Genomic DNA, 288,358 nt, shown 5'->3' on the forward strand with positions numbered 1-288,358 from the left:
TGAAAGACACAGCAACTATGCAGTGCTAGAAAGTGCATAGGGGGAGAGCAGTTACCGAAGGATCACCTTGTCCACGCCAGGAAACTCTCTAAAATGTGCAGGTACTGACCACAGTGTAACTAAGTTACTAAGAGTCTAAGTATTCCCCTGTGCATCACAAAACAACCAGAAAGTCTTGGAAGTCTGCTTAGCCCAGATAATTAGGCCTGGAGCACATACTACCCTGACAGGATGAGTAGCTCACAACTGTAGGGCAGAAGGTGGGAAGACACAGTCAAAAACGTGAATACGAGTGTTCTCTCTATACCCTCTCCAACTCAAACTGTTCCAGGCAGAGTACATGTCTAATCGGACAAGGCCATTTAGGTGCCCTCTCTCCTCTACACTCTTTTCTGAAAAACTTTCTCTAACAAGCACCTTGTCTCTATCTCAACCCCAAGCACATGAGCAACATGAGTCCTGTATTGCACTGAACTGTATTGTTGCCAAGCACAAGATTTTGCTGGTAAACTGTTCCATTTATCAAATATTGAACTCTATTCTTGGCTATTATTGACTATTCTTGCGCACCCGCACCTATACACATTTAGGGCCCTATTACGCCAACAGATTATTCAACAGATTTTTTTTAAGGCAAAGCCGGGAATGGATTTAAAAAGAGGAGAAATATCATTCTTTTCTTTATGACCTGTACTCTGTTTATAGTCTGTTCCTGGCTTTGGCTCAAAAAAATCTGTCAGATATGGGCCCTTACAATTGGATTAAACCTTTTGTGCAGGCGGGGCACCAAACTGTCCAGGGTGGGTCAGATACCACTCCAAGCTACAGTGACAAGTGTCAGTTACCACACCATCATACCAGCTGACTCAGCAGTGAAAATAACACCACTGGTGCCCCATCACAGTGATAGTAGTAATATCTACCATTTCAGGTGAGTTATTAAAATAGGTATTTCAGCTCTTAAAGTGATGACCTGCTGCAAGATTGGCAGAGGTCTGATCTTTGAGACCCATATTAAGACAAAAATGGCCTTTTAACAGTCTTTTCCTGCACCAGGCTACCACAGGACAGTTCCATTCAAGTGAATGGGGCTGGCTGCAACTTCCTATGAAAATAGGTAGCTGTCAATGTTACTGTCAAAGTTAAAAGAGTGAAGGGGCTACAGTGCTGAATTTTTCTATCAGAATGCTAGAGGCCGAATCACTATTGATGAAAAAATTGTGGCATATTCCTGCCATATACCATTCCTCTAGAGTGTCCCCCTTTATGTTTTCACTTGATGAGTAGCAACAAGATCAGCTCAAGGAGGAGTGGAAACTAGCTGTTATGATGTCTACACCGAAAAGACGACATTCCTGTCTTCCTATATTTCTTTTTCATACAGCTCAGAGGACATAATACAGCATGTATGAGATCCCGGGGGGAAGGGGGGGGGGGGGGAGGCACATGTTGGACCCCACCACTTTGGATTACAAAGCTATCTCCTATTATATCATCTATCAATTTTTAGAGGATAGGCACAATCAATTGTTCTGGACACAGAAATGGCATAACTGGAGTATATAGAAGAGCCTCTGTTATACCATGTAAACCTACCATGGTTATCGCCAAAGCAATAATAGGAAGGAGGGAGCACAGAGCAGACAACCAAATAATTATTACTCAGTGTATATGTCCTTTCTTTAAATGGTAGAGAACTGTAGACATTCATTGCCATGTGGTTTTGTCCAGAGTACATAAAAACTGCAGACAGTACCATTCACATTGTGCATGAACATACAGACTGTTGATAACCTCAGTGAGTATGTGGATTTATATTTAGGAAATACTAAACATATTTGCACCATAAACTAGAACCATTTGGATATGTGGGGTTTGGGTTTACTTAGAGTCCGTTCTGTCCTGACTTTTCTCTGCCTGTAATTCTTGAAATACTTAATATTTATTACACATGCAGAATCCAAACACAAGGTGGGAGTATATTCCTGAGCAATCTCTGCTGTTCGTAGAAAGTAAAGTTACCTACCACCACCAGTCCAAAGGCACAGACCTACAGTGGGAGTTTTTTTTTCCTTGTTTTTTACCATCTTTTTCAATTTAAAATGTTTCACATAAAATGTTATTCTTTAAATAATAATTATTATTATTTTTTTACATGGGGCAATGGAAACTGACGAGGATTATAATTCTTCTTCTTTAAATCAGTGTACCCCACCCTCCATTACTTTTGTATGTATGAATTTTATCATATACCTCTGTTTAGAAAGCTTCCACCATAGTCTTGGCATGTGTTTTATGCAAGTATTACAATAAAGAAGAGTTATATACTGTAAAGTATACAATAATGCAATACAGAATACTGAAGACTTTGAACATAATGTTTGTATCCAGTGTTGCAGTGTTGTTTCCATTGCTAAGCTGCTCTAAATCACTGAGAATAAACGCATACTAAACCAATCTAACAGATCATATAGTTCTATTATGTAACAAGAGGTTAAAAGCCATCTTTGCCAAAATACTATAACTTATACGTGTCAAGAAATGTTTCTCTTTTCTTAGACCACACATTATTTACTTTGTTATAATAGAAGTTTGTGCTTCAGAGCATTCTTCTACAGACACAAAGCAACAAGATAAGACGATAGAAGCAACCAATACCAGCATGTCTCCAAGCTCTTGTCCCTCAATGAAAAATCTGTAACCAGGCCATCGACTAACATGTGTTTTTTTTAATAATTTGCTGGACACCCTAAGGCAACACAATGGGGTAACATTTTTTAGCCCCTACTATTGATAAAAGGCATGGTTATATCCGTAATATTAATCCTATAATAAACAAAATGAAGCTCCATGCACCACTGATTTACACCACTGCTTGCATATGGATTTACAACTTAGAAAATGTTAAAAAGACACAATGACACAAAGCTATGTCAAAACGAAGCTTGGAGCAGGCTGCTTAGGAACAACAACAATAATAATAATAATAATAATAATAATATTTATTTGTATAGCACCAACAGATTCCGCAGGAACAAGTCAATTAATAGCATTTTAGATCCTGCTTTCTTGGCACTTGTCATTTAAGGAGCTAAAAAAACACTTTTGTTGTTGCTTGTTTGGGACTTTTTTGCCCATGTAAACGCAAGCTTAAGCTATATTCACACTACATATAAGTACGGCCGTTGTTGCCATCGGCAACAACGGCCGTACTTTATGCGCCTGTGAACACTGCCTATTGATCTATGGGATCCCGTCTGGAGCGTATAGACATCGTATATGCTGTGGCCGGGATCCAATATGCTGGTCGTTTGCCATACCTATAATGAAATTGGTTGGAGCTTTTTAGAATTGTGATGTCATCTCTGATGGCTTTCTGGATCAGTCACTAGTATAACTTTCTAGACTTTTATACATTTTGTGTTGGTTAAAATGCAGGAAACACCCTCTAAGTGCTGGACGTTCAGCTGCTTGTAACAGTTTTTTATTGGTTGTGGTTTTTAGAAGTATAAAACAAGTTTACAGCTTAGAGACAAATCATCACATCAGCTCTAGGTTGTCAAAGGCTACAGAAGTAGTGATAGTTAGTATTTATTACCAGCCAATAGCATTGTGGTAGGTAATTTTATTTGGGCTTTTATAATATAGTTATCATTCTATGTTCCTACTACAGGAAAGTGCCGTCATTTAGAGGGGAAAGATGGATGTCTATTGATAATGATGGGAGTAGTGGATTATAATAGGTCAGTTTCGGGCGGTAGCCCAGGGCCCTGAGCTCCTGGGGGGCCCATGGCCATACAAAAAGTCTGATACTTTTAGTGGTGAAATGTCTCCTGGATACAGTTCTGCAATGATTTGCAAAAATTTGTGGCTTTTCTGCAGCAATTTTGCACAATTCAGGGCATCATGACATTATCTATCCTGTACTATGAACACCACACTGGTGCTGCTATAGTTACAGTGGGGTGGTGGTGGTGGTGGGGGCAGGCTTGGTGAACAGCCCGGGGCTTATGGTAACGTTAATCTACCCCTGAATGATGGCCACAAATAATGATCATGATTTGCAACCAAGATGGCCGCCTTTCCCCGCTAAATGATAGCACATTGCTGTAGTGGGAACATAGCCTAACTATGTCTTCAATCAGGTATATCTACACTAATGAATCTGTCTTCTTAATTATAATACTAACACCTCCATCCATTTATAAAGCTATATATTCAGGACAGTCATTAATACTATGGTCAGGTCTGTTTTATTTGAAGCCTACTCTTTATGGACCATAATACTAGATTATTGAGAGTGATGAGCGCACACACTCATGTAGTGTTATAAATAGCAGCTAAAACCTCCAACTCTGGAGCTTGCTTAAAGCAACATTCCCTGCTGCTGCTTTTATATTTTATAATAAATCACAACAAATCTGTCTGTTCACAAGGCACTGTTCCTTCTTATCTCAATCCCTTAACTGTTAGAGTTATAATTCATGGCACTTATGGGACTCAGAAAATAGACAGTGGAGAAAAGTTCTTACAATCTTATTACTGATGCATATGGACGGCATTTTTGGATGCCTGTGCCCATATCCATAAAATCCATGGTCATTTGTGTTTGAAAGAGAAGTCCCATGAAAGTAAGAAAGGCATATTTCTCTCTCAATCACTAGATGTTTCTCCTCTCCGCTTTCCTAATCTTTCCTTTCCCACAATATCTTCTCAGTAGTCTGTAGTACACAACAGCAGCTTGTTTTCTCTCTCTCTCTCTCTCTCTCTCTCTCTCTCTCTCTCTCTCTCTCTCTCTCTCTCTCTCTCTCTCTCTCTCTCTCTCTCTCTCTCTCTCTCTCTCTCTCTCTCTCTCTCTCTCTCTCTCTCTCTCTCTCTCTCTCTCTCTCTCTCTCTCTCTCCACACTGCGTGGTGCAGTCATGTGACCGCTCCTTTTAAAGCAATACCGACGTCACACAGGGGGTGGGCTATTACAAGATCCCTGCTGATTGGATGTGTTCCAGGCATCATGGGAAAGCGCTTTTCCCGCCCCGAACACTTCCTGCTTTCTAAAATGACGGCTGCCATTTTAGAAAGCAAGAAAAAAAAAAAATCGGAGGGGATTTCTAAAAATCCAAATCTGATCGGACTCGGATTTTTGGAAAAATCCAAACCAGATCCCATACCGGCCGAACCGATTCGCTCATCTCTAGTAGCCCCCCCCAATATTGACCCATATAGTAGCCAACCCAACTAAAATTGCCCAAATAGTAGTCAGCCCCCCAAGTGTCCCATATATTAGCCAGCCCTCCTAAATAGTCTCCTATAGTAGCCATCTCTCCCCAATAGTCTCATACAGTAGCCAGCATTTCCCAATAGTCTCATACAGTAGCCAGCCCTCCCCTGTGGACTCATATAGTAGCCAGCCCTCCCGCATAGTCTCTTATATAGTTTCCAGCCCTCCCCATAGTCTCCTATATAGTAGCCAGCCTTCCCCCATAGTCTCTTATATATTAGCCAGCCCTCCCCCATAGTATCTTATATAGTAGCCAGCCCTCCCCAGTAGTCTCATATAGTAGCAAGCCCTCTCCAATAGTCTCCTATAATAGCCAACCCTCCCCAATAGTCTCCTATAGTAGCCAGCCCTCCCCAATAGTCTTTTATATAGTAACCAGCCCTCCCCAGTAGTCTCCTATAATAGCCAACCCTCCCCAATAGTCTCATACAGTAGCCAGCCCTCCCCAATAGTCTTATACAGTAGCCAGCCCTTCCCTATAGTTTCATACAGTAGCCAGCCCTCCCCCATAGTCTCATACAGTAGCCAGCCCTCCCCCTTAGTCTCATACAGTAGCCAGCCCTTCCCCATAGTCTCATACAGTAGCCAGCCCTCCCCAAATAATCTCATATAGTATCCAGCCCTCCCTATAGTCTTTTATATAGTAGCCATGGTGGGCCAGATGTAATTCAAACATGCCAGAGTTTGGCATGACTGCTCTAGGAGATGCTTACCTACTACGGTATTTATTTTCCTCTGCTATATCTGCTTTGATGCTTTTGAAGGTTAGATGCATTAGGCATCAGCTTAACTACAGTGCCAATAGGCAGGGCTAGCTTCTAAATATACAAAACAATAAATATATAACAACAAAATATAAATAAGTATTTAAAACAAATATATCATCTAATTTCTAGATGACACACAGTATAGGTTTTAACATTTTCATTTGAAGTGCAGTCCTGGATTATTCAGAGAAGATCATTAATGCACAAAACCAAGTGGTAGACTACGAGTAGCCTTGGGTGGCAGGGTACAATCTCAGAGGTAGCAGTAGCATCGGGTGGCAAACTAGTAAGAGCACCTGGTTGGCAGGCTAGTAGCACTTCCACTGCTGGGTGGACTACAATAGTAGGGAGGAGAGTCAGGAGGTTGCCGTACACTTTAGACGGTTCAGCAGAATATATAGCTATTGTATAACATTATATCAGGAGCAAATAACAGCACCATACAGCATACCTATATACTGCTACTGAACAAAACACTCTACATGCAAAAAAGTATTAGCAATACTACCCCTACATAAGGCGTAAGTAATACCTCCATGCGATGACCACTATCATTGGAGACTGTACAGTATGGCAAGTTCAGCGGACGTGAGCCCATCACATATCCGTCTATCCCTAATGGCGCTATCTTAGCATATCCTCCATTCTTCACAAGATTCTCCAGATGGTGGAGATAGACTTTCCCAGAGGATACATGAGGTCGCTAACTCTTAAGACAAACAGAACACAAGTAGTTTGTAGAAGAACTCACAAGTTACCATCTTAACCTGGGAATTCCTTGGCCTGAGAATAGCTCCAGCCCCTATAGATGAGACTTCCACCTCTACAGAGAACTGCCGAGAGACATCCCGGTGATGTAATACCAGAGCAGCGGCGAAGACCTCCTTCAAAGTGGCTCCTTCATGGAAGATGTACTTGTAATTACCGTGCAGGTGTTTAACACCATCTTCCATTTTCCCTCTTGCTGAAGTCAGATCAATTTGTAGGCCCCAGGTAGGTCCAACTTGATAAGGATCTTAGCTCACATAAAGCTCAGGAATGAACGCCAGTGGTTTATTCTTGCCTGTGATTTCATTCAGGCCTGGATAATCTATGCAGACATGCAGCGTCCCATCCTTCTTCTTGACAAAAAGAACTGATGTATGGAAAGTTTCCTATGGCTATTATGACTGTATATGACCTACGTTTATTTATGTATGACAGCAGAACAGGCAAGTACATTATTTATAGTAGACATTTCTGATCTATGCATAAGTGTGACTGAGCCATCATTATGACATACCGTTTTTTTTATGGATGACACAGGAAGAAAGGGTCACAGATTAGAACATTTCATGGTTAGATTTATTGGAACATTTACTTACAGAGCACTTTAAAAAGCAAACAATTTATTTTGGAAATGTAGATTAGAGAAGCTGAATTATTTTTTGGTGCATAAATCAATTTTGGACTGCCACAGATAAAATACAGACTGCACTTTTGATGCATTTGTTGTTTTCCATAAGGTTAACATACAGACCAAACACATAAAACATGTGGAGTGTATGTGTAATACATTTAAAGACATAATCTTCCCAGTTCATGTATGCTTTAAATCAGGCATTCAATGACATCATGGGGGGTTAAGAGTGGTAACACCCACCCCTGGACACACGGCAACCAGACCTTGGTTAGGACAGATATGAGGTGCAGAGTCCCACTTTAAACAAAGTCCAACTTTACTTAGCTAAAATATATTTAGAGCAGTAACAGTGCTTGTACTTAGTGCAAAAATCTACGGTAGAATTAGGTATAGGAGAATAGGTGAGTTGATGGAAGTTAACAGTAGAAGGTGTCGGGGACCGGATAGAAGGGCCCCTTGCCTAATTAGTGAGTACTCTGCCGGGATGTGGTGAGGTGTTTTTATAGTGTTCTGTAGTAATCCATGTAATCACATATATATATATATATATATATATATATATATATATATATATATATATATATATATGTTCTCTGCATATATGACCACCTTCTGCCCCTCAGTGTCGGGTTTCCATCCTAATGGGGTAGTACGAGTCCTATGTCTCCTGTCACTGGGTGGAGCTAGCTAGTAGTATCCTTCCTACTCCTTTCTTTAGGTGGCTGACTGACCTGAAACTAGAAACATCCACGGCGTAGGCAAAGGGTAAGGCTCCTTTGTCTTTCCTGGGGTTGGTCTAGCAACCCATTGAGGTTGGGTAACTAGCTGTCTGAAACAAGTATAGCATGTCCTCTCTCCACTCCTGTGTGGAGTTCTGTCTGGAGGACAGGTATAGCATTTCCTGCCTGGCCTGAAGCCAGGCACTAACTAAACGGTGCACACAGCTCTCCAGGCAAGCCCCACCCCCGACCCTAATCTGAACGTTTAGTTTTAGTGTTGGAGGTCGGCTTAGAGTTACTACCAACATATTACTTAACTATACCCTGCTCACACAACAACCCTTACGCTAACCCTTGGGGTTGGTGCTAATCAGGAAGGTTAGGGTTAAGGTTGGGGCTGTGGGTAGGGTTAGAACATGACAAATCCCCAACCCTAACCCTAAAACTAAAGGGCATTATTAATGTGAAGAGGGCACTTAGGAAGCACTGTTAATGTGAAGAGGGCACCAAGAGTAAGTTTTTTCTGTTTAAGGGCCCGTTCATGTCAATGTCAATTCTTTTTGCATAGAGCAGAAGCCGCACAAGGCATCCCATTCAATATATAGGACAGGCAGAACTTTCCATTTCTGCCAGGCAGCCCATTTTCTTCAAGTGCCTGCTTATTGTGCATCTTGTAACAGCCACACCGCTATTTTCCAAAGAGTCCTGTATTTCAGCTGGATTTTTCATTGCATCCAGAACAATTTTCCTGGCAGTTGTGGCCGAAAGCCCCTGATTTTCGATTTTTGAACAGTTTGAACACTGCTGACTGGTATTACCCATTCTATGGATATCTTTTTGTCCTGGGTCATGTGGATGCAAGTTCTGTGAATAGCTCGGGGCCCATAGTACAGTGACTTCACCACTAAAATCCATGTGCCCATGATGCTGGATGCTTCCTGCCATAGAGGAGCCAGCATACTAGGACACAGCACAGCCATCCCCATAGAATGGCGATACATGTGTCATGGGCAGTGCGAGCAACAATGAGTTTCCTCCTTAAATTTTCCTATCATATACCTGCACTGTACCATCCTATCCTATACTTGTCATGTCATAGAAATTTATGATACAGTTTATCATAGTGCACAGCAGCAAGAGATGCATACCACTTTGACTGTGCAAGCAACAGGGCACGCCACTCCAACAGTGCCAGGAATGCTGCAAGCAATTTTTTCACTTTGGTCCACTGTGCACTTGAGTTTGACATCCTTGCTGTAAATGATGTTTGCATGATATATTAAACGTCTGTGTAAATCCCAGTAATGTAATAAAAAAGGCCGCCCCCTCCCCCCAAACACACTTTTTTATTGTTGTTTAATGAAGGCAAAATAAGGCAACTTTGTAAATTTTCTCATTAAAAATTCTCTACCCTTATAATGCTGCTCAGAAAAAGATAAGTCCTGGGTAAGTCCTTCAGCCATACGCTTCTCCCAGCTCCTTCAGATCGGCAGGGGTCTGAATTAGGGATGAGCGGACCATCGGACTTTCGGTCCGACGGCATCGGCGCTCTATTATCATACCTTTGATCCCGGCCGCATATGTCAGTAACTTACCTGACCGCGCTCCAGCGTCATCTGGCCTGGCTGGAGCGCAGCGCCGTCCTCCTCGGCAGGGCCGGGTGACGTCACGGAGACCCGACGGCGTCCCTAGTAACCAGGGGAGCCGCGGGTCTCGCGTCAATGAGCGTCGCCAGGCCGAGCAGCTGAGTGCTGTTGTACTCAGGCTGAGTGACGGATCTCTCTGCCACTCAGCCTGCAGTGCACCAGCTGCTATGTGTCTGGATTCAGGAGGCCGGACCAATCAGCCTTTGGTCCGGGCTCCTGATCCAGTATAAAGTGTTGTCAGTGCCAGCTTCAAGTCGCTGGCTATTAGTTTATCTGATCCCAGCTCCCCCTTGTCCTTTTCCTGCATTTCCCGTCCTAACTCGTTCTGCCTGACTTATCGTGTTCTGACCTTCGCCTGACCTCCGACTTTCCCTTGTGTTGCCCGACTTTGTACTGCGTTGCCTGTGTGGTTTGACCCGGCTTGTTTCACTATTCTCTATTGTGTTTTGTATGTCCGTGCTGTTCTGTGTTTCACTTACGTAGCGTAGGGAACGCCTTTGTGGTTGTCCGCGACCGTTTAGGGTCGACCGAGGCAATTAGGCAGGGTCAGTGGGGGGTTCAGATTCAGGGCCCACTGTCTCTGTCCTGTCTGTTCTTGCCGGTCCCTAACAGAATAGCCAGCCACTTTAACAGGTTAGTTACGTGTGCCAAGGATTGTTTATTATGGATCCTATGAAAACATTAGTGGAACAAATGCAGAACCTGAACACCCTGGTACAGAATCTCGCTGAACGGGTTCAGGAGCAGGAGGCTGCTCCCCGACAAGTTACCATGACCACCCCTTCTCCCCCTGAACCACCTGTACAACTTCCAGAAAAATTCAAGGGAGATAGAAAGAATTTTCGAACCTTCAGAGAGGGGTGCCGATTGTTCTTTCGACTACGTCCCCGCTCCTCAGGGGACGAGTCTCAAAGAGTGGGGATTATCATGTCCCTGTTGCAGGGTCCACCACAGGAGTGGGCATTCTCTCTCCCTCCCAATGCCATAGAATTAACCTTGGTTGATTATTTCTTTTCGGCTTTGGGATTATTGTATGACGACCCTGACCGGACTGCTGTAGCCGAGCGACAATTGACGTCCTTAAAACAAGGAAAAAGGCCAGTTGAGGACTACTGCACAGAGTTCCGCCAGTGGTGTATCCCATCCGGTTGGAACGACTACTGCGCTATCAGTTTCGGGTGGGCTTATCTGAGCAGCTAAAGGACTTGTTGGTAGCCTATCCTCCCCCTGAAACGTTAGAAAAGACCATGACGTAAGCCATCAGGGTGGATCGTCGTATGCGGGACAGACGTAGGGAGAAAGGAACCGCTGAACTCTGTAAAACCCCTACCTCTTTTCTGTCTCCTTCTAAACCTCCTCCTTCCCTGTTACCATCGCCGGAGGAACCCATGCAGATCGGAGCTACCGATGCGGGAACTAGACGAGCCCATCGTATGCAACATAAACTTTGTCTGTACTGTGGCAAAGCTGGACACCGTGTTCGGGAATGTACCTCCAGGCCTGGATCATCGCCGGAAAACTCCAGCGCCTGAGTGACTATCGAGGGGGTCACTCAGGCGCACAGGTACCACTCGATAAGAATAAGTTAATAGTCCCCATCTCACTATGTTTGGGTGAGAAATGTATTTCGGGGTTTGCCCATGTTAATTCAGGGGCATCAGCTAATTTTATTAATTCCGGGTTTTGGTCCAGTCTGGGGGTATGTCCACTTCAGCTTAAATGCCCGCTGAGTATTACTGGGGCGGACTTTACCCCATTAGCTCAAGGTAGAGTAAAATATATCACTCCTCCTCTTGAAGTGAAAGTGGGGTCGATCCATTCGGAGTGTCTTGATTTTTTGATTATGGACAATTTGTCTTCCAATGTTATTTTAGGTTTGCCCTGGTTAACCCAGCATAATCCGGTATTTGATTGGGCAAGCAGAGAACTCGTTCAATGGGGGCCAGAGTGTGCTGCTCACTGTATTTCTTTAAATTTAACAGGATGTTCTTCGTTAGAAGGAGAGATCCCCGAGTTTTTATCTCATTTTCTTGATGTTTTTGATGAAAAATCGGTGGACGAGCTACCCCCTCATCGTCCATACGATTGTGCTATTGATTTGGTTCCTGAATCTAAATACCCGAAAGGGCGAATCTTTAATTTGTCTAGACCAGAAAGGGAAGCTATGCGGGATTATGTTAAGGAAAGCTTACATAAGGGTCACATCCGTCCCTCCTGTTCTCCTCTTGGGGCGGGATTTTTCTTTGTGGGTAAAAAAGATGGTGGATTACGCCCCTGTATTGATTATCGGGAGCTAAATAAAATCACCATTAAAAATCAACACCCGCTCCCTTTGATTCCTGATTTGTTTGATCAGATTGTAGGGGCCTGGTGGTTTTCTAAAATCGACCTCCGGGGGGCCTATAATTTGGTTCGAATAAAGGAGGGTGATGAGTGGAAAACTGCATTCAATACCCCCGAGGGACACTTTGAATACCTGGTCATGCCCTTCGGGTTGTGTAATGCGCCTGCAGTTTTCCAACGTTTTGTCAATGATGTGTTTCGTGAGTACCTGGGTCATTTTGTAGTGGTGTACTTGGACGATATATTGATTTTCTCTCTAGATTGGTCTTCACATGTCGATCATGTCCACAGGGTTATGGAACTCCTAAGACAAAATCAGTTATTTGCCTAGCTGTCGAAGTGCCAGTTTGGTGTTCAGGAGGTCTCTTTTCTGGGATATAAGATCACCCCTAATTCTTTTGGTATGAATCCCCTTAAAGTGGCAGCCATTGAAAAGTGGGAGCGCCCAAGGAATCTGAAAGCTCTTCAGAGATTTCTGGGATTCGCCAATTACTACAGAAAATTTATTAAGGGGTTCTCAGTGATTGCTAAACCCTTAACTGATCTTACCAGAAAAGGAGCTGATATGGCTAACTGGACTCCTGAAGCCATTCTGGCCTTCGACAAACTCAAAACATGTTTTTCTGTAGCCCCGGTGTTAATTCAACCTGACTTTGAACAGCCTTTTATTGTCGAGGTAGATGCATCAGAGGTGGGAGTAGGGGCTGTCCTGTCACAAGGTCCAGAAACACTCACTAATCTCAGACCCATAGCCTACTTCTCTAGAAAATTCTCCAAAGCTGAATGCAACTACGATATAGGCAATAGAGAACTCCTTGCCATTAAGTGGGCATTTGATGAGTGGAGACATTTTCTAGAGGGGGGCTAAACACAAAATTAAGGTTTTAACCGATCATAAAAACCTCGTTTATTTAGATAAAGCCAAGCGCCTTACTCCACGGCAAGCCGGATGGGCATTATTTTTTACACGGTTTAATTGTGAAATCACCTTCAGACCGGGTTCCAAAAATGTAAGGGCAGATGCTTTGTCTCGTAGTTTTAATATTAACGAAGTCCCCGTAAAAGAATCCGAAACCATTTTATCTCCTGGGGTGGTGGTGGCTATACTGCAGCCCGATCTGGCTGCTCAGGTGGTTCAGTCTCAGTCTATGGAGCCTAGAAACACCCCAGAGAACAAGTTATTTGTTCCCCCAAATCTTCGGTTTAAAGTGTTGGAAGAAACACATTGTTCAGTACTGGCAGGTCATCCAGGTATTGCTGGTACAAAATATCTACTGTCTCGCCATTATTGGTGGCCATCCTGGGCTACAGATACTAAGCTGTTTGTAGAGGCTTGTGAGATTTGCGCCAGGTCCAAGGTTCCTCGCAGGTTACCGGAGGGACTTCTTCAACCCCTGCCTCTGCCTGCTAGACCTTGGACCCACATTTCCATGGATTTCATAACTGATTTACCACCCTCTAAGGGTAAAACGGTAATTTGGGTGGTTGTTGACAGATTCTCGAAGATGTGTCATTTAACTCCTCTCAGCAAGCTTCCTAATGCTCGTACCTTAGCCTCTCTGTTTATCAGTCATATCTTAAGTTTGCATGGGGTACCAGAGAATATTGTTTCGGACAGGGGAGTACAGTTTATAACTAAATTCTGGAGAGAGTTTTGTGGTCGCTTAGGTATATCTTTGTCCTTTTCTTCAGCCTTTCATCCACAGTCCAATGGACAAACGGAGAGGGTAAATCAGTCACTGGAGCAATTCTTAAGATGTTTTGTTGCAGGTTCACAGGAGAAATGGAGAGAATACTTACCATTGGCTGAATTTGCCCTAAACAATCGTGAAAGTCAGTCTCTCAAAATGTCGCCGTTCTTTTGTAATTTTGGGTTTAATCCTCGTTGTTCTTCTGTACATGCGTCCGAATCTATTAATCCATCCGCCGAAAGAATCTATAGAAAACTGTGCACAGTTTGGGCCCAGGCTCTGCAGAACCTGGTTAAAGCCCAAGAAAATTGTAAAAAAACAATCTAATAAAAGACGCATATCTGGCCCTGAGTACAGGGTAGGTGACAAGGTATGGCTCTCTACTAGAAATTTGAAATTAAAGACACCATCTGGTAAACTGTCTCCTAAATACATTGGTCCTTATCCTATAGTAGAGATCATAAATCCAGTATCATTTAAATTGCTTTTGCCTAGGAGTCTAAGAATTCACAATGTTTTCCATAAATCTCTGGTGAAAAAATATGTTAATCCTGTGTTACCGTCTGCTCCTCCCGCTCCGTTGGTTATTCAGGGTGAACTAGAGTATGAGGTGGAGAGAATTCTGGATTCTCATCGAGTTCAGAACTCTTTGCAATATTTAGTTCATTGGAAAGGATTTGGGCCAGAGGAGCGCACTTGGGTAGCAAGTAGGGATATGCATGCGTCACGTCTAGTTAGACAATTTCATCTGCATAATCCATCTAAGCCTGGTCCTTTTAGGTAGAGGTCCAGAGGCCCCTCCTGAAGGGGGGGGTAATGTCAGTAACTTACCTGACCGTGCTCCAGCGTCGTCCTCCTCGGCAGGGCCGGGTGACGTCACGGAGACCCGACGGCGTCCCTAGTAACCAGGGGAGCCGCGGGTCTTGCGTCAATGAGCGTCGCCCGGCCGAGCAGCCGAGTGCTGTTGTACTCAGGCTAAGTGACGGATCACTCTGCCACTCAGCCTGCAGTGCACCAGCTGCTATGTGTCTGGATTCAGGAGGCCGGACCAATCAGCCTTTGGTCCGGGCTCCTGATCCAGTATGAAGTTTTGTCAGTGCCAGCTTCAAGTCGCTGGCTATTAGTTTATCTGATCCCAGCTCCCCCTTGTCCTTTTCCTGCATTTCCCGTCCTAACTCCTTCTGCCTGACTTATCGTGTTCTGACCTTCGTCTGACCTCCGACTTTCCCTTGTGTTGCCCGACTTTGTACTGCGTTGCCTGTGTGGTTTGACCCGGCTTGTTTCACTATTCTCTATTGTGTTTTGTGTGTCCGTGCTGTTCTGTGTTTCACTTACGTAGCGTAGGGAACGCCTTTGTGGTTGTCTGCGACCGTTTAGGGTCGACCGAGGCAATTAGGCAGGGTCAGTGGGGGGTTCAGATTCAAGGCCCACTGTCTCTGTCCTGTCTGTTCTTGCCGGTCCCTAACAGCATAGTTGCGATCTTGCGAATATGTGGCCAGGATATTCCAGGGAATTCAACAGCGATTCCCTGGAATATCCTGGCTGCATATTCCCGGGATCGCAACTATGCGGCCGGGATCAAAGGCATGATGAGAGAGCAAACTGCTTTCGGACCAAAAGTCCAAGCAGTTTTCTCGTCTCTAGTTTGAATAACCAGGTCCTCAATGGATCAGAAATTTCAACACATTGCATGGCTAATGACAGGGACACTTTGAGGCTATGTTCACACTACGTAAAAGTACGGCCTTTGTTGCCATCGGTAACAACGGCCGTACTTAATGCAGTATGGAACATTTTCTCTTGTTCTATGGGATCCCGGCCGGAACATATACACATCATATACGCTCCGGCCGGGATCCCATGCCGGGCTGCAAAGAACTGATATGTCAGTTTTCTGGAAACCCTGTCAGTTCACACAATGAAGCGAGCGAGCAGCAATGAAGTGTGCGCTATGGGGAGTTCTGATGTGAGCACGCGCTGATGCGCCCGCATCAGAACACTGTGGCCATAAAGATCACCTGGCCGGAACTGCAGTACCGGCCGGTATGATCTTGGCAGAGACCAGCCGTTCCGTGACCCGACCGGGTCACGTAACGGCCGGTACAATACGATGTGGAAACATAGCCTAAATGTTATAGAATACATAGCAAATACATAGAAAATACATGTCCTAGTGATGTGATGTAAATAATTCCACAATGTATGCCTCAGATGCCATTACCTTGTGTCATGATTTATTCATGCTTCCCGAAGCCTACACATGGGTTAATCCTACATAGTGCAAGTCACTGTAAATTCCTTTAGACAGAAAATATAAACTGCAGGTGCATTGTTCCCAACATGGAACAATCATTGGTCATAACCTTCATTTGCATAAATATTCCCTGTTCATTCTGCTTTCAACCAGAGGTCAGAGAATTCTTGTTGTCTGGAATATAAAATAGTCTGAATTAAGTGGACCCCGGACAGACATCAAACCAGCTGAAGGCTGGGGGAGCCTGGAGGTGCAGAGCAGGGCACTGCTTATTTATTACTTTGCAGCTGTAATCACAAAATCTCTATTCATTTTCCAAATTCTCTTCTCGCCTTCCTAGGGAAAGCTATGCAAAGTAGCCGCTCTGCAGGTGATCCCTCCCGCAGTTAGTCTATAGCTATAACAAAAGTATCAAAAAGCAGAGCAGTGAAATCATTATTGTTTATCTAAAACGTGCAGGCCACATGAATAGATTGGTCTCTGAGGTTGACTGTTTGTACTTTTTGTTTAAATAATGCCCTCCATTGTCATCCAATAGTTCCAATTACATATAAGCTCATACGCAGGAATGTAAGAAATTTTCGTCATCAGTCCTGGAAGCTGACTGGCAATCGACAGGGATAGGGCTGAGGGTTGAAGTATTCCAGCCTTTGGCACTTTAGCACAGCACACCTTAAGGGGTTGTCCGGTGAGCAGAAGATGGCTTTTTCTTCCTGGCCCTGAAACGTTTTCTCCTGCCCTCTCTCTGAGATGTGTTTGAGGGGCTAAGTCATGATCATCACATGCGGGTGAAACACGGTTGCACACAACGTTCAATAGCTGCACAGTGTCTTTGCATTTTGTAAACACTCTGCACTGTGTTGGCGTAGTTTCGCCTGCACATGATAATAGTCTTGCCCCTGCATGTATATAAAAAACAGTATAAAATTTAAAGTTAAGAAACTTTGCAATTGTCTCTATTTAGCTTCTTATCTTGGTCTTCCTGATTGGCACTCTGAGCTGTCTGTCATGTTTACATCTACTGTCTAGGTTCACCACCACCTTTCTTTGTGATCAGCTGTGGTTAAACTGATAAATTACTTCCCACTGCTCTGAAGGGACCGTGTTCTGGATCTCGGTGCATGCATCAGTAAAGAGATGTTTACTGGCTCCCCTGACCGGCCGCCTTATCTGCAGGAATCTTTACACTGACAGCTCTTAGCCCTGTGGAGCTAATAGTCCTCAGGGCCTGGAATAGCAGAGCCCAATACAGCACAGCAGAGTGCAGAGCAGAGGAGCACAGTGCTGCTGGCCATAGCAGCCAAAGACTGTGGAGGTGCTCGCCCTCCACCCAAAGCAGGAAGTGAAAGCAGGATGGGAGCATAAAGAAGGGTAAGTCTGGAGGCTTAGAATAACCCTTTAAGCCATGTTTTTGGTTGCATTTATACTGGTGGATGTAAAAGGGAACCCATAAGCTTTAATTCATGTTCTAAACTGCTAACACTAATAGATAGTTGTTAGGTCAAGAAGACACATGGTGTCTCCTCTTTCTCTTCTTGAGTCTTGAGCAATTTTTCAGCAATTTTGAATGTGAATTTTAGCTGACAGATTCCCTTAAACCCCATTCATGGGGGCTACTGGATGCAGTTTCTACATCAGGAAATACCAAGATACTGCAATATCTGTTTTAAATCTGTCTAATTCTTGGACATTATAAACTTAGAGCAAGGATGGGGAACCTTTGGCCATCCAGTTGTTTCAAATCTATGATTCCATTAAGCCAGGATAGCCAAAGCCAAAGGATTGGCTGTCCAGGCAGGGTGGGAATTGTAGTTTTGCAACAGCTGGAGGGCCAAAAGTTCCCCATCCCTGACTTTAAGAGACAGTCTTCAAATGCTCTAGATTTATGACAGTGGCTCTAGCACATCTGTAGGTAAGAGTTTAGACCACCTATTAGTTTACCACCTATTTGGCTAACAATGCTCCATTGGTTGTTGTATTATGAAGGCATTCCCTCCTAGAAGTCTATATTGCATGTAAATACCATGGCTACAGTGATTGTGTCCTGTGTCCTGGTGTCTGAGGCTCTCGTCACCATAAATTAAAGTGACTGTACCACCAGGCCCAGGCTGAAGCATCGGAGGCGGGCCAACCCACCCTTAGTGGGAGGAAACCCTAGCCCCTCTATGATAGGGTTCCATTGATCCTAATGGAGTCACGTCATGGAGGGGTTGGAATTTCTTCCCACTAAGGGTGGGTCGGCCCACCTCCAGTGCTTCAGCCTGGGCCTGGTGGTACAGTCACTTTAATACCTCAATCCCAGAGTCCCAGAGCAGGTGTGCCTCTACTATTTGAGCACACCTGTAGTCAGGTATTCTATGTGTTTCTATGCTCTGGGCTGGAGGTCTGCACTTTGCTACTTTGCCACTGGATGTCTCTCTGTTCTTACAGAGCTGAATGTACTGTATGTGTTAATATTGCACTTGTTTTATGCCACTGCTTGTCCAAGTACTTCATTGGTATTCGCTCAATCATCCAGTGTAATTTTGAGTGGCTAGCTACACCTGGTTGTGCAAGCGCAGGGCCCGTGCTATCAGATCAGACACAGTGATCTCTCTGGCAAAAGGTTGTATTCTCCAAACCGTGAGTACAGGTTATTCTCTTATCAAGTATTTGCAACGTCCGCACGGACGTTGCATATTCACCAGTCAATATATAGTTTATGCTATGTCTGCACTCAAAGTAGGGAGTGCCATTTGAAGTAATTTTCATAAATACAGGAATATCAACTGCACACCAATTGCCATCAATTTTTATGTCTATATTTTATGCACTTAAAAGATTTTTTACAGTTTCCAACACAGGTAGCGGTAGAGGATTTAACATAATTTTTGGTGTACCATATCAATAGACGTTTCGGTCATTTACTACCTTTGTCAACATGGTATACTGTGCTCAAGAGTTATAGTAGACACTGTGTGTGGGAACTGCATAGGAGTACGTGATGGCGACCGGAGTGTTCTTCAGTCAAGTCACCCTGACAGAATTCCGCCACTTCCTTGGTAAGGTCCCCTTGGTAGCCCCCTAGACTATTCCTACAAGTCCAACTCAACATAACCTACTACAAATGCAAGAGTATACTTACACTATTCACTAAAGTACCCGTGTACCTGTGTTATTTACTTTGTGGGAGATTACTTTTGTGTATTGCACCTTATTGCCAAGCACTATTTTTTGTATTGCACTGAATCCTTCAGTAAACTGTTCATTTGGTTAAGTAGGACTGGACTCTGTGGTTACTTGGCTGTTGCACCTACACCTGTTCTACCTCAAAGTTGTGAGTCAGTGTATCCCGGGTGGGCAATACCACTCCTGGCCACCATGACAAGTGCCTAGTTGGTACACTCTCATCTCGCCCCAGCTAACCCAACACCTAGTGCCCCTGGTTCACTGCATTGGGAACCTACAATATATGACAGGTCTTTAGTTTGACTCTCTTGCACATGTAATACCTATGGCTCAGCAGCACAGGTTTGCCACAAGCATCAAGACTGTTCAGATTTTAAGACTGCTGTGAAGTCTATAATTTCAGCCTTACACATTGGTTTTATATGCAACATAAAATATGAACACGATTACACAATTTATAATTTGTTCATCATTGTGGGAAGGTGAAGAATTCCAGTCTGAACTGAGAACATCAGTCAGAGAAAGATCACGTCTGTTGACCAATTCTTAATGGTTGCTATAACAACCCTGTCTTCGGGACAATTGTTTGGCCGTTGCTCATTCCATGTGTACCAGCTTACCATATGCTGCATTTGTCAGATCTGCCTTAAATGGCTAGTGTGATTTCTCTAACCTCACTATACTTTGTAACTTTTTTATTGTTGGGTTTTCACATTGTTTCCAATGTCTAGGACTAGAGATTTAGCTGCATTACGTAAATGTGCTTTGGCTGTTCTAGAAATAGATTCTGTTCCTCAGAGCAGCAATACAGACTGACCCAGGATTCTTGGGGCAAGCTTTACGAATCAGCAGGACCAAGATTCAAAACAAAAAAGTTTGGCCATAATCCTTGGAATGTAACAAAAGATCATGGCTGCTTGTATGGACCAAGATCAAATAACATCTGTCTCGCAAGCAAATCATATTCACACCCCGGATACGGACACATAGGCTGGGTTTTTTCAGTCAGTATTGTGGTCCTCATATTGCAACCAAAACCAGGAGTGGATTGAAAACACAGAAAGGCTCTGTTCACACAATGTTGAAATTGAGTGGATGGCCGCCATATAGCGGTAAATATTTGCTGTTATTTTAAAACAACGGCTGTTGTATTGAAATAATGGCAGTTATTTACCGTTAGGCTATGTTCACACTACGTAAAAAACGGCTGTTGTTATGAAATACGGCCGTGTTTTTTACGTAGTGTGAGCATAGCCTTATATGGCGGCCATCCACTCAATTTCAAGATGATTGTGTGAACAGAGCCGTTCTGTGATTTCAATCCACTCCTGGTTGAGGTTGCGAAATACTGACCAAATACTGACTGAAATATACTGTGTGTGAACCCAGCCATATATTGTAGTGAAGTGTTATCTTTTTTAAAGAGACTGGTAAAAGTAAACAGTAAGAGCAACTAATAGGATATTATGATATACAGCTAATGTAAAGGTGGTCATTACAGATGAATGAACCTCACTTCGCGAATCAAGAATCGTTACGAAAAGGGTATGCTCACCAGTGTACGCACCCTGTTGTCCTTCTACAGGTCTCTGCTTTCCCTCGCTGATCATAGTCGCCTCCAGACGCTCAGTCAATCACTGACTGAGTCGGGATAGCACAGCAGGCTGAGTTTGGCTCAGTGGGCTGTCATTCTCGTGTCAGTCAGGAAGTGGAGGCGGCTGCGATCAGCGGGGGACACCAGGAGTATGGACGCATAAGTATTGATGAGAACATTTGCTGAACCCTACTAAAAAGGCTAAACGTCTGCAATCGTTTCGCTATTTTACTGTGGTAATGTAAGATTTGGTTTGGACAAACATGAATTTTGCTTCAAAGTTTGGTGAACCTGACAGACTGAACTTTTAAAAAGTTTGCTTATCTATACTAAAGTCGGCTGAATATGCCACTGATGGTGAGTTCAGCCAACTATTTAAAGCGACTCTGTACCCACAATATGACCCCCCCCCCATCCCATCCCAACCCAAACCACTTGTACCTTCAGATAGCTGCTTTTTATCCAAGATCTGTCCTGCGGTCCGTTCGGCAGGTGATGCAGTTTCTGCCCTTAAAAGCAACTTTTAAACATACAGCCCCATGCCCAACGGGAGTATTTGTGCCATAACTTTGCACCACAAGCCAAAAAGACACCCCTCCGTTCCTCCTCCCCACCCTCTTCATCATTAGGAATGCCACTGGAACATTTTCTCCTGTCTGAACATTGCACAGGTGCCTTAACAATCCAGCCCATGTGCCGGGCTGACACAGGTGGGGAATAGGAGACAATCTGCATGGAGCATTCCAAATGATGAGGAGGGCGGGGAGGCGGGACAGAGAGGTTGTGCCAGCCTAATGCATACACAATTTAGGCCACGCCCGTTGGGCACAGGGCTACCAAGCTTTTTTTTTTAGGACAATAACTGCATCACCTGCCAAGCGAACCCCAGGACAGATCTTGGATTAAAAGCGGCTACAAGTGGTACAAGCGTTTGGGGGTACAGAGTCGCTTTAAGATGTATGGCAACCCTCCAACAGATGATGTTACTGGAAAGAAAGTGTAAGTGTTTTTTGCTGCCTGATCCTTAGAGGGATAAGCACCTACAAGAGTGGTTTACCCCTCGCCTCCCCAATGAGGGGTAATATACAAGATAGAGGGTTTTGTTAGACTGGTGTAGAAGAATTTTGGTGGACTAGGCTTTAAGCCCTCAATGACTAAAGACACATATGTACATTACCAGTGTAAAGTAGTCATGACCAAAGACACACCTGTACATTACCAGTGTAAAGTAGTTCCTGCAGAATGTTGTACATTTAGATAATCGTGATCACAGTGACACAAGAGCTGTGCCCATGTGATTACACTGAGGATCAAGCTGTGACTGACAGCAAGGCTTCTGCTGTAATAGTAGAGATCAGGAATAACTATGATCCCACCTGTTTTACTGCCTTTGCTGCAGCAATCAATAGCAACCACAGTGCTATTGGATAGTTAGCCGATGGGGCACGCTCTGTCAGCCATCGGTGGCCTGTGAATACATGCACGATGCAGTGCTTGGTTGCCATTGGAGCTTACCTGGTGGTCTAATGTGTGGTGCAAAAAGAACATCCTACTGGGGACCACCTTGATGACTTGTGGTTCAGGCATCATTACAGCGATGACAGGGTCCCTTTTAAGTATTCTAGAATTTCATCATAAAGAAAACCTGTTGCATGAATATACTTCCCTATGTATCCTACTTCAGGTATCTTCTCCTATGAGCTGAAATGGCACAACAAATGTTTGGTTAATAGGCACAGTCATCCTGAATGATAGTTGTGAGACATAATAGAGGGGAGCCCTCCACAACCCAATCTTCTCTCTAGTGACTTACAGGCTGCTACTGTGCATAAATGCACCAATACAATGGGCAGAGAGGGGCGAGGGGAAACTCCCTGCACTTTATTACTGGCACCATTAATACAAATTGTGAGAACACTTTCAGAGAGCCCAGATAGCTGTGTGTGTTTAGGTTATTGCACAAGTGATTAATGCGATTCCAAGTACTGCATCTCAGTAAGTACGTGACCCGAAGGGTGTTGTTCTTTTAGATTTTATGCTACTACAGCGGCTGTGCCATCTGGATGTGCACATGAACAAGGTGGCCATGGTGAAAAGCATTGTCTTACTATATATAACATACTATGTACAAGCAAAGTTGGACTGCGATTTCATTCGTTTTAGTTCACTAGAGAAAGAATCTGTCTTCAGCTATCTTCTCGAGAGCAGTAAGTGAAATATTTTGTTCTTGGTTCACAGCTATCTGTCCGTTCTTTGGTTCTATCTCTCACCTGACACAGCTGTGGTCCTTTGCCCCCCCCCCTTATTTTAGCACAGCTGTTCCCCCTCTCTCTCATGTGCTGTGTTTCAGCATTAGGAATTCTGTGTCCAGGGAATTTGAGCTGGGAGCCAACAGCAATATGTGTCTTGGCCAGTGCGCGTGTCTCTGCAGCCAGGTGAGGCACTGATCCAGTCCCAGCTGCCAGGAGAAGCCTGAAAGTGCAGCCTTTGGTATAAATATCAGCAGAAAATAAACAGGATGGCTGGAGTTACAGACGGACCCTGCCTGCCAGGGATATAGGACAATCACTTCGCTTGGTCATCTTGATTGATGTGGGCCCCCTGAACTGATGAATTGTGTTCTTGTACTGTGGGTGAATTAGGCCAGGTAGTTTCATTACTGTGGTTTGTATGGAGCATCTTGCCAGATACTTGTAGAATTAAAGTTCTTTTACCTTGTTATTATAGAAATAAACTGCAGTTCCCATCATTCTCTATTTGGTAATTACTAAAAATGTGTCAATGTGATTAAAATTATGAATACACACATTCATATAAGAGTTACATAATGTGTACTTGGCTTATAAACCTGCAATATGCCTTACATAAGATACAGAGACTAGAGATGGTGCAGAGGTAGAAACTGTAACCAAGCTCCGGTGCCTAAGGAGATCCAGAAGACACCAGTAATACATGGTAGGGTCATGCTGTAGATCTTGTGTTGGAACCCAGAAGCATCCAGTTAAACATCTGTTGAGAGGTACATAAAGAGTTTCTACAAGCCAGTGGCTATTGGCGAAGAAACAGGTCTATCAAATATAGTCTAACTTAAAGTGTAACTGTCGTTTAAATGTCATGCAAACCAGTTGTTTGAGTAAAGAAAGTTGCTTAATAAAACCTATTACAGAGTTTCTTAAAATCGCTTGTACTATTAATTTCTGCTATACTTAGTAACTTAACTTTATAACTAATGCTGGGTTTACACGGAACGATTATTGTTTGAATTTTTGCTATAACGATCGCATTTGAGTGACAATCGTTCCGTGTAAACACAGCAAACGATCAAGCGACGAGCGCAAAATCATTTTTTTGAACATATTCTCAAATCGTCGTTCGCTAAATATTTGCAGATCGCTTTGTGTAAAGATTCACCCTATGTGAAAGATGGGCTTAAACGATCTTAAAAACGATTGCAATAACTATTTTTCTTACAAATCTTCTAACGATTTTTCTCAGTCGAAACGCGGATCTTTATAAAAACCAAATTGTTGCTTCAAAATCATTAATCGTTCGATTGGGCGAATTATGGTTCTGTGTAGACCCAGCATAAGTGAAGAATATAAATATTACTTATTTCTGCTCTTAAACAAAGGTGCCCTTTTCGTGAGATATTTAATACTGTTTATTGCAGGGTAGGTACTGTAGTTTCAAAGCATTAAGCTGTTTCCATACATGCACTTGGAAGGCAATTTGAACATGATGGAAACTATGCAATAATGCTGGGAATATCAGCAACATTGTGCGGCTATTGGGAGCAAATTTACTCCGATTGCGGCTAAGGCCTCGTTCACACAATGTATGTTTTGATTAAACAATGGCCCGATTGCACCCTGTATACACTCCGGCTGGGATTCCATGCGGCTGCACAGAAAACTGCCATTTTTTTTTTTGTACAGCCGCTATTCATTGAATAGCAGCTGCATGAAACAGACTGTGCAGACAATGTAAAGTACGGAAAAAATGAAAAAATGAAAAAATTGGCAGCACATCTATGACTCTGTTTACACTACAGGTTGCACGCTGCTTGTGACTTAAGTACAGACAAAAAAACAGGTGCAACAGCAACCGACAGGTGCAAGGGCTCACCGTATATACTCCTCCCAGCGTACACACGTTAAACACCTGCTCTGTAGATATTAAAAAGTGAGGATGTTAGCAAACTATTTGATCAAACAGAGTGTACCATGTCGCCAACGTTAAGGCGTCCTCGAGACATGGTCCCTACTCTAGCATTTTCACACTAGCAATAGCCTCTCCTGGGCTGAATAAGCCTACAACTGGGCAGATAGGAGCCAAATTATCTCTTTTTATAGCAACCTTGGGACATGGGTGGAGTGCAGGCCAACAGGAGGTAGCCACACCCCACACATTTAACTGAAAAAAAGAAAAAATTGGCAGCACATCTATAACTCACATTGCAGGTTGCACGCTGTGAAAATGCTAGAGTAGGGACCATGTCTCAAGGACTCCTTAATGTAGCGACATGGTACACTTTGTTTGATCAAATAGTTTTTTAAGATCCTCACTTTTTAATATCTACAGAGCAGGTGTTTACCGTGTGTACGCTGGGAGGAGTATATACGGTGAGCCCCTGCACCTGTCGGTTGCTGTTGCACCTTCTGTTTTTTTTTTTAATGTAAAGTACGGCTATGGTTAAGTGGAGTGCGGGCAAACTGGAATGTGCCTGTATTCCAATTAAATAGAAGGGATGTTAACCCAGCCGGTACTGCAGTAGCTGCCTGGTTGAACATCTCAGACAGCAGCCGTTCTGTGATACAGCCATTTCACTGAATGGCCGCTGTCTTGCCTTGTGTGAACATGGCCTAAAAGTGTAACTATCATTGAAACATACCTCTGACATGTCATAGTGGCATGTCTGAAGCTTGTATCGGTTGGGATCTGGGTGCTGAGACCCCAGCTGATCGTTAGAACAGAGGGGCAGACGCGGTCAGCAGCAGGCGCTCTGCTCCTTCATCTCTGCGCAAGCCCTCCCACAGAGATGTGGTCTGACTCTGAAGCAGGCAGAGTGCCGCGGCAGAGAGTTTCACTGCAGAATTTTGTCCCATTTGCTCAGTGTGACCATACTCTAAAGGGGAACTATCAGCAGGTTAGACGCATCTAACCCTATAGAGCCAGGGACGATGAAGAGGAAAGTATGGGTCTTACCTTCCTCCTCAGCGCCAGTCCCACACTGTTAGTCAGGGTCCACCTCTTCTAATGATAATCAATGGAGGAGGCAGGCTGGATGACGCGGAAGTGCTCCTAACAGTGCCCTGGAGTGGAGTTTACCCAAACTAACGGCGCAGGATCGGCAAATACCTTCCTCTTTAGTGTCCCCGGTGCTAGATTCGTCTAACCTGCTAAAAGTTTCCCTTTAAGAAACATCAAGAATGAAGATGTCACCCTGGTCACAACAGTAATATAAGGATAGGCATTGGGGCACTGTTACATCCCAGTTTCCCATCCTACATCTGGAATTTACCTCAGGATAATGAAACATTATGCCACAGTATAACCACACTTTCTTCATGACTCTACTTACAGAAGCAGAGTGATCTCCATGGGCAAAACTAAATATAAGTTTGGGCGACTTCCCAATAATTCAGAATGGAGCTGTTTGGAGATGGCTTGGCATGACATTTTCTACTTGTACGGCTGCTACTTTTTTCTTAGAAAAAAAAGTAACCATTTTCTGTTTGAGTTGGTTGTTTGTAAGTTGAGCACTAAGAAATCTCCGGTCCCAGTGATGTCACTGTGTGTCTCAAAGCTCAGAGAACTAATATAGTCTGCTTGCTCCAGTAGAGATGGCTGAAAACTAGAGATGAGCGAACCTGGAGCATGCTCGAGTCGATCCGAACCCGAACTTTTGGCATTTGATTAGCGGTGGCTGCTGAACTTGGATAAAGCCCTAAGGCTATGTGGAAAACATGGATACAGTCATTGGCTGTATCCATGTTCTCCAGACAACCTTAGAGCTTTATCCAAGTTCAGCAGCCCCAGCTAATCAAATACCGAACGTTCTGGTTCGGATCGACCCGAACCCGGTTTGCTCATCTCTACTGAAAACCCATTGGTGTCATGATAGCTTCGTGTTTACCACTAGGGACCAGTGACAATATACAGTATGGACTGTATCAGATTGTCATGAATAACCAGTAATAAATGAACAGGACTTTATCAGTACAGAACTTGGTATAGTTTCTGCGATTTAGTTCTCTTGCCTCTCAGAACAGATGTGTCTGATTTTTATTTAAAAAGATAAATAATCAATGGCTAGACAGATGTATAATATCTAGATACATTACAGTACATTGTTTAAAACATACAAGCTAAATTTAATAACTAGCAAGGATGAATTCCAATAGGCGGCCACTTTGACCACATATTTTTATGATTTTAAGGGTCCCCAAGAACTTTACAGCTTATTCTGCATGACATCAATATTTTTAATTGGTGTCCAAGTCACAAGGCAATGTTACATTTATATGTCCCATCTCATGAAAAATCAGACCGGCGTGTCCTTGGTGGTAATTCAAAATATAACGTCAATTGATGAGGAGTAATTGTTTATCCCCATATTCTCCATACTTTGTGCAAGTTCAGAGTATCTACATGCATCATATTAAATATGTGCAGTACCTCTATGTAGGGTTTGGCTCTTAAATCCAGCTGGCTATAATCCAGATTATTCAGCTTCCAGATTTTGGAACTGGAAATAGCTGCCTTAAATATTATAGGGCTAACTTTTATGTCACCCAGTTACCCAGCTATTGATAAATGTTGTACTGGGCTAAGGGAATGTACACTATGAAAGTTATACATTACTTTACCTTGTCATAGACTTCAGTTGTGACTCCTATGCTGCATTTACACATCCCGTAAAATTGTTCGTGGTCGTGGATCCCCGACCATGGACAATTTTAGGGACCATTAAAATGAATGAAGCCATTCACATGATCCGTGCTATGATCTGCACCGCAAAAAACTAGGTCATGTCCTAGTGTGGATAGGTCATGTCCTAGAGATGACAGGAGAGTATGTTGTGCGCTCCTGTCATCGCATCTACTATTTACCTACTGCCGCAGACAGGCCGGCTTAATGTTCACCAGAAGTGGCCTGGACTACGCTGCCTTATTCTCCTGGCAGTGTAGTCCAGGCCACTTCCGTGAGCATTTGTAGCCTGTCAGCACGGGGGAATAGGTGAGTAGTAGATGTAATAACAGGAGCATATGATGTGCGCTCCTTTCATCGCATCTACTACTCACCTATTCTGTGTTATCTCTGCTGCTGGGGTGCGGGTGGGGGGTATCAGTGCTGGGTGGCGCGGGGGCTCTGGCTAGGACATCCACACAGCTATCCTTCTCCGGATCATGGCACGGATTGTGTCACATGTTCTGGCTGGTGAATCCCAAGTAAAAGAAAAAAACAATATTAAGAATCTTTGAATTGTTTTTTTCTCAACTTCTTAGCTCTTCCTGACAATTAGTGACAATGAGATAACACACAGTCCTTCCCATTGAGCTTTTTTTTTTTTTTTTAAATATCCAGTAGACCATTAGTCGTGTCCTCGTTCCTTCTATTACTGCTCCTGGCTCAGAATGTGTACTGCCCACTCTAATACTGTGGCCCCCATCTGGTGCCAGCACGTTCCCCTACTCCTCCCTGTGCCCTATGCGGGTGCATACTTCTTCATCTATTAAGAGACAGTGCACACATTGCTGGTTCTTTCCTCACCTATCCTAGCTTGCAATTGTCTACATTAGAGGGGTCCAGGGAATACCTAATGCCTGAGTGTTATTGGTTCCTCATCTTCCTAGCAGAAGGGTACAATCCTGTATCTTTTATCCTATGATACTGACCTGAGATGGTTTCTTGTACTATGATGATCTGCCTGATCCTTTCTATACTGTACTGCCTCTCCTGTTGCCAACCTGAAGTGCTGACCTCAACCTACTGTATGTTGCCTGCTTTGACCAGCTGCCTGTAATGGACAATGCCTCGGCCTCATCCTTGGGTACTGTTCTGACTCTCCAGTGTATGACTCAGATTTCTTACTACTCTACCTGCCTGATCCCCTGGTTCCATGTGCTTGTGCCATATAGTCTGCTGGGCCAACCACAATCCAGATTACACATCTGCATCCTGGAGTGGAATAAGAAGGCCAGTTTGGCAGCACAGCGGGTCCACATATGCTCCCTGTTACAAATGTTCATCTGAGCCTTTGGATAGCTATATAGCGCAGCATATGACTTTTTCACCAAAGTCAAAAGTATTGCCCATAGGATGGGCCACTCCTCTCTGTCAATGGGCACACAAAAGGCAAAAGAGCTTGGTGCATTCTCTCCCTTCTTAGGTATTAATGTTATAGTAGCACGAAGGGCAGTAAATCTGCCTCTATGGAAACATCCAGAATGTTCCCAGGCAATAAAATATTCTAAAACTTACAATAAATCTCAAACAGCAACCCATCAGGCCCTTATAATTTATGTGTAGCTGATGTTTTTAAATCTGACGTTATTGAGACTGGTGCATCCAAAATTAGCACAAAATAAGTATAAGCAGCACCAGTTACAGGGAAAACTTTAGAGAGGTAATGCATGTCTCACCAGATTCCAGGCAGAATCCAAAAACAACATGGAGACAGCACTTTAAGGTGAAGAAACGGTGACTTTATTTACACCTTTTTGCATGATGAAGCTAAAGTAAGCATCATGCAAGAAAGTGTGAATAAGTCACTGGGGGAGATTTATCAAAGGGTGTAAAATTTAGACTGGTACAAACTGCCCCCAGCAACCAATCACAGCTCAGCTTCCAGCTCTGGTGAAAGGAAAGTGGAGCTGTGATTGGTTGCTGTGGCAGTTTGCACCAGTCTAAATTTTACACCCTTTGATAAATCTCCCCCACTGTTTCTTCTCGTTGAAGTGCTGTCTCCATGTTGTTGTTTTTTTTTGGTGCATCCAAATGTCTCTTTGGTATGGGCTAATGCTTAAGAAATTATTGCTTTAATTTAAGACACTCTTCATACTCACTAAACTATGCCCTAGCTGTTAAACCTGAATATATTCTCTGCCAATGTATTTTGTTTTCCATACTGGACTATAACCAGGTTGGCAAAGTATCTACCCTGCCTTCCAGATTCAGCATACTTCACCTGACCGACACAACGTAAAGAATTTTTTGCTTTATTAGCCTCAAATTGATCATAAGCCGCTTGGGCAATAATCCATCCTTAATTTGAAGTTGGAGACCTTTTAAGAGCCAAGGCTAGACTCATGTTCTGTCTCTTCTTTACACCTAACAATATGTTTAGGAAACAAAGCTTGGATAAAAGCTGTAGGGCGTGTTCACACAGCTTTTTTTTTTTTTCATATGGATTGGATTGGAATGTGGATTGGAATATGTGGCATATAAAACTGCAAGTTTGCTGCAAAAATCTAAAGGTCTGATTTTTCTATCGGATTCCTTAGTGGGATCCCTGGCCATTTGTGGGGATGATGGACATGCCTTTACATATCTGGGAAAACATATGATATTAATTAAAGTAATTGAATTGTATTTGTTTGAGAAATGTTTCATGAACCCAGAAAGTTCAGCTTTTTATCTTTAGTGGCATATCTATAATATGTGGGGGTTTTTTTGTTTTTGTTTTTTGCTACAAGTAAATTTTTGCAATCAGTAATGTTTATAGGAGAACTGATATTATAAAGCATGCAAGTATTAAAAATACAGATGAGAGTAACCCGAACATGCTCAAGTCCGATTGTTCGGCAATTGAATTCTGGTGGCTAAAGTGGTTGAATGAAGCCCTAAGGAGGCCGGGAAAACATATATACAGCTTGTGGCTCCATAGAGCTGCGTATTACTTCTCCAGCCACTAGTATTCAAATGTCAAATGATCAGACTCGAGAATTTTCGTGTTGCTCCTATCTTAAATTATGAACAGTTCTCAACTCCTAATCTGAGATCTCCTTTTCTCTATCTGGGTTTCAAAGTCTTAAATTTCTGCCTATTCTTCTGTGTAAAGTCTGGTAATTTTCTATACTTCTATAAATCAAGTTCTTTAGTTGTCAATATTTTATTCTTTTTTGTGAAATTTTAAAGGGGTATTCCTCTCAAACATAACTTTTGATATATGCTGCCCATGGGGAGAGTTACAATTCCTTCCATACTTTTTATTATCTATTCAGTCTCCTTCCCCCAGTTCTCAGCTGCTGCTTTTTGCTGAAAATGCAAAAATCTGTGTGTGAGCTTTTTTTCTCTGTCTCCCCCTCCTCCCCCTCCCTTCTGAGACAGTAGATGTAAACAAGTACCTGGCAGGCTTTAACTGCAACTTAGTAGCTTCTTTGTAATGCTGGAAGGGGTATTCTGAGGTCAGTTGCTAATGAACTAACTGTGATTAATCCTTCCATTACTAAGAAGCTACAATGTTGAAGACAAAGCCAGTCAGAGAATTGTTTACATTAGCTGTCTCAGAAAGGAGGGGAGGGGAGGAGGGGGAGTTGGAGAGGAAAGCTTACACACAGATTTTTGTGTCTTCAGCAGAAAGCGGCAGTTGAGAACTGTTAGGAGACTAAATAGATAACAAATATGGAAAGAATTGTTAGTTTCATAATTGGCAGTAACATATGAAAAGTTATGTTTGAGTGAAATACCCCTTTAAGCTTCTTAGTTGTAGTTGACAGCAGTATTTTAGAGAATTGCCTTTTCCAGGGTCTGTGGACTCCCATTCTCTGTCATGCCGGAGCGTGCTGTTTTGGGAAGATTGCATTCAATAGTGACTGCCATGGTTTTTCTTGTGAACTTTACAGCAGAAATTTTTTGTCTTCAGTGAAGGAAAACTTAGCTACATTGCAACACATACTTCTACAGACATATAATTTAGTTTTATTTGTGGAATAAAACATGTAAAAATGCAAATAAAAATTCCTGTGGTAATTTTATTACACCGGGTCCTTTGAATCTTTAAGAAATTGTATAGCATATTAGTAACAGTACTTGGTTGCAATGCACAGTAGTTGCTAAGAAGTATGATTACAGAGAGAGAGATTTTCTTCAGTTTCTGTACATGATTATGTGTCGGCCATCTTGCCTGAGCTGTTTTTATTGTCATTTGTAGATATACTTCACACCAGCCAAAGAGACCATAGGAACATTCAGTTTTACTTCTGTTAGACTGACTTCTGTGGAAGAGTTTTTTAAATGTATTATTATTATTATTGTTATTTTTACATATCAGGGTATATGTTGCACTGGAAAGATATAGCAGAGAGAAAGGGAAGTAGGGTAGCCATTTATGTTAACGATAGTCTAAGACCAACAGTAATCTGATATACAGATAAAGAACTGAACACTCTCTGGGTTTGCATGTGACTGCTATGGGGCCCCTAGACCTGAGCCTTTGAGTCTTCATAACCATTGGGGACACCAACTCCACTATCTACTGGGGGGTTTAGTAGGACAGATACCCAACATAGGGTGGCTATCTACTGGGGTGGGGGTAGAGGGGGTACTAGGCGAGAAACATGGGGAAAGCTATCTACTGGGGGAGATAGTAGGATGCTTGACATGAAGGATGTTATCTACTGGTGGTGGGGGAATACTGGAGATGCCTAACATGGGAAAAGCTGTCTTCTGGGGGTAGGGGGAGGGGGGCAGTGGTGGAGATGATTAACATGGAGACAAGAAAGATCCAGCCGTTCCAATAAAAGGTATCACCCCTAGTATCCATCCCCCCCACAGTACCCCCCCCCCCCCCCCGAAAGAAAGCTTTTCCCATGTAAGGCATCTCCACTATTCCCCACCACCACCAGTAGATGACATCCCCCATGTCAAGCATCCTACTATCTCCCCCAGTAGATAGCTTTCCCCATGTTTCTCGCCTAGTACTCCCTCCACCCCCACCCCAGTAGATAGCCACCCTATGTTGGGTTTCTGCCCTACTACCCCCCCCCAGTAGATAGTGTAGTTTGTGTCCCCAATGGTTATCAAGGCTCAGATGGTCAGGTCTAGGGGCCCCATAGCAGTGGCATGGTCTACCTTTCCCTGCAACAGATTAGAGCACATAGGTGTCTGGCTGAAGCGGCGAGCTGAGATTGTTTTCATTTTGGAGTGGACTGTTTGGTTCTATGGGCTTGGGGCATCACTTGATGTGAATGCTGAATGCAGGTGATACCTATCATTATAATCATTATAATCCTGCTTTTGATTATATTGAAATGACTGTTAGGAATTGATCTCCAGAAAAAAAAAAATCATCATTTTTTTTAAAATAGTATGTGGAAAATAAAAAAAAATGCACAAAAATTCTCAGAAAATATTTTTAATAAACTAGCTTGATTCAATCAATGGGTCATTTTCTGACATTCACATTCCTTTTATGTACTTCGTAAGCAATACATAAGGGATGCAGAAAATTATTAGCGTCTGACATTAGCTCCTAAAGTTAGTGTTGTGGTCTCACACTGTTACACATTAAACAGCTATGATTGGCTAAATTCCAGCAATAGTTATATTTAATGTATGTGTGGATATTTTTGTACTTCTGCCAAAATAAAGAAAAGTCCACAACTATACTGTCTACGCGGAGTTTAAAATTCTTTCAAATCACCATTGTAACAACTTAAAAGAAATCTTGCATGCTTCTTTAGATAATGTAAATAGTTTACCCATGCTTATAAATGAAGCTTTTCAGAACAAATTTGAAAAAGCTAAATAGAGTAAGCAGATCTTTAGATATCGTATATATTTGGAGCTATAACCTTGCCCTATTATTACTTCAATGTCTAATTTGAAATTTAAAATTATGAATATGTAAACTAAGGAACCAATCATAATCATATATTTGAACTGATAAGTAAGACTGTTCCCATAATACTATGCTCCTATTTCCCTATAACAATAAAGGAATCATTTTGTAAGGCCCCCTTCACACGTCCGGAAAAACCATCCGGATTTCCTATCAGGAAATCCGGACGGATTTCCGGACCTATAGACTTTAATTGGTCACGGACACCCTTCCGGATTTTTCCGAAAGGGTGTCCGTTCCGGAAAATAGATCCGGAAAAAATAGGACATGTCCTATTTTTGTCCGTAATTCCGGCCCGGACGCCCCCATAGAAGTCTATGGGAGCGCCCGAGCCCCGGACGCTTTCCTGATGCGCATCAGGAAAGCGTCCGGACCTCCGGATGGCCTGTGGCTTGGGAGAGCGCAATCACCCCGAAACTTAACGGACCAGTCCTCCTGCACATCGGCCGCCGGGACTCCACAGCCGCCCTGATGATGCCTGATGCCGCCTGCTGACAGGACTCCTCACCCGGTTCCACCCCCCGACTCCCCCGGGGCCGGCCTGGTGATGCCGCCCGACAGGTCTCCTCAGCGGCCCGCTGTACCCCCGCAACCGCAGCAGGTTCCCCCCCGGCCCCCCGGTACTCACCACCTGCTGCTGCCGCTTCCCCGCCGCCACCAGACTGCTGGGCAACCCTCCTCTCTACTACCCAGGATGGGCACTGGACGCCGGGACAGGTGAGATGACCCCCCCTCCCTCTCCCCAAACTAAAACTCCCATCATGTACGGCTAACAGGTCGTGATGGGAGTTGTAGTTCTGCAACCTGTGGCCATCCAGGTTGAAGAACTACTACTCCCATCATGCCCTGCTGACAGGTCTTGATGGGGGTTGTAGTTGTGGCCATCCAGGTTGCAGAACTACAACTCCCATCAAGACCTGTCAGAGGGGCATGATGGGAGTTGTATTTGTACAACCTGGATTGTCGCAGATGGCAAAACTGCAACTCCCATCATACCATGCTGACAGGTCTTGATGGGAGTTGTAGTTCTACAACCCGTGGCCATCCAGGTTGCAGAACTACATCTCCAATCATTACCTGTCGGCAGGGAATGATGGGTGTTGTAGTTTTGCCATCTGTAACAATCCAGATTGCAGAAATACAACTCCCATTATGTCCTACTGACAGTTGTAGTTCTGCAACTGATTAGAGGATGACATATGGCATGAGGGGGACAGGGTGGCACGGCACATGAGGGAGACACGGTGGCATGGTACATGAGGGAGACACGGTGGCATGGTACATGAGGGAGACACGGTGGCATGGTACATGAGGGAGACACGGTGGCATGGTACATGAGGGGAACACGGTGGCACGGTAAATGAGGGGGACACGGTGGCACGGTACATGAGGGGGACACGGTGGCACAGTACACTAGGGGCTGTGTGGGTACCTATGATGTATGTTGGCATACTAGACCATATTGAAATCACTTCTACTTTTTTTTTCTCATCAGGAAATCCTGAAGGTTTTTCCTGATGGTTTCCTGATGGTTTCCTGAGGGTAAAAACGGATTACTGTCAGGAAATCCTGATACTTTCCTGATGACATTTAAGGTCTCCTGATCAGGATTTCCTGACAGTAAAAACTGACATGGACGTGTGAATGGGGCCTAAAACTTACTCCGATTAGTCATTGGTTTTCATATTTTTTCCTCTTACCTCAAATTGGCCATGTTTAGGAATGAACACTTCATACTCCTATTACAAACACAAAATAAGTGCATTTTCATGTTTGTTTGCCGACTTTACAAAAATAAAAGCACTAAATATTTTGAGAAAGTACTTGGGTCATCTCCAAAAACCCTTTCTTTGTATGGATTAAATCCAGACCAGATGGCTTAAAACATACAGAGTCTAATACAATAGGGGCAATTTGAAGCATTAAGCGGAGATCTAAAACCTATCATAAGTGGTAGATGTTTGATTGTAATTCACATAATCCTTTGATTTTCCAATGCCACATGCCTTTAAGTCACAGTACAAAACACTGATGATGAAATTCAAAGTAGAGGAAAGGTCTAGGACGAGACTGTGCTGTGCCAAGTGAATGAAGATGCGAAGGATGCTTGAATTAAATGCATAAAGTACATGTTATGGAAGGTGGTTCAGTGGTGTTATGGAAGGAAGCCTGCTTGGTTCCTAGTAGGGATGGTACGAACCCACCGAGGTTCGGGTTGGGCTTAACCCGAACGCTCGGCATCGGATTACCGCTGTCTGCCCGCTCCGTGCAGCGGGCGGATACAGCAGGAGGACCGCCTGGAAAACTGGCATACAGCCTATGGCTATGGCTGTATCCCAGTTTTCCAGGCGTTCCTCCCGCTGGATCCGCCCACTGCATGGAGCGGGCAGACAGCGGTAATCATTGCGGATGGTTTGGGTTCGTACAAACTCCGTACGAACTCGGTTCGGACCATCCCTAGTTCCTAGTTTAGAGCTGTGAGGGCCTATCTTCTCTTCTCACAGGATTAGCTTCTTCTTACTCCTCTTCCCCCTGTACCTAGGTTCTATCTGCTCTTTAAAGCATGGGCTTCCAAACTGTGGCCCTCCAGCTGTGGCAATACTACATTTCCCATCATGCCCGGGCAGCCAAATCCAAAGCCTTAGCTGTCAGGGCATGATGGGAATTGTAGTTTTCGGACAGCTGGAGGGCCTCAGTTTGGAGACCCATGCTTTAGATTGTACTGAACTTACCTGCACTGACTGTAGTAGACCCTGTGGAATACTAGACATGTGCATCATCTTATTAGATGTATCATATGTTCCCTTTTGCTCATCAATAATGTTTCTTTTGTCCACATCAATTTTCAGCATTTTTTCAGCATCTGTATTTCATCCATATTTTATGAATTTGCACAAAGGAGCTCTCCCGGGGGCTGCCTGATAATAAAAGGAGCCTAACTAGATTTACTTGGACATAAATATATACATAGGCACTTGCACTTACTAGGCATTGCTCCCACTAGCCAGAATCCTACTCCACACTGATGAGGGGCAAATACTCCAAAACAGATGTCTGTGTATCTATACCTTGCTTGGGTGGTTTCCTTGTCTGGAGACATTCCTTGGCTTGGTTGTTCCTTCCCGGAGGAAGGTCTGGCTAGCTCACTGATGCGTAGTGATGTGATGGTGTCTCTGCAGTGTTTTTTGCATAAATATACGTAGGACCCAAACACCAGAAAAGGGTATTTACTTTTAAGGAAAAGAAAATTAGTTAACGGAGTTTGACATTCTAGTAATTTATTCTGGTGCTTGGGTTCCTTTGTTGGTTAATAAAACATCTTTGTATAATAAAAAAATTAGGGAAAACCACTTCAATATTGTTACAGTATCCATGTTCTCCAGGCATTTTCCAGGTGGCCCGCGGGTGATATCCAGCCTGAGGGATACGAGCACAGATCAGTTTTGCTTTAACACGAAGCAAACGAATTTGGTTCGCTTATCTTTACAAGCAACTATTGATGGAAGAACACAAAACCATGGACACTACACCATGAAGCTCATGTAAAATACATAAAATCTTTTGGAAGAGGCTCCTCTGATTAACTTCCATGGCTGGGAGCTAGTCAGACTCCTGAATAAAGCAATATGAATAGCATGTAGATCCTGGTGACGTACCATTCTCCGGAGGGAGACCAAATAGTTGGACATTAAAAAAACACAATTATTTATTGGACATCTAAATAAAACATGTTTTCAGAACTATAAGATCTCTTTTTAAAGTTCAAGAGATGACATACCAACTCTTTTTAAATGCTGCAAACTTTGCCAGGGGCAGGTCTGTTTAACCCATTCAAGATTCAAAAAGACTGACCAAGTCAAAGTTGGTGGAGCATGTCTTAAACTTGGAAAGATCATCTTATAGGTCTTGAAATGCTATTTTTGGGATTTTGGGATCTCCAAAACATAGTTGTGTTTTGTTAACATGTCTAACTCTTTTTGAATTACTCCATGCACTATTTGGTCTCCCTCTGGAGGATGGTACATCATCATGGCAGGAGCTGTCTTGGCATTTGTGGGGCCCCAAGCGAAGTTATGTCCGGGCCCCCCTCCCTCGACATGCACTTCCTCTCCCCCCCAGTAGTCCTCTTATAACCCTCCTACCACCATACAGAGATTACATATTGCCTCAAAACTGCTCTGAACAAACAGAAAGATATTACCAATGATGCCATTACATAATACTGCCACACCATGACCCCTATCACTACAAGCCTATAACAGAGTGCAGATACATCCAGTGACTCACAGGGGGGCGTCTTCTCTGATCAGAGTCTTTTAATTCTTTTTTTCTCTCTCCATCCAGCGTGGGCCACCTTGATGTCTTCTCCCGGCTATAAATGCTCTCTCCAGAATCTGTCAGAGAAATATTTTAGGCTCCAACACATACAGTAGTTAGGTCCTCTGTGCCCCCTGCAGTTTTAAGGTGTCCCTGTGCCCCCACTTAATAATTAGGTATGCTCTGTGCCCCAGTATAGTAGTAAGGTATATAGGCACCTCTGTGCAGTCCCAATGTAATATAGACCTCTGTGTGCTGCCCTCAGTAGAATATACCCCTTGTGTGCTGCCGCCAGTAGTATATCCTGCTTGTGTGCTGCCCCCAGTATTATATACTCCTTGTGTGCTGCCCCTGGTAGTATACAGACCCCTGTGTGCTCCCACAGTTATATATAGACCCCTGTGTGTTGCCCCAGTAGTATATACCCCTTGTGTGCTGTCCCCAGTAGTATTTAGACCCCCTGTACGCTCCCACAGTTATATATAGACCTCTGTGTGCTGCCCCCAGTTATATATAGACCCCCTCTGTGCTCCCCCAGTTATATATAGACCCCTGTGTGCTGCCCCCAGTAGTATATACCCCTTGCGTGCTGCACCCAGTAGTAGATAGACCCCCTGTGTGCTCCCCCAGTTATATATAGATCTCTGTGTGCTCCCCCAGCTATATATATAGACCCCCTGTGTGTTGCTCCAGTTATACATAGCCCCCCTGTGTGCCCCCCAGTATACTTTATAGACCCCCCTGTGTGCTGCCCCCAATTGTATATACCCCCTGTGTGCTCCCCCAGTATACTTTATAGCCCCCTGTGTGCTCCCCCACTAGTATATAGCTCCCTGTGTGCTCCCCCATTTGTATATAGCCCCCTGTGTGCTCCCCCACTTGTATATAGCCCCCCTGTGCGTTCCCCTCAGTAGTCTATAGCCCCCCTATGTGCTACCCCCGTTTATATAGACCCCCTGTGCGCTCCCCTCTCCATTTATATAGTCCCTGTGTGCTCCTCCCATTTATATAGACCCCCTTTGCGCTCCCCCCCCCATTTATATAGACCCCCTGTATGCTCCCTCCGTTATACAGCCCCCCTGAGTGCTCCCCCCATTTATATAGCCCCCCTGTGCGCTCCCCCCTCTGTTTATATAGACCCCCCGCTGTGTGCTCCCCCACGTTTATATAGACCCCCGCTATGTGCTCCCGCTCCCATATAGCATATCACACAGAAAAAAAAAACTCTCTGGGCGTCTCTTCTTATCTTCACTCTTGTGGCCGCGGGAAGTGTTTTCCCTGCGGTCACAAGAGGCCGCTCTCCCGTTGTCATGGCACCAGCGCTCCAGTGACGCCTCGAGCGCCGGCACCAGGTACACAGAGCGGCCTCTTTTGACCGCAGGGAAAACACTTCCTGCGGTCACAAGAGTGACTGACAGGGAGGGAGCCAATGGCTCTCACCCTGTCAGTGCCGCTGCTGCCTTTAACTATGTGCGCTCGTTATGAGTGCACATAGTTACAGTTAAGATCGCAGCAGCAGGGCAGCGGTCTTCTGCACCAGATTGCTTGGTGCCCAAGACCGCTACTGATCATGGGCATCCACACGATATTGATATGATTTTTGGTGGGGGAGTATTTTACTTGATCACTATTATTTGTAAATGCCTCATATATGCTATATTTGGGTTATCCAGGATTAAAAAACAAAACACAACAAAAACAAAGCAAACTTTCTTGCATAAACAGCACCACCTTGTCCTCAGATTGGCTGTGGCATTACAATTTAGCTTTATTCACTTAATTGGAACTAAGCTAAAAAAACACACCTAAACTGAGGACAAGAATGGCACTGTTTCTGGAAGAAAGCAGCCATGTTTTTCTTAGCTTGGACAATGCCCTTAAAGACAAGCCAATATATACCTTAAGGTATACATGTACAGGATCCGAAGCAGATCTGCAGCAGATTTGATGCTGCGTTCAGTTACTTAGATCGAATCTGCTGTGGATCCGCTGCGGATCCACAGCATAAAATCCGCTGCAATATGGTGTGAGTAAGGCTACCCTAAAGGTAAATATTCCTTTACATTCCCTCTTTACTCAGGCACTTGCAAGTACCTACGGTAAGCCCTTGCACCTGTGAGTTGCTGTTGCGCCTTCTGTTTTTTTTTTAACATAATACACATCCTCACTGTGTGCACCTTGGGGTCCTCACTTCTTTATAGTTCACTTGGCTGCTATGTATAATCTGTTATGGAATATGCCCCTACTGGGCTTTAAGTTTTTTTGATTTTTATCTGTAACCTTTACAATGTATGTTGTTATTTTGTATTCAATAAAACATAAAAAGAAACATGATCATGTCATCTGCTCACAGGTAACTATGTCCCAGATGATGCTTTTTATTGACTTTGTGTTGATTTCTTGTGTTAATAACAAATAAGGGCTTTTTATTTCTACATTCAGGACAAGCTGTCCACCCAGAGTTATTAATGTTAATTTTTACCCTCAAGGAACATAATGATGTAGAAACTTCTTTCAAAACTTTTAAGTTCGGAAAACGTATGGACATAAAGCTTTCTTCAGTCACATAACAATTTACGAAACCAATAACATGGGTATATTACCTAAAATGTAGGCCAACTTCCAAAATGTTATAAAATGGATGTACTGTAATACACTTCCTCATGAGAACACTTTAGCAGTACTTTATGTATAGAAAATCTGATGTTCCCCTGTTGTTACAAAAAGCCTTTGACTTGTTGCAGAGACATGTCAAACTCAGTGTTTAGACGTGACCACCACTGATCTCTAGATGTAGCTAGAAGAAGTGTGCGCCTAGGTATTTCCATCTATGGCACCCTGTGATCTCCATCTTCCTTCATGAAACACGTTCTAAAGACTTAGGCCTCATTCACGCATTCAGGGATTTTTCTGGGCCATAAAAACCTCCACAATTTTTTCTCTGCAATCTGTTGAAAATTATCTGTAACAACAATTTGATTTGTTGTGGTTTTAACTAGAGATAAGTGAATCGCTGGTGTAAATTAAACAAAGCACTTAGTTTGATCTGCGCTCCGCTTATCAAGCTGCCTGCCTGTCAGCTCCACTCCGCTCACTGCTGCTCCACCTCGCGGGTGCTAGGGAAAAGCTGAATTCAATCCTGGAAATAGGGGAGATCTTTCCCAGGATTGAATCCAGCTTTTCCCGGCATCCTTGGAGGAGTGGCAGGGAGTGGAGCTTGATGAACGGAGCACAGATTAAACGAAGTGCTTTGCTTAATTTACACCTTCTATTCACTCATGTCTTGTAACTCTTTCGTTTTTCAGTTCTGCCACAACTATGGTCTTCATCTATTACCCCATAGTGGAAGCCAGCTCCTGCCAAGCAAAAAACACATAAAAGTTCCCATAGCATGGCAATATAACCTCTTTACAATTTCTCGTTTGTAGTTACTTTACTCCATACCTTCATGTTCTATCATTATATCATTATAAAAGATAAGAAATTTCTTCTAAACTAGGTAAAACCCGAACAGATACTATGAGTTCAGTTTAAAAACCTAGAATAAAAACATTCAGGATATGGTAAGAACACAAATATTTTACTACTTCGCTCAGGCTGTGTAATGAAGCTTACACAACATCAAGTCTATGCCAAGAACTAAACTATTTCTGCATTTTGGGGCATCCACTTTAAATTCTGACCTTAGACTTACCCACTAACCCTCACCTATCTAAATAATCCTTAATCAGTGATGCAATGTGAACAAGGGATCCCAAGGGTGAAAAGACACGCGAATGCTAGAAGGATTAAGTGCCACAGCCTACAGTAAAGGGCTCTTTGGAATAACACAAACTGTGTGACTGGCTGTGAATAGCTTTGCCTTGACATAATGTTGAGTTACAGGTCCCAAGTGAAAACTGTTGGCTCGGCATTAAAAAAGACTAATCCCGCACATCTTGATATAGAACAGAATGTATAGGCTTGTCTGTCTGAGCTAGGAAAACGTAAAAGCTCATTGTCAAGAGGGTCTACAATTATACTCTCAACAGGTTCCCAGCCATTAGTGCAAACGCCAATATGGATCTTACAAACTGCTTTCTGTAAGCCTTTAAGTAGATCAGCTATGATCTCTTAGTAAGCAGCATGGTATGCTGGGAACTATTTTGCAATTGATGGAATACATCACTGGAGAACTTTTACAGCCTTTTTTTTATATGTGCATGTAGACTAATGTGACTGCACAACTTTCCCAAATTATACTTAAAAATCTTTATGATAAGCTTCTATTCACTTCTATCAATTTGTAAAGGTTGTCATGTTTAGCATAGTATGAGTACATAGGTGATAAGTGACTGCTAGGGTCTCAAGATAAGAGGTGGCCAAAAGTATTTAAAAAGGCTACCAAAATCTAACACCAATCTGGCTGGCAGATATTCCTTAGGTGTTTGCTGGAGCCTGGAACCTTCTCATCTTTTACAAGTCATCACTGGAGGTGAGCAAAGCGAATCTGGTGCTGTCAATTCACAGGGATGCATTAAGAAATTTGCAAAAACCATGGCTGTTGCACATGTTAGATATCTGGAGCATCACAGGGTGGGAGTTAGGGGGTTAACCATAATTACTCATCAAATCAGCTGCAGGCCTCTCTGTGATGTCAGCACCTCCCCTCTATATAAGGCAGTTTGTTTATGGAGGTGGCCAGTCGGCTTTGTGTGGAGGAGACAGCAGGATGGCAGCAGGCAGTTACAGCAGAGCAGGGAGAGACTAACAGAGCAATATAGGGATAGAGAGGAGAGGATAGAAGGGATGATTGTGGGGAATTGTTTGTTGTAGCTGCCAACCAAGTGTCCAGTTAACCAAGTAACTGGGTGCCTATAGGAATTCACTGGGACCAGTGAAGACACAGTCCATAATATTCGCTCACTGGGCACTTTAAATTTCTGTAAACTATTAAATTATACCTATGTATTGGGATCAGTGAATTGAGCATACGCCTTACATAATCTCCGCTCACACTCCACTTTTATTATATTACAATATTCACTGCTGTCCTGGGAGAAAATAGATGTTAGGCCGCTGTTGTACGAATGTCCACCGCTGTCCATGACGGAAATTGGATGACTGACTGGCTGATTTTTTTTTTAAATTGTGATTTAAAAATTTTCCACTTCATCCTTCTTCAATAGGCCCAGTACTGTAGCTACTATAGTTTGGCTGTTTAATGAAATTCGTTAAGATTCGACTCTCCAATATTAACAAATTTGAGCCAAAATTTGTGAATCTTGGGAGACGAATTTCTGTCTGCTTCGCTCATCTCTAATCGCCACCTTACTCCCCAAGCGATGGGAAGTGAGATGATCAACCATAAAACATAGGGTCACTGCTGGTATATATTTATGTGTGCTCTAAATACACTGCTGGTAAATATTCACAGTATTCATATGGCATATTCACTGGTGGTTTATACATATATGTGTTTGCTACTGTATATTCACTGCTGGTACTAGTGTAAAGCTGGCGGACTTCCACAGTGTAACTCTCCACCGTGGAATCCCACCAGCCTCAGTTTTAAACAGCCTCCACACCTCTCCGCTTAAAGAATTGACATTTCAATTCTTTGAGCGCAGAGCGGAGGCGTGCAAGCCCTCCCATAGACAGGCTGTTTGACACAGAGGCTGGCGGGATTCTGCAGCGGAGAGTTCTGCCACGGAATTCTGCCAGTTTTACTCTGTGTGAACTGCCTTTTACTGCTGGTACATATGTATGTGTGTGGTATATATGCTAATGGTATATATTTATATGTGCAACATATTTACAATTTGTATATATGTATGTGTGTGATATATTCACTGCTGGTATATGATTAGAAATGTGGCATATTCATTTCTGGTACATATGTTTTTGAGTGGCATATACATTGCTGGTATAAATCAATTTATGTAGTAAATTCACTGCTGGTATATATGTATGTGGGCAGTATATTCACTGGAGAACGAATAGAGCATCAATGTGCATACAGAGCCCCCACATTTTGGGGTTGTCCAGTGGGTGGACCAACTGTGATCTCTTAGTTACATATCCTTTAGACATTGTGGATAAGAGCATAGCTTGTCCTCAAGTGAATACTCCTTTAAAGGGGCCTCTGGACAAAAATTATTTATTGCCTATCTTATGCTTAAAGGGGGAACTCTGGATAAGAAAAACTTGTTTTCTATTAAAAGTACAGTAAAAGTTATATAGATGTGTCTATATAATGTATTACCATATCTGTGCGGTTCTGCCACACTGGTAGCTGATAGAAATCCAGGAAGTTAAAAAAAATGGCCCCTGTGCCAATTCACATTGTCTCCTGCTCCTCCTGCTATCCCCCCTTAGGAGACAAATATTCCATGCCTCTGTCTCACATTGTGTGTGTTTGCTGAGGACAGGCTGATTATGTTGGCTGGATCCCCCAATCCCCTGAGTGATCCACCATCTTTGAAAGGCCAGAAGCAGGTGCAGCACTTATTTTACTGATTGTGATGGGTGGGGGACTGTGATGATCAGCTGAGGGAAAGCATTGCATTCTGGGAACTGCTCAACCAGGAAGGACAGAAACAAAAACAGAACACCCCCCCCCCCCCAAACAAATGTTTTTTTTGGTAGTTTCAAAACTGGGATAGACAGGTAAGTAATACTATGTGCTTCTGTAGAAGTTTCATTTTTTTAACCTCTACCTGGAGTTCCCCTTTAAGACCTAAGACTCAAGGATTTAATTTAGAATTACAGAGAAATAATTTTATTTTATTTTTTCTACTCCAATATGAACGAGTATTGTAGGTATCTAAATATCCTTGGAGATTTTGGAGGTCACTAATAGGTCACTGTGCAATGTATTACGTTACCTGTAATGGAGTTATGGCCACTGGGATTTTTGTAATATGCAATAACAGAAATAATGTGATTGTTTTACTTTTCTTTAATAAAATTTAAAATGTTTGCCTAGGACAAAGAAAACATTTTGGAATGCAAAGTAATAGCAGAAAAACATTTTTAAAAATAATGCTATTTAAACGGAGTCTTATTGCTGAGTCCCACCCAAAAGTTTCTTTGGGATTCTGCAGACTGTTTACTGTGTGTGACTGTGAATGTGCCATAAAACAATATAATCACAAGGCTCAAGCTTTCCAATTGTCTGTGTCGTAAAAAATAAAAGCAGTGTAAAATAGTTGTGCTATCAGGCTAAATAAAGTGTTTCGACAGCTACAGATAGGTAATCTCATACTCTAGGACTGTATTATGTAAAATGAACACTGGAGACATTGAATGTTTTCATTTCATTCAAGAGTAAGGGTGGACCTTCCTATCTACTTTCTGGTTCATTTTATTAAGCTTCATGATTTATGACCTCAGCTGGTTGGTGTTCTCAATAAGAGGCCATGTGAAGAGGAATTAACTACGCACGGCACTACTCAAGGCCTGAGTTGGTCACATTGAGTTGGTCAGCCGCACAGCCCCCCCAACTAGTTTCACCCAATCATGAGTGTCATCAGGAGGGCTTATGATGATGGTCATAAGCCTTTCTCCTGATGACGCCCATGATTGGGTGAATCTAGTTGAGGGGCTATACGGCTGTGATTTTTATGATACAGTTCATCATTAGTCTAGTTTATATACATTGTGATAGTCAGTCAACTGCTGTGGCTAGGGATCGAGGTTAACCTTGTACCTGTATACCAAAAAGGGTTGGAGGGAAATTAGCTAAAGATAAGTATGTGTCAAGGTCCTTGGGTGTCTAGTTTTTTATTTTGGATAGATAGCAGTAAGCATAAAGTGCTGGTCAGTCAGTATATTAGTTGTATCAAGGTCACTAGTCAGTAAAATAAGACATATAGTTAGAAACTGATGAGATATCAAGGAGATTTAGCACAAGAGAAGAGAGGGTATGTGAAGGTCTTCCAGGTGAGTAGGTACATGTATATTGGGTATATATTTTTATACCAATGTACATACATGTACCTACTCACCTGGAGTTTTGAAAGAGCCTCCTGCTGCTTGAGCAGAATAATAATTACTAGAGATGAATTTGCATGAACCTGAATGATCGACATTTCAATCCCGCTGCCTGGAGAAGGTGGATGTAGCCTAAGTACTACATGGAAAATATGGATACAGCTATAGGCAAGTTTGTCAATCTCTAATAATTACCCTTTAAGATAAAAGATATAAAGATTATTTGATACATCCCACCCATAATGTTTCTGTATTGGGCCTCTACTGACTATATGGTATTTTTTTGCTTGTTTACTTTTAATCAGTTATGAGCTGAGGAATGATTTTATTGAAATTAACTTAGCTCCGTTCTTGGATTTATTTTTTTTGCAGAATCTATTTTTAAAGAGGGGATTTTAACATGGGGGGATACCAATGCTTGGTTCTCTTGGGATAAGTGAGCTCTTGGAGCAGCGACAGATATGGAATTTTTTTTACCATTTGGTATGCAAGCCTGAGTGTCTTCCTGGTTTGGTAAGCCACATCCTGGTGAGGTTGGATGGTGAATTTTTCGATCAGATATCCCTGCATGTATCACTCTTTCTCTATTGTGCACTAAGAGTTAGACAGTTTTAGTAAATCTGGACCATTTTTGTAAATATATAGAAATTCTACACTACTTAACATTTACAAAATTAACTTCTACATAAATTCCAGAATATCAGATCTACTCATGTGCCCTCGCAGAAATCTATACCAGCTTAAAGTTGTTGTAGATTTTACCTTTAAAGGGGAACTATCAGCAGGTTAGACAACTCTAACCTGCTGATAGCCCCCTATTGCACAGGGAACGCTAAGGAGGAAGGTATGTGTCTTACCTTCCTCCTCGGCGCCAGTCCCACACTGTTAGTTTGGATAATCTTTGGCTGGGAGCACTGTTAGGAGCACTGCCGCGTGGGACTTGTGCCGAGGAGGGTAAGACACATAGCTTCCTCCTCAACGTCCCGGTTGCAATAAGGAGGTATCAGCAGGTTAGATTTGTCTAACCTACTAATAGTTCCCCTTTAATGCTGATAGTTCCCCTTTAGTTTACACCTGGATGCAGGTTTAAATTGTGATGAATGCAGTAAAAGCAGTGACAGAAAAAATAGGCATGGAAGTGTCAGCTGCATGTTCACATCTCGAGCATAAGAGTGTATAGAGTTAAAGTGCAAATAGTTTAATTGTCGGGAAGGCATTACAGACTGGACTAGAGAAAAGGATTGGATAGTATTGCATTTCATTGAGTCCAATAGTTTAACCTTGTGGAAGTGGTCCCAAACGGTATGCTGACACCTCACCTGACACCTCAGGGTTTAATAAGGTTGGTAGTAGAGATCATGGCATCAATGGGGATGGGAGAAGTGATTGCGTAGATTCCCCAAAATAGTGGAGCCAAACTGATGGTGTGCCTTTTAAAAGAGGATTGTGTGCCGCTGCTAAGGTGTGCTGTAAGTGAACCTAAGTTGATCATCTCTAAAGGCACTTTACTATTACATGATATTTGTCCAATATCGTCCGTTACTGCTAATAAACGTCAATCAGTTGTCATGCACGATGTCGGCTGATCGTTGTCGTAGAACATGTTGAAAGATCAATGATCATGCTAGCAGCAATATGCTGCTGTCGCTCTGTGTAATAGAAGTGACAGCAGCAGACCGCCGCTATCTTCTATGGGCTGCCTGGACAATCTAGCGATCACCCAGGCAGCCCCCTTGCAGCTCCCTGTGGCCCCCCAGCTCTTACCCACTTGCTGCTGGTGCGTGTAATAGCACTGGCAGCGAGCAGGGAACAAGGAGCAAGCAAGTGGCCTCTCCAATTTTTGTTTTTGAAATACTGACCTGACAGGTCAGCGCTCGTTTGCTCCTATGAATCGTCTCGTGTAATAGGGGCTTAACTCCAGACCTCATGGAAGAGCTGGGACCACACACTTTATGGGAAGCATGCAGAGGCTCCTACGGAGAATGTCAGCACAAGTTTTCTATTTATAGGGGTGTACTAACAAATTAGGGATGAAATGTCTGTAACAGTAATTGTCTGTAATAGTCTATAAGCTCATGCATGCAAGTAAGACGCCTGCAGGGGAGCAAAGAGATGGCGGCGTCAGACCCCTGCACATGGGCTCCAGTATCTACCACAGACACTGGCCTTAGAGGACGGGGGTGACAGTGGTGGTGGCCCAAAGCACGGGACACTGCTGCGGCCATGACAGTTATGATGTGGGTCATCAGAAAATTACCAATTGTTTAATTTTAATCAAAATATAAACCTATATTAACAATGTTATTTTAATGTAAAACATATAATATTTTTAAGAATTTGGTGATGTTATTTTTCATTTTCTATTTTACTATTCTAACATTATCCTAAAATCATGTCGTTTTCATAATGGCAACTAACAAATCACTGTCCTCCATTCTGTACAATGACCTTCATAAAGGTTACTGAACACCCCCAAAGGTTTATTTGAATGGGACGGCTCCTGCATATTTTTGCCTTTGTCTATTTGGTTTGCTGTTAAGCATATCTTTAAATGCTGAAAAAAAGGAAAAAATGGCAGCACCTCTATGCCTCTTTTCACACTGTAGGCTGCACACTGCATGTGGCTTATGTACAGACCAAAAAACAGAAAGTGCAACAGCTTCCCATGGGTGCTTACTGTATACACCCTGCCCGGTGTACACACAATAAAAACCTGCTCTATAGATATTAAAAAATAAGGATCTTAGCAAACTATTTGATCAAACAGAGTGTACCATGCCACCAACATTAAGGTGTCCTCAGAGACATGGTCCCTACTCTAGCATTCTCACACTACCAATGGCCTCTCCTGGGCTAAATAAGTCTACAACTGGGCAGATAGAATCCAAATAATCTGTTTTTAAAGCAACCTTGGAACATGGGTAGAGTGCAAGCCAAAAGGAGGCAGCCACCCCCCCCCCCCCCCCCACACACACACATAAAACAGAAAAAAAAGGAAAAAATGGCAGCTGCATGCTGAATGTGGCTTAAGTACAGACAAAAAAAAACAAAACAAAAAAAACAACAGAAAGTGCAACAGCAACCTACAGGTGCAAGTGCTTACCTTATATACTTCCTCCGGTTTTACACACAATTTTTAAATGCTCTTAACATAGTTCTGGCAACATGGCAGCCCCCATAATTGTGTACAATTTTTTAAATAAGATAAAAACATAAAATAGAAAAAGATTTGAAAAGTACCTAGCTTTGATCAGTAGAAATTTTTTTTTCATTGATAAAAAGCCAGTTAGTGAAACATTTTTGCAATGGTACATGATTACAGAGAGTGTTAAGGCCCTATCACATGGGCCGGTGGCAAGGAGCAAGTAAGTGTCGACCTTTCAGATCATCGCCTGCTTGCTCTTCTTCCCCACTCACTGCTGGTGCTATTACATGCAGTTGAGAGCGAGAAAGTAAGAGTAGAGGGGCCCTGGGGAGGTGCTGGAGGGCCTTCCTGGAAATTCTTAAAAATATGTTTAACATGAAAACATTATTTTAACAATAAGTTAAAATATTTTCTGATGACACATTCCCTTTATCAATAGGCTCAGATATTTTGCTAGGCACCCAGGAAAGTTTCAAAAGACTAACTCTTCAAGTTTGCCTTCTTAAATGAAAAGGTTTTTACTTGACATATAACAGGTTGCATACCAATGATCCCATGAATTGACCCAATAAATCAAGTTGTTTAACAAACATGAGGGCATTGCTGTGAAGCTTTCATCTGTCTTTACTTAAATAAATGCTACAATATTAAGGTGGACATCGAGTTTACAAGAACACTTTTGGGTTTTAATCCTTTTGAATGGTTTTGCACCCTTTATAAAGCACAGAACAGAGAACATTTCCAAATGGTTGTGTAATTTTGGCCAATGTGTATTGCCAGTCAAAACATTCCAAGGGTGAATCCCTAACCATTGTTTCATATTAGATACCAGGCAGGACTGCTTTACAAGCAATGGGTGGTAATAGGGGTTTTCAGGCCAAAATAGACTGATGAGCTGTTCTCAGGATAGCTCATCCATCGCTAATCGATAGGGTGCTGCATCCTAGACTCTGATCCAATAAGCTGTTTGATGCCGCACTCCATATCAAGCTGGGGCTCAGATCCTGTTCACTTGCTGCACATACAGGTCACTACCACAACACAGTGAATGGAGGCAAATGCTTCCAACCCCACTCAATGTATAATGCAGGTGCCCAACAGATGATCGGTATGGGGTATGGTGGCTGTGGATAGCTCATCAGTTTATTATGCTCAGAAAAACACTTTGGGGGTGCGTTCACACGTACAGGATCCGCAACAGATTTGATCTAAATAACTGAACACAGCATCAAATCAGATCTGCTGCGGATCCTGTAAGTGTGAACGCACCCTAAAGTTTCACTGTCGTTATAAATTTCAAAATCCAAATCAACAGTAGATGTTATAAAAAGCGTTTGCAATTTACATTCACATTTTGCAATTTACATTTTTTTATGTTATCATTTAAAACATAGCACTTCCTATTTTCCGACTCTTTTTTTTTCTCTTCTCAAAAATAGGAAACAGAAAGCAGTAAGTCCAGTGTTTTTCAGGCCATCTGAGCGCTCGAAGAGAGAAGGCAGTCATGTGACTGATGGACACATTGAGCTGTGACTCTCTGTACCGGCTGGATTGCTGTGTTTAGTCTGTTATTTCATCCAGCACAAGTCTAAAAATCTGCCTTCAGGAGACTGGACCTGGATTTCTGGTAAGTTCAGATTTCTTTTACTGCATGATAACAACAACAACAACAACAATGAATGTATAATGCAAACTTGCTTTATATCACATCTACTGTTGATTTAGATTTTAAAAGTTATAACGACAGTGACACTGTGACCCATAATAACCCACCTCAAGCCGCTGGTACATTTGGACATTTGATAATAAAGTTCATTCCCGAAGAAGTGGGGTCTACAGCTGCCATGCTCTAGGCCTGCAAAGCATCTCTCTGCTTCTTCCCCGCTTCTCTCCAGTTCAGCAATGCCCCTGGGCGTATGAATCTTGCACATGTAGTCTTGTGTAGTTCATCTCCTCTGTAACAGAAAAGTTATGTCAAACTTAGTATGTGTTGAAATTATTTAAGATGCTTCCATTAGTTTTACTGATTAGAAGAAAAGTGCTGATAGACTTATCATCCCACCTTACTATGGCTCTCAAGTTACACCAATGTGTGGTGTATACGGTATGTCATGAAATCAGCTGAACTTCTCCCTACTTGAAAATAGAATTTGGACAACAACATTGCACCCCTCACTGTTCTTAAGTAAAAGTTGAAATGCTGCAATAATACACGACTTAAGAGCCAAGTTCTGCCAGCTACTAGTGGAGTGCTTCAACTTTTCAACTTTATATACTGCATAAGACTAGGCATAAAGGTACAACCTGGTATATCGCACATATTTACAGGTGTGCACATGCATAGCATTAACATAATGATTAGAGATGAGCGAACCTGGAGCATGCTCGAGTCCATCCGAATCCGTATTTTCGGCATTTGATTAGCGGTGGCTGCTGAAGCTGGATAAAGCCCTAAGGCTATGTGGAAAACATGGATATAGTCATTGGCTGTATCCATGTTTTCCAGACAACCTTAGAGCTTTTTCCAAGTTCAGCAGCCCCAGCTAATCAAATACCGAATGTTCGGGTTCGGATGGACTCAAACCCGAACCCGGTTCGCTCATCTCTAATAATGATATGATCAGGCATAGTGCCTTTAATAAGATATGACCAGGCATCATCTTTATGGTACTCTATACAGCACCTACAGTACCTATCAATTCTCTTATTGCTATTTTACAGTACATTATATTTTGTTGGTACCACCTGCTTTACATTATATAAGTTAGAGGAAAGTCAGTCAATGTTAGAAGCAACCACTCTCTAAGGAAGGGTTACCCACAATCCATGGAGAATTCTCTGCTGCTTCTTCAGGTTACTCGAAGAAACAAATCTATGAATGTCTGCCTTACTTCCTATTTCTCATTTTCTCCTCCCCTTCTTTCAATGAAGTTTCTCTACGGTGAAGGTGAAGCCCTTGAAACTAATTCACATCTTCATTAAAATGGTTAAGTAGCCAGGGGAGGATTGCTCTATGACGGCTACTATTGGCAGCCCCCAGCTACTGATAACCGCTTGGGGCTGCCCCCCATGGAGATGGGACTCATCTGACACAACCGCTGAAGGAAGAAATCTTGGAGAAGAGGAATGCCGCATGTCCTCCATTCTCTTATGTACCTGTATAAGGAAGCCAAGGACATTTGACATGCTACTCGGCAAGGAAGCAGGAAGACAGTGCTGCTTTCTAATTTGCCCATGATGATCACATGGTCCCATTGCATTGCATTGGTGGAGCTACCTGACCCAACCATGTGACAATCACATGATCCCAGTTATTTGTTATCTTGGTGGAGCTCCCCAGCTCAGCCACATGAGTTTTTTTCTGCTGCATACTGCTGTACCAGTGCTAATCCCTGTCGGATGTTAGAACAGTTGCATATCACAACACTGTGCAGCAACCAGCAGAAGCATTTTAATATGAAGCGGGACATATGGGGGCCATTCCGGAATGGCAGGACATCACCTCAAAATCCATATTCAGGGCAGCCGAGAGCTACTGTATGCTAACTTAAGGCCTAGCCTGGAGCAAGGGCAACATAAGCGCCAATGGTAATCTACCTTGCAACTAAAGTAAAAGAGATTCTTCAAATACATCCAAACTATAGGAAACTATATGGTTGTTTAGGCCACACAAGAAGACACTTGTATTATAAATGGTGGATGGTAGGTGAGGGCCACTGTGCCATTTGTATCACTGAGGTTTAAGAGCTATACTTCTGTATAAATAGTAAAGCAGCTAATATAACATTTAATCCCTTTTTGTATTTTGTGATGATCTGTTTTTTTAATATCTTAGAAGTATAGAAGCAAGTAGCTGGTCCCATAGTCAGATGATACTAACCACTCATACATTGTCATCTTACCGCACAGTGTTCATTGAGCACCCCTGCTGATTGATAAGAAGCAGATATCATGGACTTACCATGTAAATAAGAGTATCCCGTATTCCAGATGTGCTGACGTCTTACTTCTTCAACTTCTTTCCATACTCAGTTTCTCAGCCTCCAAGGGCTATAGGGGCTGACAGTGAAGGTCATTTACTATCTCTTTAATTACATAAATAACCTTCATATGGGAAGCAGCTTAAAATAAAATATTCCTTTACCCATCACATCCATCATTAGCTATTTTAACTGTGACTGATATATGTTTTTTTTGCTGGTCTATCCTGAGACTTCCTGGGTAGATGATGAACCTAAAATTCTCAATTATTTAGATATAATCAAAATGTCTTCATTATCCATAACCATTTTCAGTCATCTGATGAAGAATGTTTCACTCATTTTGCAAAGTTTGGTTGTATGAGTCTGTGAACAACAAGATAGCCACACCGCGGCCAGCTAGTAATTGTGATTTAGGCAGTTCAGGCACAAATATTTAGCATCAGTATTTTATGGTTGAGGAGGCTTGAAACGTCACATCTCAAGCCCCGTCTCAGACCAGGAAGCTGTTGGGGGACTGGTTTATCAGAGCAGTGTGATGCTGGCCCCAGCACTGGAACCAGGGAGGTAAGTATACATTGTTGCTTTCATCCACCCCCTCCCTGACCATAGTAAAAAAAGGTAACCATTTAACCATTTAAGGTGCTGTATCAGTGAAAAATAGAAGCAAAAGATCATTAATAGTCATAAGACTAACATGCTGCCAGCCGAGCATTGCTCACAGTAATGTGCCATTGTAACCTCTGTGTACTTGTTATAATTCCTTTGACTAGGGGGTGATTGGCACAGAAAAAATCTTAAACACTGATCTAGGAAAGAAATTATGGAATATTTATACGTATTTAATTCACTGACTAGCATCTAAGCTTGTAACAAAGGCTAATAACACAGATCCATAAATGCTTTTGTCTTTAATTCTAGGAATATATTTTCCCTAATCAACACCATGTGCTTTCCCCTTGTTCCCTGTTTTTCCAGTTATTGGTACGATGAGGTGAGATTAAGTATTATTTCACTCTTACAGACTGCACTAAAGAAACATCTGTAAATTATGAGTGAAGTAGTAAGAATAGTGTCTATGAGTGGAAAATCACCAGATCCAAAATGGATATACATTTTTAAAAGAAGCACAGACTACTATGATACTGTCATATTGGGTCATTAGACTTACAGCTGATCTACAATTTGAGGCTAAAGTAGGAGCGAAGAAAGGTTCCCATCAAAATAATTGATGTATTTTCCCATGTGCAAAAACCATGCTGATTTGACAGCTTTATTCCAGGTGGCTTATGTGGTCTTTATCAACCTTATAACTTTATCAACTTTAGACATACTTAAAGAGACTCCTTGTCTTCTTTGCCCCCAATCATCTTCTCGCCTTTTTCAATCTTGTTGCGAAATATTATAATCTTGGACAAAGAGGCACCCCTACACTTTAAAACAGTGCTTCTCAAACTTTGAGGCGGGCCCCACCAGTGAGGCCCAGCTGAGGAGCGAGTTTTCACAAAAGTAACTATGATCTGCACAGTCCTTTTGTTGTTTGAAAAAATCTCCATTTTAGCAACATTATTCATTTATTTGTACTTGCTTTATTAGTATCTAGAGCTTCGGAGATGGGTGAAAGGTAGCCCGAGCATTATTTTCAGCTTTAATATGGACTCTCACCACAGATAGTGAGGCCCAGGCATCCTCTTGGTTAGTCTGGTGAGGCCCAGGCATTGTCTTGGTCTGTTGGGTGAGGCTCCAGTAGAAAAAGTTTGAGAAGCTCTGCTTTAAACTAACATCAACTGAGGCAACTTTGGCACATACATAATAAAAAAAGCAAAAAGCTACTTCATGTCAAGTATAAATAACCGGCCCTTCAAAAATATTAATCAATGAGTAATAGAACAGTGCAACACCTATTAAAATCATTTAAAACCGTAACACTCTGAGGGACCAGTAACAATAAAAACATGCTTAAGACAAACCCACATGTAAAGTGTGCAAGACCTACTGCTGGAAATAAGGGTGTTGTGCAAATCTGCCTGTATGTGTAAACAATGTTAGGTCATGTGCAGACTACGTAAGAGACCAGCCGTTCCGTGACCCAGCCGGGGTTCCGTGACCCAGTCGCTGAAAAAATCATCCCGTCCCGGCCACAGAGTTCTGATGCGGGCGCTTCTGAACTCTCTACTGCACACTATGGAGCGTGCGGCCGGAGCCACTCGCTTCATAGTGTGAACTGACAGGGTTTTCTGCAGCCCCTATTCATTTCTGCAGCCCCTATGTCAGTTTTCTACGTCGCTGCGAGAGATCCCGGCCGGAGCCTATACTATGTATATGAAAACATATATTTTTGTCAAAATTACGGCCGTTGTTGCCGATGATGTACGTTGTGTGACCATAGCCTTTAAGTGCAAGTGCTTACATGTATAGTGCAAAATCAGAATATGCAGCAAATAACTACATGCGAAAGGTATGCAAAAAAGGATGTGTAAAGAGGCAGGAGCAAAATTCAATAAATAAGAAATTTATCACCCAAATTCCTGGTGCTTAGGAGAGGTCAATGTCCGGGTCCACTGAGCCCCATAGGTTCCATCTCACATGGAAACTTTTCAGTCCTCACCTCGTATTGCTTATGAGGTGTACCCAATAAAGTATTTATATTATTATTTTTGGAGTGCTAGTTTACCTTTGACATAGCCTTTTGCCCTTTTGTATTATGTTTAGTTTTTCTATATGTCAATGACTAGGCACCCTTGCAAATGGGTACAAGCAACAGAATACGATGCAACCTCTCCGCACGGATTCCATAGTGTGAATCCACCCTTCAAGTTCATGCTCAACACCTCCAACTCTGTCCTTCTTCATGCCAAATAAGCCTGTTATACCTTTCTTAGCTTTAGTGTAGTGATCTGTCACAGATCTCAGTACTAAGGACCCAGGTGTTTATTTCACGGTTCAAAAGATCCTGCTAGAACATGTTACCCAGACCTCATTTAGCATTGATCACCTTCCCTCCTTCAATTTCTCTTGTTCACTTGACCCAATAACACCCGATTAAGTCTCCAGGCTCTTCTTCACAATCTATTACCTGCATTAGTGACTTTTTCCTCTCACCATGTCCAGTCTCTATCATAGTCTGTCTCTACTCAGCTAAGTAAAATAATAATAGTCACTTAACTATAATACCTACCCTGTCATTTAAAAAAAACTATTGGTATTTCAGAAACATGTCAAAAGTTTGGATCGGTCAAGACAGTAAATCTCTGTAGGTTTTTGTGTTGTATTCTTTTTGCCTCTGGGACTTTTTTGAGACATTTAGGTTTTTATAGTTGATTTATTTTTGTTGGTGTTTTCATTATATAGATATTCTCATGATCACAATATTGTTTGGATACGGTCAAACTGCAAAATTGGACATCAGAGCCTTGGTGAGTCTATGATCTTGTGCTTAACTTGTATGATCTTGTACTCAGATTAGTGCCTGTTTTTTTCTGGCACCAGAATTAGAAAACATAGCTGCTTTCTTCCAAAAATGACATCACTCTTGTCTTCAGTTTGTGTGTGTCATTATTATTAATATTTATTCTGCAGCGCTTTTTTTGTTATACACATGACAGAGGTTACATTTACTTAATATCGAATACAATATTCAAGGGGTATTCCCCCCCAAGAGCTAAAAAAATTAAATGCTCCCAAACTTAGCTAGTCTTACACAACAAGTCCCCCTGAGAATTTTGAGCCATCTCCCGTCTTTCTAGCTGCTTCCGTTCCATAGTTATGAGCTTTTTTTTAAAAGGCAAACTACAGTATATCCAACATGGCGCCGGCCAGAAAACTACATCTCCTATCATGCAATGCTTATATCTGGTTGGTCCATGATGTGGCAGAGCTGATATACACCAGATATAGCAGAGTTGAGGTACTTACATAGTTGAATGAGTGACATAGCAGAGTTGAATGAGTGCAATACAGAGCTGAATAAGTGACATAGCAGAGGTGAGTGAGCTGTATAGCACAGTTGAATTAGTTACATAGCAGAGGTGAGTGAGTTGTATAGCATAGTTGAATGAGTTGTTTAGCACAGTTGCATGAGTTGCATAGCACAGTTGCATGAGTTGCATAGCAGAGTTGAATGGGTTGCATAGCAGAGTTGAATGGGTGGAATAACAGAGTTGAATGGTGGCATAGCAGAGTTGAGTGACATAGCAGGGTTGAGTGAGTTGCATAGCAGAGTTGAATGGGTTGCATAGCAGAGTTGAATGGGTGGAATAGCAGAGTTGAATGGTGGCATAGCAGAGTTAAGTGACATAGCAGGGTTGAGTGAGTTGCATAGCAGAGTTGAGTGAGCAAGAATGTGAGGTCTTACCGCTTGTCAGTTGCAAGGTGCAGGGGGGTGTTTTTAGCCTGCGGGCGGAGATGCGGGGGTGGGGGGTATTAGCCTGTGGGCCGATATGCGACCGGGGGGGAGGGGGTGATGGGGGGTTGGTGCGGGCTGAGATGGAGGCTGAGCATGCTGGGAGCTCTAGTCATACCGGGGTTGCCGCCTCCGGTGGCTTTGACTCCACCGTTACCTTGTTGCACCGCTGGCTTTGGCTCTACCATCACCTTGTTGCATCTCTGGCTTTGGCTCCACTGTTACCTTGTTGCATCTCTGGCTTTTGTCCTCCATTGGTTTGGTATCCTGTTCCTCGCTGCTTTCTTGGTCCTGTCCTTCTGTGTGACTTTGCTTTGTCTACTGTCATTGTACCTTGTTCGTCTGTACTGTGTCTTGTCTGTGTTTGCACTTATTTGAGCGCAGGGATCGCCTTCCAGTTGCTCGCTGCCATCTTAGAGCGGATTGTGGCAAGTAGGTAGGGACAGCGTGGGGGGTGTTAGCTATAGGGCCCACTTGTCCTGTGTCTCTTTGTTCCCAGGGGCCTTGACAGACAGGAGTGGAATGTGACCACTGATTATGTAAAGCGCACACTCAGTTCAGTAATGAAACCCAACTTGTATAACACAGTAGGAGTGGAGTGCGAGCACTGATTGTGCAAGGTGTACCCTCAATTTAGTAATGAAAAAAATGTTTTGAAAGAGTAGGAGTAGAGTGGAAGCACTTAATATGTAAGGCACACACTTAATTCACTGATCCCAATGAATTGGTATAACTCAATAGGTGTTTACAGGAGTTTACAGTGCCCAGTGCCCAGTGAGTGATTAATATGGATTGTGCCTTCACTGGCCCCAGTGAATTCCTATAGGCATCCAGTTACTTGGTTGACAGATACAACAAACAATCCCCCACAACCAGCCCTTCTATTCTCTTTAGCTGTAGTAAACAAGGGGTTATTGTTTGTTTGTCATCTGCGCACCAATAAGAGCTATTTTCTGTTCTCCACCTATCTTTATTCTCCTTTCTTTTCTCTGCACTTTCTTCTTCACCACTAACAGGAGGTATTACACATCCTGTAGGAAGTTGTCACATGGGGAGAGGAAGTACACACCCACACTTAGGAGTCTTATCCAAATCTTGGTAGAGAGAGGACACACAACAAGACGGTCCCTGCTGTATATCTAATTGGCCCTAGCCCTGCCAGGTCCCCTCACCAGTCCAGTGTAGTGTAGTCTGGAGTGTGGTAGTGGACAGTCATATGGGAAGCACAAAGACTCTTCTTCTTCAAAGCAACACTTATCCTTATTATGCAGTGCTAAGCCACTAAGGAGAAGTCATAGATCACACTAACCCATGCCATGAACATCTCTAACAGTGCAGGACAGTATCCTAAAACAAGAAGAAATGGTCCAGATAGAGCAAAGTTGCTACAAGCCTATATCCTCTATCTCACAGCGCAGGTGTAACCAGGTAATCTTGGCCACCTTGCTCAAGTCAAGTAACAAGGTCTGGGGTTTGTGTCACCCTAGGAGGATGGGTCACCCGACACTGTAGGGCAATAGGTGGCACAGCGACAACAAAGGTCAAAACACAGGCACAAGTAGTCCTCTATTTTCAAGTATTCTTCAGTATCTGACAAGTTGAGGATAATGTGGCTCTAGCACTCCCTGACGACGTGCTCACCGCATGGCAGGGTGAATAGTTTGAAATTATGAATTTTCTAGAGTATTGCAACAACAATGATATTTACCCATGCAGTGCATTAGAGTTCCATTTCATTTTTGGACATTCTATTAGAAGCTTATTTAAACACAGGTAAAGTCAATACTTCATTGTTTCGCAAACCCACTGTAAGGAATATGATTTTTCATGCAGAAATTAACCACCCTATTCACACGGTAAAAGGTATACCTGTAGGGGAGCTTACATGCATCAAACGAGCCTGCTCTCAATCTGAGGTGTATTCTGCTCAGTCTAGAGAAACTTGTGAACGTATGAGAAAAATAGATTACAAAAAACATAATTGAGAAAGAGCACGCTAAAGAGAAAGGAGTACAAAAAAACAACATTAAAAACAGGAAATACACAAATCACGTTTTCTACCCAGTTTCATTAGAATACAAAGAAATCACAAAAATCTTACATCGTAACATAACTATACTGAGACAAAATACACAATTGAGTGAAATAATCGACAGAGGAATATGGTGTGTAGCACATAAGAGGACGCACTTTACAGGACAATTTATCTCCCAGCGCCCTACCATCAGTAACCACCAACACAATTTTTGGGAAAAAACCCATGGGAAATTATAAGTGTGGTTTATCTTGGTGCAATATGTGTCGGTACAGTAAAATTAAGATAGAATATACAAACAGCAATAACACCAAAAAATATAACAGATTTTATCAATTGTGAAAAGGACCATGTTGTTTATATAGTGGAATGCAAAATGTGTAAATTAAAATATGTGGGGTGCACAATAAGAAAATGAAAAAGTAGAATCAGTAAATACATAACGGATATAAAACAAAATAACACCACAAGCTGCTCTGGAGTAACGAAACATTTTATTGATGTACATGTGATATTTCCTCCCTTACCTTTTATGGTATTAAGCAAATATGCAGATCTCCAAGGGGGGTAAGGCTGGGTTCACACTGCATTTTAGCAATCCATTTTTTTCATCGTTTTTTGTGAAAAAAACGGATGCATTTGTGTGAATCCGTTTTTCCATTGACTTCCATTGTAAAAAAAACGGATCAAAACTGATCTGTTTTTTTTGACGGACACAAAAACGTAGCTGACACTACTTTTGTGTCCGTTAAAAAAAACGGATCATTTTCATTTACAATGGAAGTCAATGGAAAAACAGATCAAAACGGATGCACACAAATGCAAAAAACGGATTGCAAAAATGCAGTGTGAACCCAGCCTAATAGGCAAAGACAACTCCTTGACAAGGAGGCAGAGTGCATATTTAAGTTAAAGCGACTCTGTACCCACAATCCGCCCCCCCCTAACCACTTGTACCTTCGGATAGCTGCTTTTAATCCAAGATCTGTCCTTGGGTCCGTTCGGCAGGTGATGCAGTTATTGTGGTAAAAAACAACTTTTAAACTTGCAGCCCTGTTGGCGTGGCCTAGAGTGACTATGCACTTTAAATACCTGAATTCATTTTGGTTTGAATTACAAAAATGACCTTCTTTATCATTACATACATTAAATTACAACTGCATTGCTCTTTAATCACCATCCATTCATAATAAATAAACTAATATTAAATAAATACACACACCATAAGTGATATAAACATATATACAACTATTTTGAGATGCTGATATGAATTTATGCCATTATGTTCATTAACTATTTACTATTCATGGTGGAGAATATTATACATTTAAACTCTGTATGCAATTCTTTCCCTTCTTTATATCATTGTTCACATTGTTGCAAGAAACATTCCCTTAACATAAACCATTGTTCACATTCATATGCGTTTTGGTTGTGATAATACACATAATGTCAGGATGGTATCTTTGCAGAGCGTTATGCGCCCCTCGGCTCGTTCTGTGCGGCCGAGAAGGCGCTGAATTCTGTGTTTTGTTTTGCAGTGTCTGAACACTGGTTTATCTGCTCACTTGGTTTGGTGGACACACCCGACTGCACCTGCTGAATTCTGTCTGGCCATGTCATGGTTAATCTTTGTTTTGGTTTTGCTGTGACTGAAAGGTTTTCCTGCCAGTGGATTTGTTTTGTTGTCAGGTGTCTGTGCTTGGAGATCAGGGGATTGGTCCAATTACGTTCTGTATCAGAACCCTGGCCTCCTATATAACTAACCCCAGTCTGTGTTCTCATTTCAGATTATTGACTTTGTCTCTGCCTGCTTGTGTCTTCTGTTCTTTGCTTTGTATCTTTGACCTCCTTTGCTTGCCGCCTGCCCATGACCATATTGCCTGGACTTTGACTTCGCCTATTGGATGCTGATTTTGTACTTTTGCTGCCCGGTTGTTATGACCCGGACTGTTGACTATTCTTTATTGGGTTTGTGTGTCTTGTTCTGTGTGCACCTATACTAGTGCAGTGACTGCCTTTGTGGTTTTCTGCTGTTACCTAGGGCCATTTGAGGCAAGTAGGTAGGGACAGTTGGTGGGTTCAGCGTCAGGGCTCACTGTCTTGTCTTGTCTTGACCCTGACATTTATTAAGGAGTCTAATGTGTGCAACTAGGTCATTTTGGCAACAGGGCGAATCCTGATAAAAATGCGCCCCCCACCCACACACACACGCACTCAGTTCAGCACTGGGGAGGGAAGTGGGGCTTTTAGCAAGATTTGGGTTATTAGGAAGAAGCAGCATGTGTAATGCGGCATAGAGCAGTGCAACGCTACTACCAAATGTTCTACTGAATACAAAATCATTATACAGGAACTCACAGGTGACGTCTTCGTTTCTTGCAGCTACAATTCATCTCTTTAGGACCTGCCAGACAAACATCTTAGGCTCCTTGCATTTCCAGCAACTTCCTTCCCTTTTCCCACCTACAAGGTCCCAAACTGTGTGCTGGGAGAGCAGTGTGACCTCCATCATACACTTTCTTAGAGGATGCTGGGAAATCTGGGTGACCTCCATCATACACTTACTTAGAGGATGCTGGGAAAGCTGGGTGACCTCCATTACACTGACATACAGGATGCTGGGAAAGCTGGGTGACCTCCATTACACTGACATACAGGATGCTGGGAGAGCTGGGTGACCTCCATCATACACTTACATAGAGGATGCTGGGAAAGCTGGGTGACCTCCATTACACTGACATACAAGATGCTGAGAAAGCTGGGTGACCTCCACCTCCGCCTCCGCCTGTTAATGCAACTTTTTAAAAAGTCGCAAAAAATAAATAAAATAAAATAAACTTTTGGGTGAATACTTAAAACAGGCAGATTAAAAAAAAGTTGCACCTAAAAAATATTCTTCTGTCGATTACTGGTTTATTAATAGAACTTAGACCAAAAATGAGTGAAAAATGCAATTATTCACTGAAAATTAGGCGCAAAACCCTTGATAAATGTCCCTCTTTGATTTAACAAAGTGAATATATTTTTAGGCTGGGTTCACAAATTTTGGTTTTACAAATAACGTTGTTTGCGCAATTGTAGCCGGTTTTATGAAATACGGCCGTGTTTTTTACGTAGTGTGAACCCAGCCTTAACCAATTTTTGGAGTGGTGGACATTATCCTCAACTTGTCAGATTCATCGGTGGTTGGCCACCGTGGGAACCATGCACCCACCCCAATGTACTGAGATTCCTAGGAACAATTCTTCTTCCTACTTCCTTCTTCTTTCTTCCTTCTTTCTTCTTCTTCCTCCTCCTCCCTGGGTTGGAACTCTCACCACAAACTCCTCTCTACTGCTTTAAACTCACTCTACCTCTCAGCACACAACCTCAGCTCACCTCAGCTCTTCTGCTCTAAAAGCTCTTAATACAGATTGTGTCTAGTCAAGTCACAAGTCTATTATCAGCTTCTGTACTAAGTATTCCTGAAGTAAAGAAGATTTTTTTTTTTTTTTTTTTATGGTAACAGTCCGGGTGGGTCATAACTCTGCTTCAGACCACTGTGATAAGAACCCAAGGGACCCCCTCACAGCCCGGCAGGTCACCGACCACAGGGCAAAGGGTATAGCCAGCCCCCATACTTGTGTACCCAACCAGCACTGGAGTCACAACAACTTACCATCCGGCTGAGCTATATTCCAACCAACCACCACAGTAGTGGCGTCACACAACACTTTCTGGCAAGTGACCGGTCGTCCATAGGGCTCCACATATAGAGGGTTAAGCGGAGGTGCTGACATCACAGAAGGGCCTGCAGCTGATTGGACAGGCACTAGGGATTGTGGTTATCTTGATATTTAACAAGGCTTACCCCTTTAACCGTTGGTGCAAATTAGTACATTTGAACCATGGATACCACATCTCTGTTACTCTCCTCTCCTGTCAGCCTGAGTAACTTTATTTTTATCCTTAGGCTGGGTTCACACACAGTATATTTTAGTCAGTATTGTGGTCCTCTTATTGCAACCAAAACCAGGAGTGGATTGAAACACAGAAAGGTTATGATCACACAATGTTAAAATTGAATAGATTGCCGTCATTTAACGGCAAATATTTGCTGTTATTTAAAAACAACGGCTGTTGTATTGCAATAATGGCAGTTATTTACTGTTATATGGCGGCCATCCACTCAATTTCACCATTTTGTGAACAGATCCTTTCTGTGTTTTCAGTCCACTCCTGGTTGAGGTTGCAAAATACTGACTGAAATATACTGCGTGTGAACCCAGCCCTATACTTGGTTTATCATGCGATCATCCAATTTGACTGTTGTGAGCCTGCACCCCTCTAAGTAACAGCTTGTTTGTTTTTTGTTGTTGCCATATCTTATTGTTTTCACCCAATGGTCCCCTGATGAACCCACACAGTGGGGAAAAATGTTGTGATTTAAGGTGCGTTTACACAGAGAGATTTATCTGACAGATTTTTGAAGCCAAAGCCAGGAACAGACTAAATACAGGGAACAGGTCAGAAAGAAAACACTGAGATTTCTCCTCTTTTCAAATCCATTCCTGGCTTTGGCTTCCAAAATCTGTCAGATAAATCTCTCTGTGTAAACGCACCATGAGTGCAGATTGTCACACATTGGCCCACATTTACTAAAACTGTGCAACTAAAAAGTGCAATGTTAGACTAGACAATCTTTAACCCCTTAGCGACCCATGACGTATCTGATACGTCATGGTGCCGCGCGGGGTGTTCTGACATGTGCAGCCGGGCAGTGCCTCTATTAGCCGGCGCGGGTCCCTAATTGAGCCTCTAAGTGCAGCTGTCAAACCTGACAGCTGCACTTAGAGGCTTCAGACCTCACGTCCCTGGTGTCTAGTGGGACGGATCTCCCCCCGCGATGCGATCACGTGGGGGGGGGGGGGGAAAGATCCTTTCTTCTGCCGTGCCGGACCTCAGCGTCGGAATGAAGCTGATGCCGACTCGGCAATAGATTGCTATGGCCTGCAGTAGGCCATAGCAATCTATGACCGATCTAATCGATCTTTGCTGTGTATATACACAGCATTGATCTCTATGAGAGATCATTGCTGTTTATATACAAGTCCCCCAGGGGGACTTCTAGTTACAGTAAAAATAAAAGTAAAAATGTTTTTTATTAATAAAAAATCCCCTCCCCTATTAAAAGTCCAAATCACCCCCCTTTTCCCATTTTATAAATATAAATAAATAAACAAACATGTTTGGTATCGCCACGCGCGTAATCGCCCGAACTATTAATTAATTGCGCATTTTTGGTCGCATCAAATCCAGAAAAATTTAATAAAAAGTGATCAAAAAGTCGTATATGCGCAATCAAGGTACCGATAGAAAGAACACATCATGGCGCAAAAAATTACACCTCACACAGACCCATAGACCAAAGGATAAAAGCGCTGTAAGCATGGGAATGGAGCGATTTTAAGGAACATATATCTGTTAACAATTGTTTGAATTTTTTACAGGCCATCACATAAAAGAAAAGTTATACATGTTACATATCGTTGTAATTGTAACAACTTGAGGAACATGCATAACAAGTCAGTTTTACCATAGGGCGAATGGCGTAAATGCAAAACTCACCGAAATCAAAACAAATTCCTTTTTTTTTTCAATTTGACAGCGCATATGATTTTTTTCCGGTTTCGCAGCATATGTTATGGAAAAATAATGCCTGTCATTGCAACGCACAATTGGTTTCGCAAAAAATAAGTGCTCATATTCGTCTCTAGGTGAAAAAATGCAAGCGCTGTGGCCTTTTAAACATAAAGTGGAAAAAGCAAAAGTGCAAAAACGAAAATTGACTTTGACCTTAAGGGGTTAAATGTGCCATTTATCAGGCTGTTGATAAATCTGTTGCATTTAAAGATTGTCTAGTTTTTTGGTACAAAGTTTAGATAGTAATTTTTGGTGAAAAATAGACCACACACCATTTTGCATAAAACCTGCCCCTTTTTTGTACCAGGTAGAAAAGTATCTGAGAGTGGTGGAAGTGTGTTTAAAATGCATAACAAATGTGGAGAAAAGTCCCGTGTGCCACTTTAAAAAAAAAATTGTAGGTGGAGAAACATTAGTAAAGCTGACCCAATGTTGGGTTCTTATGTTCCTCCTCTCCCAAATTCAGCAGAATTAACAGGCCCAACTACTTCCAACAGATGAAGTATAAAAAACGTCTTTATTAAAATAGTAAAAACGTATATAAAAGGCTCAGCATAACGCATTTATAGACTGGACAGCTTTCTTCATCATACTCAACCCATACTCAACCCTTAAGCTACCTCAACCTCTACTCTCCTCTTCTCTCCAAAGAAGTTGTTCTGGACTCTATTTTAGTGTGCCACTGAATCTGCATCTATGCTTTACACTTGGGTTAACTTTACCTCAAGCGCAGTGCTTGTGTGTCCAAGGGTGGAATCCAACACCGCACCTGGCCACCGTGACAAGTGCCCAAGTGGTCCAACACCTATCTAGCTGCAACACCACCAAGCAGCTACCCTGGCATACGGCAATTACCTTTGTTGAGTCAACATTTTTTGTTTGATGTATGCCTTGGGCTGTAGGCTAAATAAAAAGTATACTCTCCCACCTCTGTTGTTTTGTTGAGCATCTTGGGGGAATCCAGTCTTTAATAAAGTCCCGCCTCCTTTACCTGGCCGGATTTACTAAGAGCAGGTTATTTTTTTTTTAACATGGTAGTTACATGATTGTAATTTAATGACAAGTAGTTAAAATGGCCACAGTTTTTTTTTATGATATGGTAAAATCATAGATATTCTGTGAATCTGTATACATACGATGGTACCTTTATAGCATATAATTTGAAAGCAACATAGCCTGGGGAATTGTGGTGCAATAATGTGTTTATGAATTACCCACTGTACAAAGCCCCATGAACATTGTTACTATCACTTACATTATTATTGGTTATTTATTTATTTATTTTTGTCAGCAAATATAAACAGGGCACAAGATGTGCGCTTAGGTTCGGTGATCTGTATCCCCCACAATGATATTCATGATGGAGTGAGTCAAACAATATCATAATGAACAATACATGTGTATTGTGTAATGAAGGGAAAAAAAAACATTTATTTGAAAATCAATATAATTCTGCCAAAACTAGGATAATAGCCTTCTCAGTGTTTTCCATTGTATTACAAATCTTAGGGATTAGTTGATGTGGAAGAATTGCTTTTTACTGAAGTCATCACAAACATAATTGTAGGCAATATTTACATATTTACTTTTAAAGATTTTGGGCAAAACTGTAAGAAGGTATAAGAATGATAAAACTCTATGTTCTGATATGTAACCATTCCAGGTTCTTACTGGACAAGTTACTGCAACAAACAAAACACATAAATATGCACTGGCATGTGAGTGCTCCATGACTTACCATTACGTCATAGTAATTGAATAGTCATTGCCAGTGTATCCATTTTGATCAGTGACCGATATAGCATGGGTTTATGTGCATGAAACCTAAAAGTGACCTGATAATATATTCATGAAGAGTAAATGTGGGGCAGGCCCCAGAATCAATTCCACTGGTGGACTCTTGGCACCCCAGTCAGCCCCCTCCCCCCCCCCCCCAAAAAAAACCCACACACAACATATATTATATACTTACCATCCCTACAGTGACGATCGCCCGCCACTTGATTCTCCCACCGCTTGAATCTCCCACTGGCCGCTTTCCCGTCATCTTCGTCTGCCGTCCCCAGATCTCCCTCACTTCCGCGTTGCAGAGCTGTGAATGGGAGAGAAAAGGCAACTGATGCACATGCGCACCAGCAGCCTTTTTATTGGCTGGAGCATATCACATGGCTTCCAGCTTGCTCAGGGTGTGCTAAGTGTGAAATGACAAATCGAACCTGATGATATGTCCTTATTGTACAGGAGACGCCGAAGAGGAAGGTATGTGTCTTACCTTCCACCTCGGCACCATTCCGGTGCAGTTAGTCTTTTGCTCCACTGTCCAGTGAGACTGTAAGGGGCACTGGGGGACCTGTTAGGAGCACTGCTCCTAACAGGTGCCCCAGTGCTCCTAATGGTCTCACCCGACTGTGGAGCAAACTACCAACTGCACCAGAACGGCACAGAGAAAGAAGGTGAAAGACATATATCTTCCTCTTCAGCATCTCCTGTGCAAATCTAACCTGCTAATAGTTCCCCTTTAAAAGAAAGCCTGGTGCTTATTCATATATGTACTGTTTTCCTGAAACCACCTAACTGTCCTAGATCTGCTTTACATTTCTTTTTTGTTTTGTTCATTACTCAGAATGGCTTTAGTGCTGAGATAACGGGTTTTCTATGTAATTGTATTTTTGATGCATGCCTTGACTAAGACTGGATCCTAACCATGATGTAATTTGCATTGTTTTGAAGGCATATTGTTAACATATTGTATGTTATAAATGAATAGTTCACAAGGAAGCTATCTGAGTGACCTTTTAAGTGCTATTTGCCCCCTACATTCCTACATTTTTTCATTTGCTTCAATGACACATTTCCATGGGACCGCAGCCAACCACATCTGAGAGGACTGCAGGGGATCTGCTTGTTGTGATTCAATGAGTGTTGGATGTTGAAAAACGAAAAATATTTCTTTGCAGTAGAGGGACTCGCCAGTCCAAACTATCCACTGTTTTTTCTTTGTCCAGCTCTAGTGCTCTGTCCTGGAGCGAGATCAGCTATCAGTCTGGTTGCCAGCACTCTACGGGGACTCACAACTTTATACTGCTCTCACTGAGGCCAAATTTGTAGATTCGTGCGCATGTCCCCAAGTAACTATAAATACATTCTTGTACTTGTGTATGGTACCACTGGTACTATATCTAAATATGCCAGCATGTACAATAAAATTGAAGCTTCCCCTTGTAATTATTTATTAGGTGCTTTTACAGTTCATGTCTTCTTTACTGCTAACTTATTCCCTCTTAGACTATTGCCAGGTACTGCCTTGCATATACTGTAAAAGATATCTGCAGTCCCATAAAGGGGTTATCCAGCCTTAGAAAAACATGGCCACTTTCTTCCAGAGACAGCCCCCCTCTTGTCTCCAGCTTGGGCGGGGTTTTGCTGCTCAGTTCCTTTGAAGTGAATGGAGCTTAATTGCAAACCGCACCTGAACTGGAGACAAGAGTCGTGTTGTCTCTGAAAGAAAGTGGCCATGTTTTTGTAGCGCTGGATAACCCCCTAACTTTTACTGGAAAAAATTCTAACCTCTATTACTGTGTAACATTAGGAGTGTGCTGTTACTAAAGAATTCAACTAACCCATATACGCTTTCAACTTTTCCTCTTCTACTTTACCTGCCCATTACCTGAAAAGTTGCCCAAAATGTGCACTTCCTAAGGCAGATTTGTATCACTGTACTTGGTCCTGTGTACGTTTTCAAGAATGATGGGATTCAGTACGGCTCTATCTTTTATCCACATGGGGTCATGCAATACCTCTTCTCTCTCTTAGCTATCTTTTTCATTTCATTAAAGACAATTCTGCTACTTCTATGAACCATTTAATCTCTTCCAAAGGGATTCACCTAACATTATTGGTTTCCCTAAAATGTTTACTAAGACACTTGTTGCTAGACACTATACCTTCTATATCCTTAATAATATCTACCCTATGTTAGGAATGTGACTTTGTGCTCCTCGGTCCGTGCCGGGCAGCCGAGGAGGCGCTGGGTTAGTCTATTGTTTGCACTGAATTGTGTCTGAATTGTGTTTTACTTTTCAGCAACACCTGCCTTGCCTGTCAGACGTTTGGCAGTGCAAGGGTTACTGCACTGCTGGGTCTGTTCAACTGAGCTTGGTGCTGGGATCAGGGCTGCTTCAATCAGCTGCTGGACCTAGTCTCTCATCCTGGATAAATAACAGCCAGCTCCTCACTTCCCTGCTGGCTATTAGTTCACACTAGTTCCAGCTCCCCTGCTCCTTTTCCAGTGATCCCTGTCCTTATACCCTTGCTATTGCTCTGCCCGTGTTTTGACCTCTTGCTTGACATCTGACTATCCGCTCTTTCTGATTTTGTACTGCGTTGTCCGTTTGGTTTTGACTTGGCTAGCTGACTATCCTCCATTGTGTTTTGTTTATCTGTCTGCGTTCTGTGTGTTCACCTACTCAGCGTAGGGACCGACCCGTGGTTGTCCCAGCCATTAAGGGCCATGCGTGGCAAGTAGGCAGGGACATTGGTGTGGTCAAGTTCAGGGCTCACTGTTTTGTCCATGTCTCCCAGCCTGACACCTTAAAGGAAATATTTAATTGGGAACTCCTAGATATACTACGTACTAAAGAAAAATCAACAAAAATGTTTATGACTAAATGGAAACAATTCCTAATTCATGACTTCACTACTGAATAGAGAGAACCTATTGTGAATCAGTTTAACCCCTTAACGACATCGGGCGTAAACTTACGCCCTGGCGCCCTGGTACTTAGCGCATCAGGGCGTAAATTTACGCCCGATGTTTCCCCGATCGCTGCGTGTTCACACACAGCGGTCGGGGAAGATGGCCTGCTATAAATCATAGCAGGCCATCATAGCTTCTCGGCACGGGGGGTGGTTAACACCCCCCGTGCTTACGATCGCCGCTATAGGCTGATCAATTCAGATCAGCCAATAGCGGCGATCGGAACCTTTCCGGGTCATCGGTGACCCGATGACCCGGAAAAAAATGGCGGTCGGTGCTGTCCGAGGACGGCACCGACCGCCATTACTGTAAAAAGTAATGTTGATCGCCGTGCCACCGGCCCGATCGCCGTGAACGGCCGGCCGTTCACGGCGATCGGGCCGGTGGCACGGCGATCAGAGTCCCACAAAATAGTAAATACCTGCCCTGGACCCCTCAGCTAGGTAGCCGAGGGGTCCAGAGCAGGTATTTGTACATTACTCACCTGTCCCGGGCTCCTGATCGGCGGCTTCCGGGTTCGCGGCGTCCTCTGTCATTCCGTTCGGTCTTCGGGTCTTTCCGGCGGTCCTCGTCGTCTTCTTTCGGCTATTTTCGGCTCCAGCCTCGTCATTTTCCGGATTTTGCGCTCTGCTGCCCCCTAGCGGCTGATATGTGTAATACACTTATCAGCAGCTACAGGGATATTCAGAATATAGAAAAAGTGTTTTTTTTTTTCCCCAATTTTTTTTTTTCTATTTTCCGCACCCTATCGCCGCTGAGTGTTGATCAGCATCGCACGAAAGTGCGCTGCTAATCAGCAACTCCTCCTTTTTGGCGTAGGGTGTTTTTTTTCTATATTCTACTGCCACGGTCTGGTTATAAGTGCCGCACATAAGTGCGGCATTTATCAGCAACTCCTTTGTTGGCGTAAATTAGAATTGTCCCTTTTTCCCAGCTAAATAGGTATGGCCGCCATTCCCATTAGAGGATGCCATGATGCAATTACAAAGCCTCTGTGCGGCCAGGACAGTAGAAACCCCCCACAAGTGACCCCATTCTGGAAACTACACCCGATAAGGAATCTAACAAGGGGGGCAGCGGGGATATGGCCCCCAAGTGACGGCCACATTTGGGACGTGAAAATGAAAAAAATGGTATTTTTTATTTTCTCGGCACATGTTCTACGTAAGTGCCTGTCACCAGTGGGGTCCATATGCTCACTGCACCCCTTGTTAGATTCCTTATGGGGTGTAGTTTCCAGAATGGGGTCACTTGTCGGGGGTATCTACTGACCTGGCAGCACAGGAGCTTTGTAATTGCGACATGGCCTCCATCCTCCATTCCAGCCTCTAAATGGCGCTCTGTCCCTTTGGTGGCTTGCCCTGTGCCCATATGGCACATTATGCCCACATATGGGGTATTTTCGTAATCAGGGGAAACTACCCTACACGTTTTGTGTTAATTTTCTTTTTAACCCCTTGTGGAAATGGAAAAAATCAAGGCTAGACCAACATTTAGTGTAATTTTTGTAAAATTTTTACTCTAAATCATTAATCTTGTCATGATTTTTTCATTTTCACAAGGGGCTAAAAGATAAAAAAAAAACACTAAATGTGTAGAGCAATTTCCCCTGAGTACGGAAATACCCCACTTGTGTACATAAAGCGCCATTCGGGTGCAGGGTAAGCCTCCGAAGGGAAGGAGCGCCATTTCGTTTTTGAAGGCTGGATTTGGATGGAATGGATTTTAAGGGGCCATGTTGCATTCAAAAGGCCTCTGTGTTGCCAAGACAGTTGAACCCCCCCACAAGTGACCCCATTATGGAAACTACACCCCTCAAGGAATGTAACAAGGGGTGTAGTGAGCATATGGACCCCACTGGTGACGGGCACAAATGTGGAACAATGTGGCGTGAAAATGAAATATTACATTTTTTACACTATAATGTTGGTTTAGCCTTGAATTTATCATTTTCACAAGGGGTTAAAAGAGAAAAAAACACACAATATGTGTAGAGCAATTTCCCCCGAGTCTGTAAATACCCCACATGTGGACATAAAGCGCCATGTGGGCGCAGGGCAAGCCTCCAAAGGGAAGGAGCGCCATTTGGATTTTGGAGGTTGGATTTGGCTAGAATGGATGATGAACGCCATGTCGCATTTACAGAGCCCTCGTGCTGCCAAAACACTGGAAACCCCCCACAAGTGACCCCATTCTGGAAACTGCACCCCTCAAGGAATCTAACAAGGGGTGCAGTGAGGATATGGACCCCTTGATGACGGGCACATTTGTGCCATGAAAGTGAAAAAATGAAATTTTTTACTTTTACGTCACATTGTTCCACATTTGTGCCCGTCACCAGTGGGGTCCATATGCTCACTGTGCCCCTTGTTAGATTCCTTGAGGGGTGTAGTTTCCAGAATGGGGTCACTTGTGGGGGGTTTCCAGGGTCTTGGCAGCACGAGGGCTCTGTAAATGCGACATGGCCCTTGAAATCCTTTCCAGTGAAATTCAGCTTCCAAAAGCCAATTGGCGCTCCTTCCCTTTGGAGGCTCGTCCTGCGCCCCCTTGGCACTCTATCGCCACATGTGGGGTATTTCCGTACTCGGGAGAAACTGCGCTACACATTTTGTGTCTTTTTTTTCCTCTTATCCCTTTAAGAAAATGAAAAATTGAAGGCTAGAACAACGTTTTAGTGTAAAAAATAAATTTTTCTTTTTTCACGCCATATTGTTCGGAAAATCTGTGAAGCACCTGTGGGGTCCAAATGCTCACCGCACCCCTTGTTACATTCCTTGAGGGGTGTAGTTTTCTAAATGGTGTCCCTTTAGGGGTGTTTTTTAGGTTTTGGCACCCCAGAGCCTCTGCCAACCTGAAGTGGTACAGTCAGAAATGACCAAATATAACGGAGGCGTTGAAATTCACTAGGCGCTCCTTTGTATCTGAGGCTTGTGGTTGCGTCAAATAGCGCAATAGGGCCACATATGGGGTATTTCTATAAATTGCAGAAACGGGGCAATAATTATTTGGGTGCATTTCTTTGGTAATAGGTTTATAATTATGAAAAATATTGGATTACAATAAAATCTCTGCACAGAAAATTAAAATTTTCAAATTTCTTACACACTTAGCTTTTATTTCTGTGACTCCCCTAAAGGGTTAAAACACTTTATGGATATGCTTTTGCAGAGTGTGGGGGGTGCAGTTTCTGAAATGGGGTGCTTTGTGGGGCTTTCTAACATACAGGCCCCTCAAATACACTTTAAACCTGAACAGGTCCCTAAAAATATCTGATTTTGAAATTTTACTGAAAATTTGGAAATTTGCTGCTAATGTTTTAAGCTTCCTATTGTCTAAAAAAAATTAAAGATCGTTTAATAAATGCCGCCAACATAAAGTAGACATGTTGCTAATGCTATTTAATATATAATTTATGTGGTATAACCACTTTCTGTATACGCAAAAAAGTTTCAAAGTTGGAAAAATGCAGTTTTTCACATTTTTTCACATTATTTGGGTTTTTTTCATAAAGATTTGTTATGATTATCGACTCCAATTTACCAGAAATGTGAAGTACAATATGTCACGAGAAAACAATCTCAGAATCAGACGGATAGGTAAAAGCATCCCGAAGTTATTAATGACTAAAGTGACACTGGTCATATTCATAAAATTTGTCTCTGTCATTAAGGCCATTTCAGGCTCTGTCCTTAAGGGGTTAAAGACACTGACTGGTATTGCATGGCCGCTCAAAGAGGTACCCTGGGAGCACTCCAACTTACGTAATCTTTCTTTTTCTTCTATTACAAGATACTTTGTAATACTTTATTGATAGTATTAGTATATATCTGCCACATATACTATGTTTGAGGTGATACTGTTTGTTAGAACTGTTTTTGTAAGGTTTTCTAATGATTCTTTATTGTATTCTATGTAATTATTATAAAACTTTACATATTGTTAAATGGCCCCTATTATTGTAATGAAATACAAACATACTGCTTTTGTCGCCTGAACGCGACTTTTTTGTCATTTTTGTTTTGATAAATATTACTATGTATGTTCCATACTTTTAAAATGCCACTAATAAAACATCTTTGGAAAAAAAAGAAAAAAAAAAAAGAATTCAACTAACTGTGTAGATATCCAAATAATACCCCCATCCATTGCACCTAGATAATTATTCCTAACTGGATACTCTTTCATGGTTTCTAACTTTATTGACAGCAATACAGCCACATTGTAACCGCATGGCTTCCTTGGGTCATCATCACATTTTGTGTACTTGTCACTGGTGTACATATTCAACATATCAAAAAGGTTTGCCAGCATATACCAAGACTTTCGTCAGCAGGCTCATTGGCTTTACTGGACCAAACAGAATCTAATAGTGATTATGTTCGGTCCATTTTTTGAATGTCTATTATTCCTGTGTGAGGGACTTCTGCGGTGGACTGTGTACTGTATAAATCAACAAGCATGTGATTATTGCAGAGTCAGTAAAGTTGCAGCACCTGCTTTTACTCCTTGTCTGCTGAGAGAGATGGTGCTGTAGGCTATAGGGGCTGGTCATCAGAGAATGATGCGTTGTCATAGAAGAGAGAGAAATTCTGTAGTCCTTTTCCTTTTTCTTTCCTGGCAGTGGTAAAGCATAAAAAAACCACTAAAGTGTTGATGACATTATAAAAGTCATATATCGTCAGGTGATTTTCTGATACTGAGTACCACTTTTTGGGGTTAATGGATTAAAGAATAATGTGAAACTGTGACCAATTGCTTAGGTCCCCTTCACACCTCCGGAAAAGCTGCACAAATTTCTTAGGAAATCTGGATGGATTTTCGGACCCATAGGGGTACATTAGTGGCGGTGATGATTGTCCCTAGCAACACTGAAGCCGTCTGCACTTCTTCTGGGACCTCAGCGCTGCTGCCCCGCCCACCACCTGACACATTTACCACCCCTTCTCCCTTGGACCTTGGCAGCACCAAAGCCTACACCCCCCCCCCCAGGCGTAGTATCATCGTAGTAGGTGAGTATCATCTGTCAATCAAGCCTAGTTGAGACTAGGCTTGATTGAACATTGGAAAAAGCTAGGTTTGATCGAAGGAGGAGACATCCCGGGGACCGCCTGGAATTCCGGGATTCAGCCTAGGTCACCAAGCTTTACCACCATTTTATATTCAACTAAGAAACATTTAATCTTATACTCAGTATGATGTGGTCACCCAGCTTTACCGGCATCTTATACTCAGTATGATTTGGTCATTCAGCTTTCCCACCATCTTATACTCAGTATGATGTCAGTCACCCAGCTTGCCCAGCCTCTTATACTCAGTACGATGTCAGTCACCCAGCTTGCCCAGCATCTTATACTCAGTATCATGGAGGTCACCCAGCTTTACTGGCATTTTATACTCAGTATCATGGAGGTCACCCAGCTTTCCCACCATCTTATACTCAGTATAATGGGGTCACTCAGCTTTCCCAGCATCTTATTCTCAGTATGATGGAGGTCACCCAGCTTTACTGGCATTTTATACTTAGTATGATGGAGGTCACCCAGCTTTCCCAGCATCTTATACTCAGTATGATGTGGTCACCCAGCTTTCCCAGCATCTTATACTCAGTATGATGTGGTCACCCAGATTTCCCAGCATCTTATACTCAGTATGATGTGGTCATTCAGCTTTCCCACCATCTTATACTCAGTATGATGGCGGTCATCCAGCTTTCCCAGCATTTGTAGTCAGTATGATGAAGGCTTTTCCTGAAGGTAAAAACAGATTACTGTCATGAAATCCTGAAGGTTTCCTGAAGCCTTTTGAAGCCTCCTGATTTGGATTTCCTGACAGTAAAAATTGACTCGGAGGTGTGTAGGGGGCCTTAGCGGAAATATGGTGAATAATTGCTGCCAGGTACAAAGTTGAAGGTAAAGTATAAAGAATTAGTTGTATCACAGCTTTCTTGGAGTTGCTAGTGACTTGGATTCAATTTTCACTTCAGACACGTTCTGGCTGTTCTTATCATCAGATTTAGTTGCTTAGTTTCTGACATTCCCTATTTTCAGAAGGTACAGAAAGATAAATCAGAAACAACTATACATATATATATATATTTTTTTTACTATATTCAGCTGACAAACAGAGATAACTTAAGGTGAAGGCCTTGGCTTGTAGAGTGATGTTTTCAGCTTGCCTTCTAAGGATATGAAATAATGTCTTATCAGTTCACAGTTCACCTAAGATCCTTTGATAACTAATCTGCTGAAGCCAGTATATTATACAAGGATGTAAATTATACTCATAAATTGTGCCAAGCTGTAACTCTGCACCGATGGTCTGTGGAACAGAAAATGTCCAACACAGTGGTACCCAATTGGGGTGCCGGGGCACACTGAGGTGGTACTAGAACCCGACAGGGGTGCCACAGGATGCCAGTGGAAACTATGACAGTTCATCCCTGGGCAGCTTCTGGGGATGAACTGCTCACATGTTCCACCCATTCACTGTAACACAGGAAGAGCAGGCTAAACTAGGGATGATAAAATTTACAGTACTAGTGAAACTAAGCACTTCGCTAGACTCGGACATCGGCTTGTCAGCCAGATGCTTTTAAACTCTTTGCCGTTGGTCGGTGCCAACATGGAGATCCCGGTGCCATGGTCCATTTTTCAAATTGCTGCGTGGTCCCTTCCATATTTGCTGGTTCCTTCATATGCAAATAGGAACACTCCATCCACTTGAGGTGGGCCTGGCACCAATATCACCTCCCCTCGGTGATGCAGCCAGACTTGATTCTGAAAGAGATGTGTCACTGAGGTGATAGAATATCAGAACACTGGGAGCGCCGGGCCCCGCCTGCAGTCTCGGGAGTGGCCCTATTTGTACTGTATATGAAGAAAGTGGTGCAGATGAAACAGGAAACAGGAAAGAGATTTGAAAAATGGACCACGCCACGTGGATCTCTGCATCAGCGCCAACCAGGTGATATGTAATAATAATAATAATAACAATAATAATAATTTCATTCGCCTTAGTGGTACATTCACATAAAAGGGAACAGAATGGAGGAGAATAACATGTCAGCCTCTGGCTCCTCTCTTCAATCTCATAGGCTGCAGCCTTTGGGATGCCAGAACATGATCACTCTAGCAGGCGCAATGATATGATGTCAGCCAGAAGATGGAAAAGAGCTGCCCGATGTAGTATGTATGATTTTTTTTTCTTACTATTGGTGCACAGCGAGGGGTGGGGGGCATTATTACTATAAGGGGCACAAAATGGAGGGCTTTATTACTATGGAGGGCACAGCAGATGGCATTATTACTATGGCGGGTGCAGCAGGTTACATTATTACCATGAGAGGCACAGCATATCCAAGTGGTTAAGGGAATGTACAGTGCAGTTAACACTGTGAACAATAGCACACATCTGTGCCATAGAGATGAAATAAGTGACATGTAATCTACAGTATGTAATAAATGCATTGGTTACTAAGGACGCAAAGTAGCCCTTTTAAACGTGACTAATCCATGGCTATTGAGAGTAAAATACGTAGCAGAAATGTGAAGTCATAGATGAGATTTCTGTAGCTTATTTTGTGATGTAATTGTCTGACATGTGAGAACATACCCTGATGTGTCTACATATTAGTATGATCATGATTTGTTATTTATTTGATGTGCTCACATTTCTACCAATGTGAATTCCTTTATAAGATACTGTATGTAAATTGACAGGGAAAAATTACGATTATCCATTGTAGAATAAAACTGGCATGTAACAAAATCGGGGTCTGAAATTTTCTCAATGCAACTGTATACGTCTGCTGTAATTCATTTAAAGCTCCTAAAATTGTTTGATTAATAAAAGAGTCTGACTTTCTGTCGAATGCATGGAGGAGAAATAAAGAAATACCTGATTGTTTATATTAAGGCTGTCTATCATAATGTAAGATTTCATAATGTAAATATATGACAACCCCTCCAGAAATGTACAGCAGAAATGTTTACATTTCCTGCATTGCACATAAGGAAGTTATGTGGAGAGTCATTATTCATTCACTAAGATTACATAAGGAAAATTATATGAAAGTCTGTAGTATAGCCTGGTCCTTAGCTAAAGGGCCAGGAATGACAACCATGTGATAGACTACCAGGCACTGATATGGCGCTGGAGTCACATCATAAAGGTTGTGAACTGTTGGGTCATGTTGACCCATTAATAAAACTTATTATCTTGGTTTTTCATAAATTCAGGAATGATGTTAGTTTATTCTATATTTATGAGACTGATCCAACGGATATGTTTTGAGTAGATGAAGCAGGGCCCATTAAACAAATGTAAAAAAAAAAAAAAAAAAAAAAAATTCTTCAATAGTCATATAAACCCAAGCGTGACTTTTAAATTATAGCCATTAATCAAGGGACGATCCACTGAGAGCAATTCACAGCATATCACGCCAAACTTTCAATAATTACATTAACAAATTAGCCCAGTGCAATGCTCCATGAGATGTTTTCAGTCATACAGCAAAATGAGAAGAAGTAACTTTCTGGGTAGTTTCACTCATCACATGTTCACAATTAAAACTAGTTAGCTATCCAAATAACTTTCTAGAAACAGCTTTATTACCATGGAGTTGGTTTCAGATGGCTGTATTTAAATGCTTTAAAGTGTCACAGTCGTTATAACTTTCAGAATCTAAATCAGCAGGGGATGTGGAATAAAGCAAGTTTCCAATTTACATTCATTATTTTTTTCGTCATCATGCTGTAAAACAAAGCTATACTTCCCTGCATCCAGGCCCAGCCTCCTGCAGCTTTTTAGACTTCTGCTGATTGGAAAAAAGAGACCGAAAACCGGAACTTTGACCTGTACTGAGAGTCACGGCTTGATGTGTCTATTAATCACATGACTGTCTTTTCTCTTCTCTGTGCGCAGATGACCTGGGAAACATAGGATTTCCGGTGTATAGACTCTTTGAAAAAAACAAACACAGGACGAACAAAGGAAGTGCCGTATTTTCATTGATTAAAAAGTAATAATGACAGTGACACTTTAATAAAGCGTTGTTTTAAATTACTTTTTAGGATAAGCTGTCACGTCTTTGTACATGAGGAGCAGCACTGGCATCTGATAATCATATATCTTATATGGCAATTTTTAGCAGATTATTGCTCTGTAAGCTACAGTAAGTAAACTGGATATAAAGTCCTGCATGAGTTATTTTCTCTCTTTGCAAAATTTGTGTTCCCAGGCCCTCTCCCTCTTATCTCCCTCCTTCCTCCTCTACCCCTTGTATTGCTTTTAATCTGATACCTTTAAGTTTAGCAGGAAGGGAGGAAGAGGGGATATGTTTGATAACAGAAAAAAAGGTGCAGTTTTATCACATAAGATATATTATAAATAGAGGTGAGCGAGCCTCGAGCATGCTCGAGTCGATCCGAACCTGAACTTGATTTGATTTGATTAGCGGTGGCTGCTGAAGTTGGATAAAGCCCTAAGGCTATCTTGAAAACATGTATATACTGTAGTCATTGGCTGTATCCATGTTTTCCAGACAACCTTAGAGCTTTATCCAAGTTCTGAAGCCACCGCTAATCAAATACCGAACGTTCGGGTTCGGATCGACTCGAGCATGAACCTGGTTTGCTCATCTCTAATCATAAAGTTTCTTATATTCACTTCAGAAAGATTCATTCCAGAGATTGTCAATTTCTGAACATTATGGTCAAAGAAACAGTATTGAAACCGATCCAGGAAAGTGACCATAGACCTTCAATAGGAAGTCTTACTGAATGTTCATTTTGGGGTTCAGACAACAGGTGTACATTTACATTAAGACCTTATACTTACCTATTAGTCTTTTTAGCTTGGGCATGGTGATGTTATTTTTGTCATGTTTTATCTATATTTGTTTTCTTGTTCATGTAGATATTCTGGGTGTTATATATATCCATGGAGCTTAATGCTACAGGACATGTGATACTCCTTAACCCCTTAAGGTCAAAGCCAATTTTCGTTTTTGCGCTTTTGCTTATTCCATTTTAAGTTTAAAAGTCAACAGCGCTTGCATTTTTTCACCTAGAGACGTATATGAGCGCTTATTTTTTGCAAAACCAATTGTACTTTGCAATGACAGGCATTATTTTTCCATAACATATGCTGCGAAACCGGAAAAAAATCATTTGCGCTGTCAAATTGAAAAAAAAACTAATTTGTTTTGATTTCGGGGAGTTTTGCATTTACGCCGTTCGTCCTATGGTAAAACTGACTTGTTATGCATGTTCCTCAAGTCGTTACGATTACTATGATATATAACATGTATAACTTATATTGTATCGGATGGCCTGTAAAAAATTCAAACCGTTGTTAACAAATATACGTTCCTTAAAATCGCTCCATTCCCAGGCTTATAGCGCTTTTATCCTTTGGTCTATGGGGCTGTGTGAGGTGTCATTTTTTTGCGCCATGATGCGTTCTTTCTATCGGTACCTTGATTGTGCATATACGACTTTTTGATAGTTTTTTATTACATTTTTTCTGGATTTGATGCGACCAAAAATGTGCAATTTTGCACTTTGGAATTTTTTGGCGCTGACGCCGTTTACCGTGTAAGATCAGGAATGTGATTAATTAATAGTTCGGCCGATTACGCGCGCGGCGATACTAAATATCTTTATTTATTTATTTATTAATTTATATTTATAAAATGGGAAAAGGGGGGTGATTTGGACTTTTATTAGGGGAGGGGATTTTTTATTAATAAAAACACTTTTTTACTTTTTTTTTTACTTTAACTAGAAGCCCCCCTGGGGGACTTGTATATAAACAGCATTGATCTCTCATAGAGATCAATGCTGTGTATATACACAGCAAAGATCGATCAGATCGGTCATAGATTGCTATGGCCTGCTGCAGGCCATAGCAATCTATTGCCGAGCCGGGATCAGTGTCATTCCGACGCTGAGGCCCGGCACGGGCAGAAGAACGGATCTCCCCCCGCGATCGCATCGCGGGGGGGAGATCCGTCCCACTAGACACCAGGGACACGGAGAGCACAGCATCTAAGTGCAGCTGTCAGGTTTGACAGCTGCACTTAGAGGCTTAATTAGCCGGCGCGGCAACGGGACCAGCGCCAGCTAATAGAGGCACTGCCCGGCTGCACGTGTCAGCCGGGATCAGCGCCGTTCAGAGCGGGGTCCCGGCGGGACCCCTCTCTGAACACCCCGAGCGGCACCATGACGTATCAGATACGTCATGAGTCGCTAAGGGGTTAAAGGGGAACTCCAGGTAGAGGCAAAAAAAAAAAAGAAACTTCTGCAGAAGCATATAACAATACTTTCCTATCTATCCCAGTTTTGAAACTACCAGAAATCCATTTGTTTTGGGGGTTTTGTTCTGTTTTGTGTTTCTGCACTTCCTGGTTGAGCAGATGTACACAGTGCTACAGGTTCCAGAATGCATTGCTTTCCCTCAACTGTTCCATCACAGTCCCCTACCCTGCCTATTCCCCGCCTAAATCTTTTGCAGAACATCTAGGCTGTGTTCACACATTGGAGTTTCATTGTGTTACTGAATTATTTGCAGTACTTTATAATTTCATTGTGGTCCCAACCACACACACAGCATGCTGTATTCTCTACCTGTAACACCACACAGCACACTGTATTCCCTACCTGTAACACCACACAGCACGCTGTATTCTCTACCTGTAACACCACACAGCACGCTGTATTCTCTACCTGTAACACCACACAGCACTGTATTCTCTTCCTGTAACACCACACAGCACTCTGTATTCTCTACCTGTAACACCACACAGCACACTGTATTCCCTACCTGTAACACCACACAGCACGCTGTATTCTCTACCTGTAACACCACACAGCACACTGTATTCTCTACCAGTAACACCACACAGCACGCTGTATTCTCTACCTGTAACACCACACAGCACGCTGTATTCTCTACCTGTAACACCACACAGCACACTGTATTCTCTACCAGTAATACCACACAGCACACTGTATTCTGTACCAGTAATACCACACAGCACACTGTATTCTATACCTGTAACGCCACACAGCATGCTGTATTCTCTACCTGTAACACCACACAGCACGCTGTATTCTCTACCTGTAACACCACACAGCACACTGTATTCTCTACCAGTAATACCACACAGCACACTGTATTCTATACCTGTAACGCCACACAGCATGCTGTATTCTCTACCTGTAACACCACACAGCACGCTGTATTCTCTACCTGTAACACCACACAGCACACTGTATTCTCTACCAGTAATACCACACAGCACACTGTATTCTATACCTGTAACGCCACACAGCATGCTGTATTCTCTACCTGTAACGCCACACAGCACGCTGTATTCTCTACCTGTAACACCACACAGCACACTGTATTCTCTACCTGTAACACCACAGAGCACGCTGTATTCTCTACCTGTAACACCACACAGCATGCTGTATTCTCTACCTATAACACCACACGGCACGCTGTATTCTCTACCTGTAATACCACACAGCAAGCTGTATTCTCTACCTGTAACACCACACAGCACGCTGTATTCTCTACCTGTAACACCACACAGCACGCTGTATTCTCTACCTGTAATGCTGATATTGGAATAAAGCAAAGAACTTTTTAAATTATTTTTTTTTCTTTTCCTTTCCACACACAGATTATGATCAAGCATCTTTTATCTTTGAAGTTGATTCCCACAAAAAGGACTTACTATCGATACTATCTTACATGGGATATACTATTTATGCATTGTTTTTTGTGCAGGTGGGATTGGCAGTGCCAGCTCGTATTCTCTCTGCTGTATAGCATTATCTACAGTATTTGTGTAAGTGCATAATTTTTGTGCAGATACTGCAGTACTGCAATGACACTCCAACATGTGTGAACACAGCCCTAATTTCTCTGTAGACTTTTGCACAATCAGCGAAGTTGAAACACCTGCTTCTGGCCGGTCAGAGATGGTGAATCACGCCCTGCCCCCTGTCTGCATCATCAGCCTGTGTTTAGCAAACACACACAATGTGAGACAGAGGCATGGAAGATTTGTCTCCTAAGGTGGGAGAGCAGTGGGAGCAGAAGACAATGTGGATTGGCACAGAGGTAATTTTTGTCACTTCCTAGATTTCTATCAGGTACCAGAACCGCACAGATACAGTAATACATTGTATAGGCACATCTATATAACTTTTAATGTACTTTTAATAGAAAACAAGTTTTCCTTATCCGGAGTTCCCCTTTAATGTCTTTAAGCGTGCACTTTGTGATTTCTAATATGCTATGACTAAGGGTTAAGGGAAAAAATGCATTAAATTGTGGTGTCATCTTTGTACATTTCGGGGCACATTTTTGAAAGTTGCGCCTCTAGCGTACGCCACAGAAAAAAATGCAGATGGTTGTTCAGTCTGGGTAATGGTTTCCATTATGTCTGGTACACAAAGCCTTTCATAGGTCACAGTGTGCAAATCTAGCCCTAGTAAAATAGTGTAATGCCTGTAGCACAATTTTTCTTTATTTCTTTAGACTTTTAGTTCTTACTGTCTGACTGTAAGTCTTCTGTATCTACTGTGTATGAGATTAGCAATGTGCCATTAAAATTCCTGCTGATGCTGGCTCAAGAGCATGCCCATATTAAGTAAGAGCATGCCCACTTTCTGGCAAGACCTGTACCTTTCTATGTTTAAGACCTGGGACTTTCTAGGGTGGGTTGAAATGTTGAAAGATCTTTTATAAAAACCTTTTAGGAACTTTACAAACCAATGGAATACTATAACTTGTCATACCTGATATTTTAATCTGTTAGGAAAGTTGGCAAAGTTAGCATCCATTTCTTGGAGTATAGTTATACTTTAGGTATACTGGTTTTATGGCCTTGGCAGGCTGTACATGGTGTCCATTTCATACTGTATTATTATCACTATATATTTAGTCAGGAGGTCACAGAGATATACATTTATACACATAGGCAGCGCATAGTGAAGTATTTAAAAGAAATGACAAAATATTTTGAGTGAAATGTTTTATCCATTAAATCCTTTTGCAAATGTAGTTGTACAATCTTAGGATACTGTATATACTTTGTATAGAATGGCACTGCTCATTTTGACAGGCTGTTAGTGGACATGTTAGTTAATTGTAGAGAAAAATGTAAGGTGATCCATCAGCCAGCAAGCAGAATATACCATCTAGCATGTAACTACCTGGACAGCAGACAGTTATGGGATCCTTTTCCATGGGCGACTGAAGCTCGAAGGTGAGTGTAGGTGAGTCATTACCATGGATGATGGAGTGAGTGAAGGAAACAGAGTGTTTCCTGTAGAGGATAAACAGTAAAACCATAATAATCACAACCTTTTCCTTCCCTTAAAGGGGCACTCTGGCTAAATTGTTTTTCTTTTAGATAAACTGGTTTCAGAAACTTATAAAGATTTGTAATTTACTTCTATTTAAAAATCACCAGTCTTCCAGTACCTATCAGCTGCTGTATGCCCGGTAGGAAGAGGTGTATTCTTTCCAGTCTGACACAGTGCTCTCTGCTTCCACCTCTGTCCGAGACAGGAACTGTCCAGAGAAGGAGAGCTTTTCTATGGAGATTTGCTCCTTTCTTGGAAAGAGGTGGCAGCAGAGAGCACAGTGCGAGAGTGGAAAGAATAAACCACTTCCTACAAGGTTAACGGCAGCAGATTTTTTTTTTTAATAGAACTAAATTCTGAAACCAGTTGATTTGAAAGAAAAAAATTCGCGGGAGTACCCCTTTAACTGCTGTGCTGTAGATATTGAATAAGGTTTGCAGTGGGGCCCCATGACTACTGGTTATGCCCCTGTATATCCATGGTATATGTATTTTAAAGTGCAACACATCATTCACTGCTGGAATAGAAAGATTGCTCAGCAGGTGGAGTTGCATAGCAGCTGGCGGGAGAGAAATCCTAAGGTGTTCATTACCTTTAACATGTGCATTTAATGGGTAACTATTAGAGCTGAGCGAACCTCGAGCACGATCAAGCTCTTCTGAACCCATACACCCTGCATATTTGATTAACGGTGGATAAAGACGTCCAGTAGACCTGCATTTCAGGTGTATTGCATTGAGTAGTGGAGATCAGCAAGTACAGAAAGTGCTGGACCAGAGACAGTCTTAGGGTACGTGCACACTACGGAATGGCAATGGAAATCCCCGTCAAGGATTCCGCAGCTCACACCCGCTCGTGGACTCTTTTCACGGGCGGGGTCAATCCTTTCGGCGGACCGCAGAATCAGCCCGGCTATAGAATGTGTCTATGGCACGGGTGGAGATAATCGCTGCCGCTAGAGTCCGCAAGCGAGTGGGAGCTGCAAAATCCGCAACAGGTTTTCCGTCAACATTCCATAGCGTGCACGTACCCTTAGGCTGGAAACACACACAGTAGTTTTTTGGAAAGCTGCCACTGCAATTTTTGTGCCAAAACCAGAAGTGGATTAAAATGCGATGGACATTATAAAGGAAGGACTTGTACTTCTGTACGCTCTAGGGCCTGCCTGATTGACACCCTGCTACGCCGCTGGAATAAAGAGACAGGCAGTCCCTGGAACCAGACATACCTTGATGAGGACATTAAAATGGTATCGGCAGTTTTAAGGACAAGTCTCCCCACACAGTATAATGCCTCCCTTAGTGCTCCACAAACAGTATAATGCCTTCAAAGTGCCTGACACAGTATCAAGTGCCCCAATACATATATAGTTATTTTATAACATTGCAAAAGAAGGGTCCGTGGAGTCTCAGTTACGAGTCTCAAAACACAGGAATAGCCAGATATTCCTTCATGGGGCGAAAGCCTATTGTCAAGGGGGTGCCTCCCAGTGGGGAGATCACCAAACCACCCTGATATGTAGCCCCTTAAGTCCCACTCGGTTGCGAGTATTGGAACATAAATAGGGAAATACCAGGGTGGCCCCTTATTCGTGAAAGTCTAACTCTGTGGTGAGTATTATGACATGACAAGGGTACCAAGGCAGGCATCCATACACAGACGATCATTTCAGGGTAGTTGCCCCTCGTCAGTGTGGAGTAGGATTCTGGCTAACAGGGGCAATGAAAAATAGACCAACAAAACACAGCAATCGCTGTAACGCCTGGAGTAGTGGATCCACTGGACCGTCACCAGCGATGGCACTAACCTCACCAGGGAGCGGAGTCTAAGGGGCCGCTGGTTTTCACCAGAGCCCGCCGCAAGGCGGGATGGACTTGCTGCGGCAGGCGACCCCCAGGTCGCTACCCCTGGCTTGGTTGCTAGTGAGGGCAGGCGAGGCGTGGCAGGAGCAGTAGGCAGGAGATGGTGCTGGCAGAGGTCTGCAGGCGTAACCGCAGGTGACAGGCTGAACACAGGAGCAATGGTGTGACAGGGGAGCAGGAACCAGGAACAAGGACTTGGGACCAGGTAGCGGATAGCAATCAGGAACAAGGACTTGGGACCAGGTAGCGGACAGGAATCAGGAACAACAGGGAGCTGGGCCAAACGCTATGGGAAGCATGTAGAGGCTCCAACACAAGGGACAGGGCATGCTGGGATTTATAGGGAGTGATAGGTGCAATTAACCAATTAAGGGCGGACTGGCCCTTTAACCCCTTAAGGACCGGGCCTGAAATGGCCTTAAGGACCGGAGCAAATTTTATGAATTTGACCAGTGTCACTTTATTCATTAATTACTTCGGGATGCTTTTACCTATCCGGCTGATTCTGAGATTGTTTTCTCGTGACATATTGTACTTCACATTTCTTGTAAATTGGAGTCGATACTTATAACGAATCTTTATGAAAAAACCCAAAATAGCGTGAAAAATTGTGAAAAAATGCATTTTTCCAACTTTAAAACTTTTCTGCTTATACAGAAAATGGTTATACCACATAAATTATATATTAAATAGCATTAGCAACATGTCTACTTTATGTTGGCGGCATTTATTAAACTATATTTCATTATTTTTAGACAATAGGAAGCTTAAAACATTAGCAGCAAATTTCCAAATTTTCAGTCAAATTTCAAAATCAGATATTTTTAGGGAACTGTTCAGGTTTAAAGTGTATTTGAGGGGACTGTGTGTTAGAAAGCCTCACGAAGCACCCCATTTCAGAAACTGCACCCCCTAAACTCTGCAAAAGCACATCCAGAAAGTTTTTTAACCCTTTAGGGGAGTCACAGAAATAAAAGCTAAGTGTGTAAGAAATTTGAAAATTTTAATTTTCTGTGCAGAGATTTTATTGTAATCCAATATTTTTCATAATTATAAACCTATTACCAGAGAAATGCACCCCAATATTGATTGCCCCGTTTCTGCAGTTTATAGAAATACCCCATATGTGGCCCTATTGCGCTATTTGACGCAACCACAAGCCTCAGATATAAGGGAGCGCCTAGTGAATTTCAATGGCTCCGTTATTTTTGGTCATTTTTGACTGTACCACTTCAGGTTGGCAGAGGCTCTGGGGTGCCAAAACCTAAAAAACACCCCTAAAGGGACACCATTTAGAAAACTACACCCCTCAAGGAATGTAACAAGGGGTGCGGTGAGGATCTGGACCCCACAGGTGCTTCACAGATTTTCCAAACAATATGGCTTGAAAAAAGACTAAAGTATTTTTTACACTAAAATGTTGTTCTAGCCTTCAATTTTTCATTTTCACAAAGGGATAAAAGGAAAAAAAAAACACAAAACATGTAGCACAGTTTCTCCCGAGTACGGAAATACCCCACATGTGGACATAAAGTGCCAAGCGGGCGCAGGACGAGCCTCCAAAGGGAAGGAGCGCCAATTGGCTTTTGGAAGCTGGATTTCACTGGAATGGATTTCAAGGGCCATGTCGCATTTACAGAGCCCTCGTGCTGCCAAGACACTGGAAACCCCCCACAAGTGACCCCATTCTGGAAACTACACCCCTCAAGGAATCTAACAAGGGGTGCAGTGAGCATATGGACCCCACTGGTGACGGGCACAAATGTGGAAAAATGTGACGTGAAAGTGAAAATTTTCATTTTTTCACTTTCATGGCACAAATGTGCCCGTCATCCAGGGGTCCATATCCTCACTGCACCCCTTGTTAGATTCCTTGAGGGGTGTAGTTTCCAGAATGGGGTCACTTGTGGGGGGTTTCCAGTGTTTTGGCAGCACAAGGGCTCTGTAAATGCGACATGGCGTTCATCATCCATTCTAGCCAAATCCAACCTCTAAAATCCAAATGGCTCTCCTTCCCTTCGGAGGCTTGCCCTGCGCCCACATGGCGCTTTATGTCCAGATGTGGGGTATTTACGGACTCGGGGGAAATTGCTCTACACATTTTGTGTGTTTTTTTCTCTTTTAACCCCTTGTGAAAATGATAAATTCAAGGCTAGACCAACATTATAGTGTAAAAAATTTAATATTTCATTTTCACGCCACATTGTTCCACATTTGTGCCCGTCACCAGTGGGGTCCATATGCTGACTACACCCCTTGTTACATTCCTTGAGGGGTGTAGTTTCCATAATAGGGTCACTTGTGGGGGGTTTAACTGTCTTGGCAACACAGGGGCCTTTTGAATGCAACATGGCCCCTCGAAATCCATTCCATCCAAATCCAGCCTTCAAATGGCGCACCTTCCCTTTGGAGGCTTACCCTGCACCCGCATGGCGCTTTATGTCCACATGTGCGGTATTTCCGTACTCAGGGGAAATTGCTCTACACATTGTGTTTTTTTTTATCTTTTAACCCCTTGTGAAAATGAAAAAATCAAGACAAGATCAATGATTTAGAGTAAAAATTAAAAAAAAATTACACTAAATGTTGGTCTAGCCTTGATTTTTTTCCATTTCCACAAGGGGTTAAAAAAGAAAATGAACACAAAACGTGTAGGGTAGTTTCCCCTGAGTACGAAAATACCCCACATGTGGACATAATTTGCCATATGGGCACAGGGCAAGCCACCAAAGGGACAGAGCGCCATTTAGAGGCTGGAATGGGGGATGGAGGCCATGTCACAATTGCAAAGCTCCTGTGCTGCCAGAACAGTAGAAACCCCCGACAAGTGACCCAATTCTGGAAACTACACCCCATAAGGAATCTAACAAGGGGTGCAGTGAGCATATGGACCCCACTAGTGATGGGCACATGTGTAGAACATGTGCCGTGAAAATAAAAAATACCATTTTTTTCATTTTCACGTCCCAAATGTGGCCGTCACCAGGGGGCCATATACCCGCTGCCCCACTTGTTAGATTCCTTATGGGGTGTAGTTTCCAGAATGGGGTCACTTGTGGGGGGTTTCTACTGTCCTGGCCGCACAGAGGTTTTGTAATTGCATCATGGCCTCCTCTAATGGGAATGGCGGCCATACCTACTTAGCTGGGGAAAAGGGACAATTCTAATTTATTTGGGGGTATTAGGCCAATTATTAGTTTATAAGGTTGAAAATGACAGGTGTCCATCAAATTCAACCTGTGTTGATCCAGAGGAAGGCAAAAAACCCTCGTGAGGCAGACGACAGTAGCCTCATCACAGGGGAAAAATTCCTTCCCGACTCCATAATGGCGATCAGAATAATCCCTGGATCAACGTGACCCCTGAAATAGGAATAAGGGACAGAATTTAGATAATGTAGAACCCCAGTGACGTGTGGTGCGCCTTGGAGCGATCCAGTATGCAGAGGCCGGGGGGATCAGGACAGGTGTCACACTGGAAAATGGTGTCCTTCCTGATCCCCCTGTTACCCCACACTCTGCACTTCTTCTGGGGTCTCCCTTTCTCCAGTGTGGGGGACGTCACCTGGAAAATGTTGTCCTGGTGCGATCCGGGGTCCTTCATATCCAGAAGCGCTGGGTCCGCTCCATGGCTGCTAAATATTAGGGCGCTATTACTACTTCTGATATGTTCAGATCGTGCCGCAAGCTACAGTAGCTCGGGCAGCGAGGGACCGGAAGAGGGGGTGCTGGTATAAAAGTTATCCCCGTACAGGTGATAACCTTTATCCAGCAGTGGGAAGATCAGTTCCCGGACGATGTCCCCACTAACTCCGAGGATGGGGGGGGAGGGGGCATCTGGGGGCTGGATTCGAGTGTCCCTTCCTTCATACACTCTAAGGGTACGTGCACACTGCGGAATCGCGAAGGATAACCCTTTGTGCATTCCGCAGCTGGCACCCGCCGGCGGACTGATGCAGGCACACGTCTCCGTCCGTGTCGTAGACTCCATTCTATGCACGGGCGGATTCCGCTCTGCGTCCAACGTGTTGATGGAATGACGGATGATGGAATCCGCCCGTGCATAGGATAGAGTCTATGACACGGGCGGAGACGCGCCCCTGCATCAGTCCGCCGGCGGGTGCCAGCTGCGGAATGCACGAAGGGTTATCCTTCGCCATTCCGCAGTGTGCACGTACCCTAAATCTGTAAGTGTACTCTGAGGTACTCTCACAGAGTTTGTAGAATTTCACACCATGCCGTCATCTCTTATTGGGACGGTACTGGCGGAAAAGACGTGTCTGGGGGGCAGCGTACGCTACGCTACTCCCAGACACGTCACTGGATGATGAGGATGAATGGAGGAAAGAAGGATCCCCCCCATTCATCCTCACTGGCTGTTTTGGTGTCGGAGGCAATAACGTATGCGTCCGACACCGAAAATACCCTAGGGGCCATCTTTATACGGGGATTGGTATATGGGGTATGTAGTGGTATAGTGTCAAACTTTATTCAATGTAGTGTGGTGTAATGTAGTGTTTTTTTACGTGTTTTTTACAGTAAGTATACAAAAAAAACCTACGCCAAAAATGGTGTTGCTGATGAATGCCGCACTTATGTTCGGCACTTATCAGCAGACCGTGGCAGTAGGATATAAAAAAAAACACCCTACGCCAAAAAGGAGGAGTTGCTGATTAGCAGCGCACTTTCGTGCGATGCTGATCAACACTCAGCGGCGATAGGGTGCGGAAAATAGAAAAAAAAAAAATTGGGAAAAAAAAATTTTTTTTTACTACATTCTGAACATCCCTGTAGTGGCTGATACGTGTATTACACTTATCAGCCGCTAGGGGGCAGCAGAGAGCAAGATCCGAAAATAGACGACGCTGGAGCCGGAAAAATACGAAAAAAGACGACGCTGGAGCCGGAAACAGACGATCGGGACTCACGGAAGAAGCCGAAGTCCCGACAAGATGAAGAGGACGCCGGGAACCCGGAAGACGCCGATCAGGACCCCGGGACAGGTGAGTAATGTACAAATACCTGCTCCGGACCCCTCAGCTACCTAGCTGAGGGGTCCGGAGCAGGTATTTATTACTTGTGGGGACTCTGATCGCCGTGAACGGCCGGCCGGCTGGCCGGCCGTTCACGGCGATCGGGACGGTGGTACCGTGACCACCATTACTTTTTACAGTAATGGCGGTCGGTGCCGTCCTCGGACAGCACCGACCGCCATTTTTTCCGGGTCATCGGGCCACCAATGGCCCGGAAAGGTTCCGATCGCCGCTATGGGCTTATCAGCCAATAGCGGCGATCGTCGGCATGGGGGGGGGTTAACAACCCTCCATGCCGACAGGGAGAGATGGCCTGCTATGTATTATAGCAGGCTATCTCCCCCGATCGGGACCCGGCCGGCCGCGGCGCCCGTTTAAAGGGCTGACGTACCGGCACGTCATGGGTCCTTAAGTGACAGTGATCCATGACGTGCCGGGACGTCATGGGTCCTTAAGAGGTTAAATCTGAGACAGCCGGCGCGCGCGCGCCCGAGGAGGCGGGGACGCGCGCGCCGGCCGGCACAGACGGAGACAGGAGCGGAGGAGAGGTGAGGCGCCCCCAAGGGCCGAACTAGCAGCAGCGCCGGGTCCCTGCACAAGGACGCCGGCGGCTGCATGGGGCAGGAGGAGGTCGCGGCGGTGGCCCGGAACACGGGACGCGGCCGCGGCCGTGACAATCGCTGAGCTCAGGGATACAAGCGACAAAAAAATCAGATGGAGTACTCACTGAAGAGTCTCCACTGATGCATTGCCCCCTATAAATTTAAATATGCAAAAGAAGGGTCCGTGGAGTCTCAGTTACGAGTCTCAAACGAGTCTACGAATCTATAACATTGTCAATATATACCAATAAATATTACCACCATGCTGTGACTACATATTGCCTCCATACTGATATTGAGCCAAACAGAAAGATTACCAATGATGATCAAATGATACTACTATATAATACTGCTACTCTATGACTAATATAACTTCAACTATTGTCCCTGCTTTGCTTTAGCGGTAGCTTATTTCTCTGAGAACAAATGGGTTGGGCATAAGTAGACAGTGTATGGGGAACTTAAAGGCTGGCATCCTATCCTTAGACTTTTTTTCTGCTGCAAAGTACAGTAAGGCTGCTTTCACACATCCGCAATTTTGCAGACCTTAAGGAGGTAGAAGGCAAAATTGTGAACGTGTGAAAGAAGCCTACGGTGGGATCTCTTATTGTCAGTCTGAAACCATCTCAGTGTCATTGCCTCCTTCATAAACAGAAGCAATGAACACAGCATAATGGTGCCGTGCCAGTTATATAATACACGGCCTACAGTTTGCCCCCTCTTTAATTTAACTTGAGAGCAGATGATTTTGTTAGAAATGGACCATGATTTATTTCATTGCAAACATTATCTGCTTCTCTATTGATAGTAACATAGAACATCCTTGTGTTGGGAGATGGTGACTGGACAAGTGCTGGATGGATGGTATTTTCTCCAGGACACTTTCCTATATACAAAGACTCCAGGGAATGTTTTCTTAAGGAAGATGGAAAACTGTTTCCATAACCAATCTTAAAGAGGTCGACTACTTTATATATAATCTCGACAACTGGGTGAGAAATGGGGATCCAACCTTCTAATGTACAGTCATTATCAGTTCTGACACTTCCTCTGTTTAGCCAAATCTTCTCTGACGGCACCATAGACAGAAAATGGCCACAGATGGAGGGACATGTTATGTGACCTGTCAGTACACTTACACAACGTCCATGGAAACACATTGTGCAGGCACTAGATGCTTGGTAATGCTTTCATTTGTGACTATTTCCTTTCTGTGGACAGTACTGTCAGAGGAGAAGACTGGACGAATGGTGGGAGTGCTTACAATGCGAACAGCACAGATCAGAATGTATGCCTCTTTTCCATACATTTGTCAAAACCTTATATAAAGAAGACAACTTGTTTAAAAGGACCCTCTACCCTGGACAATCCCTTGATAATAAGCAGGTCTTAAAGGGGTAGTTAAAAAAAAAAAAATCGTCAAACCAACTGGTGCCAGAAAGTGCCAGAGATTTGTAATTTACTTTTATAAACCCCTTGATGACCCTGAGCGTACCGGTACGTCCAGACTGCTTTAAGCGTTAAGAAGCCGAGCCCTCACTGATAATGACAGGCTGCTGCGATCGCGTTGTAGACTGTCATTAACCCCTGTCACAGCTTCAGCAGTTCCTGTCACTTACTAATTCAGACCCCTCAGTGTGATTGCGGGGGTACCGATCACTTTCTACATTTTCCGCCGGAGGAGATCTACTTACCTCCATGCGGTCCAGGCAGCCCCTGTAACACTGATCAATGCTATGCTATGAAATATCAATGATCAGTGTATGCAATCTATTGGTTGCATGTAAAATTCCCCAAGGAGACTTAAAAAATGTAAAATATAAAAAGTAAAAATAATTTCAAGAGTACCCAAAAGCCCCTCTCCCAATAAAAATAAAAATCAACCCCCTCCCATGATACAAATAATTAAATAAATAAACAAACAAACACATATTTGTCTGATATATTTAAATATAAAAATAGTGTTCTCGTATGGCGAATGTGGTGGGCTACTGGGCCAGTGATATAGATGATATTTGTCTATTTGTGGTGACACCAGTGCTAGTCCAGCACACAGGTGTGATGTTGGTACCTGTTTTGTATATTGCCGGTTTATATCCCTAAATGGTCGGTAACCTGCTGGGTTTGTTGCGGGTCTCTTGAGCTCTTGTCACGGCAACCTGGAGTGGTAACTGACCAACCCGGGATGTTGATACCGCCACCCACTGAGAAAGGGAAAAATAACCCAAGGTGTACAGTGGTGTGTGTATAGGTGCAGGTGCAAACAGAGGTAGACAGAGTCCTATGCGTTCAATATAAAAATATAATGGTTTACTGTAGAACTTTGGCAAGATAACTACACGCTCTGTAGACAGAAATAATCTTGACACAGACTTGAGTGCTGACTTAGTGCTTGAAGTAGGTGCTTAAAGAAAGTAGAAACTTGAGTAGATGTACTAGTAGTAGTGCTTTGTAGAGGCAGAGTGGAGTTTGCCAGTGGAGCCCTTGCCCAATGTAAACTTTGTACTTGGCCGGAACTGTAGTGGAGATATACAAGTAGTGAAGTCATACTTTTACTCAGTTAAGACTAAGTCTGACTGCCTTCTGCCCCCTGGTATCGTAGAACTCATCCCAGGTGGGTAGCACGAGCCCTAGTCATCAGTTATCTGGGGGTAGCGAGGTACCCGAGTTTTCCCAGTCAATCTGCACTGTGCAGTAGGATACGTAGACCTTTTTTGTACGGTAGCTTTGTCCTACTGGGTATAGCTCCTATCGTTTCAGGAGTCTGTACTGCACTTTTTCCTGCTCCTGAGGAGTTCCTGCTGTGGGCTAGGGTATTCCTGGGTGGCTGCCCTCCTCTACTGTTGCTTAGCACTGCATAGTATAGGTGGTTGCTTTAGAAGAAATCCTTTGTTGCATCTGTTTTTGGGGCCCTGTCAGTGGTTCTGCCATAAGCCAGGCCCTGGCTTAACTTCTGCAGGAACAATATCTTTGTGTGTCCTTTCTGATGAGGAAACTAAATGTAACTAACTCACTTCCTCCACCAGTGTAACTCATCCTACAGGGGTACTAGCTAAACCCTCCTGTGAGTGGTGGGGCTGAGCGTTTATAGAGAAAGCAGAAGAGGATAGGATAGCAGAAAAGAGCACCGGTGAGTGGTCAACGTCTAACACATGGTACAAAATACTTACCCATTACCTTCCCTCAGGTGTGCATGAGAAATACATATAAAGAACAGTGACATCTAGTGGGGAAATTACATACTTTATCCAATACTTAACCTGAGTGCGAACTTTAGGACAGGTGCATAAGAGAACACTAATAGTGGGACCCCACATGAACAGTGTAAACAAAAAGAGGTAAAAGACATCAGGATTTCTGATTTTTTTTGTTACAGTACATATATAAAAAATGAAGGGAAAAAAAGAATTTCAAAGTTCCTTTTACGGTAAGTGCAACCCCCCACCAATTTTTATTGTCATGAATAATATTTTTGGAGTTGTGTCATACATGTTATGGTAAAGTGAAAGTACATTTGCTCCTGAAAAAAACAAAGCCCTTACATATAAAAGGTGAGGAGGAAAAACAAAAATGCAAAAATAAAAAATTGGTGCAGTTATTTTGGACTGGATCATGAAGGGGTTAAAAAAAATCTCACGGCTCCCAGTACTTATCAGCTGCTGTATTTCCTGAAGGACACAGTGTTCTCTGCTGCCACTTCTGTTCACGTCAGAAACTGTCCAGAGCAGTATCAAATCCCCATAGGTAGCCTCTCCTTCTCTCCAAAATTGTAATAATACATCACTTCCTGCAGGACATACAGCAGCTGATAATTACTGAAAGACTTTAGACTTTTTTTTATTAGAAGTTAATTACAAATCTCTGCCATTTTTTGGCACTAGCTGATTTGAAATAATTTGCTAATTTTCCCCTAGGTTTCCCCTTTGCTTGGATCCCCATTGATCAATAAAAATCTCTGTGGAAACTTAGCGGTAAGGGCTATTTTACATGGATATATATGTGTGTGTGTGTGTGTGTATGCATGTATGAATGAATGTTTGAATGTCCCCAGCCTAAGATGTTTGCCTGACAGTTTCTGAACAGATGAATTGCAGCTGGAAAAAAATCATCATGGGGCCTGGGATGGATGGACAGAAAAAGGGAAAGTGATGCCTCAAATCAAAGAAGACGTCCCCTTTGAGTCTGCTGTCAACCTTTGCCCCTGGACACACAGACCGGCTTCACTGCCGTCCCCACGTGAACAGTATATTGGTCTGGACCTTTTTAATTTCACATGTGGCCCCATGGGGCAAAAAATGCCTCAGACGTCTGAATCTGCTGCCCGTATGTGGTTATGGAATCGTCTAGAACAGCCACTGACAGATGATGTCGGTGGTGATAGGGGTTTGCCATGATGGAAAATTATGACCTTCCCCTTTGTTCAGAGAGACATAAGCCACAGTGAGAGGGCTCTTGCTGTGGCTTACCCCACCTCTCCCCATATAAACACAGGAATGCATGCTTGGGCATGCAAAACATTATTGTGTAAGGGAGGACAGGCGGCAGGCAGCAGATAATGGGAAATCATACGGCCATCAATTACTGTGTATGGGACCTTAAGCCAATCCTCAGTAGTTTTGACTGTGTGCTTAGGGTCATTGTCTTGCTGGACACTTTGGATCAGATTTATTTTTTTTTTTAATTAAGAATATCTCTCTACTTCTGCTGCTCTATTCAGCTTCCCCTCAACCCTGACCAGTCTTTGCCTCTATGTGATCATGTGACTTCTACAGGCAGTTCTTTCCCTCTCAAGGGGTATTAGGTATTGCACAGTCCTCATACAAAATAAAATGCAATGTCTGTGTGAAGATAAGACAGGTCCTCCAGAGTAAGTGCTTTTTGTAACCGCTTTCTATATTGGCTAAGAGATGCCCCTCCCCCCATCTTGTAACTGAAAGTTTGATAGGGGTTTGAAAACACTTAAAAGGATTGCCCCACAATTAAAAGTTATCCCCTATCCTTTGGATCTTGTGATCTCAAGATCGGAGACCTGAACGTCCAGTTCGAATGGAAGTTCACTGAGTATAAGTGACGGTCATTCTATTAATTCTCTATGGGAGCCACCAGAGTTAGACAATCTAGAAATCTATAATCCAGGCGATTTTAAGAAACTTTTTAATTGGGTTTAATAGCTGAAAAATGCATTTTTATCATGAAAAAGCAGTTTGAAGCTCTTTCCCCTGTCTTCATTGTTCTCCTGTGGAGAAAACTAAATAAAAGAACAAAACAGGACAACAAAGAGTTAATCTACAAATACCTCAGCCTTTATCTCCTCTGAAAGTCAGCACTGACCTCTCTGAGCTCTGATTACAGCTGTCACCCAGCTCCACGCCTGTTATCCTCTATTATCTGCTTTCTGCTGCCGGCTAACTCCCTCCTTCCTCCTTCCTCCTTCCTCCTCCCCCCTCCCCTCTCTATAGAACAGACTGGGTTGTGTCTGATGCAACAAGTCACAATTTCCTGTCCAATTTTTTGCAGTGGATGGAAAAGAGGAGGGAGGGGGGGGGGGCTGGGAAAAGGCTTTTTAAAGGCAGATAATGGCTGCAGATATTTGGCTAATAAATCCAATTACAAAGCTTCTTAAAATTGCCTGGACTATTTATTTCTGCAAAAAAAAAAAAAAAAAAAATACGACAGTGACTCTTTAACTAAAGTTGGTATACAGCCTGGCACTAAATTATACAGTAGCTAGGAAGATAGAAGAAGAAGATTGTTGGCAGAAAAAGACTACCTGTTCAATATTTTTATCTGAGGATAGATACATGTTTATCCCAGGCATATTTATTTCAGTCACTGTCGATTTCACTATCTAATGGTTACATTTCTTCCTTAAATCCTGTAAATTTTACTGTTTCTGTCAGTTCAATTCAATAGTTTTTGCTGCTATTATTTGATTATTTTTTTGGGTCAACCAATCATTTATAAGAGGGTAATAAGGCTTCCTCTGTAATAATAAGAGGAATGGTGTAATTTCAGGGATTTTCCAGAATATATTAAGCCTAAATGTTTTTTTACAGCCTTCACTGTGTAATGAGATTTATATTTTATAAGTTGAGTAGATAAATTGCATTACTTATTTAACCTAGAGCTGCATTTAAAGCGACTCTGTACCCACAATCTGAACCCCCCCCCCCCCCCAACCTCTTGTACCTTTTGATAGCTGCTTTTAATCCAAGATCTGTCCTGGGGTCCGTTCGGCAGGTGATGCAGTTATTGTCCTAAATAACAACTTTTAAACTTGCAGCCCCATGCCAAACGGGAGTATCTGTGCCCTAACTTTGCACCACCCCTCCCTCCCTCCTCCGCATCCTCTTCATCATTAGGAATGGACTGGACTGGAAAATTTCCTCCATGCTAAACATTGCACAGGTGTCTTAACGATCCATCCCATGTGCCAGGCTGACACAGCTGACGGATAAGAGACAATCTGCCTGGAGCATTCCTAATGATGAAGAGGGTGGGGAGGAGGGATGGAGGGTTGGTTCACAGTTAGGGCACAGATACTCCCGTTTGGCACGGGCTGCAAGTTTAAGAGTTGTTTTTTAGGACAATAACTGTATCACCTGCTGAACGGACCCCAGGACAGATCTTGGATTAAAAGCAGCTATCCGAAGGTACAAGTGGTTTGGGGGGGTCAGATTGTGGATACAGAGTCACTTTAAGGTTTTGAATTTCAGTACATTGATTCAATTATCATAATTCAAAATTATTTAAGTCAGAAATTAGAAGGAGACTCAGAACTGAAAAACACCAGTGATGACACCATTTTTTGCATAGTCAGAAGCCAAGTCAAGCTGTGTCAGGCTATACAATTCCCCCTTCAGCAGTCCTTTTTATGTATAGGTGTATGTATAGATAACAACATTTTAAAAGCCATAATAAAAAAAGAAAAAAACATAAAATCACTAATCACTTATCTCTAGTGGCAATGCAATCCTGTTCACTTGCTCTGGAATGACGGATTGAAATAAGTGTTATATATCCTGATGCAGAGTAAGAAGTCCAATTGTGCACTTGTCCTAAGTGTAACATGTTCGAAGATGATGCGGCACTCTTCACACAAAGCTCTTGTAGGTAAACATTGTGACAACTGGACATCCGTATCTTATTTTGCCAAAACAGCTCTCAAACATTTAATCATGTACTCCACAAGATTTCAGTAGGCTTTCTGTGGTATCTGGTATCAAAACACTAGCAGGAGATTTAATTTGTGAGGCTTACCTGGGTATGACTTTCAAGTACATCTCACAGACACTACATTTAATTTTTTGGCACGTTCCTCAAACCATTCCTGGACAATTTATATAGTGAAACAGGACACATTGAGGAACATTTACTACTTGGGATTTTCCTTCGGAGTATTCATTTGTTTTTAAACCAGTCAAATAGGATTAATTTAACAAATAAACATACATTTTTGAAGAAGAAGAATTGCAAAATATTTGTAAAAAAGGTGCAAAAAAATTTGCCTGCTACTGACCAGACATAAGGCCTGAAGAATGCCTTCAGCGCGTACAGAGCAGCAGCGCGCGCCTCCCATAGACTCCCATTATGAGCGGGAGGCTAACGGCATTTCGCGGCGGACAATTCCGTCGCGGAATTCCGCTAGCTTTGCTCAGTGGGAACGGGGCCTAAGCCTGCATCTGTTTTTGTGTTTTTTTTATACAGTAATTGTACAAATGAAAAATTGAGTGCAAATCCCAGATTATATTATTATATTTTTAGGTCCAAAAAGGGGCACAAAAACAGAAATTCACCAAAAAGTAGGCGCTACACTCTTGATAAATGTCCCCCTTTGTCTCCCTTAAAGAGGTCACTGCTACTAGAAACTACTGTTGCCATTAACAGGTTGCACTGCGATAATGTCTAGGTATGCCATGAAATCAATAGTACAGCCCATTTTAAGAAACTTTGTAATTGGGTTTATTAGCCGGAAAAAAATGCATTTTTATCATAAAAAGCAGTTTGTAGCTCTCCCCCCTGTCTTCATTGTTCTTTATGGAGAGGAGAGGGGTGGAGAGAAATGAGGCACCAAAACAGGACAACAAAGAGTTTATTTACAGCTACATCACCAGGCTATCTCCTGTGAAGTCAGCACTGACCTCTCTGACCCCTGAATATCTGCTTTCACACAGCTCTCACCGTGTAATCCTTTGTTCTCTGCTCTCTGCTGGCGACCAATCTCCCTCCTCCCCCCTCCCCTCTCAATAGAACAGACAGGGCACGTCTAAAGTAAACAAGACGTGATTTCCTCATAATAAACAGTGAATGAGAGAGAGGAGGGAGGAGGGGGGGGTCTGGGGAAAGTCTTTTTGAATGCAAATAATGGCATATTTGCCTAATAAACCCAATTACAAAGTTTCTTAACATTGCCTGTACTATTGATTTCTAAAAAAATAATAATAATGAAACGACAGGTGCACTTTAACCCTTAGACGACCCTGGACGTAGGGTTACGTCATGGAAGTCTGTCCCCAGACGACCCATGACGTAACCCTACGTCATGGGTGTTATTCCCGCTATGAAGCGCGCTCCGGAGCAGAGCGCGCTTCATAGGAGGTGGGGGCCGGCTGCAGTGAGCAGCCGGGACCTCACCGGTAATGACACGCTGCAGCGATCGCGCTGCCGCGTGTCATTAACCCCTTAAACGCCGCGATCGCGGCGCGACCGCAGCGTTTAAGTGTAAGTGACAGGGGGAGTCCCCTGTCACTTACCGATCGGGACCCCCGCAGTGTGACTGCGGGGGTCCCGATCGGTAAAACGGACTGCTGGAGGTCTCTCACCTGCCTCCGTGCGGTCCGATCGGCGATCTGCTACACTGAGCCTGCACAGGCAGGCTCAATGAGCAGAGCGCCGATAACACTGATCAATGCTATGCCTATGGCATAACAATCATCAGTGTAGAAATCAAGTTAATGTATGTACAAGTCCCCCAAAGGGACTTCAAAAGTGTAAAAAAAAAAAAGTTAAAAACACTAACACACTACCCCAAAGCCCCTCCCCCAATAAAAGTCAAAATCACCCCCCTTTCCCATTATATAAATAAAACATATAAAAATGAATAAATAGATAAACATATAATATACCATAGCGTGCGTAATTGTCCGATCTATTAAAATATAACAAGCGTCATTGCGACCGGTAAACGGCGTACACGAAAAGAGGGGAAAAAGTGCGCAGATTACCGATTTTATGTTACATTATATATTAAAAAAAATCAATAAAAAGTGATCAAAACGTCCGATCTTCACAAATATGGTATTAATAAAAACTAGAGATCATGGCGGAAAAAATTACACCCCATTCAGCCCCGTAGGTGAAAAAATAAAACCGTTATAAGCGTCACAATAGGCCCATTTTATTAATATTTAATTGCCAAAAAAAAGGATTTCATAAAAAAAAAAAATATATAACATTAGAGAATCTGCGTAACCTGCATATGGTTGTGTTCGGACTGATCTATAGAATAATAGTGTCATGTCGCTGTTACCATATAGTGCATTACGTAGACACAGGAACCCCCCAAACGTTACCATATTGCATTCTTTCTTACGATTTCACCTATTTATATCTTCATAAATAATATATTTGGAATTCCATCATACATGTTATGGTAAAATGAAAGACGCCATTACAAAGTACAACTATTCCTGTAAAAAACAAGCACTTACATGGCTTGTAGATAGAAAACTGAGAGTGCTGGAGCTCTTAGAAGGGGAGGAGGGAAAAACGGAAACACTAAGATCAAAATTTGCGCGGTCCACTGGGTCATTTTGGGCCTGGTCCTCAAAGGGTTAAGTTTCCCAGCAGAGCATTGTCCATGGCATCACATTGCCTCTAAGTGCTTTCCTTTCTGAGGTAAGCAAAAAACATGCACCTAGCCATCCATATAATGTGAAATAAAATGTGATTCTTTAAACCAAGCCACCTTCTCCTATTGCTACATGGTGTAGTTCTGCACTCTGCTTGGTTTGCAGTTATGCATCCCCATATGCAGTAAGCTGTGATGCAGTCTATATTCTGACATCTTTTTTTCTAGCAATTTGTGCTGCAGTTGGTCTTCTGTGGGATTAAAGGAGACAGGCTAGTCTTCACTCATCATCAAGACTTGGGTACCCATGACTCTCATCAGTTCATCCATTGTTCTTCTTAGGTGCCCTTTTGCAAGGTACAGACCACCTACATGCCACTAGACCTGCTGTTTTGCAGAGGTTTTGACCCAATCCTGTAGAAATCACTATTTGGCTCATATATTAATCACTCATATAATTACTCTTACTTATTGTAAATGCTTTTAACACACCAACTTTAAGCAAAAACTAAAAGAGAAAAAATACAGTATGTGTGGTAGACAGCTCAGTACAGTGATCCCTCAACTTACAATGGCCTCATGTTAGAATATTTTTAACCTACAATGTTTCTTTCTGGACCATGGTAACTAGAGGCCAGACTCAACATACAAAGCTAGAGGCAGTCAGGATCTGCGCACATGTGAATAGCTAGATGATCAACCAATAAAAGTGATTTTACTGGTAAAAACCCCCAGTATTAATGGAGTGCATGCAGCAATTTGCTGTCCAGTAGCGCCTCCCTACAGTACAGTGTGGGGCTATGTTTACACCGCAAAAGGCTATGTTCACGGAATGGCCGGTCTCTGAAAAGATTAAACTGCAGTACCGGCCGGATGATCTTTGGCACCGCAGAGTTCTGATGCGAGCGCATCCATGTGCACCCACATCAGAACTTCCCACAGTACACTATGGAGCGTACGGCTGGATCCGCTCGCTCCATAGTGTGCACTGACAGAGACATGTCAGTTGTTTGCGGTGCCGCTAGGGATCCCGGCCAGAGTGCATACTTTGTGTATACGCTCCAGCCGGGATTCCTAGGCGGCAATGTCACATATTATTTCCGTATAAATCATGGCCGTTGTACAACGGCCGAGGTTTTACGAAAATATACGTTGTGTGAACATAGCCTGATACTACATGTCCTTTTTTTGTTGGGGGGAAGAGAGGGACCCTGTGTGATCTGTACAGGATGGCCAACCATAATGCAACACGACCACATGTTTATTTTTACCTTTATTTACTGCACTTGTCAGTAAATATTTTGGCTGATATGAAGCATTGCTTTTATATGCACGGCCTTTTCTTCTCTTCCTGTGCATCTGCTCTATATTACTGGTTTGTACTGCATGTAGCCTGTATCCAATACATGTAAGTAATGCACTTGATATGCGAGGTCTGACCATGCTTGCAGACAGGATACTGTCATTTTGGCTTCGTTTTCTGCATCAGACCTAAAAATGTCAAACATGTCATTCCAAGAAGTCCATAAAAGGCTAAAGAGAAGGGAAAGACTTCAGAGCCCAGCCATGCTCTCCCACGCAGGGAATGTGAGAGCCATTCAGCCCTTTCACTCTCACTCACTCCGATCTAACTATATTAACTCATTCCCAGAGAGACAGTACCCTTTGCACACATTTTTACATCAAGTACCGAATTACAGACTTCATGGTCGGCCAGGTGCACAGAAAATGTAATTTTCCATGGAGCCACACACACATCTAAAGCTGTTATACTGCCCTGGGATGCTTATTTCTGATTCTAGCATTAGAATTTAGATTAGCAACTTCTCTAAAATATGTCTGTGTTGTCGACTCCCAGAACACTTCACCGTGTCTAGTGCTGGCAGATCTCAGATTTACCTGATCTGGTGGTCTAGCCACTTCTAGTCTCAACATATTTTCTCACGTTCTGTCAAGTTTAACACGGCTTCTGACAAATGAGCCTTTGATAAGCAGAAGCCCAAAATAACCGAGCAGTCTGGTAATTCTGTAGGGAGGTTGTGGGTTGGGTTAGGGGCATGATGGAACGTAGACTGATGTCACCTCTAAGATCTTGGATAATCAGTAATGTAACTGCGACTGTAATGTGACTGGTGGCTACTACAGATTTTTTAAATGTTTTGCACGGGGACGGGGCTAGCGGACGTGGTTGTGTCTAGATGACGTCATTCCGAATGCTGCTCTGATGATGTATGTACTTGTTGAGCTTATAATAACAATTGATCATTATTTACACTTGTGGTTCTTGTAACACTTATTATGTGTGGTGTATAGGGAGGTACACAATATGGACACTGTGAAATGTCACTGATCACGGATGTAATATGGAATCATGTTTTATATAACACTTGAACACTGGATGTAAATCTTGTTTGCACTGCATTTATATTTATTACAATATATTTTATAATGAATTGATTAATGAATTTATTGACACTGATTGTACTTGATTGGTTTGCACATTTAGGCCATGTTGACACGCTGGATAAGACCGGCCCACGGAACGGCGGGTCTCCATAAAGATCATTCCGGCCGGTAGATGTTCTCTAGCGCCGCAGAGATCTGATGCGGGCGCATCTGTGCGTGCCTGCATCAGAACTCCCCACTGCAAACTATGGAGCATGCGGCCGGAGCCACTCACTCCATAACGTGCACTGACGGTTTTCTGCGGCCGCTTTTCACTGAATAGCGGATGCAGAAAACTGACATAACGTGTTCTCCTTTCTAGTTTTCTACGGCGCCACTAGAGAGCCCGGCCCGGAGCAAATACTATGTGTATACACTCCGGACGGGATTCCATAGAAGGCAAGATAAGGTATATTTCCATATTAAGCACGGCTGTTGTTGCAATCTGCAACTACGCCCGTACTTTTATGAAATTATACGTTGTGTGAACATAGCCTTATACTGGGTCTGAGAACCATATTGTATCACTGCTTGAAAAGGCTACTATGCCGAAACGTTGCATCAGTGTGTGAATAAACACTAAGGATTGCTGTCGGATGTGCTATCTCCATTGCGTTTTTAAGAAATGGCTGGTCCTCATAACAAACTTATGATTGCCCCCCCCCCCTTCCTTCCCAAGTGACCACGAAGCCGTCAAGTCTAGTGCTGAAAATGATGACGTCTCAGGGGGCCCAGTGTATTGCTGCAGTAGGCAACGGTGTCCCCTGATGCGGCAGGCCCCATAGCGGCCACAATATGTTATGCGGCAAAGGGCAAATAAAACTTTGCTTAATAAAATCACATCTAAAAATCAACAGAAGCCATATCACTTTTTACCACTCAGTTCTTAGAGAGCTAAACCACAGACAGAAGAGAATAGAGTGTAGAGTGTATTTTGTGTTTAATGATACAGTGGTGTGGGTCCCCTCAAAGTAAATGAGCAAAACATATAAAAATGTATTTAATATGAAAAATTTACCCGTCATGCACACTGGGTCCTCTTTTAAGCACATAATGGCCTATCTGGAGTGGCCAGGCAGGCTCAGCTGGTATGCACACAGTCCAGGCTCTTATCTGCATCTTTTTTTGAGAAATTATCTGTAGTTATTAGTAATATTTTTATCTAGATCAGACGTATTGATCAATTTTTATACATTTGTTTACATAAAATTTTTTAAAAATCGATCTCTGCAGTTTTTTACCGCTTTTTGTTCATGCTGTTTACCGTGCGGGAACAATATTATTATATTTTAATAGATTGGATGATTACGCATGCTACGGTATATTATATGTTATTATTATTATTTTTATGTGTTTTATGTATAAAATGGGAAGGGGGGTATTTTCACTTTTATTGGGGGAGGAGCTTCGGGACATTTTTTTAACTTTCATTTTATTATTAGATTTTTTTTACACTTTTATACATACATTAGATTTAATACACTGATCACTGCTATGCCATAGCATAGCAGGGATCAGTGTTATCCGTGATCTTCTGATAGAGCCTGCCTGTGGCAGACACTATCAGAAGAGTGAAGACCTGACTGCACAGACGAAGGTAAGAGACCTCCGGCAGTCAGGCCATGTGATTGGGACCCCACAGCGATCGGAGACCCAGGTAAGTGACCTGAGATGCACCGGTCACTTAATGGTGGGCGGCCGCATGATTGCCGCCTGCCATTGAGGGTGAGGGCCTGGCTGCTGATAGCAGCCGGTCTTCACACGCTATGGGACGAGCTAAGCTCCTGAGCACACTCCATAGCCCGGAACCCTGGCGGGGTGTACATTTACACCCGTTTGCACCAAGGCCCAGGCTGCGGGGGCATAAATGTATGCCCCATGTCGTTAAGGGGTTAAGCATCTTGGAAAAAAATGGTGGAAAAGGGTAAATGCTAGAAGAGCAACGGTGCTGGAGTAGTGGGGAATTTATCAGTTAATTGATATTTCGCTTGTTATTTTACTTCCCCTTTTAGCCATTTTTTTTCTTTAACTCGGAAACCCCCTTTAAAAAACATGACCTTAAACTAGCTGACATTGTGTTTGCTTTTTCTAGCATGAACACAATGAGAAACAGCACACCAAATGCACAATGAAAAAATTTAAAATAAAGATCAACCACCCATTCTTAAAAAAAAAAAAAAACTTATTGTAAGAAGAAACAGGAGTGCCTGCCATATTATCTGAAGGGAATGTTGCAAATGATAACAAGAGATCTAAAGATCACCCATGTTGATAAGAAAACAACAAGCATTGAAGACTAAAGGATTCATAGATTTATATGTAAAAGACTAAAGTTTAGACATAAGACAGGACTTGGTAAAAGCCTGGAACATGATGTGACCCAATAAAAGCTAAATGCAGCCCTTAAAGGAAAGACTTAGAAAACTATCAACTGACCCCAAGATCAAAGATGCTAGTTCTTGTTTGTTGTTCTTGTAAGAGCCATGGTTACTAATTTACTTATGAACAATAGGGGTGTCACTGACTATGTCAAAGTGCCATTTGCTCTATCTACTAGGCTATATGATAGCAGCACTTGTATTCCAAAAATAGGAATGACCTCATGGCAGGTGTGCTGTCACAGTGAGATATCCTTTCCTTTGCAGACAAGACAGAGCTGAGGGATTGAGAGTTACATTAACAAACATCACATTCCAAGGATTTCCAATGTTACATTCAATCTTTGTCTTGATAGTAATTTTACGCCTACCAGAGTTCTAGCAGCTCACTTTCTGTTACCTTTTAAAAAATGTTGACATTTGCTAAATATTCTAGTGAACAGCTGTGTGCTGACTTGCATACAAAACATGCGTTATATTGGCTCCTATGCCACACAATGTATATGCATTAAAGGGAACTTATTGTATGTGGGTAGACTGCTTGCCTCCAACCTGTGGCTCTACCGCTATAGCAGAACAGCGACTTCTGACATGTGACAGCTGCAGGTTTAGTAATCGACACAAAGCCATAGGTTAGGGACCACTAATGCATGTTGATGTGACATTGACCATTTCTAGGAGCTTGATTTTGCATGATGATTCTCGGGGTCTAAGAATTTACTCCCTAGCTGATATTTAGTCATTTTTCAGTTTGGTACGACGTGCTATAGATGGAAATGACACACAGATATCCACGTCCACCATAGATAATAATAAAGTTTTGAAAATAAAAATGGTAAACTAAGTTAAAAAAAAAATCTGGCTGAATCTATTTACAGAACAAACAAACAAGCAAACAAAATGTCGACAGTGGGTCCATTGAATTTAATAGGTTAAACATAGTCAACTGGTGACTACATTTGGTACTTTTTCCATCAGTAAAAGTTTACTTGGCAAGACTCAAAAACATTGCCATAAGTAAACATATGCAGGGAACCAAGCAAAATCACTGGACCTTTGCTCCTTTAAACTCAATGGACCTGCTGTGAACAGCCACATACTTGTGTCTTATAGGTGTCTTAGTTCACCCCCTCAAAATATCTTGTTTTCCAGTACTTATCAGCTGCTGTATGTCCTGAAAGAAATTGTACTCCAGTCTTGAGAGCAGGAAAGTTTTTCTATGATGATTGCTCTGGACAATTCCTGACATGTACATAGGTGGCATCAGAAAGCAAAATGTCAGATTGGAGAGAATACACCACTTCCTTCAGGACATACAACTGCTGATAAGTACTGGAAGATTTGACATTTTTTTAATAGAAGTAAATTACAAATCTCTGCCACTTTTTGGTACTAGTTGATTTGAAAGAAAAAAAAGATTTTGGTGAACCAGCCCTTCAAGGTTACGTAACTCCAGTGGACATTGAAAGTAAAATGGATCATACTGAAGGGCTCATTGACTTAAAAGTAGTCATCATTATATGCGGGAAAGTGTTTTCTGTAGTGACAAATCAAGATTCACTATTTGGCAGTCAAATCTGGGTTTGGAAGATGACCACAGAAGAAGCCTGGTGTGAAAATTGGTGAAGACTAAGGACGAAGGAGATAAATAATGAAGATGTAAGTAAACTGAGGTCAGGATAAGATCCAAAGGACACAATAGAGGTTTTCCAACAGAGCCAAGAGCAGTATGTGCCTCAATTACCAAAAAGTGAATAAGAGAGAGAACAATGTTAAACCTCTTAAGCACACGATGGATTTTGGCCTTAAAGGGATGGTGTCATGAAGCAAATAAGGTAAATTCAGATGTATCAGATGTATAGTGTGTGTGTGTGTGTGTGTGTGTGTGTGTGTGTGTGTGTAAAGGAGAACAAATGTTCTGTTTCTAGTAAAGAAGTGTCAGCAACTTACCTGACCGCGCTCCAGCGATGTCTGCCCCGGCTGGAGCGCAGCGCTGTCGCTCCGCCTCCGCCGGCCTGAGCCGAGTGACGTCACGGAGACCCGACGGCGTCCCTAGCAACCGGAGACGCCGTGGGGTCACGTGACTGGCTGTCGGCCGGCCGACACACAGCTGAGCTGCATTGCGCTCAGGGTGAGTGGCTTTGAGTGCAGCCACTCTGCCTGCAGCGCTGCAGCTGCTGTGTTAGCTCATTAGGAGTCCGGACCAATCAGCTCTGGTCCAGGACTCCTACCTCTGGTATATAGCTCAGAGCCAGCCAGCAGTACATCGCTGGCTATTAGATCAGTTCTAGTCCCAGCTCCCCCTGTCCTTTTCCCGTGATCCCTGTCCTGATTCCTTTTGCTTGACTACTCGTGTTTTGACCTTTGCCTGGACTTAGACTTTTCCTTGTATTCCTGATTCTGTACCTTGTTGCTCGTGTGGTTTGACCCGGATCGTTCATTACTCTCTATTGTGTTTGTCTGTCTGTATTGTTCTGTGTGTTCACTTACGCAGCGTAGGAAACGTCTTCGTGGTTGTCCGCGACCGCCGAGGGTCGATTGAGGCAAGCAAGCAGGTGACAGTGGGTGGTTCAGACCTAGGGCTCACTGTCTTGTCTTGTCCGTATCACCTGATTCCTGACAAGAAGCTTGCATCTTTGTACCATTTTTCTTCCCTACGCATCTATGCAACCGTGCAGACACATTCCCACAATCCCCCTTGCTGCACATGAAGTAAAAATCAACTGCCAGCACTGATGGGACAGATCATGTGACAGAATTGATGCGAGACCCGCTGTGGATCCCTGCCCAGTACACCCTAAGGGCAGACAAACTTGCAGCAGGATGTATATCCCGCTGCGAGTATGTCCGCACCCCATTAACCCCCCCACTGCCGGAGCGTATACATCACCTGGTCCCCGCTCCGGCTTGCTTTGGGGGGTTCCCGGCATGTCCCGCTCGGCCAATTAGTGCCGCAGCCTTGAACCTTTTTGCCTCCCTCTCAGATCACAGACAGCTTCAGGGCTTGTGGTTTGTCCGTGGAGTCATCTGTGATCTCAGTGTGAGACACAGAGATGCAGAGCTGATTTAGCTCGGCATAGCTGCATCCTGCTCTCACTCCCATTCCAGCTCCCACATTACACCAAAACAAGAAGTGAGAGTGGGCGAAGCCATGCTGAGCTGAATCCGGCAAATGAGAATACCCCTTTAACTACATTGATGTAGTCTATAGAGTGTATCCTTCTTACTGTTTTATAGACAATGAATGAATCAGTAACTTCGTACAATGTACTGTTTATTATTTTGCTCTACCGCATTTTGTTCACATTGCAGGGAAGTGTTTTCAATTAAATTCTTGTTCTTGCAACCCTTAAGGTTCTTTTATAATAAACCAATGTGTATTTTGGTGGTCTGCATTGTGAAGGAGTATACAGTGCAGGTCTTAAATCAACACGTCCTGGATACATAGACTAGGATTCTATTATTTGTAAGCACATTATCCTAGTGCCCCTATTATCCTAATGATTTCACAGTGTTCAAATAGGATATTATACCTAATATAATATCCTATTGAACAGTAATTCGAGTATATTTACTAATAATGTAAGGCTAATGGGATGCATAACCTATATATGTTTTTGCTGTTAGCATCTGTTGGTCTTGATGAAAGCAAGTCATGGGTAATAAAAGGTTTTGCTAATCGTAAGTGCTATAGGGTCACTAAATAAACAAATACATTATGGGAGCGACAATCTTGAATTCATTATAAGACTCTATTCCTAATTTATTAGGAGGCACATTCCCAGCTCTGTGTTCAGCACCATGGACAGCACATCACATAGCTGTGCATCACAGAGAATATTACGGGTTGTCGTTGAACCTCTCTGTGTTCATAACTTTTGGGACATTTTATTAATTTATAGTCTCTCATATGACAAACTTTCTATTGGAAAAACTTGCCCTTGATCCAATATTGTGGGTTTCAAGATGGAGGTAATGTTCTGGACATAGCCTAAACAGGGATGGGGAACCTTTGGCCCTCCAGCTGTTCCGAAAATACAATTCCCATCATGCCTAGACAGTGTTTGGCTTTTTTTTTTTTAGGTATGATTAAACAGGGCATCTGTATTGCCTGACTGTATAATGACACCCATCACCTTGTATTCACTACCATAAGTTTATATCTATCTGACTATTAACTTAACTGTATGCCCACATATCTTGGTTACAGGATGGTGTATCAAGAAACTGTAAAAAGTGTTAAATCAGGGCACCCTAAGCTATATATTGAGTGTGAAATAATATATTTTTAATTGTTTCATTTAATTGTTTTTACTGGCTATTTGGTTAACACTTAATGAAAACCAAGACTGGTGGGATCAGTAAGCACAGTGGCTAAATACATACCTATACTTAGCGAATTAATTTCCAGAATCACCAGATACTAGAAAATGCAATGGGGAAAATAATATTGTGCTCTAGAACACATCTTCCTACGCTGGTCTTGATATTTATTTTCCTAAAGTATCATAGCTGTTTATGAATAATACATGATCAACTTCAAAGAATCCAGATTAAAAAAAAGAACACTACGGTCATGCCAAAGCTTTAGTCAAGCAATATTTAATATATCTCTCAAGCACATAACAATTTCCATTGCTGCAAGTGAACATATACATAGGAAGAAGGGATTGTTCTATATGACTGGTAAGGAGGCCTTCAACAGGTACTTTCTGTCATCTCCCATTATTTCTGAGCCAAAGCTCATTAACAGAACATCCAGCCCTAACATCAACAAACTCAATGTCAGACAATCAGTTCAGATAAATTTTGATTTGTCATGCTATTACCAATATGGCAACTACATTTTTTGAGTCTCTCAGGCACTAGATCATATCTGTTTTGCTTTGAAAAACCCAGACAGTCAGAAAAGGAGTGTTTATTGTAAGAAACATAGTCCAACATCTAATTACTTTAAAAGATCTCTTAAGTTCTGAAGCATCTTTATCTTACTTGGCAAACTTCATAGGAATAGCTTTAGAAAATATAGCAAATACTCAGTAAAAATATTTGTAACTGTCACCATTACACGATTACACAAGTCTTGTTTCAGTTTGCACACTTATGCGAAAAAAGGGGTCAATCCAATATTATATCCTTATACAGTTCAAACAGTCATCCTATACATAACAGCAATAAAAAAAAATTATCTGGAAATTAATTATGTCAGAGTAGACAAATGGTAGAGTCCACATAATCTATTAGGCTCTAATTACATAAAAAAATAAACACAAGAAAACTGTGAATGTGCAAACACAGCCTCAGGCCACATGTCCAGATTGCAGCCAAAACCACACCTCAATGTGGTTACCACTAGCCATGCAATCTTGTCAAGAATCCCGCCAACTTTGTGCATCCATTGGAGAACACAGAGGAGCATGGCTTTGGACAAATGAATTTGCATGCATGTGGAAACAAAGCCCAAAGGTCCTCTTACTTGAGACGATCTTAGTCCGACCACAGCCATAAACAAGCACCAATCAGTAAGATTGGCACTCATTTTCAGTGTATTTATAAGGCATGATTAATCATGTGGCTGGGCGGCACAAACAATCCCTGCGTTGTTTGTGCAGCTATTTAAATTTACTGCTGTCAGACACGCATTATTGAGCAAAACAGTGTTTCTATAAACGCTTGTTGCCGATAAACGGCTCATGTAAAAGGTTTCAACATATATATTAGGAATGTGTTTTGAATGTCGGGAAAATCATGCCTCCATTTTTCCCCCAAAGGCCGTGCAAAGTTGCTGATAATCCAGGCAACATCTCACTGCTGTTGGATGACAAAGGGGTTCATAGTTTCCAATGCATTCCAGTGCTTTTTATGAATGGAATGACAATTATATGTATTGTAAGTAGACAACCTATTTTTTTTTTTAATTCATGGATCTATCAAAGTCTATCTATCTCATGTTTGTGGGAAAGTATCATGGCAAGAACAAAGGAAATTTCTGAGGACTTTAAAAGAAGAACTATTATAAGACTAGAAAAGGCTACCAAATCAACTCTAAAACTTTGGACTCCATCAATCCAAGGTCAGACAAGTTATGTACTACAGTTAGGAACCTGGTATGTAGAAGAGTTCAACAGGGCTGGAGACTGGCTACGCCACTCCAGGACCTTAAAATGCTTCTTACAGAGTCACTCCTTAGTTGCCCTGGTTGTGTGTTTTAGGTCGTTGTCACACTGGAAGATCCAGCCATAACCCATCTTCAATGCTTTTACCGTGGGAAGGAGGTTGTTGGCCAAAATCAGGGGATAAATGGCACCATCTATTCTCACTTCAATAGAAAGCTGTCTTACTGTTGCTTCTTCAGAAAAGCAGCCCCAAATTATGATGTTTTCACCCCCATGCTTTACTGTTGGGACACTTGGGGTTGAACTCATCCTTCTTCTTCCTCCAAACATGATGAGTGGAGTTAATACCAAAAAGTTTTATTTTGGTCTCATCTGACCAAATGACCTTTGCCCATGTCTCCTCTGGATCATCCAGATGGTCATTAGCAAAGTTTAAATGGTCCTGGACATGTAATGGCGTGAGCAGTGGGACCCTGCATGCCCTGCAGAATTTTAATCCATGATGTCATAGTGTATTACTAACGGTAATCTTTCAGACTATAGTCCTAGCTCTCTTCAGGTCATTGATGCAATCCTCCCATGTAGTTTTGCGCTGATTTCTTATTTTGTTCAGAATCTTTTTCTCCCCACATGGCAAAATCTTGCATGTAGCACCAGATTGAGGAAGAGTGACCTTGTCATCTTGTGTTTCTTGCATTTTCTAATAATAACAGTTGTTGCCCTCTCACCACGCTGCTTGCCTACCGTCTTGTAGCCCCTCCCAGCCTTGTGGGCCACCCCAGGCCAATTTTGTCCCAGTTGTTCTTAGACAGCTCTTTGGTCTTGTTCATGGTGGAGAGGTTGGAGTGTAATTGATTCAGTGTGAACAGGTTTTTTTTTTTTTTTTTTTTTAACAGTGTTCTATTTTTTTTTTTTTTTGGTCCAACCATAGAGCAATGCCTCAGAGGAATACAGACATACAGTATGACTGTGTTTACTTTTACAGGTGACAGATTACAGTTCTGTATAACTTGGTTGTGTGGAGATAAAGTTCTGCAGTGCATGAGGCCTAATGTGCTGAAAATGTCCTGTAAGTACCAAATCTATTTCTCTCTCTGTAGACAATTTTAGTTTTAATTCTCGCTGGGTACAGATCATCAGGATCCAAAGCTTTACTATTTATCGAAGATGTATGGCTAACCTGAGTTTGACCTCTCTTTCTGAGAGATATAAGATTTTTCCCCAAAAAAATGAAAAACTATTTAGATGGATCAATAATGTGGAAACTATCTATGCAAATGTGACCATATGGCAAGTCACCCCTGCCAGACATCACAAGTTTCAGTCTAACACCTTCTCATTATGTTTCAGACTAATTTAGGAGTTGCACTAATGGGGTGGTTATAAGATACAGCTGGTAAGACTGGTTCATTACTCACATCTTTCGGGAACACACAGGAATGTTCCTGAAAAACAATATGCATTTATATTTGTGACACAAAACAATGAATCGTATATGCATTATTGGTGCCATGTGGGTGTTAGTTTACAGTACAGATTGTAACATTCGACACCTTTAAAAGCATGGCGCAACTCAAGTACTGGAAGCTTCCCATCATATGTCACCACATGTTATATGAAGAATTAGTCATGGGGAAGGGCATTTCAAATGCTTTAGGAATAGTGTTTGTTTTGGTGAAAACTAGACACCTACAACTCCACATCAAATCTGCATTGTCTGAACAAGCTCTTAAAGTGACACTGTCACCTCCTTTTTGCATTGTGACATCTCTACATAGGTGTAAAGGGTAAATTTAGCGGTTTTCATACCTTATTTCATATCATACGTCATGGTGCTTGTTCAAGTAAAAAGTCATCTTTTATTAACTGCAGATTGTGTAAAGTGGGCGGGGCCTCACGGCATTATCGCCACTTAGCCCCGCCCACATCGCCACAGTTGGCCCCTCACCGGTCATTGAAACAGGCTGGCCGAAAGGTCTAGACCCCACCCCCTTTACGTCGGCCAACCAATGGGCGTCAAGGGGGACCAATGGTGCAGTTGTGGGCGGGGCTAAGTGGCACTAATGCCGCGAGGCCACGCCCACTTAATACAATCTGCAGTTGATAAAAGGACACTTTTTACTTGAATAAACACCATGACGTATGATATGAATGAAGGTATGAAAAACGCTAAATTTACCCTTTACACCTGTGTAGAGATGTCAGAATGCAAAAAGGGGGTGACAGTGTCACTTTAACATCTTCATATTCTTGGCTGAGATTCACTTAAAGTAATTACTGCACATCCATGGGAAACAAAACCTGCATTACTGACTGTGCTAGGGGTATGTTCTCACAGTGCAGAAGCTGCATGCAAATTTTTGTTTACACAACCATTACAAGATTGTGTGGGATTGTTCCAAAGTTCAAAGAAAGACCTTAAAGGGGAGAATGAATGCAAAGGGGGAGATTTATCAAAGGGTGTAAAATTTAAACTTGTGCAAACTGACCACAGCAACCAATCACTGCTCAGCTTTCAGCTCTGGTGAAAGGAAAGAGGAGCTGTGATTGGTTGCTGTGGGAAGTTTGTACCAGTCTAAATTTTACATCCTTTGATAAATCTCCCCCAAAGTTCCTTCTGTCCTGGGTGGCAAAACCTATGACCATAAAGAATTATTGATCTTTGCTATAAGGACTGTTCTTTCCTTTTTGGAGATAACTGAAAGACATTAGGGTATACTTTACTTAAAAACAGGTTGTCTTACTAGAAACACTGCTGTATATGGCCAAGCTGTAACGGCAGGAGTTGTGGATTTATGGAATCATCTCCAGTGATGGTGGAAGCCACACCAAGGAGCGGAGTCTCAGGGGCTGCTAACTTTCACCAGAGCCCACCATAAGGTGGGTTGGACTTGCTGCAGCAGGCGCCCCCCAGATCGACACCCCTGGCCTAGTTTGCTAGTGGAGGCAGGCGAGGTGCAGCTGTGACACGTAGGTGGCAGGCAGGGCCACAGCAGGACTCATGGCGGAAAGTAGGGCTGGAACCATGAGCAGCAGAAACGGTGCAGGAACCACGGACAGCGATCACAGGGCCGGTACCATGGGCAGGAACCACGGGCAGGAATTACAGGCAGGAAGGCTGGGACTGCAACGTTAAAGGGGTTAGAATGCAGAGGCTCCAACAGGACAGACAGGGAAGAGGCTGCAATATATAATTCAAGGTTGCTGTGTAGCAGCCAATTAGGGCACACTGTCCTTTTAAATTTAAGCAGAGCTGGTGCATGTGTGTGCTCTAGGAGGCAGGGATGCACATTCCGACTTGAGGGAAAGAAGGAGGAGTTGGTGCTGCGGGGATGAGAGCTAAAAGCCCAGGAGCATATGCGGCTACAGCCATTGATGACGGCCAGTGCGGCCGTGACTGTAACACATGCTTTTGGAATTTAGGCTTTAGCTAATGCAATCACACTCTCTTGAAGGACTGGAGACTACACAGGGGGAATTTTCTTGATGTACTAGGCTTAATATAACACCATGAGCCTTTCTTTAGGAACATTCTGCAGAATTACAAAGCCGCTAATATTTGAGCAGGGAGAAATAATACATACTTCTTGTTTATTACAAGTAACCCAAAACAAAGTAATGAAGTTATATGGAAAACGTTCTTTACACTGCACTATCTTCTAGAGGAAGAATCAAAGTATTTGTTTTGGATATGTGATGCCATGCCAGATGTCTCAGACACAGAACGAAAAGTAATTGTTCTTTGATATGTCAAGAGTTTTGGTGACACAAGATTGGGGCATTCCAATTAAAGTCTACTAAGCATATATTTTTTTTACCCTGTGAAAAAAAGAACTGAAGTGATTGAGTTGCTGGGGAACATTTTATTAAGGAATAAAATGCAAAAGGCTTCAATGACTGGACATCCTGTTAATAAGATTGTCCTGACCTAGTAACTAGAGATGATTGAACAGCGGAAAATCTTTGGTTCTATAGAACTCGAACCTTGTTGAACCTTCCGCATTTGATTCCCAATGCCTTTCTGGTCCGTGTGGAAGGAGGAGACAGCCATAGGTAATAGGCTGTATCCCGGAATTTTAGGCGGTACCCAGGCTGTCTCCTCCTTCCCCACGGACCAGGAAGGCATCGGGAATCAAATGCAGAAGGTTCAACAAGGTTCGAGTTCTATAGAATCTAAGATTTTCCGATGATGTTCGATCATCTCTACTAGTAACCGCGTTAGAATGTCTATACTTACAAAATATTGTATGTTGCTGTTACAGTGCCTTTTCCTGTCATTATAAAAAGAAGAAAAAAAACCTTGTGAAATGTGACAAAATCATATTAAAGATTTTGCTTGGTCTAGGATGAAATGTTCAGACACCCACCAATCTATAGACAGCAAATGCTTCTGTTTGGCTGTCTACAATCGGCACCATGGCTTATAATAATTTTTTAATTTTATTTTATGATGACGGCAGCATTTTAAAAGGACATAATAGTTATAATGTGTACTTGGCATATGATGTACCACTTAGGTTTTATTAGCATGATTAAGAATCTACTGTATATTTGATGTTTTAGGCATTTGCTTTTCTTTTCATATTCTTATATCAACATCATGTTTTTAGACGTTACCACAAATTATAGAACAATTGCCTAGTTTCCAGACAATCTTTGTCATGTGTGATATTGTCCAAAACCACAAGTTGCACTTATTCCGAAAATATATAGCTTTACGATAACAATACAAAGTACAAAGTATAATTTGTTGCTTTACTTAATTTATTACTAAAATAAATGTTCATTGCCAAGAACACCTGAAACTATGAAAGGCCTTTAAGGGACGGTTGGCATGTATGGTGCTGTGATAGCAAACATTTGAAGGTGTAGGGTGTGTTCTTAAGTATAAATGGTGGTGAACTAATATTTATTGCATTTACCTAATTTGACAAAGAAGTCCCATTTTACTGCCCACTAGAGGCATAATTTTACTTTCTTACATATCACATATGAGTTGTAAATAATTTTCTAGTTATTTATTATTGTTTGTGTCAGGCATCTTGTATAATGTATATATTCATGTTGAAAATTTTATTTTGTTTATTATCTACATATTCTAAAAAAAACAACAACCAAGAAACAGAACATCCTTGTAGGTATTATGTTGCATTTAAACTATGATTATAGTAAGTTATATTACTTAAATTGGTATTCCGGCCAGGACACGTTTATTTCTTAACAATCGCCGGGGAGGGAGTGGATGAAAACAATAACATCTACCTTACTTTCCTGGCTCCAGCACTGGGGCCCTCATTCGACTGCTTCCTCGTCAGAGATGAGGGTTGAGATGTGATGTTGGCAGGCCCACTCAGCTATTCAGCAGCTACAGCAGGGTCCCATCTTTTCTGCTCAATGGTTGAGCAGGCCTAAGACATCTTGCCACTCTATCTTAGAGCATGGATTACTGCACCACAGACAACTGAAGCACTTCTGAATGACTTTACTCTAATGCAGGTACTTCTTCACATACCCAAACAAATCTATATCTGATATAACAAATAAGAAAAGTGGGCTTTATTTGTGGTATCTCTCTGAAGAGTTTATAGCACTAGCCGTGTTTCATTGTTTCATCAACCGATTGTTGTCTCTATTACACAGGGTGATATTCGGCTGAATCGGCCTGATTTGGCTGATTATCGCTCCATGTAATAGGGCCCTAATACGGTAGATCAAAAGCTAGTTATTTAAAGGGGTTGTCCGGCGATAAAAAATTATTCACAGAATAACACACATTACAAAGTTATACAACTTTGTAATGTATGTTATGTCTGTGAATGGACCCCTTCCCCGTGTCCCACCACCCCCACCCGTGTACCCGGAAGTGTGGTGCGCTATACATTACCTGTCACGTGCCGACCACGGTCTCCGATCCTCAGCAGTGACGTCTTCTTCGGGAGGCCAGCGGATCTTCCCGAGTGCCGGCCGCCCTCTGCAGCGTCATCCGAAGCTCAGCCGCGATTGGCTGAGCATAACTGTGCTCAGCCAATCGCGGCTGAGCAGCTGATGACGTGGCCGCGTCATCAGCCGCTCAGCCGCGATTGGCTGAGCACAGTTATGCTCAGCCAATCGCGGCTGAGCTTCGGATGACGCTGCAGAGGGCGGCCGGCACTCGGGAAGATCCGCTGGCCTCCCGAAGAAGACGTCACTGCTGACGATCGGAGACCGTGGACGACACGAGATGCGGTGAGTATAATGCACCACACTTCCGGGTCTAGCGTGGGTGGGGGGAAACACGGGGAAGGGGGCCATTCACAGACATAACATACATTACAAAGTTGTATAACTTTGTAATGTGTGTTATTCTGTGAATAATTTTTTATCGCCGGACAACCCCTTTAATAGGAAAATTGCATTGTTAACTTGGGGTTTCTTGAGAGGAAATAATTCTGAGGGCCAACATGGCATGTCCTTTTTAATCTCAGACCAAACACACAAAAGGCCCCAACTTGCTTTGGGTGTGGTGTGTCAATATTAGGGGAACGCCTCAAATCTCCTTTCACATGAAGCTCCAAAAATAAAATATACTGACACAACTGTCGCAGCTCTCTTGTCTTTTATATTCCATATTTCATACTTTTTCAATAGAAAATTCATGAAAATAACTCACACCCAAGTGCAAAAAGATACTTAAATGGACCCCGTTGTTGCTTCCAGCATGGTAGCTGTTAGAGTCCTCGTATCATTCGATCAGCAGAGATCTCCATCATGTTCGGGAGGCCAGATGGTGGCGTATAGACGCACGCGACGTTTCGGGGAGACCTTCCCCTTTCTCAAGCGTAGTGTCAGTATATTTTATTTTTGGAGCTTCATGTCCTTTTTAATTGCATCATAAAACCCACAGAGAAATGTCTTTGGAAATACTGTATGAGATCCTGCATCCTATAATGGATCCTCCGGTACTCTGGCGAGCCTGTCCAATCTCAAAGTAATGTAACTGAGGTGCTCACATCTATCATGTGCACACAGATCTCATAACTTACTACTTCCTTTTAATGAAAATAGCAATGTTTCCCAGTGACAAGTTAACTTGGAGTAAAGTGACTATCTTATATGTATGAAGGGGGGTCTTGATTTTCACCAATGGAACATCTTGGGACTGAAGAAGAGTTTAGCATAGTAGATTAAAGACTATGGGGGAGATTTAGCAACCAATCAGATTCTACTTTTCATTCCTTACAGATTCTTTGCAAAATGAAAGGTGACACCTAATAAGTTACTAAGGGCAACTAAGACAATTCTACTTTACACCATGTTTGATAAATCTCCCCCTATGTTCCCACACAGTATTTTTGCACAGTATTTTGATTAGTATTTTGCAACCAAAACCAGGAGTGGATTGAAAACACAGAAAGGCTATCTTCTCACACCCTTGAATTTTAATGGATGGCCACTATTTAATGGCAAACAACATCCGTTAGTTTAAAATAATGGTAATTATTTGCCATTAAATGGCGGCAGTGTTTGAACATAGCCTTTCTGTGTTTTCAATCCACTCCTGGTTTTGGTTGGAAGACACTGACCAAAATACTAAGCAAAAATATTGTGTGTGAACATAGCCTAAACAGGCAAATCCTATCGTTTTCATGGGGGGGGGGGGGGGAAGCCCAGTAGAGGTGCCTGGCAGAGACTTTCACTTGTCACTGGCTGTGACATTGCCCCCAGAGAATCAGCAACTGAGGCTGCCTGGCAGGGTGGGCGTGCAATGCCATGGCCCCAGAACCCAAAAGTGGTCACACAACGGGGCACAGGAGCCAATAAGGTTAGTGTAGTATATTATTTTTAATCACCCTCTCCACAGATATATATTAAAATCTGCCCAGACAACCCATTTGAGTACCCTTTAAGGGGGGAGAGGAGGCAGATTAGCCTAGTAAAATATATTAAAATAGCTTACAATTTGTAAATAAAATAAAAAGTTACTTATAATGACAGTTACACTTTAAAGTCATCCTATCTTGTGACAGAATTGATTCACTTAGATGTGAACAGTTTTATTACTTCTATAAACTACATGAAAATACTTGTGCTGGAAAACTGCTATAAAGTCTTCTTCTTCCATATAACAGATTGAAACAAACCAATCAGAAAGCTGAGCATAGTGTGTCCAGCAGACACATTCTGTAGATTACGAGCATTACTTTTTGGGAACATAGCTGTAATTCAGAAAAGTATGTGGTACAATCCAGCCTTCACATTCCTGTTCACACATATGCTCTTTATTTGTGGTCTTGTATGGGTTGAGCACTCGTCATGACTGCAGCCCACTATTGCTGTTTTAAATTGTGCAACCAGCACGGACTTGTTGTGGTATCATTTAGTAACAATGCACTGGCTAATTATTTCTCAAAAATATGTTTTCTATTTAGTTCAACAAGTTAAATATGAAGAATGCGGTAAAGATTTGTTATAAGTGGTGAAATATGATGATAAAGTATATGAAACAATGTTCTATTTGTATATAAACAGGCCAAATTTATTTTGGTTTGCTGTGACATAATTGGAATTGGCACCTCTAATGCATACTTCTTGTCCAAAATTACTATATGCTATTATACTCTATGCACTTACTTGGAAATCTATTGTCACTGGAAAATAGTTAATTCTAAAATATAACTTTTATTGGTTTCTGTGCAAACGTCATAACTTGTGTCACCAATGTGTAGCTTGAAAGTCTAAATCCACAAGTGAAAGCATAAAAAAAAAAATAAGCCAAGTAGCAAAAAAGATATATTTTCTGTCACCCTTAATGTGGGCTTGTAAGGGGGAACTCCATATTTTCCCTTCCAAGAACTCTAAAATAGCTGTTATTTTACATGCAATACAAAGAGCGCTTCATGGTGGAGAGCATACCAACTAGAGAATCACCAGCCAAACCACACCAGGAGTGAAGCCTACCACACGAGGTTGTGCACAAACAGGCACAACACTAAGGAGTGTATTCAAACAGGTCATGGCAAATGTGAGTCCGCCACTGCTCTGCCCATTTCTATCCCACAATAGGAGTCTCCAATTTCATCCACTTATTAATGGGATCTCTGGGTGCTGATCGGACTACATGTTCTAGAAAGAAAGGTACTTTATTTATTAAAAAGTACAATGAATTTTTGGGTGAATCAGAAGCCTTCATCAGACATATGCTTGATGAAGGGGTCTGGTCGACCCAGAAACATGTTGTACGTTTTGTGCCTTGGTCACACAGTCTCTCTCAACTAATAAAAGGTGTCCCTTGCTCAGTCTTAAACTGGCCATTGCACATGTTTGCTAGCTCAGCTCCTGCTAGGCAGACCATCTAGTCAGCTATTAAGCTTTTAGTATTCTCAAAATCCTTTGTATGTAAAAGTGTATATACAGTAGGAAGAGACAACCAAATAGGGAGCTCTGCAATAAACAGGAAAAAAATCCATCACAAGTTTTAGCTCCTGAAGTAAAGTTCCAGCCAAAGGAGAAGACTTTTCCAGCCCATGCTGTTATTATCAGCTCTACATATTGCAGCAAAGTTCTTCTTGTTGGAATTTTTCTTGTCCAGGGTTGGAGAATTTGCTCAAAGGTCCCCTGGCCATTGCCATACTATTATTAGGCAAATGCACATATGGTAGCAATGTGCAAAATCAGGAGCAAAGTCACAAAATAACCAAGGTCAGAAACCAGAAACACTAGAAAATGCTCAGAAACAGGAAGAAGTGCTGGATATGCAGTCGGGGGCTGGGTTCACACTATGTATATTTCAGGCTGTATTTGGTCCTCATGTCAGGTCCTCATAGCAACCAAAACCAGGAGTGGATTGAAAACCCAGAAAGGATCTGTTCACACAATGTTGTAATTGAGTGGATGGCCGCCATATAACAGTAAATAACTTCCATTATTTCAATACAACAGCCGTTGTTTTAAAATAACAGCACATATTTGCCATTAAATGACGGCCATCCACTTAATTACAACATTATGTGAACAGAGCCTTTCTGTGTTTTCAATCCACTCCTTGTTTTGGTTGCTATACAGCCTCAGGCTGGGTTCACACTATGTATATTTGAGGCTGTATTTGTGAGGCTGTATAGCAACCAAAACCAGGAGTGGATTGAAAACACAGAAAGGCTCTGTTCACATAATGTTGTAATTGAGTGGATGGCCATCATTTAATGGCAAATATTTGCTGTTATTTTAAAACAACGGCTGTGGTATTGAAATAATGGCCGTTATTTACTGTTATATGGCGGCCATCCACTCAATTTCAACATTGTGTGAACAGATCCTTTCTGTGTTTTCAATCCACTCCTGGTTTTGGTTGCTATGAGGACCTGACATGAGGACCAAATACAGCCTCAAATATACATAGTGTGAACCCAGCCCCCAACATACAGCCTCAAATATACGTAGTGTGAACATAGCCTTTAAGACAGACAATCTCGGGCAGCTTTGATACATTAACTGCCCATTTAAATTTCCTGCCTGACATCACTCCAAAGCACTAGACCGCAAGTATTGGTCCGATGCTCTGAAACTAATGAAAGGCTGCCAGGTCGCCGCATCACTCGACTCATCCTAGCACTACCCCTGGACCTGATTTAATTTTTTTTTAAGTAGTAAAATAAAGTAAAATTTCACTTCCAAATTTTTTTTTTTAAATAATGCGTAATTACAAATTAAAATTTATCAAGCAAAAGTAAGCTCTTTATATGATTCTGTATATTAAAAAAAATAAAAGAGTTATCCCTTATAAAGGGTAACTAGGAGAAAACAAAAGCCCCAAAACAAAAATTGGTAAGGTAAGTAGTTAAATCCATAGTATTCAGTTAACATCTTAGTTGCAGTAACCAAATGTTTTGCTTCCAAGTGTATAGGCTTGATCCACCACGTGCTATACAAGATTATATGTTTACTGGACTTTCGCACGAGAACTGCTATGTAAAGTTTGAAGTTCTACAGAATCCTAGTTTTAGAAATCATCTACCTGCATGTTGTATCATTGAGACAGCTCATTGATCTGTGTGTAGTACCTTGGGGCACTATGCTATCATCGCCACCCTGCCACATGACATAGACAATGCACTACTGCAGTCAACTGGCTCTACACTATAACATCTACTGCAACCTCTCATAGTTACCACATGTGAATAGCTGGATGATCTGACTAACAAAAATGGGCATTTCACTAGTAAAATGCTTGTATTACTGAAGCACATGCATACATACTGTATGTATACTTTCAACATACAATGATTATCCTTTAGCCAATTAATATTGTAAGTTGACAGACAACTGTATATGTTTTTTCTGTAGGTTAACCAAAGGTTGAATTTCGTATAGTCTGAGGCCAGTGGTGTAGCATCCATGAAGACAGACCAGACCACTGCTACAGGGCTTTGCATGTCACTTCTCTTATAGACAGGGCCCCCTAAGCCTGCATCATTTGCAGCACCCAGTAGCTGATTGGGCCTCCCATGTGCTGCACATGTCCCTTTAATCGCGAGCGCTCCTGATAAGCGCTTGCAGTTCAATCAGGCGCTGGCATTAACAAGGTGAGCAGCCATTCGGAAGGGAAAATCAAACGTTTCCTAGAGTTCAGCTATTTCAAGTTACATCCCTGCCTGAGGTTTTAACACCTGTAAATGCTGCATTGCATATTCTTAATTAATTTAACCTTATCCGTCCATAATTATGAACTAGGATACTGTGTGAGGCGTGAGGCCTCAACTTTTGAACTTTTTATAACTTTTTGGTTCTTTTTTTTTTTTTTTTTACTAGAATGTGATGTGGCCCAAGTGACATCACTTGTTTGCCCACAGAGCATGGAAAGGATGATGCCGGACAAATTAGGTGCAAACTTGATGAGAAAGTGTTTTTTTACTTTCTTTTACACAGGGGAGGATTCCTACTGGGGCGGGGGTGGATGGTGGAGGGTTTGGGTGCTAACTAACAGAATATGCCTAACATAACATGGGGGTGCTATTTACCTAGCTACTGGTGTCTGTGTGTGTGTGTGTGTGTGTGTGTGTGTGTGTGTGTGCTAACTAACAGGAGATATGCCTAACAGGGGGGATACCATCTACTGGGAGGGAGGGGGGTTACTAACAGGGGGTTATCTACACGGGAATTGCCTATTAGGGAGTTGGGTTGCTAACTACCAGAAGAAGTACATAAGGAATACTACATGCTGTTTTTTTTTTTTTTTTACAGGCGATAGCTACATATCAGGGAGACTACCTATGGAGCGGGGGGAAGGGGGAGGTTTAGCTGCATATTGGCTACTTGTGGAATACTACTTAACGCATGTCCTCCCTGCACAGGGAGACTCACAGATGGGGTCTTTCTATTATGTGAGTGTATAGAGGGGGCCTAAGTAATACTTGAGGGACCAGATTGGGTGTAAAAATACTACACCGAAACACAAAGTAGGCTCTGTTACAGTGTGGATCAATACAGATGGAGACTTTTTAAAGACATGGGAAAGGTGCTGGAGTAAGGAGCCTAAAATATTTGTCTTGCAGATTCTGTCGAGTTGTGACCATCATGATGGTCTGGGCCAAAGAGGAAGACTCAAATCAGAGAAGACGTTACTTATGAGTTACTGGATGTACAATAATTTCACTCTAATATGATTACTGTACAGTATATAGGTAAAATGGTTGGCATATAGTAATTGTATGCAGTATAGTTCGGTGATGGTAATGTACCATGGGCCCCAGCACCATTGGTACAGTATATAGGTAAAATGGTCGGCATAGTGTTTTGTATGCAGTATAGTTCGGTGACGGTAATGTACCATGGGCCCATGGTACAATGAATCCAGCACTGTTTCTGTCCTAGTGTTTATAAATAGATAGTGTGAAATAAGTGAAGCTCTCCCAGGTAACTAAATATCCATAGGCTACATTGGTATTCAGGTCCTTTTTTTTTACACTATACCCCACAACTTTTGTGGTAAACTGAGACGACATGCTGGCCAAACAGGACCCAAAGGGACACTCTTTTGGAATTTGTTAGGTAATGTTAGCCTTGAGACATATTTAGAATGTTATTTGGAGCTTTCCTGTGCTAAACAAATAGAGCGTAAACCCAGTTTTACTTACCCAGCCTTTATTTGTCTGTTTCATGTTTTTTTTTTTTTTTTTGTCACTGTGGATGTTTCTCACATGTCATACATCATCAGCATAAAATATATCAATAGGAGACGGGTTTATTGCAACCCAAACGGTTGTCAAATTGTAAAAGGTAACCACTGACATATGACGTGGCTATGGCACTTTATGTCCCTTTGAGGCATTGTCTATGTTTTTTTTCCTCTATGCTATCAATGCGTAACCAGCCTTTGATGACATTACCAAAGTCTCAGTATCATGCCAGACTGGAAAGGAAAATAGTGACTTGATTTTTTCCAGGCATGTAATAGTATGGTTTGTGGGTACCAGATGGCATGCACAAAGCTGGCTTATAAGGCCATTGTAAAACAAGTGTTATGCGCAAAGCCACACTAAAGGAGATTCTGATCATGAGTGAATCTGGCACTAGGGAAAATGAGTTGCAGGATGTTATGGTTATGGAGTCATGAATGTATTTATTTAGTCATCTAATTGTATATATGCAGTTTTGTTTTCTCCCTCTTCAGCTTAGTATTTCAGCTCTTAGTGCACTAAAACTGTATTCATATTCACGGAGAGTAAAAACAGTTTTTACAGTCACTTTGACTTTGTATTTATTTTAAGCTAAACTTTATTTATTGACTTGAGATGTTTTCCTACATCATTTTAACTTTCTAACATAGAATCAATATACCCAAGATTGAGTCATCCTTTAGGCATATGAATCTTGTTCTGTATTCTGAGACAGGTTATAAGTGATGCACCACAAGGGTATGTCCTAGGTCATATTCTTAATGTTTGTAAAGTAACTAACATAGGAGAAGGTTTGGTAGGTAAAGTTTGTATATTTGCCATTGACACAAAAGTGTGCAAAAGAGGTTGATAATCATGGTGGTGTCTGCAATATGGAAAATGATTTAGCTTTACTAGGAAAGTTGTCACAACAATAGAAACAGAATTTCAGTGTTTCCAATTATTTATCTCAGTCTCATATCGGCAGTTGTGTGTTAGCAAAGGCTTCAGAAGAGAGGGATTTAGGGATGATTATTTATGACAGCCTTAAAATAAGTCACAAGTGCAACAGGCATTAGGGAAAGCAAATTGTATGATGGGCTGTATAACTAGAGATATAACCAGTAGAAAGGGAGAGAGATTGTGATTCCGCTGTATAGAGCTCTATTGAGACCACATCTGCAATACCATGTCCAGTTCTGGAGACCTCACCTACAAAAAGATACTGATAAAGTAGAACAGGTACAAAGATGGAATTCAAAAAATGGTGGATGGTCTGAAGTATAAAACATATCAGGAAAGGATCTAAATCTGTATAGTCTGAAGGAAGGAAGAGAATGAAGGGACATGATCTAAACCTTTAAAGAAAAATATTACTTGAGAAAATATTACTCTACAAAAAAAATGTAGTAGATGCTTGGAACAAACATCCAGCAGATGTGGTTGGTAAATCAACAGTAACCGAATGTAAACTTGCCTGGCATAAACATATATCTATCCTAAGATAATAAGAAAGAAAATTACTACATTTTTTCTGCCATAAATCTTCTAAGTTTCTATGTTAGACCCGGTCTTAAAAGATCTTAAAATACGTCCTAAGCTATTAAGCGCGCTTCATAGCTGGTGGGGGCCGGCAGTGTGACTGCGGGGGTCCCGATCGTTAAAACGGACCGTCGGAGGTCTCTGACCTGCCTCTGTGCAGTCCGATCAGCGATCTGCTCACTGAGCCTGAACTGGCAGGCTCAATCAGCAGAGCGCCGATAACACTGATCAATGCTATGCCTAGAGGGAAAAAAGTGTGCAGATTACCGATTTTATGTTACATTATATATATAAAAAAAATATATATAAAAAGTGATCAAAACGTCCGATTTACACAAATATGGTATTAATAAAAACTAGAGATAATGGCGGAAAAAAATCTCATACAGTACCGTAGGTTGAAAAATAAAGCCGTTATAAGCGTCACAATAGGCCAATTTTATTAATAATTAATTGCCAAAAAAAGGATTTTATAAAAAAAAATATATAACATTAGAGAATCTGTGTAACCTGCATATGGTTGTGTTCGGGCTGACCTATAGAATAATAGTATAATGTCGCTTTTACCATATAGTGCATTAAGTAGACACAGGAACCCCCCAAAAGTTACCATATTGCATTCTTTTTTACGATTTCACCTATTTATATCTTCATAAATAATAATTTTGGGATTCAGTCATACATGTTATGGTAGAATGAAAGACGCCATTACAAAGTAAAACTATTCCTGTAACAAACAAGCCATTACATTGCCTTGTAGATAGAAAACTGAAAGTGCTAGAGCTCTTAGAAGTAGAGAAGAAAAAAACGAAAGCGCACAGATCAAAATTTGCGCGGTCCACTGGGTCATTTTGGGCCTGGTCCTCAAAGGGTTAATGGAATCAATAAACAAAACTTCTTTACCTTTACTATGCTTGTTAAAACATGACCTGATGTTTTGTTTTTGCTTGTCTCAATGTGGACAAAATGTCCACATTTTTTGTTCAGTGCTTCTAGAATGCAAATGATCAGTGTCAGATATCACTCCTTCAGTCATTCAATAGACGGTCGGAGAGGTGGTGCATTGAGCAACTGGGCATGTGTGACCGGCATGTATTTTGCCTGTCAATTTCTCAACACTTTCACAGAAACTAGTACCGTACCCATGAGTCCCAATTTGTGGCCACAGTGGTTTCTCTTCTCAGCTACTGAATGGGTGTGTTGGCAGATTCTTGTGCTGACACAGACAAAAGAAAGTATGGCGTGATAGGACTGGACTTTATAAGATGAGAAGGGGAGAAAGGAAGGTAAGTAAAGTCTTTTTTTCAAGTAAACAGCAGACTTAGCACATTTAGTCATAAAAAAAGAGAAGCAATCTCCATAATACTCTTAACATATTTTCAGAAACTAGAGACAAGAGAGAGTACGTATTCAGATTGCAAAAGGCTGTCTAGACTGGATGTCAGTTGTAAGAGCTATTACTCCTGTACAAGTTTTTTTCCTTTGGGATGTATGTAAGAAGAGTACAATTCTTTGAAAGCAAACTGAAGTCTTTAAAAAAGGAAAGGATTACAACTAGAGATGAGCGAACCTGGTTCCGGTTCGAGTCCATCCGAACCCGAATGTTCGGCATTTGATTAGCTGGGGCTGCTGAAGTTGGATAAAGCTCTAAGGTTGTCTGGAAAACATGGATACAGCCAATGACTATATCCATGTTTTCCGCATAGCCTTAGGGCTTTATCCAACTTCAGCAGCCACCGCTAATCAAATGCCAAAAGTTCGGGTTCGGATGGACTCGAGCATGCTCCAGGTTCGCTCATCTCTAATTACAACAAAATCTATAGTAAGACTTTTCAGATCTCTATTCGTTATACAATGATTAAGGTTTATTTGCACAACAATGGCGAATCCACTTAATGAAATACAAATAACAGAAATAATACAAATTTGCCTCTGATGCTTTGTGCAGTGTGACACAGAAAATACATTAAAGATTTGTCTTGTAAAAAACACAAGAGTAAAATGTCAATTTGATGCCAACATTCTTAAATTAAGCAATGAATTTTGCAACCTCTTAAAGTGCTGCTTTAAAACCAAATCAAGCAATAACTAGTTCTTTGAAGTGCTGTCACACAACTATTATAAAGCAGATCTGTCAATGCCCTAGTTAAGGACAGCAGATTATAACGCCAGGTCTGTTATGACACACAGCTCACAGTGTGTCACCAGATTGCTTCTCCATATTCTAATGGTAGCTAAATGTCTTGTTAAAAGATGCTGGAAACAAACCTCTCCCATCTTCAAATTAGATCTGTATGTTGGGTGTAAACTTGTGTAAATACTTTATTTAGACATGTGCCTGTTTCTGAAATAAAATATTCCCGGCACTCACGGCTTCTTCTGAAAATGATTCATTTACACGGATCATATGTGTAGGCTCTGCATACAAACATATGCACATATCGGCTCGCATTTTTGCTTCCTCGGCTACTACAGCAAACGCAGCCCAAACCACGTCCTTGTTTGTATACAGAGCCCGTATATATGTTCCATGCAAATAAATAATTTGCAGAAGAAGCGGTGAGTGTCGGGAATATTTACCTGTTTATCAATGAGCAGCACAAGTTGCAGAGTACAGACTGTTCTGTCTAAACCGGTTTCTAAAAAAGATTGGCTAAACAGAATAGATGTAAGCTCTGAGGTGTTGCATTGTGGTCACATACATACTTCCCTAGCATGTGACATGGTTTGCACTTACAAGGGGTTGATCATTCTGCACTCACACAATCTTACTTTGTCCTTACACTGAGATTGCAAGTGAGCATAAATCCCACCCCAGCACAGTCCCACCCCAGATTCATGTTGTCACCACTTATCGACTATGGTTGATAAGACCTAACACATGGATGCACTGCTCTCCAGCAATCAAAGTGTTAAACACTGTATTGAAGGCAGTGGTTCTGGGGCTCCTGGATAGGACATCACGTGATCACAGTAGTGAATAAGTGGCATCAAAGATCATAGGCTGTATTCTTGTCATTACTAAGCAGAGATGACAGGAGTGTTGCCTGATACTGCTCCAAAAGGAAGACCAGGGTATTGACTGACTGAAGCCTAAATGGGAGACCAGTGCGGGATGAGGGAGATGAGTTTGTTATTTTTTGGGCCGTCTTAATACTGACCTGGCTATAGAACCATGCTATATCCTTCCAGATTTTCTGTGATCATTTGCCAGCACTCAGCACTTTGCTAATCAGCCTAAGACCTTGGCTGTCAAGCCCCAGTAGGGTGGAGCATTGGTTGCTGGTTTTTGACCAGTTTGCTATGACACAGATTATACCTCTCCCCTTCTTCTTCTCCCCCTCCTGTGTCTGGAGCCAAGAGACTTCATTCTTTGTTCTGATTGAAAATGGCTGCAAATACCCCTTTTTATCTCCTTAAACTTTTTGGTCGAAGGAGAAATCCCTGCAGACTGACAGGGTGTGGGTGGTTTCTTTTCTGTTCAATTATACTTAATACATAATTCACTTCTAAGTTTGAAAAAGAATAATTAAATGCCATGCTGTAAAAAGTAAGCTTGCCTAGAGACACCACAAGCCCATAGTACCAACAGCCCCAGTAGGGAATGTATTATGTAATTCAGCACTGATGGTCAGAGATTGATAGGGATGGAAAGATACTGGATTTCCAGTAATTACAATCTTTTATGATCTCATTCTAATCAGTCTCTTTGTGTATAATATAATGTAATGTAATAATAGATGATTACAGGATTATACACAGATTTGTATTTGATTAACAGGACATGAAGAAAAGGTCTTAGCACAAAATTCCACTTCTGATATTGTATATTATACTGCAGCAGTTCTCCAGTTTATTTTGCAGTATATTATTGTAGACCTTATTGTTTAACCTTTTAAGAATTAGTATTATCCTTTAATTAATGAATACAAAAATGCAAAGCTGGGAGGCCTGGCTGTAATAGTAGTTCTTACATAAAATAGAAAGTCCAATTCATTGGCTTCTTTAAAATATTTTAGTCTTCATTGAATACTTTTTTTGAAAACAAATCAAAGCATCAATATACCGTATCATCTATTCTGGGACTCCATTAATTTATTTTTAGAGCCATTGAAAATGGAATTGAGCAATTGAAATCCATTTTTATATGTTCAGATGAGGTGCTCCTGACCTGTTATATAAAACACATGGTCACAATACCTCTAAAATAAAGCAATGTTTTCTCTGGACATGTTGTCCCATCTTTATATCTCCAAATCCAATCGTCATTTACCCATTTCATGTAATGTAGCCCTTGCAGGCAGGGTTCTCTATCTGCTTGTACCAGTCTGCTATTTACCTTATTCATGTATTGTAGCCCTCACGGGCAGGGTCCCCCATTGCCATGTATCAGTTTGCTATTTACCCCCAGTCACCCCCTATTGCTTGTATAGTGCTTTGGAATTATGGGCACTTAAAAATAATAATAATAATAATAATAATAATAATAATAATAATAATAATAATAATATTATTATTATTATTATTATTAATAATAATAATAATAATAATAATAACAACAACCAAGCCTAAACAAGTTCTATTGTCTGTGAAACTACTGTATAATATTGTTGATATGGGGGTTACGCTTTAACGCTAAGGAAGGTATTATTATTTAAGTAATGTACACCCCAGCCCCTGTATCCTACACCAGATTTTTTTGAGAGGTACACAACTGAATGAGCATCTCAAGGATAGATCATGACAAATCAGGTGAAGAACGAGGTTACACCCTCTATGTGCCTTGCCATGTTCCTTGTCCATCCATTAGATGAGCAGGGTGCACTTTAGATTTGCAAATAGAAAACAACCAGGCAAACCTTCTTTTTAGTTTATTGTTTGGACTAAATAGTGGACCTATGAAGTCCCCTTGACATGACCTTCAAGAGAAAACATGACAATACTGTAATAAAATTCTTCCAATAATTACTGTTGGAAGGTGTGCGATGCAGTTACAAACTGCACTGCAACCCTCTGCAAACTTCGTGTTTTCCCTCTAAGGGTAGCTTCACATGTACCGTACTGCAGCGGATTTTCTGCTGCGGATCCACAGCAGATTTGACTAAATAAATGAACACAACATCAAATCTGCACCATCAAATCTGATATTAAAATACGGGTAACCACAACAAATGCTAAAAAATTGGTGCCAAATGTGCTAGCAGACTTTAAAAGTTCAATAATGTTATATGAGCATAAAGGTATACTTCTATCCAAAAAATGTCTACTTAGTGCAGTCAGAGACTTGGATAAATGAGATGAATGTTCCCACAGTGTCTTTAACAAACTCTATGGTCGACAGGTAAGTATGGATAAAACTTAACTTTTATTGCTGATTCCTCATTAAAAAGCTCTTAATGTTCAATTAATCCGAAATAGTGAGTGGGTACAATAACCCCTGATCAAGTGTTGTCACTAAAGATGAGCGAACCGGGTTCGAGTTCGAGTCCATCCGGACCCGATCGTTCAGCATTTGCTTAGCAGTGGCTGCTGAACTTGGATAAAGCTCTAAGATTGTCTGCAAAACATGGATACAGTCAATGACTATATCCATGTTTTCCACATAGCCTTAGGGATTTATCCAAGTTAAGCAGCCACCGCTAATCAAATGCCGAACGTTCGGGTTCGGATGGACTCGAACCCAAACCCGGTTCGCTCATCTCTAGTTGTCACTAAATCCTATTTTTCCCTGCCTGTCCGTCTGGAAGACCGCCTGGTGTGGGTGTCCCCAACATTCCAGGTGGGGCTAACCCTATTTCACCTATTTTAATCACCTAGTTGTGGTGTACTACAAAATACAGATGTAATAGATTTGGCCTGTGTGAATTAGTAGGTTCTAAGATCAGAGAAAAATTCTGTTATGGAGTCATGTGCCACTCCATTAGGTCCCTGTGGACTGGCTGGAACCTGCCTTCATCTCCCAACGCGTTTCCCCCAGAGAGTTGAACTGAGATAGACAGGCCAAAATTCTCTGTAGTCAGATCGCTTCTCAGGTCACTATAGTACTGTTGGTCCTGGTTTTCCCATGAAGGCCAGTATCCTAGATGGTGTTATGGTACAGTATATATAGTCAAAATGATGTGTTGCTAGGTACAGTATCTGGAAGAAGTGTGTCCTCAAAAAGGTAACATTTTCTAAAAATATATATATATATATATATATATATATATATATATAGTAATTTTAGCAAATATTAGCCAAAACACAATAATATAAGTATGAATATGCAAAAGAGGAGCCCGTGGAGCCTCATTGAAGAGTCTCAAAACACAGGACTAGCCAGATATCCCTCCGGGAAGGACCCAGCCAAGGGGCAGCTCCTGTTAGGAAACCACCAAAACCACCATATTAAGTGGCCCTATAAGTCAATGTAATGACAAGGGATAAACCAAGGCTAGGTAACCATCCAGATACAGCTGTTTCGGGGTGTTGCCCCTCATCAGTGTGGAGCAGGATTCTGGCTAGGTGGGAGCAATGCCTAGTAGAGCCATAAGAGAAAAAGATTGCTGAACTCAGGGAGACCAGACCCTTCCCGTAGGTATATCTGGTTAGTCCTGTGTTTTGAGACTCTTCAATGATGCTCCGCAGGCTCCTCTTTTGCATATTCATGTTTCCCAGGGGGCAATGCACCTAGGACTTCACTGCATTGAGCGCTTTCACTAGCAGCCGGCAGTGTTGTCTTTTGGCTGGTCTCCTTGAGTTCAGCAATCTTTTTCTCTTACAATAATATAAGTAGAATAAAAGTATAAATAGGTAACGTTCCAGGGCTCCAGCAACGTCCTCCTCTGCTGCCTCCTGGGGTCACCAAGAACGCGCTTCGGCAGCCACACAATGAGCGTGCTGCAGAACAACCCTACGTTACTTGCTCCAGGCTACTGGCAGGAGATTTGAACCTCCATCTGTACTGTTTGTGACTGGCAGGTCTCCCTGCCAGTCAGTTAGTGTCTACACAGGTGTCTTTGGTTGGAGATCAGGGGACTGGTCCAATCAAGACCTCTGACCTGCTATGTAAAATCCCTTGTCTGTTAATCCTTTGCTGGCTATTAGACTAGTTTTACTAGCGTTCTTGGCATCACTATATTTACCTTACTATATGGATTTCCTGACCCCGGCTATTGTACCTGACTACCCTTTGTTATCTGCCTTTCCTAACCTTGCCATTTGTTACCTGACTACTCTTTTGGACTCTGATTGTGTACCTTGCAAAGCCATCTTTCTCATTCGGCAGGGTTGGGGGATGCCAGGGGGCCATGGCTCATAGGGGGCCCTCTGTGTTTTGAACTGACTGTAAAACGCTGGCTCTGACGGACAAGGAGCCATGAGCAATTCGTTCCTCTGTCTGTCAATGTCATTCTATGGCTGGGAAGGTGTTAGGTGTGGCAATGTTAGGGGTGTGGGGTTGGTCAGCGGGGGTGGATGGTGCGGGTGGTGACTAGTTCATAGCTCTGCCTGGGAGTCAATGATGCTGTTTAGATGGTCCTGGTACCTTGCTGTCTGTCTGTGTTTCCTTTTTAATGTATCACAAGTTAGGGACTACCGCCCAGTTGCCTGAAGTCACCTAGTGCTGTCTGAGTTTACTGTCCGTGTCCTGACCAATTTGTACTTGCGGTGTCATGACAGTTTTGCATCTTAGAGTGTCTTCTATAAGCAAAACCTAGAAAGAATTCTAGAACTAGCAGTTTATGACCCTCTTGTATAAATTATTGCAATAAATGATTTAATGCTTTGAATGATCTTTGTTTCCAAAATGTAGACTATATTCCTAAAATGGGATCTCACAGCTGTCTTCCCGGATGGCTGTCAAAAAGATAGCTGTTTTTTTAAAGTTGGCTGAATGATCATGAACATAAAGTTGGCTGAATGATGATGAACCTTATTTGTGGCTGTTATTATCAATAGACGGTTATCTTTTATCTAAAATGAAGGCCTCCGAACAGATGTCCATCATTTTAACGTAGTGGGAACATAGCCTAAGGGTGCCTTAAAACACACCAGATCCGCAGCGGATTTCACGCAGCGGATTTGCTTCGGGGGTTCCCAGCATCTGCTCAGCCAATCAGTGCGCTGCCTCGCCGAAGCGCCCTGATTAGCTTGGCGGGACGTCCAGCCGAGAACCCCCAAAGCAAGCCGGATCGGGGAGGATGTGATTTATGCTCCGGATGCCGAGGGATTAATTTACATACACAAAATCTGCTGCGGATCCGATGTGTGTGAAGGCACCCTAAAAAAGATTATTAAAATTTTTCTACAACTCTTATTTTTAGGTTATTTACACAGACTTTTTTGCCCGCTTGGCAGCCATCTTTTAGGACGACTGTCATTTTGAGTCCAAATAATGACCATTATTTCATAATGACGGGGGTAATGGTGCAAAAGATGTGACTTTGCTGTATAGGCTCCATACACATTGATTTACCACATCTTTTACTGTACATATGAACTAAGAAATACCTAGGAATTAGATATCTACATTGCCGAAAAGGTCTGATCCTATTCACATTGATCATTGTGTGTGTCATTAGGAATTTTATAGTGTAATCTCTCCGAGGGTCTAATAAAACATTATTGTTTCACAGAAACTTATCCCCCATAAGAATAGAGACAATGGCCACACTTTAAAAATGAGCTATGAGATAATAGTTGTTCATCAGGTTCATGGAAAGTACATCTTGATACATGCCGTATTTTCATGACTACATCTTATAAAGACAACAATGATGACCGGCACAAAAGCTTCCCTATCTATCCATGTTGTACAATGTTCTGGTAGTTTTTGTCATTTGCTATGGCAACCTGCTGCTTACCTCATAGAGCCCTCTTCTGCATGTACTGATGCCTCCATCTCTGGTGGTTTTCAGGAGGATGTCACAACACTTCCCAGAGCTGAATTGCAGATCATCAAATCTGTAAGAGTATTCGAAATATAACTCAATCAAATCTCAGAAATCCATTTAAAGGAAATGTATCACCTACTTTTTTTTAATGATCAGAACCACAGTCGTAAAGCACAGTCTTTTCCGTTTTTTTTTTCTTTTAATTTAAATTTTTTTTATAGTGCTTTTGTGCATTGTTATCGAGGCCTCCATTTTGCCTAAACTAATTTACAAATATAATTGTCTCTCAAAGTCACAGTACCGGCACTACTGGTGTATACAGACAGATGGGACAGCGGAGTACTCTTAAAGCCCTATTACACAAAACGATTATCGGCCGTATTTGGCCGATAATCATCCAGTGTAATAAAGGGCAACGATCAGCCGACATGAACAATGTCAGCTGATGGTTACTGTTGTTTGTCTTTCAACATCTTGAAAGATAAACGACTGTCATAGCAGCGATATGCTGCCGTCGCTCTGTGGAATAGGAGCAGTGGCAGGAGACCGCTGCTATCCTCTATGGGCTGCCCATCACTCGTTTGCTCCTTATGTAATAGGGGCTTTAGGTGTGGTAAACCAGGGGTATCTTGGTGCTGCTCCCTTTTAAAGCAAGGCCATGAGATTATAATAGCAGATACAAAAAGAAATAGGGGGCGCAATCACCCGATAAAATCTTCATCTTTATTACTTCAAAAACATATAAAAGCCATCAGCAAGTCTTGTGGATGGTGGGAACGCCAAACACCTTGAATTAACATTGTTGTGAATTCAAGATATTTGGCATTTCTACCTTCCGCGGGTCGTGCTGATTGCTTTTATATGTTTTTGAAGTAATAAAGATGAAGATTTTATCGGGTGAGTGCGCCCCCTATTTCTTTTTGTATCTGCTATTATAATCTTATTTACAGATATGCTTTACAGCAAGCCCCATGAAATATAGGCAAAAATCAGGTAAACACTCCTGGGCATGCTCAGTGACCTTTATAGAGGTCATGCTACAGGGAAGGGGATGCTAAGTTGTGATCAGCAGCTACTGTGTATATCTCTGTTATCTATATACTGGTGTCACCTGTCACTGTTCTCTTGTCTGTGCTGATAAGGAGTACTACTATATAAACAGAGGTGGGAGCTGCTATAAATCTACACACGGGATGCTGCCTATGTTCTAACCACAGAACATACTGTAAATAGGCACAGAGAAAGAGTATATGGCGCACCCACAAACGTATGACAAATGAATCAATATCTCAATAGCATCTTTATTATCAAAAAATACAATGACAAATAAAGCAAATGGACAAACACTTAAAAACACCTAAAAACCCAATAAGGGTGAACCATAACAGGGAACATGCATGAAAGTATATATGTTGCTCCCACCTCAGCCCCAAACACAATATTAGCTCCAGATCCTGTATATTGTATTGTATAAAAAGTCGTTGACACTCATAGTGAATATCTGCTAAAGTGCACTTGCTCTCATAAATACATAAATAAATATATAAATACTAAGTACAATAATCAGTGAAGAAATTCATCAACCCATCCAAAAAGTGACCATGTGCTACGGCACCCTAATTTCAGAGCGTCACTTGCTGAAAGAAAATCTATTGCATACAGTGGCGGTCTTTGGCACCAAGCACCCCAAGCGATCGCTTGGGGCCCCCAACATCCAGGGGGGCCCCCACGCCCCGCTCTTGTGCTCAAGACCGCTGGACAGGGCCGCTGCTGCGCTCGCTGCTGCCATCTGAACTGTAACTATGAGCACTCGTAATGAGCGCTCACAGTTACATGCAGCAGCACTGACAGGGCGGGAGACATTGGCTCCCTTCCTGTCAGTCACTCTTGTGGCCGCAGGGAGGGTTTTCCCTGTGGTCACAAGTGGCAGCTTTGTCCTTGTGGTGCCTGCGCTCCAGTGACATCCCTGGAGCATCGGCGCCAGGACAAGGGGAGTGCAGCCTCTTGTGATCGCAGGGAAAACCCTTCCTGTTGCCAGAAGAGTGAAGAGAAGAGGAGACGCCCAGACCCAGGTGAGTATAAGTGTTTGTTTTATTGTGTTATATACTATATGGGAGGGGGAGCACACAGGGGTCTGTTTAACTGGGGAGCGCACATCGGGGGTCTATATAACTGGGGGGAGCACACAGGGGGGCTATAGACTACTGGGGCTTCACAGAGGGGTCTATATACTACTGGGGGCAGCACACAGGGGTCTATATACTACTTGTGGCAGCAGAATGGGGTCTATATACAACTTGGAGAGCACACAGGAGGTCTACATCCAAGTGGGGGAGCACACGGGGGGGTATATACTACTGGGGGAGCACACAGGGCTCTATATACTACTGGTGGGGCACACAGGGGGTCTATATACAACTGGGGGAACATACAGGGGGTCTATATACTACTTGTGAGACACACAGGTGGTCTATATATAACTGGGGGAGCACACAGTGGTCTGTATACAACTGGGGCAGCACACAGGGGGTCTATATAATACTGGAGGGGCACACAGGGGGTCTATATACTACTGGGGGAACCACACAGGGGGTTTATATACTACTGGAGGAACATACAGGGGGTCTATATACTACTTGTGAGACACACAGGTGGTCTATATATAACTGGGGGAGCACACAGTGGTCTGTATATAACTGGGGCAGCACACAAGGGGTCTATATAATACTGGTGCCAGCAGAATGGGGTCTATATACAACTTGGAGAGCACACAGGAGGTCTATATCCAAGTGGGAGAGCACACAGGGGGGCTATATACTGCTGGGGGAGCACACAGGGGTCTATATACTACTGGTGGGGCACACAGGGGGTCTATATACTACTGGGGGAACATACAGGGGGTCTATATACTACTTGTGAGACACACAGGTGGTCTGTATATAACTGGGGGAGCACACAGTGGTCTGTATACAACTGGGGCAGCACACAAGGGGTCTATATAATACTGGTGGCAGCAGAATGGGGTCTATATACAACTTGGAGAGCACACAGGAGGTCTATATCCAAGTGGGAGAGCACACAGGGGGGCTATATACTGCTGAGGGAGCACACAGGGGTCTATATACTACTGGTGGGGCACACAGGGGGTCTATATACTACTGGAGGAACATACAGGGGGTCTATATACTACTTGTGAGACACACAGATGGTCTATATATAACTGGGGGATCACACAGGGGTCTGTATACAACTGGGGCAGCACACAGGGGGTCTATATAATACTGGTGGGGCACACAGGGGGTCTATATACTACTGGGGGAACCACACAAGGGGGTTTATATACTACTGGAGGAGCACACAGGGGTCTATATCCAAGTGGGGGAGCACACAGTAGGTCTATATCCGAGTGGGGGAGCACACAGGGGGGCTAAATACCCCTGAAGGGACACACAAGGGCCTATATACTAGTGGGGGAGCACACAGGGGTATATACAACAGGGGGCAGCACACAGGGGGTTTATATGCAACTGGGGCAGCACACAAGAGGTCTATATACTTCTGGGGGGAGCACACAGAGGGGCTATATATAACTGGGGGAACACACAGGGGTCTATATACTACTGGGGGAAGCAAACAAGGGGTATATACCATTGGGGGCAGCACACAAGGAGTATATATTACTGGCGGTAGCGCACAAAGGGTATATACTACTGGGGGCAACACACAGAGGTCTATTGTTTTGGAACGCGTGTCGAGGGGGGGGGGCCAGACATAACTTCGCTTGGTGCTCCAGAAATGCCAAGACCGCCCCTGATTGCATAGTATATCACCCAGGTCTCTGAAATGGGGCTCCGGACTGCAGGCACATCACGTGACTTCACCCTAATTTTAAGTGTTTGTCCATTTGCTTTGTTTGTCATTGTATTTTTTGATAATAAAGATGCTACTGAGATATTGATTCATTTGTCATACATTTGTGGGTGCGCCATATACTGTTTCTATGTGCCTATTTATAGTATGTGCTGATAAGGAGGACACTGCTGGGAAATAATCTGTACAGAAAAGGAAGTCTCAGCTTAGTTTTAAGTCGGAATGAAAACTACAAGTAGCCTGGATTTTTATGGTAAAAACAAAAAACAAAAAAACTAAATGTGCTTGATAAATATTGTGTAAAAAGAAAAAAAAAGAGTTTAGAGACTGTTATGGGCAATAAAGGTAGGTAGATAAGCTTAGTCGTGTGTTATCATGTGTTGTTTGTAGGCAGGCGAAGCACTTTGCACAATATAGCTGCAGTTGCTCCTAAATCGGAGGCGTTTGATATACCACCACTTGATAAGTGCCATTATAACAAAAATAGAATATACATAGCCCTACTGATTATCACAGACATATTATACATAGGTACAATTAGATTTCATCTCTACATTGGCATCTCCATAACGCCTTTGCATTGAGATGCTGTACGTTGGAAGCTACAATGCTCTAGTAGCACAGTGTTATGTTGGAAGCGGTCAGACAGAAGAGAAACTAAGGATTAAAAAAAATCAACCAATAAACTGAAAAATACACAGCTGAAATCATTTCAGAGGTCATAAATGGTTGGAATTGTTTCTCTTTTAGCATATGGAGCCTTTTCAAGCAATGCTCTCTGGGAAAAGGTAGACGAATAAAGGCCCTATTACACAGAACAACTATAGTTTAAAATTCGCTAAAATAATCGAAAATGAGTTATCTGTCCATATAATAACACTCAACAATCATACGACAAATGAAAAATCTTTCATTTTTGTTTTCCAACATATTGAAAAATTATATTTGGTAGTTGGCTGATTGTTCACATATTTGTTCGTGTAATAAGTTGTTTGCGTATAAAACATGTTGTTGTCCTGAGGAACGATTAACGGTCATATAACAACGCAAAAACGATAGTTCAGAACAGTAATCAGTGAATGTAATAACCTCAGAATCGTTCACTTCAAAATTGCTAATAAACAATATAGCGTATCTTTTAGCAATAATCGCTACATGTAATACAGCCTTTAGGCTTCCTCTAGAAGGCAAAAATCTGTCACCTCTTGGAGGTAAGCCACCTTATAAGTCAGTATACAACCTATGAACAGCCTTGATTCATTTGTCTAACCAACTAGTATCCCGCCCAGTACTAACAAAGAAAAAATAACCTTTCTATAATACAGTATTACCCCACTGTTAAACATCTTATATACCTCTATGAAGTTAAAGCGACTCTGTACCCACAATCCGACCCCCCCCCCCCCCAAACCACTTGTACCTTTCAATAGCTGCTTTAATCCAAGGTCTGTCCTGGGGTCCGTTTGGCAGGTTTGCAGTTATTGTTCTAAAAAACAACTTTTAAACTGGCAGCCCTGTGTCAAACTACCGTGGCCTACAGTATATGTGTACAGTACCTTGCACCACCCCTCCATACCTTCTCCCGCCCTCTTCATCATTAGGAATGCCAATGGCAGGGTTTTTCCTATTCCGCGCAGAGAACATTGCACAGGTGCCCTAACAATCCAGCCTATGAGCAGTGTTCACACAGCTGATGAATAGGAGAATACCTGCCTGGAGCATTCCTAATGATGAATAGGGCGGGGAGGAGAGACAATGAGGTTGTGCCAGCCTAATGCATACACAATCTAGGCCACGCCAGTTTGACACAGGGCTGCAAGTTTAAAAGTTGTTTTTTAGGACAATAATTGCATCACCTGTCGAATGGACCCCAGGACAGATCTTGGATTAAAAGCAGCTATCTGAAGGTACAAGCAGTTTGGGGTGGGCAGATTGTGGGTACTGAGTCACTTTGAATAGTCTCCAAGCTCTCTTATGCATTCACTTTTCGAACTTTTCTGGCCACTTTAATGAGTGGTATATACTGTAAAATTGTTGTAAATTCACACAGGACCACTTCATTATTACTGTAAGAAATATTATAGGATTATACCTTGTTAATATTTTAATTAAATTAGGTAGAGTCTTTTAACTCCAGCAATCTTTGCTATGTGTCATTATGACAAGTATACTGTAATGTCCCTGGAGCTTTTCACGTCTATGGTCCTGCTGTTTTACAAAAAAATTTTGTACGTAGATGAAATTAGACCTCGTGCTTTGTCAGGAAGTGAGGTAATATCAGCTGACTGCTCAACATGGCACCTGAGTTCTATTAATCATGCCTAAGAACAGTACATTATGACATGTACAGTATTATAATGGCTCAGTTTCATACCTAAAGAAAGAAATTCTGTAATGACCAGCACTAGAAACTATGAAAGTGAAGGACTTCATGTACCTACTTTAGCTGCGGCATGTGCTGGGAGCTCACAAATGAGGCATTGCTCAAAGACTGCAGTAAATTCATTCAAGGGGCTTCATAAATTATAATTGTCATATAAATTTACAAATCATGCCTTAAACAGTGATCAGTCATGTCATGAAGGTTACTGTTAAGGCGTTTCTATGAACATTATATTATGTCTACTACCCATGAGAATGAAGCAAGAGGAAACATGAAAATCTCTCTAATGAGACTGAACTGCAATGCCATGCACATGGATGTAAATGGGGCCCTTGATTGTGATGACTGGTTGGGGCTGGACACCCAACAACCAAACACTGATGGCCTAACATAATATTAGAAGAAAACCTAAAGACAATAGCAAAGCAGTAACATAGATATACTGTCTCTGCTGCTGTAGGCTGTGAACTGCAGATTAACCCCTTAAAAACAGCTGTGTCCTACTCTCGCAGATTAACCTTTTACAAGCAGCTGCATTTTCCTCCTTAAGGCTATGTTCACACAATGGAAAAATGATGGCCATCTTGTTGGATGGTGGCCATTTACTGGCAAGAGACTTTGGGGGAGATTTATCAAATATGGTGTAAAATGAAACTGGCTCAGTTACCCCTAGCAAACTATCAGATTCCATCTTTCATTTTCCAAAGAGTCTGTGAAGAGGTTTCACTTAACACCAGTTGGATAAATCTCCCCCTTTGTCTTTTGATAATGATGGATGCACATAATGCAATAGTTTGCCATAAAATGGCTTTTGTCCAAATAGAACAGTCATCATTTTCCAGTTGTGTGAACTTAGCCTAAGGGTGCTCTTACACAGTACAGTACTCCATCAAAAAACCATACAACTAGCAGCTGATTTAGTACATGCTACACGGAATAAAAACTTCACAGTGTAAGAGCACCCTCATGTGAATTGTGTTTTATGAATAGTTGTAGTAATTTTAGTATTGATTCAGCTGTTAGCTGTACTGTGGAATTAAAAGCTGTATATTCTTCTTTTTCATGCAGCGCAGCCCTGTGTAAGAGTACCACAGGGATGATTTTATACAGTGCAAAATTTTCTGCAGCTTTAACCTCTTAAGGGCGGAGCAAATTTTCGTTTTTGCGGTTTTGTTTTTTTTCTCGTGTTTAAAAGGCCATAGCACTTGCATATTTTCACCTAGAAACCCACTTGAGCCCTTATTTTTTGCGTCACTAATTGTACTTTGCAATGGAAGACCTAATTTTTGCATAAAATATGCTGCGAAAGCAAAAAGAAAATTATATGCGTGGTAAAATAAAAAAAAATGCAATTCTTTTTCGTTGTTTTTTTTTTTCTTCAATTTTATGCCATTCGTCCTATAGAAAAACTGACATGTTATATATGTTCCTCAAGTCGGTACGATTAAAACAATACACAACTTGTATAACTTTTATATTATTTGATGGCTTTAAAAAAAATAAAACCTACTACAGAAAAAAAGTTCCTTAAAATTGCTCTATTTCCATGCTTATAACGCTTTTATCCTTTGGTCTATGGGGCTGATTGAGGTGTCATTTTTTTGTGCCATGATGTGCATATATGCGACTTTTTGATCGCTTTTTATTACAATTTTTCTGGATTTGATGCGACCAAAAATACACAATTTTTGCACTTTGGTGGGTCTTTGCGCTTACGCCGTTTACCATGCGGGATCAAGAATGTGATGAATTAATATTTCCCTGGGGGACTTCTAATACAACTACACTGATCTCTCATAGAGATCAGTGTACTTTTATTACACAGCAACGATCCATGAGATCGGTGCTCTATTGCCTTGGTCTGCTGCAGACCAATGCAATAGAATACCAAGCCCAGATCAGCATCATTCTGACGCTCAGGCCCAGCCCGGTAAGATAAAGGGATCCCCCCTCCATGATCACTTCGGGGGGGGGGGGGGGGTGGATCCCGCCACTAGACCCCAGGGAATGCCGCATGTAAGACAGTTAGATGCAGCTGTCATGTTTGACAGCTGCATCTAACAGTCTTAATTAGCGGGAGTGGCAATCGCCCGCTCCCGCTAATAGCCGCAGTCCCGTGCTGCAGATAACAGTCAGGGTCGCGGAAGTTCAGAGCAGGATCGTGGCGCAGCCCCCCTCTGAACTCCTCTTGCGGACTTATGCCGTACCCTTACGCCATATGTCCTTAAGAGGTTAAAGTAAAACCATGTGTGGATCACAATGAATTATATAATGCAAAGAATAAATGGTAATCCTGTGATTTTTGCTTACAAATTTTTGATGGAACATAGCAGCAAGATAGATAAGATCTGCTATAAAAGCAAACTTACTGTAGATTTTCTACTGCTGCAACTTGTGTAAATCAGCAGTATTTCCATGCAATCTAGCCTCAATATATATGGCATTTGGATTTAGTCTTGAGTAGGTAGAGTTGTGCACTTCTACTACCACTAAATCGTTCCTGTTCATAGGGTTACTTTAAGTCGATACATTATTTTAGGCTACATTAAAAGAACCATTACAGATTGTTATATATGACAAAGGATAATTTTATGCACCTCTCTTTTGTCTCATATTTTTGGTTATTTGGACTAGGATTTAACCACTTTTTGGTTGATGAAAATACCAAGCACTTCTGACATGCCGCCAGAAGCCTAAGGGAGTATAACATCATATCCTACCCTCTGTGTGCTGCCAAAACCAGTGTTCTGTGAAAACATTATCAAAGACAGCAAGCACAACAAGCTTTGATTACTCAGAAACATTGCAGATCACCACCTTGGAATGGCAGTGCCCAACTAAAGTACTTGGAACACATTGTGTGTTTTACATATTAGATTAAACCAGCAGACAGTCACAATTTCCTCACTGAAGTCATTTACAAGAGGTGTATAGCTGAGCAAATATAGGTCCTTCGGCAAAGCATATGATACAATATTAACATATTTTGTTTGTCAATATTGACTCATTCTTAGCATTCACATATCATGCATTAGTGATAACTTGATTAGAAGTGCGGTACCTACCTTACATTGGTCACTACTTTGACTTATTAGTACTCTCCTTTCCTCTAGACTGGGGATCCCCAACCCACCACATGTGGCCCACAAGCACTTTCTCTGTGGCTTTTGGCCATCTGCTAGACCAGAGATGTGGTCCAGAAGATGGCAGCAAGCCTATTATTTGGGAGTGCTAGGAGGAGGCTAATGACAACCTCATTATTATCCCAGTACCCATGGCCATAGGGGTAATGGAAACATTTATCGGAAAATCTTTTTGGAAAGATTGTTGTTTCCTGCCTTACATCAGTTAAATGACTTCTACAATAGCTTTATCTTGAAAGTGGCTTTCAATCATCTCTCAGTGCTGAATTTGTCTACCACGGTAAGGAAGGTTGGGGACCACTGCTCTAGAATATTGCTTCTCCAACTTATTTTTAGTCAGGTCTCACTTGCTAACCAATGGTGATGTTGTGGGCTTACCATTGAAAAATACTACCATGAAGCACCCATATTATATGCAGCATTGCCAACCAAACAACCGTATGTAGCACATATAATAAATCTTAAATGTAAAAAATCTGTGTTGTGCCGCGCTAAGTACTCAAACTCCAACTGGTTATACTTATAATTAGCAGTGGATAGCATTAAAAAAAAACATAAATAGCGTCTGAAACATAAAAGCTCACCAGTTTCCGTGCATGGGCTGGCTTGGATGTGTAGTTCTATAAGTCCGTACTCCTGCACGTCCGTGGATTGGCTGGATTGTATATACTATAGGTCCGTGATCTTGCACATCTGTGATGTAGCTATATTGGCATAGTCATCGGGATCCAAAGCACTTGAATGAAAATAGAAGAATCCTGTCTTCTTGCAAGGCGCGCGCCCCGGCCAGTGGCGTGTAGGCACTTGCTGGGAGAAAACCTGAGCGATAGTCCTTCTGTGACGTCACAGATTCTACGGGTCGCTTCAGTCTGAACCCACCCTAAGACTGAAAATAAAACAACATTTCCTGTAGGACATACAGCAGCTAATAAGTATGGGAAGGCTTGAGATTTTTGAATAGAAGTAAATTACAAATCTATATAACTTTCTGGTACCAGTTGATTTGAAAGAAAAAGATTTTTGCTTGACAACCCCTTTAAATGGTACCTGTCATCATGCAGCTCAGTCGCTGCTGATGCTGACACTGCTGTATTGTTGCTATTTTATGTTTTACAAAAAAAAAAGCACAAAAATGTAAAAGAATGTTGGAGTGGTAAATCTGTGTAACCAGACCAGGGCTGCCCCCCATATCATACCAATATAGGCTACTTTGGTGAAAGATTCCCTTTGGAGATTTCAACCATTTTTGTTTAAAAAAAAATATTACAATTTCTAAGTAACTGTGAGTAAACTGTTAGTTTAGAGACTTAGCAAATTACAAGAAGTCATATTGTTGGGACCTGTGGAGAACTAGGAATTTGGTAGTAAAAAAAATGCTATAGAGAGATGTAGCTGTTCTGCTGTCATTTGTAGATGAGTCTCCTGAATATGAGATCTAAGGATGGTCCGAACCTGCCGAGGCTCGTGTTCGTATGAACCCGAACGCTCGGCATCAGATTCCCGCTGTCTGGCCGCTCCGTGCAGCGGGTGGATACAGCGGGAGGACCGCCTGGAAAACTGGGATACAGCCTATAGCTATGGCTATATTCCAGTTTTCCAGGCGGTCCTCCTGCTGTATTCACCCTCTCCACGGAGCGGGCAGACAGCGGGAATCATTGCCGAGAGTTCGGGTTCGTACGAACCCGAACCTCGGCAGGTCCGGACCATCCCTAATGAGATCCTCCTTTCTTAACTCAAAATGCCCTAAAGATAATTTGGGTATTTTGAATGAGACAACTCCTTTAAAAAGGTTGTTAAGGTTGGGAAAAAAAAGTTTTTTCATCACACTTGTCCCCTGGTTGCACTGTTAAAATCATACCATACGATTCAACCAGTAGATAGGTGTGAAAGTGTTTCTTTTTTATAAACCAGCTCTGTTTTTCTAATCCTTTACAATGTTAAATCTGAAATATTTGTTCAACACTTTTGTCAAGGAAAATTTTCCAATAAATGAAGGATATTAAAAGTCCAAAAGTCTCAGTAATAAAGACTACAGTTCTTGGAGTATGCATAACCAAGAATATAATCAGTCCAATGTAAAAGTCCAAAGTTTATACAACATATTGGCTTACCTACTATAGTAATCACCGATGATGGACATAATCTCACTAAAATGTATACAAATTCCAAATAGGAAGAAAAAAAATAGAAGAGCAATGCAAATGTTTACTGGAGCTTAACCACACGTCAGACTTAGATACCACATGATCTTGGGAGATTGTTTTCCGTTCAACAGCTGTTTTATATCTAAAATTGAAGTAAAATAGTCTTTGACAAGCTTAGAGTTTACTAGATGATAGAATAATAATAAACTATCATCTGTTGCATTAACAGTTGTGATGTGGTATAGATAAGTGCAACTCTAATGGTAAGTTGTGTAATATTTTTTTATTTTATTTTTTATTTGCTGTGTTATTTATTTTTTATTTATTTATCCAATATCAAAACATTACAATTCATAAAAAAGGATATAATACACATTACACATTTTAATTTCCTCCCACCTTAGAATTCACTACCCCTATTTTCTAAATCCCACTCCCTCCCAATCTGCCCATTTTTTGCCATTTCTCATATTTATCACTGCAAGAAGACCACATTTTAACTGTTGGTACACATGATGTCATCCAATTTCTAATTATTAACAATCTTGCATAAAATAGATTTCTAATAATTTTGTTCTTTATTTTCCTTTCCTTACTTATCCCTGTGGTATCTCCCAATATTGCCAACTCCGGTGACGGTACCAAAACGTAATTTACTTCCTTTGAAATTTGAAACAATACTTGCTCCCAAAATTGCTTTAAAGCATCGCAGGTCCAAAGCATATGCAAGAAACCGGCTCCCATTTCTTTACACCTTGGACACTTATCGTCACTCCTCCTTTTTATTTTATACAGAAAGGAAGGGGTATAATATATACGGTTAATGAGATTAAATTGGATTATTCTATGATCTCCTGATTTTGACACTGTCTTCGTATTACGTATTATATCCAACCACTGACCATCTTCTAGTAATCCTATTTCTCCATGCCATTTTTCCCTATATCTAAACCCTTCCTCCCCTTCATTATTCAGATACATATATACAGTTTTAAGCTCTTTCTTTTTAATTTGATTTAATCTTAACTTCTCCACCAGTATATGTGTACCAGAAAAAATATTACCATTATTACTCACAGTGGTCATTAAAGCATCTCTTAATCTATAATATTCAAACCAATTCCGTTGCTCCAAGTCAAATTCCAATTTAACCTCTTCCCAAGATTTCACTCCTGTTTTACCTTTTCTAATATCCTTAACCGTATTTATCCCTGCCCTCTGCAATGAGTTTATCATCCCTATTTTTACCACCTCTGGAATCTTATAATTACCCCAAATAGGCGCTAGATCAAGGACCTCCTCCAACTTCAAGCATTTTTTTAATTCCCTCCATGTTTTAACTAACGTCTTAATCATTATCCTTTCCTGAGTCGCCTCTCCCTCTAGCACACCCGACTCTAACGTCTGAAAAATATCCCTATGTTTATTCCATTTTTCCTCTTCTATACATTTTAGGAGGTAATTTTGATCCATCCTAATAAGCCAATAAACCTGCGATGCCAAAAAGTACCTTTTTATGTCAGGAACCCCTATACCACCCTTACTCCAAGGAAGACATAATTTCTCTAATTTTAACCGTACCCTTCTTCGTCCCCAAATCAGAGCATTAAACATCGTTCTTATCCTCCTTACATCTTTGTCCTCTATCCAAATTGGGGCAACCGCAAACAGATATAGCAACTTTGGGAGAACCACAGATTTCAACAAAACAACCCTATCTGCTCTAGATAACGGCAATCTCTGCCAGATATTAATCTTCCTCTCTATAAGATTTATTGTTTTCTTTATATTTAACTCATTAAAATGTTTAATATCTCTGGATACTTGTATCCCTAAATAACGAAAACTTTCACCCTTCCCCAAAACATGTAACGCATCAAAACACATCTCAAAATCATAATTTAAGGGCATTAACACTGACTTTTTCCAGTTGATTGAGAGACCAGAATATCCAATTCTGGTAATGTAATATTACCAGAATTCATCCCCTCAAACTAATCTATTACTTTACGACTCAAATGATCCCTAAAGCCTGTCAGAATGAATATTTATTGCCTTTCATGGACAGATTAACTCATTAGCTGTTAATTAGATGACAAGTAGGTTCATGATCTGCTACAAAATATTTCAGAAAAGTAAAGAAGACGAAAAAAAAAAAAAAGAGTGACAAAATCAGCAGACACTAAAATAAATGAATATATAGGAAGTGGTGTATTCTTTTCAGTCTCAAGAGCGAGGTTTCCCGTGGGGAGTTGCTACTGCTCTGGACTGTTCCTGTCAAATACAAAGGTGGCAGCAGGGAGCACTGTGTCAGACTGGAGAGAATACACCACTTCCTGTAGGACATACAGCAGCTTATAAGTACTGAAAGACTTGAGATTTTTTCATAGAAGTAAATTAAAAATCTGTGGCACTTTTTTTTCCCCTCCTGAACTACACCTTTAAAGTAGAGATCCATTATAGGGTTTAAAGGGAAACTAACAGCAAGTTTTCATTAAGAGTATTTCTGTACTTTGCTCTTTTTAGACTTCTGCCGGTCATTCTTGATTGACAGGCCTTCTCCCCTAACGAAGGCTGTCAATCAACACTGGGTGTTCTCCTAACCTGTCAGGTCCTAATGCCAGTTTGGGAGGCCCAAAAGTCCTGACAGGTCCTCTTAATGTAACCCCCCACCAGTGTATGCCTCTATGATAGCTCAAAGCAGGCAAATATTTATACCTGTTTGCAGATGTGAATTGTAGTAAATCTGGGAGGACAAACCCACTGCCTACCAAGCTCTGTCCATTTGGCTAGCTTGGCTTAATGTGTCAAAAAGTCAAAACATTTTCACAAAGTGGTTGTTTGTGCAAAAACTTTGAAAGTTTGCACCAGGTGCATGGATACGAAACTACCTTAAGATTTGGGGAATTGTATACGGCAGAATATATGGTTCTCCTTTTTTTCATAGTGGCTATTAATATTATATTCCATCAGAATTAACCAACATATAAGATCAGATAAGTCTGACTGGATTAGTATTGGGCAAAGGGCCTGTTTTAAGACCACACAAATTTCAACATTTGGCACATTGCCCAGAATTAAAGAACGTGTGGACTGCATTGAGCAAAAAACAAAACATAAAATATGTCTTCAACTTTTTAGTTACATTTGGGTAAAAAAAGAAATGTGGAAATGGTAAGAAGAAAAAATTTTCAGTGTTTGGCCATCCACTAAGGATGAGCGAATAGTGAAATATTCGATAATTCGAAATTTGTTTAGAATAGCTCCCAATATTTGTATATTCGAACGAATATTCAATCCCATTATAGTCTATGGGGGAAAATACTTGGGACCTGTAAACCAATATTCGACCACTAGGAGGTCACCAAGTGCACAATGAAACCCCAGGAAATAATGCCAACACCTCTGAAATGGATATGGGACAGCAGAGGAAGCATGCTTGGGTGCATCTAATATCCCAATTTTTCGGTTCGGATTCTGAACACAAACAAACAAAAAAAAAATTTTGTGATTGGTTCGTGTTCGCCGAACATTCACGAACAAATTATGAACGTAAAGTAGAAGCGTATGTTTCGGTTTACAGGTGCACACTTGCATACGTATCAGTAGTAGCAAGATAACAGGTATTATCCTGCAATTACAGTATACAGCCGTATACCGGATATATAATTGTTTTTTACAATAATAAAATGAAAGAGCTGTTCAACTCCTTTACAGGACGCAGACTGTGCAAATCAGTAGTAGCAAGATAACAGGTATTATCCTGCAATCACAGTATACAGCCATATACCGGATATATTATTGTTTTTTACAATAATAAAATGAAAGAGCTGTTCAACTCCTTTACAGGACGCAGACTGTGCAAATCATTAGTAGCAAGATAACAGGTATTATCCTGCAATCACAGTATACAACCGTATACTGAATATATAACAGTTTTTTACAATAATAAAATGAAAGAGCCGTTTAACTCCTTTACAGGATGCAGACTGCGCAAATCAGTAGCAGAAAGATAACAGGTATTATCCGGCAATTACAGTATACAGCCGTATACTATTATTGTTTTTTAAAATAAAAAGTGAAAGAGCCGTTCAACTCCTTTACAGGAGCAGACTGCACAAATCTGTAGTAGCAAGATAACAGGTTTTATCCCGCAATCACAGTATACAGCCGTATACACTAACAGTAGATGTCTGAACACACTGCCTGTCTCCTAACAGCTTCTAAATATATGGTTTTTATACTTTTAGCCCTAACAAGGGCATTTGGGGGTCCCTCCCTACCTAACTTCACCTAAAAGCTTTCTCTCCCTGGTATACAGTCTTTCCCCCTCTAGCTCCAACCCGCAAGTGACACGAATCTGAAATCCCGATTCTTAGAAGGTGACATAGTTTAGCCAGCCAATCACAGTAAAAAAAACCTCTAAGTTCTGCCTATTCCTACTGCCTGCCCCCCCCCCCCCTGCATGTTTATTGGCTGGAAAAAGGCCCCAGGGGATGTGGGAAGGCGAATTGAATTTTTACTCAGTTATCGTTTGAATATTCGAACGCAATTGCATAGCGTGAATAGTCTACTATTTGATCAAATAGCTATTCGACTGAATACTATTCGCTCATCACTACCATCCACATTAGGGCAGCAAAATTGGTTCATGACTTTAGTTTCTTTCCTCACCATGTTTTGAATTACATGTTTTATAAACAATAGCCGGTAATCTATGTTCTCAGGTTTTTAATATGAGTAAACTATTTCTCTATGCTGAGTGTTGCTCTCCACATACCTCACCGTAATCAGAAACACAAGGTCCAAGGGCAAAGCTTTTCATATAGATATAAATTGACGGTTGGTTTCAGTTGATTGATTTATTTTATTGACTGTTGATTTGCTTTAAAATAGGAAACTCCTAGTGACAAGTCTGCTTTAAATAAAAGCGATGAAAATGGAAACTATGACGGTTTGGATGTTATCGTAAGAAAACAGGACTATGTGTTTCAAGAGGAGCAGCCCATGCTGAATGTATTATTTTAGTGTTATTTTCTAAGCAGCTTCCTATTTTCTGAAGGGAAAAATGCAATATTATTGACCAGGTGTTGGACAAATTCTAGAAGGAAGGTAGCCAATGTGATAAGACATTTGGCATTTAACCCCTTAACGACATCGGGCGTAAACTTACGCCCTCACGCCCTGGTACTTAGCGCATCAGGGCGTAAATTTACGCCCGATGTTTCCCCGATCGCTGCGTGTTCACACACAGCGGTCGGGGAAGATGGCCTGCTATAAATCATAGCAGGCCATCTTAGCTTCACGGCACGGGGGGTGGTTAACACCCCCCGTGCTTACGATCGCCGCTATAGGCTGATCAATTCAGATCAGCCAATAGCGGCGATCGGAACGTTTCCGGGTCATCGGCGACCCAATGACCCGGAAAAAAATGGCGGTCGGTGCTGTCCGAGGACGGCACCGACCGCCATTACTGTAAAAAGTAATGGTGATCGCCGTGCCACCGGCCCGATCGCCGTGCACGGCGATCGGGCCGGTGGCACGGCGATCAGAGTCCCACAAAATAGTAAATACCTGCCCTGGACCCCTCAGCTAGGTAGCCGAGGGGTCCAGAGCAGGTATTTGTACATTACTCACCTGTCCCGGGCTCCTGATCGGCGTCTTCCGGGTTCGCGGCATCGAACGTGCGCTGCTAATCAGCAACTCCTCCTTTTTGGCGTAGGGTGTTTTTTTTCTATATTCTACTGCCACAGTCTGCTGATAAGTGCCGCACATAAGTGCGGCATTTATCAGCAACTCCTTTGTTGGCGTAGGTTTTTTTTTTTATACTTACTGTAAAAAAACATGTAAAAAACACTACATTACACCACACTACATTGAATAAAGTTTGACACTACACCACTACATACCCCATATACCAATCCCCGTATACAAATGGCCCCCAGGGTGTTTTCGGCGTCAGAGGGATACGTTATTATTACCTCCGACACCGAAACAGCCAGTGAGGATGAATGGGGGGGATCCTTCTTTCCTCCATTCATCCTCATTATCCTCATCATCCAGTGACGTATCTGGGGGTAGCGTAGCGTACGCTGCCCCCCAGACACGTCTTTTCCGCCAGTACCGTCCCAATAAGAGATGACGGTATGGTGTGAAATTCTACACACTCTGTGACAGTACCTCAGGGTACTCTTACAGATTTAGGGTACGTGCACACTGCGGAATGGCAAAGGATAACCCTTTGTGCATGCCGCAGCTGGCACCCACCGGCGGACTGATGGAGGCGCGTGTCTCCACCCGTGTCATAGACTCCATTCTATGCACGGGCGGATTCCGTCGTCCATCCAAAGAATGAACACGTTGGATGGAGAGCGGAATCCGCCCGTGCATAGAATGGAGTCTATGACACGGGTGGAGACGTGCGCCTGCATCAGTCCGCCGGTGGGTGCCAGCTGTGGAATGCACGAAGGGTTATCTGTCGCGATTCCGCAGTGTGCATGTACCCTTAGAGTGTATGTAGGAAGGGACACCCGAATGCAGCCCCCAGATGCCCCCTCCCCCCCCATCCTCGGAGTTAGTGAGGAGATCGTTTGGGAACTGATCTTCCCACTGCTGGATAAAGGTCACCACCTGTACGGGGATAACTTTTATACCAGCACCCCCCTCTTCTGGTCCCTCGCTGCCTGAGCTACTGTAGCTTGCGGCACGATCCGAACATATCAGAAGCAGTAATAGCGCCCTAATATTTAGCAGCCATGGAGCGGACCCAGCGCTTCTGGATGTGAGGGACCCCGTATCGCACCAGGACAACATTTTCCAGGTGACGTCCCCAACACTGGAAAAGAGGAGACCCCAGAAGAGTGTGGCGTAACAGGGGGATCAGGAAGGACGCCATTTTCCCGTGTGACACCTGTCCTGATCACCCCGGCCTCTGCATACTGGATCCCTTCAAGGCGCACCACACGTCATTGGGGTTCTACATTATCTAAATTCTGTCCCTTATTCCTATTTCAGGGGTCACGTTGATCCAGGGATTATTCTGATCGCCAATATGGAGTCGGGAAGGAATTTTTCCCCTGTGATGAGGCTACTGTCGTCTGCCTTACGAGGGTTTTTTTTTGCCTTCCTCTGGATCAACACAGGTTGAGTTTGATGGACACCTGTCATTTCCAACCTTATAAACTAATAATTGGCCTAATACCCCCAAATAAATTAGAATTGTCCCTTTTCCCCAGCTAAGTAGGTATGGCCGCCATTCCCATTAGAGGATGCCATGATGCAATTACAAAGCCTCTGTGCGGCCAGGACAGTAGAAACCCCCCACAAGTGACCCCATTCTGGAAACTACACCCCATAAGGAATCTAAGAAGGGGGGCAGCGGGGATATGGCCCCCTGGTGACGGCCACATTTGGGACGTGAAAATGAAAAAAATTGTATTTTTTATTTTCTCTGCACATGTTCTACGTAAGTGCCCGTCACCAGTGGGGTCCATATGCTCACTGCACCCCTTGTTAGATTCCTTATGGGGTGTAGTTTCCAGAATGGGGTCACTTGTCGGGGGTTTCTACTGTCCTGGCAGCACAGGAGCTTTGTAATTGCGACATGGCCTCCATCCTCCATTCCAGCCTCTAAATGGCGCTCTGTCCCTTTGGTGACTTGCCCTGTGCCCATATGGCACATTATGCCCACATGTGGGGTATTTTCGTACTCAGGGGACACTACCCTACACGTTTTGTGTTCATTTTCTTTTTTAACCCTTAAAATCAAGGCTAGACCAACATTTAGTGTAATTTTTGTAAAATTTTTACTCTAAATCATTAATCTTGTCATGTTTTTTCATTTTCACAAGGGGTTAAAAGATAAAAAAAACATTTAATGTGTAGAGCAATTTCCCCTGAGTACGGAAATACCCCACATGTGGACATAAAGCGCCAAGCGGGTGCAGGGAAAGCCTCCGAAGGGAAGAAGCGCCATTTGGTTTTTGAAGGCTGGATTTGGATGGAATGGATTTCGAGGGGCCATGTTGCATTCAAAAGGCCCCTGTGTTGCCAAGACAGTTGAAACCCCCCACAAGTGACCCCCATTATGGAAACTGCACCCCTCAAGGAATGTAACAAGGGGTGTAGTGAGCATATGGACCCCACTGGTGACGGACACAAATGTGGAACAATGTGGCGTGAAAATGAAATATTACATTTTTTACACTATAATGTTGGTTTAGCCTTGAATATATCATTTTCACAAGGGGTTAAAAGAGGAGAAAAAAAACAAAATGTGTAGCGCAATTTCCCCCGAGTCCGTAAATACCCCACATGTGGACATAAAGCACCATGTGGGCGCAGGGCAAGCCTCCGAAGGGAAGGAGCGCCATTTGGATTTTGGAGGTTGGATTTGGCTAGAATGGATGATGAACGCCATGTCGCATTTACAGAGCCCTCGTGCTGCCAAAACACTGGAAACCCCCCACAAGTGACCCCATTCTGGAAACTGCACCCCTCAAGGAATCTAACAAGGGGTGCAGTGAGGATATGGACCCCTTGATGACGGGCACATTTGTGCCATGAAAGTGAAAAAATGAAATTTTTCCCTTTCACGTCACATTGTTCCACATTTGTGCCCGTCACCAGTGGGGTCCATATGCTCACTACACCCCTTGTTAGATTCCTTGAGGGGTGTAGTTTCCAGAATGGGGTCACTTGTGGGGGGTTTCCAGTGTCTTGGCAGCACGAGGGCTCTGTAAATGCGACATGGCCCTTGAAATCCTTTTCAGTGAAATTCAGCTTCCAAAAGCCAATTGGCGCTCCTTCCCTTTGGAGGCTCGTCCTGCGCCCCCTTGGCACTCTATCGCCACATGTGGGGTATTTCTGTACTCGGGAGAAACTGCGCTACACATTTTTTGTCTTTTTTTGCCTCTTATCCCTTTAAGAAAATGAAAAATTGAAGGCTAGAACAACGTTTTAGTGTAAAAAATAAATTTTTCTTTTTTCATGTCATATTGTTCGGAAAATCTGTGAAGCACCTGTGGGGTCCAGATGCTCACCGCACCCCTTGTTACATTCCTTGAGGGGTGCAGTTTTCTAAATGGTGTCCCTTTAGGGGTGTTTTTTAGGTTTTGACACCCCAGAGCCTCTGCCAACCTGAAGTGGTACAGTCAAAAATGACCAAATATAACGGAGGCGTTGAAATTCACTAGGCGCTCCCTTATATCTGAGGCTTGTGGTTGCGTCAAATAGCGCAATAGGGCCACATATGGGGTATTTCTATAAACTGCAGAAACGGGGCAATAATTATTGGGGTGCATTTCTCTGGTAATAGGTTTATAATTATGAAAAATATTGGATTACAATAAAATCTCTGCACAGAAAATTAAAATTTTCAAATTCCTTACACACTTAGCTTTTATTTCTGTGACTCCCCTAAAGGGTTAAAACACTTTCTGGATATGCTTTTGCAGAGTTTGGGGGGTGCAGTTTCTGAAATGGGGTGCTTTGTGGGGCTTTCTAACATACAGGCCCCTCAAATACACTTTAAATCTGAACAGGTCCCTAAAAATATCTGATTTTGAAATTTTACTGAAAATTTGGAAATTTGCTGCTAATGTTTTAAGCTTCCTATCGTCTAAAAAAAATGAAAGATAGTTTAATAAATGCCGCCAACATAAAGTAGACATGTTGCTAATGCTATTTAATATATAATTTATGTGGTATAACCACTTTCTGTATACGCAAAGAAGTTTCAAAGTTGGAAAAATGCATTTTTTCACATTTTTTCACATTATTTGGGTTTTTTTCATAAAGATTTGCTATGAGTATCGACTCCAATTTACCAGAAATGTAAAGTATAATATGTCACGAGAAAACAATCTCAGAATCAGCCGGATAGGTAAAAGCATCCCGAAGTTATTAATGACTAAAGTGACACTGGTCATATTCATAAAATTTGTCTCTGTCATTAAGGCCATTTCAGGCTCTGTCCTTAAGGGGTTAAAGAGATTGTCCAGGCAAAATAAAAATGTGCTCCTAGGCCGGGGGTTGTATAAAAGTAATACACATATTATATTCACATCCTCCAGTCATCCACTGCCACCAGGCTAATGCTCCTGATCCTCTGCTGGTCTCTGTTTTGTGTCAACCTGAGCCCATGGCCCATGCCCAGCCCATCACTGTCCTTCCTGCCATCATTTCCCACTCTGCCCATGACTATATCCCATATAGAAATGTATGTGTTAGACTGCATTCACACATTCGTAGATTTTGCGGACTTACGGACAGTGAATGCATGCAATGGATTGTTTCCCCGCCCGGCATGATGTGTCAATAACTCTTTGAATCCCCATGGCTCTATTAGTACAGGGCAGCAGCGATTCAAAGAGTTTCTCCGCTGCCGGAATGATATTGCTACATCATACCGAGCGGGGAAACAATCCATTGCATGCATTGACTGTCCGTAAGTCCGAAAATCTACGGATCTACTGTGAATGCAGTCTAAGACTGACTTGTCGCTTTCTATATTTGAGACAGAGGGCTCTGGACCAAATGCTGTTAGTTTTCTTTTTGCTGTTAGTTTTCTGGATAGTATTTGAACATCAATCCAAAGACAGTGTTTAGACAGAGCTAAAAACACACAGGGAAAAAAAAACTCCCGGCCAAAAACATAATATTTGCCGCAGAGGTCGTAACTTCACTCTAGACCCTGACCATTGAGGTCTGATCTGGCACGAACCTGACATACAATTAGAAAACTGGATGTTCTTAAACAAACATGATTAAGTGATGGTTTATTTGCCTTTATTCTTCATCTCTTGTCTTAGGAACCTTTTATAGGGGCTAATTATTGCCAACGAGTGTTGCTAGAAATGCTCATTTGCCCATATAAAAGTATCAGCGATCAGCCGAGGAGCCGAGTTGGCTGATTGCGTCTTTTGAGCAGACCAATATATCATTATTTACTGGCTGCGTATCTCCCTTTGTAAACAGGAAATATGCGGGTAATAGCAACAAATTAAAAATGGCTGCACTGACAATACAGGGATCATTCATGCAGTGTGGCCACTCGATTAGTTGTGTTGTGAAAAGACCTTGCAGTCGAGTGCTCATCCTGCTGACTGGGGGTTGTCTGCCTCTGTAGACGGCCTTGTCTAATTGGACCGTTAGTATACTTCCATCACTAGGAAGGGGAAAGTGTACATAAGCCCCATTATCCAATATCAAATTAACCTCCTCTTTGTTAGTAGCTGAGGGGTAACAGACTTAATCTAAATAATTTATACAGTACATTTATATGTATGGTTACCAAAAAACAAAATTGCACATAGTTAAGTGCTCAATCATAGGGGATAAAAATTAGCTAACAAGCTAATATTGCCTTGTAGTAGGCTCTCTGATCAGCCACTGAATGCGAAAAAACTTATCTGTCGGCTATTCATATGGGTTTTGACATGCTGAGAAATTATTGTTCATCAGTAGAGACGACCAAATACGATTTGATCGAGTAAGTATTCGATCGAATATTGCGGTATTGGAAAGATTCAATCGAATAGTGTGACGAATACGCGGGAAACATTCAAAAGCCCTCCCATCGCAGTTGGCGCTTTTTTTAATCCAATGACCATGCAGGGAGGCCGTGAGGGACCCTGGGAGTACGCACGCAGCGCGAAAACGGCGTCTACCCTCATTGGATAGCTGAACCACATGACCTCAAATCTTAAATGCTTGGCTCCCACCTCTCGACCTCAGATGAGATTTCAACCTAGCCAGGGAGAGTTCTTTACAGCAGAGATAGTTTTTGGTTAGGCAGGCTTACTACAGAACCCAAAAGTCCTTTTCATGGCTAAGATCGAGCGAAAAAGTCATCTCTGAATCAAAAGCACTTCTCAGTGCTAAGAAATAGATGATATCACAGCAGCATCAGCAGCTGTATTTATTTCAGTACTCTGTGTGTACAAGTGACTTATAGTGTCCCTGTTTAACACCACTAAGGGCATGTTATACATATTGTTCCAGTAGCCCACTAAGGGCACCTGATATATACTGTTTCAGTAGCCCAGTAAAAGGCACGTGATACATATTGTTCCAGTAGCCCAGAAAAAGGCACGTCATACATACAGATGTAACCAGGGTTAACATGATCCCTGACGCAACAATTGAGTCAGGAAGCTGTGTTAAGTCAATTAGAGTGTCGAGTTAAATGCGTCATTGTGATCATGTTAACCCTGGCTGTACTGTTCTAGTAATGTTCGTACAGCATTAAGCATGATACGCGCGAATAACGTCTGCAGATGCACATTGGAATCATGTATGCAACACTGTGCAAAAATTTTTTCCCATAGACTATAATGGGATTGAATACTCGCTCGAATAGTCGAATATTGGTGCCTATTCGATTCGAATTCTCGAAAGTAAAATATTTCACTACTCGCTCATCTCTATTCATCAGGTTCATCTCTCCATCTAACAAGGATGTGCAACTAATAATTATTAAAAGTACAGGATGTTCAAGTGATAGGCTTGTTAAACAAGTACTGATCTAGTTAATGGTATTAGGTGGTCCAACCCAAACTCGGCAAGACATCTGACAAATACAGTACCTAATGTATATGTCAGGAAAAGAAACAATTCTGGAACATATGTTATAATGTAGAGACACACTAGGATTTACACATCCTTATTTCAGGTAATTTTAGAGATTGGGTTACTGGAGTTTCCCCTTGGGTGTAATTATTAGACTAGATTTTAATGTCAAAAACTAATGTGTGGAGTTGGTAACAATATACTTGTCAAGGCCCAGGGGAACAAAAGACAGGAAACAAGAACCCTAAAGCAAGAACTACCTCCCACACCATCCCTACTTACTTGCAGCGCAGGTCCTGGACAACCATCCACAACTGGGCGACCGTCTCTGCTCTAAAATAAGTGTAAGACGACAGTAAATGGAGGGCAAATGGTCAGTATACCAGAAAACTCTGAAAGCAGGACAAAATGCTAGACAGAGCTATCAAGAGCACTGGACAAAAGGAAGGGCAAAACCTGTATGCAAAACCAAGCCCCAGAACCAGTATAAACACAGACCAATGTGGAGACAAAAAACAGCAGACACAATTAGAAACTAGGCAAAAAGCAAGGTAAGTGAAGGGAGACCTGAAAAACATGGAACGGACAACTGAAGCAACAACAAATGCAAGGAACTCTGAAAAATTTGGAGAGGAATGTTAAGGACAAAAACGTAATCTTTGCCACAGAGTTCGAAACTTCACCCTAGAGGACAGCCCTGATGTCTTATTACGTATGGACATGACTACTGTAATCCTTTGTTGTAAATGATCCATATAGTTGTATTTGCCCAAAATTAACACTTCCTTGGAAAAGTCCTTGAGGGAAGGGAACCATAAGACTTTCTTTTCTTCAAATAAATAAAGAGTAACTGAAACATAAATCAATCTCCAGCTCTCTAGACCGCATTCTAATTAGTGTATAGTTCACAGTTAAGGTTGAAAAATGGCACGTGACTTCTATTCTTGAGTATACAATGATTTTTGAACGGGGCGAGGACGGGCCAATTTTCGTTTTTGCGTTTTCGTTTTTTCCTCCTTGTGCTTAAAAGGCCATAGCATTTGCATTTTTCCACATAGAAACCCACATGAGCCCTTATTTTTTGCGTCACTAATTGCACTTTGCAATGACAGGCTGAATTTTTGCATAAAGTATGAAATTGAACCAAAAAATGCATTTCTTTTATTTGGGGGGTATTTGTTATTACACCATTCACCCTGGGGTAAAACTGACCTTGACCTTGATTGCGCATCTGCGACTTTTTGATCGCTTTTTATTACATTTTTTCTGGATTTGATGTGACCAAAAATGCGCAATTTTGCACTTTGGGATTTTTTTGCGCTTACGCCGTTTACCGTGCGAGCTCAGGAATGTGATTAATTAATAGTTCGGGCGATTACGCACGCGGCGATACCAAACATGTTTATTTATTTATTTATTTTTATTTAAAACATGGGAAAAGGGGGGTGATTCAGACTTTTATTAGGGGAGGGGGCTTTTTATTGATAAAAACACTTTTTTTTTTTACACCTTTACTAGAAGCCCCCGGGGGACTTCTCGTATAAGTGCACTGATCTCTCATTGAGATCTTTGCTGTATACTTACTGTATACAGCAAAAATCAATGAGATCGGCACTCGGATGCTTTCGGCTGCTGCAGCCGAAAGCATCCGAGTGCTGAGCTGGGATAAGCACCATTTTGGCGAAGACCCCGGCAACAGTAGGATGTGTGGATCGGAGCAATCCACCCCACTAGACAGGGAAGTGCTGCATACAGTGATCGGATGCAGCTGTCAACTTTGACAGCTGCGTCCGATTACTGAATTAGTGGGCACGGCGATCAGACCGTGCCCGCTAATAGCCGCGGTCCCGGGCTACACGCGGCACCCGGGATCGCAGCGGTTCAGCGCGGGGTCGCCGCGCGGCCCCGCTCTGAACACCTCTTGCGGACGCATGACGTACCGGTACGTCATGCGTCCTTAAGAGGTTAAATTTTCTTTAATCTGGGAATAGATTAGGAGATTGATATTACAATGCTCTGGTTTCCAACCTAAATAACCCAAGAATCTTTCGAACTCCCTAAGCAACACAATTTACCATGATTTTTTTTTTTTTGCCAAAAAACAGAAGTTTCCCAGCTGCATTCCACAAAGTTGTTTTAATGAGGATGAAAAATAAATATAGGTTATTTTTACATTAGTAAAAGACGTGTATTTTCATTCCTTGGTTTGAACATAGTGTAAGTGACTTCTAGATTATTCTTAACCTTGTAAATTTTCAAGACTGATAAACTACGGAACTACGGGTAATATTGATGATGCTATACTGTTTGTTTTTGATACTTTATGGATCAATATTTTTTTTACTGTTTATATTATTTGTGTCCTTTCCTATGTTATGTCTTCTAAATCAGGACTTTAAATTATTTATACTGCGTTATTTCTAATGTATTTTAGCAAAGCATATATTATCTTAGTGATTTTGTCATTTGCACAAAATAACACTATAGAACACATGTTGAAATAAGAAATAAATCCATGATGATAACATTTAACTTTACTGTAAATAATATGACAGGTTCCAGACCACAGAAAAGCTTATTGCAATGGGACAGCATATTTGATAATTGTAGTAGGTGTAAGTAATATGATTGATATGATATGATAAAAGGAGCAGGATTTGGTAGGAAGATACACATATGTCTTTTGGTCTATAGGTAAGTTGAGTATAGTTTTGTGCATAGCTTAGCATGTAGATTTTTACTGTGGAACCGACTAGTTGGGAGTCTGAAAAGTCATGCGCATGTACCCATATATGTTACGTGTGTAATTGGACAGTCCAGACACACATGTAGCTTGCAAACAGTGATAAACGTACCGAAATGGTGCCTCTTTGCAGAAATCCAGATTATCTTCCCTTAAAGCACAGAGTTGCAAAGTTAGGCTATGTTCACACAACGTATGTTTTCGTAAAAGTACGGCCGTTGTTGCTATCGGCAACAATGGCCGTACTTTGTACGAAAACATACGTTGCCTTGCCTTCTGTGGGATCCCGGCTGGAGCATATACAAATCGTATACGCTCCGGCCGGGATCCCTTGCGTCGTCGAAAAGAACTGACATGTCTGTAGAACAGTCAGTGCACACTATGAAGTTAGCAGCTGCAGCCGCAAGCTTCATAGTGTGCTGTGGGGAGTTCTGATGCGCCCAATAAAATTATCTTTTCAGAGACCGGCCGCTCCATGACATGGCCGGGTCATGGAACGGCTGGTCTCTTACGCCATGTGAACATGGCCTTGCAGTACTTAGGATGGGTGATCGAAATTTGGTCACAGTCCCCTTTAGCAGTTGTACTAACTAAAAGTCTCTGTATAAGCTTTGGAAGCACTTAAAAACCCAAAATAAGCAAGTAAAGATGTATGAAGACTCAGGGGGAGATTTATCAAATTCATTAATCAATCAGATTCCACTTTATATTCCTTACAGATTCTTTAAAAAAATGAAAGGTGGAATCTGGTTGCTAGGGGGAACAAAGTCAATTCTTCACAACAGAAATGTAGATATTTTTGCAAATTTATTAAACAAGAAAAACTGAAATATCACATGGTGCTAAGTATTTAGACCCTTTGCTGTTACACTCATATTTGAAGGGGTTATACAGCGCTACAAAAACATGGCCACTTTCTTCCAGAGACAGCCCCAAGTCTCCAGTTTGGGCGGGGTTTTGCTGCTCAGTTCGATTGAAGTCAATGGAGCCTAATTGCAAACCGCACCTGAACTGGAGACAAGAGTCGCGTTGTCTCTGAAAGAAAGTGGCCATGTTTTTGTAGCGCTGGATAACCCCTTTAACCCACATTTCCCTTTGATCCTCCTTAAACTGATTGGATTAGGAAAGGCAAACAGCTGTCTATATAAGACCTCACAGCTCACAGTGCAGTGTCAGAGCACATGAGAATCATGAGGTCTAAGGAACTGCCCAAGGAGCTCAGAGACAGATTTGTGGCAAGGCAAGGTTACAAAAGAATTTCTGCAGCACTCAAGGTTCCTAAGAACACATTGGCCTCCATAATCCTTAAATGAACAACCACAACTCTTCCTCGACCTGGCCGTCAATTAAGCAATCATGGGAGAAGAGTCTTGGTGAGAAAGGTGAAGAAGAACCACCAGATTACTGTGGCTAAACTCCAGAGATGCAGTAGGGGAAATGGGAGAAAGTTCCACAAAGTCAACTATCACTGCAGCCCTCCACCAGTCAGGGCTTTATGACAGAGTGTGCCAAAGAAAACCTCTTCTCAGTGCAAGACATATGAAAGCCCATGTACAGTTTGTCAGAAAAACCCATGAAGGACTCCCAGACTATGAGAAATAAGATTCTCTGGTCTGATGAGACAAAGATCAAGCTTTTTAATGTTAATTCTAAGCGGTACAGTATATGTGGAGAAAACCAGGCACTGCTCATCACCTGCCCAGTACAATTCAAGCATCATGACAGCAATAACAGCATAATGCTATGGGGGTGTTTTTCAGCTGCAGGGACAGGACGGCTGGTTGCAAATAAAGGAAAGATGAATGCGGCCAAGTACAAAGATATCCTGGATGAAAACCTCTTCCAGAGTGCTCTGGAGCTCAGACCCTGGGCCGAAGATTCATCTTCCAACAAGACGACAGTAGCATATAGGTAAAATAACAAAGCTTCAGAACAACTCTGTGACCATTATTGACTATCCCAGTCAGAGCCCTGACCTAAACACTATTGAGCATGTCTGGAGAGACATGTCTCAACCAATGTTCACCATCCAGGCTGAGGGAGCTGGAGAGGATCTGCAAGGAAAAATGTAGGAAAAATACAAAAATCAAAGATAGCGCTCAGGACTATAAAAGGGGTATGGCTGGTGAGAATAACAGGACAGCAGGTATACTTACTCCACAGTGGGAGACAGATCACTCACATCTGAATCCCCCTTTAAGTATTCCACACAGTGAAGTCCTCAAGTTAGGAAGTGGACAATTTTACTTAAGATAATAGGGCAACGCGTTTATGTGATCACCTTTATGAAGCCATAATGTAGACATAGACACAAATACTGCACACTTACATGTTTTTAGACAGTAAGTATATGCATGTAAGTGTATAAATGGGCAATATTATGTTTATATTTAAACTGGAAAGCTTTTGTTCTGTTGCAAAGTGAGGACTTCATGGATTGGATTTATTTTTCAAGCACATCCCACAGATGCTCAGAGGCAAGTCAGAAACCTTGAACTCTTTGTCATGTCATTCTTCAACCATCCATGAACAATTTTTTGTAGTGTGACGGGATACATAGTCCTGCTTAAAAAGTCACTGCCATTAGGGAGTACAGTTGCCATGAAGGGTTGTATTGGCCTGAAACAACGTTTAGGTATTATAAGTGGTACATGTCAAAGCAACATCCACATAAATGATAGCACCCAACGTTTCTGAGCAAAAGGATGCTCAGAGCATCTCACTGTGTCCATCGACTTTTCTTCTTCCCAGACATAAGCCAGAAACTGTTATTCACTAAACCAAGCCACCTTCTTATATTGTTCCGTCTATCAGTTCAGGCACTTCACTGGGGATGATCTTTTAGAGATCCATTAAGTTGTAGTGTAGACCATTTAATGTCTACGTTTAACAATATACGTCTTGGCGACAGATGTTTTTTTATTATATCTTGCCTTTACTATCTCATAGCACATTATATCTCTGGTATTACATTTTAATATTTCGACTACTATGAATAACATTAAAGCAATAGGTCAAACTAAATTAGATGCCTTTACTTTGCCTAATCTTACCAGTGAGATAAGTAAACTTACAGTAAGTTTGACCAAACCTAAAGCAGATTGCTTGTTCGTTGAATTATGCTGCCTGGAAACAATGGATAAAGCCATAGGTCTCGGATTGCTGTATCCATGTTTTCAAGGCTGCCCTAGGACTGCATCCATTCGGGCAGCGGGATTCATGGGCTAAGCCTGAGTAAGGGTAAGACCTCAGGGAGCGGGAAGCCTTAGATGCGGCCGGAGCGCGGACTAGGTAAAGTATGTTCCCGGCGTCAGGGGGTTAAGAGGGCCAGCATTTACTTACGAGTATGTTATCGCATTGAACATGACAGGGAAGGTATCAGCAGGAGATTTCGCTGCAAACTTGTAGAGTGAAATACGGTATCTATGAATCTAGCCTAAAACAGCATTATTGTTTCCCATGAAATAGATGCTCAGTGATTGTAAGATTCCCATTCCAGTTGAATGAGGCATATTGTTTTGCAATGTTTCATTTAATAGGATTCCCTTGTTTTGATGGCTTTTCTAAACATAGCTTTATACTAAAAGAAAGAAAAGAAAAAAAAAAAAGGAAAAATCTTCCAAGGCTCCATATCATAGATCCATCAGTCATGTAACTTAACTCAAAAAAGCTGATTTGATTGTAACATTCAGGTTGTACGGGATTAAAAAAAAAGGGGGGGGGGGGTCTGTCTTTTTTCCCACAAGCTGCTGTGTTTTCCCAGTACTACATCACGGCCACGTTCTCTTGTTTGGGGATGACCTTCAATGCCAAGCATAGCCCATGAGATCATTATTGGTGCTGTTTCTAATCTTGGAAACCTTTTTAAGTCACATTTTGACAAATATAAAAGGTATTGACTGTTCTGCCAAAGTGATCAAAAAGTAAAAAAGAAAGTGTATTGTCGAAACAGCTTGTAGTCACTTAGAAAAGTATCCCCTTTCTAACTCTGAAACTTACAGCACAATCATACAATTAAAAAAAAATATATAATATAGCCAACACATCCAAGAACACAGTGCGTTTAGCCCAAACATACAAGTGGGTGGCATCGCGGAAAGGGGCAGGATTAGGTTCTTACCTCCCATATTGTAGAAAGTGTAGACTCACTCAGCACTTCATGATCTACATGCAGTTATTTCTCAAAATATATTAGACTTGCTGCTATGCCAAAGTGTAAAAGGAACAGGCAAATTACATGTCCTGTGACTCAATAAGAAGAATTTTAGTCCAAGATTACCCATAGCATGTAAAGTATATGGAAATCTACATGAGGCACACCAGCCGTCATTATGTTCTCATTTGGTTTTCAAGCGTATCGGGTAATTAACTTGGAATATGTTTGTGCCATAAGTCATGTATATAAAACCAGAGTTGTTGAGTGACTATATTTTCACAGTAGTTCAGAATTAAGGCCAACATCTTGAATATAGCCTAATATAAAGTTAATGTAGGCTACAGAGAAGGTCATTGAGAAGTGCTCTTTTGCCTATATTTTTAATCAAATGTTGTCAGCATATTTAAAGAATAGTGTACTAATAGTTAAAGTTGTAAAATATTTATGTCCTTTACTTTTCTGAGGACATTTAGTAGGCTCACTTTCTAACATACAGTACCTTATATGTTAAAGGCTTGCTCCGGCAAAACCTTTTTCTTTTAAATCAAGTTGGCATCATTGTACTGGTAATGGTCCATTACTACACATTTTATATGGGTTCTCCACTGGCTGACACATACTGGAAGGAGATCTACTGTTACTGTTATTGGATATCCATAAAATTGTACCAATCCATTGTATATTGCTATGTAAGACAGAAACAATTTGCGAACTAATATTAACAAGGTATTGGAAATCACCTAATATTCCCAATATAACAGAAGTCACCCAGACTATTAATAATACCTACAAGCACGAAGACGCCATTGTCATGAATGTGCCTGTGCCGAACTCCGTGCGCCCCTTGGCTCGTGCGGCGCGCCTGAGATGGCGCTGATATTCAGTGTTTTTGTATGTTTGTGCGGTGTCCTGGGCCTTGTCTGAACACTGGCCTATTTCCTTCTGTGTTTGTTCAGCCACACTCGCTTTGCCTGAGATACTCCTGGCCACTCCAGGAGTTAACTCTGATGCTGGTTAGCTTGTCTGGTCAGGTTGCTCTTGCCCCAGGTGTTCTGAGGAGATCAAGGGTCTGGTCCAATCAGCTCCTGCACTGGACCTCTGGTCTCCTATATAGTGTCTGCCAGCCTGCCTCTCACTGCCGGATATTGAGCTTGTCTCTGCCTGGTTCTGTTTCTCTTGCTCTGTTTATTCTTACTCTTCTGCTGTGTATTCTGACTATCCCTGCTTGCTGCCTGCCCTTGACCATATTGCCTGTTTATTGACCTTGCTTTTTGGATTGTGTTTTTGTACTGCGCTCCCAATTGTTGTGACCCGGACTGTCGACCATTCTTTATTGTGTTTTGTCTGTCTGTCTTGTCTTTGTGTCCCACCTAGCCAGTGCAGGGACCGCTGCCCAGTTGCTCGCCGCCATCTTAGGGCGGATTGTGGCAAGTAGGTAGAGGACAGTGGGCGGGGCTGAGCTTAGGGCTCACTGTCTTGTCCTGCTGTCCGGTTCCTGACAGCCATAACATATGGGAAAAACTCCATTACTTCTCAGCCCATACTTCTTAGTAATTTGCATTCTTTATACATTTATACACAAGATTAGTGCCTGTTTATTCTTTTTCTTATTCTTGTTTTCTTTTTACTTTGATTATTTCTATGTTCTATGCAGATGAACACTATTTAGATATATAGATCTCATGCTATTCTATACATGTTTCAGATTTGTTTTGTCTATGATATAGCTCAAGTATCTTTGAAGCAACTTTTAACCTTCCCCCCAAACACCCCCACCCCACACACAGCAAGCTTGGTTTATTTTGCAAATGACGGGGACACCTTAAAGGAAATCAAATGAAACATTTTCACATGCCCAATGTAAGATACCATAGTGTTCCCATAAGTTACATCAGCCAACATTGTTCAATATTGAAAGTGTTCTCCAGCCATGTACTCTGCCAGGATGAGGCTAAACTGTCAAAGTGTATGTAAATTCCCACCATCTAGTGTGTCGGGGAGGAAGGATCTGGCACTTTGTTATACGATGGCTTTTAATGTAAGGAAATAAACAAAAGATTTTATCCAAGAGTTTTTCCAGACAACGTCTTTTCTTTAAAAGTATTTGAGCCTCTAAGTGACTAGCTACTGGGTTTTTAACTGATAGTGATGTATATCAAATATAAACTGGTGAGAAGGCCAATTTCTGATTTATGTTTAGAAGCCTGCAGAGAAATAGCCTTGTCTTTTAAAGAGAACCAGTCACTAAAATTTAGAATTACAAGTTAATAAAATTGCCTAATAAAGCTTACCGCAGTCTCACCATATATTGTCAGTGTTTTCCATTTTCTCCTTAATCTACTTGCATCATACTGCATCATATCGTACCTGCTGCATCATTGAGAGTCCTATCGAGATCCTAGAGAGGTTTGATTACAGACCTCATCTCCATTGAGTTGTGTACAGCCTCATGGACTACAGCCATAGCCTGATAGTTAGTCAAGTTAGTTAGGGTAGTTGTAAACTAAAATGGGTTTTCCAGGATCTTTTCATTAATTTATATGCTATTCACATGATGGACCATTAATTTCAAAGAGAAAAGGAACCGTCAATTGGGGAATTCAAATGGAAGTGTTTTTAAATAGGGAAGTAGATGCTTGGAACAAACTTCCAGCAAATGTGGTAGGTAAACCTATAAAAACAAAAGAAATGAGCAGACTAGATGGGCAGAGCCAGGGAGGTACATTCACTTTATTATATTAAAGCAGCCCAAGTCTGGTCATAAAGTTAAAAACACCCCTTGGCTGGAATATCCCTTTAATTATTGTAATGTTGTGGCTTATGCTAGCATTATATCATACCTAAGTGTACCTGTCTTAATAAAGAAACTTTATTAACATGTTTCAGGGATGTGTCAAAACTATGATCAGCTGAGGTATCCCCGCTTTCAGTCATCTCTGTCCAGGCAATACTATAAATTTATAATGGAGCTGCCTGGATGGAGATCATTGTGAGCAAGGGAGTGTAAAGCTTTAGACCAGGTTCATGCAGTGTATGACAGCAGCCATTCTGTGACACGCCTGTGTCACAGAATAACCACTGTCTCTGAAGTTCACTCCAATGAACTTCACTTCTACTGATTTGGAAGGCAGGGTGTACCCGCATTCCAAATCACCATAGCAGACAATGTAAAGTGCAGCCAGAGCAGCACTTTACATTGCCTGCACTGTCCGTTTTTGTGTGACCCCTATTCAATGAATAGCGGCCACACAAAACTGACATGTCCATATGACACAATGGACATACCATAGGACACAATGTTATTTTAATTTTCAATAAATAGCGACTGGTGTTGCAACGGCTGGTATTTATTGAATATTTACGTTGTGTGAACTTAGCCTTATCCCGGCTTGTTTACCTGATTGGAGTCTAAGCAGTGAGACCCTGAATAATCAAAACTTTTAATATAACCCTGTAACATCTCAAAGTAAAAATTTTTGTTTACCATTTACCAATTGGGATAACCCTTTAATGCACATTATACCTTTTCACACTAACAAACCTTCCTAGGAGTGCTACTGATATTTATTTTTCAAAGTCATGTCAGTTTCCTGCCATAGTGTTGGACTATACAATAATATTTCTTTTTCTATGTCCCTTGTTCAGTTACATTAAATTATAATGTATTGAAAACAGGAACACGGACAGACTTGAGGATGTTGGCAGAAAGGTCTGGCATGGAGAGATACCCATCAGGGGTCCTGGCATTTACACAAATACTGATGGACGAAGAAACGGAGTAATGACAGACATACACAGGGCCCCTGGCATCAATGGATAGTATTGAAAGACATGTGGGAGTGTATGTACCTCAGGTCATGGAGGAATGAAAGTGCAACTCAAAGATGTGTCTGAAGTATATATCTAGGCAATTAGCAGATGGTAATCAGAACATCAAAGTGGAGCGATTTCTTTGCCCATATGATTGTAATTGAACACACATTGCTACATTAATATGCACAGCACTGTGCCAAGCCCAAGTATGTCCGTGTTCTTCAATGCAGCTAGAGCACATTACGGCTATGTTCCCACTTCGGGAACATATTGAGCAAACGCGGCCGTTTGGTTAAATAGACGGCTGCTAATAATAATGATGATCATTATTTTCAGCTTTCTATGTTAGTAGCCGCTGGCTGCCAGCCGTCTTCCATGGTATGTTCCCAAAGTCAGAACATAGCCTACAAGATACTGGATTTCTGAAATGTGTTACATAGGAAAATGTACTGTATCTACTGCCAACCTCTGAGACATTTGGTTGTCATAGAATGGGATATGTTCAGTTTATTTAGTATTTCCACCAATTTTTATATCATGCCTATCAAAGAATAGCGGGATGCCCATCTTTATGGAGGGATACACATTAGGGTTTTAGTCATTTCTTGCGTAGATCCCTGGTACGTTTTGACTAGAAATTGTTAAATCCTTTTCTTGTGGTTATCTTTGGGAAAATTATGCCCAGGGGTATGTGGCAGTTTTTCCTAGTAAGGGACATTTCGGCCCTTGCTGCCAGCAACAGACAGATCTATAGGAATTATTTCTTTTTGTCATAGTGCCATGTCAGAAGTGCATATTAGTGGGGGTCCAGTTGCTGAGACCCATGCCGATTGCTAGAAAGAAGGAGCAGAAGTGTTCAGCAGTGCGCCCTCTGCCCCTTCATCGCTGCTATACAACGTTGAATTCCGTAGACTGCTAATACGAGCAGTCCACTGAATTATAATGGGAGCCTATGGAACTTCCATAGGCTCCATTAAAATTCAGTAGACTGCAGTTACAGTGGAAATGAAGGGGCAGAGCAAACGCTGCTGAGCGCTTCTGCCCCTTCATTCTAGTGATCGGGGGTCAGAGTGCATATAGCATTTATTAACCTTTTTTTTCATTTATACTTAAGTTAAAAAAAGAGACTGTGACCAACTTATACCACTTGAAAGGTTGCTATGCTGAGTTTTACTCATTTGAGTCATTTTTTTTCTGTAAGGTTAGTACGACATACCATACCATGATGTATAAAGAGTTACCATCTATGCATACCGTACAGCATTATTCCTTCCTTCACTCTTTCTGATGCAGAATGTACAGCTGTAGCATGTGGCAAAAATAGTGTAGTGGCGCAATATCTGATTATTGATTACTGTGTAGAAGAGAAGGAGAAACCTTGTGAAAGTCTGGGCTGTGTACCTCCAAGCTAAGCCAGCCTGCCTGCTGAGGATGAGCCCCACTATTCCTGGAAGGTAAATCAAGGCTTCCCTCTCATCTCTCACTGCTCCAGTGTAATCTCCCTCTTCCTTTAGGTTCTTATTAGAGATGAGCGAACCTTGAGCATGCTCGAGTCGATCCGAACCCGAACTTTCGGCATTTGATTAGCGGTGGCTGCTGAACTTGGATAAATCCCTAAGGCTATGTGGAAAACATGGATATAGTCATTGGCTGTATCCATGTTTTCCAGACAACCTTACAGCTTTATCCAAGTTCAGCAGCCCCAGCTAATCAAATTCCGAACATTCGGGTTCAGATCGACTTGAACCCGAACCCAGTTTGCTCATCTCTAGTTCTTATCAGCGTCAGCAGCTGAGCACTTAGTGCCATGTTTTTGTAGCGCTGGACAACCCCTTTAACTCAGTTCACCATGAGGACAAAGTGATCATAGAGTCCTGGCGGTAGCTATGGCAACTGGAGGCCTCCACTTAGCGCTGTACCTTTATGTGGTGTGCTCCTTTTTGGCTGAGTTGCTAAGGTTTCTAATAGGGATGGTCCGAACTGAGTTTGGTTCGGGTTCGTACGAACCCGAACCCTCGGTAATGATTCCCGCTGTCTGCCCGCTCCGTGCAGCGGGCGGATCCAGCGGGAGGACCGCCTGGAAAACTGGGATACAGCCATAGCCATAGGCTGTATCCCAGTTTTCCAGGCGTTTCTCCCTCTGTATCAGCCCGCTCCACGGAGCGGCCAGACAGCGGGAATCTGCTGCCGAGCATTCGGGTTCTTACAAACCCGAACCTCGGCAGGTTCGGACCATCCCTAGTTTCTAAACACTTCCACTGTCCAAAAAACTAACAAACAGATTTTGTAAGTTTTCAGAAGGAGAAAAAAATTCCAGAGGTGAAATTGCATTATACTACTGTAGGTGGTTTCTTTTGGACCAATATGGAATAACCTGAGTGACTTTTCTGTTGTTAGTGATAATGTTCAACTGCACTTTGGTATTGTGTCACATGCTTGGCAGATACACATTAATGCTCTCTGCTGCCACCTGCTGGTCAACCATGGTTTACATCAGAGGAGTGATCATAAGTAGTTGTCTTTGAATAACCATCTTTTCCTTAACCATGTAGTCTCATGTCTCAGGTCTTGAGTAGTGTTAATATTAAGTTAAGTTAGTTATCAAGGCTTATGCAGGGATCACTACCAGCTGGCCCTTATTGTACCACCCGCATTGCCCTGGCCAGGCCACTGTAGCATCCTAATACAGTATCACACCAAAATACTGTGAGCTGTTTGGAATGACCCATTCTTTTTCAAATGTTTGTAAAGGCAAAGTGCCTTGGTATGCTGCCCTTTATGCACCTTTGTTAATAGGATTGAATGAAACACCTTAATTTAGGTACTAAGTGGTGGGGCCCATACTTTTTGTCCATATAACATATGTATGGACACAGTGGGAGTGTTGATTCCCCCTTGTGGTTTAAAACCACAGCTCCAGTTTTCGCCTTGATCTGTTTGTTTTGAGAATCAAAAGTTATAATAACTAGAGATGAGAGAGTACTACTCGATCGAGTAGGTATTCGAACGAATAGTAAACTATTCAAAATACTCGATTTCGAACGAGTATTCGATCAAAACCCCAGTAAAAATTTGGTTCCCCTCCCACCTTCCCTGGCGGTTTTTTTTTAACCAATAAGTATGGGGGGGGGGGGGGGGGGGGGGTAGGGTCTGACAGACGCTAGGTGTACACAGGCAATGAAAAAAATCACCTACATTCATTGGCTGGCTAAACCATATGGCCTTCACAGTAATTGAATAGTGGATTTGAAATTTGTTTTCAGATGAGACTTGGAGCTAGAGAGGGACACAGTGTGTATCAGTGACAGTCAGGTATTAGGTAATTTTAGGCAGGATAAACCCCCAAAAGCCCTTGTTAGGAGGGCTAAAGCTATAGAAGGAACACACTTATCTACAGATATACAGCTAGTAAGAGAGGGTATACGGCTGTATACTCCTTGTGTGCCAAGGGAAAAAAATGTAAGTGTGGTACTAATGTTCTGCGTACTGTGCACAACATGAAGTCTAAAGCCTGTTGCCTGCTGTAGGGCATTCTTATTATACATCAGAGAGAGTATACGGCTGTATACTCCTTGTGTACCAAGGCAAAAAAATAAAAGCCTGCTTCTACTCTTCTATGTGCATTCTAATACGTCATAGAGAGGGTATAAGGCTGTATACTCCTTGTGTGCCATGAGAGCCCCACTCTCTTATGTGTAATAAGGGCATATGGAAGTGGGAGATGACTTTGAGAATTTAAAGAGGATGTGTCTGACGGCATCACACAAACACACACACACACACACACACACACACACAATGACAGCGGTGGGTGCTGTGTGATTTCCCCCTTCCCTCTGCCATCTGTGGTTGCCATAAGCAACATGATTTAAAGAGGTGAATGAAAATATTTCTTTGACTTAAAATGTGGCTTTCTGTCCATACTACTGTAAAGGAAAGAAGGTTTCCATGTATTTTTCCACTTTACATTGAGGATATATATATATATATATATATATATATATATATATATATATATATATATATACAGATGAAGGGGTAGAACGGCACTGTGTTGACTTGCAGTCAGTAAGCTTCAAGCTTGAGGGTGCACGGCTCAGGTAACCGACCCCCGGTACCTTCAGGATAGTAATGTAGAAAGGGAAGAGATGGCACTCCAGGAATAAAGTGAAGGTGTATTTTGTTCACCCAACACGTGTGGCAACGTTTCGACTCTGCTCTAGAGTCTTTCTCAAGCCTTCCCTTTCTACATTAATATATATATATATATATATATATATATATATATATATGTTTGTATGTAAGAAATTCAGAATGAATGCAGCACTCAACATGAGACTTCAGACATGCGTATTGCCATTGTTTACAAACACTGGCTGGATCTTGTCTGCTGCCACTTTGTATCTTGGCCATTACAGTCATCTGGGGAAGTGATTTACCCACCACTTTCAGCTGAGTTATAATTGTCTAATATATATTTCACTGTCTTTGTAACACTATGGCATTGTATATTGTGCACTTTGTGATTATATGATTCACTTGTATTTTTTATGGACCACAGCACATTTGACTTTTTTATACTGATGCACTTATTTTCACTGTGATTTTTGCCTTTATGAATGAATTGATTGTAATTTTGTTTCAATCATCCTAATTTGTATACCACATATATATACCTGTTGTAGATCACATGTATCACCACTGCTTGAAAAAGCTCACGCTGTGTTGAATTCTATCCCATGAGTGCTGCGGTATTCTTCTGATATATATATATTCTACCTTTTCTGACTTCTCTACCTTTGTTTGTTTATATTGTACTACATGGGACGACTCTTTAAGGGCTGTTCTTTGCACCTCTTTGAATCAGGCGTTTTTTTTTTTTTTTTTTTTTTCTTTCTTTCTTCTGCAATCTTTAATGAAAACTCTTGAAACTAAAATCATCCCTGTCCTGGTCACTCAGTCACTAACCCTGAAAGTGTCTGACACTCAATGTTTTTGTTTGTTCTGGTGTTTATACTGTAGTCCAATCAGTGTTGGACTGGGGTATCTGGGGCCCACCAGAGGAAATGATCCTAGGGGCCCACCAATGAGGAACAAGAGACAAACGACATATCAGTTAATGCAGGTTCTAAATCTGGGGGCCCACTGGACGATCCGCTGGTCCTTTTGTGGGCCAGTCCGACACTGAGTCCGATCATACACTAATCAGCATTTAATGGGTGTGATGTAGGGGGGAGGCATTGAGGGTGGAAGACGTCTGAGTGCTCCAAAGGATAGCATGTAGTCTAACCTAAAGCTAGCTACAATATATAAGTTACATTTCACACCTTATGAAGGATACAGTGTCTATGGAATAAATAACGGCACTATAGGCTACAAAATAATAATAAAAAAAACTTGATTTCTTTAAAGTGTCACTGTTGTTATAACTTTTAAAATCTAAATCAACAGTCGATGAGAAAAAAAGCAAGTTTGCAATATACATTCATTATTTTTTGCTGTTGTTATCATGCTGTAAAACAAAGCTGAACTAACCAGAAATCTAGGTCCAGTCTCCTGATGGCAGATTTTCTCACTTGTGCTGGCTGAAAAAAACTGACTAAACACATGAATTCTGGCCAGTACAGAGTCACGGCTCAATGTGTCCATCAATCACATGACTGTCATCTCTCAGTGAGCGCTCAGATGGCCTGGGAAACACAGGACTTCATGTTTTCTGACTGCTTCCTGTTTTATGAGAAAAAAAAGAGTCAGGAGACAGGAAGTACCGTGTTTTCCATGATAACTAAAAAAAAAGTAATGAATGTAAATTGCAAACTTGCTTTATATCAAATCTACTGTTGATTTAGATTTTGAAAGTTATAACGACAGTGAATCTTTAAGGGCCTTGTTACAACATGAGTGGAGGGGTGATGGTTGAGATCCACGGATATTTTTGCTCCCTTTTCCTCATATTTATCTGGTGTTGTAATACAGACTTATAATAAGTTTAATTAAAAGCCAAGCTGAACAAGAGGCACGGCTTAATTATATTCATATCTGCAGGCCAAGGATTACAACTTCTTTATGCAATTCATGTTTAACGTTTTAGAAGTTTCTTTGTTGGCCATAAATTATAGACACATTCAGTCTGTAGTTGGAAACCTGTATTGCAGAAATAGGCCTACGAGAGGATTCAAGTCTGGGGAGATAATTCTTGCTAATGAATTATTATGGCTAAGTTGTCAATGGTTTTTATTATCTTAGAAAGTAAAATTAGCTGAAAAGACCAAACCAATGGCGCTCTAGTTTATAGGCCTGCAATGAAAGCATGGAAGTTTATGTTACCATTTAAGCTGTCAGATTGCCGGACAGCTGGAGCTGTGAAAGTATGTTTATGTATCATTTGATCAGAAAAATGTGCAAGAACACACAAGTGGCATAAAATCGCTGGGTGGGACGTTCTGTCCCAAAATGTACACTTTGAAACTAGATTAGAAACACTTTTCTTAACTCTGTTTTTCTTTAATAGAAGGTGAAGTCGAGTGCAACTTACTGAGAGTATTCAAACGTATCTGCCTTACATTACATTGTTCCCATTGGATTCAACATGAATAAATTGTTCACACCAAGACAACCAACGTGTTCTTTACAATTAAACAATAATGCCTTTCTTGTTCTTGATGTGCTAAAAAACATCAGTGTAAGTAGGTAAAATAGTTTATGTAAGTGACTTGTTGCTGCCAGAGATGGTCCAGAAGCCAAAAACAACTCACAGCAGGCTCCATACTCTCATTTACACTGTAAGATGTCCAGCCGACTAGTGTTGATTTAAATGGCCACAAAAGATGCGATTGGTTTACAAACTAGAAATTTATTGTTCGTATGTGCACACTACGGAATCCTGGTGTATAACCCGTCGCACATCTCCGCTGGTCCCATAGGCTTCATTCTATGGTTTGGCAGATTCCGCTCTCCGCCCGAAGAATGAACCTTCTCATTCTTCTGGCGGACAGCGGAATCTGGCAAACCATAGCGGAGATGCGTTCATCTGCCAGCGCCCATGAGCGGAGGTGAGCTACGGAATCAGTGGCAGGTGAACCACCGGGATTCCGTAGTGTGCACTTACCCTCGCACAGGTTGTTATTGGCAATCAGGAATGCTCAAAAGGCCCCTTCCATAAACAGTGCTTGTGGTGGTACACTGTTTATGCAACTACCTTCAAAGTCAATGGGAGTTGAACTGCCAGACTCAGCAAATTGACTTCTCGACTACCTCTGGCAGCCACAAGCAGGCTAGTGTAGCCAGGGGTGCATCCTTTTCAAGGTGGGAATACTATTTCAATGTACCATATCTCTAGACTTTACTGATACTAAGGGGGCTTGTAACATTGGCATGTTTTTTTTTATGGAGGAAGATGGATGCTATTAATATGTGATAATACTGTATATGGAATATAGGAAATTTATCATTTCAATTTTTGGGGGGGACAAAACTATCACCACTATGGTCTGATTTCTTTATGACCATTATTCCAATATTCTGCATTCATCTAGGAAATTGTAAGACAATGCGAGCCCAAGAACAACAAGTTATCATGCTGTACCTAAAAGACTAAGGGAATTAATTATAATACATCAAGAAAAAGGATAATATTCTGTACAAGGTCAGACTGAAAGCCATGATGATATCTCGGGGAGGGTTTTTGTCTGTAGATTTGCATTGTAATTTGTGGATAAAGAGCTGCATGGCATACGTCCAAAGCCCTGCTGAGTTATACCATGGGTAAATATATGTTATAGTTCATTAAAGAGTCACAGACTGCTGCTTTGTGCATAGTATTAAATGTTTAACATTATGTAATGTTGTAGCTATACAAACATTTAAAGGAACCTGACAACTGTTTCATGCTGTGCGAACTGCAGGCAGCATTAAATAAATGGGGTAACTTGTAACAGGGTTACCCCTACCAGTTTTTAGTGACACCTCTCTCCATATACACACGTATCGAGAAATTTGTCACTTGTGAGCAGCTGTGAGGACTATGGACTTAAGACTAGTTAGCCCATTCCCTGTGACTTTTAATACTGTGATTTCTTTTAAACTCTTAGTTGTTTCAGAATGAATCATAGTCGGCTGCCTATGGTGCATATATGCATATAACAGAGGTGAGGTTCCATTTAAAGGTACTGTCTGCTAACCCTTTATATAAGAACGATAACAACAGTAAAATGGTTCATAAGTGTATAAGATAATTTACAATTGTTCCGCAGGGCTTTGGGTACATTGCAACCTATAGTTCTGTATCTTTAGTGAAACATGATATAGAAAGTACATAGCTGTCAGCTATATGATGAGAAAAATAACTATTGGCAAATGCCAATCAACCATAAGATCGGCACTTGGTAAAGGAGCCTCCAGCATTCTGCAGGCAGACAAAGGTTATTTTACTTGATATGTGATCAACAATGTGATCAGTTAACAAAAGAGTGGCTGCTTGTCTGCTGGGCCAAAAAGCATTATTTGCAACATGACACTAACTTGCTACAGAAATTTGCTTTCTGCACAATAGGTTATTAACAGGACAGCTTTACAACTGTGTGTACTAAAAAAACTGCAAAAAAAATAAATAAAAAATCTATCCATCCATCAGAATAAATATGAATATATATATATTTTTTTTTACTGAAGTGCTGCCCCTCAACACTGCTTCTATTCCAAAATGTTATCCCCACATTGTCAACATTCTATGCCTCCATTCAAAGCCTAAGTTTTATATCAACTTTCTAAGCCTAAATTCCTTCTTTCAATGTGCATTCTTTGCCTCTATTATATGCCACCATTAAATACATTCTATGCCAACATTTTTTGCCACCATTCTAAGCCTACATTTCATGCCCACATTCTAAGCCTACATTCAATGCCAACATTCTTACCTACATACTATGCCAATGTTCTAAGCATAGATTTCAACCCAATATTCTATAAGCTACATTCTATAGAGTGGCTGCTTGTCTGCTGGGCCAAAAAGCACTATTTGCAACATGACACTAAGTTGCTACAGAAAGTTGCTTTCCGCACAATAGGTTATTAACAGCACAGCTTTGTGTGTAATATATATATATATATATATATATATATATATATATATATATATATATATCTTTGTGTGTGTGTGTGTGTGTGTGAAGTGCTGCCCCTTAACACTGCTTCTATTCCAACATTTTATCCCAACATTGCCAACATTCTATGCCTCCACTCAAAGCCTAAGATCTATATCAACTTTCTAAGCCTAAATTCCTTTTTTTAATGTACATTCTATGCCTCCATTCTATGCGACCATTATATACATTCTATGCCAACATTCATGCCCACATTCTAAGCCTACATTCTATGCAAACATTCTTACATACTATGCCAATATTCTTTGGCAATGTTCCAAGCATAGATTCCAACACAATATTCTATAAGCTACATTCTATGCCCACATTTTACTGACATTCTATGTCAGTTTTCTATGTCAACTTTTATGTCAAACATTCTATTCCAACATTCTAAGCCTACATTGTATGCCAACATTCTAAGCATACATTCAATGCCAGCATTCTATGCCACTATTTTATGCCAATATTTTAAGCCTATACTTTATTAACATTCTGTGTCAACGTTCTAAGCCTGCATGCTGTGTCAAAATACAGTACTATGTCAATGTTCTAGTCCTACATACTATGTCAACATTCTTAGTCTACATTTTATACTAACATTTTAAGCCTACATTCTATGCCAACATTCTATGCCAATTTTCGGGGCATATATTCAAACCCAATATTCTATAAGCTACATTCTACTGTACATCCACATTCTATGCCAATATTCTATGTCAACATTTTGGGATACATTTTTAAAAGTTACGGCAGGGACATATGGCAGGGAGAAGGTGTTGATTTGCCACTTCTCCCTGGAATATGTCTGCCATATTCCCCTCTTGCCCAATGGGCGGGCAGGGCACTGGGGGGCTATCACTTTCTCTCCTCTTTCCATTCAAAACACATGCACATTCTGCTTGGCTAAAGGGGGAATGAGAGAGATTGACCTTGGGTGAACAAGCATTCAGCCAACATCTATCTTTTGTGAATGTCCAGCTTTATGTGTGTGTCTTTGTGTTTTAATGTTTCAATTCTGTCCATATACTATGGGAATGCTATGAGGAGTGTCTGTTTACATGTCCCTAACTGTCTCATCTGAAACACAAGACACCAAGTTCAACCCATTTCAGTGGCATCTTCCATAAAACTAGATATTACCATTCCTCTTGTCAATAAGATGTGTTCTTACAAAGGGCTGGCCCTCATTGATTTACAGAATTATTTTTATGGGAAATGCAAGTTTTTACTGAATAGTAGAGATGAGCGCACTCTTCAAAAGTTTGTTTTGACAGGTTTGTGGAACTTTGCTGCAAAGTTCGGGTTTGTCCAATCCGAACCTTAAACGAGATTCATATAAACAGCTAAACAATTGTAACTACAATAGTGGGACTATGGGGGCACTATTGCCAAGAAAACTGCCTCAAAATTGTGTTTTGTTTAGTTTTTTTGCTGCCAAAAAAAGCAAGTTTTAACGCCTTATTGATTTCAATGGGAGAAGCGTCCAAAACGCAAGTTTGAAAGCCACGCTTAAAATGTAGTGACATGTCACTTCTTAGGAGCATTTGTGTTTGTTCCAGGCATTAAAAAGCAATTCTGCAAAACCGCACTGAAAAACATGTTAAAAGCGATGCAGCAAAGAAGCGTGTTTTTTAATAACTATATGAACAAACCCTTGGAGAGTATTAGTGTGGAAATCAGTAAGTAGAGGTATAGTAAATGTAGTCTCAGCCAGTTGATGGTGGAAACATTAGAAGATACAGCACTTTCTCCGACCCAGTAGGGCAGGAAACATATTGCTACTCTCTGCCTTTCTCTGCTTCTCTCTGCCTTTCTCTGCTTCCTTCTGCTTTTCCCTTTCTCTATCTCTTTTTCAACAGAGTTCACTGATCAAGAGCAGAATGGCGTGCTGATGATGCACTCTTGCATATATAGGGGGGTACAGGGGGGTGGCTTGCAGCCAATAGCCTGGCTGCAAGGCATTATAGATAATCTCTTGCACCCATGATTTTGATGTAATGTAATGTATAATGTTGGCTGCCATTTTGGAAGAACTTTAGTACACACTTTTAAAAAATTTGGTTCGTTACTGATTCTAAATTTTCGCAAAGGTTAAAACAAATCTCAGTTCAGCAAGTTGAGTTTGCTCATCTCTACTGAATAGTCAGCGAAGTTGACAGGTCCTATTTCAGTGCACACATCAAGAAAGCTGATGGTTGACAAATACCTATATTTTTCCTTGCATTCACTTTGTACTTACGCCAAGGTTTTGTACAGACTGCATTAAAAGAATATATTTATATACTAGAAATGATTTTACTGCATTTTCAATAATACCTGTATACTTTTATGTGTAAGTGTGTGTAGCTTTAAAATATTACCTTTCAATACAAGGTTTATATAGGTATAATTTGTAGAGTGTGACAATGAATTCCTGAATCTTTATGGGCTGCTAATCTGGAAGTATCAAATTATTGTAGACTAGTGAGGTGATTGTAAACATTCAGATGACATTTAAAGTTAAGAATGGAGGAAATGATGGTGTTTAATGCTGGTTTGAGGTGTTAATGTGAATAATTTTAGCTCAGGGCCATGAAAAACCTTGCATGTCAAATATTTTTATAGCTTGTACTTTTCCCTCCAAAAATCTAAACTGTTCTTTTACTGCAATGTGGTAGCTGTAAAAATAGTACAGAGAAATTAGGTACAGTAGCTGTAAAACACTACTCAAGTACTTAGTAGATACATAGATGTTAAATAAAAAAAAGTGACATAGGTAACTAGTGTTGTGAAAAGCAGAAATCTTTCCACTTTTCCTATTATTCTGTTTGAGGTTTTGGTATTAAATTGTCTCATAGCTAGTGATAAGCGAATAGTGAAATATTTGAATATTCGATATTTGTACGAATATCCCCCAGATATTCGAACGTTCAATCGAATATTCGATCCCATTAAAGTCTATGGGAACAAGTATTGGATTATTGAAAAACATCTATTCGACCACTTGGAGGTTTACCAAGTCCACAATGACACCTCAGGAAAAGGAAAGGGGGATTTGAACGTTTATCGAATATTTTTCGAATATTTGGCGTACTATTCAATAATATTCTATACCATCGAATACCTTACTATTCGATTGAATATCTATTCTATTCGCTCATCACTACTCATAGCATGTACAAGAGAAATGGATCAGGCGATCTAAATGGCTCAGGTCTAGTCAGTTTGGGTGGAGTCTTGCTTGTTAGCCTCCATGGATTATACACTCTCTTCTATCTCCCAAGTTCTACGTTCTTGTCCCTATTGCTAGTTCCTTTAGCAATTTCTCAGTTTCTGTTTGTGTCATCCTTAAATTTTTATTTGGTAGTTGCTGGAGTCTTTTTGAATTTATTTTGTCGCAGGTTTCTGTGTTTCAGGTCTTCAATCTACTTGTTATTTCTTTTAGGGTTAGTTTATAGCCTCAAGTAATTGCATGGATATTGAGCTTTCATTTGTCTGGTCTTTAAGGAGATTAAGGATAGTTAACCAGGGTCAGTTCATGTACTTGTCTTTGTTTTTGTCCTCATCAATTCCATTTCTAGCTATAATCAATCCATCATCTCCAGTTCCAGTAATCTAATGGTGAGTTGCTACTCTAATGCTTGTTGTTTAACAATATTATCCAGTTATCCAGTTATCCAGATTCCTTTTGCTGAGGAAAGGAGCGAGCAGATCTCCTGAAACGCGTCCCGGGAACTCAGGATAACAGAGCCTTTCAGAAACTATACCTAGGTTTACAAACGTAGATCCCGAACCGGAGCCATATTCCTCTGGCACCCTATACAACAGCAGCCGGAAGGAGCGCGCGCTCCCATCCACGCGGACGCCACAACAACTCAAGTCAACGCATATGTTGCACTAGACCGCGATTGCACGGCTCCCAAGCTGACCGCAGAGACTGGTTCACGGATTACCATCACAATACCGCATTTGACTGCAGATGATATCACCAGCAGGGTGAGAGGTGGATATCCCACCACCATTTACCTGTCTTTTAATTCTCCCTTGCATGATCTCATTCTAAAAGGAGTATTATTTATCTAAAGTACAAGTACACCGGCTCAACAACAATACGAGCCTAGGTTAAAAAACCGTGATTCGGGACTACCATTATTTAAGTGGGGTGACCGCGCTGGGCCCGGCGCGGTGCTCATCACTTGGCTCTCTTCTTATTTTTATATATATATATTCCACCATTCATTGGATATTTTATTGTCCATGTGGACGTTTTATCAGATATATATATACGTGTATTTATCCGTTTTTTTTTTTTTTTTTTTTATGGTATTTTTAATTATTTCTCTATGCATTTAGATTATTGCCGTTTATGAATTGTAGCATTAAATATTTTCATTCAATTTTGTTGACATATAATCATTATAGCTACACCTATAGTATTATTTCACCCACTTCTTGAGAGCCTACTACACTGTTATACGTTTAACAATATTGACTGATGCTTGTAAGGTGTTTTTCTTGCAACTTTCTGCAGGTCATTCTATTCTGCTCTATTCCAAATCCTGGGGTCCCTGAGTACTAGGAGGCTCAGTTAGCGTCGAGGACAGGCAACTGCTAAAGATAAAGCCCAGTCCTGCTGTTGAGCGACTAGCAGGCTTTGTATTGCACACAAGTTACTCTCCTTAGAGTGGAATTGTTATGTCCTGTCCGCCCCGCCCTGTGAGATATATATAATGTACCGGGCACTGCCCAGGTATGAAGTGTGTTAATTATACAACTACCATTATACCATTATTTTGTGTGTGTATGTAACAGACAGATGGACAGACAGACAGCTCGACAGACAGATGTTTGTTTTTAATATATAGATAACGTAACATAATAACAAGGGAAATGATATGAGGGCAGACTAGATGGACCAGGTGGTCTTTTTCTGCTGATAATTTTCTATGTTTCTATCATACAAGATAATAACTAAGCAGTGCTGTCTTTAGTCTCCCATAAGTTTGTCTAGGAAATACTCAAATACTTAAAAAGCCACTTTCACAGAATGCATTTTTTTTTTTTACTAATAGCCGTTGTTGCAGGATTGCAACAATGGCCGCTATTTAGTGAAAAATCAAATAACATTATTTTCTATGGAATCCCTGCTGGAGTGCACACACATGATATACAAAAAAGGGGTCCGTGGAGCCTCAGTTACGAGTCTCAAAACACAGGAATAGCCAGATATCCCTCTCTCCAGAGAAGGAAGCCCATTGCCAAGGGGTGCCTCCTAGTGGGGAGAACACCAAACCACCCTGATACGTAGTCCCTCAGGTCCTCACTCTGTTGCGAGCATTGGGACCTAAATAGGGAAACACCAGGGTGGCCCTTATAAGTCAAAGTCAAACTCTGTTGCGAGTGTAACAACATGATATACACTCTGGCTGGGATTCCATGTAATTGAATAGCACAAAATTGACAATGCAGACAATATCAAGGCATTCTAATTCAAGAGAAAGGAAGTTCATCCTTCTGGTACCGGCCAGGTTGAACCTCACAGACAGTGGCCGTTCTGTGAACGAGGCCTTAAACTATACTTACAATGGATAATTCAGACAAATACAGTACATGGATTTATCTGTCCCATTTATATTGGGGCAGAAAAAAAAACATTGTGGTCACTGATACCATAAGTTCCGGAAAAATCTTAAGTAGACCTCGGAAAAGACAGAGGAAGAGCAAGATAATTGTTAGATTACAGAACTGTGTTTTTGCTAGTGGAGGTTTTAATTACAGTAATACTTTGATCTGTAATCTCTTAGACACTAGATATCTACTGTACGTAGTTTTTCTTTGGCTCTCTACTGCAGTAACTGAATCCCATAAATTAATATAATTTACTGAGTCTCAGCTGCAATATGACTTACAAAAAAATATCTTTTGCCAAAAATAAATATCCCTCTTGATACCGCATCATATAATATTCAGTATGTCTCCAGCTGTGCACATCCACACCTTTGCCTTATTATTATTTTTTTTTTAAGTGTAATTTGTAAAATAAGAAATCCCAAGCAGTCAAATGCCTTTATTCTTTCATTTTGAACAATTGCCCTATGGATTTGGTCAGAATGGATTTCTACTAATGATGAGGTCCAAAGATAATACTTTGCAGCGCACAACTCAGAAAAAGTCAGTTCCAAAAATTCCTAAGAAAATGCTGATATATAAGAAGGACCTTGATATGTAACAAGGATCTTCCCAGACAAATGGTTAGGAGTTGGCAAGAAATCTAGCGTCAGTGGTGGGGTGTGTACTTGCAATGATACAGTGCTGCAGTAACTAATATGGTGTTAAAGACAGTGTTAGGGTGTTTTAAAGCAATGGGAAGGTGTTAGTGGTAGAGTCAGTGTCTTGGAAACGGTAACAATATTTGAGGTGTATTGCCAGGGTACTAAGGCCCATTTCACCAACACCTTACCACATATACTTGAGTTAAGTCGATAATACATAATATACATAAATAAGACTTTGTCAAGGTTTTCACAAGGAACAGAAACAAATGGAAGTCATGCTAGAAGAAGTGTTAAGTGACCGTGTCATGTTGAAAAGCAGCTCATATATTGCAGATTCGGCCTGAAATCATGAAACTTTAAGAGGTTCAAAGATGGATTTATGTGAGTAGAGCAGCTTGGTAGGTGTATCAATCTCATGGTTTTTCATCACTTAACTTTTATTATGTACTGTTACAGTACGTGTATTGTGCTGCCACACCCAAGCTGCATTACATTTCCTGTCTAAAGTAAGATATCAGAGAAAGGCAAGTGGTAAAACAGCCTTGTGCTTCCCCTTTCTCTCCACTCTGCTTCTAAGAACGGGAAGGGAGTTGTCCTCAGCTGAAATCTCGGCACTTCGCCTGTCCAAGCTACATGAAGGGTTGTTCGGGGTCAGGCTATGTCTGCCCGGCAATGCATTTCCCTTAAAAAAAAAAAAAACTCATGTGAATTTTCCAGGTTTTTAGTTCAACAGGATACAAGTAATGTTGATTATTAGAAAGTATAACTGTATAAAGCTGGACTCTTCAATCTCTCCAATGTATTAGGTAATAAATCTCTCTAAACTTAGGGAATTATCTTTGGGTATGAAGACTTGGCGTAAAACTGCATAAAAAGACATACTGAAGTCACAGACAAGTCAAGGATTTAGAAGCTCAGCCAGTTACCTCTATGACTGGTTGGCTTTTGGAAGACAGATTGTGTCTCTTTAAAGTTCAGCTTACAAAATAGCTATGAGCCTTCCTCTTTATAACCAGTGTGGAAAATAAAGTCTCTACGGCCACTTGATTACAAACGTCAACTTCTAGGACTGCTTGTCAATGTAATGTGAACTTCTTGGTTCTAGGATTATTTGTACGCATAATATTTCAACCTCTATGATGGTTTGGCTGAAGAACCTAAATGGTATCATCTCTAGGAGTATAGAACTAACGCTTCTTGGAGTGCATATCTGAGCTATTCAGTCATTTATTGGACCATGATTCGAAGAATTCAGGACTGTCACCTCCAGAACTTGATATAGCCCTTTGGCAATTGCTCTTTGACTCAGTGTGCACATTCCATTGTTTTGGCCACCCTCACCATATTTTCGAAGAACACTGTTTATGAATAGAAAGCAGCCTTAGGTTGGAGAAGATCCCGGGCACAGCAAAGAGCGCAAAATGGGAATAACGAAAACGGGGGTCAAGTTTTGTTCCTTGCAAATTCACCCTGACAACCGGCTTGTCCAGCTTGTGTCCTATTAGAAGTTTTCAGAGAACATATGAGCAGACAGATCTATTTGGCCATCAGCAATGGGAAGACATTTCTGTAATTGTTAATTTATCTAACAGTTTTACGGGTAGTATGGTTATAATTGACTAAAGGGATCATTCACAGTTCAGTGGCAGTCTGTAAACTCATATTTTTATAGCAAGATACCACATACAAAACATTAAGAAAATACAGACACTTGGAGTGCTTAGCTGAATGCAGGTCAAAATCCTTACCTTTTATGTCTTACTTGGATTGAAGCATTTAACATGTAATGTGGTCAAAACCAAACTGTGGGGAGAAAGAAGGCTGTCCAATCTCAATAGTTCTTAAATTCAGCAAAGTACTGTATTTCCTAACTTATTTCTAAGATTGAGGACAGAGTTCATTTGTTTTTAGATAGACATTTTTTTATGCTAGAAACATATAGCTAGAATGAATAAATAATGCCTGCTGCCAAACATACCTAATTCAAAAAAAGGATTTTTTTTTACTGTGGTTTTTAATCACTTCAATTTTCCAGGTCTATAGAATTATTTTGTGTCCCCATGCACGTTGTGTTCATCCACATATGGAGTACAGCAAGGTTCCTGAGATCCTTAGCTTTGTAATGCCTATATTAAGAATATATATACCTATATATACCTTGATACCTATTGTCCACCATTGTAAGGATGGTCAAAGAAAGACAGATATATGTGCAGTGTCCCAGAACAGAGTATTTATTTGTCACTTTATCTCTGCACCTTTATTATAGCCAGTTCTGTTCTGGAAAGCTATGGTGCACTGCAAACTGTGTGTATCGTGTCACCTCTCTCAGTGTTCAGGTCTGCTATTCCATTCATTTCTTGTATGCATATTCAGTTATCAGTGCCTAAGGGTATTATGTCGCCCCCCAGTGTTCAAGTATGGTACTTCTCATGTATATTTGGTCCTATATGTCCTAATGGTGTGATGATGCAATGGCTTGGGTAACGTGACTGTCCCTGCTTTTATGGTAACTCCAATGTTCAGCGAGCTTTGGCTGAGGATACCATGTGACTTCCTCTCTGCCTCAGTCTGGTCTTCCACCTTCAGGGGAACAGGTTGTGTGTGTGATCTCTCTCCCCTGTCAGGAGAGGGATACGTGTGCTCTGCTGCTCCAGCTTCACAAGAAGTGTTCCTGGCTGTGTTCTATTCTCAAGTCCTCAAGATTCTCATCCTAACCACAAGATCTGGGTGCCGTTCTTCAGTCATTCCTCTCATCATCTTCTCTCATCATCAACAGCAAGTATTCATCTCAGTTTCATTCCGCTCAGCACCTTATCCTCAGTATCACTACTACTCCCATCATTCAGTACGCTACCATCACAGCCTATTGCAGCTTCACTCATTACTCTGCCTTATCCAAGTCTGCCTTATTCCCGGTTGCATCCGGAGAGACTGTTGCTACTAGTTACCACCGTTATAATAAATACACAACTACCGTTGTTTCTGAACCTTAGCATTGGTGTAATTATTGGTGCCCTGACTAAGGATAACGAAGAATTGGTCGGGCTCCGCATGGTCAGGTTCCTGCTGGTTAGCTGCATCCCCTCGTGCCATAACCGTGACCTAACATCTGGCAGGCAGCTGTCCGGGTTCCTACCCGGTACTACCATCTACCACTACTCTCAGCGGAGTGCCCAGCACATATGATTGAATAGGCAGACGTTACTATGACAACTGTTCCAGAGTTTTGGTATCTCATGAACCAGAATTGTGGCACATTGAATGGGTAGCACATTTATTTATTTTTCACCAGAAACTTTTCATTCATGGGCAAAATTTATTACAGACCTATTAGTCAATAGTTTTCAGTTCTGTCATGGTTTTTAGCTGGATATGCGTCCTGAAGATGCAGAAATAGTTTAAAGTGGCCACTGTGAGGGCAGAGAAGGGCACAATCTAGATGTCTCACGGTGCCTGTGTGGTGGTTTACCACTGCAGAAAGCACATACAATTTCTCAATTGTAAGAGGCCAGAACCTTAAGGCAAGTTCCAGTATCTCATCACTGGGATCTATACAGCAGAAGAGATGATAGTAACAACAACATTTCTTTTCTCATGTCACTTGCAGCTTCCCCCTCACATAAACACATACTTTTATTGCTGCTTGACAACTTAAGGTGAGTACTGCCCCTTGAATTTTGCGCATATATATATATACATATAATTTGTATAAATATGTAGGTTTTCTTAATAATTTTATAAATCACTGAATTGTAGAAAACATTAAAACTTTGATCTTTATTAAATTCTTTTAAAAAATAAAAAACCTTTGAGCATACGTGATTCACTCCTCTTATTACTCTAAATCGGCCACCATCAATTCTAAATATGCTGGCCTCTGTAAAAATAACGCATCATGTAAACATTAGTTCATATATTGCAACAGTCTCTTAGGTCTTGTAACAGCTTTTTAGTGCACTATTCCCGTAGTCCATTAATGTGCTCCATAGTGCAAAACGAGCTCTGTAAACATTAGACCTTTGTGCAAACATCCATATATGACTATTAAAATTTTTACTTTCCTTTTTTGTTGATATAGTTGTTATAATGACCCAACATCGTTTCCTTCGCCACTTTTCATCAGGGGTCTCGTTCAGCAGTACGTTTGTAGACAGCTTCGTACATGTGCATACGGCTCTGATGGCGGCCGCACTCTGAGTGGTATACTCACGCTATTTATGTGCTAACTCCTCCCTCTTTCCAATCACGTGTCCTCTAATCCACCTGCTTGTCTGATCCCTCTGTCCAATCTAAGCCCGTCTATTGACATATGATGAGGGGAGGTGCTATGTTCCTCCATATACTGGGCTGTGGACCGCATTCCCGCTACCAAGCCTCATTTCCATTCTTGGCTCCTGCCGTGGTATCCTCGATACTTAGATATTTATAGATTCCATTACATATTCCATATCTCACCTTATTTCCTCATGTGTGATACTTCTCGTGTATACTTCGCCTGAATAAAAAGTCCATTTTTGGACGCCGCAATTATGCATCTTTAAGGCAGCATACACATCATGCGTTTTTCCCTGCGTTTTTATGTTGTATAGATGCATTTTTTCGTATATATGTTCTAATAATTGCACTTTATTCCCCTATAAAGTCCAGCATTCTTTACTTGGAATTTTCCTATAGATATGTGTATGATGTCCACCCTTACTTGTTTTTATATAGTTACAATGCAAAAATTTGGGCTCACTGAAATTTAATAAAGATCAAAGTTTTAATGTTTTCTACAATTCAGTCATATATATATATATATATATATATATATATATATATATATATACCAAAACATTTGGGAAATTTGACTTGAAGGTGGTGACATTAAATCCAAAATGCACTCTAACCTAATGCACGTCTTCAAATGTTCAATGTTTCTGTAGTTTTTGCACAATTTGCTGTTCTCTTACAAAAAGCCTCTTAGGTGGTGCTTTGCGGTGGTGTTACAGTGTGCACGGCAGGTGCGTCCAGTCAATACAGAACTGCCCTACACTTTGTGAATGGTTTAGTGACAAGCACATACTACCTAAATACCATCAGTAATCCAGTCATTGAGCCTCTGCATGAAGAATACAACCTAATGTCATCTTCATGGAGGACAATGCTCCAGCTCATCAAGGTCTCATCATTAGGGAATGGCTGCTGGAGACTGGGGACCTCACATGGAGTGGCCTGCTTTTTCTCTAGACCTGAATCCCATAGAAAACCTAAAGGATGAGCTGTGTAGAGTAACTCTATACCCCATAATTTTAATGACCTGAGGGCCTCCCTTCAAGAAGAGTAGGATGCCATGTCTCAGCAAATCATAATGTGGCTTGTGTTGTCAAGCTGTAATTAATGCCTAAGGGAACATGACAAGTTATTGAGACACTGACATTTTCTGTTGGGGTATACCCACCACTGGTGTTGGCTTTTGTTTTAATAAATTGTTTAAGATGAGGAAATCACCATTACATGCTTCTACTTACAGTACATTCGCTACTTTCATGATATAATAGCACTGTAGTGTGAACTTTTCACGTATGCCATAGATTTCACCAGAAAGCCAAATATCCCTAATGTTTTGCAAGTAGTCTATGTATTTTATGGGGTCCGGTATTATTTAAAAGATAAAAACCTTTAACAAGATACCGAGACCTTAGAACCAAGGCCTGATATTTTAGATGTGACAAGCATTTCAAGGAAACCGAATCATTGGGAATTTGGTTCTAAAGCTACTAGCAGCATCCGATAGATGGGGCCATGACTAGTTACGGCTCTCTGCCTGTCTGTGTCCTCTGTGGGGTGATTAACAAGAAAAAAAGGCCAGTAAGAACTCTCCTTTCCTGTCAATCACCCCCACAGTGCGCACTGACAGGCAGAACCAAATTCCCAGTGATTGGTTCCCTTTAAAGGCATGATGTATTACAAACATCATTGGAAGTGAAAGGTAAGAGCAATGTTTCTAAGCTGCACCCATCAAATGATAAGAAGGGCATAATGTGTATTTTGCCTCTAACTATAAAACACATTACAAGATAAAAATTATCAGATCTACCAGATCAAACTGCTGATCAAGTGGGGGCCAAGAGCCCCCCTGAACTAAACCTGTATTGACCCCTGTAAAGAGACAATGACCTCATCAGTGACCCTGACTGTGTATTTTGGAGATTAAAACCATTCTTCCAATCAAAAATGACTTTAAATTTATATATATTTGATTATATATTTATATATTTATTTTTAAACAGTCACACATAATGTTAAAGGTCTTAATAAACCCTATTATAAGGCGGAATAGCTTTCACTAATTGCAAATGACTCCATGGTGATGCCATTATGTTACAGGAAACTCACTTCCGCCACACTAATCACCCTTTGTTTTTTGATATACGGAATACCACATTTTTCCTATCTGCTTCAGATCACAGGACAAAGAAAATTTTTTTCTTTCTAAAATTCCTTCCCATTCATGGATCTAACAAAAGTCAGTGACCCACAAAGCAGGTTCCTAATCATCTCAGTTTATTTAGCTAGCTAACATCTAATACTAGCTACACTACTCATTCCTTAAAACTTTTTTTTTTTCTTATTTTCCTCTAAGCTATAGCCACTTAGCTAGAGCTGGCATATACTGCTTATTAGGATAGAAATTTGGGTAACCCAGGGGAGCCAGGTGGTGCTTAGCTGGAATAGATGGTGGTGTACCACTTAGGCACTTGTCACGGTGGCCGAAAGTGGTATGTGCCCACCCCTGGATGTACTGACACGTGCTCTTTGAGCAGTCTCTACTGCCGGTGTATTTTGAGAGGAACCATGGAGTCTAGCCATTAACTTATACAACTTTGTAATGTATGTTATGTCTGTGAATGGCCCCCTTCCCCGTGTCCTACCACCCCCACCGGTGTACCCGGAAGTGTGGTGCGCTATACATACCTGTCACGTGGCGACTCATCTCCGATCTTCAGTCTGCGATGTTGTCTTCGGACAGCCCGGCCGAATCCCTCCGAGCATCCTGAGTGCCGGCCACCCTCTTCAGCGTCATCAGATGCTCAGCCGCGATTGGCTCAGCCAATTGCTGCTGAGCAGCTGATGATGCGGCCGCGCCATCGGCTGCTCAGCCGCGATTGGCTGAGCACAGTTATGCTCAGCCAATCGCGGCTGAGCAGCCAATGACGCGGCAGAGGGCGGCCGGCACTCAGGACGCTCGGAGGGATTCGGCCGAAGACGACATCGCTGACTGAAGATCGAAGACGAGTCGGCACGTGACAGGTATGTATAGCGCACCACACTTCCGGGTACACGGGTGGGGGTGGTGGGACACGGCGAAGGGGGCCATTTACAGACATAACATAAATTACAAAGTTGTATAATTTTGTAATGTGTGTTATTCTGTGAATAATTGTTTACCGCCGCACTACCCCTTTAACCAAGAAAACTGTTTACTGAATCTTCTCTTAAAGTGACAGTTTACATTAGTCAGTGTTTTGTTTCAATAAACGTGCAAAATAAACATATGGTGCTGAGATCCCTTGAGCTGGATGCTTGAGAATAGAATAATTTAAATTGGAATACTTGAATATACTTGACAATACTTAGATAATCACAGCCTCCCATTGGTAGATATAGAATAAAGTCTCTGAATACTGGAAGTTACTTGACTTGAGGTAGTGGTGGTGGAATGGGAGCAGATTCAGGGTAGATGGGGCACCCTAAGGTACTCAGATGTGGGGGCTTAAGAAAAGTGTACCTACCCCCATGGGTATGAATATCTGCCTAATGCTGTCGGCGTTACACGTGATCCAGTGACAGAGGCCCCACTTAGTGGGTAGGGATAGCTGTTGGGAAAACCCCTAAGGAAACCTAACAAGTTGCAGTACAGTTCTTGGCTTTAATTATGCTTACCTAGCTACTGATGTTTAAAATACCTCCTGCTGACTCTTGCAGTGTTTTGACTAGAAGAAGAATAGCCATGATGCATGGATAGGGATTTCCGTTGTCTTTTGCTACTACAGTCTCCCCACTTAGGACTCCTGCTAGCCATGGCTTTAATGCAAATACTCTGAAGAAATAAGTTATTGTCTTTTGCATAAAAGTCCTGCACAGGGGACCTTGCCTCCAGGCCAGGCTCACAATACTGTACCGGAACTGCCCAAACTACTTTTAATACCCCTAGAGATCTCTAGGATTGGGCAGGGATACTCTAGAAGGACCTAAACTATGGCCAATAATAGGCTAGGACATATAGGAGGGCATAGTATGAGGTACCCAGCTCAAGGATTGGACAAGCAAATAGTGTTATATCATGACACACATAAGAAATCACAAGTGCATAGGTAACCCTTTACTGTAAACTTCCCTTAGGTGTACAAGCCTGGAGAACAAGGAAATGGCTGCAGATCAAAAGCTTAATGCAGCTGAATAAGCTTTACTATCAAACATGGGTGAGATATGCAGTCATTTTCTTGTCCTTTAGGCTTGTGCATTTTAGGTGTTCTGTCCCTTTTTTTTCTTTTTTTGTTAGTTTTGAACGCCTCCCAGTAAGACCCATATGTGGTCAATTAGCAGGAAGTGATGTGCATGGTAAATATCTCCTCTTCCCAGTCTAGCTGGGAGCACATGGAGTGGGCTTTTAGATCTGATTACACTAGATGTTGGCTGGCAGCCATTACCTCTGCTTGCCTGGTCTGAGGGGTGGGGCAGCCCGAGCCCTGGGGGCTTGGTTCCATGACATTGGGGTTGCTGGGCTGCTCCCCCCTGTGGGCACTGGCTCTGCGTGGTGGTGGCCACTGACCGACACTGCACCAGTGCTAGAGTAGGAACCTACTAGTGTATCAGAAGACCTGTACGTGGTACATGAGGCAATATGGCTTTATCAAATTAGATACTAACTTCTGATTGGTTGGTTTTTAATGTAGCTGAACAAGCTTTAGTATCAACCATGAGTGAGATGTGCAGCCATTTCTTTGTTCTCCAGGCTTGTGTCTCCTTTAGGCATGCCCTACAAAACATACAATGTAGACATCCCTAGTGGTGGAAGTAGCAAAGCACTGTCCTTCAGCCCAGGGCATACCTGACAGTGGTACAGACCTATGGATGTGCTGAAAAGAACAGTTGACACCTTAAGACACTGCACATTCATCTATTAATACATCTACACAGGCCCCAAGATCAATTAGACAGATGGAACAGATAAGTCACATGGAACATTGGAGACATGACTACCCACTGCTACTTTGCATGGTATTTTCTCAGTATGTACTGCTTCCTAGTTTCTTTCCAATTGACCTTTTAATTGCTAACTGTCCATCCTCTTAATCATATTACTGTCTCCATAACACTTCCAACAGTGTCTTCTTTAACTGGTCTCCCTGAGATCAGTGATCTGTGAACAGTTGTCTGTGGATGGATACCTGGCTTTGGTTTTTTGCTTGTCATATCATCAGACTCGTAATTGAGTTGGATATTGACCAAAAGGGACATTTATTATTGTTGTTTTGATGGTCTCCGTCCCATTGCTAGGTCCTTCCCTGGAGTTATATCTGGCTAGTCCTGTGGACTTTTTGCAACTCTTTGTGACTGTATTAGGTCTGGCTGGACAGTAGGGCAGAATGCCTAGGCAGAGGCCAAAAAGACAGGCTGGGCTGGGACAAGAGCTTACCATGGGGCGGTGACAGTGGGAAGTAGTCTGGGTCAGGGAATGGAGGGGGTAGGGCAGGGGAGTAGGTTAGTGGGGTTAAATCAAAGAGCTAATTAGGAATAGAAGAGGGGGTAGGAAAAGGGATTGGTTGAGTAAAGGGGTAGGGCAAGAGGCGGTTTTAATACTTAAGGCCTGGAGTTTAAGGGTTGGCAGCCATTTGAGCTGCAGAAAGACAGGGCAAAAAAATCTATCACCCTCCCACCCTAGTTTTGGGAATCCAGGGTTATTTGGCTATGAATGTATTTGGTTGGGATGGCTGGATTGTACACGGTGGTCTTAGACTTCATGTTGTGGAAGCCGTGGGGTGGATAGTATGGAAACTGCCAGTAATTGTGGGATTCCCGAACCGCCTCTGCTTATAACTGATAATTGTTACTTGGTAATAAAGGTTATGGGGATTTATTGTTAAAGTTTAGCAGCCAGGTGAATACAGGAACAGGAGAGCTGACTGGATAATTTGCTGTACTGAGAAAAACACAAGGAGACCAACAATGTGATAAAACAAGATAATGATACATATTTACTGCTGCTTTGTGTGTAATGTCCCTCCAGCCTTCTCTCAATGTTTTTGTCTAAACTCTGGAATACCACTTTAAGGCAATGATTTTTTACTTTACACCAAACACCAAAGTCTCAAAATGTCAGTGACTTCTTTTTTAAAACATCGAAGAGGCTGCAGAACTCTTATGAACACTTTGGCCTCTCCAAACATCTGATTGGCAGATGTGCCTAGATATTACCCCCACCAAGCTAATATTGATGACTTGATTATGGATCCTATTAAACGGGACCATTATCTGCCCAATCAAGCAGAATTTGAGATAACAATCAGCCGAGGAGCTGATCATCAGCTGATCGTTGTCTTTTACAAAGTTTAAAAATCATTGTCCGCTGATTATTTTCTACATACTTTCATCAGCTGCTGACCCCGCATCTCTTATTATATGAAGCGATGAGCTGTCAGTGGCTGACGACAGTATGAAGAAAATAATAAACACTAGATTTACCTCTCTATGCTCCCCGATTTCCTCCTGCCTGTTCCCTGCTCACCGTAGTCGTCTCTGGCCCATCTCGGGCAGCAAGTGGCTCAGCGACCTGTCATTTCAGAGACGTGCCAGCTGCAGATGTGCCAGAGGCAGCTGCGGTGAGCAGGGAACAGGCAGGAGGACACTGGGGAGCATGGAGTGTGGAGAGGTAAGTCTAGTGTTTATTATTTTCTGCATACTTTATTATTTTCTATATACAGCAATGATCATTGAGCCATGTAATAGGTTCTGAAAGCAAGCACCGATCTAGTAGATCTAGCAGAAGGTACAGTATACTAAGTACTGGCTAGAGTTATACCCATGATTTTAAGAGATTACCAATAATTACTATATACCTGACAAGTATACTGCACTCTATCCAGCAAGTAGGAAAAACACTTAGGGGTCTTTTTCCAATTATGGATGATACCTGCTAGGATTGTCCCATGTAAAAGGACCAATGATTAGCCAATGAATGAAAAATCTCTCCAGTCGCAGTCAGTAAACTTAACTTTTGTACAAAAATGGCATATAGATTTAAAAAAAAACAAAAAAAAAAAACATTTACAACACAACAGTGGGAAGCAATGTATGACCTTACATCCAAAGCTTTGCACTGTATAGGACACCTAGAGTCATCTCTCAAGTTGTTATATAGATGGTACATGCATTCCTATCAACTCACCAAAATGTTCCTAAACACTCATGATGGAGATGTAATGCAAATAAAGGGAATCTTATACAAATACGGTGGGAATGCCCAGTAATTGTGCCATTTTGGAATAGTATATATAAACTCCTGGAAGAAATATTGAATCCTATGGGGATCAAGCTTAGCCTTAAAGAGGTTGTCCAACATTTTTTTCTTATTGGAAATGTGAATAATTTGTAATTTGTCCCTTTCCCTTAGTGGTTTTCTCTAACCTTTTTTTCGCCTCTGTGTCCCTGGGCCTCCTCCTCTGTTGCTGCTTTTTGGATTTGTGTTTGTTTACATAAAGAACTTCCAGATCACAGGGGTCAGCAGTGACAGAGTGGTCATGTGAATGAGCCTGAGAACACAGTAAGCGCTCTAAATAAAAAATAGAAGTGTATGTAGAATATGCAACACCCACAGAGGTCCATGCAATGCTAGTTTATTGAAAAATCCCGGACAACCCCTTTAATTTCATTAGATACGATGGCCACCCAGGACATACCAGTAGTACTTCATATATTATTATTTATCAGCTAGGAACTCCATAGCAAAAAGATGGAAATCCACTGAAATCACCTCTAGAAGAGAACTTATAACGAAGTGACGTTCAACTACCAAACGGAGTATGGTATAGCAAATAGAAATAACAGAATAAGGAAAATAGATACCGTATTTTCTGGTGATTTTTAAGGTGACTGTTTAACCCAGAAAAATCTTTTTAGAAGTCGGAGGTCGTCTCATACGCCAGACATGGTCGCCACATACGGTGGGGGAGCTTAAAATTGGCCGCATCCCCACTGTATGGGGTGACCACTATAAAAAACTAAAATTCTACTCACCTGTGACCCGGCAGCCGTGCGTCTCCAGTCCCGTCCCCATGCATCTCCAGATCCCCGAAGCTCTCCCGGGCAGCTAAGCGTCTCATTGGAGAAGCTCGGAGACACTCGGCTGCTGGGAGGGCTTTGGGAGAATGACAGAGGCTCCGGGAGTCCCTGAAGCCTCTGTTATTCTCCCAAAGCTCTCCCGGCAGCCGAGCGTCTCTGAGCTTCTCCGATCAGACACCCTGCTGCCCGGGAGAGCTTCGGGGACCTCAGGCGCAGGCAGTGTGCATCGCCGGAAACGAAACAGGAGATGCGTGGTTGCCAGGAATGGGTCACAGGTGAGTTAATTGTTGTTGTTTTGTTTCTTTAGCTGCAGTTAACCCCTGCCTGACTGCAGCAGGGCTCGGGCTAGTAAACCCTGCTGCGGTCAGGCAGGGGTTAACATTTTCCGGCGTATAAGGCGAACCGCTGACAATCTTCTTAAAAGTCAGGGGTCGTCTTATATGCCCAGTAATCTTATATGCAGGAAAAATACAGTAAATACTGGCGTAAATGGTGTATGTATACTAAAATAAAATAAAGTGTAAAAAGGTAAGGAAAGGATGGTATATTGCACCTGTCTAAGCCATTCTAATATTTAATTATGAATAGCCTGCAGGAGATGTGTAATATTGTGTATTGCTGTCTTGTGTTCTGTTTTGTTTTCCTTTTTGTTCACTGAAGGAATTGGCAATTGAATGAATCTAAATATAAAAAAGAATAAAAATATAAATCATAAAATAATAAAAAAAGGAAAATCTCTTGTTTATCGGGGGATCGCATCTTTTTTGTGAGCATTAACATAATTGCGCATCTTTCCCAGTGAATGAGAATGTGTAGGCGACTATGATTAAGTTTAAAGGCAGGACGAACAATAGTAGGCCGCTCAACTGATTAAGAATTGTTAAGTTTGTGCAAACGAGTGCTAAACTTTCCTTTGCTGCTACTTTAGCCAAGGTAAAAAAGCCTTAAGCCAAGGCCGCCAATTTTCTCACCTTTGCCCCCTGAATGGCTTGGTCTGCCATTGGACATTCTATGGTGATTATGGGAAGAGCCAAGAGGGAAGTCCAGGCAGACAAACAACCATTATGCCAGATATATCTCCCACAAAGGAACGGCTTTCTCAGTCCTCTGGGAAATGCATAAAAATCCATACATTCTTCTGAAGTCAAGTCCCAAAAATCACAAGCCCTGTTAAAATCTGGCTATGGCTGTTCAGTGGAAGGAGAAGGCAACCTAAGTAACATCATGATTGGTACAGTAAGAGCCAGTTCACACGGAGCAAAAGGGTCAGAATTCTGTGCCCTCCCATAAAGAAACAGTGTCACACTGAGGCAGGTGGGATTCCGAGAAGTTCCACCACAGAATTACGCCACTTTTGCTCTGTGTGAATTCAGGCGCTTTTGCTCCTTGTGAACTGGCCCTTAGGGTCCTATTCCACGGGCCGAAGAGGGCCCGATCAACAATGTAAACGAGTGGCGATCTGCTAGATCGACGCTCGTTTTCTGGGCCTATTCCACGGCCCGATGATCGTTGAGCGAGGGCTGCAAGGACATCGTTACCGATGTCCTTGCAGCATCATACACTACCTGTCCAGGCTTCTTCTCCGCGCTGTCTTCATCCCCGGGTCCCGCGCGCTCTGTCTTCAGAATGGCCATTCTGAAGATAGAGTGCGCGGGACCCGGGGATGAAGACAGCGCGGAGAAGAAGCCTGGACAGGTAATGTATGCTGCTGCTGCTTGTCAAATTGTCGGTCGCCCGCCGTGCACCGCTAGCGATGCGCGATGGGGGAACGATGATTTTAGGTCTGGCCCTAAATGAACGATCAGCCGATGACACGATCATCGGCTGATTGTTCTCTCTATTTCACTGAACGATAATCGGCCGAATCGGGCCAAATGGGGCCGATCCGGCCGATTATCGTTACGGTGGAATAGGGCCCTTAGGGTATGTTTACACATCTGCTATTTATGTCTACAAAGACTAGGGGCACATTCATTTCTATGGCCCCTTTCACATGCCTGTAGGTGTTACAGGTCCTCATTTCATGTCACAAAGAATGCTGGCAGGCTCTAGTATTGACCACAGTTGCACCACAGATCACCATTCACCTAGGAATGGGTCTGTGCAATTGCAGGTGGGTATGGATACACAGCCATACTGCTATCTATAGCGACATGCCCGCGGCCAGGAAAAGCAGAATGGATATGTGAACCGGGCCTAACTAGGAGACAGATAGATGGATCATAGTCTACATAATTTGAGGATAGCTTTATACAAGCTCTTATCTGCGGACAAACCAAAATTAGGTAGTAGACATTATTATAGTTAATTCAATTTAAAAGTAACACAACCCCCCTTCTACCTTTCATTAGCTTATTAAAGAATCAATGTTATGTGTTTTTTCCCTTTGTACATTGTTTATGACATAATGGTTATGGGTTTCCACAAATCAAATCCTACCGTGACATCCATTGCATCAATGAAAAATGTAAATGCTCAACGGGCCCATTGTGACTGACCTTTTCTCCATTACAGGTAAGATGTCCTAATGGCATTTTAAGCTAAGACCTCTGTGTTAGTACAGCACAGAACAGCACATCCCGCTTCATCCCTCAGACAATGGTGTTTGTGTACAGCAGGCGATGTGCCAGCACACTGCTGGTGAGTGTCCAGAGGACCTGCCTGGCTCTCGCTTACAGGAATGAAGCCTCGTCAGCTCGTAATGAATAAATTATGTTTTTAAACATTTCACCCTGTCGACTATAATTTCATTTTGGACAGGGCGAGGCAGTCTGGGAATTAAGTCTGGGGCTTTGAGTTGGTGTTATAGACATTTAAATAACAGGAAACATTGTTTTTAAGCAAGGTGCAAAAGCTATTCCAGCACTGGCGAGGGGAGATCATGCAGGATGCTTGGTGGGTTACACAGTATATTATACATAAACCAAGAAAAGAACAGTTCTCTTCTTTTCAAAGTAATTAAATGCCCATTCAGTTGTGTACATAACATGACATGAATCCTGTATATTGGGAATTCTTACTGCAGATAATTCCACAATATATGATGATGTCAGTTTTGGTCTGCAGATCCGAGGTTGGGCAGGGATATACAGACATAATATATATATATATATATATATATATATATATATATATATATATATAAAAAAAAAATTTTTTTACTGTATTACTATTGTTTAAAACTAGAGATGAGCTAATAGTACTTGATCGAGTAGCTATTTGACTAAATACTAAACTATTCGAAATACTCATTTTTGATCGAGCATCCGACCGAAAATGCAGTAAAAAAAAAAATTTCTCCTCCCACCTTGCCTGGGGCCTATGAGTATGTTGGCATCACAAGAGCAGCATCTACATTTATTGGCTGGCTTACTCATGTGACCTTCAGAGTATAAGAACTTAGCTTTTCCTGCTCATCATCGGATTCCATCTTAATGTTAGTCAGGGAGAGAGATGTAAGCAGGGACAGTGAGGATTTAGCTGATTGTAGGCAGGCAAGACCCCAAAAGCCCTTTTTAGGGCTACAACTACTGTATACACAGCATAGCATTTATCTATGGCAAGCAACAGGCAAGTGGCTGCTGCTCACTGTGAAGAATAGACTGCAGTGCATGTACTTCCTCCTTCAGTGTACATGTTGCAGGTAGTTGAGGGGATAGATTTTGGAGTAGGGACAGTGAGTATTTTAGAAGATTGTAGACAGGAGAGACCATAAAAGCCCTTATCAGGGCTACTATCCAGCACAGACAGCATATAGCTGCTTCCTCTACTAAGAGTGCATAGACTGTCAAGCAGTATATCAGATAGTGACATAGACAGGCAGTTGAGATATAAGGGGAAATTTATCAAACATGGAGTAAAGTGAAACTGGCTCAGTTGCCTCTGGCAAATAATATATACGCCTGTGTAGGCATAGTAGAACAAAAAAAAAAGTCACAGTTTTTTTTCCACTCTGCGCCTCATGAAAGCAGTAAAACACCTGACACCTGTCGCCATATATTGTTTTTGGAGTGTATTGTAGACAGGCGGTGATAGTGATGTAATACTGCAACTTGGGCGTGTTAGATGCACCCAGGCAAGCTTCCCCTTTTTTTCCCAGTTGCATTCCAGAGGTGTGTGCATCAATTCCTAAGGTGTCATTGTGGACTTGAAAACCTAAATTCGACCACTTGGAGGTCACCAAGAAACCAGTATTTTTCTCCTATATATTTTAATAGGATTTGATATTTGATAGAATAGTTGAACATTGCGGTCTGTTCTAATCAAATTTCAAGCTTTTAAATATTTCACTACTCGCTCATCTCTATTTAAACCATTCATAGGTACCGATGTCACACTGCCGCAACATCTTACTGCCACATTACCCCATGCAGCATCTCTAGCCTCTGCTACAGTAATCAGCTCTACACAGTTTGCTATATTCTCTAAAGTGCTGCAGAATATATTGGCGCCATATAAGCAACAGAAAGCGTATAAATAGGGAAGCTGTGGTAAAATCTAGTTTCCTTGAAGTTGTCTTTTAAATTCATTGGCGTACTAGAGACTACTGTTTATTGTCACCTAGTCTGCAAATGGATGGGAGACAAGCCTTGGTTTTTTTTTTCCATAGTTGCCATGCTGCATCCTCAGTTTGAACATTTTTAAAGCTGCGGCTGCCGGGAAGTGAGCAAAGGGTAGAAGAGTACTGGGAGCGTGGAGAGGTAATGTATAACAGTCTATTCAATCGTTAGCCGACGGATGCGCATCACTTTCACACGCAGCGATGCGTGGTCATCGGCCTATGATTTTAGGTCCAGACCTAAAGACACGTTCAGCCGATGATTGTTGTCTCTATTACCAAATTGGCCTTATTTGGCTGATTATCACTCCGTGTAATAGGGCATTGGGCACTTTAGTGCTGCACACACAGTATAATGCCCTCAATGTGCCCCCACACTGTATCAAGTACCCTTATTCTTATAATAGTATAGATCCATGCATGATAGGCCTGTTTTATGGGTGCATTAATATTGACAGAGATGCTCTGCATAAAAATTCTAAATTGCTTGTGAAATTCATTTGGAAAAGCAATCAAGGTATTACATATACATATGACGTTTTGATCCTGAAGACATTCATAAGATTCAAATTGCTGTAGCTGTAGTGTACATCTTTGGAGAAAGAGCTGTGGTGGTTATGTTCCCTGCCCATACAGTGTGCGCTGCACCTATATAGTTATCTTATAACATTGTTACCAATAAATGTTACCACTATACAGTGATTACATATTGCCTCCATACTGCTACAGAACAAAACATAAAGATATAACCAATGATTCTGCTACATATTATTGCCACACCATGACCACTATGACTACCCTACAAGAGAGTGCAGTTACATCCAGTGACTCACAGGGGGTGTCTTCTCTGATCATCACTTAACTTGAGTTGTTTACTTTTCTGTTTTGTCTTCATCCATCCCAGGCTATCTTGAAGTCTTCTCCTGGCCATGAATTCTCTCTCCAGAATCTGGCAGAAAAACAGTTTAGGTTCCGTGCTCCAGCACATATAAAAATTAGGTCCCCTGTGCCCCTATATTTTAGTTAGGCCCCTCTGTGGCACCATACAGTTTTAAAGCCCCCACATGCCCCCCTGTGCCCCCACATAATGGTTAAGTATGCTCTGTGCCAAAAAACTGTAGTAAGGTCCCTATATAGTATTAAGCATCTCTGTGTACCCGAAATAGTATTGAAGCCCCCACCCCCCGTTCAGCCCCTATATAGTGTCAGGCTCCCCCTCTGTAGCCCTCATATAATATCAGACTCCCCACTGGGCATCCCCTATATGGTATCAGCCTTTCAACCTGGTGCAGCCCCACATATGGTTTTAACTCCTCATGCATCACCCATATTATAGTATAAGATCTCCCCCAGCAGCCCCCATATAGTATCAGTCTCCCCATCCCCCCCTGCAGCCTTTATATCGTAATATCAGTCCCCCCACCTCCATTTCCACCCCCAACAGCCCCTATTTTTAGCCCCCCATGCAGTATCAGTCACCTCCCCCCCCAAATAGTATCAGGATCCAGCCCCCATCTCTGCATCCCCATAAAGTATCAGCCCCCCCATTCCTCACTACAGCCACCATATAGTAATATCAGTTCCCCATTTCCCTCTGCAGCCACCATATAGTAATATCAGTCCCTCATGCAGTATCATCCCCTTCCCCATGCCACCATACAGTATTAGCCCCCCCTCAGTCCTGCCCCCTGCAGCCCCAATTAATCACCCCACCCCCACCCAGCAGACACTTTATAGTATCAGGACCCCCCGTAACTGCCAACACTTACTGAATCGGCCAGAATCAGTGAGATGCTGGCCATTTAGATGTTGCAATAACACAGCTATTCATTATATGAGAGAACTCCCTCTGTCACCATATCGCCACTTCTGCAACTCTGTTATGTATCCCATATGGTGAACACAGTACCATAATTGTTGTCTTTTGGTGGCAATAGAAAGTAAAGTTTACCTGTCACTCGTAGAGACATGTCCAAAGTTTTGATCAGTCAGGGTCTGAGTGTTCAGATCAATCACTGGAACGAACAGGCAAAGAAGCACATGGCTGAGTGAATCTCTCCTACTTTTTGTATCTTGAGACAGTCCCACTGACTTTTATCAAGATTCTCTGCCACATGGCACAGAGCCGGGGTAGGATGCACACTCAGATCTCAAAACCATCTCTCTATGACAAGATAAAAAATTTGTTTTTTTAGAACGTGAAAGTGGCCGTTTGGTCTGCAAAAAAAAAAAAAAAAAATATGGAAAAAATAAGTTACATGACACAAAATATGCCAACACAAGTTTTTATTTAAAATATGTGGTAAAACATAACAAGACAGAGTAAAGTTACCATAAAATGTAAAACATAACATGACAGAGTAAAGTTACCGTGTCATTTTACCCTAATTGAATGCTGTAAAAAATTAAACCCAAATAACAAGCCTAAATATTGTGTAAATGGAAATCCTCTATAAAAGGATGCCTTGCACAGGTTTTCATCACTCAATAGTCAAAAAAATCCACCAGGACTGTGCCCTACCTCTCCTCAAGGGCCTCCTAGCACCTGCATGGGCTGCAATTATCGTACATACTTCCTTGATCACGAACACATATATAAATCCCAAAATGTTCCCAAATGTTAGTAAGAGTGTCATAAAACCTAACAAGTAATGACACTGTAACTTTTACCATCAAGTAGTTTACTTTACTGTTGGGATATTATGTAAGGATTCCAGCTGCACACTCAGGGTTTGTACACATTGGTGTGTTGGGTGTTCCAAACACATCTGAGACGTGAGTGGAAAGCACAAAAAGGTAGAACAGCCTGATCCTTATGTGTGTCAGATTTTCAGATATGTCAACAGTACTGCACTTCTGAGTGAAACCTGGACTTTGCACCTTCATTCAAATGGAGCATTTTAATACTACTACTTTATATGAAATATATTCCAGATCTCTGTGTTTGTACTCAGTATGAGCTATAATTATTGCATATTTTTTTTAAACTTATCCGTCGTTTCACTATTCACAGAAAATGTTCATGGGCTATTCGGAGAGACCCCACAGATTGCAACCCCCACACAAAAAATTCTGATTATAACTTCATGTTAAAGCGTTATTCTCATCTTATTTCTCGATCATGGAGATCAAATGCCTAGGACCCCCACCAATAATAAAGGTTAAAGGGGTACCCTGCAATCTCCAGAACAGGACTAAAATATGGGCAGACTGTATGCACCAAGTGGTCTTTTTCTGCAGACAAGCTTCTATGTTTCTAAGACCCTCAGTGTTTATGATTGAATGAGTTGGGCACTGCTTTGTTCATTGTCTTTTGCCGTGAACAAAATTTAGCTACCTTCACCTGCTAAATAGACAATAAATGGAATGACAGTGTGTGTTATTTGAACTCCGATTGCCCTATAAAGCCATAGTAATAATTGTTAAGCTTTGGAGCTTTTCACATGGTACTTAGAAATATACACCGCTGTTATTAATTTTTCAGTTGCCCGTTGAAGTCTAAATTCATAGTACTCCTTCCTATTGTGTGATGGTGCAAGAATCAAACGCAGAGAGTTCAGGAGTATTTGCAGAACAGTAAACTTTACTGAAGTTTTGCAATCACAGTCTTCGTTCACCCTCTTGTTAGCAAAGCGGTTTATGCTTGAGATTAGGTCTGTCAATGGTTCCCTTTAGGAATACTTTAGACTTTGCTATAACAGGGGGACTGAAATTTTTAGGTTTAGAAAATACTTTAGGTTTAAGAGCAAAACAGTCTCTTGGTTAAGTGACTTTGAGGTTTTAGTAGTGGTTGCAGGGACTATGGCTGTAATAACTTGAGAGATTGACAGAATAAACCAGTAGTCACGGTCAGAAATCCATCTGTGCTCTTATGAGCATGTAGAGTTGCACATTCAGGAGGACTTGGCACCTAGAGGTACACTGGTTAGAGATGACTTTTGGTATTAGTCTCTGGATTTGGCGACTGGCAGTGGGGTACTTTAGCTTAATATAACTTCTCTAACCGCTGACTAGAACAGGCACACTGCAGAATGCAGGGCTTGACTGAGGATTACCCATCTCAGCATGGATTGGCTTGGGCAATAGTCACACCTCTGGTGGCTTAGCAGGACAGTCATTAGCATAGGAACTAGAACAGAGAGCAGCATGCACTCCTCTCCTATACTCTCATTGACTGAACTGACTACCCTCTCAAATGGTCCTCAACTCTTATTTATAGACTAAGGGGCTTGCTCCCTATTGCTGAGAGAGACCTGAGGAAGCTCAACAGAGGATTAGTCAGAACAGAGACTTTTGGTATGGCTCTGATAGGATATGAGCTTCTACAGTATATAACCAAATCTTCCTGAAAAAGATTGACTTAACCCCTTAAGGACCAGGCTAATTTTCATTTTTGCGTTTTCGTTTCTTCCTCCTTGTGTATAAAAGGCCAAAGCAATTGCATTTTTACATCTACGGAACCACATGAGCCCTTTTTTTTGCGTAACTAATTGTACTTTGCAATGACAGGCTGAATGTTTGCATAAAATATGCTGCAAAACCAGAAAAAAATTATATGCACAGTGAAATTGAATGCAATTCTTTTTTTGGGGAGGGCTTCGTTTTTACACCGTGTGTCCTATGGAAAAACTGACATGTCTGGGCTCAGTGAGCACTGAGTGCTCAGTGCTCTTGTGTCTGGGGGTGGGTATTGCTATTCATGGCCATCGTGACAGGGTCCCCTAAAAAACAGAGCCCACAGGCTGTCAAGTGTGCAGCATCCTGGGCCACGGCAAAGCCATTGTCCGGCATTTTCAACTCCTTAACAAAGCAATGACGGGTATACCCAACACAGCACTGAGCTCATGATCCAAAGCATACCACATCATGCGTAGAGGCAGTGTGATGGCTTGGGCATGCATGGCTGCCAGTGGCACTAGGTCACTAGTGTTTATTAATGATGTGACTCAGGACAGAAGCAGCCGAATAAATACATAACAAATACATAATACATATACACAATGACCCAAAACATGAATCCAACGCAACCCAGGAGTTTATTAAAGTGGAATATTCTTGAATGGCCAAGTCACCTGATCTCAACTCAACTGAGCAGCATAGCTCTTGTTAAAGACTAAACATCAGACAGAAAGGCTACAAACAAAACAGCAACTGAAAACCACTGCAGTAAAGGCCTCACCAAGCATTAAATAGGAGGAAACGCAGAGTCTGGTGATGTCCATGAGTTGAAGACTTTAGACAGTCATTGCCAACAAAGTGTTTTTAGTAGAGATGAGCAAACCGGGTTCGGGTTCGAGTCCATCCGAACCCGATCGTTCGGTATTTGATTAGCGGTGGCTGCTGAACTTGGATAAAGCTCTAAGGTTGTCTGGAAAACATGGATACAGCCAATGACTATATCCATGTTTTCCACATAGCCTTAGACCTTTATCCAACTTCAGCAGCCACCGCTAATCAAATGCCGAAAGTTCGGGTTCGGATGGACTCAAGCATGCTCCAGGTTCGCTCATCTCTAGTTTTTAACCAATTTTTAGAAATTAACATTTTATTTACAATTATCAAATTTGTCCAATTACTTTGAGCCCCTGAAGTGAAAGGACTGTGCATAGGGAATGCTTTAGTCCCTCACATTTTTCTGCTAGCATTTTGTTCAAATTAAAGCTGAAAGTCTAAACTTCAAATGCATTTGAATAGTTTTCTTAAAAATTTATTGTGGTAATGTATGGAACAAAAATGAGAAAAAATACTGTCTCTGTCCAAATATTTATGGACTTAACTGTAAGTAGATCTTTTTCCATTTCTTTACAGCCCCATCATAAGTTTTTTGGGGACACTTGACTACCCCTTTAACTAAGATCCAGCTATTAAAAAAAAGGCTGATTAATCCTATATCCAGGTCAATATTCTTTTTTATTTAGGGAAATACCATTAAATTACATTTCTTCAAAGAAGAAAAAAGAGGACACTCACCATTATCTTCAAGTGATTATTTCATATAGCAGCGTAAAATCCAGCGTGTCACTGTGGAGGCGAGGACACTCAACACGCGCTCATGAATAGCCGCACCTGCACAGTGACTGTGGCTGGACTTTTGAAGTGAGCAGGGGAGTAGTGCCAATTGCTATGTTTCACGTTGTCAATCGAATGGCTTTGAAACACCTGCTTTGAACAAGTGCAGGAGACATTATCTTGATGGCAAGAACCTTAAAGTACCCCAACATCCAAAAAAAAAAAATGGGTGATTTAATAAAAATAATTTACAGCTCAATAAAAATAAGAGATGTTATTCATGTCTACACACTGCGCCTTCATGTTAGTGGGAGTCCAGCTTCGTAGTCCTTCCCAGTGCCGGCGACAGGATGACAAAATACTATTAGAACGTTAAGCTTGTACCTTTTGGATTGGCCTTTGGCTCACATTGCTTTCCATGAATAAATAAAAGAAAAAAAAAGAAAAGAAAAAAAAGAGAAGTATGTAGTATGTAACATCCTAATAGAAAACTTTTATATTCTCTCACAAACTATTTTCCCCCTGCCTCCCCACCCCTTTGACTTGGCTCTGTCCCTTGTTTGCTGGCTCTGTCACACATTCCTTCTCCCTGATCTCTTCAGTGCTCAGACTTTGCTGTTAAACTGCATGTTTTCCGATGAAAAACAGTCAAAGAGTTCCAGGAACAAGCCATTCCATGGGCCGCTCAAGATGGTCCAATCCACCATGCCATACATTTCTATTTACGTATGTTCAGCCCCTTGGTTTCTGTAGGGACAATGTAATATGAAACATCTCGGTTATATTCTAAATGTCTCTTTGCATCACAGGGCTATTATGTACAATCAGGCAATACATATATCCTCACAATGGTAATCCATACCATAAAATAATATCATAATTTTAAACAATTGGTTAAAGTAGTGTTTGTCTCAATTTATCCTACTTATTTTAGAGGAAAATTGTCTATATTATACGCTGTGGAATAGAACATAGGAGAAAAAGATCATCAGCAATTCTGCAGCATTTAGTGAACTCTTAATGCTATGAAGGGGTTAATCAATACGTACTTTTGGTTTGGTTTTTTGACATTTAATTTCATATTCTTGTTCCCAGACAAGTCCCAGAGGGACCAGCCATGGAGAGGAAGGGGGTGTTTATGAAGTGAGATAACATTGTGTGGCTGGCAAAGAGCCCTCTTCTTTCTCCTGCCTGATCCAAGTACCTCAATACAATGTGACACAGACACAAGGCAAGACCTTACCTTCTTACACAAATTCCTGATGTCTGACCGTAACATGCGGCTCCCTTTGTATAACGTTATTAACCCATGTTTAAAAAATCAGACAGTCACCTATTCACAGATTCACACATTTTATTTATGCACCATTTTTTCTCTAAGTTTATGTATGGCAGTCACATGAGTAAAGCATTTTGGTTGCTTGAGATGAGAAAAAAGCAGCTCTATAGGCGCTGTCTGGTATGGCAGCTCAACCGCATTCACTTGAAGTGTTCTGAGCTACAATACGACAGATAGATACAGATCACGGATAAGAGTGCCCGGTTGTACTTGCTATACTATGTACGACAGAGTGGCAATTTCTTTATGCAAGTACCATTTGCGAGTAGGGAGAAGCACCAGCTTAGGCTAGGTTCACACTATCTTTTTCCTATCCTTTTAAAATACCCGTTTTTAATTGGTTACTTTTAACGGACAGAAAAACTTATTTAACACTGTTTTTGTGTACATTTTGTGTTTTTCTCTGCTGTAGAAGATGGGCTCCATAGCTTTTCTATAGAATCTGTATCCTACAGCAAGGAGAGGGGTGGGGGGAGACGTGCTTACTTCCCTATTTGTGTTAAAAATCAGTGGGGGTCTCAGCACCCAGAACTGGATGAAAACCACCTGAATCCTCTGCAAAGGGGATCCATCCTTGCATAAGAACTCCATTTTGGTCACGGGTAACTGTATGTTGCTGTTTTTTTTTTTTTTTGGGGGGGGGGGGGTTGCTGTAAATCACATCAAAAATTGTGACCTACAGTCATTTCCAACATCTGCATGTAATTGCCGATATCTGTATCTTTAGACATTGTACAGAATGGCATTTCTAGTTCTGTATGCTGGGTGTAATTCTCAATCCCTAATCTAACATTTTAGTCTGCACCTATGGACAATGCAGAACATGGCCTGCACATTTACAGACAGTCTGAAAAATAAATAAACCTAGTCTATGATTATTATTATTATTATATTTTTATTCTTAAAGTTTGCACTGTGCAGGAGCCAACACATGACGTGTAGTACAGGCAGTGTGCCGAGCCTTTTCTGCCACCAGGGGTCCAGAGCCAAAAGTCCACAACAAAATCTGAATATGCTGTTTTGGGTTTTGTTAAAGATTTTTTCTTCTTTTTAATTAGCCTTTTATCCACTGGCACCATTGTATCTGGGGATTGCCAGAGACCCAGTGGGATAAGTAACTTTTGACATGTCAGAGGAGATGTGTTAAGTTGGGGGCCTCCTTGTCCACACCTAAGTTTTCAGATCTGCTCACACATTTTCTATGCCAGGGCTTTTTGATGACAACTTTATTTTTTAAAACTTCGTGAAATTTCTGATGATTGAAACAGGTCCCACTGTGAGCTTCACTCTACAGCCAATTGTCTGATCCAACTGATTGTAGGAGGTAGATTCCTATAAGGTAGCCCATCTCCCGTCACAAGTTGGATCGGGAGGCTAGCTGCAGTGTGAAGCGTGCAGCCACCCACTTCACTCGGCTATAACAGATGGCTGCAGAGGGTCTCAGGATTAATATCCAATTTAGATGTTTGACACGTCTGGACCACATGGTAAAGGTTTTTGGAATTGGCAGTAACACTTTGAGCCCTTTTTTCACAGCTTTGGAAATGTGTGAAGTTGTTGTCCATTTGGAGGACCTATTTGTGCCCAAGTTTTAACATGTTAGCTGATGTCTTCAGATGTTGAATCAATACCAACACACAATTTTCCTTTTTGACGATGCCGTCTATTTTGTGAGGTTCACCATTCCCTCCTGTAGCAAATAATCCTACAACATAATGCTGCCATCCTGTACTTCCTGGTTGGGATGGTGTTCTTTGGCCCAATAATCTTTTAAATTAAAATAAACAAAAACATACAGAAAATTAAAAACTGATTAGAAGTTTTAATTTTAATTTTTTTTTTTTAAATAATGAGACATTCCATTTATAGAATAGGAAAAGTGATTTTTGATGTCCTCAATGCTGGCTTTGTTTCATGCTTTATGTCTAAACTTTTATCTGTGACCAAAAGCCAGTTGGTGACAACTACAATCTGGGGATTCCCTTGTGGCAAGTCCATACATCCCTCTATAGTTAAGCACCCTAGTCTAAACAGCACAAAACCAGTTTCTTTCTAAAGATCCACTGTTTAACTTCAAGAAATGAAGTTCTCTATTAATAGTTGAAAGAAAATCCCCTTTTGTACAGTGTAAAAGAGAGGAAGATTTACTTTCAATACTCCCCCACAGCAACAAAATGTCCCTGGAAATTATTATTTTAAATGTCACCAACTATGACTTAACAGTATAATACATATTGACAAAAAAAAGCCATACTACTACAAAATGATGCTGTTGCTGTCACTACTGTACCAGTAAAGTCTAGGTCGACCTGTTTTATAGAAATATTTAACCTACACTGATCAGCCATTAAAAGCAGGTGCCTAATATTCTGTAGATCCCTCTTGTATCACAAAAACAGCTCTGATCAATTGAAGCATGGACTCCACAAGACCTCTAATGGGTGTCCGGTGGTATCTGGCACCAAACCATCAGCAGCAGTCCTCTAAGCTACAAGTTTGGCACATCATGGATCCAATTTTGCTATAACAGTGGGGTCCAAGCCCACAGCCTCTGGTGTAGAGTGGGACTAGGGGTCTATCCAAGACCCTAGGCTTAATAGGCTCAGTAGGGGAACATTCCATAGACTTATTAGTTGTTTGGTTGGCAAAATACTTTATCTTAAACCATAGCTAAGGCTGTATATATAATAGGGCAAAAGCCAAAAAAGAGCATTTCAACGCCATTGCACGTAGCAACCAGCCACAAATGGCAGTCTCTCATCTTAAAGATAATGGGCATTAAAGTAGTTCAGTCCAGGTGACTATGCATGGAAATAGAGGGCATAGTGATAGTAAGAGGACCCCAACTATACACAGATCTCCCCAGTATCCCTACAGCTAGTTGGTGTATGTTTAGTTTTTCTGTCTTCTGCTTTCGGCTCCATACCTCTGTCTTTGTATTGCTTGCATTGTTCTGCCAAGTTCCATCCAACATTCATACATTATACCTAATATTTGACCAGACTAACTAGTGTAACTACAGTATAGCTTTATCTCTTTCATATGAACATTCTTCATTCTACAATTTTTTGCTATTTAAAAAAGAAGCGCATGCATACAGTCACTGAGTCACAACTATATTTTTAAGGCTACAGATAATATGCATGGCTACATTGAAAAAGTATTGCACCACAGTCACTACTGTTTAGGTTTTACATGAATGGTTTCAGTGTATCTTGGTTTGGTTAGAAGTGGCGTCACCCTTCTTATATTTGCTAAATGTCTGAATATTTGAGTTACAAGAAAAATGGCTGTCAAAGTGTTGGGGGAAAAACATGTAATGCTTTGCCTGTATAGAACCTGTTCAATGTCTATGTGGAAGTATTTGGCAGAACAAACTGTGTTTTCTGGGTGGACACTGGCAATGTCATTGCCCTTGCTAGGTATAACACAGGACCCGAAAGTACTGTGCTGCAAGCAGCTGGACACCTTACACAAGGCCTGAATGTACAAGAAAAAGCTTCAAAAGAAGAACACAAACAAGGATTCCAGAGTGTAATGGAAGATCTGTGCAGCTTTCTCTGGCATCGAGGATGGTAAATGGCTGCAAAATCCCTCCAGGTCTTAATTCTAATTAGGATTGAGAGTTGAAAATATATTAAAATAATAAAAGAAAGGGCTTGTTGGTAATTTGAGAGACATGAGCCAGGCTAGAAAGAGGCGAATGCCAGAATATATTCAAATCCTCAGTCCCATGCTGGAGCTTTAGCTAAAGTGAAAAGTGCAGAATATTGTTGCTGTTTCAGCCTCGGCCAAAAACCTTTGGGACCTATTTATCACTCCTACATGAGACATAACATGAGTGCCGGACTTTATTTTCCTCACGGTTCTGCTTGGGAAGGAAAATTCACCAAGGGGGTTGCACATTTGGTTTAAATTATCAGATCTTGCCGGAAACTAAAGCCTAAGTCTCTAACAGTTTTGCTAGGCCGGGGAAATTTCTCCCCTACAGTGGGAAATCTGTAAACATTAATTGTTAGGTGTTAAGTGTCACTTAGATTTAGGGCTCAAATTTGATCAGCTAAGCCAATGTTAATAAGGGATCTCTTATATAATGACTTCATTAAAGGGATAGTGCGGATTTAACTTTTATTCACTAAATAACACACATTACAAAGTTATGCAACTTTGTAATGTGTGTTATTTAAGTGAATGGCCCCCCTCTCCGTGTTCCCCCCACCCCAGAAGTTTTGGTGCATTATACTTACATGTTCGCTGTCGACCCCGGCCACCATCTTGTGTTGACGATGTCATCTTCGGGAGGCCGGCTGAACCGTTCCAGCCATCCCTCATGCCAGCCTCCCCTCTGTCGCGTCATCAGCTGCTCAGCCACGATTGGCTGAGCACAGTTATGCTCAGTCAATCGTGGCTGAGGAGTTGATGATGCGGCAGAGGGGGGGGCGGCCTGAGGGACATCTAGAGCGGTTCGGCTAGCCCCCCTGAAGATGACGTCGTCGACAGTGAACACATAAGTATAATGCACCAACACTTCCGGGGTGGGGGGAACACGGGGAAGGGGGCATTCACTTGAATAACACACATTACAAAGTTGTATAACTTTGTAATGTGTGTTATTTAGTGAATAAAAGTTAAACGCCGCACTACCCCTTTCGCCACTTCAAGGCTAAGTTCACATTATGGGATTTTACGGCTATCATTAACGATGGCTGTCAAAAGGACGTCCGATATTTGCCGATGACGGGCATCTATAATGGTGTTATGTGAACTTAACCCAGGGGTGAAAAATTAAAAAATATGTGTCATGATTCTCAAAGCTGAAATGGTGGAAGCCTGATGCGGGCTAAACTAGGATGCTAAGTAAGACATAACAAAGGGTAAAACCACAAGTCCTAGGCAAGGTAACATAAGGACAAGGAAGAAGTGTCTTTTACTCTGGTCTTAAATTAGGGTCCTTTTCCACGGCCGCATTGACTGACTCGGCACCTAGTGTACCAAATCTACAGCCACTTCCTAGACGCCTCCTCCCAGCCTTGCTGCGCCCCCTTAGAGCCCTCCCACACACACACACCTGCCCATGAGGCAAGAGGGGAATATGGCGTACGCCGACGTCAATAAGTTTCATAAAGGTTATAACCAATTACTGCAAATATGATCACCCTAGAGGGCTAGCCAGTAACCAAGCCTGCAGCAAGCAAGATAATTGAGACTTGACTGCACCAGAGAACCAACATCCGGTTCTAGTTGCTAAAGCTTCAACTGAGACAGATTGGGTGAGGATTGTGGTGATCACATCACCATGCTGAGTTTCACGAGGTTTTACCTAAGGCTGTCTTCAGTCCAAACTAAAAGTACAATCAACTCTAAAATTCATTTCCTGCTCCGAGATGGAAATCATCTACATAATTCACTGCACGTACATCATGATTAGCAACACTAAAGTGCTTGAAGCATATTTAGAGACCTTTAGTCAGCACAACTATTTACAAAGCAACAGCTAAGAAAACTGATCCAATTCCATCCAGCCATCCTAGTGCTATATCTATAGGAACAGAAGGATGAACATAAACAGACACAGAGGAGAGCTAATATACAGTAGTAAAGAAGTTCAAGGAGTAAAAATGATGTAACTAAATGTAAGTGCAACAAACTAACCTTGTAGAGTTGTGCAAGAACCTAGCAGAGACCCAAAAAAGAAATTCTATACCCCAAGAAGAAGAAAGGGGAGTGGAATACTAATGGCAATGACAAATCCAATTTTATTTCTAAATATAATGTTCACAATACAGAGATCAGGGATTTTTTGGAACAAAATTGGAAAATTTTGCTCAAAGACTCTATTTCTAGAGCCACTATCCCAAGGAAACCAAAAATCACTTTTAGAAGATGGAAAACCCTCAAAAACATTTTAGCCCCAAGTCGATTAAGAGAAAAAAGGTCAGTTAAGGCCCTATTACACAAAGCGATTATTGTTCGTAATCGGCCGATACTGACCTTTTAACCGATAATCGTTGGGTTAATCGACATGTATGATATCGGCTGATCATTGCCTTTCAACAGGCTGAAACAGCAATGATCAGCCTGTTATAGATCTGCTGCCGTTGCACAGTGTAATAAGAGTGGCAGCAGCAGACCGCCGCTGTCCCCTATGGACTGCCTGGATGGTCAGACGATGCAGCTTCCTGCCTGCTCCCCTGCAGCTCCCTGCCCCCCCCCCTCCGCTCTCACCTGCCCCTCCTGGCTTGCTGTCAGCGTATGTAATAGCGCCGGCAGCGGGTGGGGGAATGAGGAGCAAGCGAGTGGCTTTAAGCCACTAAACAAGACCAATAGAATTGTCTCCAAATGTAACAATAGGGGCTCTAATTGTTGCAATGGCATAACTGACCAAGCCCGGAGCTTCAAGTTGATTGTCACGGTAGAGACACCTCCTTGAGTGTAAGTGTGGCCTCCAGTATGTTGGGAGAACCACAAAAACACTGGTCACCATTTTAACGCTAATTCAGGCTTCATTAAAGGGGAAGACCGGCAACAATTTTTATTAAAGTATTGTATTGACCCCAAAAGTTATACAAATCACCAATATACACTTACTACAGGAAATGCTTATAAAGTGCTATATTCCCTGCACTTACTACTGCATCAAGGCTTCACTTCCTGGATAACATGGTGATGTCACGACCCGACTCCCAGAGCTGTGTGGGCTGTGGCTGCTGAAGAGGATGATGGTAGAGGGATGCTTAGTGTCCCTCCAGTGCCCTGTGTCCCTCTGCCATCATCCTCTCCAGCAGCCACAGCCCGCACAGCTCTGGGAGTCGGGGAGTCACTGTCACGGCCGCGGCGGTGTCCCGTGCTCCGGACCGCCGCCGCGACCTCTCCATGCAGCTGCCGGGGTCCATGTACAGGGATCTGGCGCTGCTACTAGTTCGGCCCCGGGGGGCGCCTTACCTCGCCCCGCTCCTGTCACCTGCTGTGCCGGCCGGCGCGCACGTCCCCGCTCCTAGGGCGCGCGCGCGCGCCGGCTGTCTCAGGTTTAAAGGGCCAGTTCGCCGCTTATTGGAAGGTGCACTAATCACTTCCTATAAATTCCAGCCCTGCCCCACTACAGGTGTTGGAGCCTCTGCATGCTTCCCATAGCGTTTGGCCCAGCTCCCTGTTGTTCCTGATTCCTGTCCGCTACCTGGTCCCTAGTCCTTGTTCCTGATTCCTGTCCGCTACCTGGTCCCTAGTCCTTGTTCCTGATTCCTGTCCGCTACCTGGTCCCTAGTCCTTGTTCCTGATTCCTGTCCGCTACCTGGTCCCTAGTCCTTGTTCCTGGTTCCTGCTCCTCTGTTACACTATTGCTCCTGTGTTCAGCCTGTCACCTGCGGTTACGCCTGCAGACCTCTGCCAGTACCATCTCCTGCCTACTGCTCCTGCCACGCCTCGCCTGCCGTCACTAGCAACCAAGCCAGGGGTAGCGACCTGGGGGTCGCCTGCCGCAGCAAGTCCATCCCACCTTGCGGCGGGCTCTGGTGAAAACCAGCGGCCCCTTAGACTCCGCTCCCTGGTGAGGTTAGTGCCATCGCTAGTGACGGTCCAATGAATCCACTACTCCAGGCGTTACAGTCACATCACCATGTTATCCAGGAAGTGAAGTCTTGATGCAGTAGTAAGTGCAGGGAAAAAAGCACCTCATGTTTTTTTCCGTAATAAGTGTATATCGTGGATTTGTATAACTTTTGGGGGCAATACAATACCGTAATAAAAATTTTCGCTGGACTTCTCCTTTAACCCCTTGCCTCTTCAGCCTGTTTTGGCCTTAATGCCCCGGGCCTATTTTTCAAATCTGACCTGTCTCTCTTTACGTAGTTATAACGCTGCAATGCTTTTAACTATCGCGGTTATTCTGAGATTGTTTTTTGTGACATATTCCTCTTTATGTTTGTGGTATACTTTGGTTGATATACTCAGTAGTTTTTTGTAAAAAAAATAAAATAAAAACACATTTGCGCAAAAATTTGAAAAATGTACATTTCTTGTATTTCAAGTATTTAAAATTCTCTTTTCCTAAAAAAGGATAGTCATGCCACATGAACTAATTATTATTGCAACATCCACAACATGTCTTCTTTATGGTGACATCATTTGATGAATGTCCTTTTACTTGTTAGGATGCTAGAGGACTTTAAAATGTTGCTGCGATTTTCCAAATTTTCATGAAAATTTCAATTCTGATTTTACTAGGGAGCAGTTCAGTTCTGAAGTGGATCTGTGGGGCCTGTATGTTAGTTATATCCATAAATCCCTCCACTGTAAAAACTGCACCCCTCAAAGTATTCAAAGTAACATTTCATGAGTCTAGGTGTTTCGCAGAAATTTAAGCAAGTTAGAGGGAAATTTAAATTTTTCATTTTTTTGGCAGATATTCTATTTTAATAAATTTTTCCCTTTAACACAGCAAATACTAACTGAGATATAACACTCACTATTTATTCCCTGTATTCAAATGTTTCTAGAAATCCCCCATATGCGGCCATAGTGCGTCACCTGACTTAACCACAGGTCGCAGACTTGACAAAGACATGGTGAATTTTGGGGCCTTTTTTATTGTGGTGCCAAAATATTTGTGTAAAACAAGTTGACTTTTCCATCGGTACCATTCTGAGGGAAATCTGACACCCTGATGATTTTTTTTTTTTTTATGAGGTGGTGTGAATAAAAAACACAATTTAGCAGCTTTTTTTTGTGGCCTGTTGCTCTGACCTCTTTTGGTGCTTGTAGATGTGTAATGCAGGTGGAGCTTGCCACACAGGAGGAAATGCTGAGTAGCTGGATGGGGAGCACAGGGCTCTATGGCTCCTTCTAGCAGTTGGCTATTTTTTTGTATCTATTGCTGATAAAATTGAATATAAGGAGAGTAATCTGCATAGTTGCTTCTTGCAGTTCTCCCACACCAGCAGTTATTTTTACAGACGTTCAGGAGCACTGCAGTGTGATAGCAGGTGGTGAGCGGGCCGCTGCAGACAGTGGATTAGCAATAGGGTTCTCAACAGGTGCTATTGTGACCGTGCCTGATCGCAATAGGGACGGTTGTGACCACTATGACTACACCACTGTCTGTAGCCATGTATAAAGTTTTGGATGTCTTCTCTAGCTGACCCTTTCCCTATAATACTTCTTGCCAGTACCTATACAATTTGGGGCATTACCAGAGCAGGTGAACAGAGTTAACCCTGAAAATAGAACATCTTGATTATTGTTCATTTAACTGTTTAAGAAAAGTTAGGTTCGAACATCTCGATTTTCTTGAATCGAACCAAACATTTTACTGTTCGTTCGAATTTAAGTTCGAGTGCTTTTCTGCCAGCCAATCAGTGCAGATCACATAGAAGTGTCAGAAACGTCATTGCTAAGGTGTAGGGGTCTGATTGGCTGCTAAAATCCCATGACCATCTCATATAAAAGTGTGATGCGTTCTGGACGCCATTCTCAGCCCACTCACTGTGCTGTATATACTGCTCTATGACTGATTGTTTGCATACATGCTGCCATTTAGATTAGTGAGATAGGTAGTGACGAGATTAGTGGGGTGTTTAACAAGTTTAGGGACAAGGCTTAGACTAGCATTTTTGCACCAAGCATTTTCCTGCCCATAGACAGCATTTTTGTCACAGCAATAGGTTCGGTATTGCAGGCTGCATCTTGGATCCATTTTTTCAGTGATTACATCTGTATTTCTATCAGCTCACATAGCATAGCTTTACAGCGATTTAAAAAAAAGTTGTTCACATCTGTTATACACAGTAATTAATTGTACATAGGATTAGTGTACGTACCTGTATTTTTTTCATTGATTACAGCTGTATTTCTATCAGCTCACATAGCATAGCTTTACAGCGATTGAAAAAAAAAGTTGTTCACATCTGGTATACCCAGTAATTAATCATACATAGGATTAGTGTACATACGTGTATTTTTTTCAGTGATTACAGCTGTATTTCCATCAGCTCACACAGCTTCACAGCGATTACAAAAATAAGAAATTGTTCAAATCTGTTATACCCAGTAATTAATCGTACATAGGATTTGTGTACGAGGATTTAGAGTGGGTAGATCTGTTCTTTTTTTTGTATCTTATATCATAGATATCATATCGATGTTCTGAACATGGTGAGAACCAGAGGTGGTGAGCGAACAATGTCAGGCGTAGGAAGGGGAGATAGAGGTAATAGACAGGGCACTCCTTCCCGTGCTCCCGCGTACATACAAGCATCTTCAGTTGCAGGACCGTCAGGCCTGTCCTCCGTTGCTTGGTTTCCTGTGCGCCTCATTACTGAAGATCATCGGCAATCTGTTCTTTAGTGGTTATCGGACCCTAAATCAAGTGGTTTGACCTCCCCTTCCTCTCAGTCACGGCCACCAATGTCATCATCATCGTCAGTCGAAGTGGAAGCATACATGGGTAGAATCTTCCTACCCAATATACAGACCGTTGTGAATAATCCAGAATCTGAAGAGCTCTTTGACCACACAATGCAGTTGGGGGTCACAAGGCAGTTCAAAAGACCAAGCGGCCAAAGAGGATGATTTTGTCTGCTCTGGCTGCTAAAATCACATGACCATCCCATATAGACTCACTGTGATGTGTTCTGGATGCCATTTTCAGCTCACTCACTGTGCTGGATAGAGTGCTCTCTCAGTGTCTCCATGTCTCCATGCATGCTGGCATTTCGATTAGACAGATAGGTAGTGAGCAAGGTTAGACTAGCTTTTTTGCAACAATCATTTTCCTGTCCATAGACAGCATTGCAGTCATAGCAATACTTAGCTGTGGTATTGCAGACTGTATATTGGATTTGCCAATTTATACATAGTGCCCAACAGTGTATTTTGGTCTGCTCACATCTGTTATACCCAGTAACTAATCGTACATCTGATTTGTGTATGTGGATTTTGTGATCACAGCTGTATTCCTATCAGCTCACATTCGTTCTCTGTTGGTAAAAAAAAAAAAAAAAAATGGAATACTTGACATCTGTTATACCCAGTAATTAACCGTACATCTGATTTGTGTATGTTGATTTTTTTTTAGTGATAACAGCTGTATTCCTATAAACTCACATACGTTATCTGCCCATCACAAAAAATACTGAGTACTTGACGTGTTATACCCAGTAATTAATCGTACATCTGATTTGTGTACATGGATTTTTTCAGTGATTACAGCTGTATTCCTATCAGCTGACATACGTTCTCTGTCCGTCACAAAAAATATGAAATACTTGACATCTGTTATACCCAGTAATTAATTGTACATCTGATTTGTGTACGTGGATTTTTTCAGTAATTACAGCTGTATTTCTATCAGCTCACATACGTTGTCTGTCCGTAAAAAAACCCCGGAATACTTGACATCTTTTATATCCAGTAATTAATCGTACATTTGATTTGTGTACGTTGATTTTTTCAGTGATTACAGCTGTATTCCTATCAGCTCACATACGTTATCTGTCAGTCACAAAAAATACAGAGTACTTGACATGTGTTGTATCCAGTAATTAATCGTCCATCTGATTTGTGTATGTGGATTTATCTAGAGTGGGTAGATATGTTTTGTTTTGTTTTTGTATCTTATATCTAACATGTCATATCTATCTTCTGAACATGGTGAGAACCAGAGGTGGCAGACGAGCAATATCAGGTGTAGAAAGGGGAGATAAAGGTAGTACACAAGGCACTGCTTTGAGTGCTCTGGCCAACATACAAGCGAGAACATCATCCGTAGCAGGACCGTCAGGTCTGTCCTAATGAACAGCGTAGTCAATCTGTTCTCTGCGCTTTGACCTTCTCTTCCTCTCAGTCATGGCCACAAATGTCGTCATCATCATCATCAGTCCAACTGGAAGCAAACATGGGTAGAATGTCCCTACCCAATATACAGGCCACTGCAAATAATCCAGATTCTGAAGAGCTCTTTGACCACACAATGCAGCTGGGGTCAGAAGGCGGTTCAAAAGATCGAGAGGCCAAAGAGGATGATTTAGTCTGCTCTGACGCCCAATTACTGATGCCCTCAGAGGAGGATAAGAAAGCTGGTCTGTCGTCAGAAATACCGAGCGGTCAGCAATGCCTGAAAGTGCCTGTGGCTTCTGGCCCGCAGCTTGAGGATGTAGACTGTCAGATAGAGGAAGTCACCTGTGATGATGATGATGATGATGATGACATTGCGGATCCAACGTAGAGTGACAGCTGCCCAGGGCATCATCAGTGGCGGTTGAGGAGGATGAGGGACCCTCAAAAGCCCTTGTTAGGGCTAAAAGTATAAAAATTATATATTAAGAAGCTGTGAGACAGGCAGTGTGTTCAGACATCTACTAGACTTGCTTCTACAGATTTGTGCAGTCTGCGTCTGCGTAAAGGCGTTGAAGAGCCCATCAATTTTATTGTTTTAAAAAAAAAAATATATATATATATATATATATCCAGTATACATACGGCTGTATACTGTGAGTGTGGGATAATAGCTGTTATCTTGCTACCACTGATTTGCACAGTCTGCATCCTCCTATTCGTCAAATATTGGTTTCAAGGTACCAAGTATTTTTCTCCCATAAACTATAATGGGAGTCGATATTCGTCCGAATATATGAAAATCGGAGCTATTCGAATCGAATTTCAAATTATCAAATATTTTACTATTCTTTTATCTCTAGCAGTAATTTATTCCCCCCCCCCCTTTTTTTTCCCCTTCCATTCTTAAAGCAAAATTTCAGGCTATAATTTGTTCCATGTTTCCAGTTTACCCTTCTGGTTGATAATTACAGTTTTTCCTACTACATATAGGTGTCAAAATTAACCTGAACATCTCCCAATGATTTTAATTGGGTTCAATCATCACTAATTATGAGTGGAGGATGAGGAGGATGGGGTACAGTGCGGGTCCGAACTAAGAAAGGTAGAGGGCGGTTGCATGAGTCCGCTGATATTACTGTGCCAGCTGTGGTCAGTGGTGGCAGTGGGAAGACCGATACTAGCCGTCAAAGAGGTCCCAAACCTGTGAAGCCTGTGCCTTTTTTGATTAAGCCTCTGATTCTCCAACTGAGGTGATTTGTCGTATTTGCCGGCAACGCGCATTGCAGAACAATTGTTTTTTTAAATAATCTTTTCATCTGTTAGATGTATCGATGTTTCGTACAGAGGAGTTGGTAGTTAAATTTATTCTGAGTGGGTACAGAGCCCATTTTTGACAGTCTGCATTGCAGAACAATTTTTTTTTTTTAAATAATCTGTTCATCTGTTAGATGTATCGATGTTTCGTTTGATCATCACTAATCTTGATGTTTCTCAGCTGTGTATTTTGTTTTTTGCATTATAGATAGCCCAGACAGTACACTCCCTCTTTGTTTACTTAGAAACATGTAAATAAGAGATTTTACACTGTTGTTTTTTTGTTTATTTTCCATTTCACTAAAGATAACTGTATACTGAAGGAAAACATAACACAGCATGCCCTGATTTTACACTCCCTTTATCTAAAAGGTGTTGTGCTTGGGTGATATTAAATCTACACCAGACTCTATGATCTGTGTTGTGTCTAAACTTTAGAATAAACCAATTGACCCAGAGTTGTGAAACATGAAACAAACTGAGAAAACTTTTCATGTCCTTAAAGAGGTTATCCAGAACTTAAAACTTTTTATATGTTGCTGTTCTATTATAAAAGATAGCAAACATCTTACCTTTCTGTGCTTCCCCAGTTTCCTCCTGCAGCATCTCTGGGTCCCTCACTATGGCCCGTGATTAAGAGAATGATGGTTGACCTCAGGGAGATCAACCAAAACACAGTGGAGACACCATGACGTGTTTTTTTTTAACGTCAGTGAATCTAGGAACATTGCCCCCTGGGAAAACTAATATGCAAAAATACTGCAGAGACACTGCAGTGTCCCAGAACACGCAAGGACTACTACTCCTATTATGCCCATTTCTACTGCTGTGTCCATGCCTGTTCTGGTAAGTGTTTGCAGTGCAACTGCTGCTGGTTTTCCCCTAGTATTCTCTGGTAATGTGCATTCTCATGTGTATTCTCATGTATTCCTGTGTATTATTGCATTGTACAGTGGTATGCAAGGCTGTTGATCATGTGACCGTGCCAGTGCCCTGTAACCATGGTTCCTCCAATGGCCGACTAGCTCTGGCCAGGAGCAACCATGTGACTTCCTACTTCCTGCTGACAAGTCAGTCTTCTCCCTGCTTCCAAGCAAGGAGGATGTGTGTTGTCTCTCTCCTGTCTCAGAGGAGTTGGGCTTCTTCTCTGCAGCTCCCACTTCACCACTAGAAGTGTGGATCAGGTGCTCTGCTGTATTCAAGTCTTCGGCTGTATCTGCCTGCTCAAGTGACCGGATTCTTCTCTCTCATCTGGGTGTCATTCCGTTATCTCTCCTCATCGCTGCAAGGATTCACAGCAAGTATTATTCTCAAGCTAATCCACCCAGCAACGCTATTTCTCTCATACTCCTACTCCCATCATCCGGCACGTATTCTCACAGCCTATGCAGCACCACTCCTGCCTTATTTGTCAAAGCCTGCTATATACCCGGTTGCATCCGGACAGAACTTTTGCTACTAGTTACCTCATCTATAATAAAACCGCTGTTACTGAACCCTGGCATTGGTGTCCACTAACTGGTGCCCTGACTAAGTGCAGCGAGGAATCGCATGCCCATCATCACCCGCAGATTCCACAGACCGGCCCTACAGCTGTGCTGCCCTCAGGCCTATACCGTGACAAGTATAATCCCTGCAGCTGCCCCGGTCATTGCCCGCTCATAACACCAGCACTGCGGAAGTGGCCCCCAGGGGCCAGGGCATCGCAACACCATCACATGTTTCTCAACGTCAGTGAGCTAACCAGACCTTCCTGCGGGAAAGAAAAACAACCAAGCCAAGGGGGGGGGGGGGTCTCCAGTCAATGAAACCACCTTCCAACAAGCCACAATCAAAAAATGACTGGACTTGTGAAATACTTCCGCAAGGTATCCATCCACAGACAGCTGTTTTTGTGTATTTGCCCCTCATCAGTGTGGAGTTGGATTCTGGCTAGTGGGAACAAAGCCTAGTAAGTGCATTCAAGAGAATAATAGTTGACCTAAGGAAATCAGCCAAAACACCGCAGAAACACCATCACATGTTTCTCAACGTCAGTGGATCTAAAAACATTGCCCCCTGGCCCATGTAAGAGAGACACCTACTTGACAGCCATTTTGGTGAAAGACAAAACAAGGGGCTAATGTGGGTTTCCATAAGCTCTGATAAAATAAGGAACACAGACCCAGGTACAAATGCAAGCAAATGTACTTTACAGACAGGCAACTAGAACACAGTTTGCAGAGTCTTCCCTATATAACTGTTCGCATATGGTGGGCACTATAGCTGCATTTGTAATTCTGGTCACTCCTCACCGACTCATGCTTACTCACATTGCAACAGCAGTCTGAAACCCACCCCCCACCCACTGCGCCTGTGGCTTTACCTGTCATAAACAGTCCCTGGATGCTCACAGATGCAGTCACATTATCTCAGTGACAAACTCATTTGTCACTAGCGGTCCAGAACTCTGTGACTTCTACAACTCTCTCCTCTACACAAGTCTCCCATGTTGTTAGGAACCAAGCAACAAGACATTCTCCATTACACCCATGCAATCTACACGCTAAGGGGCCTAATAAAAGGAGCGATACTAGACTGAATCACGCCGATTTGGCCGATTATCATTTTTAATATAAAGACAACAATCAGCTGAGGGATCCTCAGCTAATTGTTTCTTTAAGTCCAGATCTAAAATCATCGACCACCGACCTGAGAATCGCTATGTGTAATAGTGATGCATGCCCCAGAGCTAATGATTGAATAAACTGTTCATACATTACCTCTCTATGCTCCCGGTCTTCTCCTGCCCTCTGCTTGCTTCCCGGCACCGTACGCTGGAGCTTCTCTGCGCTGACATGCCGGTCAGCCAATCACTGGCCAGGACCGCCACGGTGTGTGCTGCATGTCAGCTCAGAGAAGCTGCAGTGCACGGTGCCAGAAAGAAAGCCGAGGGCAGTAGAAGATTGGGAGCGCTGAGAGGTATTGTGAGTGAAGGTGGGTCTTCTATTACACAAGACGATTATTGGCCAAATGCGGTCTAAGGACATAAAAATTATTTTCTCTAGAGAACAAAACACATCCATCACTAATATGTTATATTTGTTGAACTTTGAATTCACTGTAAAATACATAATTTACTACAGAATAACTGTGTTGTTTCTATGACCAATACTCTTTTGCCATTTTATTAACCGTAGAAAATAATGAATTCAGGACCTAAAATACAGAAAAAAATAACATGATTTATTATTCCTTTAGATTTCAAAATTGTAAAAAGTAAAATTTTTTAGATTAGAACATTCTTTGTAAGACCACATTCACACAACTTATATAATCAATAAACAACAAGTGTACATCTGTGTCCTACTGTAATGCACAGCTCTTCTGTCTCCTCATCCCAGAGCAGGGACCTGGGACCTCGTACTATCCTAGCAGGACGCGAAGCTGACACTATAACGCAAAAGGCGGTCAGGTTAGTGAATCTATACGTGAGTACGAGTATCTTCTGTTACTTTTATCTCGGCAGAGTACATTGCTACATTGGACAGGGCCCTCGAAGGTGTTCCTCTACTCTGCTGTCACAACTTTTCCTTACTACCTCCTGCCTGCACCTGCAGTTACCAAAGTGTACTTAACGTGTACTTAAGTTCTTACCAGTAAACCAAGTAATCCAACCAAGTCACTGGTCTGTTCTTTTGCACCGGCATCTATACACCTGTTCACACTTGGGTTATCCAAACCGCCTGTTTGTCTGGGGGATGGCTCTAACACCACTCCTGGCCACCGTGACAAGTGCCCAAGTGACTTACACCCACGCAGCAGCCACAGCACCGCATAGGTACCACCTAGTACTGCACTGACTCTCACATTGATGACCCAGCCTGCTGACCATGTATATTTGACCTGTTCCCCAGTGCCTTGCACCAACTCTATCTGGTCCTTTGGGGGCCAGCTGCTGCTCACATTGGGACCACGCTTACAGAGCGATCTTATATCGTCTAGTTTCAGAGGTTCACATCCTGGAGTGGGATAAAGGGTGAAGACGTAGAGGGCACTTAGACTCCACTTCTTACACTGGCCCAAAGTCAAAGTTATTGACCAGCACAGCAGGTCCATACTCGCCATCTGTTACATCGTTAATCAATAAATCAAAAACATTAGCTATCATGAAATTTAAAAAAAAAAAAAAAAAATGCTGCCTAAACTGATAGTCAAACATGCCAGGTAAACCAAGTACTGTAGGGATTGCTCAATAATATGTGCCCTTACAACAGTGGTGTACCTCCAATGGAGGAAGGCTGTATGGCATCTAGTTACTGCAGGTTTCAACTAAATATGTGTCATCAGGATGCAAATTCAGCTAAAAGCTGTGACAATGGAATCTGTATCCTGCTTTAGGCATATAGGGAGAGATTTATGAAAGGGTGTAAATATACACCTGGTGTAAACTGCCCACAGCTACCAATCACAGCTCAGCTTTCAGCTCTGGTAGGATAAAGAGGAGCTGTGATTGGTTGCCGGGGGCAGTTTACACCAGGTGTATATTTACACCCTTTCATAAATCTCCCCCATAATCTACAAAATATTCTTGACAGCCAAGGACTGTGTGGGTGCAATAATACTATATAGGGGCACTATTAATGGGGAAAGGGGTTAATTTAGTGTGTTGGGACACAAATGGGGCTACTAATAGGAGGAAACCAAATTACTTAACTGTTTGGGCGCACTTTTGGGAAGTACCATGGGACTCTAGTTATACCCCTGCCCCCAAAAGACTTTCAGAGACATGGGTCTGGGACAGCAGAAAATATAACCTGAGGAACTGACATGGCTGAGCGTACAAAACATTATAAAGATAAATGAAGGGTAAAGTGCAATGCAATCTATTGTGTGTGATGATAGCTTGGATGCTTACTATAAGAGCTTGAATGCGACTAGGGTGCAAAGCAAGACAGAAAATAAATTTTTATAATGACAAAATATAACAAATGGCTATTATTACTGAAAGATCATTTCAATAGCTCTGGTCCTCATCCTGCTCTCTCTATCACACATTTTCAGACAAAGTCATAAAAGTTCTTAAAAGGGCTCAAGGCTTTTGCAGACACAATATGAGCTATGAACAAGGACTTTGAAACCAGCTCACCAAATCAGTTGTCTTTTAGCTCTGAAATATGTGATTTATATTTGGAAAAAGAACAACCCATGTCTTGTGTGCCAGAATATCCTGGCCTTAAGTGCGTCTTATGATTTTTCTGTAATGATAGGGCTGGCAACGGCAGGAGACACAGTACAACTGGGTTACAAGCCTCCACTGTGCCCTTGTTATGTCATATTGGGCTGCGTAGACCTGATCATTAATAGTCTCCTTGTTCACCAATCCCCAGAGGTAAAGGGCAATAGCTGGAGTTTTCCAAATCCCTGTCCATTAAAACATATTGGATTGTTTAGAACAGATTTCATGCTAACTCCTTTAATTAAAAACATAACAATTGCCATTTGGAACTTAACATGTTTTCCTGAGCTGTGCCGTCTGCTATTACAAATCGAGAGAAATTCCTTTCCTGTCACCGCATGAACTGTTAGAGGATGATGTCACCTTTTCTGCTACATAGCTATTTTTCATTGTTTTACATGCTGTAATTTCTTTATATTCAGTGGAAGGTTCTTTTGTCTGGCTGTACAAAACATAATACAAGTATGTCTGTTCCTATCCTTTCCAGTACAAAGACATGGGTCTAAGATCTAGTGATAATTCCTGTAGGACCTAACAGCTGTCTAGAAGTATTCCACATACTTTGCTCATTATTCATCTTAAGCTTCTTAAGCTGTTTTAGGGAACATTGTGAATTGGGGTGTCTTTAGAAAGTGGACTGAGAAAAAGAACATGCATGTGCCTAAAGATATGTGGACATACCCATGAACAAAGGTTTTCGATTCCGCTTTTAGTTAACAAAGATTATATGTATATACATTGCATTCTTTCTTTACTATTTCTATGTTTTTAAACTTTATGTTTATCGTATTTTTGTTTAGAGAAGGTTCTTGCTTTAAGTGTCTATAGACTGGACTGGGTATACATTAGCTATATAAACATAACTTGTATACGTAAAGTATTCTAAACACCACTTAAGAGAGTAAAAATTTCATTACAAAGCTTAAAGCAAATTATTTTTTTTTTAAAGAAATCAACAGGGGTTGTGATCAAAAGCGGTTTTGCTGTATATTTTTCCCCCAAAAGTTTGCTATGTTTAAATCCATGTTATGTATATGGCTAAACTGCAGTCCATGCTCCTCCGTGACAATATTTGGTCTTTTTTCTGTTAAAAAAAAAAAAAGAGACCAAACACAGGAAGTCACAGTCCTTTGCATGCTCACACAAGGACACCTGTTCATTATGCAGGTTGTATATCACATAAGAGAAATTAACTTGGACTAATTATATTATTAACTTTTGTTAATTATATTATCAGCTCTACAGCTTTTCGGGTGACAATGCTCTTTATTATACAATAATTCAGTCAGGATAATATCACACGTTTTGGTGCTGTGTGACAGGTGAGCCGACCATACAGTACGAGCACCCCCAGGATTCTCTACTACTGAATGTGGGTGTGCAGCAGCTGTACACATGCACTGTGAAAGGAGAAACTTAGGGGCCATGTGTACATTGAATTCAACATAGAAAACATAAATAAAAATAAAGAGGGTATATTTCAAAACTGCTTGCAATCACAACCCCTACTGATTTCTTAAAAAAAATAAATAAATCGGTGACAGTTATTTCATGCAAAAAATAACCTTTTTTGAATGATCAGGTTCATGAACTTTTGCTAGGATATGGCACTGCTCATATAATGTGCAAAGTGCTTAAAAGGGTAGTGCGGCGCTAAACAATTATTCACTAAATAACACACATTATAAAGTTATACAACGTTGTAATGTATATTATGTTAGTGAATGGCCTCCTTCCCCGTGTTCTCCCCACCCACGCTAGACCCAGAAGTGTGGTGCATTATACTCACCTGTTTCGTGTCGACCCCCGTCCGCCATCTTGTGACAATGATGACATCTTCGGGAGGCCGGCTGACCCGCTCCGACCGTCCCATCATTGTCCCAAGATGGCGGACGGGGGTCGACACGGATCAGGTGAGTATAGAGCACTACACTTCCGGGTCTAGCGTGGGTGGGGGGGGGGACACAGGGAAGGGGGCCATTCACTAACATAACATACATTACAAAGTTGTATAACTTTGTAATGTATGTTATTTAGTGAATAATTGTTTAGCGCCGCACTACTCCTTTAAGTATTCTGTCTCACACCACAGCTGGATTCACAACTTACACTGCTCAGTACTGCTGCATAAAGCCCTCCACTAAATTATTGCATACATTGCAATTTTTTAAAATTGTAATTCAATTGGAAAGAGAGTATAAAAGATACGTTAAACATAAACAGAAATAAAGTGTAAACCAAGTCTTATGATCAAGCCGTTTCAAGGATTGTTTGTTTTTCTATCAGACACCATTGGATTACATGGCAGCTACCTATTGAAGGCACTAGGGAGGGTTGTTCTTCAAGAGGAGAGCTAATTTGCATATTGTTTCCCATGAAGTACTGAATGTTAGTCCCAATAACTAGCTCATTCTCATCAGTAGGAATTAGTACTACCCAGAGCTGACCGAATTGATTTTAAAGAGTACATTGAGAGTATCCACAGGGGGCAGTAACAATAAAATGTATGATTTAGATGTCGTTGTGCATTGTTGCATTCTCTGTGTTATTTATCAAAAAAACATATTTGGATTTTTCGAACATTTAGGTATAAATGTAGTTAAATATATTTTCTCCAAGTATGGCATTAGGTAAGTAAGACAATCAAATAAGTGGATATATGACGAGCTGGCAATACAAGAATTTATGGGTGTCAGAGTTCTGTGGCTCTTCAGGTGACCTTGTTAACAGATGCTGACAGCGGGGGGATTTTACAATGTGAAAACTGAGACTTACCATTCCTCTTGTTAGAAGGTTTTATTAAAAGGATTTGTGAAAGTGTGGAAAGTGTTTATAGATTAAGGGGTTTCTTGTCCACTTCTGTGTGTTAACTCATTTTCAATCTGCAATACATTTTCGGGTAATACACTTGGGATAAGGCTGCACGCCATTTTGTTACCTATGATCAGTTCCACTCGTAAGTCAGTGCTTACATCATATGAAAACAATTCCCCTGGTTACTGCCCTTTCAATGTGATATTTTTTTCCTGCTTTACTTCTTTACTTATGCCACCAAGACAGACATGAAGTGATTCTACAAACAGACTCTTCTAACAGAAGCGTGGAGGTTATAACCAGACATTTGCACATACACTTAAAGAACTTTGCATTTCCAACAGACTTCCTTTATAAAATGCTTGTCATAGCTTATTAGTCGGTGTTCTTAAGAAGGCATTCTTTAGTTTATCATCTTTTGATCTATCAGCATTTGGTCCAGACACTACCTCAGTCCAGCAAAAAATAAATAAATAAAAAAGTTTGCATGCCTTGCTAAGTAAACATACCACATAAAAGGTTGACTGTATAAACATGAATATGGTAAATTTGTAGTCCAAATATGTCAATCAAAAGTAACAGAAAGTTATTCCCTCTATTATGTATTATATTCTTAAGATGAGTCAATTATTGCAAACTACTGACACTTTGATAGCTCTTAGGTCAAGGAGGCACATGGTACCTTTCATATATCCTTCTGTGCTTCCAGGACATATTAAAATGTGTTTATTCTCAAGAACAAAATTTCAAAGAGCTGTTTCCAAGCCCCTTAAGTGACTGAGGGCTTTAATGCTTTCAAACTCCCCTCCATCCTTGTTCCTGCTCATCAATAGCTTCCAGTGTCAAGCCTTGCTTCCAAATCTTATTCCTCTGCTGTGCATAAATGTGCACTGACAAAGTTGCAGAAGTGCGATGATTTGCATGGGGTCTGTTAGGAGCTGGCCGTCACGCTTGGCTCCTGGCGACACCACCGGTACGCCAAAGGTGTCCTTGGTTTTTGGCCCAAGCAGTGCTTCACCGCCCCTGGCCAATAGGCACAGGAGTCTATTGTAATGTTATGCTGACTGACAGCCAGCACTGCTAGTCAGCTCTATGTATTGTTGGGGGCTGGAGTTTCTGCCCCAATCATGCCGGGGGCTGGGACTCAAACATCCATAAAACTACTACCCCTGCCAGGTCTCATCACCTGCGATAGAGCCTCTTTAGAGTGTGATTAAGCTAACATTGTATCCTGATTTTGTATTCCCTGGTTTCCTGATTTTGGCATGGCTTTTTGACAATTCTCCTCGGTTTCTGTTTTTGTACTGCAACAACTAATAGTTACCCACCAAGCTTGTTTACCCTGAGTAAATTTTGTTTGTTTGTTTTTTCTCCGTCTCTTTGTTTCACCAATCCAGGTCAGGGACTGTCGCCCAGTTACCGGATATATATAAATTGGATCTCACCATGGTTTGAATTTATTTATCTACTTTGGAAGTTTCTGTAGGGGACACCTTACCTTGTGTCCTGCAGTGTAGTTGTGTTACCTGTTATGTGTGTGTTTTTTTAATTGGTTTTAACTTTGTGGTGTTATGTGTGTGGTGTTAAAGGTGAAGCAGGCACCCTCTGCTCTGCCAAACAGTGGGCATCTGGTACGTGCTCAAGTTTCCCATTGATTTCAATGGCGTTTGTTACTCAAGTCGAGCACTTAAAAGCATTGGACAATAAAAAAAAGGTGGTGCTAATCTCACTTGGGAGTTCTATCCAAAATGCACAAGAAGAGAGAAAATGAAAGGGGGTCTCTGGTGTTACTGTTGTGGCAACCATGCTTTCTCAGAAGCAATGTGGTTACTACATGCGAAACAGGTGTCACCCCCTAATCCTGCCCTGTTACCATGTTATTGTGTTTGTGTGCTTTAGTTGAATACCGATATGTTGGACTGACTCATCTTGAGGGCAGTGTCACTCACTTGCTCTCTTTTTTGTCCATTTTGGGTCCTTAACTTATCCAAACCTATTTTTCACTTAAAACAAAGATTCTCCTTGGTTTGTTTTATTTTTGACATATCATAAAAAGACCTTTGAAAAAGATAATTATTATTCCTATAGCAATTAAAGGCACACAAGGATGAGAAAGATAGTTGGATACAATCACAGACAATGTGAGCAAGCCATTGGAGATAGATAGATTGAATAACAAAAGACAGGACATTCTGGAGAAATGTGGAAACCAACTTGATATCACTTAATAAATATCACGTATTGGAGTCTTATAAGATAAACCCAAGGAACTGTTGTTGTTTTATTTTTTTGCAGAAATCTGCAGACAGTACAGACAGGACATTAGGAGGATTAACTACTTTTGGATGGAGTTTCTTGTGATTAAATATGTTAACAATTTCTCCATCATGTCCTTGCAATAAACAAGGAATCCTATGCTGCAGTGGGGACTTACAGCGAGAATGGAAAGTTCCAATCCACAAACCTGGAGAGCTGATGAACCCTGTGTCAGAAGTTGGAGTGTCTTGAGCACTTAGTTCTAGTAATTCGAGAGGTTTGTAGAGTACTGCCATAAATAATGGGGATATTTTCCAGTAGTGTGAAAAAAAGAACGCCTCTGAAAATGGAGGAACTTGTACAGGTTATTGTTATTGTAAAAATCATTAAGACAAGCAAACTTGTTTGCGCGAACCTGAAGAAATGGCATTTCAATCCAGCTGCCTGGAGAAGGCGGATACAGCCCAGACAGCGGGATTTAAAGTGACTCAGTACCCACAATCTGACCCGCCCAAACCGCTTGTACCTTCGGATAGCTGCTTTTAATCCGAGATCTGTCCTGGGTTCTGTTCAGCAGGTGATGCAGTTATTGTCTTAAAAACAACTTTTAAACTTGCAGCCCTGTGCCCAACGGCCGGGGCTTAGAATATCTGTGCCCTAACTTTGCACCACCTCTCCGTCCCTCCTCCTCACCCTCTTCATCATTTGGAATGCCACTGGAACATTTTCTCCTGTCTGAACATTGCACAGGTGCCTTAACGATCCAGTCCACGTTCAGTGTTCACACAGCTCACAGGTGACAAATAGGAGACAATCTGCCTGGAGCATTTCTAATGATGAGGAGGGCGGGAAGGAGGGACAGAGAGGTTGTGCCAGCCTAATGCATACACAATCTAAGCCCCAGCTGTTGGGCACAGGGCTGCCAGTTTAAAAGTTGTTTTTATGACAATAACTGCATCACCTGCCGATCTGACCCCAGGACAGATTTTGGATTAAAAGCAGCTATCTGAAGGTACAAGCGGTTTGGGGGGTGAGATTGTGGGTACAGAGTCGCTTTAAATGCTGAATTGGCTCATCTCTGATAATTATCATTTATATTACTTGTATACTTTATCATCTGTTATGTTTTTCAGTGTGCCCATAAATAAGTTGTCTGTCCGTGACTTTTAGATAACCTTATCTATCAAAAAGAAAACAAAAATTTTCTTGGCATCTGCTGATAAATCCTCTGACAAATCAGTATACGTCATCTGGACTTCTACAGTATATTTCTTGTCATTAATGGAAAGTTTACTTTATCCTTCAAGGTACCTACATACCTTCAGCAACTTTGAATGATCATTCGGCTGACAATTATCTCTTCCACTCTACCCATACACAGGAAGAATGTTAGGATGTTAGCATGTTTGGAAATGGTGGCCATGAATCACTGAAACCTAATATTACACATAAAGCATAACATTCCCTGGAACGTTCCATGAGCAGAGAAGAAGTGTATGTCAGAAGACAAATAGGCAAGGAAAAAGCTGAGACACTAAACTTAAAGGGGTATTCCTCTCTCAACCAAACTCCTTGGCCTAAAGAATGAGGGAGGGGGAGGGTGGAGAGACGAGAATGACTTCATAATAAAAGGAATACACCACATGTGCATGGTCACTGCACCATTCATTCACTATAGATCCACTGAGTTGCACGAGTTGAGTGCTAGTAAGATTCTGACAGTGGCACAGAGAATAAAAAGGAACAGTGACTACACATGAACCATTTATTCTGGGAAAAGTTTTGTAGCCATTCTTTGGATCAGTGAGGGTCTAGCCTATGGATAGGATAAGAATTATGAGATGGGAATATCCCTTTAATGGTTAAAATTGGTAATAATCATAATGGCAACATAATGGCAACAATGGAAACATGTTCTATTTGTTCAAATACTATACTTCATTTTTCCCATACATATATTTAAATGAATGTGAAAAGACATGGAAAACCAAATTAATTAATTAAAAACCGACTCATTCATGCACTATTGAAATACCAAGAGCACCACCAAGTTATATACAAAATGGTCGATCGGCACCAGCTAAAACATTGCAATGTCCTGTAGGGTATTATATTACACTTGGCTCCAAGTAATGTTCATATTAATCAAGTTTTCTTACATATTAGTGCAGGGAGGAAAGGTGCTATAAGAAAGTGATCACTGGAAAAATGGTGGTATGAAACATTCCCTGTATGTATCCATCAGTTCTCACTCATCCAGGATCCTTTCAGCTAAAAAAAATATAAGTGGCTATACTACAAAGTAACAGCTTGGAACAACAGTTGTAACATGACATGACACAGCAGCATATCGTATTCCGTGTGCTAAAAGGTAACAGTTCATGCTTTAGTCAGTACTAGGGCTCCATTTCCAATGCTTGTTTGGTTTCATAGATTTCATATGACAATATTTTATGAATAAAGTAACCATTTATTGTGGAGGAAAAACAGCTGTATAGGTTTCCTTCTAGGAGCTGGTACATTTGGAAATATATAAATATCATCCATATTGATATGCTATAGGACATTGCTATGTCATGACAGATGGGACAAATTAAAGGGAAACTTTTAGAAATTGTCCATAGTGGACACAGGTTATGTCCTACAATGAATGCCATCAGATGAGATGCCTTATTTGTTTTATTACTGATATTCTTCATCTGAATGGTGTTCAATGTGGGATGTCGCCTGTGCAGAGTTCACTATGGCTGTTTTTAAAAAAGCAAATGCAAGTATTTGTGGTCCAATTCTTTTTTTTTGCTATTATTAAGAACCCATCTGTCATGCTCAGAGCTGCAGACATGGGCAGATAGCTGATCCTATACATTGACTATCAGTGCACACACAGTAAAGAAAAAGGCTAAAGTTGAGTACAGCCATAAAAAGAGTGATCATGCTATTTATTTACATATTTTTGAAACAAAAAAGTCATTTTTTTTTCTCACCTGTCCACATGTTGCATTTTCACCAACAATAAATGGCTGTACTTAGGTAATATTTTACTGTGTATGAATGTTATAGGTGACAATGACTAAACATGGAAAATCTCATTTAAAGGGACCCCGTCACTATGAAAATGCTAATCTATTGGCATCATGCTATAGAGCCAAAGGAGCTGAGCAGATTTATACATATCCTTATGGAAAAAGATTCCATATACTGTAACTTATAATTTATTGGGTGAAATCTAAAATGTTTCCATGCTAATGAGTCCAGTCCATTGAGTGACACTGCCCACCGGACTCCTTATCACAGAATGATCAATGATCATTGATCATTGATTCAATTAGCATGTTACAAGTTATACTGAATCTTTTCCCATTATGATACATATCAATCTGCTCAGCTCTTCCTGCTCTATAACATGATAGCAATAGATTATATAGCATTGCCTTGTTGACAGGTTCCCCTTAATACGCTCGGGGGGGGGGGGGGGTAATGGGGCAGGCTGCTGACATACTCACAGCAGAATGTCCGCCCATAGATATGCTCAGTGTGTTTGTACCCTAAAAGTACAAACACAAAAAACACAAAAACACCAAAAATGAGACAAACCTAAAATATTGTTGTTCCAGCTATATTGGGTAAGGGAGACAGAACGTTCTTTATATCTAGTATGTAGATCTTTTTGGTATTGCTAGAGAAAAGTCCACAGCCATTTCACAATTCTGCACTTTGTCGAACATACTTGCTGACTAATTCCAGGTTATTCTATGTGCTGTTCTCCACCCCGTAAACAAGCTTAGATGCTGCACATTTAACATATACCTGTATAAAACTTTTCTGTGCCTTCTTTTTGCTCTAAAATTGCTTCATTTTATCAGTGGACAGTGTCCTCTAGGCGGGGCTGCATGGCAGTTACAGTGGGTACCCTACCTACCCGGGTTATAGAGCCTAACTGTCACTGTCCATATAGGATAGATGGCCCAACTGTGGTAAAACCCCACCTAGGTGCCACTGTCCATCAATAAAATGAAGCAATATTAGAGCAGAAAGAAGACACAGACAAGTGTAATACAGATATATACTGAATGTGCAAGATCTAAGCTTGTGGATGGTGCGGAGAACTGCACATAGAGTAAGGGGGGTGTGTGTGAAAATTTCACTTTAAATGTGATAATGATCCAATTTTGAGTTGCTACTGTATATACATTGTCTGCTAGAGGACATCTTAAATTGAGGGAAACTAGTTGACATCTATATGACATCATTATAGGATAAAAGTAAGAAGGAGAAATGAGGCATTGGTTATTTAGACATTTTTTTTAATAATTGAGTTACTTATCAGCAATGATCTTTAGCAATCCTTGGGAAAACAGCCTGACATATATTGTTAAGAGGAGAAATCACAGGAAACCAAGGAGACTTATTTATTTGATAAATGTTGCATTATACAGTAGCAGAGTACATGTTTAGTCCAAGGCCAACAGCTGGGAGAGGGTTATTAAATGACTTCCATAAAATCTGGACCGACAAATAATGTTCATAATTCAACATATCATCCAACAAACACACCTGCTATTCTACGACGTTCCATTTGTTTCACTGGTTATAAACAAAAGAGAAATGGAAGTTTCATATACAACACACAAAGGATATTGTGGGTAAATTTTAAGCATACATTTATGTTGTAAAATATATATTGGCATCAGTATCAATGTTCAGATGGTCATAAATATGTATGCTCACATTGTCCAATCATTCATGCTTACGTCTGTAAAGACAAGACTTGCGATTGTAAAAGTAGAGCCCGTGTAGCCTCATTTTGAAACACAGGACTAGCCAGATAGGGAAGGACCCAGCCAAGGCTCTACGGGCTCTTCTTTTGCATGTTCATGTTTCCCAGGGAGCAATGCCCTTAGGATTTCACTGCATTGAGCGCTTTAACCGGCAGCCAGCAGTGTTATCGTTTGGCTGGTCTCCCTGAGATCAGCGATCTGTTTCTCTTAAGGCTTGGGATTGCTAGCCTATCCTCAGGACAGCTCATCAATATCTGATGAGTGGGGGGGGCTGACACCCAGCCTCCACCATGTAACCAACTATCCTGCTTTCTCCAAGACAGTCTTTTCCAAAAGGCCGAGCACCGTAATGGTATCCAGTAGTGATGAGCGAGTACTAAAATGCTCGGGTGCTCGTTACTCGAGACGAATATCTCCTGATAATCGAGTGCTCGTTTTGAGTAATGAACCCCATTGAAGTCAATGGGAAACTCAAGCATTTTTGCAGGGGACCCAAGTTCGGTAGAAAGAAGGTCGTGTGAAAACCTGTCAACCTCAGAAAATGATGGAAACACAACGGAAATGGACAGAAAACAGCAGGGGCAGCATGTATGGATGCCTCTGAGGCTGCCTAATCGCACCTTTATGTCAAATTGTGGGCAACAGCCTGGTTAAAACAGAGGTAGTCATATGAACCACCCCAAAATTTAGCCTGACTGTCATGAATGCAACTTTGGCGCAGTCCTCGGTGCGTAAGGTACGACCGAGACTGCGCTTTTGGCCATAATCTTCCATTTATTCTGTGTTTTGGTTGCCTTTGTTTTTGCCAGTCTGAACTGTGTCTTTTTTTTTCTGGTCTGCTAATTGTTTTCCCTGCCCCACCCGTGTCTGTTCTAAGTTTCCTCTGGTCATGTAACAGTTAACCTGCCTTTGCCTCAGTGATTGACAGCTGGTCCCTCCTATCATCTTCTGGACTTGGTTCCTGGTCTCCTATTTAAGATTTCAGCTTCTGCCTGTGCCTTGCCGGTTATTGACTTAGTCTCTGCCTGCTTGTGTGTTCTGTTTTCTGGTTTCTCCTGACTCCTGCTTAGTATTTTTGACCTTTCTTGTTTGCCGCCTGCCCCTGACCTTATTGCCTGTTTTCTGACTACTCTTTTGGATCCTGATTTTGTACCTTTGCTGCCAGACCGTTGTGACCCGGATTCCTGAACATTCTCATTGTGTTTTGTCTGTCTGTCTTGTCTTTTTGTCCCACCAAGCCAGTACAGGGACCGCCGCCCAGTTGCTGCCCTAGGGTTTAGCCTAGGGGGGCAAGTAGGTAGAGTCAGTGGGCAGGGCTGAGCTTAGGGCTCACTGTCTCTGTGTGTCTGGTGTCACCGGTTCCTGACACTGACACAGCATGGGGGTGAGGACAGAGTGACCAAGGTAGAAGCGGTAGCCAGTGAGCTTCCCAAAAATTAGGCCAGACACAGCATGGCAGTGAGCACACAGAGAACCATTAAAAGTGAGTGAGGAAGCAAGTGAGCCTCCCAAAAAATTGGAGTGAGGCCAGGGGCAGGGATATATAGTGGACCTAGGTGCTGACAGCTAACTGGCTAGGCCAGCTGTCAGTCACCATCAAGGGTACACCTGATGCCGATCGACCAGGGTTGGTGGGGCCCTGACCACAGCTACACAAAAAAAATAACACAGCTGGCTGGTAGCCGGGGATGCGATCGGCGGGCCCCAAGCAACCAGTCCCGCTCCTCCACAGACGTAGTGACATCAGAGCATGGCAGTGAGGACACAGAGAACCATTAAAAGTGAGTGAGGTAGCAAGTGAGCCTCCAAAAAATTATACCAGACACAGCATGGCGGAAGAAGACTTGGCTGAGAATCAAAGGAAGAGGAGGAGGAGGAAAGGAGATACCAAGAATCTTCATGTTGAGCTGCTTTCCCCGGGTGGACAGTTGAATTCAGGTGAAATCCAGGCTTTGTTCATTTTTATAAACATCAGCCCGTCAGCACTGTCAGTTGACAGGCGGGTGCGCTTATCAGAAATGATGGCACCAGCTGCACTGAAGACCCGCTCTGACACCACGCTAGCGGCAGGGCATCCCAGCACCTCCAAGGCGTAAAGCGCCAGTTCGGGCCATGTATCCAGTTTTGCAACCCAGTAGTTGTATGTAGCAGAGTGATCGGGAAGGACTGCACTGCAGCGGTTTTAATATCGGTCTACCATGAGACCCCGAAAGTTGCACGAAGAAGCTAGGGAGTGGATGTCTGCCATGTGCCACTGCTCCCTCTTTAACGGGTGCTGCTGTGTCACCCTGCCCTCAACCACAGCCTCTGCCAACTGCATCGCTTGAAACCCCACGCCCTCATCCTCGACCCTTACCCCCGGGGTTCACCATTTTATGGACACTGCACAGTATGGAGCTTAGATATGCCTTGAGTAAGAAATACAGAAATAAAAAATATACTAATGGTCCCACTAGTTTTTGGGGGGCTGTGGAATACAATCTGTTGGTGGCTGCACTTACAGTATACTCACTCTGTGACACCCCCTTTACACTCTGCAAGCAGTAGTGAACTTAAATATGCCTTGTGTATTAAATACAGAAATCTGGAAATATACTAGTGGTCCCACTAGTTTTTGGGGGGCTGTGAGATACAATCTGGTGGTGGCTGCACCAATACACTCTGTGAAACCCCCTTTACACTCTGTAAGCAGTATTGAACTTAAATATGGCTTGAGTAAGAAAGACAGAAATCTGGAAATATACTAGTGGTCCCAATAGTTTTTGGGGGGCTGTGAGATACAATCTGTTGGTGGCTGCACCTATATACACTCTGTGACACCCCCTTTACACTGTGGAAGCAGTAGTGAACTTAGATATGCCTTGTGTATTAAATACAGAAATCAGAAAATATAGTAGACGGCCCTATAAAATAATACTGAGCACTTCTTAGGGGTCTGTGTGCAACAGATCATGTCCCCTTTCTGCCAGCAGCCAATCACCACAGTGTGCTGCTAAAATCGTGTTAGCTGCACTGCAAGTCCCAGCCATCAGTCTGTAGTAATACAATTTAAAAAATTTACAAGGGCTGTTTGGTTGTTTCGCTAATATTCCCTGCCTACTGGAACGCTAATTACCTCCCTAACGCTCTCCCTTACCAGCAGCAGCTCTGTCCCTGATCTCTTCCAGCATACGTCTGAAGCGAGCACTACCAAACATGATTTTTATGTGGCAGGGTCATCTGATCTGGACAACCAATCGCTGCTATCGACATGTATGGGTCCCACGTGGATGTACCAAAGAGTCTCCTGCATGTTTATTGGCTGAAAAATAGCGCCCAAACTTACAGGAAACGGATGATGAGATTTTCTCGAGTATCGCAAGATGCTCGTCCGAGTAACGAGTGCCATTGAGTACCCTAATGCTCGAAAGAGTACCAAACTCGGACGAGCATGTTCGCTCATCACTAGTATCCAGTTAAGACAAAATTATCTTTACTGACGTTTCCCAAATCAACCGATGTATTTTGATCTTTTGTTTTTGAACAAAACTAAAGCAACATGTTGGTTGATTCTAGGAATTGTCATGGATTTTTTGAATATTACGGCCCAGATTTATCAAAGCGTGTAAAATATAGACTGGTGTAAAATGCCCACAGCAACCAATCAAACCTCAGCTTTCATTTTGCTAGAACTGACAGCTGAGCTGTGATTGGTTGCTTTGGGCAGTTTCACCAGTCTATATTTTACATCCTTGGATAAATCTGGGCCTTTATACTTAAATATTTCTGTTTTTTTTTTTATTTCCTCTTGCTTAAAGGGGAAGTCCGGGCAAAATAATTTTAAGATATGTTACTGCCCAACAAAAGTTAAGAAAATTACCAATAGACACTTATTATGGGAAATGTACCTATAGTACATTTTCCCTGGACTATAGCATGGCGTGTTCAGGTCTCTAAAGTTGGTGATATCAAAATCACATAAACTGCCAACTCCTGCTGCAGCAGTGACAGACTGGTCAGACAGGAGCAGCAAGAGTTGGCAGTTTATGTGACGTTACATCACCAACTTTAGAGACCTGAACATGCCATGGTGTAGTGAGTGCAGGGAAAATGCACTATAGTTGCCTTTCCCATAATAAGTGTCTATTAGTAATTTTCATAACTTTTGCTAGGCAATAACATGTCTTAAAATTATTTTGCCCGGACTTCCCCTCTAAGTGTACTGAAAGAAGGAGAAGAGTTTGTGGCAGGTGTGGTGAGCTTTCTTAAAAGTGAATAGGTTAAAAAAACACACGCACATTACATGGAGATATCTATCGATCTACTGTATCTATCGATCTATCTATTTCGTATCTATCGATCTATCTATTTCGTATCTATCTATCTATCTATCTTAATTTAGGACAGTCTACTTGGCCACTTAGTGGACAAACCTTTTTTTATCCTTTAGCTTCAGTTTTTATTTGCCAGCTATTTTCTACTTGGGAAATACATATGTGTGCCTTCATGGTCCTCATTCCTTCAATCAACAATGTAGAAAAGGAAAAAAAAAAGAAAAAGCAACAAAAACCATAGAATGAAAAAGTATGTACACACTTTTGATTGGATCTGTACATATTTGAAAAACAACCAAGAATCTAATGTGTTTGAGTGCAGTGTGATTATTCTCTGACATCTGACACCAAATATAGAGAGAACAGGCTCGTTTGCCCTCAACAAACCCCTGGCGATGGTTTATCTTCTTCTTTATGTTGCGCCAGATCAAGATTGGTGGATGAACTTCAGCAAAATTTAGTGGTGACCTCATTTTTTACAACTTTAAGTTGTAAACAAAAAAGTGTTAAACAAAGCAGAATGTTTTATATTTTAGATTCTTCAAAGTAGCCCTCTTTTGCTTTGATAACAGCTTTGCAAACTCTTGGCTTCATGAGGTAGTCACCTGGAATAGTTTCCCAACATTCTTGAAAGCATTTCCAGTGTAGAAGAGCACTTGTTGGCTGTTTTTCCTTCATTTTGTGGTCCAACTTATCCCAAACCATCTTAATGGGGTTTAGGTCAGGTGAGGCTGTGTCTTCTGACACAGCATTCCATCACTTTTTTTTGTCAAATAGCCCTTGCATAACCTAGAAGTATGTTTGAGATCATTGCCTTGAGGAAAAACAAATGGTTTTGGGATGGCTGGTCAAGCATGTCTTAATTTTTTTTAATGATTTTAGAAATTATTACAATCTCAGCATAGGCTTACAAGCACACTAGCCTAAATAAGACTGTGACTGGGCTAGACTTACAACTCCTTCTCCTTCCCTGGTCACAGATAAAAACTTTTGAAGAACGTTTTATTTGCCACACAACAACTTTATACTATAGCAGCTAGTGCACGGGTACTGGGACACTACAGTATGTCTCCATTTTATCTTGTAGAGATGGATTCCAAAAGGATTTTTAACCTAATATATGCCATCCATGTGTCCTAATAGAACAGAAATGTGTTCAAGGGACATTTAAATTTTGTACATTGTGTAAGTGTGTACTACTAAGGAATGGTAATAATCTCTAGAGTCATCCAGGAGAAATATCAGTATAGACCCATAACATTATATTTTTTATGCTTATGCATACGGATTGTATTCAAAGAACTACTTGAATTTAATATTATCAGAAGAAAATTATTATGAACAACTGGATTTTTCCAATTTCCTTCTTGTTTGATAGATATAGTGTTATGTGAGAGGAATGATGCCTTGCGCTCTAGGGATCAGAAGAAAACAAATATATATATTAAAATTAAGAAATTGTTGGACACATTTTTCTTGCAATAGGACATAAGAGAACTTTGTTATTTGAGATGTTTCAATATGTTGTTGACCTCTTTATAATACGCTCTGTGGTATACAATACACCAGTAGATCCAGGACAAGGAAAGTGTGGAGGTGATGGGAAGATAAAGAAAGGCTTTACATCAATCTCTGACATTGAATGTTATTTTTCTTTTTAATTGAAAGTGGTGAAATTATTATTTCTAGAACCTCTTTCCATCAGTAAAATAATAATAATAATAATAATAATAATAATAATAATAATATAATGAAACAGACCTCTAGGTCTCTCACGGTGACCACATAGTTTGATGAGATTCTGCTTCTGAGCAGAATGTAGGAGGTCATGGCTGACACACCCAAAAGTCTGTAAGGTACACTAGTACTTGGAGAGCTCGGTTAGACTTCACAGCGTCGCCAGACTTTACCTCTCTGCATTACTCCTGTTAAGGTTATGTATGCTCCTTTCTTTGTCTTGCCCATATACCCCCCCCCTTGCCACCCCCGTGCCATTGCCGCCCCTCCCTCCGCAGTTGTGGTCCCCTCCTTCCCTCCCCTCCTTACTTGGAAGTTGGTGTTTTTCTGATTATTTTATAGTACGGTTAAGGACATTAGTGAAGTTAGATAGCAATCTCAGGTACAGTTTCTGCTCGCTATATTGTGCATTGCCTTACTGGTCTGCTTTGCCAGATGTAAACTGTGTTCCTTAATTTGTGTAGCGGAACTTGTTTATATTATTCTGTTTGTAATCTATCAAGCCAATGATTTTTGCCTGTAACCAGCCTTGACTTGGGTCCTCTTGTTTTTAACTCTATCCTCTTGTCTTCCCTTCCCCTTTTTTCTTTTCTGTACCCATTTTCTTTTATTGAATTAAATTTTTTGAATAAGAAAAATATATTGAAACTAATGTAGAGAGCCTGACTTATTAATTCATTACTAGAGATCAGCAAACCTCAAGCACACTTGGAACTTCAACTCTCTGTATTTGATTACCAGTGGCTGAAGAAGTTTGATTCAGGTTTGGACAAATCGCAGTGTACTCGAGCATTGCTCATCTCTATTCATTACATCTTTGTTTAGGGTTGAAAGATAAGATGATAAATGCTAAAAGATGCAAACACTAAAAGGGAATTACAGCAACAAGAAATATATAAAAACACTTCCATTTTAGTTAAAAATTACAATGATGCATGTTTTAATAAAACGCAGGTGAAGCTCCAACATATTACGAACTATAAAGATATTCATACCATTAACGTGTTGGCATTTCTCCTGTGTTTTTATTAACACATGCATCAAGGTATTTTTAACCAGTTCATGAAATGGAGTTGTAGTAATTGTATATCTTGGATTTGGGATTCCCTTGGCTCCTTTGGACTTTAGAAGAACCTGCCCCCCACTTACCTTGCTCCAGAGATTCCATCCATTCTACATGCCAACATGGAAGGTCTTTCTGAGTGGTCTTTACCTTTTGTTCTTTTATTTACTTTTCTAAAAATGGTTCTCGTTGTTCTAAGGCCTGTTTTATACAATTATAGTATTGTTCCATGTTATACAGTGTCAGTAAAGGAGGACAGAGATTTTTCTCACATGTCAAGAACAACATTTTATGATCTTACATACAGTAATCTTATTATATGTTGTTGTTTTTTTACTTACTGTGTCTTTTTATTAGCAGGGTGACTGGTACTGAAATGGAGCTAGAGCATAAAATCTTCTCTTAGCTGTAAGCCTTACTTTCTCCCAGGTAATGATGACATGGATTCACATGCAATAGGAAAAAGTAGACGACACTCACTGGCTCACCCGCAGTCATTGATTCTCACCTCCCTTAGAGATCACTTCCCTAGGAAGCTGCATGATAAAGTGTCATGTGACCAAATCTTTATAGTATATATGAAGAACATACAATAGATAAACAGTTTAGGATTCCAAGTAAGGTATTCCTCAGCCACAAACCAAAGTTTGGCTGGGAGATGGGTACTGGGACACTGCCATTATGTCAGTTAGAGTACCTCCACATAGAAAAGGCCGTATTACATGGCCCGATAATCCAGGGGAGCACCGAGATGTCAGCTCAGCACTCACTTCCCCCTGTTCCCTCTTCACTTCCTGTGCAGCGAATGGAAGCAGCAATAGGGGCCGCCTGAATAAACTTTAGATTGTTTAGGTGACCCATTGAAGTCAGCAGTGTTCTGCCTGTCATTCCTATTACATGAAGCAACACGCAGAAGAACGTCGCTGCAATAATCATGATGTTGGCTCATCGTTGCCTTTTTTAACATGTGCTTTAAACGATAATCGTCGATTATATCATCGGCCTGAATGGTCGATATTGGCCAAGTAAGACCAATAAAAGTTTAGTGTAATAGGGCTTTAACAGTGCCAACTGTCCCTCAATCTAAGTTTGCAGAGGTCCCCCAACCATTATTAATGCCTCCATGTACCCTTGAAGTGATTGTTAGTGCAAGTAGAGTTGATAGAATAATCTGCACCAAACAAACAAAAACTTTGAAAACTCACCATATCCCATTCATGTTGTATTCAGGAGTTCCCTCTACAGGAGCCAATAGTTTCACAGGATACAGATAAAGAGACACTCACCAGATATCCAAAGCATTAGACAATAAAACTTGATGCCAATGACACCCCGGAAAAAATGACCCTGTAAAAAAATGGAGCACCTTAATACAACCAGGAGCTCCTTCCCAGTTGTGTAACCCAATTCTCACCTTGCTGCTGACCTGACAGATGATCAATTCTGCTTAGACTTGGTTCACACTACGTTTTTGCAATTTTTTTTTTTCATCCGTTTTTGCAAAAAATGGATGGGAAAGTGGATGCATTTGTGTGCATCCGTTTTGATCCATTTTTCCATTGACTTCCATTATTAAAAAGTGGCTATGTGGAAAACATGGATATAGTCATTGGCTGTATCCATGTTTTCCAGACAACCTTAGAGCTTTATCCAAATTCAGAAGCCACCGCTAATCAAATACCGAACGTTCGGGTTCGGATCGACTCGAACCCGAACCTGGTTCGCTCATCTCTAGTTTTAATCCATTCTTTTTATAATGGTAGCCAATGGAAAAATGGAACAAAACGGATGCATACAAATGCACCCGTTTTTCAATCCGTTTTTTTCATCCACTTTTTGCAAAAGTTGATTGCAAAAACATAGTGTGAACCTAACCTTAACTTTGAGCAGACACATCTCAGAATCCTATGCCTTCATTCATTTAACTTTTCATACATCATTACATTCTTAATCGGCAGCATACAGACACAGTTACATCATCCCTTCACGATAACTGACCAATTTTCCACTCACGTGTAGCCTAAGTGAATTCATATGTTTGCTAATTTACTACTACTACAATCAAGTTTGTCTAAGATTTATAATGTGTAAAACTTCAACACAACTTCTATGTTTTATATGCATACACAAACTTTTCACTTACAATCATTGGAAAGACATATACAATAATTATTTGAGGCGTGGCTAAGGTGATTTGCATTCGGTATCTCTTCTCTCAATCTGTCCACATTTGGTAATTGAGGTAACACGTGTCTTTTAAGGAAGATAAATACACTTTTACTTAAAATCTTTATGACTTGGTCCTGCATACTTGAGCTTTCATGGTAAGTCATGATGCTCTGCAGAACTGTCATTATTAGACTAAGCTATTTTACTGAAGATTAGCAGCATTCAATCTGAGCAGATGCTAAAGGGAATATTGTGCAGAGAATAAAATAACATTTCCATGTAAGGAAAATTAAATAATCTATAATGATTAATTCCAGAGGCTTCCATCTTGTGTTAGGCTATGTTCACACTATATAAGTTTCCGGCCATAGCGCGTTCCGTGAATAAGTGGCCGGAGATTTACGTAGTTTGCGTACAATGGAAAGTATACGATCTACGGCTGCACAGTTCACACTACGTAAGAACTTACGCCCGGATCGTATGCGGCGCCGTAAAAAATGAACCAGACCTTTTTTAAAGGACGGAAATGCTGTAACTTACGCCCGTAGCGTAACATGCGGTCCCTTACGGAGTGGTGATTTCTTCATTTTTGCACTTTGATTTGCCGATCCAAAAGGTTCTGTGGGGTGTCCGGGGCTAGCCGAAGATATCCAAGTAAAAGACCGCTGTCAGATCGCTACGTACGGCGCTCGGGAAGCGTAAGTACACTACGGGCGTAAGTTTGTGGACCGTACGTAGCCAGCCGAAACTTACGTAAATCCCCGGCCGGAGTTTCACACGTATATGTCCGGCCGCGTAAAATATGCGGCCGGACATATGCGTAGTGTGAACATAGCCTAAATGTGTAAAATATTTAACAACCATTACCGTGGGGTTACTGTTCCCACATAGCCAACAGATGCTTGATTTCATGTGATGGACAAGTCCAGTACTGTTGGCCACTGTTTTAGTATTGATCTAGGTAGTCATCTAAATATCCATAGACAAGTTAAAGGGGTATTTCATCTCATTCAGTTATCCTCTATTCATATAGGATACCAAGTTGATTGGTGGGTCAGTCTGTCCCCAGAATGGTACACACTGCATGTACGCGGCCACCACTCCATTCCTTATTACATCCCTGTTTTCAGGCTGTGGGGGACCCAGCAGTCAGACCGACACCAATCAACTTATTATGTCCAACCCCATGGATAGTGTGTACTTAAATGATTTATTCTTATTGGAAATGACTGCAGGAAGGCAGCATTCTGTAACATAAAAGACATTTCCTGCAACCAGCTGAAAATCAATTCCTGGTTTTCTGTTAACGTAAGGAAGTGTCCACCTAGCCAATCACTGTCTAAGGTGAGTCCTCACTGCGGCACATGATTCAGAATGATTGTTGACCTCAAGGAGATAAATCAAAACACAGCAGAGACACCATCACATGTTTCTCAACGTCAGCTAATCTAGGAACATTGCCCCCTGAGAAGACAGATATGCAAAAATATTGCGGAAACACCTCAACATCAACATCAGTAAGGTAGCCAGATTCTCTTCCGGGTATGAACAACCAAGCCAAGGGCGGTCTTCAGTCAAGAAAACCACCTTTCAACAAGCCACATTAAAAGTTACATGACTTGGGAAATAGCCAAGCAAGGTATCCATCCACAGACAGCTGTTTCAGGGTATTTGCCCTTCATCAGTTTGGAGCAGGATTCTGGCTAGTGGGAGGAAATCCTTGTAAGTGAATTCAAATGAATGATTGTTGACCTCAGGGAGATCAACCAAAACATTGCAGAGACACAATCACATGTCAGTGAATCTAGGAACATTGCCCCCTGGGAAGATCCTTCCCCACACTAATGAGGGGAAAAAACCCTGAAACAGCTTTCTGTGGATGGATACTTTGTTTGGGTATTTACCAAGTCATGTCATTTTTGACTGTGGCTTGTCGGAAGGTGGTTTCCTTGACTGGAGACCCCTTTGGCTTGGTTGCTTCTTCCCGGAAGAAGGTCCATCTAATTTTAAACATGTGATGGTGTCTCTGCAGTATTTTTGCAGCCAATAATTAACTAAGAGGATACTTCCGTGTGTCAAGAAGCAGTGAACATTAAGACTGGGCACCAGATTAACAGTAGCCTGGCATTGTGGCAGGTGAGTAATGCTTATATTTACTTTTTTAGACCAGCCTGGCCACTATTAAGAATAAAAAAAAAATCAACTTACAACTGTAAGTTGTACAACTTCAATCTGCTATGAGGAATGGTTATGTTTGACATTTGGGACTTTTCCCCTATAGGGAAACCTTAAAGGGAATCTGTCACTAGATTTTTGCTTTGCTGTTTTAAATGTAGGCAGCATAAACTAGTGACATAAATGTTCAAAAGAATGGTTTAATATTCATGTCATTTTGTACTGTTCCTTTAATGCAGGAGAATAAGTGTCATTTGGAACCACTACATCCCTCCTCCAGCTGCTAAATGACAGCTGTCTGCCTGTACACAGTATGTATAAAAACTGCCAATCAGTGTCCAGTGGGCAGAGGGTGCCAAAGAATCTAGAGGATTACTGAGCACATGCACATAATGGAGAGGACTAGTGTGCAGTGCTCCTTGTTATTCAGGTTAATATCTCAGGTTAATATCTCAGGTTAATATATTATTTGTATAGCGCCAACAGATTCCGCAGCGCTTTTTTTCACAATGCAAATGTTATATTTATATTACATTTTACAATAAATTGATGAAAATAAATAAATATACAAAAGGAGTTAGAGATCTGCGTGCAAGAGCTTTTAGGGATCGCTTGAAACTGTGGGTGTTGGAAATGAGTCTCAGGTCTTTTGGTAAAATTTTCCAGAGAACTGGTGCAGCATGAGAGAAGTCTTGGAGGCTGGAGTGGGAGGTTCTGATTATGGAAGATGTTAGTATAAGATCATTAGCAGAACGCAGAGCATGGGGAGGATGGTAGGTGGAGATGAGAGAGGAGATGTATTGGAGCTTTGTGGGTGAGGGTAAGGAGTTTGAACTGGATTTTGAATTTAATGGGTAACCAGTGCAGTGTATGGCAAAGGGGAGACGTCAGTGCAAGTGATACATCATTCTGTTCAGCTTCATACACTATGCTATGCTTAGATGCACATCAGTCAACCCAGGCAACCCTCAGTCAATCAGGCAAGCCTCAATTAAGGCGTAAACCACTTCCCAACCAAATGTTGCCATAGATACCTAACTTTAGTTAACTTAATGAAAATAATCTTATGACGCAGCACCAGCATGGATTTATGAGGGATCGGTCCTGTCAGACTAATCTGATCGGCTTCTATGAAGAGGTAAGTTATAGACTGGACCTGGGGGAGGCTGTGGATGTTGTGTATCTGGACTTTTCAAAGGCATTTGATACTGTGCCGCATGAAAGGTTGGTCTACAAAATGAGGATACTGGGACTCGGGGAAAACGTATGCAAATGGGTAAGTAACTGGTTGTGTGATAGAAAACAGAGGGTGGTCATTGATGGAACATATTCAGATTGGGTTTTAGTTACTAGTGGGGTACCACAGGGGTCAGTGTTGGGTCCACTTCTTTTTAATATTTTTATTAATGATCTTGTAGAGGGGCTACAGAGTAGAATCTCCATTTTTGCAGATGATACTAAACTGGGTAAAGTAATCAGTACAGAGGAGGATAATATCATATTACAGAGGGATTTGGAGAAGCTAGAGGCTTGGGCGGAGAAATGGCAAATGAAGTTTAATGTGGATAAATGTAAGGTTATGCATTTGGGCCATAGAAATAATAAGTACAGTTATGTGCTAAATAATCAAACACTGGGTAAAACTACTTCCGAAAAGGACCTGGGGGTATTGGTGGACAGTAAACTCAACTTTAGTGATCAGTGCCAGGCAGCAGCTGCCAAGGCTAATAAAATAATGGGGTGCATCAAAAGAGGTATAGATGCTAAAGATGAGAACATAGTTTTGCCTCTTTATAAATCACTGGTCAGACCACACATGGAATACTGTGTACAGTTTTGGGCACCGGTATATAAGAAGGACACAGCTGAACTAGAGCGGGTGCAGAGGAGGGCAACAAAGGTCATTAAGGGAATGGGTGGGTTACAGTACCAGGACAGGTTATCACGCTTGGGGTTATTTACGCTAGAAAAAAGACGTCTTAGGGGCGATCTGATCACAATGTACAAATATATGAATGGACAGTACAGAGATCTTTGTAGTGGTCTTTTTACTCCTAGGTCTGTAACAATGACAAGGGGGCATCCTCTACGTCTAGAGGAAAGAAGATTTCATCATCAGCATCGACGCGGGTTCTTTACTGTACGAGCGGTAAGACTGTGGAACTCTCTGCCACATGATGTTGTCATGGCTGATTCATTAAATAAGTTCAAGGGAGGCCTGGATGATTTTCTTGAAAAATATAATATTACAAGTTATGGGCATTAGATTTCTGGTGATACGTTGATCCGGGGATTGTTCTGGTTGCCATTGCAGTCGGGGGAGGGGGGGGGGGGGGGGGGGGAGTTTCTCCCTGTGGTGGGGCGTTTGTCTTCTGCCCCATAGGGGTTTTTCGCCTTCCTGGATCAACACAGTAGGATTTTCCTAGGTTGAACCTGATGGACTCTTGTCTTCTTTCAACCCTATTTACTATGTTACTATGTTACTATGTTAGTACAAACTTGCTTGTAGCCTTTATAGTTCCTTTTAATTATGACTGGGGTTCCACAGTCACAGTGTCGCTTGCTTTTTTTTATGGTAAAATCGCTACAATGTTTCCCTATGTAGAAGTTGGCAGGAACTTTGCAACAATTGCAAAAAAAAAATCAGACTGTGGCCCATTTCCTTTCACATAGGAAAACATTGAAGTCACCAACAAGTTGCTTTAATACCACTCTTTTCCCATGAATTTTGGGTGACTCCACGTCCCTGGGAAGCCCTAACATAAGGCCTAACTTTATCTAATTACGGCACATGGGAATTGTTGCCAACGATTGCTTGTAAATGTTAACGGCTGTGTATGTAATGAATGATATAATTACAATTATGTAAGGTATGATTAAAGGGGGATTCCAGCCAAAGGGCTTGAGCCGTCTGAAAGGTTTCAGCCACTTTATTGGCAGTTTTAATATGCCATAATAGAGTGTTCATTTTAATCTTGCAATTTATACTTTATAAAGGGATTGCGGTTTGTTACTGCTAGACACTGATGTTTTGGATCAAAGCTAAACATTATCCTGCATGGTATATAAAATATGTCTACATTTAAGAATATGACTATTTATTGAACTTTAAATATACTGTAGGTATAAAATGACATATAATAAATTACATCAAGCCATGTACTGTATGCCGGCAAATAATCACCATGACAAATCCAACCAATGTAGTCTGGGGATGGTTATGGCTTTAATCAGAAATGTTTCTCTTTATAAACAGTATTATTTCATGATTTAATCCTAAAGGCTGGGTTCACACTACGTATATTTGAGGCTGTATGTTTGAGGCTGTATAGCAACCAAAACAAGGAGTGGATTGAAAACACAGAAAGGCTATGTTCACATAATGTTGTAATTGAGTGGATGGCCGTCATTTAATGGCAAATATTTGCTGTTATTTTAAAACAACGGCTGTTATATTGAAATAATGGAAGTTATTTACCGTTATATGGCTGCCATCCACTCAATTTCAACATTGTGTGAACAGATCCTTTCTGGGTTTTCAATCCACTCCTGGTTTTGGTTGCTATGAGGACCTGACATGAGGACCAAATACAGCCTGAAATATACATAGTGTGAACCCAGCCTTAAATAAATTATGTAAGTGTATGATCTTCTGAACTTCCATAGTGCTGAAATGACAGTGATAACATAAGAGGAGCAAAGTTCAGAAGTTAAAACGCTGGGTATTGATCATAGAATATCTTCTATGTCACGTCAGTAGCTTCCTGAAGAATCTGGTTATATATTGGAGCTCATCTGACAACTGAGTAGAGATACTAAAGAGTCAAGTGCCTCCTACAACTTCCTTGTGTCTAGTTATTGGACTCTGATCTAGCAGCCATATTTCCAATGTATGGGTCCACAATATGCTGTTAAGTTGCAAATGACTCTCAACTTACTATGAAACAAAAATAGCTGGTGGCGCCTGGAGTCTCCAAGTTATGTCTCTGATTCCATTGCAGCTTTCAAGATTTTGTAGTTTAGATAACCCTTAGAGATCCGTTGACAATTTACTTTCACAGACTATTCCCTGATTCATGTGGGACTCTTGGATATAACAGGTTAGAATGGATTTCCTAGAGGAAGATGTTTAAGAAGTTTCTGGCAATCATTTATTCCATCTTCAGTTCAGTACCCAAGATTAGGCAGGTGCATTGTAGAGTAGGAGGATGGTATATATTTACCCTATACTTTGGGATTTTCCAATGAAAACATATGAATAGCTCATTTTCAGGATAGGTCACCCAACCAATCAGCTCTTTGGCAGAATTGTGGCACCCAACTACAAAGCCAGAAGGCTCTGTATATTGTGTAGTGGCTGTTATGTGTTACTACAGCTCAGCTTTCGATCTTCTTATTTGGAGCTAGTTGCAGGAACCCAGTGTATCCATTACATAATATACAGAGCCTTCTGCTTATGGCTCCATTAATTGTATATTTTGGGTGCCGCAGACTTGCCAAACAACTGATCATCAGGGGTTCCGGGTGTCGACATCCCCCATTAAGATATTAATGGCCTATTCTCTCTAATGTGATCTTCTCACATGCAATTATGACATGTCAGAAGATTATTTTGGCTGAGTTTGATTTCTTTTCACCTCCTAATATTGTACCAGTACTAGGTTTATATTATTATATGCCACAGTACAGGATGTTACCTCAAAGAAACTTATGCAAGTAAATAGAAATACATAGAAAAACATTTTTGTGTATATGAATAATAGAATACTTATTTAATATAACAATTAAATATTGTGTACAGTAAATGGGGTTAGGAAGGGTTCACATAGGCACAGATGTCACTTTGCATCATCAGACCAATGGCGAGGGCACAACTTGCAGCCCTTAACCAGATGCAGAAATTTGCTCATAATACACCTGTGAGAGACCACCCTCAGGTCGGGTACACATGTTGCAGAAGTGCATTAGTAGTGTGCCATGTAGGCAAGAACATTGATTTCCCAAGATTTGGCCTGCCACATTGCACAGTACTAAGCCTTAGGGAGAGTTTAGGTGCCAAACTGAAACCTCCATCTTGATTTCCGTTTTGTCCTCTGAGTACAGCGCGTGACTTCTTTCTGCTCCTGCAAGGAGTGGGCTACTTCAGGCCCTGTGAGAGAGAGATGGAGAGGTCAGTGAAAAATGGAATGAAGTGAAACTACTGATGGATAGATCTTGGGGTGGGGGATTGCAGTAACCCAGGATAGCCAGGTAATGGTAGCTACTGTAGGGTAGGTGGTGTATTTCTTCACCTCTTGTCACAGGGCCTGAGTGGTAGGTTCCCTCCCTGGGTCCCAGACACATACTCAATAAAAGTTGATATAGGTGTAGGTGCGATGCCCTGGACCCTGGGGGCCACTTCCGCAGTGCTGATGTTATGAGCGGGCAATGACCGGGGCAGCTGCAGGGGTTATACTTGTCACGGTATAGGCCTGAGGGCGGCACAGCTGTAGGGCCGGTCTGTGGAATCTGCGGGTGATGATGGGCATGCGATTCTTCGCTGCACCTAGTCAGGGCACCAGTTAGTAGACACCAATGCCAGGGTTCAGTAACAGCGGTTTTATTAAAGTTGAAGTAACTTGTAGTAACGAGTTTCTCCGGTTGCAACCGGGTATATAGCAGGCTTAGACAGTTGCAGGAGTGATGCTGCATAGGCTGCGGAGATACGTGCCGGATGTTGGGAGTAGTAGTATGAGAAGAAACTAGCGTTGCTGGGTGGACGAACTTGGGAGTAATACTTGCTGTGGGTACTTGTAGAGATGAGAGAGATATCCGCACGACCCCCAGATGAGAGAGAAGATGACTCCGGACACTTGTATAGGCAGGCAGCCGTTTACTGGAACGCAGAATCAGTCACTCTTCTTATGGTGAAAAGGCTGCAGAGACGCTTCTGTCCCCTTCTGAGGGAGAGGACAGAGCAACACAACCTCCTTGCTTGAAAGCAGGGGCTGAACTCCCTTGTCAGCAGGAAGTCACATGGTTGCTCCTGGCCAGAGCTAGTCGGCCATTGGAGGAACCATGGTTACAGGGCACTGGCACGTGATCCAGAGCTTTGCATACCACTGTACAAGGTAATAATAATACACAGGAGTATATATATATACCAAGATATACATGAGAATACACATAACCAGGGAATATCAGGGGGAAAACTAGCAGCAGTTGCAGTGTGCACAGTTACCAGAACCAGCATGGACTAAGTGATAGAAATGACCACGATAGGAGTAGTAGTCCTTGCGTTCTGGGACACTGCATAGGTGTAGTAGGAGAAACTACAGAAGCCAGCAAGTACTTAAATGAGTGCAAGTTTCCTTGCAACCTTCTTAACAGCACAGTACAGAGTAATAGTCTTTTTTAATAAAGATGCAATACAAATAGTTTTAGAACACCGTCCTCCTGGCCTACAGCAGCCTCACCACAGGAGACACTAGTCCGACATGGCTAGGGTGAAGGTGCTTGAGAAATAAGAATAGTCTCTCATATAAGGTCCCCACAAATGGGTGATTGGCCTCCAGGCCGGGCCTAGGAAAAACTCTTCTGTTCTCTCTCTCTCTCTCTCTCTCTCTCTCAACCGCACAGGGAATGGCTCTCAGTCAGTGGAAGTGGCATAGACATAAGAAAACACACATTCACAGTTAACCCTTTGTTAAAGTAACTCTGTACCCACAATCTGACACACCCCTTCCCAAACCACTTGTACCTTCGGATAGCTGCTTTTAATCCAAGATCTGTCCTGCGGTCCGTTTGGCAGGTGATGCAGTCATTGTCCTATAAAATAACTTTTAAACTTGCAGTCCTGTGTCAAACTGCCGTGGCCTAGAGTATCTGTGCCCTAACTTGCACCACCCCTCCGTCCCTCATCCCTACCCTCTTCATCATTAGGAATGCCCCTAGAACATTTCCTCCTGTCTGAACATTGCACAGGTGCCTTAACAATCCAGCCCATGTGGCATGCTAACACAGCTGATGAATAGGAGACAATCTGCTTGGAGCATTCCTAATGATGAGGAGGACGGGAAGGAGGGCCAGAGAGGGTGTGTCAGCCTAATGCATACACAATGTAGGCCACAGCTGTTTGGCAAAGGGCTGCCAGTTTTAAAGTTGTTTTTTAGGAAAATAACTGCATCACCTGCCGAACGGACCCCGGGACAGATCTTGGATTAAAAGCAACTATCCGAAGGTACAAGCAGTTGGGGGGGGGGGGTTAGATTTTAGGTACAGAGTCGCTTTAAGCTTCCCTTCTTCAGCTGGAAACTTGTTATCTGTTAACATCAGTCTCATAAAGATCCCTGAACTGCATCACCCCTCCAGAGCCCTACTTTGGCGACCCTGGCAATAGATCTATAATCGTGTCTCATTTTATGCAACATTTTCTTTTGGCTATTTTTCTTTGTAGAACATTTTCTCACATCCATTAGTTTTTATTATTCCTCACACACAGGGCAAGTAAGCGTGATGTCTGAGGCGTCAGCCTTCTGCCCTTCTGGTCTATAAATACAAATGATCATACGATCATTAGTGAGGTGTGAATATTTTAACACAAATATAATTTGTATTTTGTATCAAAATAACTCATCACATTTTATAACTTCCTTTCTTTTGCAACCAGAGGAGGAAAAAAAAAATAAAAAATCTCATTATGAACACAACTCTGACAAAAAAATATGTTAAGTAAATGTAAAATTATTTCATGCTTATAAAATGTCCATTCATTAGCACATACTTAGTAATGGGCCCCTATTCCTGCACAGTCTCTGGATCATACGGCGCAGGAACAACAGCTGAGTTGTGTTTTACTTAAGGGTTATATATCACTGAGATAATGGAGCTTCTTCTAGGCTGCTGCCCGAATGAGTCATAGTGTCACTGGTTTCACTGTCTGTTTTAGTCCAGCAAACTAACTCTGCCCGTCCCTCGTTGGGAGAATTTTCCATAGCAGCTGAAAGCCCAAACCAGTTCACAACTATCAAACAATCAGGTAATTGGGCACCATGGGACATTTACAAGGCCGTGTTTCCTCCCTCCACCCCTATTGTCTTTGTGGTGCACTGTGATGTCACGCACTCATTACTAAGGAAGGAGAGATTGAGGGAGACATTTTTACACTGTTTATGTTAGCTGGGCAAGAATCCATACACCCTGGAGAGACTTCAGATTGTTGCAGCAGGCTAAGTAAAAACAGTACATCCTCCAAGTGGTCAGTGGGGTCAAGGCTTTTTTTCATGGCCTTCATTAGGTTCACTAATGCTAAGTGCATCGATTTATTTAACATTATCATAAAAGCAATCAATGATAATAATAGTAATAAAAATGTAAAACAAGGCTAAAGCCAAAAACATCGTAAAAAGGGTTGTCTCAAAATCACGGCATGCAACCTTGTCCACACACCATTCCATCTGATGTTCTCATATCATAAATATCAGTTTTGACTAAAGGGGTATTCCACCACAATCACAATATATATATATATAATGATGGGGCCATGAAAAAAACAATACTTACCTATCTCTGGTGCCCCTATGGTCTTCCAGTATTCTCTGGTCCCACAATTGCACTTATTTGTTTGCTTCTGGTCTCCCGCCACTCATCTCTTCAGCCTTCTTCTGAATCGAGTGCTTGCAGTAGTACATGCCCATTTAGGTACTCACTGGCCAATGTAGTGCCCCATCTTAGCTATTGATGGCTGAGTAGGTAGGTAGGTCTTGTTCTGAGCAATGGTCTCAGAAGCAGGCTGCAATGATGAGCAGTGGGGGACCAAGAGTAGATAAACAGGGGCTGAAGCAGGGGCATTGGACATTAAAGGGGTTATCCAGCGCTACAAAAACATGGTCACTTTCCCCCTACTGTTGTCTCCAGTTTGGGTGGAGTTTTAAAACTCAGTTCCATTGAAGTAAATGGAGCTTAATTGCAAACTGCACCTGAACTGGGGACAACAGTAGGGGGAAAAGTGGCCATGTTTTTGTAGCGCTGGATAACCACTTTAATGACATGTCACAAATGCAATAGATGTAGCAATGGGTAGTTATGAGACCACTGCTCTATAGAGTCAGGAAATTTTACTTGGATCAGCTGATAAATTTGATTAAAGCGTAATGGCTGATTAAAATTCTAAGAGGAACAGGGGCTTTTGTTGTGACCAGTAAGGCATAAACCACATACCTCAATACACAGTTACATTCTCCATTATATTACATTCGCTTGAATATGCATCACCACTTACTACACAGGAGCAGGGACAGTTCACTTCTCCCTGTATGTATTTTGTGCAGTGCACTATGCCCCTCAGTTGATGTTGTCAGTAGAAGGTCAGGTGACCACTGAGGTCACTGACTGGCAGCAGTGGTCACACCAGAGCAGGAATCAGAGAGGTAAGGTTTTTTGTTTTTTTATAATCACAATTTTGGCACTGCACATCCAGCCTAGTTAATGTACTTGAGTGATGAGGCATATAGTGTATGCTATACCACTCAGTATATAGGAGAAGGGATCAGAGATGAGCGAGTACAAAAATTCTTGAATGTTTGTATTTTTCAATGCTCAATTGCTTGATTCGAGTAACGAACCCTATCCAAGTCAATGGGAGACTCAAGCATTTTTTCAGGGGCCTCTTTTTCGGCAAAGGGGAGGGTGTCTAGTGCATCTAAAAACCTCAGAAAGTCATGGAAACACCATGAAACTGGAACTGGGGGAGCAGGGGGGGCATGAACTGGATGTAGTAAAGACTCTTAGCTCTGTATATTATGCCACTTTTACAGTCTTACAATATTGTGCACCCATCCCAAGATAAAGTCCAATTTAAAGTGAAGAAAAAAGTTAGGGAACACTCTATCCTGTACATTTACTTGAAAAGACCACCACTAGACTGTCTTACTATGACACTGATTACACTTTGTAACACTGGTATTATACTGTATGGCAGATTATTTTTTTGTGCTTTGTTTTCCAGAAAGGGATATGACTAGTCGGAAAAATAAATAATGTGAAATACAGCAGTGTACACTCAGTTACCACCACAAGATTGTTGCTCTATGCCACTGGTTAGACTGGATAACACTGTTATTATTCTGTGTTTAAGATTATTATTAATAATATTATATGCACAAACCAAAAAGACAGAAATGGCTGCACATCGCACCCATGGCTGACACGAAAGCTTATTCAGTTACATTTAAAACCAACATCAGAAGTTAGTATATAATTTGGCCAAACCATATTGCCTCATGTACCACGTGCAGGTCTTCTGATACACATGAGTCCCTAACCAAAAAACATCACTGTGCCAGTCAGCGACCACAATCCCTGCAAAACTTGCACAAGCAGAGAAGGGGGGGGCACGGAATGGCCCTGCCACCCCATTGTCACAGGACCAGACCCTAAAGGGCCCCCCCAGACCCCACAGGCGCCACCAGCTGAAAAAGTGGACGCCAAGCAACACAAGTGTGAACAAGCTCTTGCCTCTCTCTCCATTCCTCTGCAAGTAGAATGAGAGAATACTAGGAGATCCTCCCCTTATGTACACAGGTGCTTCCTGCTAATTTGCATCACATGGGTCTTACAAAGCACGAGTGCTAGCTACAATGAAAAAAGGGACAGAATACATAAAATATGCACAAGCCAAGAAGACAGAAATGGCTGCACATCGCACCCATGGCTGACACGAAAGCTTATTCAGCTACATTTAAAACCAACATCAGAAGTTAGTATATAATTTGGCCAAACCATATTGCCTCATGTACCACGTGCAGGTCTTCTGATACACATGAGTCCCTAACCAAAAAACATCACTGTGCCGGTCAGCGACCACAATCCCCGCAAAACGTGCACAAGCAGAGAAGGGGGCCACGGAATGGCCCTGCCACCCCATTGTCACAGGACCAGACCCTAAAGGGCCCCCCGGACCCTGCAGGCACCGCCAGCGGAAAAAGTGGACGCCAAGCAACACAAGTGTGAACAAGCTCTTGCCTCTCTCTCCATTCCTCTGCAGGTAGAATGAGAGAATACTAGGAGATCCTCCCCTTATGTACACAGGTGCTTCCTGCTAATTTGGATCACATGGGTCTTACAAAGCACGAGTGCTAGCCACAATGAAAAAAGGGACAGAATACATAAAATATGCACAAGCCAAAAAGACAGAAATGGCTGTCAGCAGTGTGGTGAGTGTAATACCATATTCATACTTGTGTCATTTGGGGGCAGCCTTCTCCGCCGGCGGTGCCGGCAGGGTCTGTGTGGGGCATTTTGGGTTTGGTCCTGTGACAGTGGGGTTGCAGGGCCACTCCATGGCCTCACTTCCCAGCATGTGCACGCCTTTTAGGGGAGGCAGTCGCTGACTGACACGGTACAGAGTTAGCGTAGGGACCCGTGTGAACCAGGATACCTTCACGTGGTACACGGGGCATATTGGTTTGATTAAATTGTATACCAAATTCCTGGTGTTTGTTTTTAAAGTAGCTTAGCGGCTTTAATATCAGCCATAGGTGTGAGGTGCAGCTGCACTCTTCTCTCCATTTCACATTATTAATATTATTATTATTATTATTGTTCTAGTTAAAAAAAAAGAAAAAAGACTATTCTATAGTTGTGGCATATGGATAGAACTGACAACTACTACCTATATACCACTATACTATTTCTTTCAATATTGGTATACTGTATGGAATTAGCTCGTTCTGACACACTCACTAATTACTACAAGTTCTCCTTCAAAGGACTGTTGGGTATGTCTAGAAGCTGATCGCCTACCTAACTAATCTAAGCCCTACGCCTGCGCTGTCCCTGCTCCGACAGCTCTCCCTGTCAGCTAACAGATTGTAAGTGATTCGGGCATCATAGACTCAGGTCACCTGATGCAGCCAGCCAATCACTCCTCTGACAGAAGCCAACATAGCTGCTATGTAGCAGGACCTCCCAGTCCTTTCCCACGTGTTTATTGACTGATTAAAGCCACCAAACATGCAGGGAGGAGACTAGCAATTTCATTCGCTCACCATGCAGCACTCGTTCAACTATGGAGTAAATTCAAGTACTGTGATACTTGAGTAAACAGTGAGCTTGAAGGAGTATACATGTATATCTCTACATCTATATGTAAGTTCCCTTAATATTCAGTTGAATCCAAATTTTTGGGAGGAAATTTAAAGCAAATAGGATTCCAGACAATTGTATATGATCACTGCTGCAACACACAAATTCTTCTCTCTTATAAGATTGATGAAAACGCTAATGCATCCTTATGATCCTTTAGCGCTAAAGCTTGAGTATTTATGTAGTTCTCCTCCTTGTTTCCCTGTGCTTTGTTGCTACAACACCCACAGTTAAAAGTCAACCTCGCGGTAAGACGGAGACAGAATTAGACAAGAGGGGTTAGTAGACAAAAGGCAAATATTTGTGTTAGATGTAACATTGGCGGTGAAAGTTTAATACAGTAAAAAAAAAAATCTGAATTTCTGAAAAAGGAAAGTGTATGTGTAGTTCAGCTAGATAGCCTATCTACTTTAAAAACAAGACTTTGTAGTGTAGACTGGCTGTGTATTTATTGTTACTATCTTTTCACCTTCTTATCAGCATTGTTTTGGCTACTTTGCCATTTCTTGAAAGCCAGAATTCCTCGATGTAGTGTAAATTGGCAAACTCATAAAGGCTAGAAACGGACATGCAGAAATTATTATAATGAGTAGGATCTTAGAGGGCCTTAGAAGCCAGAGGGGAAAAAAAACAAAATTTTGTAATATTGTTTGCACTGCCCACCCAAAAATTACATTACATTCTTCACCGGAATGTTTAACCGAAAAAGCAGCGCTCAGCTGGATGTACTCACACGTCTCTCTTTATACTGACATCAGAGGGAGGGCAGTGGGATCCTGTGCTTATCCCATTTTTATGACAAATAGGATGGATCTGTTAAATGTAAAGAAATTATGACAAAATATTTAATTTTATTTCATATCTGGTTCACAAATTCCCTTTCACTGCCGCCTAGTGATGATTTTAAGTGCTGCACAAAAGATGTGATCAGCTGATGAACAAGAGATTTCCCCTACATAGGCTGATCGCTGGGCTTTCTACACAGGCTGTTAAGTGCAATGAACATTCCTGCAGCCAATAATCAGTCCATGTAGAAGGTACTTCAGTTCCATCCATGAGAAATTGGACAATGTATAGTAACATAGTAATAAATCTGACGCATGTGAACTTTTTCTATCATCTGGTTTAATTTAAAGGGGTATTCTGCTCAAAAGTAAGTTTTGATATGGTGCTGCCTATAGGAATAACATAAAAATAGTATATTCTTTCCTTTTTGGTGCTCCCCTGGTGTTCTCCTACATCATCTTTAGGTCTTGGGCGAGACAATACCACCTCCACTTCCAAAATGGACAAGGGTGACAGCTAGCTCACACCCAGCAGTCCAGCAGCCCCAATATTGCTAGATTTTTGCCCCCTGGACTCAGGGCCACCCCACCCCCAGACACTGCGCCACCATGGAAAAATACAACCTCACACTGTGCATATATATTTATATATATACATAGTTGATCGAGGCGGCACTCCGGTATACAGTGAAAAACTATGGTTTAATTCACCCATCAATGTGCAATGTTTTGATCTCTCATTGAGATCTCTTTCAAGCAGCCTGGGTCGTACCACCCACCTTGAACCAACACAGTGCCGTTCAGCAACCTTTAGTTATATATATATATATATATATATATATATATACCACCTGCTCTGTGTGGTGTGGTCCCTTGTGGAGGCCATTACTGTGGTATTGCAGTGTCTGGGGGTGGTGTGGCCCAGAGCCCAGGGAGCTGATGGTTGATTCCCCTTCTGGTGCTGTTGTTGTTGTGATGGTGGTCACTGTGTGGGGATGCTCCACTTTTTAGTTAGGGACCCACAAGAATAAGGAACAGTGAAGCAGTGTGTTTAGGCTTACAGTATGCACTTTGATCAAAATGTAACTAACTCCTGATTTTAGTAGTATTTAGTAGTGCTGAGAAGCAGATAGATCAGTTTCAAGTTATAGATGTGCTAACATGTCTGTTTTTTCTCCTTAGAGTATCAGCATGTGGTGCCCCACCACTGTGGTTCTTTTTCCAAAAAGCTCTTTTTGTGAGCTTAAGTGGTGATAAAGTGTTCAGATATTTCAGTGTTTCACCACTAGATGTTGTATACTGTATGTCTGAGTATTGCACAGCTGTAGTTTATAATGGGTTACTGTTATTTCTGTACCACATGGTCCGTGCTGACCAATGGAGATGCTCTTCTCTTCCTACCTATCTCTATTCTCTTCTATGCACTCTCTTTTCCACCACTCACAGGAGCTGTTACACAAACCCTGTAGGATGTAGTCACATAGGGAGAGGAAGTGTAGGACCACTTTAGTTAGTTCTTTTCTGATTCTAAGTAGAACAAGACACACAGATCAGGCATCCCTGCTGAACTTAGCCAGGAGCCTGGCTCTGCCAGGTTCCCTGTCCGGGACAGACCAGATGTGGTGTTAGGACACACGTATGGTGAACGCAGACACTTTTTTTCTTAAAGCTACAATTATACTCAAGATACAGTGCTAAACACTATAAGGAGAACAAGTCAGAGAACACCTCAACCCACGCCGTGAACCTCTCTATACAGTGCAGGGTGGTATCCTAAAAGCAAAGGAACTGACCTGGATAGATCAAAGCAGCCGTAACCAAGTACTCTATCTCGCAGCACAGGTGACACCGGGACACACTCAGACATTCTGCACAACTAAGGTAACCAACACTGGGGCTTGTGTCACTGACACTGCAGGGCAGAAGGTGGTTTTAGCGACAAAGGTCGAAACACGGGCACAAGTATTCTTCTTTCAAGTATTTCTTCTTCAAGTACTTCTCTTCACAAGTTCCGGCAGAGCACACTACTAAATTGGGTTGGGGCTCTCCCGACAAACTCCTCTTTACTCTTCTGAACTCTCTACTCAACCAAACCAGCACTATTGTTCTACCTCAACACTTCGGCATCTCTCAGCACAGATTCAGCGAAAGCAAGTCTGTATCAGTCACCTATTATCCTATTATCCTGTATTAAAAGAGACTTGTCAGAAAATATGAGTTTATTTATTCTACTGGGACTCAGTGATAATTGCACCAGCACCTATATACACAGGATACACCATCCTTGGGTCACTTTCCCCTTTCTGTGGGTGTCAGCACCAACAGTCTGGGTGGGTCATATCCTCACTCCAGACCACCGTGTTAAGAGCCCAAGGGACCCATCACAGCCCAGCAGGTTGCCAACCATTAGGGGTCAATACAGCCAGTCACATAAACTAAAAGCAGGTACAACACCTTACCTGTGAGCTAAGTTAGCACTGGCGTCACAACTATACCACCATTGGCTGAGCTGTATTCCAACCACTGACATAAAATCATCCCGGCGGTTGGGCACTGGATCACTCAGTGCGTCACCACAAGCATGATATATCCGGCATGTGCTCAACCTACCAGCCCTGGTAGCGTAACCCTTTAAAGTTAAATTGTTGCTGCATGCATTTTCTGTGTCTTTTTCACCCTATGGGCACACCAGCAACACAATAACCAGATCTATAAGCTACAATTAAAACAAAGTGTGACTTTTTCTTGTAAGATGGCTCATGATTATTTCACTGAATCCAACTCTCCTACCATTCTTGGGGAACATATATATATATATATATATATAATATATTGTAAGGTTTTCAGTCCTGGGATCTGGGGCAAAGTCCGTTCATGAAGAGACACAGACAAGGTTGCAATCTAAATGCTATAACCTCCGTAGTTTTATTGCCATCAGTGGAGGTGCAATGGAAACAGGTACAAAATAACATAAACAGTCAAATAAAAACCTGCTCGTCTGAGCACTACCTAAACAGTGTTAGTTCCCTCACTAGCACTATAGCAAACAAACACAAAACTTTGCAGGAGACACAGGTACCTTCTGTGTGCAGCTCAGCAGACAAACACTTTTCCTTGTGTAGCAGCCACACCCCCCATTCAGCTGACTAGCGGGCTCTATATAGGCTGGACAAACTGTGGCCTGGAACATGGGGAGTAGTCACCCACCCAACACTTTGACTACTCCCAGTAAGAACCGTCCCGGATCAGCTGTCTACAAACAGCTATAATAACTATAAAAAGGTGTCAACCACTTACTGCAGCTAACACAGCTGAATTATCGGTTCTTACTTTACCAAGGCCCGATACCTCGGTAACATGTATGTAGAGAACCTAGCTGGAATATATATCCCATTATATACCTTCCCAGCTGCTGTCTTACAATATATATATATATATATATATATATCTCACAGAAAAAAGCCGCACATCAAAAGGCAAAGGAGTGGGTGCTAGCAGAGAAAGTCCCTTGGCCGGGGATCCCAAACACAGTCCGCAAAAATCCGCAGCACTCCAACATATGGTGAAAAAATGTATTCCATCAAAACAGGTACAGAGAATTAGCTAATTCTCTGTACCTGTTTTGATGGAATAAATTTTTTCACCATGTGTTGGAGTGCTGCGGATTTTTGTGGACTATATATATATATATATATATATATATATATATATATATATACTGTATATATGTTAGAAAAACTTTTATTGTTACTGTTTGCTATGTTTTAATGCGATCAGTAAAGCATTTACAATTCCCAGCAGCTGGCACAACTCCTCACATTCAGCCCTGATTGCATGTAATACATAATCACCCACATCATGAAGCATAGTATCATTTCTTGGAAAATATATGGGTGTGGTATAAATATTCAGTCAGTTTCAGTTTGTGTCTAAGTTTATGTGTGGCATCACAGATCAAATTTAGTTACTTCTCTTTTGGATTATGAGATTGAATTGGGTACATGGTAATTCAGTGGTCAGGACCATATTGTTTTCTTTTCCTATTATAAGAATTAAAGAGTTATCTCTGACAGAGAGATTTATCTGACAGATTTTTGAAACCAAAGCCAGGAACAGACTATAAACAGAGAACAGGTCATAAAGGAAAGAGAGATTTCTCCTCTTTTCAAATCAATTCCTGGCTTTGGCTTCAAAAATCTGTCACATAAATCTCTCTGTGTAAAGGCATCCTAAGTGAAGGATTAAAAAATAAAAACTGTATATATGGCAAAGGTCAAATTAAAAAGAACCTAGACTCACTAAAACTGATTCCCCACATTCAACCTCCTGGTTTTCAATGCTCTTGGCTACTTCTACTTCCTGATTGTTAATGAAGCCCGGTCCCGGAACACCATTCCAGCTAGTGATTGGTTAAACAGAACAATTCCTGCATGGATAGCACATTATCAGCAACCAGAAAGTAGTAGCCAAGAGCACTGGGAACCACGGGTGTCAGGGCAGTAGCTTGGCTGCAGGGAATTGGTGCAGGTGAGTATCTATCTATCTATCTATCTATCTATCTATCTATCTATCTATCTATCATCTATCTACAGTATCTATCTATCTATCTATCTATCTATCTATCTATCTATCTATCTATCTATCTATCTTCTATCTATCTATCTATCTATCTATCTATCTATCTTCTATCTATCTATCTATCTATCTATCTATCTATCATCTATCTACAGTATCTATCTATTTACAGTATCTATCTATCTATCTATCATCTATCTACAGTATCTATCTATTTACAGTATCTATCTATCTATCTATCTATCTATCTATCTACAGTATCTATCTATTTTCAGTATCTATCTATCTATCTATCTATCTAATCAATTGTTATAGGTTTCTAATCATATTAGATTTACTGGTTTCAGATAGCTATGCCTCCAACCTCCATTTATTTTATTAGGACAATTAAAAACCTTGTGTCATGGGGTTTATATGGTACAATAAATTTTATTACGTGAAATATCATAAAGCTGTTGCAGGATTCATATATTTTACTATTTCTGTTAAGACAATAGCCTCTTAAGCAAATCACATAAATTTCTCAAGTATATGGACAGTGTCAGATCTTTTTACTCCACCTAAATATCAGTCTCAGGTAAAATATTTGGTTAGTAGGTGACAAAGTATGGTACAGGCATATTGCTTTGTCCCTGAAAGTTCTTTATATAAGACATGTGCTGACAAAATGTTGGTAAGTGTCATTGGTTTATTCTTTCCATAGTCCAAGGACAATATGCAAAACAAGAGTCAGTGGAGCCTCAGTTACGAGTCTCAAAACACAGGATAGCCAGATATCTCTAGCCTGTTGCCAACGGGGTGCTTCCATGATGGGGAAAGCACCACACCACCCTGATAAATAACCCCTTAAGTCCCACTCGGTTGCAAGTATTGGAACATAGACAGGGAAACAACAGGGTGGCCCCTTTTGTCAATGTCTAACTCAAGATGCTAGTATTGCGATCATGACAAGGGCTTACAAAGGCAGGCCTCCACAGTCCAAGGACAACACAAGGAACCTGTCAAAGACATTTTTCTGTGAGTTTTAACTTACAAACTTTCATTCTTTCATTCTGTAAACACTTCTTCAGCTAAAATCTTCAGTGTAGAATAAAGAGGATGCTGCGGTGGTCCCCTCCCCCACTCCCACTGACCATCCAGCAGTTGGGGGGCCCAGACAGCCATAGTGTGATGCTGCCTATCCTCAGCGGGCCCCAGCGGCGGACGCTGCGGCAGCTGCCTGGCCTACATGTGGAAACCATGTCCCGGGAAACTCCGCCCCTGCCATGGGAAGCCCTGCCCTGCCCCGTCGGCGCGAGTGATGTCACTCATGCAGATCAGGGATAGGAGTCACTGGGGGACTAGAGAAACCATACAGATGAGGTAAGTATAGATTTTTTTTTTTGTTTTAAACACAGATGAAGGGGCAAGAGGATGATGAAGTGATTAGTAGTATGGTGATGAGAGGCAAAAGGATGAGAGGGGTACTACTATGATTATGGAAGGGCAGAGGGATGACGGGAGTAGTAGTATGATGGGGTAGGAGGATGATGGAGGGGTAATAATATGAAGGAGAGGCAGGAGGATGAAGGGGGTAGTAGTATGATGATAAAGGGGGTAGTATTATGATAATGGAGGGGCAGAAGGATGAATGGGTAGTAGTATGATGATGAAGGGGTAGTAGTATGATCTTGGAGGTGCAGGAGGATAAATGGGTAGTAGTTTGATCTTGGAGGGGCAGGAGGATGAAGGGGTAGTAGTATGATGATGGAGGGGAAGGAGAGTGAAGTGAGTAGTATGATGATGGAGAGGCAGTAGAATGAAGGGGGGTAGTATGATGATGGAGGGGCAGGAGGATGAAGGGGGTAGTAGTATCATGATGGAGGGACAGGAGAATTTATTGTTCTTTGTGTACTGTTCTGGGGTCACTTCCACACCCTGAGCCCCCACATAACTATGTTTTCTGATCTCCCACAAAGCATCCAGTGTACAATTTACCTAAGACCCTTCAACTACAACAGCTGCAGGCACTACAACTCCCAGCATTTGCTGATAGTCTGCATCCCTCAGGATATGCTTGAAGTTGTAGTACATATTAGCTGCCACTGTAGAAAGATATAGTTCTGGACCTTGAGGGCTGATGGTTGTAATAGATTACGGCCACCAGAAGCTTCTGCACAACAATCAATTATTAAAGGTTCGTTCTCTCCGAAACTACAACTCCCATCATACCCTTCATTAAAGCTTCATAAGTGTAAGGTATTCTGAGAGTAATAGTTTGATTGAAAACATGTCATTCTCAAGGGAGTTGTTGCAGATCCAGATGAATCCAGGATAGGGCCGGGTAAGTATGATGCTTTTTACCAATTCTTCTTTGGTGGGCCCCAAGGATCATTTCCTCTTGTGGGCCCCAGGTACCCCAGTTCGACACTGGTTGTATACTACTGTATATAAGAGGGACCTGCTGCCTAAATTCCTTATTGCCATAAAGAATCAGCTTCTCTCCCCATTTTGTTAATCCCATGCGTGAGACGACCTCTTATCGCGTGAGACACAGGTTCCAGTAACCTAATTAACTGACATAGTGCCATGCCAAAAATAACAAAGTCTAGCCTCGTAACTAATAGCGTCAATGCCAGAGAGGCCTGCAACCCATTGCACTGTAATGCTTTGTAGGTCAGTCAAGAAACAAAAGAATGAGAAGACTACATTTGTATATACGGGTCTGGACTGTGCAGCAGGTGTAAAGGGCCTTATCCTCTATGTCACATGTTACATCAGATTTTAGGAATGAGCAAAGAATTTGTAATGCCCTCTAACATAATGCATAGACCTATACTGTGTCAAGTAGATAGATGACAGATAGACAAACACACATATTGAATTGAATAATGCTATATTTCTCTGACTTTCTTCTGCACTGAATGCTTTTCATCCCCCTTCCTCTGAGCATTGAGTCATGGCTCTGGATTTTAGAGTCACCCAAAGCTGGTGGGATGGACATGAAAGCGCTCAATACAGAAAACTCTAGTAACTCAACAGGTCAAGTCCTTAAACACTAAAGGGCTTATCCAGGATGAGAAAAAATGCTCCTACTTTCTTTCAAAAACAGCACCACCCCTGTGCTTAGTTTGGCTGTGGTATTACAATTCATCTCCATTCAAGGGGTTATCCACTCAAGAGCTGAAAAAATTAAATGCTCCCAAACCTAGCTAGTCTAACTGCTGCCATTCTTTAGCCTTAGCCTTCTTTACTGCCTTCTGCAAACACCTCCTGGCATTATACTTCTGAAACTCCTTCTAGTACATTGTACTCCTGCAACAACTCCTGGCATTATACTCATGCAACGCCTCATGGTGGTGGTGGTGGTGGTGGTGGGTGCACGCAGTTATCATAGTGGGGAGGGGCCACCAATGATCATGGGGGGGAGGTCCACACAGTGATCATAGTGGGGAGAGACCACACAGGGATGATAGTGGGGAGGGGCCACACAGTGATCATGAGGGGGGAACACACAGGGATGATAGTGGGGAGGGGCCACACAGTGATCATGCGGGAGTCTACACAGTGCTCATTGGCGGTGGAGGTCAGGTGTCTTCCGTCACTTAAATGGGCAAGGTTATAATCGCTAACCCATCCCATTAAAGACACAGGAGACACCTGATCCACAACACAGAGGGTGGGGCCAGGAGGAAGGAGCATGTCGGAGAGGACTCCATTAAGCTCGTTTTTTGCTTCCAAAGGGGGTAAGTAGGAGGGAAAAGGGCACAGAACACATAACTATTAGCTTTGACAAATATGTGAAGCTATGGGTGGGCTATTACATAAGGTAAAAAAGATTTTGGGAGGAATACCCCTTTAACGTCAATAGAACTGAGCTGCAAACCCACGCCCAAACTGAAGACAACTGCTATAACTGCTTTGGTTATATCAATATTAATGTGAGGTTCCCATATGAAAAGTAGCCTAAAGAACAGTATGGGTGATCTTTGCCACAGCCTACCCTTGCCATTGATTGAAAGGGTGGAACATATTCTACTAGTTATTATACTTGATCCATACAGTTTTTTTGTGAGACTCCAAAGCAGGTGTGTCCACCTCGGTCACTTTCTATTTATGATGACATATTTCCTAGGCTGGTTAATAAACACTGCTAAAAGTATTAGGGTATGTTCACACTGACCAAATCAGGTGGAATTCCGCAGCGGAATCCCGCCTGTCTCAGTGTGTCATTGACCCTCTATGGGAGGGCGCGCCCTCCTCCGCTGCCACGGCTCTCCGCTCAAAAAGGTGACATGTCACTTTTTGAGCAGAGAGGGGAGGTAGCAGACGTGTGCGTGCCCTCTCCCATTCGCTCGCTGCAGGACACTGAGCATGACGGGATTTCACAGCGAAGCGGACTTCCGCCGTATTTGCTCAGTGTGAACATACCCTTAGGCTATGTTCACACAACATTAGTTCTGTGGAAATCACAGCTGTGCTGCCTTCTGAGGGAATCCCGGCCGGAGTGTATACACCTAGTATACACTCCAGCCGGAATCCCTTGTGCCGTAGTAGAAAACCTACATGTCAGTCTACTCCGGCCGCTATTTAGTGAATAGCAGCCGCAGAAAACCCTGTCAGTTCACACAATAGAGCGAGCAGCTCCGGCTGCTCGCTCTATTCTGTGCTGTGGGGAGTTCTGATGCGGCCTGAAAGATCATCCGGCCAGTACCGGCCGGGATGATCTTTTCAGAGACCTGGCCAGGTCACGGAACGGCCGGTTTCATACAAGGTCTGAACATGGCCTATGGTTGTAAATGTAAATATTACACCCTTTTATACAATGAAATTAAAATAGGATAGACTGAGACAATGACAAGGAAACTTATTCTTCACCATAAAGCCCCACAAGTAGATCATGTTTTCTGCGTGGGAATTCACAGGTTGCTGCCCTCCAACGATCCGACACATCTCATTCCAGCAGACGTCTATTCAAGACTGATATATGAAATGTCAGTCTGACTAAATCGCCCTCTTAGTGTTTATGATCTGCTATTTCCAAACTGGTTGGATTTATTATACTGAAGGCAAAGAATCTAAAAATATGCAATGTAAGTTGCATGTTTAATATCCCAAGACTAAAGGCTATGTCTCTGAGCTCATTCAGATTTTTTTTTTTAATAGGTAACAGTGTATGATCATACCCTATAGAATATGTTGATGTAATTTATTTGAGATGGGGCTTAAGAGGTTTGTCTGACCAAAAAAAATGTGCGACTGGACTGAAAAAAAAAAGAAAAAAAAACAAACAAAAAAAAAAACTATTACTTATTTCCCCCCGATCCACCTCTGAATGTGACCTACAGAGCAGGGTCACCACTATGGGCAGTGATGGACTGAACCGATGTTTCCTGCATGTCCAAACACAACCAGGATCGGGCAAGAAGGGGTGGATGCAGTGGGGGATAGGGGCAGGTGAGTAAAAATGTGTTTAGTTTAGTTTAGTTTTGCTTAGTTTTTGTCAGGCAACCTTTAAAAGAACTACAAGAAACATATTTCTAGATAACCATGCATGACGAGGTATACATTTATCTAAAATCAGTCCTAAACTTCTCTGAACATAATTCACTTTGGAAAAGCTGCTACAAAGAATTGGACCTAAGTGCTTATAGAATAATCACGACCTGCAGTAAATACTCTATCGCAGAAAAAGGATTATGTATATCCTATCTCATTCGTTATGGAACCCTCTTAGTATATACAAGATGTCTTACGTTTCCTTGCGGCAGATAGAAATGCATATGCTATTATATCATGTTTTAGAGTAATTGGGCACAATAGCTGTAATATGAAGATCTAATCTAGGAGGAAACATAGAAGCTATTTACCAGATTTCCTGTTAAACACAAGTATTGCCTAATTCCTAATGGAGAGCTTGACCTGCTAGAAGAAAGTGCATGGGGCCTGATTCTAGGATTTGGTGACAGAGGGTATTTTCTTGGTGACATCAGCGCAATATCCTCAATTAGAAAGACAATTATTGATGAGATATTGCAGGGACTTATTTTTCAGGACCAAAACCATAAAAAATTAAAAAAAAAAAGAATCTGGGGATCTTTACAAAAAGTATGACACATCACAGATCAGACACACAAGGTTACCTAACTAAAGATACGCAAAGAAATAAGCTTTGATCTTTATGATAACATGAAAATACTGCCCCCAAGTGGTGTAGTTAACTAACAAAATGCAAATTATACTATACTGTATACCTATAGGCATACATATAAAACTGAGACTTTTTTTATTAGTTCAGTAGCAGTGACACTGTATGTCATTTGCAATACATGTTTGGTGAATGTGTGTGTGTGTGTGTGTGTTTAATTAGTTTACACTTGGCTATGCTAACATGAGATATTTACTTTATATCGAATTGAACTGTGAACAGTGAGATGATAACGATAATAAATAAAATCACAGACACTACAAAAAATGTAAGGATTAAAAAAAAAAAAAAAAAAAAAAGTTGCATTTCCAGAAGACCCTGTAAACTTAAAAAAACGTCAGGTGATCAACAGAAAAAATAAAAAGGAGGCTTCAGATAGATAGGGATATGTTTTATTTTGTGAAATTACTTTATATGTTAATCGGCCATAACATTAAAACTGCCTTCCCTGTATTATGTAGGTCCCACTTTTACCACCCAGACTTCTTCAACCCATTTAGACATGGTGCAGATTCACAAAGTGCCACGGATTGGACTTGTCTTTCATTAAAGTATTGTATTCCTCCCCCCCCCCCCTTCTAGATTTTTTTTTATACAAATCACCAATATACCCTTATTATGGGAAAGGCCTATAAAGTGCTTTTTTCCCTGCACTTACTACTGCATCAAGGCTTCACTTCCTGGATAAAATGTTGATGTCACTTCCTGGATAACATGGTGATGTCACTTCCTGGATAACATGGTGATGTCACTTCCTGGATAATGGTGATGTCACAACCCAACTCCGGGAGTTGTGCGGGCTGTGGCTGCTGGAGAGGATGATGGCAGGGGGACACTGAGGGACACAGGGCACTGGAGGGACACTGAGCATCCCTCTGCCATCATCCTCTCCAGCAGCCACAGCTCACACAGCTCTGGGAGTCGGGCCGTGACATCACCATGTTATCCAGGAAGTAACATCACCATGTTATCCAGGAAGTGAAGCCTTGATGCAGTAGTAAGTGCAGGGAATATAGCACTTTATGTGCATTTCCCGTAATAAGTGTATATTGGTGATTTGTATAACTTTTGGGGGGCAATACAATACTTTAATAAATATTTTCACTGGACTTCTCCTTTAAGCTGTGTGAGATACATAGGCAGCTGCTGTCAGTAATTGCAGTGAGTACTCTTACTAATACTGTACACTAAACTATTTTATTATAAAGTGGCCAAACCCTTTAACTCTTTGGCAACTTGTGCGACATTATCTTCTCTGTGGGATCAAATCAGACAGGTCAGCCATTGCTACCCATAAAGTCTAAGGTATAACAAGACAAAGGTTGTCGTAGTAGCTGGGGGCCTCATAAAGATTTCCACCTCACCATCTTCTTACACAGAACTGGCACAGACAGTGAAGAAATCCGTCCGCGTCACGGAAGGGCCGCTCTCATACTACACGTTACCATAGCCTGATACTGTATAGAATTATTTGCTTTTATCATTATTTACTGCAAACTTAAGCCAGACAGAAAAATTTGCTGACTCAAAACAGCCAAATAAATATAGAAAAACTGCTCTCACCGCCACCTGTGGGAGTCTATAACACTATAAAACATGCTGATTACAGGTTTACAAGTTATGTTGCTATGTGAGAAGAATTGGTACTTCAGCTCATTGTCAGCATCATCTTGACACATTATAAGGCTCTGGCACAACCTTATCTTGAATATGAAGTCATGTTTTGGACTTCAGTTCCTAAGGATATCACAAGACTTAAAAAAGGGCAAAGTAATAAGGGCTGTGCAGATTTCAGTCATCTATTACCAAGATGAGAAGCAAAAACTCTAGAACTGTGCTGTCTACAGATGAGGGTCTCTCTATAATTGGGGGGGGGGGGGGCATTGAATTATAGGATAGCTTTCTATGGGTGATAGGAGTATCTATTGTGCATACATTTAACAGAGAACATTGCTGGTAACACTTATTCTGCGGGACATCAGCGTTATACCTGTGGTCACAAGAAGCTGCTCTTTACCTCCAAGGGGGGCTGCGCTTTTCATAGCAGACATACTGCACGCAGGTACATCTGCTATGTCCCCTGTCTGGACACAAGGAAGATCTTCTGGGGAGTGCTGTGAGAGATGAGTATGTTTTTATTTTTTGTTTTTCTAACAGGCAACACAGGGAGGGGGGTGATTCACTATATGGAAACGCTGCACATGTGGGGGAAATATATGGAATTGCTGCACATGAAGGGGCCTTTACTATATGTGATCCTGCACATAGGGTGGCTATAATATATGGGGATGCTGCACATGGGGAGGCTTTACTATATGGGGATGCCGCACATGGGGGGGGGCTTCACTTTATGGGGATGCTGTACATGAACAGGCCTTTACCATATGGGGATGTCTCACATGGAGGGGCTATAATATATAGGGATTCTGCACATGGGGGCCTGTAATATATGGGGATGGTGCACATGGGGGGCTTCAGTATATGAGGATGCTGAACATGAAGGGGCTTTTACTATATGAGGATGCTGCACATAGGGGGGGCTATACTATATGGGGATGCTTCACATGGGATGTTTCACTATGTGGGGATGCTGCACATGGGGGCTATAATATATGAGAATGCTGCACATTGAGGGGCTTCACTATATGGGAATGCTGCACATGGGGGGGGCTACACTATATGGGTATGCTGCACATGGGGGGCTTCACTATATGGGTATGCTGCACATGGGGGGCTTCCCTATATGGGAATGCTGCACATGGGGGGGGCTACACTATATGGGTATGCTGCACATGGGGGGCTTCACTATATGGGGATGATGAACATAGGGGGGCTATTATATATGAGGATGCTGCACACGGGGGGAGCAATAATATATATGGATGCTGCATATGTGGACCTGTACTATATGGGGATGCTGAACATGGGGGGCTATAATATATAGGGATGCTGCACATGAGAGGCTCTACTATATGGGGATGCTGCACAGTGGGAAGAGGCGCTTCACTATATGAGAATGCTGCATATAAGGGTGCATATAAGGGGCCTTTACTGTTTAGGAATGCTACACATGTTGGGACAATATTATATCGGTACTGCACAGAGGAGTCTATACTATATAGGAGAGCATACCTAACTATTATAGGGGGGGGCACAGGGGAGCCTAAAAACTATATGGGGGAACAGAAGGGCCAACTACTATTTAGGGACACAGGGGACTTAAATACTATATGTTCTATAGCAAGGAGCCTAAACTATTTCTACATCCTAGAGAAAGGATTCATGGCCAGGCAAAGAATTGAAGATGGCCTGGGCTGGATGGAGAGGAAACATAAAAGTGAACAACTCAGAGAAGACGTCTCCTGTGACTCACTGGATGTAACTGCACTCTGTTATAGGGTCTGTAGTGGTAGTGAAAGTGGACACAGTGTGGTCATATTATGTAGCAGTATCATTGCTATTGTTCAGCTGTAGTATGGAGGCAATAGGTAATCACTGGTGGTAATATTTATTGGCAAAAATGTTATAAAATAACTGTGTATGTATTGGGGCACTTGATACTTTATGGAGGGACCTAGTGTGTCTTTAAAAGGGTCTTTGTGGACAATAAGAACAATCAGTGGTGCACTTGCCAGACAGTGTATGAGCTGTTTATAATCTGATCTCATGTCCTGCTGACTCTGACTGCACTACACCTGTGGTGGTTTCCATGCAGCACTGCACCATTGTAGGTTAGGGACCTACACAAATCAAGAATCTTTAAACAGTGGGGGATTATATACTTAGATCAAGATGTAACAAACTCCAGATTTTAGTATTAAATAGTGCTGAGAAGCAGATGGTCAGAGTGAGCAATGTGGATGTTATCAGTTTTTTCCCTCCATGGTATTACTTAGTAATATATCTTATCAGAAAAAAATTGTCCCACTGATACCACCACTGATTTAAAAAGCCACTTTGTGCCCTTCTATAACATGCTCACTGTGCCCTCACACTCTGGTTACTATTTTTCAGCTAACATTGTAATTATGTAACATTTAAATGACTATCCAGAATTCTAATGTTGGTGTGAGATAAAAATTAGATGGCAATGTTGGTAATGTATCCAAATGTGTAATTAAAAACAAACAAACTGACAAATTACCAGAAGAGCTTCTTTTTGATGTCCGGTAATATTGCTGCTTAGATATCCAGCCAGATGTAGAAATACCTGGGCACGATCAGGGTCTGCTAGTCTCTCTATCGATGCTTAGGGGTCCAAAAATATGGTGTTCCACTTCAATGCCAAATCTGTTGTGTTATCTTTAGTTGATGGTACGATGAGTTTATTATCATAATAATTATATAAAAATTTAATTTTGAATGCATTCAGACTTCACAGTTGGTGTGCTCTATTTCTTGCAAAACATTCAGGATATGTTATGGAAAGAAGATCCAGCTCACCACACCTGCAATCCTTTCACCTGTCCGGTGCTCGGCAGTGCAAGCTTCACCCAGAAATAGTTGTAGAAAGCCAGCAATCCAGGATACCATCCACGAAAATTTTATTGAAAACAGATAAAAAACAGATAAAAACAGATTTAGGATATGTTCACCTTGAGCAAATGGGGCAATTGTTTGAGCAGAGGAGAGCAGAGGTGCACAAGCCCTCCCATAGAGATGCGGTCTGACACTGAAGCAGGCTGAATTCTGCGGTGGAACTCTCCAAATCCCACCCCATTTGCTCAGTGTGAACATACCCTAAAATGGTAAAACTTTACAAGCTACTGTATACAAAGTGCCCGGATATCTATCTGTCATGTCTGGGCCCTTCTCTAGCATGTGACTTGGGTCATCAAGGTAAACTATTAGGCTATGTTCACGGAAAGGCCGGTCTCTGCAAAGATCATCCTGGGCCGGTACTGCAGTGATCTTTCTGGCTGCAGTGTTCTAATGGGGGTGGATCAGCATGCGCCCGCATCAGACCTCTCATAGCACACAATGAAGCAAGCGTCATTGACATGTCAGTCCTTTGAGGCACCGCATGGGATCCCGGCTGGAGCGTATACGATGTGTATACGCTCCGGCCTGGATGCCATAAAGGAATAGGCAGTGTTCCACACCGCACAAAGTACGGCCGTTGTTGCCGATGGCAACAACGGCCATACTTTTATGCTGTGTGAACATAGCCTTAAGGTTGTAAGCATTACTATATGAAAGTATAGTACTTAGTTACAAAAAGAAAGTAAAAAAAAATGACATCCAGTTAAAAGAAAGATGGGGAAAACAAAACAGTCAATTGCTTAGCAGTGTGACGGAGACCTTATCCAGGGGCATGGAGAGAAATAAAGGTCCACGCGTCCCATTGGATTGGAGTCCCACCTTGTGTCACTGATTTCCATGCTAGACCATCATCATTATAACCTTCAGTCCTGGGGGTGGGCTGGAGGAAGTTTCCCCTCTTTCTAATTTTAATCACTTCTAATATATTGTGCAGTTTCTTGTAATGAACTCAAATGTACATTTTATAGCATTTGTAAACTTTATAGATTACAATAAAGCAAAAGACCTGCCATTAGGCATACACTATGATGTATGCAGACTTATGTATACCATCACTGTTGTACACTGTTATAGACAGACTTCCAGCATATCAGTGTTTTATATGCTCGCAGAGTATTCTGCTTGCAACTAAAGGCCACTGGAGCATCATGCTTGTGAAGGCATCTAAGGCCATGCTTAAAAAGGAACTGTCATAAAAATGCAACTGCTGGAAGAACATTTTTAGTAGTCATTATATGAGGTACAGCATCACAAAGCATTGCTTGTCTTTTTTATGATGGCTGTTATGCATTACTTCTAGCACTACAGTGGCTGTTATGTATTACTTCAAGTGTTACACTCTACATAGCTTGTTATGTATTGCGTGTAGTCCTATGTCGGCTGCTATGTATTAACTCAGCACTAACTAACTAGCACTACACAATTCCTACTACAGTAATATACAATTGATCCATAGTACTTTAATGGAAATGGGGTATTTAGCCCACTTGTGGACTCTCCTACACTTGACCTGCCATGTACCAGTGTGGGGAATACATCCTAAGGTCACTTTCAGACAAGCATATTTTTCATCTATATTACATATCTTATTTGCACGCGCTTCAACAAAACGCATGTTGCTCTATGGGGCTACTAACATAGCTGCATAAAATATTTGAAATTATGAGCTACTTTTCCCCATTTTGCAGATGGAAGATGACCATTGTAGACTATAGAGAGGGATTACACTATAGACAGCTCTGCATTTGATCTACATTCCTTCTGCATTTCATCAGTATTTTCATTTATTTTGCAGTAATTCAATATCCTGTATAAAAGACAGCACACCAATACTTGCTGTACAAAATATGGATGCAATACTGAATTAAATACTGGTGACATACTAATGGTATTTTTCCATAGTACATCCACGTTTTAGATATATAGTATACCCATACACTCAAATGAAACAGACGTAAAGACTGGTTTCCCCTCTCGATGCAAGCATGATTTTTCTTTTATTTGTTTGCTTCAAGTGACTTTTCAGAATTAGGCTGGGTTCACACTACATTTTTGTAGTCCATCTTCAGACCCATATGGTGGGATCACCATCTCCTTATTCCTACTGGTATACCCCTAGCTATATAGCCCAGTATATGATTAGCGTTCCCTAATACCTGGTTGCACTGGTGACTCATTCTAAGGACAATTTCACACATACCACATTGCAGCGGATTTAACACTGCGAGTTCTGCAATGAAATCCTTCATAGTGTCATTCCCTATGGCTCTATTTTCTAGCAGCGGATTTTCATTTGACTGCTAGAACATAGCCCTTGCCCAGTTAACCAGGCAACTACCGGGTTAATACATTACTTGTCCACCCTCCCGCCTGCTTCTCCGGCTTCACGGCTTCCCGCTCAGCCAATCAGTGTGCTGTCCTGCCAAAGCAACCGATTGGCTGAGCAGGACGTCAGGGGAGCTGGAGAAGTAGACAGGAGCACAGACAGGTAATGTATTATCCTGGCAGTTGGTGAGTTAACTGGGCAAGGGAATGAAAATCTGCTGCAAGAATATAAAGCCATAGGAAATGACACTACAGAGTATCGTAGCAGCTTTCGCTGAGGAACTCGCAGAGTGAAATCTGCTGTGTTGCAGTACGTGTGAAACTGGCCTAAGGCTTTTAAAAATCTCTACTCTGTTAAAATCTTATTAAATCCTTCTCTTCTGAATTCTTTGCTAACACAGAACTGCCAATATTATACTTAGATAGATGGATGGTAAGCCACATGTAGTCTGATTCTACAGTTACACTTTTTTTTGTGTCCCATAGTACTTACATTTACTTAATTTTTTTTGTAGTCTGCCCAAACTGTAGAATTTTTTTCAACTGAGACTATTTCCAAAGTTCATGATCCTCTTTGTTTTTTGGATGCACTCAACAAAAAAGAAGTTGTAAGCGTAACCATGTTTGAAAAATATTTGACTTGAAAATAGAATCCAATAAATGTTTTCTTGTCATTTTGTTATAAAAGTTATAAAAATATATTCAATGTAAAGTCGAATCATTATCATCATTATTATTATTATTATTGTTATTCACTGATAAAATTACATGTAGAATTTGGAAAAATAGAGCGAAAACTAAATGAAACTGAAACACATATTCTGGCTGCCATATGTAACATGTTTTCATCTCACGGGTTACTTTCTTTGGCCAGTATGACTTATTTCTGAAGTAATCTGAGTGCTGCCTTTGCTGTGTGTCAGCTGGTGTTGTGGGTTATGCAAGAAGTGGAACTGTCAATTGACTTATGCTACGTGTGGCACTGTGTGGTTTAGAGGGGAGTAACTCTGCGGTTTCTCTTGTGGCTGTGAAGAATAGAGACCCTGTTCTCAGAGGACTCATTAGTGGTTTGTGGATTTGGCAGCTGCTTCCATAGGTTACATGAACCTTTCCTTGCCAGATTGCTGGACAGCCTTGCAGTATGATCAAACCTCTCAACACTCTGAATTTCCAATGAAATATTTTTTTTGTTTGTAATAATGCTAAAAACATGAATTGTTTCATATAGATATCTTTAAATCTGTTTAGTTACATAGTTTGAAGATTATAAGCAGACGTTTTACAGTCCTAATACTCAATACATGCAGAATGGTTAATGCTCTGTAGTGGGATTAGATAACAGATACATCTGGCCTCATGCATCTGGCTTCAATGCACAATGCATTCAATAGATAAAGTTTTTTATATAAATATTGGGTTGTGGTGGATGATGCTATAATATAATATATCATAGTTTTATTTAGGGATGAGCGAACTTTTGAAAAGTTCGGATTCGTACGAACCGCACCTTGCTATAACGGCTGAATAATTGCAGCTACAATAGTGGGAGTGTGATAGGGTATAGTTTAGTTTAGTTGCAGTTGCTATTACAATGAAAAAAGGGGAAAAAATCAAAGTGCAAAAATAGTGAAAAAACGTTAGCCAAGGTGTAAGTGATTACACGGGACATAGGACACAAAGTTCCTTGGACCCAGTAGGTGGAAAACAGACATTTCACTGTGGAACCAGCAGCAGTGATAGTACTGTATTGGACTCAGTGTAGAGGAGGGGGAGGAGGAGGCAGCAGCACTTGATTGCAAACAGCCCAGTATGGTTGAAAAGAGACTATTGGAGGAGGCGGCACCACTTGATTGCACCAAGCCCAGTGTGATTGGGAACAGACTATTTAAGGAGGAGGAGGAGTCAGTACCTGATTGCACCCAGGCCAGTATGATTGCGGACATACTATTCATGGAGGAGGATGGTCAGCCTTGGAGTGGTGGCCTGGGATTCCTCGCTGATGATGTTGGTTACCGCACTTTCCAGAATACGGACAAGTGGGATGATGTCCTTGATGCCTGCTCACAGAGTAGCGTCCTCAAAAGGGATCAACAATTGGCACGACATGTTCGAAGAAACCTGTGCACTATGAGGTTTATCACATGTGCCATACAAGGTGTATGATGCAGCCCTCCCTGCTGCACTGCAGAGAAAAGGTTCCTCCCTTTGTGGGCTACAACACTTCACACCGTTATATGAATGGCTGAGCCAAGGTCAACTATCTCCTACCTGATGGTCCGGAGGAGCTCCTGCCCACTGTGGCTTCGTTTACTCAGGCTCACAAAATGGAGGACAGCCTGAGAGTGCCGGGCCTGACATTGTTGGTAAGACCCCGGGGCAGGTTGGACTGCAGTCAAAGTGGTGGATGGGTGCAAGCTGGTGGAGGCAGAATTTGTGCAGAACTGGCCCCTTAAAACACCGGGGAGGTGACAGTGGCAAGAATGGGCTAACTTTCTGGTGGTCTTCTGGGGGAATGTTGACCCAATGGGCAGTAACAGACATTTACTGCCCTTGCCCATAATTAAAGGACCAGACATCACCACTGGGGTGCACGGTCTTGGACACCAAGATACCCAATGAGTCGCCAACATTTTTCTACACAACTGTGCAGTGATGGGACAGGCGATGGGACAGCTGATGGGACTTTTTTTTTGTTTCTCAGACAGTGATGGGACTTTTTTTGGACTTGTTTTTTTTTTTTTAACTTTTTGTTGTTGCAGCTAAAAGTGGTTCTTCTATTTTTTTAACCTGATTTTAAAGATATGAACTGATTTTACCTTAATAAATTTGATAAGATTGAACATTGAAGTTGCTTTCATGTGTCTTGGTTAATACTCACAGACAGCTGTCACATTACATTTTTGATTAGGCAGCACCCAGGTATATCTGAGGAGACTAATTTAAGGTCTCACCCTAACAGGGGTGACATCACACATCTTGATATTCACAGAAAACCTGGATACAAGGGATTATAGGAGTAATAATCCCTTGTATCCTGGTCTATTTTGTGACAAAAGTATATTTTATAGTATAGTATATTTTTATTTTATTCCACAAATTTTTGTTTCTTTTGACTTTGTCGTGGACTTTATGGTATAATCAAAGGTATCATCACAGAACACAATCAGTCCCGCAAAAAACAAGCCCTTATTTGGATGCGCAAATAGAAAACTGAAGGAGCTAAATCCAAAATTAAGTGTCCTTAAGGGGTTAAATATCTATGCATATAGATGTATCAGAGTCCTTAAAGTGTGAAATGTGGAGACATTTATTGGATTAGAACACAGCTTAACCAGGATAATAGCCGCAAAACAATTACGCTATACATGTAAATAGAGGAATGCAAATATTTTTTACACTTGGAGTTTAGCTCACCCATTTAATGAGTACATTACTCGCAGAGGATCTGGATATTTCTGTCCAGTTATTGTTAGGGAAAATTACATTGCTGGAGAACAAACACATTTCATCAAATAGTTTGTTGGCTGAAACATTAACCCCAACTTTGCCCAACCATTTTGTTTCTAGACATGAGCTCAACAAGTTGGGATGGGGTTGGCAGTAAAGACAACGCAGCCATTCTGACCAACATTACTTCCTATTCCCTGTCTGGCACCAATTTCCTATTTTGGTTTTTATGACTTAGAAAATCCATCTCATTTGACAACTGCTGTTAAAAAAAAAAAAAAGCTCCTGCAGTCACTTTACTATGGGCAGTCCTGCAGCACAACAAAAAGCTATTATTGGTTTTCTACTAAGTAAATAGCCTTAGTGACTTTTAAAGGTGTAGAATTTTGGCAGCAAATGTAGGGTACCTGTCGCAGTGAGGAACTTATCTGTCCTCTCTCCCTCAGGGAGTATGCGGGGGGGGGGGGGGGGGTGGTGATCAGGTCAGCCGGTCATAGTGACTCAGGGAACGAACGGGAACAACTAGCCTATCAGTTAGCAGAAACGCCGGGCCAATCGGGCTGCCTGACATTCCTGCAAAATCAGTGGGGGGATATTTAAATGGGCATCTTGCTCCCATGCTTGTTTCCTGACCTTTTAGTCTTTAGTTTTTAGGCTTTAGTTGTCATGAATGTGCCTGGGATGAACTCCGTGCGCCCCTCAGCTCATGCTGCGCGGCTGAGATGGCGCTGATATTCAGTGTTTTGTATGTCTTGAGCAGTAACCTGAACCTTGTCTGAACACTGCTCTATTTTCTTCTGTGTGTTTCTTCTGTGTGTTCAGCCACACCCGCTTTGCCTGAGATACTCCTGGCCACTCCGGAGTTAACTCTGATGCTGGTTAGCTAGTCTGACAGACTGTTCTCCCTGCCAGTCAGGTTGCTCTTGCCCCAGGTGTTCTGAGGAGATTAGGGGTCTGGTCCAATCAGTTCCTGCACTGGACCTCTGGTCTCCTATATAGTGTCTGCCAGCCTGCCTCTCACTGCCGGATATTGAGCTTGTCTCTGCCTGGTTCTGTGTTTGCTATTCTTGCTGTTTATTCTGACTCTGCTTTGTGTTTCTGACCATTCCTGCTTGCTGCCTGCCCCTGACCATATTGCCTGTTTATTGACCTCGCCTTTGGATTGTGATTTTGTACTTTTGCTGCCCGATTGTTGTGACCCGGACTGTCGACCATTCTTTATTGTGTTTTGTCTGTCTGTCTTGTCTTTGTGTCCCACCTAGCCAGTGCAGGGACTGACGCCCAGTTGCTCGCCGCCATCTTAGGGCGGATTGTGGCAAATAGGTAGAGGACAGTGGGCGGGGCTGAGCTTAGGGCTCACTGTCTTGTCCTGCTGTCCGATTCCTGACAGAATATCCGGACCAATATATATACTGCCCCCTCTGGTGCCATGGCTACTGTGGAAGATCTTGCTACCCGGGTGGAGGGGGTGTCAGGCCTGGTGGTCAAACTGGCAAACCAGATCACCCAGTTAATGGATTCTAACCTAGTTGCTAAGATGGAGGCTTTGTCTTGCCTGGTTGAAGACCTAGCTAAACAGGTTCAAGTTTTGTCCGTCAACCAGAATAATGCTGTGGTAGCGCCCCCAGTGGTGGAAAGAACTAGAGAACCGGTCATGTTGCTCCCTGATAGATTTTCTGGTGATATGGAAAAGTTTGAGTCCTTTAGGGGTGCTTGCATGTTGTTTTTTCGGATCAATCACTTCCCTTCTGAGCAGGAGAAGGTTGGTATTGTGGTCTCACTGCTTCAGGGAGATCCTCAGGCTTGGGCTCTCAAAATTCCCCCTGAGGCAGAGGAATGGAATAGCTTGGAGAAATTCTTTTTGTCCCTGGGTACTATATATGCTCAACCTGATGACAGGGCATTGGCAGAGAATAACCTATTCTCTCTCCGTCAGGTAAACGACCAGCAGAGGAATACTGTTCCGAGTTTAGAAAATTTAGTGTGGTGACTGCTTGGTGTGAACCAGCTTTGAAGGCTTACTTTAAGCAAGGATTGGCAGAGGCCATTAAGGATGCCTGGGTAGGTCACCCAGATCCTCCAACCCTTAAAGAGACCATGGCCTTGGCCATTAGCATCGACCGCAGACTCCGTGACAGGAAGAGGGCGAAAGCAAACTCTGACCTCTTCAAATCTTCTTCTTTTCCTGCTGAAAAACCTTTCCTCCCTGTTGTCTCAGAGGAGGAACCTATGCAGCTGGGAGCATTGAATGTAAGGACCAGACAAGAATTCCGGAGACATCATGGCCTGTGCTTTTACTGCGGGAACGGTGGTCACTACATCAGCCATTGCCCCATCCGTCCCCAGCGATCAGAACATCATCAGCGTCCAGATGACTACCAGGAAGGTCATCTGGGCGCACAGGTAACAATTGGTGAAATTGGCATAAATTGTTCCTCTGATAATCTTGCCATACCTGTGCCTGATGTAAATGAAAATTGTGGTGATGATAACTCTGTCTGTACCTCATCTGTCTATAACTCAGAGGCCTCCGCTGACGAGTGGGAGACTGATAGCGATATTGCTAGTGATATTCAAACCTGTGTGGTAAGAGGTCATTTTCCGCCTACTTCTGGTTTATTGAGTGAGGGTCTGGTGGCCCCTCATAAAAGGGGGGGTACTGTCATGAATGTGCCTGGGATGAACTCCGTGCGCCCCTCAGCTCATGCTGCGCGGCTGAGATGGCGCTGATATTCAGTGTTTTGTATGTCTTGAGCAGTAACCTGAACCTTGTCTAAACACTGCTCTATTTCCTTCTGTGTGTTCAGCCACACCCGCTTTGCCTGAGATACTCCTGGCCACTCCGGAGTTAACTCTGATGCTGGTTAGCTAGTCTGATAGACTGTTCTCTCTGCCAGTCAGGTTGCTCTTGCCCCAGGTGTTCTGAGGAGATTAGGGGTCTGGTCCAATCAGCTCCGGCACTGGACCTCTGGTCTCCTATATAGTGTCTGCCAGCCTGCCTCTCACGGCCGGATATTGAGCTTGTCTCTGCCTGGTTCTGTGTTTGCTATTCTTGCTGTTTATTCTGACTCTGCTTTGTATTTCTGACCATTCCTGCTTGCTGCCTGCCCCTGACCATATTGCCTGTTTATTGACCTCGCCTTTGGATTGTGATTTTGTACTTTTGCTGCCCGATTGTTGTGACCCGGACTGTCGACCATTCTTTATTGTGTTTTGTCTGTCTGTCTTGTCTTTGTGTCCCACCTAGCCAGTGCAGGGACTGACGCCCAGTTGCTCGCCGCCATCTTAGGGCGGATTGTGGCAAATAGGTAGAGGACAGTGGGCGGGGCTGAGCTTAGGGCTCACTGTCTTGTCTTGTCCTGCTGTCCGATTCCTGACATTAGTCTTCTGATTTTGTACTGCGCTCCAGTCTGTGCTGTGACCTCGGCTTGTTATTTGGTAATACCTCTGGTTGTGATTTTGTACTGTTATTGCTATCCTGGTTCTGACTAGGGATGAGGGAACCGGCTGAGGTTCGGGTTCATATGAACCTAAACTATCGGCTTCTGGTTCCCTCTCTGCCCACTGCATGGAGAGGGTGGATACAACCTTGAGGACAGCCTGGAAAACTGGGATACAGTCATAGCCATTGGCTGTATCCCAGTTTTCTAGGCGGTCTTCAGGAGAGGGCAGACAGCTGGAATCAGAAGCCGATAGGTCAGGGTCATACGAACCCGAACCTCGGACGGTTTGCTCCTCCCTAGTTCTGACCTCTCGGTGTGTGTACTGGCTAATTCTTCTGCACTCTGATTTGTAGCTTGATGTTCCTGTACTGTTAGAGAGGTTGGCCACTTTATAGTAAAATTGTTTAGTGTACAGTATTAGTCTTGCTGCCTTGCTGATTGGCTGATAAGGACGTCCAGCCAAAGCAAGCCGGAGCGAGGATCCGGTAATGTATGCATCGGGTCGTGGGCGGTTTAAGGGGGCTACCTTTTACATACTTACAGCAGGATGACAATTTTGTTGCAAGGATGTAATCCTATTGAAAGTGACAAGGGATTTGCAGTG

Source organism: Dendropsophus ebraccatus, chromosome 11 (assembly GCF_027789765.1).
Source record: "Dendropsophus ebraccatus isolate aDenEbr1 chromosome 11, aDenEbr1.pat, whole genome shotgun sequence".
Taxonomy (NCBI): Eukaryota; Metazoa; Chordata; class Amphibia; order Anura; family Hylidae; genus Dendropsophus; species Dendropsophus ebraccatus.